This window comes from Pelodiscus sinensis, chromosome 2 (assembly GCF_052426305.1).
Source record: "Pelodiscus sinensis isolate ZL-2025 chromosome 2, ASM5242630v1, whole genome shotgun sequence".
Classification (NCBI taxonomy): Eukaryota; Metazoa; Chordata; order Testudines; family Trionychidae; genus Pelodiscus; species Pelodiscus sinensis.
In genome coordinates, this window is record NC_143053.1 from 261,912,810 (window position 1) to 262,201,167 (window position 288,358).

General features: G+C 49.0%; 2 protein-coding genes and 2 pseudogenes across 2 annotated transcripts; 2 read left to right on the forward strand and 2 right to left on the reverse strand.

The window, feature by feature from the left end:
• Positions 1 to 41,531: 41,531 nt before the first annotated feature.
• On the reverse strand, positions 41,532 to 207,649 carry LOC149525490 (stonustoxin subunit alpha-like). Its single transcript, XM_089775955.1, is given in 5 exon segments — positions 41,532 to 41,641; positions 41,644 to 42,024; positions 157,104 to 157,107; positions 160,348 to 162,377; positions 207,550 to 207,649. Coding segments are annotated over 5 exon segments (2,625 nt in total).
• On the reverse strand, positions 126,251 to 130,328 carry LOC142825172 (GTPase IMAP family member 2-like). The gene is given in 3 exon segments (XM_089775912.1): positions 126,251 to 126,277; positions 126,279 to 126,967; positions 130,259 to 130,328. Coding segments are annotated over 3 exon segments (786 nt in total).
• LOC149525491 (uncharacterized) lies at positions 164,038 to 165,118 on the forward strand (annotated as a pseudogene).
• LOC149525492 (uncharacterized) lies at positions 171,797 to 177,286 on the forward strand (annotated as a pseudogene).
• Positions 207,650 to 288,358: the final 80,709 nt, after the last annotated feature.

Below are 288,358 nucleotides of genomic sequence, written 5' to 3' on the forward strand. Positions count from 1 at the left end.
TGGTTGAGTTCAGGATCCTGACCAAGGAAGAAAAGAGAGCAGCACACCCTGTACTGGAGACGAGAAGACTGATTCCCTCAGAGAACTGATGGGCAGGATCCCCTGGGATGCTAACATGAAGGGGAAAGGAATTTAGGAGAGCTGGCTGTATTTTAAAGAAGCCTGATTGAGGGCACAAGAAGAAACCATCCCAATGTGCAGTAAGAAAAGCAAATATGGCAGGTCACAAGCTTGGTATGAAACTGAAATCCTCATTTAGTTTCTACACATAAAGGAAACTGATGAGAAGTTGACACTTGGATAGATAATGAGGGAAGAGTATAACTGTATTGCTCAAGAATTCAGGGGAGTAATTTGAATGAAGAAGATAGGGCGATCAGGTGGCTATCTACAGTGTTTGTACATAAATGCAAGAAGCCTGGGAAACAAACGGGAAGAATTAAAAGCCGTGTCCCAGTCGAAGAACTATGATTTGATTGGAATAACAGAGATGTGGTGGGATAATTTGCATGATTGGAGCGCTATCATGGAAGGGTATAAACTGTCCAGGAAGAACAGGCAGGGGAGAAAAGGAGGAGGAGTTGCATTGTATGTAATAGAGCAGTTTTATTGCTTAGAGCACCAGTGTATAGAGGAAGGAAAGCCTGTTGAGAGTTTATGGGTTAAGTTTAAAGGGGGAAGCAACAGGGGTGATGTTGTAGTTGGTGTCTACTATAGACCATGGGATCAGGTGGATGAGTAGACGAGGCTTTCTTCAGACAACTGAGAGAAGCTTCCAGATCACAGACCCTGGTTCTCAGCGGGACGTTAATCACCCTGACGTCTCTTGGAAAACCAATACAGCAGTACACAGGCAATCCAGGAATTTTTTTGAGAATGTTGGGGATAACTTCTTGGTACAAATGCTGAAGGAATTGACCAGGGGCCATGTGCAACTTGACCTGTGGCTCACAAAAAGGGAGGAGCTAGTAGGGGAAATAGAGGTGGATGCCAACCTGGGCAGCAGTGATCATGAGATGGTAGTTTTCAAGATCCTGACCAAAGGAAGAAAGGAGAATAGCAAAACACACAGCCTGGACTTCAAAAAAGCAGACGTTGATTCCCTCAGAGAACTGATGGGTAGGATTCCCTGGAATGCTTACATGAAGGGGTATGGAGTCCAGAAGAGCTGGTAGTACTTTAAGGAAGCTTTATTAAAGGCACAGGAAGAAACCATCCCGATGCGCAGTAAAAAAGCAAATATGGTAGGCGACCAGATTGACTTACCGGGGAAATTCTTGGAGAGCTTAAACACAAAAATGAAGCTGACAAGAAGTGGAAACTTGGGCAGAAGACTAGAGAGGAGAATAAATATATGGATCGAGAATGCAGGGGAGTTATCAAGAAGGTGAAAGTGCAATTGAAATTGCGACTAGCAAGGGAAGTGAAGGGTAACAAGGAAGGTTTCTCCAGGCATGTTAGCAAGAATAGGGTGATCAGGGAGGGTGTGGGGCCCTTACTGAATGAGGGAGGTAACCTAGTGACAGATGATGTGGGGAAAGCTGGAGTACTCAATGCTTTTTTTGCCTTTGTGTTCACTGACAAGGTCAGCTCCCAGACAACTTCACTAGGCAAAGCAGTATGGGAAGGTGGACAGCCCTTGGTGAAGAATGAACAGGTTAAGAACTATTTAGAAAAGCAAAACATACACAAATCCATAGGTCCGGATTTAATGCATCCGAGGGTACTGAAGGAATTGGTAAATGTCCTTGCAGAGCCTTTGGCCATTATCTTTGAAAACTCATGGAGATCAGAAGAGACCCCGAATGATTAGAAAAAGGCAAATGTAGTGCACATCTTTAAAAAAGGGAAGGACAATCTAGGGAACTAGACCAATTATCCTTACCTCAGTCCCAAGAAAAATCATGGAGGGGATTCACAAGGAATCCCTTTTGTAGCTCTTGGAACAGGGGAAAGTGATCAGGAATAGTCCACATGGAGTCACCAAGGGCAAGTCATGCCTGACCAACCTGATTAGCTTCTATAGGGAGATAATTGTCTCTGCAGACATGGGGAAGTTGGTGGACATGATCTACTTTGACTTTAGTAAAGCTTGTGATATAGTTTCTTACAGTTTTCTTGCCAGCAAGTTAAGAAAGTCTCTCTCTCTGCTGTCACTGGAGAATGAGTAATTTGTCTTCCTGTCACCCTCCTCTTTGTGGATCCACTGACGGCTGATGAGCCCAATTCTGGAGCAGGAGGTCTTATCACAAAAGGGGCAGATGCTGATGAATATTGGACGGACACAGGGCAGTTTTTGCTGCTCTTTTCTCCTCCTCCTCCTCTCCTTGTTTGCACTGTGGCAGGACCTCTCAAAATGTGCTACCCCTCACAGATTACCTCTCTCCATTGGGGAAGGTCCTGGGCAAGGTTTTCCCAAGTGCCGACACCAATGCCTCACTTTTTCCTGTGTGCCATTAACATGTCCTTAAATAGCTTCCTCTGTCCTTCAATGCTCCTCCATCCTTCCTTCAGCTCAGAAAACAAAATCTGTTTTGGTAGGTGCTGATCAGGCATCTGGACCACATGACCAGTCTGTAACAAGGCACCTGCCCTGCACTGGCCCTTTAAGACCAAGACTCAGGCCCTGAGCCAGGGCTGGGAACAGAGAGGCCAGCTGAAGCTGTTATGGCTGGTGAGAGCCCAGCTGTCAGCTATCTAGTGAAGCACAGTTTGCTTGGAGAGGCCAGCTGAAGCCGTTAAGGCGAGTGAGGGCCCAGCCAGCGGCTATATAGAGAAGCACAGTTTGCTTAGGGACGGGGAGCCAGTGAACGGCTGACTGCAGAGGAAGCTGGGGCTCCCAGGAGGGAGAACAACTGGGGACAGCCAGCTAGGACTGGGAGAGGGCCAGCCAGGACTCTCCCTGGCTAGGGGCCAGAAGCAAGGCCCAAGGTTTGGCGGCAGATCACAAAGCAGCCCAGGTAAGCAGGGCAGTAGAGATAACCCCAAGGCCAATGATGAGCAACCCGTACAGACTGTAACTTGCCCTGAGAGGGGCTAGATGAGGACAGTCAGGGGGCACTGAGGCATGGTGGGGGGGTGCGCACCCTGACAGATGGTGGAGAATGTGGGCACGGTAACCCCACCCTGAGGCCCAACCCTGAGGCGAAAGGGGCTATTGTGTGTAAGGTAGCCTTGTCCCGTTGTGGGGGGAAGGGTCTATTCTGAGCAAATGGTGGTCAGTGGGCCACAGGAAAAGAGCGGGGGAATTGGGGAAAAAATATGAATACGTATTGGAGGGCCTGAGAGGCCCTACAGGCTAGGCCATGGAAAAGATGGAGCCGGCCACTACAAAGGCGTGACCCTGGACTCCATAGTAAACCAGGCTCCAAGAGCTGGGAGCAAGGGCCAAGACTGAAAATTTGTTTTGCCTGTGGGCACAGGGGACACCTGAAGAAGGAGTGCCCCTATGGGGTGGGAGCCGGGAGGCCCCACCCAGCTAATAGGGACAAAGGGAGAGCATCCCCTGTGAAGGCAACAGGGAAGGCACAGACATGTTGGGCCTGTGGGGAGCCTGGCCACATACGGAGGGGGTGCCCTAGGAGGACCTGGGAGCCCTGGCTAGCACGGGGGGAAGGGTGAAGCTACAAAGCGCCTGGAAGAAGACGTGGGACCACCGACCCTCGACGGTAGGGGAACCCAGAGGGCGAATAGAAGGTGGTTCGGACACGGGCGAAACCAATGAGCAAGGGAGCTCAGAGGGGAGTCCCTCCCAGAGGATTTACAGGCCAGAACGAGTAGGATGCTGGCAAGCAGGCGACATCCATACAGGTGGTGAGTATGGCCAGGTGATGGCTGCTGACCTACGGGCGAGACCACAGGATAGGACAAAGATTACGCTGCAGGTAAGGCTAGAGGGAAGGCCAGTGACCACCCTGGTGGATTCTAGGTGCAGCCAGACAATGGTACGAACGGAGCTGGTCCCAGAGTGGGAGGTGGCAGGGGGAAACGTCTCAATGCAATGCATACATGGAGATGTCAGAGCCTACCACACCGGGTGGGTTCGTCTGTCAGATGGGGTAGACAAGGTGATCTGCAGGGTAGCATTAGCCCCGAAACTAGTATACCCGGTACTACTGGGCCGGGACTGGCCGGGTTTCAGATGCATCCTGCATAGTGGGGAGGAGCAGGAGCAACCACCAACAGCAGGGATGGGAACATCCCGAAGCCCAGAGGGGGAGCCCGACCCTGAAAAAACCCTCGCTTCAGAGGAAGTAGGAAGGGATGAGGACTTCCAAAGAGACCATCTAGAAGATCTCTCCTTAACCCATGCCTGGGAACAGGTGGCAGGAGAGACTGGGGACCCCAGTGCGGGAGCAGCTGCCCGATTAACCCCGCGATTTGAGGTAAAAGCCAATCGAGTATATCGGATCACACAGTCGGCCGATGGGCAGATGGAGGTTAGCCAATTGTTGGTCCCCGCAAGATACCGGAGGCGGGTATTAGACCTTGCACATGCTAGTCCCTGGGCAGGACAGTTGGGATGGGAAAAGACCCCTGCAGCGCGTAACGCAAAGATTCTTTTGGCCAGGGATTTATAAGGAGGTCAGAGACTTTTGTGAGTCCTGCCCTGAGTGCCAGAGGACGGGTCAGGGAGGGGTGCCAAAAGCCCCCTTAGTCCCTTTCCCCGTGGTGGATGTTCCAATCAACCGGGTGGCTTTAGATCTAGTGGGACCCCTGGAGAGGTCCCGAAGAGGACACTAGTATATGCTGGTCATAATTGACTATGCCACCCGATACCCCGAGGCCGTCCCACTCAAGAATACGATGGCGTCAATGCTGGCACATGAGTTGGTGCAAATATTCTCCCGGGTGGGAATCCTGAGGGAGATACTAACTGACCAAGGGTCCAATGTGACTTCTAAACTGATGGCAGAACTTAGCCGCCTCTTAAACATTAAGACATTGCGTACCTCAGTTTACCATCCCCAAACAGATGGTCTTGTTGCACGCTTCAATAAGACATTAAAAGGGATGTTGCAGCGGTTTGTCGAGCTAGACCCAAAGGACTGGGACCGATTACTACCGGCACTGTTATTTGTGGTGCGAGAGGTGCCCCAGGCCTCAACGGGATTTTCCCCATTTGAATTACTTTACGGCCCACAACCCTGGGGGATACTGGACTTATTGCGGGAGACATGGGTGGAACAGGACTCAAGGGTGAATGGTACGGTACTGTATATTTTGGACTTACAACAGCGACTCCGGACAGTAGGGGAGCTGGATAAAGAGAACCTCCTGCAGGCCCAAAATAAGCAGTCCCAATATTATAATCAAGGGGCCAAATCCAGAACGTTCCAACCAGGTGACAGGGTACTCCTGCTGTTACCAGCACCAGACTTGAAATTATTGGCCAAATGGCAAGGGCCCTTCGAGGTCATACGACAGGTAGGACCAGTCGATTATGAAATCAAATTATCAGGAAAATGGAAAGACAAGCAGATTTACCATGTCAATTTACTAAAGAAGTGCAACGCCACCAGAACTGGAGCTGGGACCCTGGGGAGGTGACTTGAAGGCAGAAGGGGCAACGCATATCGGGGCAGAGTTGACAGAAGAACAACACAGAGAGATGAGCTCCCTCCTTCGGGGATTCAAACGTGTCCTAACTACATAACCGGGTAAGACCCCTCTGATGAGTCACCAGATCGCGACAACCCCAGGTAAAAGGATCCGGGACCACATACGACCCCTCCCGCGGAAAATGTGGGGGCCAGTTCAGGAAGAGCTGCAATGGATGTTGCAAATGGGGGTGATCAGGGAATCAAGAAGTGAGTGGCGCAGTCCAATTGTTTTGGTGCTTAAGTCTGACGGCACAATACGGTTTTGCATAGACTTCCGGAAAGTCAACGCAATTTCGCGATTAGACGCGTATCCTATGCCCAGAGTAAGTGAACTGCTAGAATGTTTGGGCAAGGCCCACTACATCTCTACACTCGACCTCACCAAAGGGTACTGGCAGATCCCTCTGACACCAGCCTCCAAGGACAAGACCGCATTCGCCACACCACTTGGCCTGTTCCAGTTCATCACAGTGCCGTTTGGATTGAATGGGGCGGCAGCGACGTTCCAGAGGCTGGTGGACAAGGTATTACATGAACATCGTGAGTATGCTGCTGCATATATTGATGACATTGTCATTTACAGTGAATCATGGCCGGAACACCTGCAACATCTGAAGGCGGTCCTCGGAGCCCTGGCCGATGCCAAGCTCACTGCTAACCCAAGTAAGTGCCACTTTGGACAAAAGGAAGTATCTTATTTAGGCTACGTGGTGGGACGGGGAAGGATAAAACCACAGGTGGACAAGGTAGAAGGCCTGGGAAATTACAAAGCTCCCACCACAAAAAGGCAAGTCCTCCGATTCCTGGTCCTAGCCAGTTACTATCAGCGATTCATACCTGATTTCGCCACGATTGCTGCACCCTTGACGGACTTGACCTAAAATACACGACCCCAAAGGGTCCAGTGGACTGCGCAGTGAGAGAAAGTGTTCCAAGCATTAAAACACCGTTTGACGCAAACACCGGTTCTTCACCAACCCGACTTTACAAAACCGTTTATAGTACAGACAGATGTGTCAGACAGAAGTCTAGGAGCTGGCCTCTTGTAGGAGCAGGAAGGGGAGGAACACCCAATCCTGTATTAAAGCAGGAAATTACTACCGTGGGAGCAACAGTATGCCACGATCGAGAAAGAGGCCCTGGCAAGTAAGTGGGCAATAGAGGCACTACGCTATTATCTGCTAGGGGGAGCCTTCACGTTGATAACAAACCATGTGCCATTATGATGGATTCAGACAATGAAGGAGACCAACCCTTGGATCATGAGGTGGTATTTGGCCTTACAGCCTTATAAACTTGAGGTCTGACACAGGCTGGGGAGAGCCCATAACAACGCAGATTTTTTTTCTAGGTCCATAGCCAATAACAAGATGGTGGAAGGGGATGGAATCCTGGAAAGGGGGGTGAGTGATGGGGCATTGTCGCCCCACGCTGACGTGGGCAGGGTGACCCTCTGGGGAGCACGCCTGCCAACTCGCCTACGTTGCGGCGCATGCTCAGAGGCAGCGAGGGCAAACCTGAAGGTAGCTAAGGCCTTGAGGGGAAACCAGACCCCGAGGGAAGGTATAGGAGAGGCCCAGCTGGCCCTTTAAGGCCAAGACTCAGGCCCTGAGCCGGGGCTGAGAACAAAGAGGCCAGCTGAAGTCATTAGGGCTAGTGAGAGCCCAGCTGGCAGCTATCTAGTGAAGCACAGTTGGCTTGAAGAGGCCAGCTGAAGCCATTAGGGCTAGTGAGAGCCCAGCAGGCCACTAAATAGAGAAGCCCAGTTTGCTTATAGGAGGAGAGCCAGTGAAGGGCTGACTGCAGAGGAAGCTGGGGCTCCCAGGAGGGAGAACAGCTGGGGACAGCCAGCTAGGGCTGCGAGAGGGCCAGCCAAGACTCTCCCTGGCTAGGGACTGGAGGCAAGGCCCAGGGTTCGGAGGTGGATTACAAGGCAGCCTAGGTAAGCAGGGCAGTAGAGATCACCCCAATGCCAATGATGAGCAACCCGTACAGACTGTAACTTGCCCTGAGAGGGGCTAGATGAGGACAGTCGGGGGCACTGAGGCACGGTGGGGAGTGTGCACCCTGAGACCCACAAAGAGCCAGAAATGGGTGTGAAAACATTGCCCAGCTTTGCTAGTTAAAGCGGTTAAACTAGTGGAAAATTTCCTTGAGGTGGAGGGAATGGAGAAGAAAGGGAGAGGCAAAAGAGAGAGAACCCCCGCAAGGACCGTGAGAGAGCGGATGAACCTGCCCCAGGTCTGAGATCAGAAAGACACGAGTCGTTTGGCAGGTAAAGGGAAAGGTCATCGGTTGGCACCCGTGTGGAGAGGGGCGGGACCAGAATCCAAAGAAGATAAAGCCTTTTCAATGGTCAAGAAAGACAGAGCTCCAGACAATCTAAACCCTCCCAAAAACGTTTGTTTTGAATGTGGTCAAGAGGGACATTTTAGATGGGACTGTCCATAGATGGACTGCACCTTTGGGCAAGGAACGCAGGAAGGCCAAGAAACGGACCCCCCACAAATAACTCGAATAGTCCAGAAGGTGATAGTGGAAGGGAAGCCTGTGAAGGCCTTGATAGGCACTGGTTGTGGGCAGACATTAATCCGAGCCGACCTGGTAAGCAAAGGAAAAGCCACAGGTGCGCTCACCTTCATGCAATGTGTGCCTGGAGACATCTGAGCTTATGTCTAGATATCGGATCGACAGGAAGAAGGTCTGTCCCAAGTAGCCCTGGTGCCGAACTTAGTGTACCCCATGTTGATGGGGAGAGATTGGAAGGGCTTCCAATGCATGCTGTGTGAGTGGAGCAATGAGACCCAAGCGGCATCACCAGCCTTTGGAGGGGAAGAGCTGGAACAGGCCACCCCGCCGCCACGGTCTTGTCCTAATGCCAAGACCCAAACCAAGTGAGGGATAGAAAGCAAGGCTGAACCAGACCCCGGCCTAGAAGTGGACCCGGGTGAGTGGACAGAAGACTTTTTCCAGGAGCAGAGAGAAGACCCTTCCTTCCGGAATGCCTGGGAGAAGGCCACAGAGGAAGAAGGCCAGAATGTGCCTACCGCCAGACCACGATTTGAGGTATGGCAGGACTGGTTATATCGCGTGGTGGAGGCGTCGGGGGAACTGGGAGAAATACTCCAGCTATTTGTCCTCACGCAATACTGAAAAGGGCTGTTGTGCCAGGCCCATGCCAGCCCCTGGGCAGGACATTTAGGCCAGGAGAAGACAAGCCAGAGACTAATACAGAGGTTTTACAGGCCAGGAATCGATAGGGAAGTAAGAGATTTTTGTGAATCTTGCCCCGAGTGCCAGATGACAGCCCCGGGCCGGGTGCCATGGGCCCCGCTGGTCCCACTCCCTGTGGTTGGAGTGCCATTTGAACAGGTGGCGGTAGACTTGGTGGGGCCCGTGGAAAGGTCCCATACAGGCCACCAGTATATCCTAGTCCTGGTTGATTATGCAACGCGATACCCAGAGGCCATACCTCTAAAGAATATGACCGCGGTGTCATGGAATAAACACACACTAGCCTTAGGGTTCAAGTTAGACAAAACTGCTTTAATAACCCAGCTAGGGGGGCAGGGTTGTCGCAGACGGAAGGGAGTCAGCCCTTACTGATCCGAGGCCCTTCCCCCTTCATATTCAACAGTCTGACACATTTATACTTTTTGACAAGGGCACAATGGAAATTTACAGGGAAAAAGAGGAAGTAAGGCACTTTACCCTTAAATGGTAACATCTGCCTGACCTTTTAACCCATAGCAAGCAGTGCAGTTTTTTTACTTCTCAACTTGTTTAAGGGCTCGCTTCTGAGCCCTTACAATATCAGACTTTGGTCAAGCTATTGAGGCCTACCCCCAAAGCAGTTACGCTGGCCGGGGAGTTAATAAAAATATTCTCTAGAGTGGGCATTCCCCAAGAGATCCTTACTGATCAGGGAGCTAACCTGACCGGCTGGGTGATGACAGAACTTTGCCATTTGTTAAAGGTTAAGACCTTGAAAACCTCAGTTTACCACACGCACATGGACGGTCTCATGGAAAGATTTAACAGGGTATGCTACTGCATTTTGTAGAGGGTGACCCACAAGATTGGGGCCAACTCCTACCTGCATTGTTATTCGCCATGAGGGACTTGCCACAGTCATCTATCGGGTTTTCCCCATTTGAACTATTATATGGTCTCCAGCCTCACGGGATCTTAGACTTGGTCAGGGAAGAATGGGAGGAGCAATCCACAAGAGTGAAAGGGATGGTCTATTATATACTGGTCTTGTGAGAAAAGTTGAAGTGTTTGGGGGAGTTTGCGAAAGATACTCCAATCCCAGGACAGACAAGCCCACTACTATAATAAAGGGGCACACTTGCGGGTTTTTGAACTGGGAGACTGAGTTTTACTCCTATTGCCCTCCCAAGAATCTAAGTTATTAGTGAAATGGCAGGGGCCCTACAAGGTCCTACGACATGTGGGAGAGGTAGATTATGAGGTGCACATCCTGGGGCGGTGGTGGAAGACCCAGATTTACTATATTAATCTCCTCAAGAAATGGTCTCCACAAGAAGCGATGCTGATTAACCCCTGCCCATGAGGGAGTAGCCTGAAGGACGAATGACTGACCGCCCTGGGAGGACCTCAATCCAGAACAACAAGACGATCTGCGTCAACTGCTACAGAAATTCTCCATGGTCCTGTTGGAACACATCAAAAGGACAAAGTCAGTGTACCACACCACAGCAATGACACCGGGGAAAAAGGTACGAGACCCAGTGCGCCCACCTCAAGGAAGGTGTGGGGGACAGTGTAGGAAGAATTACTGCTAATGTTGAAATGGGGGGGGGGGCTGTTGAGGAATTGCGAAGCAAATGGTGCAGTCTAATAGTGTCCAATAGCCCCAAACCGGATGGGGCAGTGCGATTTTGTATAGATTTTCATAAAGTAAACACTGTCTCCCGGTTCAATGCGTATCTGATGCCATGGGTAGATGAGCTGTTGGACTGGTTAGGCGAAGCCCAATATATTTCAACGATTGACCTAACAAAGGGTCTAAAGAAAAGACAGCCTTTTACATGCCTTTTGGCTTATACCAGTTGTTACAATGCCCTTCGGGCTGCATGGGGTAGCTGTGACATTTCAAAGGCTTACGGACACAGTGCTCCGGGCCCACTGTGGCTACGCTGCAGCTTATATCGACGACATAGTCATCTACAGTCGGTTGTGGACCGAACATATCCAACATGTGGCATCAGTGTTGACGAGCTTACGAGACACTGGATTCTCCGTCAACCCAGGCAAGTTCCGATTTGGACAAAGAGAGGTGTTCTATTTGGGGTACACAGTCAGGCGGAAGACATTAAAACCACTGGTAGATAAGATAGCTGCCTTACAGGACTACCCAGACCCAGAAACGAAAAAGCAAGTAAGACAGTTTTTGGGGCTAGCGGGATATTACCTCTGGGTTGTCTCCAATTTTGCAACTATTGCACCCCCCCTTACCGATACTGTTAAACACAGAACCTAAGAAGGTGCAGTGGACAGAAGAAAGGGAGTGGGGTTTTTGGGGCTTAAAGGACAGTTTGACGAACACCCCCATACTAATACAGCCAGACTTTTCAAAGACATTCATATTACAGTCCGATGCCTCGGAGGTCGGACTAGGGACTGTATTATCACAAGAGGTAGAAGGGGCTGAGTATCCTGTCCTCTATGTGAGCAGGAAGCTATCCCCACAGGAACAAAGGTATTCAACAATACAGAAAGAAGCACTAGCCGTGAAATGGGCTGTAGACATGCTACAATATTATCTTTTAGGTAGCCCATTTCAACTCATCACGGACCATGCGCCCCCTCCGGTAGATTCACACAATGAAAGAGATGTATGCCCGTGTGAGGAGCAGGGCCGTCTTTAGGAAGTGTGGGGCCCAATCCGAACCACTTTGGCAGAGCCCCCCCACCCCTGCACCCAGGGTTTTTTGTTAAGAAAAAAAAAACCACTCACCCACACAAACCACAACCACACACAAATAACATCAGAAGTAGATCTGATCAAAATGTAGTTGAACATTTTCAAAAAAATGCCATCCTTTATTATGCAAAATTTTACACAAAATTAAATCTGTTGCCATAAGTGCAGGTCAAATATTTGCAATTGCAAACTATCCAATCCTTTCAATAAAGTTTAAAGTCTGATTTTTAAAAAGTTATCAGAGAGCGCTGCAGTTTTCTGTTACATTGTTTTACTTCTTAAATAGCAAAAATGGAGTCTTTGTTAAGAAAGTGTCAGTTCTCTGGTCAAATTCCAGTCCTTAGTGATTTCAGCACCAATGATTTCACTAGGTAATATGGTACCTCCCCACCATTGCTTTCTTGCACTGCCCTTCAACACACGGCCTGCATGTTGAGTCCAAGGTCAGTCTACACAAGATTTTATCAATGATTTTTGCTCAAGCAATCACTGAGACAAGACAAGGACTCTCAATTGATTCTAGTCAGCTCTACCTTTAAACACTGGGGCTGCGTCTACACTGGCATGATTTTGCACAAATACTTTTAACGGAAAAGTTTTTCCGTTAAAAGTATTTGTGCAAAAAAGCGTCTAGATTGGTCCCGGAGTTATCGTTACAATGATGCGCTTTTGCACAAAAGTGCGTCTACAGTGGCGAGACGCTTTTGCACAAAAGCAGAAGCCCAGAACCATTTTGAAGAGGGCAAAAGGGCACCAGCCCTTTCCGGGGGCAGGGGCTGGAGCTCCATTCAGACACGTGCTTAAAGGGATCTCCCTGGACAGCCGTTTCTCTCCTGCTGCGAGCTATAGGACCTCTGGCAGGGACTGACAGCCGTAGCAGTTTTGGTGGTTGCCCTCTGCCTTCTTGGACACCACTGCCTTGTGCCTTTAGTGCCTTTGCCTGTTTCTTTTCCCATCTTGCTTGTTTTTTCTGCCATGGAGCCAGGGGTGGCCATGTGCCTGCTCTGGCCCCTTCCGGCTATTTTGGAGTGCCTGCAGCTGCTGCTCCAGGCTGGTGCCCTCCTGTTCCAGGACCGGGAGGTGCTGATCGCTCTGGACTCCCTCACCAGGGAGGCCATGACGTCCCTGCAGCATCCTCACTCCAGGGTGGAGAGGCCACTGTGGAGACTGGACACCAGCACTGACTGGTGGGACTGGCTGGTCCTGGGGCAATGGGATGACCAGCAATGGCTCCGGAATTCCCGCATGTGAAAGCGGATTTTCCTGGACCTGTGCGCCTGGCTCACCCCCGCGCTCCAGAGAACCACCACCCGGCTGCGGGCACCCATCCCCGTGAACAAGAGGATCGCCATCGCGCTCTGGAAGCTGGCCACCCCAGACAGCTACCGATCGGTGGCACAACAGTTTGGGATGGGCAGATCCACCATTGGTGTCGTCGTGATGGAGGTATGTCCCAGGGGGAGTGGAGTGGGGGGAGGGTGCTGCACTCTATGACCAGGGGCAGCCAAGACTCCAGGCTGGGTCACCCAGGGCTTGGTGCCATCCCTCCCTTGCACAGGCCTGCTGGTGGGGTGGTGGGCGTGGGGGCCCTGGTGTGTGTGTGTGTGTGTGAGCACAGAGGGCATCACGGGGAGGGGCCAAGGGAGCGCACACTCACCTCTGCCTTATGTGATGTGTTCCCCTGTGTTTCTCTGCACCCTTCTGCAGGTCGTCCATGCCATCAATGACGTCCTGCTCCTGAGAGTGATCCGCCTGCGCGACATGGACGCTACGGTGGCCGGTTTCGCTGCCCTCGGGTTCCCCATCTGCAGGGGAGCCCTGGATGCAACCCACATCCCCGTCCGGGCCCCGGAGCATCGAGTGGCCTATTTTATGAACAGAAAGGGGTATGTCTACTCTACAAAGTTTATTCGAACTAACAGCCATTAGTTCGAATTAACTTTGATAGGCACTACACATACAAACCGCTAGTTCCAACTTAATTCGAACTAGCGGAGCGCTTAATTCAAACTAGGTAAACCTCATTCCACGAGGACTAACACCTAGTTCGAATTAACTAGTTCAAATTAAGGGCTGTGTAGCCACTTAATTCGAACTAGTGGGAGGATAGCCCTCTCCAGCTAGCCCTGGTGGCCACTCTGGGAACAACCAGGGAAATTGTTCTGCCCCCCTCCCGGCCCTGGAGCCGTTCAAGGGCCACGGTCTGGCTACGGTGCTTGTGCCAGGTGCAAGCCTGCCAGCACCCAGCCAGCAGACCCTGCACCTGGCACGGCAAAAGCCAGCCACCCGCTGCCACCCAGCCCTCCGCCTCTTCCCGGAACCAGGCTGGCAGTTCCCAGGAGGCTGTCCGGGGCTGCAAGAGGCGGGCACCCGCCTGGTCTAGTGCGGAGATCATGGACCTCATCAAGGTTTGGGGGGAAACCTCCAACGTCCACGACCTCCGCACTAGGCACAGGAAAGTGGCCGTCTAGGGCAGGAGAGCTGCCAGCCTGGCCACCCAGGAGCAGGTTTGCATGAAAATCAAGGTGGTCGAGTGAGACCCTGACCCTGAGCCCTGAGCTTAAAACATAAAAACATAAGAATGGACATAGTGGAAAGGTCCATCTAGCCCCGTAGCCTGTCTGCCAACAGCGGCCAACACTAGGTACCCTGGAGGGGATGGACCGAAGACAATGACCAAGCCATTTGTCTCGTGCCATCCACCTCCAGCCTTCCACAAACAGAGGCCAGGGACACCATTTCTACCCCATGGCTAATACCACTCTATGGACCCAACCTCCATGAATTTATCTAACTTCTCTTTAAACTCTGTCCTAGTTCTAGCCTTCACAGCCTCCTGCAGCAAGGAGTTCCACAGGTTGACTATTTGCTTTGTGAAGGAGAACTTTCTGTTATTAGTTTGAAGCCTGCTACCCATTCATTTCATTTGGTGTCCTCTAGTCCTTCTATTATGGGAACTGAAGAAGAACTTTTCTTTATGCACCCTCTCCACACCACTCATGCTTTTAGAGACCTCTATCATATCCCCCCTCAGTCTCCTCTTTTATAAGCTGAAAAGTCCCAATCTCTTTAGCCTCTCTTCATATGGGACCAGTTCCAAACCCCTCATCGTTTTAGCTGTCCTTTTCGGAACCCTTTCCAAGGCCAAAATATCTTTTCTGGGGTGGGGAGATCACATTTGTACACAGTACTGATGATATGGCGTACCATAGTTTGATATTTCCCCTCCTCCTTCTTCTCCTGGCTTCCCCCTTCTAGCTCCCTCCACCCAGGTTTCCTCTTCCCCTCTCCCACCCTCTCTCTTCCCCTCTCCCACCTCCTTTTCCCAGTCTCCCCCAGTTTTGTTCAATAAAGACAGATTCCATTTTTGAACACACGTGTCCTTTATTTTGTACATCAGGAAGGGGGGCTAAGGAAGTGTGTGGAAGAAAACAAGCCTTCACTCTGCGTTGTGTTTAAGCAACAAGCAGCCAGAGGCAGTTTTATTACGAGCTGCAGCAAGGGAAAAACTGGTTCGGACGGGGGGGGGGGAATCCCCCCCCACGAGGCAGATCTTCGAATACAAGCAATTCTGAAGCAGTTTCTATACTGTCTATTAGCTATAATAACAATAGCAATTAGTCTCCTTCCCATTACAAACACCAATGGCTAACAGTTATTTAGTTCCACCCAGATGCTCCTTATCTCAAGGTCCCTGCCAGCATCAGCGTTTTATCCTTATCTCCGTATGGAGGTGAGAGGCAAAGGCAGCGTCTAATTACAGATCTCGCCTTGTCAGGCCACAGACTTAGCCTGCCTCTTGTTCTCTTGTTAACAAGACCAAGATGGCTGCACACAAATTCCCTTATTCCCTTTTCCTGCCTCCACAGGGTCATAACTCAAAATGACCTGGGCAAATTGGAGAAATGGTCTGAGATAATTAGGATGAAGTTTAATAAAGACAAATGCAAAGTCTAGGGGTTATAGTGGACCACAAGTTGAATATGAGTCAGCAGTATGATGCTGTTGCAAAGGAAGCAAATATGATTCTAGGATGCATTAACAGGTCTGTTGTGAGCAAGACATGAGAAGTCATTCTTCAACTCTACTCTGCACTGGTTAGGCCTCAGTTGGTGTATTGTGTTCAGTTCTGGGCACCACATTTCAAGAAAGATGTGGAGAAATTGGAGAGGGTCCAGAGAAGAGCAATGAGAATGATGAAAGGTCTAAAGAACATGACCAATTAGGAAAAGCTGAAGGAATTGGGTTTGTTTAGTTTAGAAAAGAGAAGATTGAGGGGGGACATGAGAGCAGTTTTCAGGTATCTAAAAGGGTGTCATAAGGAGGAGGGAGAAAACTTGTTCATCTTGGCGCCTGGGGATAGAACAAGAAGCAATGGGCTTAAACTGCAGCAAGGGAGGTTTAGGTTGGACATTAGGAAAAAGTTCCTACCTGTCAGGGTGGTCAAACACTGGAATAAATTGCCCAGGGAGGTTGTGGAATCCCCATCTCTGGAGATATTTAAGAGCAGGTTAGATAAATGCCTATCAGGGATGGTCTAGACAGTATTTGCTCCTGCCCTGAGGGCAGGGGACTGGACTTGATGACCTCTTGAATTCCCTTGCAGTCCTAGTATTTTATGGTTCTATAATTCTATGATTAGTATTAAGCAGCGTGACAAAGCTCCTAGGAAAACTCGGTGGGTCCAGCGCTTCCTGGTAGATTTGCTTGCCTCAGACGCTCACTGCAGCCCACAGTTTTAGGCAACATTCCCAGGGCTTTAATTTGCTGTTTGTTGACCTCTTTTCATCATTGGCCAGTGTGTGGTAAAATAGAGAATAAACTCCACAGTCCTTTTCCCTGAGTGGAAATGGAGAGAGAGATATTGGACAGGGGAGGGGGGAAGGACCTGGGCCTACCCTCTGCTCTGGGTTCTAGCCCAGGGCCCTGTAATAGTAGCTGCCTGTGTGAATTCCTGACACCTGCTGTAAGACAGCTCCAAAGCTCCTGGCTACTTCCCCACACGCTCCCCAGCACCATCCTTTGCTCCGGTTCATCCTCCCAGTGACCATTTGTTGCCTCTTTTCCTCCTACTCCCAGTAGCATTCTCCTCTGTCCTCTCAGCTACACACACTCCAACCGCAGGCACAGCTTCTTTTACAGCTAGTCTGAACTGGCTTTCTTAACTACCCCCAGGACTCATAATAAACCCAGGCTGGCCTGACTTTCCAGGTCTGGTCAATTAGCCCCAGGTGTTCCACTGCCCCGATGGCCCCTGCTGGTTCTAAACCAGCCCCTCCCTGCTACTCTGAGAACAGGGATCTCCTCAGTCTGAGGCTAATGGTCCACTTTCTCCTCCTTTTCTCTCTCTCACTTGGCCTCTCAGAGACTCTACTCTGCTCCCCCCTGCACTCCTCTCTCCTCCAGGAGGGTTGAGGGCAGCTGCTACTGCTGTGACAGGGAAGCCTTGGCTGCCTCCATTTTGGGATAGGCCCCCTTTTCTTCTCTCCACCTGCTTTGTTTGCAGGCAGTTTCCTCCCTCACCCCCTATATCTCAGCTGGCTGTAGGAGCTGCTGGGTGTGTGGTGGTGCGTGGGGGCGGGGCCCTTTGTGAGGGAGGTGAGGAGAATCCCCTTTTCCATCTTCCTGCAGGACTACCTGGCCCCTTTCTGCACTGCTGCAGGCCTGGACGTCACCTTTCTTATGGCTGCTGCTCCCTCTTGGTCAGAGGAGGGAAGGAGGCTGCCTTAGAGCAGTCCCTGGGTTTTGTCTTCCCTCCTTACAGCTTGCTGTGTGGTGGGAGAAAGTGCAAGGGGTCCTATCTCCACCTGAGTCTCTTGGGTGGTGGCAGGTGTAGATTTGTGAGATGCTGGGGGTGTGGGGGGTTCACCTCCTCTTGGGCCCCCCACTGCATTTCTGCTGCTGCTGCCATCACTGCTGCTCCCTCCCCAGCCTCAGTTACTGCAGGGGCCTTTTCCCATTCTTGGCCCCACTGCTTGCCCCCTCCTTTTGCTCGGCTGGGTCCTGCAGCAGGTGCTGTGGGATTGGTACTCAGGTGCTGTGGGCACACCTGCCCTCCACCCCCCTCAGCACTTTCTAGTCTTCTCCCCCCCCCCCCACATTCTAGCAGCAGGCCCTTTCTCACTGTCTGCAATCCCTTTCCACTGTTTCCCTCCCCCCCTTTCCTGTGTTCCCATGCCCCCCTTCTTTTGTTCGGTGCCTGAGTCTCCCCTTCTTTTCTTGTTACACTCCCCCTCACAAAGTTTCACTTACCCCCATGCTGTTGCTAATATAATCTACCCCCGCATCTCCCCAGTGCAGCCAGAAGATCTGGTCTTACCATCCTGTACTGGGAGTTGTTCCCCTTGTTCCTTTGTCCCCCTTCCTCCTTTCTGTTTTGCTGCCCTCCCTCCCCGCTTCTAGCCTAGTGAGGGAGGTAGGGGAGGGAAGAATTGTGAACCTTCTTCTTCTCCTCCCTTCCCTCCCTTGCACCCTCCCCTGATATTAATGGACTCTCCCAACTGTTTGCTCCTGTCCTTCTCTACCTGCCCATGACCACAATGGAGAGGCTGTCTTGTGATGTCCCTGCTGCGCCTTCCCCCCCACATTTACCTCTGCCAATGCCAATCCCACTGTGGCTGCCGGGCTACCTGCTCATACAGCGGAGGTGGTGGACATGGATGGGGATTGTGGGTCCCCGACTGATCCTGCCATGGTACCTTCTGCCACCAGCTTCACTATTAAGAACCCCCCCCCACCCCCACCTAGAGGGGCAGGAAGGGCCAGGGCACCAAAAAAGTCAAGAGTCACACCCAGAAGGCTAAATGTCCCAAAGTGGTGGCTCATCCCCCAGCTGTAACCCCAGTGTCAGCAACAGCTTCCCCTCTTTCCTGCCCACCTGTTCCCTCCACGAGCTCTGGGAGCGACAGGGCCCTGGCCCCAGGGAGTAACCCCAGGTAGCTGCCATTCCCCCCAAACTGCCACCTCCCAATCCACTCAAGCTGCACCCTGGAATTCTATCCCCGACACTCATGACCCCTTTCCAAACCTGACCAGAAGGCACAGGGTCCATTGCCCCATGGTATCAGCCTCGTCCTCCCTCCTACATGAGGGAGTTGGCACATGTGGTGGGGTCCACAGCCATGGTGGCAGCCTCTAAGATGTTTGGGAAGGTTTTCTTCCTGGCATTGAAGGCTGATGTACAGGAGGCAGTGGAGAAAGTTTTGGCGATCGGGGGAGTCCATGTCCTGCTTGAGCTTCTAGAGGACCTGTGCATACAGGTGGTTTTTTCCTCTGTTCCTCCCTCCCTAATGCCTCACTATTGCCTTTCCTCTACACCCTGGGGAGGCTCTTGTCAATCCTAAGTCCCCTTCCTTTGGGCTAAAAAGATCCTTCTCTCCGCCACGTCCTCTCTTTCCACTGATAGGTCCAAACCCAACTGCTGCCCTTGGGGCATGGTGGAGAAGCCCTAGAAGGGTCATTGCTGGTGTCCGATCCAGGGGCCCAATACTGGGTGTACTACACCATGGGGGAGGTCTGGTGCCTTCTCTGTTGGGCAACGGGCCATATGCAAAGGGACTGCCCCTGGCCCAGCCTGGAGAGGCACTTGGGACTCCTGACACTTGGGAGGGTACTGAGGAACACCTTCCAAACGTGACCATCATGTATCCCACTCAGGCTTTGCTGGGCCCACATGAGTGTGTGGGTGCTGCTGCCACTGCGATAGACTGTAAGGTTGGGCCTGTGAAGAGAGGGCGGCAGGGTCAGTGATGGGACTCAGGCAGGGCTTATCCTAGGGAAAGGTTTTCCCTTCCCCTGCTGCCCAGCCCCTGTCTTCCTTCATCCACACACTGCTGTCCTAGTCCCCTCCCCCTTCATCCTGTAAAGTCCAGCCCTCCTCCTCCTATCACTGGGTACTGAACCACCCTACCTACCGATGAGGTGGGTACTCCCCTCATTCCTTTGGGATGGATGTCAGAGACAACTGGTCAGGGGCAGATGACCATTTTGCGGGGCTGAGGGCAGCACAATTTTGCGGGGCCCCCCCTTTGCCACGGCACATGCACGGGGCTTTTTGAAGCGCGGGGCCTGGGCCAGCCGCCCCCTCGTCCTGCCCTATATCCGCCCCTGCAACTGGTCCTCTGAGCCCTTGGATACTTCACACTACTTCGGGGTGGCTGAGGTGACCACGGAGGTTGCAGAGCGGGTGAACACCTCCTTCCCAGAGTCCCTGAGAGGGGTGGCCATAGAGGATATTCCCATTGCCCCCACTTCTACTGTACCCACCACTTCCGTGGAGGCAACTGCTGACTCTGACACTGACAAGGGCAACCACGTTTTGTGGTGTGCAGCAGACTATCCCCCCTCAGTTCTGGGGCTTGTGGCGCTGCACCACTGGGGCCTGGCACTGGGGAGAAACTAAGATCCCCTACCACCACTACCAATTACTGCTCTGCCTCTCCTGCTGAGGCTGTTGACTGTCTTTCCACACCCAACCCCTGTTTTACCCATTACCTGCCCAATCCCTCTCCCATTTGAATTTCCCACTCCTCCTTCTGTTCCCCTTTCATACCTTCCTCCTATCCCTTTTCGTGATGACCCTCCTCTTCCCCCCCACCTCCCTTCCGTCTATTCCTCCTCTCCCTGATCTTCTCCCTTCCCATTCCTTCCCCTTCATACATACATTAATGTAGGTATCCTTATTACACCTTAGTGTAGGCATCTTGGCACTTAGCCACAAACACAAAAATGCCGTTGTGCCTCAGGTGCCCTTTTCACACAGCACACCAATTCAGGAATGCCCCTTTCCAGGAAAGAAACTTCAAAACTAATTACAGACAATAACTGTGAAATATCAACATCACAAGGCTTTTAAACACACCAGCTGCATCTAGACTGGCCAAATTTTGTGCAAAAGCAGCTGCTTTTGTGCAAAAACTTGCCGCCTGTCTACACTGGCCACGAGAATTTGCACAAGAACACTGATGCTCTTCTGTCCGAAATCAGTGCTTCTTGAGCAAATACTGTGACGCTCCCACTCAGGAATAAGCCCTCTTGCGCAATGCAGACATTTTTCAATGCATGGCCCAGGCGCTCACCTAGCAGGGCCATCCAGCCTGGACCCTGGAACAAGTCCGGGCTAAAGTAAAAGAGCTCCACCTGGGCTATGTCTGGGCCAGCGAGGGCCAGGGGGCAGGAGTCGACACCTGCCCCCACTACCGATGGCTCCATGCCATCCTGGGCCAGCCAGCCCTGCAAACACCGGACGTCCCTGTGGACAGCAGCATGCGCACCCCCATCACCAGGACCACTGAGGCAGGGGAAGAAGACATAACCAGTGGGTCAGAGGACAAGACCAGCACTGCCACCCTGCAGGCTCCCTTCGGCAGCCCCGATGTCTCCCGTGCATCCTCGGAGGCCAGGGAAGGATCCACCAGAGAGTGTTGCAGTTTGCACTCACAAGGGCAGGGGTGGGGGAGCCAGGCACCCAGAAGGGGGAGGGGGAGAGCATGTCGCTCAGGCCACGTGAGCTGCATGCTGCGTAGCATTAGGCAGCAAGCAGCACGTGCAACCACGTGCAGCCTGGTGACCGAGCGGCACGTGGCCGTGGCAGGCAGCTGCAGGGCAGGCCTGGGACCGTGCTGCTCACACACATGTGGCGGGACCAGGGGGAAGGGTGGATGCTGGCTGGAACCAGCCAGGGCCCCAGGGACTCAGCCCAGAGCCCGCACCTCCGCAAGGGTGCAGCACGGAGAACGGCACATTGCCCCATGCCTGGCTGTGAGGCACAGCCAACTGCTCCTGGGAAAACCACAGCGTCACAGCCCTGTGAGCGTGGCCCCCACTGAGCCCCTCACCTGCTCCCCGTGCCTTGGCTGGCTCCCCGAGGGAAGTCCCCACCGTGGACACACGTGTCCCTGGGCTACCATGTGTGAGGGCTAGAAGGAGGGGGAGCGGAGGGGAATGGGGGGAAGTGCTCGGGCCGGCCCTAGGGCCGCCTGAGTTTTGCTGCAAGGATGGGACACTCCCCCCCCAGTCCCTCTCCTGGTTCCGTCCAGGAGATATCCCACGCGATGGGATCTGAGAGCCCAGACCACCTCTGCCCGATGTGCTCCCAGGCACTGTGTGGGGATGAATCTCGCCCCCTGTCAAACACCAGTGATTAGCCCAAAGCCTCACAGCCTCCACCGGCAGGGAGTTCCACAGGTTAATACAACACAAGCGCCCTCCCACTCTGCAAGGGGCCAGGACACAGACCGGTGGTTACAATACATGGAGGAGGCCCCTACTCCAGGGGTGGTCCTCTATGCAAACATATAACATTGGGAGGGGGGGGAACCGGGTGGGCCCAAGCCACACTACTGTGGTGTCACCTGGGCTCAGGGGTGGAGGGCATGAGGTGTGGGGACAGTGGCTGGGCTGCCTGACTGACCCGTCCTTTCTTCTCTTCCCTGCAGTGGGACCAAACAAAAGCGGGGGACATGGGCGGCGAGTTGTATGGGCTCATGGTGCCCTGGCTCCAGCAATATCCAGAGCTGGGGGCCCTGCTCCACCAATATGTGGAGCTGGGTCTCTTCCTCAGCCCTGCTTGGAGCGGACCCCGGCCCCCACCTGCCGCCCCCCCACACACGTCCTCTATCCTCAGAGCGTCCCTGTGATGGGGGCCTCACCTCCCCCCCACTAGCCCTGCCAGTGGCATTGTGCTCACGGCTGGCAGGCTGCCGCCAATGGAGACCCCCCTCCCATACGGCGCATGCGAACACCAGCTGGGCCAGAAACCGGCAGGCTGACGGACGCAGGGGAGACCTGGCCAGCCAAGGGCATGCTGGTGCTGGAAGAAGGCACTGGCATTTAAAAACGGCGGAGATGGACGAAAGTGGGGAAGGCGAAGAGTGAGCAGCCTGCCCGCCCGCCCACGGGAACCCCCTTCTTACCCCAGTTGGCTGCCAGGTAGGCTTAAAAATATACCCGCCACACTTCTTGGGGGGGCGGGGAGACCGGCTGGGAGGGGAAGGGCGCTGGTGGGGAGGAGGGGTTGGAGGCTGGCTGGGGCAGATAGTGGGTGGGGGGGGGGCAGCCAATGGGAACCTAAGCTAGTTGGTGGGGGAGGGGGCGAAGCAGGGCTGGCCAGGGGAGCTCAGGAGGAGAAGGGGAGAAACTGGCAGGCAGAAGCAGAGCTGGCGGGGGTGTGCAGCGGGGCTTGCCAGGGAAGATCAACTGGCCGGCAGGAGGTAGAGCTGGGAGCAGGGTGGTGGTTGGGTACATCCCTGAGCCCCTCCCCCTTAATGATTTATAAGAGATTTATGAATAACTTGGGTGCCACAGTGGCCCATCCAAACAAGCCCCATGAACTCAGTACTGGTGCACCACACAAAATTCATTCTGCTCATGGTAAGAAACTCTTAGGCTTTGTCTACACTGGTGGTTTCTTGCATAAGAACATGTTGCGCAAGAGTTCTTGTGCACAAGAACACGTCCACACTGCCATGTGCGAGCTGTGCTTTTGAGCAAGAGCACCCATGGCAGTGTAGACACTCTCTTGCCCAAGAAAGCGCCAATGGCCATTTTAGCCATAGGGGTTTCTTGTGCAAGAAATCCCTGCCGAGCATCCACACTGCCCTCTTGCACAAAAGCTACACTCCTTTCTAATAGGTGTAAGCTCTCTTGCGCAAGATGCCCTCTCTTCCCATGTCGTACTGTAAATTTCCTTGCGCAAGAGCAGGCGAGCAGTGTGGATGCTCTGCGGGTTCTTGTGCAAGAGCGGCTGTACTTGCACAAGAAGCTGAGAGTGTAGATATAGCCTTAGCGGGAACACTTCCCTCAGCCTCTCTGCAATTGCAGGATAGTTGTGTGAAGGGGGTTTGGTGGGGCCCAAACTAATCCCTGTTGGTAGGAGGATGGTGGGAAAAGCCCTTCAAGAAGGTGACATGACACCTTTTACTTCTGGTCATGTGTCCATCTTGCCCTGAGCATGTTACCACCAGAGGCGTGGCTAATAGAGGTCACGGGGCCTGGCTAATGGGGCACCACCAAAAATTATACGAACATGCATCCCATGGCCGGGGACCCTACAGCCCTGCGGCAGCAGCAGCAGCAGCACCCCCAGTCGCCCAACCTCTAAGGTGGCGGGTCCGGCACTGGGACCAGCTGCTTTGGCACCACGTGCCGGTCGTCGAATGCATCAAGGCAGCCATCACGCGTCGGGACTCCTTCCAGGCCCAGTGAGTGTGCATGGCTGATGCCATATTGACGCTCACCACACATATTGGCCATGCCATACACTATGGTATGGCCTTGTCCCATGCCCCCGCCATCCCTCCCCTACCACTGCCCCTGCCCCCTCCTGCAATGGCCCCTCCTGCTCCTCTCCTTCCTGCCTCTGCCCCTGCCCCTCCTGCTCCTGGTCCTGCCCCTCCTTCACACGTCTCTGTGCTGCCTGCCCCGATGCGGCCTGCCCCCCATGTGCAGGCCACCCCCACAGGAACAGTCGCAGGGGCCACCCCTCCGAGGAGGGCTTTAAACTAGGTTTGTCGGGGGCAGGTGAGCAAAGCCCACAGGTAAGTGCTGAAAGTGCGGGACTGGGAGATGGGTTGGAAATGGGGGGGACTACGGCCTATAATGGCAAGGAGAAAGGAGGGTCAGGGCACAACAGGGAGGCAAGATCAAATCAGTATCTTAGATGCCTATATACAAATGCGAGAAGTATGGGTAATAAGCAGGAAGAACTGGAATTGCTAACCAATAAATACAACTATGATATCATTGGTATTACAGAAACCTGGTGGGATGGGACGCATGATTGGAATGTTGGTATGGAAGGGTACGGCTTGCTCAGGAAGGACAGACAGGGAAAAAAGGGAGGAGGGGTTGCCTTGTATATTAAAAATGTACACACTTGGACTGAAGTGGAGATGAACGTAGGAGATAGCTGTGTAGAGAGTCTCTGGGTTAAGCTAAAAGGGGTAAAAAACGAGGGTGATATCATGCTAGGAGTCTACTACAGGCCACCTAGCCAGGTGGAAGAGGTGGATGAGGCCTTTTTTAAACAATTAACAAAACTATCCAAAGCCCAAGATTTGGTGGTGATGGGGGACTTCAACTATCCAGACATATGTTGGGAAACTAACACAGCGGGGCACAGGCTATCCAATAAGTTTCTGGACTGCATTGGAGACAACTTTCTGTTTCAGAAGGTTGAAAAAGCTACCAGAGGAGAAGCTGTTCTGGATTTGGTTTTAACAAATAGGGAGGAACTAGTTGAGAACTCGAAAGTGGAAGACAGTATAGGGGACAGTGATCACGAAATAATAGAGTTCATGATCTTAAGGAAAGGTAGAAGGGAGACCACCACAATTGAGGTAATGGATTTCAGGAAGGCAGATTTTGATAAGCTCAGAGAACTTGTAGGTAAGGTCCCATGGGAAGCAAGACTGAAGGGAAAAACAACTGAGGAGAGTTGGAAGTATTTCAAAGGGACGTTGTTAAGGGCCCAAAAGCAAACAATTCCGCTGTGTAGGAAAGATAGAAAATATGGCAAAAGACCAGCTTGGCTTAACAAGGAGATCTTGCATGATCTCAAAATAAAAAAGGAGTCATATAAAAAATGGAAACTAGGACAACTAACAAAGGATGAATATAGGCAAGCAACACGGGAATGCAGGGCAAGATTAGAAAGGCAAAGGCACAAAATGAGATCAAACTAGCTACAGGCATAAAAGGAAACAAGAAGACCTTTTATAAATACATTAAAAGCAAGAGGAAGACCAAGGACAGGGTAGGCCCACAGAGGGGTGTTTTTAACACAAACTTGTAACTTTTTATTTACAATGCGGAGAAGGGAGATCTAGGATGGGAGGAGGAAGAGACCTTCAACTGGGAGGAAGAAGAGCTACTTAGAATCATAGAATCATAGAATCATAGGACTGGAAGGGACCTCGAGAGGTCATCGAGTCCAGCCCCCCGCCCTCAAGGCAGGACCAAGCTCCGTCTACACCATCCCTGACAGATGTCTATCTAACCTGTTCTTAAATATCTCCAGAGAGGGAGATTCCACCACCTCCCTTGGCAATTTATTCCAATATTTGACCACCCTGACAGTTAGGAATTTTTTCCTAATGTCCAATCTAAACCTCCCCTGCTGCACTTTAAGCCCATTACTCCTTGTCCTGTCCTCAGAAACCAAGAGGAACAAATTTTCTCCTTCCTCCTTGTGACACCCTCTTAGATATTTGAAAACCGCTATCATGTCCCCCCTTAATCTTCTTTTTTCCAAACTAAACAAGCCCAGTTCATGAAGCCTGGCTTCATAGGTCATGTTCTCTAAACCTTTAATCATTCTTGTCGCTCTTCTCTGTACCCTTTCCAATTTCTCCACATCTTTCTTGAAATGTGGCGCCCAGAACTGGACACAGTACTCCAGCTGAGGCCTAACTAGTGCAGAATAGAGCGGCAGAATGACTTCACAAGTTTTGCTTACAACACACCTGTTGATACAACCTAGAATCATATTTGCTTTTTTTGCAACAGCATCACACTGTTGACTCATATTCAACTTGTGGTCCACTATGACCCCTAGATCCTTTTCCGCCATGCTCCTTCCTAGATAGTCGCTTCCCATCTTGTATGTATGGAACTGATTGTTCCTTCCTAAGTGGAGCACTTTGCATTTCTCTTTATTAAACCTCATCCTGTTTACCTCTGACCATTTTTCTAACTTGCTAAGGTCATTTTGAATTATGTCCCTATCCTCCAAAGAAGTTGCAACCCCACCCAGTTTGGTATCATCTGCAAACTTAATAAGCGTACTCTCTATCCCAATATCTAAGTCATTGATGAAGATATTGAACAGTACGGGTCCCAAAACAGACCCTTGCGGAACTCCACTTGTTATCCCTTTCCAGCAGGATTTAGCACCGTTAACAACAACTCTCTGACTACGGTTATCCAGCCAATTATGCACCCACCTTATCGTGGCCCTATCTAAGTTATATTTGCCTAGTTTATCAATAAGAATATCATGCGAGACCGTATCAAATGCCTTACTAAAGTCTAGGTATATGACATCCACCGCTTCTCCCTTATCCACAAGGCTCGTTATCTTATCAAAGAAAGCTATCAGATTAGTTTGGCATGACTTGTTCTTCACAAACCCATGCTGGCTATTCCCTATCACTTTATTACCTTCCAAGTGTTTGCATATGATTTCCTTAATTACCTGCTCCATTATCTTCCCTGGGACAGACGTTAAACTGACCGGTCTATAGTTTCCTGGGCTGTTCTTATTCCCCTTTTTATAGATGGGCAGAATATTTGCCCTTTTCCAGTCTTCTGGAATCTCCCCTGTCTGCCATGATTTTTCAAAGATCATAGCTAAAGGCTCAGATACCTCCTCTATCAGCTCCTTGAGTATCCTGGGATGCATTTCATCAGGACCTGGTGACTTGCTGACATCTAACTTTCCTAAGTGATTTTTAACTTGTTCTTTGTGTATCCTATCTTCTAAACTTACCCTCTCTCTGCTTGTATTCACTACGTTAGGCACACCTCCAGACTTCTCGGTGAAGACCGAAACAAAGAAGTCATTGAGCATTTCTGCCATTTCCAAGTTTCCTGTTACTGCTTGTCCCTCCTCACTGAGCAGTGGGCCTACCCTGTCCTTGGTCTTCCTCTTGCTTTTAATGTATTTATAAAAGGTCTTCTTGTTTCCCTTTATGCCTGTAGCTAGTTTGATCTCATTTTGTGCCTTTGCCTTTCTAATCTTGCCCCTGCATTCCCGTGTTGCTTGCCTATATTCATCCTTTGTTATTTGTCCTAGTTTCCATTTTTTATAGGACTCCTTTTTTATTTTGAGATCATGCAAGATCTCCTTGTTAAGCCAAGCTGGTCTTTTGCCATATTTTCTATCTTTCCTACACAGCGGAATTGTTTGCTTTTGGGCCCTTAACAACGTCCCAAGAAGAGAGAGGGTGGGAGAGGGGAGGGCAACTAAAATGATCAGGAGTTTGGAACAGGTCCCATATGAAGAGAGGCTAAAGAGACTGGGACTTCTCAGCTTAGAAAAGAGGAGATGGAGGGGGGAGTGGATAGAGGTCTATAAAAGCATGAGTTGTGTAGAGAGGGTGCATAAAGAAAAGTTCTTCATTAGTTCCCAGAATAGATGGACTAGAGGACACCAAAGGAAATGAATGGGTAGAAGGCTTCAAACTAACAACAGAAAGTTCTTCTTCCCAAAGCAAATAGTCAACCTGTGGAACTCCTTGCTGCAGGAGGCTGTGAAGGCTAGAACTAGAACAGAGTTTAAAGAGAAGTGAGATAAAGTCATGGAGGTTGGGTCCATGGAGTGCTATTAGCCAGGGGGTAGAAATGGTGTCCCTGGCCTCTGTTTGTGGAAGGCTGGAGATGGATGGCACGAGACAAAAGGTTTGGTTATTGTCTTCGGTCCGTCCCCTCCAGGGTACCTAGTGTTGGCCGCTGTTGGCAGACAGGCTACTGGGCTAGATGGACTCAGCACTGTTATTAGGGCTCAGGGTTGGGGTTCTCAGTGGACCACCCTGATTTTCATGCAAACCTGCTCCTGGGTGGCCAAGCTGGCAGCTCTCCTGCCCTAGACAGCCACTTTCCTGTGCCTAGTGTGGAGGTCGTGGATGAGGTCCACAATGTCCACACAAGAGCAGGTGGGCGCCCGCCTCTTGCTGACCTGGGCAGGCTTCTGGGAGCCACCAGCCTGGTTCCGGGAAGAGGCGTAGGGCTGGATGGCAGCGCGTGGCTGGCTCGAGCCATGCCAGGTGCAGGGTCTGCTGGCTGGGTGCTGGCAGGCTTGCACCTGGTACGGGCACCGTAGCCAGCCCATGCCCCTTTAAGGACTCTGGGTCTGGGAGGGGGGGCATACGAGTTTCCCTGGTGGTGCCCACAGTGGCCACCAGGGCACGCTGGGGAGGGCTAGCCTCCCACCAGTTCGAATTAAGCGGCTACACACCCCTTAATTCGAACTAGTTAATTCGAACTAGGCTTAGTCCTCCTAGAATGAGGTTTACCTAGTCCGAACTAAGCACTCCGCTAGTTCGAATTAAGTTTGAACTAGTGGAGCACTAGTGTAGTGCCTATCAAAGTTAATTCAAACTAACGTCTGTTAGTTCAAATTAACTCTGTAGTGTAGACATACCCTTGGTCACCAGAGGGCTGGTCCATCTCTCTGGCTGCTTCCACTCCATCTGAAACAACTTCCAATTCCCCTGTAACTTCTTCACCACTGTCCATATTAAATCCTTGTAAATCCAAGCCAGTGGAGTCACTAACAGAAACATTCTGTCTATTAGGCACTGAATTGAGTGTCTCAGAAAATAACTTCTCCTGATCTTCCTTCTCACTCCCTTCAGACACAGCAAACTGCTGTCCAACATAACCTTAAGGATTCTCTTCCCTATGATCTTCTGTAAACAAAAGCTCACCTTCCCCTGGCCCTACAGCAGTATCACTCTGCTGAGCCACCACCAACTCCTCCTGAGTTTCCCTTTGTGAAGCGGTGTGATCACAGACCTCTCCTCAGAGGGGCCTTCCAGGGTGCTAATACAGCCACTGTCACTCTCCTTCCTGCTCTCTGGGGCTTCTCACCGCCTGGTCCTGCTGGGCCAACTCCCTGGTCTCCCCTGGCCCAGGCAGCAGGTTGAGGTCCCTGCTCCCATCAAGAAGCAGCACAGACACTGAACCTCTCCAGGTCAGAGGAGAGTGCAGTTTGGGGCCCAGCTTCCTGGGATAGCACTCCCCAGATGGGATCAGACCCCAAAGAATTAGGTAAACCCCCTTTAGCAATGAAAGGGGGATGTGCACACTGTCGCCCTCCCCCCTTCCCGGTAACAATCGCTTACACTGGGTTTGATGGAAAAGAAAATGATTTTATTAAGTGGAAGCAGTAGGATTTCAGTGGTAATAAGTGAGAATAGGCAGAGCAAAGGAAGTTACAAATCCAAAAAAACAAAAACGCTTGGCTAATTCACAGCACAAACTCTTTAAACTCACCCCCAAATCTCTTTTCCAGCTGCCCCTCCAAACCAGGGCTCTCTTTCCTACCCTGGGATCATCAGCTCTTTCTTTCAGGTGCTGCCCAGCCAAAAGACCCAGGCCTCTGCTTTCCTATTCTTTCTTTAAAGAATTGAGGCCGCTCCTTACCAACCACTGCTCAGACTGATGGACAAAAGAGATTGTTTAACAGTTGAGGGTAACACCCTCCATGTCTCTCATTCACACATTTGAAACCCAGAAAGTATTCCCCGCTTCATGTGTCTAATTTTACACACACAAATGATACATACATCTAAGTAAGATAAACAGAACTAGCAAATTGTGACATGAAGGTTGATGTGTTACATGAAAGCACCTTTGAATTATGTACATTCATGTCCCGGGGTTGGGGGGGAGACATCTTGGTTACAGCGACCATACAACAGTCATTCTAACAGGACGCTCAGATACACTCAGTGAAACCACACTGGATGCATAAATATAAGAGGTTTTATTGCCAGAGCATATTATGCCTCACAGCCTTCATGCATTACTAAATATGTGCTTCTCACTGCAGAGAAGCAAACAATTAAATGAGCAAGCAAGCAGGCAAGCAAGGATCTAATGCTTACACCCTTTCTGCTACTGACAGTCCCAGACCCTGTGCTCTTGAGAGCTGCTAGTGGGTGCTGCTCCAGCATGGGGAATTCCTGAGCATTCACATGGCCTAGATCCACAGATGGGACTGTTCGTCAAGGCTGTGCCTTTCGTCCTTTTTTATAATTATTCCTTTCTTAGGGGTATAAACATCCACAGGCAGATTCTAGCAGGAAACATCACTGTTATCCAATTCCCACACATCATGTCTTGGGCCTAATTCTCTCACAACTTGTTTGTGTTGCTAAGGAGGTCTTGGGCCAGCTCATCACTGGTTGAAACTGGCTCACCACTGTCTCCAGCCAGACCGTCTGTGATAAGATTCAAAGGTAACTGGCTGTTGTCCCTGACAGGGGTTGTCTTCTAAGATACGTTGCACATCTGGTTCCTCCAGGTTGGTCTCTCACATTAACTCCTGGAAGTTGGGCCACTTGTGCCCCAAAATAATGGGATGGGCCAGGCTGGGGGCTACACCAACTGCCATTTCCTTAGTCACCCCCTTCACCAAGTGGGGAACTCGCACCCAGGGGTAGGCCTGGACATCCTCATGGATACTTTGTAATCTGACCTCCCCATCAATGGGTTCAAGGGGGAACACACACTACTGGGCAGGGTCTGCCCACACCTGGAGTCGAGCAGCACAATCCACGACTTAGATCCACTGGTGACCATCTCTGTCAGCTTAAGTGGGGACGGCAAGGAATTCCCCAGCATAGACCTGCTCAAAGATAGTCGCCATCAGTGAAGTCTCATTGCAAGTTCCCATATCAGCCACAGATGAAGCAGGTTGATTCTTGCCCACATGCTCAGGGTTTAGCTGATCACCATATTTGGGGTCGGGAAGGAATTTTCCTCCAGGGTAGATTGGCAGAGGCCCTGGAGGTTTTTCACCTTCCTCTGTAGCATGGGGCACAGATCACAGCTGGAGGAGTCTCTGCATCTTGGGTTCTTCAAAGTATTTGAAGGCTTCAATATCTGAGATATAGGTGAGAGGATTATTCTAAGAGGGGTGGGCGAGATTCTGTGGCCTGCACTGTGCAGGGGGTCAGACTAGATGATCAGAATGGTCCCTTCTGACCTTAAAGTCTATGAGTCTATGAGGTTCTCATCACTGGTCACTCTAGCCTCCCCCCCAGTGGAGCTTCCATCAAAGCTTCCTCTTCAGTTTCTCTCTGAGTTGGTAGTCAGGCTGGGCCCGCTGGACATGGTACCCTTGCTGGCTGGTGGTGTCTCCAGCCCCTACCACTGAAACTTCCCTCTGGAAGTTTGCCTGCCCCGCAGGGGCTCGCCTTCACACTCCCTGTACCGGGTATCCTGGTGGGGCAGAAGTCACATTCCATGGTGATGGACCCACTGGGGCTTCTGCCACCAGAAAGTCTTCCATGAAGCTGACTGCCTCACTGAGGGTAAGTCTACACTACAGCGCTAATTCGAATTAGCTGGAAACATCAGTATCCTCCTCACAAGCTCTGGTCAAATAGGTAGGTGTGGTCAACTCATCCCCTTCTCCCTCTACCCCTTTTCTGCCATTGACACCCACCTCTCTTGCCTGCTGTTTGGTGGAGAGGGTTGGTTGACCATTGTCCCCCTTTCCCACTGTCTGTGCCTCCTCCAACACCTCCCTTCAGGATGGAGCAGGCCCTTTCCCCCAATCCCATCAACCCTATGGTTCCCCTCATTGCCACCAGCCCAAAAGTCCACTGTGGCTGACCTCCGAACCCCTAGTCCAGCACTCCGTATACTATCATGTTAATCGTGGAGGGTAGCACTGTAGCAAACGGAATCTCTGCTCTCCGGTTGCCAGTTTTAATCAGGGAATAATGGTTGGCGCACTCCTGGTCTGGGAAAAGGTCAAAAGCAAAGAGCGTGTAACCCTGGGCAAATTCGTCATGGTCTACCAAGAATGCGAGGTTTTTTCTCTATTTCCCCAACGCCTGCACCAGTTGCATGTACTCCCTCATGCAGTCTCCATTCCCAAAATCAGGCTGCAGCAGTTTAGCCGGCACTTGTTCACCATCCACATATGAGGCCACAAAATTAATGTTATAATGTTTAAAGTTAAAAGGGTTTTTAACATAACTGCCACTGAAGGCATCGTTATCTACAAAGCCGATCACAAGCTGTTTGGGTAGCTGCCCAGGAAAGAGATTTTCCTGGTTACTGGCGTGACTATCGGCTGGTATGCTAAACACCTTTATGCCCATGAGGTCTGGTATACTCAGAGGGTATGTCTACACTAGCCCCCTAGTTCGACTAGGGAGGCTAATGTAGTCATTCGAAGATGCAAATGAAGCCCAGGATTTAAATATCCTGGGCTTTATTTGCATCTTCCCACCCGGTCGCCATTTTTAAATCCCCTTAGTCCGAACTGACTGCCCTCGGCTACACGCGGCAGTCAAACGTTAACTCAAACTAAGTCCTTAGTTCAAGTTAACTGTTACACTTCATTCCACGAAGTGTAAAGTTTGACGTTTGAAAGTTAACATTTGACTACCGCGTGTAGCGCTGATTATGCCTGAGCTGGAGTATCGTGTCCAGTTCTGGGCACCACATTTCAGGAAAGAGATAGAGAAATTGGAGAAAGTCCAAAGAATAAAACAATTAAAGGTCTACAATGACCTAAAAGGAAAGACTGAAAAAACTGGGCTTGGAAGAAGAGATGGTGCCCACTCTTTAACTTCTCTCTCTCTCTCTCTGGATCCCTCAAATCAAGTAAGATTTCCCCTTGGATGCCTATAACTGATTAACACATAGATGAGAAATTTGCCCAATTCTGTCAAGGAACAATCTCTGGCAGGGGCTGTATGTGAGCTCTTTATCTCCAGCGGTGCTGACATCAGCGGTGCCAATATGGGCCCGGGCACACTGCTTATGCTGGGATCTCTGATCTTTTTCATGGAGACATTGCTTGAACTCAAAATGTTGGACACCATTCTTGATGGTGGTCCTCCAGGTTACCCAATCCTTGCCCTGCCTCTCCCAGGTGTCAATGTCAATGCTACACTTTACCAAGGTGTTCTTAAGAACATCCCTATAATGCTTCCTCTGCCCACCACAAGGCCTTATGCCGGTCCTTACCCAAGTGTAGAAAATCTGTTTAGGCAAGTGTGTGTCGGGCCTCCTGACCATGTGACCAGACCATTGTAGCTGCCTGCGGGCAACTATTGCGTCAATGATGTGAGACTTAGTCTCTGCAAGGACACTAATGGTGGTCCATCTGTCCTGCCACGTGATGCCCAATATTCTTCTCAGGTACCTTTGGTGGAATTTTTCCAGATCTTTAATATGTCATCTACAGGGAATCCATACAGCAACACTAAGATGATTATGGCATTCTAGACATGAAACTTGGTCTGCGCCTTGATGTCACAGTCAGTGAAGACTCACCTCCATAAATGTCCATAAGCTGCGCTGGCACTGGAGAATCAGTGGTGGATTTTACTGTCCATGTCAGCATTGCTGGACAGATTGCTTCTGAGATAAGGGAAGCTGTTGACATTTTCCATCACTTGGTTGGTTGCCATGATGATTGGTTCCAATAACTGTATGGCAGGTGTTTTCTGAAAGAGAACCTTGGTCTTTCATGCATTGAGAATCAGTCCCAACCTGCGGTAGGCCATGGCAAAAATGTCAACAATTGCTTGTAGCCTATCTTCTGAGGTGGCACCGACTTAGGCATCATCAGCACATTGGCATGCTACTGCTGATATTGTTGTGGTCTTGGTCTTGGCTCTGAAGCAGCCCACATTGAAGAGGCTGCTATCCATACTGTAAGGTATTTTAACTCCACCTGAGAGATCATCTCCAATAGTCTGGAGCATGGCTCCCAAACAGATATTAAATAGTGTAAGGGCTATCACACATCCTTGTTTGACTCTAGTCCTTATGCCAATGGAGAGAACCGCATTGGCTACTGTGGTATCTGTTGTGGAGCATGGTGTAATGCTTCATGAAAGGCTACAAAAAGAATGTGGACGCATTGGAGACGGTCCAGCGGAGGGCGACCAAAATGTATAGGGGGCTGGAGCACATGACCTATGAGGCGAGGCTGAGTGAGTTGGGTCTGTTTAGTCTGCAGAAGCGAAGAGTGAGGGGGGATTTGATAGCAGCCTTCAACTGCCTGAAGAGCTTCCAAAGAGGATGGAGGGAGGCTGTTCTCAGTAGTGACAGATGTCAGAACAAGGAGCAATGGGCTCAAGTTGTGGTGGGAGAGGTCCAGTTTGGATATTAGGAAAAACTATTTCACTAGGAGGGTGGGGAAGCACTGGAATGGGTTACCTAGGGAAGTAGTGGAGTCTCCATCCCTAGAGGTGTTTAAGTCTTGGCTTGACAAAGCCCTGGATGGGTTGATTTATTTGGGATTGGTCCAGCCTAGAGCAGGGGGCTGGATTTGATGACCTTCTGAGATCTTTTCCAGCTCTATGATTCTATGATTCTATGAAGGTATATTTAGACGACCATGTCGCTGCTCTGTGTATTTCCTGGAGTAAGACTCTCTTTAGGAAAGCAGTTGATGTTGCCATAGCTCTGGTAGAGTGGGCCTTTGGAGTTGTTGGTAATGCCCAAGTATGGAGCGAGTAGCATTTAGTAATGCATGATGTTATGAGCTTTGATATGCTCTGGGAGGACAATGGTTTTCCCTTGGACATTTTGTCCAGGGAAACCATCTAGCTCTGGGATGATTGAAAGAATTGAGTCCTATCAAGATAGAAGGCAATTGCCTTTCTGATGACCAGGGTGTATACCATAGCTTCTTCCCTGGAATGATGTGGTTTTGGATAGAAAGTGGGAAGGATTATCTGTTCATTGATATGGAATTCTGAGTTCACTTTGAGTAAGTAGGACAGATGTGGCTGCAGTTTGACCTTATGCTTCTGAAAGGTCATATATGGAGGCAAGGACATGAGAACTGTGAGTTTGCTGACCCACCTTACAGAAGTGATTGCCAGAAGGAACAATGTTTTTATGGTAAGAAAGGTAAGTGGTGCGGTTGCCATTTGTTTTAAGGGGGTTTTTGTGAGTGAGTGTAGGATCTAAGTCTCACATCGAGGACATGTTTTTTTGAGGTGGGTGAAGGTTTTTCAGGCCCTTCTAGAATCTTTTGGAGATGAGGTGGGCAAATATGGAAAACCCATCAATGGGAGGGTGGAAGGCTACAATGGTGGCCATGTGCACCGGGAGTGTTGACAAATTTTGTTTTTCAGGTGCATGATATATTCGAGTATTTGGTGGAATAGCGCCCTGGATGGATGGACTGCCCTGTGTGTGCATCATAGTGTGAATTGTTGCCACTTGTATAGGTAAACTTTGCATGTTGTTTGTCCCCTGCTATGCAACAAGACATTTTTTAATCTGTTAGGAGAACTGTTGCTCTGCTTCTGTGAACCAGATATGTACCATGCCGTCAGATGAAGCATTGATGGTTTGGGATATTGACCCCCTGGTTCTGGAAGAGCAGATCTGTGTGGTTTGGACAGATGTTATAACAAGTAAGAAGGCCACCTTTAGTGTCATCATTTGGAGTGATGTAGTAGCCAAGGAAGGTAGAGTAAGGCTGTTCAGCAGTAGCTCCAGCTTCTAAGGTGGAGGTGGGGGTCTATGAGGTAGGTTAAGGTTTGTCAACCCTTTCAGGAGCCTCTTCATAGTTTGGTGGGCAAACACAGAAGTGCTGTCTACAGAGTGCCAGAAGGCAGTAATTGCCATGAGATGTACCTTCAAGGATGCAATGGCTAGACCCGTCTGTTTCAGGTGAAGTACATACTCAAAGATCTGATGAAGAGGTGCTGGGTTGTCTGATTAGCAGAATACCATGAGGCTAACCTTTGCCATTTAAAACGTAAGTAGGTTTGGTGGTGTTCTTTCTACTTTGTATCAAGATATCTTTGATCTGTGCAAACCAGAGATCTTCAGATGCGCAGAACCAGCTAGGAACCAGGCAGTTAGGTGCACGTTCTGGGTTTGGGGGTATAGGAAGGAGCCTTGGTCCTGGTTCAGCAAGTCTCATAGATTGGGAAGAACGTATGGCGGACACAGAGACATTCGGTGGAGAAAAGGGAACCAAAGCTGGTGGGCCCTGTGAGGATCAGCCTGGCTTCATCTGTGCTGATTTTTTCGAGGACTCTGGGTATAAATACAACAGGGAGAAATGTGTACAGGATCCTCCCCCCCCCCCAGTTGAGGAGGAAGGCATGCCTGAGGGACTGCCAACTGATGCTTGCTCTGAAGCAATAATTTCAGCATTTTGTATTTTTGTAGGTGGTGAAGAGGTCTAAGACAGAGAAACCCCAGCAACAGAAAATATGCTGAATCATATCACTTCAGCGTTTCCATTCATGATCCAGTGCAAAATGTTTTCTCAGGGAGTCCAAGGCAGCATTGTTGATGCCAGGTAAGTAAGTTGCTATTAAAGTGATGTTGTTGCAACTGCACTAATTCCAGAGGTGCACTGCATCTGCGTAAAGAGATTGAGACCATGCACCACCTTGGCAATTCTTACGGTACATTGTAACAACATTGTCGGTGAGTATTCTGACAGTGGAGTGGGGAATGTAGTTTCAGAAGTGTCTGCAAGCATTGAAAACCACCCTGAGCTCCAGAAAATTTATGTGGAGAACTGTCTTTAATGATGAACATTGGCCTTGTACAGACATGCCGTTCATGCGGGTACCCCAGTTGATAAGGGAGGTGTCTGTGGTAATGTGGGCCGAAGGCTGAGGCTGGTGAAATGGGACTCCTAACAGGAGGTTGCGTGAGTCGGTCCACCATTTGAGGGACCTGCAAACATCAGCTGGAGGAGTCATTGTTGAGGATCTGACTACATAAGTTGTGGCTGCCATATGGCTCATTAGTTGTAGGCACATGAGTATTGAAACACTAGGGCTGGTGATTAATACAGCAACCAGGTCTTGAATGACTTGTAATCTTTGTAGGGGTAAGCAGGCTCCTGTTGTGGTGTTGTTTAGACAATCCCTATAAACTCCAAGGTTTGAGAGGATTCCAGTGTGGATTTCTGGTCGTTGATAATTAGACCAAGGGAATAAAAAATTTGTTGGGTTACTGCTATCATATGTCATGTCTCTGTTGAAGAGTGGCCTGTTATAAAGCAGTCATGGAGGTAAGGGAAAATTATAACACTCAGTTGATGCAAGTATGCAACCACTACTGCAAGGGTTTTTGAGAATAACCTGGAGGTTGAGGAATGTCCAAAGGGAAGCACCTGGTACTGAAAATGTTCCTTGCCTACTGTGAAGCGAAGAAATCACCTGTGGGCAGGATGGATGGATGGTGACGAGGTCCATGACGTCCGCACTAGACCAGGTGGGTGCCCGCCTCTTGCGGTCCTGGGCAAGCTCCCGGGAGCCGCCAGCCTGGTCCCGGGAAGAGGGGGAGGGCTGAGGGACATCGGGTGGGTGGCTCGAGCCATGCCAGGTGCAGGGTCTGCTGGCTGGGTGCTGGCAGGTTTGCACCTGGCATCGGCATCGTAGCCAGCCCATGCCCCTTTAAGGGGTCCGGGGCCAGGAGGGGGGCAGACGAGTTTCCCTGGTGGTGCCCAAAGTGGCCACCAGGGAAAGCTGGGGAGGGCTAGCCTCCCACTAGTTCGAATTAAGTGGCTACACACCCCTTAATTCGAACTAGTAAGTTCGAACTAGGCTTAGTCCTCATACAATGAGGTTTACCTAGTTCGAACTAAGCGCTCCGCTAGTTCGAATTAAGTTCGAACTAGCGGAGCGCTAGTGTAGCGCCTATCAAAGTTAATTCGAACTAACGTCCGTTAGTTCGAATTAACTTTGTAGTGTAGACATACCCCCAGTGAACTCTTCTGGGATTACGGCTGTAAAACAGAAGTCAAGTGACTCATTAAGCGCCATTTCTGCAGCTTATCTAAAGGCAAAAGATGTGAAAGCCATAGTGATCAACTAAACAGAAGCAAACCTGAAAATAAAAGTAAAGATAAAAGAAATAAATGTCTTTCAAGGCCTGTAATTGTGCACATTGCCTGCAGTGTCTCTCTCCTCCCTTCCAGCAACTTTGCTACTTAGAGTTTACACTGCTGACTCACTTAGCTCCAATAATTTAGATACGTTCATGAAACCATTTACTGTTCACCTAGTGCAAAGGTAAGTAGCCCATTGTGGAACTGGTCCCTGTCCCTGCCTCTGTGCTCCAGCTCTGTATGTGACCAAAGGTTACTTGCTCCCTAACAGCTCTTCAGCTGCTCTAGACTCCCCCACTGCAATGTGAGCCCATTGCTCCTTGTTCTGCCATGTGCCACCACTGAGAACAGCCTCTCTCCAGCCTCTTTGGAACCTTCCTTCAGGCAGTTGAAAGCTGCTCTCAAATCCCCCCTCACTCTTCGCTTCTGCAGACTAAATAAGACCAAATCCCTCAGCTTCTCCTCTTAAGTCATTTGCCCCAGGCTGCTAATCACTTGGTAGCCTCTACAATGTGTCCACCTCTTTTCTGTAGCAGGAGACCCCAAACTGAAAGAAGTCTTCCAGATGTTGCCTCATCAGTGCCGAGAAGAGCATAACAATAACTTCCCCAGATCTGATCCTACTAAGGCTTCTCCTAAGCCCCACAGACCCAGAGCTAAGGAGAGGTTCCCTCTAATCTGCGTGGTAGCATGACCTAGAAGCTGCTTAATGAACTCTGTCTTGCCAAGGGCAAAGGACTCTGCACACAGAGCTGCCTGGATGGGGAAGGGCCCTTCTCCCTCAGCTACAGCAGCAGCTCCCTGCTGAGAAGGACAGAGCAGTCCAACTCAGCAGGGACACGGTAAGGACAGAGGGGACGCTGCAGAACAGCGTGCCCTGGAATGACCTGTTAATCTTCCAAAGAGGTTGTCTTAAAGACGTATATTTGGAGGTCGTCAATGTTCCCCTAATTTTCCAGTCATGAGTGGAATACATTTTGGTATGAGCACCAAGGCCTGGGAGGATACCCACACCACTTGAAACGCATGCTGCCAGTCATGTGTTGTGGGCTCTCTGCCAATCGGGTGGTCAGCATTTCAATCTCTCCTGAGTAGCCACCCAACTACTCAGCTTCCTGGGAACACTGGAGGGAGTCTGCTCTCCTCTGCTGAAGCTTTCTGGGCGCAGCTCCTTCGTTCCTTGCACCACAGCAGGACACTTTCACACACCACTCAATGATTACTTCAGCTGGCACCATTACAGCACTGAGACTGGCAGCATAGGACCCTGGTCTACAAGGAGGTGCTCTTCCCTTTCAATTTCCCTTACACTAATGCAGGAGTGAGCAATAATTTCTGATGGGACACCACTCCAAGAATTTGGAAAGGGTCGAGAGCCGCACTCTTCCATGATGTTAATGGAGGAGGTGCAGGGTCTGGGATGGAGGTTGGCTGCACAAGGGAGCTTGTGGTAAGGGACTGGGGTGCAGGAGGGACTGTAGGGTCAGAGAGGGGGGTTGAGTGAAGGAGGCAGTTGTGACATGGCACATGGGAATGGGGTGCAGGAGGGGGTACAGGGGTTTGGGTTGTGACCAGGGCAGGGGATTGGGGTGGTGGGTCTGGAGGAGGTATGAGTTCAGGAGGGAGACAGGCTTATGTGGGGTAGGGGACAGGAATGGAGGGTCGGAGTGAGGGAGGGAGGGACTGGGGTGCCAGAGGTGACTCCTGGTCAGAAGCTCAGCATGTTTCTCAGGCAGCCTCCCTGCCTGCTCCGCCCCTTCACATAAGAGCCTGGCAGGGAGGGGTGCTTCATGTTCTGCCTGTTTGAAAAACAGGCAGCTCCCATTGGCTAGAAACCAGCCAATGGGATTGTGCTGGAGTCAGAGGCAGCACATGGGGTCTCTCTCCCCTCTCCCCTGGCTCAAAGCTGTGAAACACAAATGGCCCAGCAGCTGCTTTTCTGAACAGCAGGCAGGAGCAATCAGGCAGGCAGGGAGGCTGCCCTCTGTGTCTGCAGGCTGGATCTGCCTCTTTGTCCAGCCCTGCCTCAGTGGATGAGATATCAGCTAAAATAACTACTCTATGGAAAGTGATGCCAGTTCAATGCTACATACACATATTTAATGTCCACAAGCTATTACCCCATATTTCCCCAATTCCTTCTAGGATGTACTCATCATAATTGAGGCTGTGAAGTACTCTAGAAATCCCAAGGAGAAGTGAGAATATAGAAATTTTACCTCAGAGGAGTGAAGAGGGAGGGGGATGGGAAAGGGAGATTGGGGGGAGGGATGGAGGATGGCTAACAAAGTGAACAGCTGGAAGGAGGAGGGTCAGGGGCCTGGCACAGCACACAGAGCTGGATCAGAGTTCTGTGTCCGTGGAATCTCCTTGGGGAATCCGTGAGATTCTCTGTCCCAGGACAGGAACCGTATCTGGGGCACGGCCCATGCACTGGTACACGTGCCAGGAAGCGGGCCCCTTAGTCAGCGTCTGTGTGAGATAATGAGGTGCCTCATTGTACCTAGGAGTGTGAAATCCCATTTAATTGATTAACCAGTTACATGTTAATTGTTGTGGTTTTTATATATTATGATCCTGCCTTTATGAAACCAAAATGGAGTCCAGAAATAGTGACCATTTACCTCCCAGCCCTGTGAAGTGGAAAAAGCCTGTCCATCCCCCACCCACCTGCATTGCAGGAAACACGGCACCAGAGCCAGGCTAATACAGGTGGTCCCCGAGTTACGAACGCATCGACTTACGACCATCTGCACGTACGACCAACCTCCCATTAACCCCATTACAGCTGGTCCCTGACTTACGAACGCACCATCTGCACTTATGAACAGCGCAGCAGTATTTAAAAGCATGTATTCCCAACTTACAAACAAATTAAGTTACAACCAGGTGTTTCTAGTCTGCTTCCCAAGGTGCTGACAGGCCCTGGGTACCCTGAGGCTATGTCTAGACTGCAGGCTTCTTTTGGAAGAAGCTTTTCCGGAAGAGATCTTCTGAAAAAACTTATTCCAAAAGAGAGCGTCCATACCGCCAAAGAGCATTGAAAAAGTGATCTCCTTTTTTCAAAAGATAGCTGAATGGACGCGCTCTCTCATTTCAGCTGTGACTGCTATGGACACCTGTGCTTTTTCCTCTTTCCTCCTCTTTCAAAAGAACTCCCTCTTCCCTGTCCACACACAACTTTTTCCGAAAGAGCTCTTTTGGAAAAAGGAGTCTTCCTCTTAGAAACAGGATTACTGCTGTCAGAAAAAACCTTCTGTTCTTTCAATTTTCTTTTGAAAGAATGTGATTGCAGTGTGGATGTAATTCAAGTTCTGTGAGAAAAATGGCTGTTTTTCAGAAAAAGAATTGTAGTATAGATGCACCCCCAGTCACAGGGATGCAAGGTCAGCTGGGTTTCTCTGCTGCTAACTCAGAAGAAAGGGAAGATTTTCTCCCCATTGAAAGAGGCCCCTGAGAACATGAAGGTTGGGGCAAGATCATCAGCATCATTCAATGCCACCAGCCCCCCTTCACCATCTGAGAGACCCAGATTCTGCTGGGTTCTGGTCTCAAGGGCAGCAGGGCAATAAACATCCTGTGGGTCCCACTGTCTCTCAGCCTGTCCCACGGCCACATCCATCCACAGATCCCTGTCCCAGGCTTAAACTCAACATCTTCTTTCCTTTGCACAGACTCCCTAGCAACCCCCACAGGCCAGTCTCTGGTGCCCCCTCCCTCCACCTTCACCTCCCAGGAATGTTTCCCCGAGGTGAATTCCTCAGGGCCCAGCACACAGAGCAAACAATCAAATCTCCACCAATTGTCAGGCAATGTCTGGCTCTTTTCTCCCCGGCTCACGCTTCTTAGGTCTGCAGACAGGACGAGCTCAGGATGTGCTGTGGCTGGATCCAGAGTCAAATTCTCTGGGGAGAGATACAAACGGAGCATTAGAGGAAGACACAGGTCAATGACAGAGCGAAAGGATCAGCTGGGCCAGTGCTGAGACTCAAAATATTCCCCCTCCACTCACCTGCTTAGGAGCCAGTCAGTGTGACGTGTGTTAGCATGGGCCCCTCGGTGCCGCTCATTGTATTAGCTAAAGAGCTACCCAGAGAGTGAGATTAAATGGCAACAACACTTCACTGACCCCGTGATAAGGCGCCTGGGAACACCTGATGCCCCACAAGAAAGTTGAGTTCAGCAAAACTGAATTGTGTGAATGCTGGAGGTAGCAAATTCAGGTAAATGCCCTGTCAGCCTTAACTCTGCCCCCTGGAGCTGGGAATAGTCCCTGGGAATTAGCTGCCGGCACTGCACTGTGCTAGGTATCAATGTATTGAAAGGTGGAGGTGTTACCTACCAGCCTTGTGCTCTTGGAAGTGAAACTCATGGAAAACCATCGTCCCTTCCCCTAGGCCTCTGCTAGAATCAGACAAAGCAAGGAAAAGGCCAGGGAAGACCTAAACTAATTAAGGAAACACCCCAGCCCCATCTGCATTGAAGATGGAACAGAGGGACATCTCAATAGCATACAGAATGGAGACCAGCTCTTCCAAAGCAGGAACCGCACTGAACTCTGGGATACCGAAAGCAGAGAAGCACTGCCTGATGGGAAATCTCTGCTCCAGATTGTAATGAACCCAGGCCTGCTTACACCAATTCTAGTAATGGATCCTATTGACATCCAAATTACTGTCACTGCCAAGTTGCACTGTGAGCTCATTCAAGGAACATCACCCATAGCCAGGTGTGATCCGTCTCTATTGTTCCACCTCTGTTTACCCATAAACAAATCCAGTCTTCTCTTCGAACTATTGTCCTATCCCTATAAAAACTCCTACCCTTGCCCAGGAAAACCTGTTCTGATTTTAACTGCATCAGTTCCATTTAGACTTCTTCATCTCCTGTCTGATCCTGCTGGGGGCTCTGCTTTGCTTGTCTCCTGCCCTCCAGATCCCCAGCTCCCATCACCATCTGGGAACCCCGATCAGTGCAAGCTCCATGGAGCGGTGAGGTCTCTTTCTCTCTCTTCCTCCCCCGTCCCTCACCCTAGCATAGCCTCCTGACTCTGCCCTATGTAAACTGTTAGGCTGTGTCTAGATTACACCTCTTTCTCGACAGTGAGGGGGAAATCTTGCTCCCCTGGGGTACAGAGCCCCCAGAAGGGTTCAAGGCCGGAGGTCAAATCAAATCAGTGAGGCAGGAGAGAAACCTAGAAGGGAAAACTTTATTATGCATGCATGCAGGCTGGCAGCAGATCAGTAGCAGTCAGCCCTGAGTTACAGGTTTTTGATCCTTTATACAGAATGCTTAGACAGTTCAGTTTTTGATTGTTTTCCTTAACATATCAAAGTCTCTGCAGAAGTACTCTGAGTTCTGTTCACACCAGGAGTGCTAGAAGTAAGTTTTACACAACAAAGGCACATGAGAATGCGGAGTAGTAGTCTTACAAGGCAATTGTGACAAAGATAAGAGTATACATGATAATTTGTGACAGACTAGGAGTATCCATGAATTTGAGATAGGCATTGTAAGGGTCTTGATTAGAGTTAATTTGATTTCACTCTGATACAGGGAGGCTACATCTACACTGGCCCCTTTTTTGAAAGGGGCATGCTAATTTTAAACTTCAGAATAGGGAAATCCGCGGGGGATTTAAATATCCCCCGCGGGATTTAAATAAAGATGTCCGCTGCTTTTTTCCGGCTTGGGGAAAAGCCGGAAAAAAGCGTCTAGACTGGCCCGATCCTCCGGAATAAAGCCCTATTCCAGAGGATCTCTTATTCCTACTTCAAAGTAGGAATCCCCCGCGGATTTCCCTATTCTGAAGTTTAAAATTAGCATGCCCCTTTCGAAAAAGGGGCCAGTGTAGACGTAGCTGGAGAGAGGTCTGGAAAACTTTTAACCCTTACAGCAGTTTTCTTTTAGAAAGTTATGATTTCCTCCAGTGTCCACCCTTAGACCCAACTGGAGTTATTTGATTTTCCCCACAATTCCCCCCTTTAATACTCCTGTTGGAGTATTACTCAAAGTTTATCCTGGACATTCTTAGGTATTCTTCTTCTGCTAGGATGCTTAGCCCATCCCCATCTCCCAAATTTTCCATCCTCAGTACCTCTCTGGTTTGATTGTGAGCAGATCTTTGGGATTTGTGATTGCACTGTCTCAAAGTACCTTTGGTGCAGGTAATGCAACAGTTAATGAGCACATATATTATCACAAATATGACAATAATGATTATCAGATATTTCAGCAAGGCTTTTAAGGTTCCTCCAAACCACCCTCCAATGTCTGGGAGCCAGTTCAAGGGATCCCATTCTTGGATTTCACCGGTCCTTTTTAATACCTTAATTGCTGACTTTATTTTCAAAAGATCTTGTTCTATAATGCCTGATTTATTAACATAGAAACAGCAGGAGGTGTTAACAATGGCACACACTCCTCCTTGCTGAGCCAGGAGTAAGTCCAGTGCTTGTCGATTTTGAATGGCTAGTTTTGCTACAGAATCTATTTCCCTTTCTAGGGATTGGATAGCTTCAGAGGTGGCATTAAAGCTCTGTTTCAGTACCCTAGAGATGTTGCGAATGGCACGTTCCAATTCATTAACACCCAAGACTGGAAGTATAGCACGTACAATGGAATGGAAAAGAGTGGGCCATTCTACTAATGGGTTTATATCATTGGGTGTATCACGCTTTGCTCTGTGTACAAAACTGCCTAGGTTTGTAATGGTATCTGCCTGGAGATCTTTAACTAATTCTGCTACCGGGGCTACGGAGCCTGTAGTGCATCTGCCCTTCCACCCGGGTGGTAAAGCCTTATAAGCAAAGTTTCCACATATGAAAAACATACTCACTGAGGATCAGAGTTAAAATGTTATCCCTATACCACGTGCCTTCAATCCTTATGCCTTGTTTTATATAGAGAGGATCACAGTGCCTACGGAACTGAGGCCATCCTGAGGCATTGTGGCCCTGCATCAGGTTATATGCACAAAAGGTGACAAGATGAATCCGTTCCAGGGCCGTGCTATAGATTAGGGACTCACTTGAGCATTCTGGTGCCTTCTTGTAGTTGGCAGATAAAGGCTCCACTGTCCACAATTATGAACAAGGAGTGATTATACCAATTTTGAGTTTCATTTGCCCACAAGGGGGAGTTAAAACTTATGGGTTTGATAGTAATGTTGTTCAGAGGATAGGTATGTGTAGTGGTCATGTGGAAGGTGATGGGTAATTTGCACCTTAGAGGGAGGTTTTCTTTATCTGCTGGGTAAATGACCCATTGCCCATTCCCTGGATTTAACCTTACTCTAAGATAGCAGGTGTTTTCTGGGATCCACCCCAGAATTTGTTTTCAAGTGCCAAATTTGTTTTCAAAACATAAGGGAAATATAGTCCCTGATGGATGTAATGCTTGAGTAAGGGGAATTCCTGAGGCAATTAGATTTTTATGCCAAATCTGCCTGTTCCCCCCATGACTATGTACTCCTGGCACAGTGTTATCATTCTGGGCATCTACCCACTCTCGCTCTCCTGTAGAGTACTGACTACCAGTAAATCTGAATTTTAGGGGTCTGGTCCACAGGGAGGCAGGAGTTGGGATAAACTGTAATGGTAAAAGGCCTTCAGAGCCTCTTATGAGCTGTTCACATATCCAACAGTCACTTGCATTGGTGAGGGACACAATCTTCTGCAGGGCTTCCCGATAAGGGTGGGGAAAGTTATATACTAAGGCTATTCTGACTACTAAAAGAAGGAAAACAATCCCCATCTTATTATAGTAACTTAAGTCTCTAAAGTAGAAGGATAATAATAATATAGTAATTATCTAGCAACTAGCAAAGCAGTCTCTTTAACTAAGCTTAATCAGTTAGTATTGTTTGGCTTGCCTCTGCAGGCACCCTTCGAGATTTCGTAGTCTCTTAGTTCACTCAATACTGGAAAGGATTCCCCTTTGTGAGAGCTACGGGGCGCCAGGCTCACCTGTAGGTCTTTGCTGGCACAGTCCTACCTCTCAGGTTGTACCTCGAAGCTCCTGGTGGAGGCCGGTTTGGTAACAGTCTGGTTTGAGAGTCTGCCGCCTCGGTCCGCTGAACCTCGTCCTCAGGTGATTCCTCCGGGGAGGGGTCCTGGGTGACGGGGTCAATCAGCTCTGTTGGATCTGCAGTTCGGCGTACATGACTTGCGTGGATCCACGAGGGGCCCTCCTTCACCTTTACTGCCGTGTGTGTGATGAGCAGCACTTGGAACGGTCCTTCCCACCGGGCTGTCAGGGAATTCTTTCTGCGATGTTCCTTCACGAACACGTAGTCGCCTGCTTGGATGTTGTGGCACGGCACATCAGTAGGTACTGGGAGGGCTTCCTTCACCTGAAGGTGCAAGCTAGAAGCAAGCTTAGTTAGTTGGATAACATACTCAGTCAGGGAGTCGAACTCCTCACTTGGGCTTTTTACAACTCTTGGGGGAGAGAGCCCCACTGCCATGAGTCGGCCAAAGACTATTTCATAAGGTGTGAGATTGTGTTTTCTGTTGGGTGTATTTCTAAGATGCATTAGTACTAAAGGTAGGGCCTCTGGCCACTTCAGTCCAGTGTCAGCGCAGACCTTTCCTAACCGTTGTTTTATGTCTAGGTTTCTTCTTTCCGTGTGGCCATTAGCCTGTGGGTGGTATGGGGTATGGAACTGTTGAGAGATATTTAAAGCCTTGCAGATGGCCATCATAAGGGATGCAGTAAAGTGGCTCCCTCTGTCAGAATCAGTTCGTAAGGGTATTCCAAACCTAGGAAAGATCTCCGTCAGTAACTTCTTTGCTACAGTCGCAGCATCTGCTTTTTTGCAAGGAACACTTTCAATCCAGCCACTAAACAAGCATACTATAACAAGACAATACTGATAGCTCATACACTTGGGAAGCTCAATAAAGTCTACTTGCAAAAATTGAAATGGTCCTTCTGGCCATGGGGTGGCGCTTGGAGCTGTTTTTTCTCCTCCTGCAACATTAAACTGCTTACAAATCACACATGAATTAGATAGCCTTGCAGCTTCTAGGTGCACACCTGGGGCATACCATTGTTTTAGGATCTGTGAGGCCACCCCCCTTTTGCTCATGTGTGTCATCTGATGAGACACCTGAGCAAGCTGCCATGTGAGAGATCTTGGGGCGACTGGGCGGCCATCAGGCGCAACCATTATCCCAGCTGGGGATAAGGAGCAGCCTGCTTTCTCCCAAAGGGTTTTCTCCGCAGGGTGAGTAGCTTGCTGTAGTTCTATCAGGTCCTGCAAAGAAACAGGGAGAGAAAGAGAGACCAGAATCTGAAAGGGAGCCAGAGGTCCATGTGCTGCTGCATGTCTGGCCGCTGCACCAGCATTCCCATTACCCAGAGAAACAGGATCAGTGGCACCTGTGTGGGCTGGGCAATGGGTAATAGAGAGGGATGTGGGTAGCTGAATGGCATCAAGGAATTGGGAGATAAGGGGACCATGAGAGATAGCGGAGCCAGAAGAGGTAAGGAAACCTCGTCGTTTCCAAATTTGTCCTGTGGCGTGACAGACAGAGAAAGCATACTCTGAGTCAGTATAAATGGCAGCAGACTGTCCGGAAGCTAAAAGGCAAGCATGAATTAAAGCGATGAGCTCAGCAGCCTGAGCTGACCTGATTCCTGGAAGAGAAAAGGCCTCTAAAACATCATTATCTGAGACCACTGCATATCCAGCCTCTACTTTACCAACTGAATTGCTTTTACATGAGCCATCAGTGTACAACACAAGATCTGCATTTTCCAGGGGTTGATCAGACAAATCTTGGCGAGGCTTCACACAGTGCTCAAGCAATTCTTCACAGTTATGGGCGTGTGGTTCACCATCAGAGGGTAAAGGAAAAAGAGTAGCTGGGTTAAGTACATTACATCTTTGAATTACCATGTTTGGGGAAGAGAGGATAACATTCTCATACCGGGTTTGTCTCTGAACAGACAGGTGCTGAGTGCGGTGTCGCTGTAAGAGAGCAGAGACAGCATGAGGGACCTCTAAGATAACGCTGTGGCCTAATGTGACAGGTTGGGCCTTTTTAAAGTAATTCAGCAGCAGCTGCAACTGCCCTCAGACACGGTGGGAACCCACGGGCTACTGAGTCCAGTGTTGCAGAAAAATAAGCTACTGGACGAGGTGTGGGTCCAAGGGGTTGACAGAGAATTCCAGCTGCAATTCCATCCTGTTCATGACAAAACAGAGTAAAAGGCTTGATATAATTAGGTAAGCCCAGAGTGGGTGGCTGTGAGAGAAGAGTTTTAAGGGAAAGGAAAGCAGATTCACATTCTGGGGACCAGGTCACTGGGTCAGGAGCTGAGTCTAAGAGTAGAATAGTAAGGGGTCTGGTGAGTCCAGAAAGGTTAGGAATCCATTGTCTGCAATATCCTGCTGCACCCAGAAATTTGCGTACCTGACATTTGGTTAAAGGGCGAGGAACGGAAAGAACTTGTGAGATTCGCTCAGGTGTTAACTGGCGGCCATCTCCTGAAAGTAAATGTCCCAAGTACTGAACTCTTTGTTTTACAAACTGCAATTTGGTTTTGGAAGCCTTGTGACCCTTATTAGCAAGACACTTTAACACATGCAGAGTATCAGTCTTACATCCTTCCTTGGTTTCACTAGCAATTAGCACATCATCAACATACTGAACCAACACAGAGCTGCAGGGAAGAGAGATAGAGTCAAGGTCAGCTTTCAAAAACTGGGAAAACAAAGTAGGGCTTTCACAATAACATTGGGGAAGACGTGTCCGGGTTAATTGACGACCCTGAAATGAAAAGGCAAAGAGAAATTGGGAATTCTTATGCACTGGAATAGAAAAGAAGGCAGAACATAAATCTATTACAGAAAACCATTTAGAAGTGGGTGGAATAGAGGAAAGAATAGTAGCAGGGTTAGGTACTACTGCAAATCTAGGGATTACAAACTTGTTAATGGCTCTTAGGTCTTGTACAAATCTATAGATTTGCTTTTTCACAGGTTGTACAGGTGTATCACATGGTGAAGTTGTATAAACAAGTATCCCTTGTTCAAGGAGGGAAGAGATTACAGGCTTAATGCCCTCTTGTGCCTCCCTAGACAATAGATACAGGGATACCCTCAGGAAAGGCTTGTTGTGTTTGTATGTTATTTGCACTGGTGTTGCAGAGGCTAGCAACCCCACTTCATTCATGTGGGCTGCCCACAATGTCTCTGGGACATCTGGGAGGTCCAGGAGGGGTGTATGGCCTGAGGTCTCATCAGATTCCTCTGAGAGTAGTAATGCCATCAAACTTGGGGCCTGATGGCGGGGAAGGTCAACAAATATCCCTTCCTCTCTACAGAGAAGGTTTGCACCCAATTTACACAACAAGTCACGTCCCATAAGGTTTACAGGAGAACAGGGAGATAACAGGAAGGAATGTTCAGTTGACAAGGGTCCAATAGTTACAGATGTGGTTTCTGAAACTGGGTAGGGAATCCCACAGCATGAACCACAGAAGAAGATTTTTGAAGAGAGGTTTCAGACTGTCTTAAAGTAGAAAGGATAGCTCCAGTGTCAACTAAAAACTTGTGGGGTTGCCCGTTTACAGTTATTGAGACAAAAGGTTCAGGAACTTGGGGAGACGTCTGCAGGGGTAATGTGAGGACCTCACGGCATAGTCAATAATTACTGGCATGAATTTGATCATTGCTAAAGTGGCTAACACATGGGTCAGTCTGTGGAAGCAGGCCTTGGCTGCTTGGAGGATCAGGCCAGGGAGTAGCAGCAGGATTGAGCTGGTTCTGGTTATGCCAGAGACCCTGATTTTGTTGTGCCATGTGCTACTGGCACTTTTGGCATTCATTTTTCCAGTGGCCATTTTTTCCACAGTAATGACATTGTCCAGTTCTTATGGGGCCCCGGAGCTGAGACTGCTGACAAATACCGGCAATCGACAGCCTTGGGCTTCTTGTGGTACAGTGGTGTGATGTGTGGCATAAGGACAGATCAGATGAGTCTATGATCAGTCCAGCACTTAGCTCCCCACATGGCCTTAGTGATCTTAACATCATGAATGTCCCATCTGCAACTGATGACATAGTCAATCAGGTGCCACTGCTTTGATCTCGGGTGCATCCATGTGGTCTTGTATTTATCAGCCTGCCTGAAGAGAGTGTTGGTAATTGTCAGGTCATTTTCTGCACACATGCTTAGCAGAAGGAGGCCATTGGCATTCATGTTGTCAATGCTGTGATGCCCCAGCACCTGTTTCCAGTTCCTAAGTCCTTGCCGACTCTGACGTTGAAGTCACCCATCAGGAGAAGTGTGTCACTAGAAAGAGTTGCTTTCTCAAGACGATTGAGGTCCTTGTAGAAACTCTCTTTTGCTTCATCGCTGCTGATCTGAGTAGGGGTGTAAGCGCTAATGACTGTGACGTGACGAGAGAGGTTGAAGGGGAAGCAGAACTTGATCAGATGCTCACTGATGCAAGTTGATGGGTCAGTAAGCTGGCACAGAAGCAATGTTTTAATGGCAAGTCCCACTCGGTGGATTCTGTCTTCGTTTTCTGTCTTTCCTTTCCAGAACAAGGTGTAACCTCCCTTCGGTTCGCAGTCGAACCAGGAAGAACCAGGCAGAGCACTGGCTTGAACTCCCAGCTCCCACCCCAGCCCCTGCAGGAGGAAGGGCCCAGCATTGCTTGGCACTCACTGCCATGACCAAGGAGGTCCAGCAGGATAACAGATAGAGGGACAGGCTGGGAAATGGATCTTCCAATATCCCCTTCCCAGGCCTCAACCATTGTCTAGGCAAAATTGACTCCTGGGCTGCCCCCAAGCTGTATCAGAGCCCGTCTGTGTCTGGGGAGTCTGCCAGCAGCTCCCAACCTAGCAGCCAGGAGGTTTGCCCAGCCCTTGTGCAGACCCCATAAGAGAAGGGAGAGCCGGGGCAAAAGGCTGCACCTGCCACAGAATAGTGAGGGGTGTGAAGAATTTGTTGCTCTGGACTAGACATCTTAGTGCATTTCAGCCCCATGAAACAGCCCTTTCTCCTCCACACTGTGCATTATTGCCTGTTCTCTCACCCACAGGTACTTCTGACAGGAGTTACAATAATAGAATCCAAGGGCTGGAAGAGACCTCAGGAGTCACTAGTCTAGGCCCCTTTTTGAAGCAGGACCAACCCCAACTCAATCATTCCAGACACAGATTTGTCAAGCTGAGACTTAAACACTGCTAGGGATGGAGATTCTATCCCCTCCCTAGGGAACCCATTCCAGTGCTTCCCACTCGCCTAGGGAAATAATTTTTCCTAATATCCAACCTAGATCCCCCCACTGCAACTTGAGCCCATTGCTCCTTGTTCTGCCATCTATCACCACTGAGAACAGCCTCTCTCCAGCCTCTTTGGAACCCCCCTTCAGGAAGTTGCAGGCTGCTCTCAAATCCCCCCTCACTCTTCTCTTCTGCAGACTGAACAAACCCAACTCCCTCAGCCTCTCCTTGTAGGTCATGTGCTCCAGCCCCCTAATCATTTTGGTTGCCCTCCACTGGACCCTTTCATAGAATCCCAGTGCAGGCACAGACCTCAGGAGTCATCGAGACCAGCTCCCTGACCAAAGCAGGACCAATCTCAACTAAGCCATCCCAGCCAGGGCTTTGTCAAGCCAAGGCTTAAAAACCTCTAGAGATGGAGATTCCACCCCCTCCCTAGAGAATCTGTCCAAGTTCTTCACCATCTTCTTAGGGAAATAATTTTCCCCAGTATCCAACCTAGACCTCTCCCACTGCAACTTGAGACCATTGCTCCTTGTTCTGCCATCTATCACCACTGAGAACAGCCTCTCTCCATCCTCTTTGGAAACCCCCTTCAGGAAGTTGAAGGCTGCTATCAAATCCCCCCTCACTCTTCGCTTCTGCAGACTAAATAAGCTCAAATCCTTCAGCATTTCCAAAGGCTTTGCAACAGGGGTGAACTGTGAGACTAAGTAGATTAAGTGCTGACCTAGGGTGCCGCCTTCAACAGGGTGCCTGATGATGACATCACGGGGCGCCCGGGTACCTGATGATTACATCACAGTCATTGACGACAGTGAAGGCGGAGGTGCCGATCGCGCCTTCCCTGCCGCAGCCAGCCACGGGCCGCTCCTGCTCTGCAATGACATTTGCCAACTCCCTCAGAACCCTCAGATGCATTAAATCCAGGCCCATGGATTTGTGTATCTCTAGCTTTTCTAAAAAGTTCATAACCTGTTCTTTCTCCTCTGAGGCTGTCTACCACCTTCCCATACTGCGTTGTCTAGTGCAGTAGTCTGGAAGTCGATCTTGTCCGTGAAGATAGAGGCAAAGAAAGCATTGAGTACTTCAGCTTTCCCCATATCATCTGTCAATAGGTTACCTCCCTCCTCCAGTAAGGTCCCCACGCCCTCCCTGATCACCTTCTTACTGCTAACATGCCTGTAGAAACCTTTCTTGTTGCCCTTCACATTCCTTGCTAGTTGCAATTCCAATTGCACATTCGCCTTCCTGATAACTCCCCTGCATTCTCGAGCTGTATATTTATACTCCTCCCTAGTCATCTGTCCACGTTTCCACTTATAAGATTCCTTGTTGTGTATAAGCTCACCAAGGATTTCCCTGCTAAGCCAAGCTGGTTGACTGCCATATTTGTTTTCTTACTGAGCATTGGGATGTTTTCTTCTTCTCCCTTCATTAAGGCTTCTATAAAATACTGCTAGCTCTCCTGGACCCGTTTCCCCTTCATAAGAACATAAGAACGACTGTACTGGGTCAGATCAAAGGTCCATCTAGCCCAATATCCTGTCTACTGACAGTGGCCAACACCAGATGCCCCAGAGAGGGTGGACTGAAGACAATGATCAAGTGATTTGTCTCCTGCCATCCCTCTCCAGCCTCTGACAAACAGAGGCCAAGGACAGCATTTTATCCCCTGGCTAATAGCCTTTTATGGACCTAACCTCCTTGAAATTATCTAGTTTCTCTTTAAACTCTGTTATAGTCCTAGCCTTCACAGCCTCCTCTGGCAAGGGGTTCCACAGGTTAACTACACGCTGTGTGAAGAAGAGCTTTCTTTTATTCATTTTAACCCTGCTACCCATTAATTTCATTTGGTGTCCTCTAGTTCTTCTATTTAGGGAACTAATGAATAACTTTTCTTTATCAGCCCTCTCCACACCACTCATAATTTTATAGACCTCTATCATATCGCCCCTCAGTCTCCTCTTTTCCAAACTGAAAAGTCCCAGTCACCTTAACCTCTCCTCATATGGGACCCATTCCAAACCCCTAATCATTTTAGTTGCCCTTCTCAGAACCCTTTCCAAGGCCAAAATATCTTTTTTTGAGGTGAGGAGACCACATCTGTACACAGTATTCAAGATGTGGGCGTACCATAGTTTTATACAGGGGCAGTAAGATATTCTGGGTCTTATTTTCTATCCCTTTCCTAATAATTCCTAGCATCCTATTTGTCTTTTTGACCGCCGCTGCACACTGTGTGGAAGTTTTCAGAGAACTGTCCATGATAACTCCAAGATCTCTTTCCTGATCTGTCGTAGCCAAATTAGCCCCCATCATACTGTACGTATAGTTGGGGTTATTTTTCCCGATGTGCATTACTTTACACTTATCCACATTAAATTTCATTTGCATTTTGTTGCCCAATCACTCAGTTTGGTGAGATCTTCTTGGAGTCCCTCACAGTCTGCTTCTGTCTTGACTATTCTAAACAGTTTGGTATCATCCGCAAACTTTACCACCTCACTGCTTACCCCTTTCTCCAGATCATTTATGAATAAGTTGAAAAGGATTGGTCCCAGGACTGACCCTTGTGGTACACCACTAGTTACCCCTCTCCAATCTGAAAATTTACCATTTATTTCTACCCTTTGTTTCCTGTCTTTTAACCAGTTCTCAACCCAAGAAAGGACCTTTCCTCTTATCCCATGGCCATGTAATTTACACAAGAGCCTTTCTTGAGGGACCATGTCAAAGGCTTTCTGAAAATCCAAGTATACTATATCTACTGGATCCCCCTTATCCGCATGTTTGTTAACCCCTTCAAAGAACTCTAATAGATTAGTAAGACAGGATTTCCCTTTACAGAAGCCATGTTGACTTTTGTCCAACAAATTATGTTCTTCTACATGATTCACAATTTTATTCTTTACTATTGTTTCGACTAATTTGCCTGGTACTGAAGTTAGACTTACTGGTCTGTAATTGCCAGGATCGCCTCTAGAGCCCTTTTTAAATATTGGTGTCATGTTGGCTACCTTCCAGTCATTAGGTACAGAAGCCGATTTAAAGGATAGGTTACAAACCACAGATAATAGCTCAGCAATTTCCCATTTGAGTTATTTTAGAACCCTTAGATGAATGCCATCTGGTCCCGGAGATTTATTAACATTAAGTTTTTCTATTTGTTCCAAAACCTCCTCTAATGACACTTCAATCCGGGACAGTTCCTCAGATTCATCACCCACAAAGGACGGTGCAGATTCAGGAATCTCCCCAACATCCTCAGCCATGAAAACTGAAGCAAAGAAATCATTTCATTTCTCCGCAATGGCTTTATCGTCCTTGATTGCTCCTTTTATAGCTCTTTCATCTAGGGGACCCACAGGTTCTAATGCACTTAAAAAATATTTTGTTATTTCTTTTTGAGTTTTTGGCTAGCTGTTCCTCAAAATCTTTTTTTTGCTTTTCTTATTACATTTTTACACTTGATTTGACAGTGTTTATGTTCCTTTCTATTTATCTCACTAGGATTGGACTTCCACTTCTTCAAAGATACCTTTTTGTCCCTCACTGCTTCTTTTTCATGGTGGTTAAGCCACGGTGACTCTTTTTTAGGTCTCTTGCTATGTTTTTAATTTGTGATATACATTTAAGTTGGGCCTCTATTATGGTGTCTTTAAAAATTTTCCATGCAGCTTGCAGGGATTTGGCTCTAGTCACTGTGCCTTTTAATTTCTGTTTAACTAACCTCCTCATTTTTGTGTAATTCCCCTTTTTGAAATTAAATGCCAAAGTGCTGGACTGCTGAGGTGTTCTTCCCACCACAGGAATGTTGAATGTTATTATATTATGGTCCCTATTCCCAAGCGGTCCTGTAACGGTTATATCCTGGACCTGATCCTGCACTCCACTCAGGACTAAATTGAGAATTGCCTCTCCCCTTGTGGGTTCCTGCACCAGCTGCTCCAAGAAGCAGTCACTTAAGCCATTGAGAAATTTTATCTCCGCTTCTCTTCATGAGGTGACATGTATCCAGTCAATATGGGGGTAATTAAAATCTCCCATTATTATAGAGTTCTCTATTTTGGAAGCCTCTCTAATCTCCCTCAGCATTTCAATGTCAGCATCGCTGTCCTGGTCAGGTGGTCGGTAATATATCCCTACTGCTAATTTCTTATTATTGGAGCATGGAATTACTATCCATGGTGATTCTATTGAACATGTTGATTCACTTAATATTTTTATTTCATTTGATTCTACATTATCTTTCACATACAGTGCCACTCCGCCACCCACCCGGCCTGCTCTATCCTTTCGATATATTTTATATCCCGGTATGATTGTGTCCCACAGATTTTCCTCATTCCACCAGGTTTCAGTGATGCCTATTATGTCAATCTCCTCATTTAATACGAGGTACTCTAGTTCACCCATCTTATTAGTCAGACTCCTAGCATTTGTGTAGAAGCACTTTAAAAATTTGCTACTGGTTATTTGTCTGCCCTTCCCTGATGCATTGGATTCCTTTGTATGCGGTTGTTTGTCTGCTCTGGGCCATGGTTTACCCTCTCCCCTCCTCTTTCTGACTACAGCTTAGAGAAGCTCTATCAACGGATTCTCCTCTAAGAGGAGTCTCTCTCCGATTTACATGCATCTCTGCACCAATCTGCTTTCCCCCATCTCTTAGTTTAAAAACTGCTCTACGGCCTTATTAATGTTTAGTGCCAGCAGTCTGGTTCCACCCTGATTTAGGTGGAGCCCATCCTTCCTGTATAGGCTCCCCCTCTCCCAAAAGTGTCCCCAGTTCCTAATAAATCTAAACTCCTCTTCCCTACACCATCGTCTCATCCATGCATTGAGACTCTGAAGCTCTGCCTGCCTACCTGGCCCTGCGCGTGGAACTTGAAGTATTTCTGAGAACACTGCCATAGAGGTCCTGGATTTCAGTCTCTTTCCTAGCAGCCTAAATTTGGCCTCCAGGATATCTCTCCTACCCTTCCCTATGTCATTGGTACCTACATGTACCACGACCACGGGCTCCTCCCCAGCATTACACATAAGTCTGTCTAGATGCCTCGAGAGATCCGCAACCTTCGCACCAGGCAGGCAAGTGACCATACGTTTCTCCCGGTCATCACAAACCCAACTATCTATGTTTCTAACGATCGAATCACCCTCTACTAACACCTGCCTCTTCCTAACTGGCATTCCCTCCCCATCAGAGGTATCCTCAGTGCGAGAGGATACCGCAACATCCTCTGGGAGGAGGGTCCCAACTATGGGATGGTTTCCCTCTGCTCCCATTGAATGCTCTGTTCCCTTGAGACTTTCATCCTCCTTAAGAGCACTGGGGCTCTCAGACTGGAGGTGGGACAGTACTACAGTGTCCCGGAAAGTCTCAGCAACATAGCTCTCTACCTCCCTTTGCTCCTCCAGTTCAGCCACCCTGGCCTCCAAAGCCCGAACTCGGTCTCTGAGGGTCAGGAGCTCCTTGCAACGAGTGCACACATACACCACAGGGCAGGTAATCATACATGTTACACTCAACACAATAAACAGGATAGCCCCCACTCTGCTGCTGGGCTTCTGTCTCCATTTGTCTAATGAATAAGTTAGTGTAAACTGGTATTCTTTTTAAACCTCTGGAATATAGATTATTCTAAGAGTTATGTTTTAAAAAAGGTCAGAAGTCAGTAGTGCCCTCTAACCTCCCTCTCCAAACTCCGTGTTAGCTGTTCCTGTTCGCAAGCTCCCTGGTCGCTGAATCACCAACTTATATAGCTCTGGTAGCCCCTCCCCCTGACTGAGGTTCAGCCAATTAACAGAGGCTTCTAGGTTTCAAACCTTTTAGAAGCTCCACAAGGTAAAGAACAAATCATGTCAAACTAATCTGATAGCTTTCTTTGATAGGATAACGAGTCTTGTGGATAAGGGAGAAGCGGTGGATGTGGTATACCTAGACTTTAGTAAGGCATTTGACTCAGTCTTGCATGATATTCTTATTGATAAACTAGGCAAATAAAATTTAGATGGGGCTACTATAAGGTGGGTGTGTAACTGGCTGAATAACCGTACTCAGAGTGTAGTTATTAATGGTTCACAATCCTGCTGGAAAGGGATAACAAGTTGGGTTCCTCAGGGGTCTATTTTGGGACCAGCTCTGTTCAATATCTTCATCAATGATATAGATATTGGTATAGAAAGTACGCTAATTAAGTTTGCAGATGATACCAAGCTGGGTGGGGTAGCAACTGCTTTGGAGGATAGGGACATAATTCAAAATGATCTGGACAAATTGGAGAAATGGTCAGAGGTTACCAGAATGAAGTTTAATAAAGACAAATTCAAAGTACTCCACTTAGGAAGGAACAATCAGTTTCACACATACAGAATGGGAAGCAACTGTCTAGGAAGGTGTATAGCAAAAGGGGATTTAAGGGTTACAGTGGACCACAACCTAAATATGAGTCAACAATGTTAGCTGTTGCAAAGAAAGCAAACATTATTCTGGGATGCATTAATATGTGTGTTGTGAGCAAGACACGAGAAGTCATTCTTCCGCTCTACTCTGCGCTGGTTAAGCATCAGTTGGAGTATTGCGTCCAGTTCTGGGCACTGTGTTTCAGGAAGAATGTGGAGAAATTGGAGGTGGCCCAGAGAAGATCAACAAGAATGATGAAAGGTCTAGAGAACATGACCTATGAGGGAAGGCTGAAGGAATTGGGTTTGTTTAGTTTAGAAAAGAGAAGATTGAGGGGGACATGATAGCTGTTTTCAGATGTCTAAAAGGTGTCATAAGGAGGAGGGAGAAACTTGTTCATCTTCGCTTCTGAGAATAGAACAAGAAGCAATGGGCTTAAACTGCAGCAAGGGGGGTTTAGGTTGGACATCAGGAAAAAGTTCCTGTCAGGCTGCGTCTACATTGGCATGACTTTGCGCAAAAGCGGATGCTTGCTGCCTGTCTACATTGGAAAGGAGTTCTTGCGCAAGAACACTGACATTCTAATGTGTGAAATCAGGGCTTCTTGTGCAAGAACTATGATGCTCCTGCTCAGGAATAATCCTTCTTGCACAACTGTTCTTGCACAAGAGGCCAGTATAGACAGGCAACATGAATTTCTTGCGCAAGAAAGCATCTACATTGGCACGGATGCGTTAAAGAGTATTTGCGCAAAATCTTGCCAATGTAGACGTAGACTCAAGGTAGTCAAACACTGGAATAAATTGCCCAGGGAAGTTGTGGAATCCCCATCTCTGCAGATATTTAAGAGCAGGTTAGATAAATGTCTATCAGAGCTGGTCTAGACAGTATTTGGTCCTGCCATGAGGGCAGGGGACTGGACTCGATGACCTCTTAAGGTCTCTTCCAGTCCTAGTAATCTATGATTCTATGATAGGTCTTCAAAAATGTTGATAGTGCAGAGAATGGGAAAGTGCATGACTGCGTTACAATCTAGACTTCACAGATTGGAAATTGGTTGGAAAAATAGGATTATACTGTGTTGCATCAATACCTGTACTGGCACCATGTGATAGCATACTTTATATTACACGCTGCTACCAGTGATACTCTTACACAGATTTTCACAGCTCCCCAGACTCCTTCACTGTGAGACCTCTAAGGGTACGTCTACACTGCAAGTTTCTCTGGGTACATTTGTACTATAGCATTATTTCCAAATATCTAATTTCAAAATAGTTAATTCAAAATAATGTAAGCAGGAGCTGAACTGCTGCTTGCTATCAGCCACTAAAAGGAGAGAGCTGCCCTAGGGTGGGTGTGTTCACTCCAAGGCTGTGTCTAGACTGGCAAGTTTTTCCGCAAAAGCAGCTGTTTTTGTGGAAAAACTTGCCAGCTGTCTACACTGGCCACTTGAATTTGGGCAAGAACACTGATGATCTCATGTATGATTATCAGTGTTCTTGCACAAAGACACTGACACTTCTGCTCGGGGAAAAAGCCCTCTTGTGCAAATGCTTTTGCACAAGAGGGCCAGTGTAGACAGGGAAGAACCATTTTCCGCAAAAAAGCCCCTATGGTGAAAAGGGCCACCGGAGCTTTCTTGCGCAAATTCACGTCTATACTGGCACGGATGCTTTTGTGCAAAAACACTTGTAAGATTGTCAGTCCTCATTCGCCTGGAAGCTCTCCCGCAGGGCTTCCTGGATGCAGACAGCCCCCCGAAGGGCCTCCCGGCTGGCAGCTATGAGGAGCTATGCCTACTGGCCTCTGCCCTCCAGGTTGGCAGGAAAGCTTCCCCCTTCCTTTCGCATAAATTGTGGAGCACACAGCACGCTGCCACCATGTGCGGAATATTGTGCTGGGAGAGGTCAAGGCAGGTGAGGAGGCACCTAAACCATGATTTCAGTTGGCCGAAGGCCTCCTCGACCATGATGCAGGCCCTGCTGATCCTGGCGTTGAAGGCCTGCCAGGAGAGGATGAGGTGTCCCATTTAGGGCTTCATGAGCCAGGGCTGAAGGGGGTAGGCCGCATCCCCCACCAGGCACACTTGCATGTGCATGTCCCCGACCCTGATGTGCCGGTTGGGGAAGAAAATCCTAGTGTGCAGCCTCTGGCACACGAAGGAGTTGAGGTATACCCTGGCGTTGTGTGCCTTGCCGGACCAGCCCACACTGAGGTCAGTGAACTGGCCCCGGTGGTCACACACAGCCTGCAGGATCACGGAGAAGTACCTCTTCCTGTTGATGAAGCGGGAGGCCTGGTGTTCCGGGGAATGGATGGGGATGTGCGTCCCGTCAATTGCCCCCCACACACAGTCGAGGAAGCTGAGGGCGCCGAACCTCTAGAGGACTGCATCCAGGTCAATGAGACGGACAACTCTGCGGAGCAGCACCCTGTTGATGGCCTTGATCACCTGCAGAGAGACACACTAAACTGAGGGTCACTGGGGTGCCCAGGTGGCTGGGAGTGTTCGTTCCCCACCACTGCCCCACGCCCCACTCCTGGGAGCAACCCCTGCTGCAATCCTCGCCACCGCAGATGGTCTGTATTGCGGCCGGGACAGGCCAAACCCTCCCGAGAAGGGCACTTATACCACCTCCCCCTGTTTTCCCTGGGGCAGCCCATGTCCTCCTTGCTTCCTCCCCTCCTAGCCCAGTGACCAGCAAGTGCCATACCTACATGAGCACTGCTTTGACGGTGGATCTCCCTACGCCGAACTGGTTCCCGAAGGATCGGTAGCTAACCATCGTGGAGAGCTTCCACAGGGCGATGGCCACCCACTCGTGGAGGGGAATGACGGGCCTCATGCAAGTGTCCCGTCGCTGCAAAGCAGGGCTGAGCCACTCGCAGAGCTCCAGGAAGGTGTCCTTCTTCATCCTGAAGTTCTGGCTTGCAGCAAGACATTCAGCATGAGCACCAGAGTGCCCAGGGGTGGCTCGGGCTCCATGGTGCCAAGTGCTGCAGTGTCCCAAAGGAGAAGCATGCGGCTGAAGCATGCGGTGAGGAAAACACTTTGCTGTCCCTCGGCGAGGTTGGCAAGCAAGCAGGAAAAGCTGAGAACCGGCTGTCCAGGGGGGTCCCTTTAAGCATGAGCCTCAGATAACCTCAGACAGCAGCCACACAAAGCAACTACTGACCTGATGCCCTGCTGGAACCGATTTTAGCTGCCCTGAAATGCGACCCAGCATCTAATCAGTGCAGACGCACTATTTTGAAATAGCAAAATGCTAATTCGAATTAGTTTTTGTGTCTAGATGCGTTCTTTAAAATTAGCTTATTTCAAATTAACTCTCTATCTGTGTGTACCTCAGATGGCCAATCCCAATATGCCTGTGGGCATCAGCCACCAACTCCTCGATTTTCACCTGCAGGGCCAGTTGACCCTCCTCTAGGTACTTACTTCCGCCATGCTACTCAGGATCCAATGTTAGGTTACCGGTCATTGCCAAAGTGCAGTAGAGCTGCGTCCTGTCAACGGTCAGGATCGCCCGGCGAGGGACTGTTATGCACACGGATGGAAATGTACTGGAGCAGGGCCTTCCATTTAGTTCAATGGAGTGGTCTGTCTGGATAGTCAAACACCAGTTGGTATTGTTCATTGGACTGGTTCTGGATGTATTTGTTTCTCTGTGATGACCACTTCAAACCTAGACAGATTTATCATGATGTTAAATGGGCAGGTACATAACCTTATCACAGTGGGTGCAACAATCCCTGGGGTACAGGGAGCCCCATACGCATTCAGAATAAGTGATGCCCTCAACTCTAACACTATGGCTGTGTCTACACTGGGCCACTTATTCAGGAAAATCAGCTGCTTTTCCGGAATAAGCTGTGAGCTGTCTACACTGGCCCTTGAATTTCTGGAAAAGCAACGATGCTCTACTGTACAAAATCAGCCGCTATTCCAGAAAAACTATTCTGCTCCCGCTCGGGCATAAGTCCTTGTTCTGGAACACTGTTCCGGAAAAGGGCCAGTGTAGACAGCCCAGTAGTCTTTTCCGGAAAAAAGCCCCGATCGCGAAAATGCTGATCGGGGCTCTTTTCCGGAAAAGCGCGTCTACATTGGCCACAGACGCTTTTCTGGAAAAAGTGCTTTTCCGGAAAATCAGCCTGCCTTTTCTGGAAAAACTGAAAACAGAATAGTATTCCATTTTAAGTATTTCTGGAAATTCATGCCAGTGTAGACACAGCCTTCATGTCCCTGCTTTGGTACAGACAGGGACGTTACCATTCTAGCTTGTGAGTGAGGAATACTCAAAGGGACCAAAAGACAGAAGGTTATACTATGGCCTGTCATGTAGGCCTCTGGATTCTTATAGAATTCTGGTATGAGGAAGATGGGGACTTACCACCTCCATAAGGGCTAGGTGGACTAGGCCATCCAATAGGTCTGTTATAATTCCCTGGGTAGTGGTAGCTAAAGCTTGCCCTATTCTGCAAAACTGCTCTTTTACTTCCTTTAATATAGTTCCATTAATTAGCAACCCAATTAATCTCTGGTCCAAATATCTGGTTATGTCTAATGAGATGGACACAGAGCTGGACAAATCCTTTAAACTATTTAGAATTAATCAATTGACTTGGTGGGTGTCTAGGCCTCCATGAGCATTATAAATTATTGCATTTGCTAGCCTGGATCCTATACAGTTTCTTTCTTCAGCTTGTTATGCTATGACATGTGTTGCTGACAAAGTTCCTAGCTCCAAACCAACTTGCGATGATATCTGCTAAGCCCCGTCTTTGCTGAATCAGTCGCTCACCAATTTGATCGGTCAGTTTAGCAATGCTAGTGCATTGTGGTCCCATATTCTCTAGGGCAGTGCGTATTTCTACCTTGTAGGTGTGGAACACCACAGAGGTAAGGACCAGTGACATTTGTCCCATCATCACTTGTCCTGGTTCTGGGACAGAGGTCTGTTCAGGACATGATACACAATCGGGAGGCTTTGTTTTGTCCTTCATGAATAGTATCTAAATGAGGGAAAGTTAGCAATGGCCATTGGTTAACAAATGATTGTCATGCCTCAGGGGTTACCTCTGTCTTGGCCTTAAGTTGTAAACCCCAGTGGAAGTCAGTAGGTCCCAGTTCGATGGGTACTTTGTGGCTGTGTCTACACTGGGCCACTTATTCTGGAAAAGCAGACGCTTTTCCAGAATAACTTGCCAGCTGTCTAAACTTGCCGTTTGCTTTTCCAGAAAAGCAATGACGATCTACTGTAAAATTGTCAGTGTTTTTCCGGAAATACTATGCTGCTCCCCTTCGGGCAAAAGTCCTTTTCCGGAAAAACTGTTCTGGAAAAGGGCCAGTGTAGACAGCACAGTAGTCTTTTCTGCAAAAAAGCCCCGATCGCGAAAATGACTATCGGGGCTTTTTTCCAGAAAAGCGCTTTTACATTGGCCACGGACGCTTTTCCGGAAAAAGTGCTTTTCCGGAGATGCATCCTACCAATGTAGACGCGCTTTTTTCCGGAAATACTTATAACAGAAAACTGTTCTGATTTAAGCATTTCCGGAAAAGGGTGCCAGTGTAGACATAGCCTGTCAGTATAATTGGTACATAGCCTGTTATTAGGATTTGGTTTCTCCCGCACAATATCCCATACAAATTCTAATACCGAGGACTATGTGTTTCTTGTTCTCATAGTGTCCATGTTGTTACAATAGGCAAAATAATTATGTGTGAAGGAGGGGCGGCCTAAGGCCTTGTATTCTCTATTGCTGCTAGCATGTGACTCGAAGGCTGGTTACATTAACTGGAGTCATTGTTCCTCTTATGGGGCCACAGCATGGTTCAAGGATGTTTTTCATTAATAATGGGAATCTATGCAATTTCATTATTCTTTCCAGGTATTCTTGAGGCCTTTTAAGGCATCAGGCACCTGGCACCAATGAGTAGCAGAGCAATTGAGTAGCAGTTACAATGAGTAGCAGTTACAATGTTGAGGTTACTAGTATTTTTATCGTTGTGGACAATGGTGTTGTGGGCACCTTTACTTAAATATTCTGAAGTCCCACTTGCCCATGTTGTTTCAGCTTTCTTATTTCTGGCCAAACCACTTTCATGGTTAGTGTAGAAGGTTTGCAAAAGCTAAATATTTCATTTGTGTGGCCATTAAAACAAAGCAAATCTGGGAGGGGGAAGGGGTTGGTATCCTACTCCCAATCCTCTTTTTCACATGGTGCACTCCTTGCTCCCTTCCTTCAAGCTTCATAAAAAATAGCAGAAGCTGCAGCAGGAACAGCCTCATGGTTATTTTCCAGTTCCTTTTTGTTCACCTGTGGAGACATTGTTAGCATTCTCCTAGCTTAACAATTACTACACTATTATTCTTTCACTAAGTTTAGAGTTGCCAATTGACTGGGCCCAATCATTAATTTTGTTTTTTTTTAAACTCACACTTCTGCTTTACTTAAAGTGTCCTTTCATTTAAAAAAAAATTCTACACACAACGTTTTCAATATGTATACCACAATTAAGACACACAACACAGAACACAAACTTGGACAGCACACAAACTCATTATGTCATGACAGCAGAACCATTGTTTTTTGCTCAGTTGCTCTTCAGCTGGTACCAGCGCTTTTTGATGTTCTGAAAGACAAAAAAACCAAAAAAAAAACATTTCTACCCCCATGGGAGTGGCACATTATATTTTAGAATACTTTTCCTTTACACATGTTTTTGCTGATTTTTGAGTAACCTGCTCTTACCCAATGATATGCTTTAATTTGGACACCAGCTTCAGAGGGTTTGGGTGAATTACTTCATTGTTCAATTAAGTTATAGGTGGCATGCCTCAGTTTCCCTCTTTTATCACAGACCAGGTTTTTAGTGTGTGAAGCTTCACATTATTCACGGGTGGTAACTGAGAGGCTTTACTGCTATAGAAAATTTCCTTAGTACTGTACTAGGTGTTTGCCAATTACCATTCCAGCAATATCATACCATTCTTTTTTCCTGAAAAAGAATCACATACAACGTTACAGGTTTACTTATTAGTTCTATGCTAATAATAATATTAGCATTAAATTTTGTCAAATAGATGCTTATAAATATCTTGTTTGTATTTGGATAATTGCAGGTGTCGGGTGCCCTCCTTCAGGAAGGGGGGTACTCTGTCATCTTCCTGCAGGAGACCCATACCGCATCAGCTGCCGAAGCTAGCTGGTGGCTGGAATGGGGAGACAGGGTGTACTTCAGCCACCTGTCAGCCAATCAAGTTGGGGTGGCGACCCTGTTCTCCCTGAACCTGCAGCCTGAGGTGCTGGGTACTGCCGAGGTCGTGCAGGGCCACCTGCTGCTGCTCCAGGTCCAGGTAGAGGGGCTTACATTAAATCTCATTAACATCTACGCCCCAACATCTGGCCTGGAGAGGCTTTGCTTCTACAAGTGAGCATCTGCCTTCCTCGGCTATTTGGATCCTCATGAGTGCCTGGTCCTTGGTGGGGATTTCAACTGCACCCTCGAGGCTCAGGACCACACAGGGACCGAGCGGTGCCCGGATGCCACAAACGTCCTCAGGGAGATAATAGACCAACACTCCCTGGTGGACGTCTGGCATGACCTCCACCCTGGCAAGGATGCAGTGTTTACCCTCATCTGGTGGAAGGTCAATGGTCATTTTACTCCCAGTTGGATTGCATTTATCATCTCTCTTGAACCCACTCCTCCAACATTTGGCCAGCCCCATTCTCAGACCACCACTTGATGGCAGTGATGGCCTCTCTCTCATCAGAGAGGCCGGGGCTGGCCTACTGGCATTTCAATAACAGCCTGCTGGAGGACGTGGGATTTGTAGCGTCCTTCTAGGAGTTATGGCTGGCCTGGCGCGGATGGCGGTGCGCCTTTCCCTCAGCGCGTCGGTGGTGGGATGTGGGGAAGGTGCGCACACAGCTCTTCTGCTGTGACTACACCCGGGGGGAGGGGGGCTGCCTGATGAGGGATGTGGCGATAGAACAGTTAGAACAAGAGGTTTTAGAACTAGAGAGGTGGCTGGCCACCGACCCCAGAGATTCACCCCTTTGTGGAACATACTGGGAGAAGCGGGAGGAACTTCGGGCCTTCAACAACCTTCAGGCCCGGGGTGCCTTTGTTCATTCTCGCAGTCACCTCCTCAGGGAGATGTATCATGGCTCCCACTTCTTCTATGCCCTGGAGAAAAAGAAGGGGGCTTAAAAGCACATTGTCACGTTACTGGATTTTGAGGGGAGCAGCCAGATCGCTGCTGCACCCATAGGTGGGGGTGTTGGCTCCAGAAAATGGTATAGAAGGGGGCCATGTGAGGTATTGAATAGAAGCTCACTGTCTGATAATCCTATGGATGCTGTTTATGTGTTTGTATAATGTCTGTGTGTGCAATTATAAGCATGTACTTGTATGGACACTGAAGATTTCCCTGCATGTGGTTGAGCATTGGGCAGGGCCTGGCCTATGGACATGCTAATTAGCGAGGCCCTGTGGGACAATGGCTCTCAATGGGCCAAGGACACACCTAAAGAATGAGGGCTGACACCTGAGGGTTGCCAGCAGGGAACACAGAGATTGGCCGCTGGCCAGGTGACCTGCTGCAGCCAAGAAGAGACCAGGAAGGATGTATAAGAGGCCATGTGGCCAACGCCATCTTGGTACTCAGCTCAGCACTTCATCCCAGAGGCAGCAATGCAGGGATTGAAGAGCCGGAAAGGCCTGTGGACCCATCCTGATCCTAGGATGTGCAACAAGGACTCTTAAGTCAACAGCTGTAACATCTCTGCTAGAGCCTGCATCGAGGACTGGGAGATTCGATGCATGTAATGTATGATTCTTTAGCAACCTCACTCTCATGCTTTTCTTTCTTGTGATAATAAACCTTTAGTTGTTAGATGCTAAAGGATTGACTCAGTGTGATTTGTGGGTAAGGTCCAAAGGGTAAATTGACCAGGGATCGGTGGCTGGTTTCTTGGAACCAGACAGAACTTGTTCGGGGTAGGTGGGATTGGGTTCTAAGACCCCCCACCTGTGTATGAGGCCCGGGGCCACCTGAGGCACGGATATTGCTGGGGTATCAGAGGGGTTTTGCTCGTGAGGCTTCAGACAGGCAGCTGTAGCGCTCTGTGGGACTGGTTTGTGTCCTGGATGGAGAGGTCACCAGTCTGGGGACTGTAAGGAGCCCCGAGGTTGAGCAATTCGCCCTGAGCGGATGCCCTCAGCTGTGCCCAGACACGGCCCGGTCCGTCACACAGATCATCTGCCTTCTGGTGGAGGATGGCGCCCCCTCCCCCCACAGGTACAGTGGAGATGCGTGAGAGGGCTCGCACCTTCTATGCCTCCCTTGCCTCACCCGGATCCGACCGACTCTGAGGCCCGCAGAGTTCTCTGGAACGAACTCCCAACAGTAAGTGCGGGAGACCAGGACAGGCTAGAGCTGCCTCTCTCTTTGGCCCTCCCTCTCATGCCCACCAATAAGTCCCAGGGCATGGACAGGCTGACCATGGAGTTCTACCACGTGTTCTGACTCGTCCCCGTCCCGGACCTTGCCAGTATCTGGGTTGAGTCCTTCAAGAGCGAAGTCCTCCATTTACCATACAGGTGAGCCGTGCTCTCCTTGTTGCCCAAAAAGGGTGACCTCTGTGATCTGAGGAATTGGCGTCCTGTCTTGCTCCTCAGCATGGACTATAAAATCATCACCAAAGCCATCTCCCTTACATTCAAGTCCGTGCTGGTGGATGTGGTCAATCCAGACCAGACCTACACTGCCCCAGGCAGTACCATCTTTAATAACCTTTATTTGGTCCGGGATTTCCTAGAGTTAGGGTGTAGGGATCATCTGTCATTTTCCCTCCTGTCCTTGGTGTTCAACTGGATGGACCATAAGTACCTCCTGGGCACACTGTGGGCTTTCAGTTTTGGGCCCCGCTTTGTGGGACTTCTTCAGGAGCTGTATGCTTCTGCAGAGTGTTTGGTCAAGCTCAACTGGACCCTGACCGCCTCGGTCAGCTTCAGGCGGTGTGTACGTGAAGGCTGCCAGCTGTGGGGCCAGCTGTACGCTCTGGCCATCGAGCCCTTCCTCTGTCTCCTTCACAAGAAGTTGACAGGGTTGGTGCTCTATAAGCCGGAGATGCGGCTGGTTCTTTTGGTGTACGCCGCCGACGTTCTCGTCTTGGTCAAGGATCCAGGAGACCTAGCACAAGTGGAGGCCTGCCAAGCCGTCTACTCGGCAGCCTCCTCCGCCCGGTTCAACTGGGTCAAGAGCTCTGGCCTGGTGGTAGGGGCCAGGTGGCAGGCGAGCTCCCTCCCACCAGCACTTCAGGCCATCAGGTGGAGCGTGGATCTGCTACTCTATCTCAGCATTTTTCTGCCACACATCCCTCTCTGCAGGAGAACTGGGAATGTTTAGAGTCCAGTGTGGCTGAGCGATTGCGGAGATGGACAGGACTGCTCCAGTGCTTCTCCCTGCATGGGAGGGTACTGGTGCTTAACCAACTAGTCCTGTCCATGCTCTGGCACCATCTCAACACCCTGGTCCTGCCCCCAGGTTTCCTGGATCAGATCCAGCCAGACGCTGCTGTGATTCTTTTGGCCAGAACTGCATTGGGTCTCTGCAGGGGTTCTCCATCTTCCCCTGGAGGAGGGAGGGCAGGGCCTGATGTGTTTGCACATGTGGGTCTGTGTCCTCTGCCTCCAGGCCCTGCAGAGGCTCCTATCTGTGAAGGTAGTCTGGCGTGGAGCAGGCTTGTGCACGCTTTCCTTCGCTCCTTCTGAGGGCTCCGATATAACCAGCATCTCCTTTATTTGAGAGGTCTTCTGCAAGACCTCTCTGAGCTGCTGGCCTTCTACCAGGACCTCCTCCAGACCTCGAAGCTGCTAGATCCCTGTCAACCAGGTCCTTGGGAGCCACCATGGGGGCAGACCTCCTCGTGGAGCCCCTGCTACACAATCCCCATCTACGTGTGCAGGCGGCGGAGTCCCTCTCGGTGCACCAGAGGTTGGTCCTGGCTGAAGTCACAAGAATCGGAGATCTCCTGGGCTATGACTGGGGAGAACAGGTGGATCCACGGGCACTCACCCAGCACATGGAGCTCTCAACCCTACGTACTCCCCGGTGCGTTCTTCAGGAGGTACCCTGTTCCACCGCATGGGTTTATCTCAACAAGGTCCCGCGAGAGGGTGCACCATGCCCTCCCCTCACTACTGTCCCACCTGATCTATCCATCGGCCCTAAACCCCGTGTATCTCCCCGACTGCCTCCGCCTCATCACCTGAGCCAGTTGCATGCATTGCAGATGGTCCCCTTCCAAACTGCGCCAAAGAGTTACCTGTACATGCTCGTGCTTCACATGTTCCACTTCCCCACCCTTTTGTCCCACCCAGACACCAAGTGGTGGGACCTCTTACCACCAATAGAGGGTTGGGAGCACTGGTGGGCCAGTCTCTATTCCAGCTTGGTTCCATGGCCCACCAGGGACTTCACCTGGAGAATCCTGCATTGCATGGTAAGAATGGGTGTGTATTTGGCGCGGTTCACCCCCATTCCTGACACTTGCCCCTTCTGCGGCAAGAGGGAGACCCTGGCACACATGTACCTTGAGAGTGCCAGGTTACAGCTCGTCTTTTGGCTCCGTCAGAACCTCTTCTTGAGGCTCTGGCTGCACTTCTACCCTCACCTGCTAATCTTTTAATTTATACACATGCCATCCATGGCCCCACAAAGGTGTGGGACCTCCTGGTTAACCTCCTCCTGGCTATCGCCAAAATAGTAATTTATAAGACCAGGGACCAGAGGTTGGCCTAGGGAGGGGCCTGCGACTGTGGGGCCTATTTTCATTCCTGCATCTGCTCATGTATCCAGGCAGAGTTCCGCTGGCTCTCTCAAGACCTTTGAGGGGCAGTGGGTGCTGTCGAGGTTTCTCTGCTCGGTATCCCCCTCTGGTTCCCTTGTTTTAGTCCTTTGACGCTCACACCAGTCCATGTTTTCTCTTTATTTGTCCCAAGTAATTACTTGGTTTTCTGGGCTCAGTGGACTCTCCCCATAAGCTGGGGGGAGGTCCTTTAAATGTGGATGGGCTAGCGCCCACTCACCTCCTGGACTCCAATAGGCACAATGGATAGTTGAAGTCCCCCATCACCACCAAATCTTGGGCTTTGGATGATTTTTTTAATAATAAATAAATATTGTTTCATTTTTGTGTCCTGGAAAATCTGCCTGCCTTTGACGGGGGGACAGTAATCACAGACTGCAGCTTGTATTTTCTCTTCTCTTTTCAAGCTCTTTGGAGGAGAGAGCTTGGGGTGCCCTGCGGTTGGTTTCAAATCTCCACCCCTGTTTGTGGGTTCAAAAGCACTTGATGGTGGCAGCGGATTCCCCAAAATCCAGGAATTAGGATTTGGGGGGAGTTTTGTACCAAAGCCTGTAGAATCAGGTTTTTGGGTTGCTTTTGTGGGCCCCCACTTTTGCATTTATCATACCAGAGTGGGGAACAGACTAGACAGCCCCACTGCTATATATATTCGACAGACTAAACAGTCCCTACAGGAAAGAATCAATGGACCCAAATCAGATATCTGTAAAGGGAACATACAGAAACCTGTTGGAGAACACTTCAATCTACCTAAAAGTGATGAGGAGTCCTGTGGCACCTTATAGACTAACCGAAGTGTTGGAGCATAAGCTTTCATGGGCAAAGACCCACTTCATCAGATGCATGGCATGCATCTGACGAAGTGGGTCTTTGCTCACGAAAGCTTATGCTCCAACACTTCGGTTAGTCTATAAGGTGCTACAGGACTCCTCACCGCTTTTGCAGATTCAGACACAGCTACCCCTCTGATACTTCAGTCTACCTAATCACTCTTCAAAAGATCCCCAGGTGCTGTCTTGTCACAAACCAATTCCACTAGCCAAATCCACAGAGGCGCACTGGAATTACAATTCATCCACAAATTCAGTTCTCACACTGATGACCTCCTCAATCGAGATAACGGATGGCAGGGACATTATCACCCCAACATTCAATGAAGGTGCCAACAGCTCTTTGTCTGTGTAGAATCTTGCATTAGTACGTTTCCTACATAATTGCTATCCTATGATCCTTATCTGCTTCTTTTAACTATTCAGTCTTTACTGATTACCAGTTCTGCCTACTTGTTTTTCCCTTTGATATTTGCATACCCTCTGCTCCTTGTTTCCCACCCCCTTCCTTTTTTCCTTCCCCTCTCTGCCTTCTCCACTATTTATTTTGGGTCTGCGCATCCTAAACTCAAAATCTGGCCATCTGAAGAAGTGGGCCGTGCTCATGAAAGCTCATGATCCCATCTACATGTTTGTTAGCCTGTAAAGTGCTACCAGACCATTTGTTGGTTTTTAAAATTATTTTTTCTACAGGACCCTGCCTCATTGGACACTGGAACTGCCAGGCAAGATCAGCCCTGCTGTCAGGCTAGTTCAGCCTCCTGTCCCTGACAACCACCAGCTTCAGAGGAATCAGAGGAAGGTATAAAAAACCTGCTGTAGGCACATGTGCAATCATCAGACCCCTCCCCTCCAGGCATCAGGTGACCACATTTTACAAAACAGGAATCAAACACACTGGCCCAAGGCCCCCTGCACTTCCTCACATGGGGCCAACCCCAACCATATATGTCTCCAGCCTGGAACTGAATCGCCTCCTCCCCCTTTTCATCACCCATACCTGGGGCTGGCCTGAGCCTCTATGAGGCCCACCTCTATGTGGAGCCAGTCATCCTGAGCCAGTCTTCCTACTCCTCTCTCCAGCACAGGGTGGGCATTACTGCTCACCCCTCCCCCATCAAATTTTTCCGTGTCCTGCTGGGGGTCACACCTCAATTGTTGGGCAGAATTGTGTAAGTGTCCAGTTGGCTTTTGCCAACCAACGGTCAGTCAGCATAAGCAAATGGGAGAAATGTCCAAAACTCATGATGGCTGAGACAAGGTCTCAAAAAGGGATTGATGGACCTAACCTCCATGAACTTACCCAGTTCTTTTGGGAGCCCTGTTACAGTTCTGGTCTTCACAACCTCCTCTGGCAAGGAGCTCCACATGTTGAAGTTGGATTTGTATAAAGGCAATATATTTCAGTGTTGTTTTCTATTCCTTTCCTAATGATTCCCAATGTTGTGTTAGCCCTTTTGACTGCTGCTGCACATTTAGTGAATGTTTTATAGACCTAGGGCCATGTCCAGACTCAGGGGTTCTTTCGAAAAAAGTACCCTTTTTTCGAAAGAACTTCCCCTGCGTCCAGACTCAAGCCGCGTTCTTTCGAAAGTAAATCGAAAGAACGCGGCCTTTCTTTCGATGGCGGTAAACCTCATTTCACGAGGAAGAACGCCTTTTTTGAGGGAGATCCGTCGAAAGAACGTGAGTCTGGACGGGGGGAGCCCTTTCTTTCGAAATTATTGGCCTCCAGGAAGAAGCCCTGGTGGACAATCTGGGGCATGGGTTGCACGTCTGTGGTTCCTGGCTGCAGCCATTCCTTAAAGGGACAGGCACCTCACAGACACTTGTTGCAGACAAGGAGCCAGAGCACACGGCGACCTTGCTGCAGCATGTCCCAGCCCCAAGACCGTCCTGGCCCTTCCACCGAGCCTTCTGAGGACCCAGCCAAGGGCTCCAAGCGCCGGGCACCATCCTGGTCCGGCGCAGAGATCAAGAGCCTGCTGGAGCTCTGGGGAGAGGAGGAGGCCTTACAGGCCCTCAAAAGCCGGCGGCGAAATGCCGAAATTTATGGCCGCATGGCTGAAGCCCTGGCCCAGAAGGGCCACTACCCCCTCACCCAGGACCAGGTGCGCTCCAAGGTAAAGGAGCTGCGCCAGGGGTACGCCAAAGCCAGGGAGGAGAGCTTCCAGTCTGGGGCAGCCCCCCACTACTGCCCCTACTACCCAGAGCTGGACCAGATCCTGGGTGGCAGTGCAGAAGCACGCACACCACGGAGGTTCGTGCAGTCCGGACTGGCAGACCCCGTGGTGGACGCTCCAGAGCGGGAGCTACAGCAGTCTGGAGACGGGGACATTGTCCCAGAGGAGGAGGAGGACAGCGAGGAGACAGTGACCCTCACCACCGTGGAGCCAGTCACCCAGACCACTGAGGCCTCCCAGGCGTCATCTGGCACAGGAGAGGAAGCAGCAGGTGAGTACAGTGAGGTTGTGTCACACCCGGGGGGGGGGGAGGTAGGTGGGTGCACAGTGGGTGATGCACAAGGGAAACCTGTCATGCTCAGGCTGATGCCCAGGTCACACACACACACACACACACACACACACACACACACACACACACACACAGTGTTACCTTCAGAATGTCTGCTTCCCCTGTCTCAAGGGAGAGGGCATGCCCTTTTGGACAGCTGTTGCACACATGACTAATTGTTATAGAAATGTAGCCGTGTTACTCTGATCTGAGGAAGTGGGTCTGGCCCAGGAAGCTCATCCCCTAATAAACCATCCTGTTCGTATTTTCAGTGCTACAGAATCCAGTTTATAGGACTGATTGTGTCTTCTTCTTTTCCTCCACAGCCGGACCAGCCGTGGAAGAGGGCCGCAGCACCCCAGCCCCACCTCCACCTCCATCTCCATCTCGGGGACATGGGAGCCGCAGACACAGGCGTGTCTACGCGGACATCCTCAGACAGCACGTCGAGGCTGTGCAGGAGCAGAACTCCATCCTGCGACAGAGGGCGGAGGCAGAGGAGCGCTGGCGTGATCGGCTCATGAATGAGCTGGTCCTGCAGCGCACACTCCTGTACAGCACCCTGAGGGAGGTCAGCGGCTTGCCTGCTGCTGTGCCTGGTCCTGCTCCTCCAGCACCCCATGACCCCACCCCACCGAACCCCCCTTCCACAACAGCATCCCTTTCCCCCCTTGGACCTCCCTCTCCCCTAGCCCCCACAGTTCCCCAGCCCCTCTCTCCCCCTGGCCCTCCTCTCCCCCAGGCTTCCATGTCCCAAGAGCCCCCCAGCAGCCAGCCAACCGACAGGTGCATCACCCGATCCCGTAGCCGGGGAGCACCCCAAACACGAGGCCCAGGCAGGAAAGGGAAATCTGCCAAGCCCCGTTCAACCTGATCCCCTTCCCCCCTCCAGGTTTCCAGTCCCCTTCCCCCCTCCAGGTTTCAATCACCCCCATCACCCCAATTATAAAGCACAAACAAAGGGTTAAACGAACTGTTTCTTTATTGTATATAGTTTGGCAACAACAAAAATGAAAAAAAGTTTTGTTATGTTTGCAACATTTATAATTTTGTACATATTACCTAACAAGTAAAGAGAACATTTTATTTTGAAACACACCCTGGTATAAGTGATCTGTCCAAACAGGGTCAGGAGATGGGTTGTGGAGGGAAGCTTCTATTGGGCCAGGGCCCAGTCCCCAGGCAGAAGCCCCTCAGTGCACTCAGTCTCAGTGGCCTCCACTGGAGAATTGCTCCCGGAGGGCCTCCCGGATGCCAACTGCAGACCGGTGAGCCTGGCGGATGGCAGCTGTCCGGGGCTGGGCAAAGAGCCTCTCCTGGGCATCAGCAGCTCTCCCCCACCCTGGTAGGAAGGCATCCCCTTTCCTCTCCACGAGGTTATGGAGGACGCAACACGCGGCCACCACCTCGGGGATGTTGGTCTCCCCCATGTCGAGGCGTGTGAGCAAGCACCGGAATCTGCCTTTTAAACGGCCAAACGCACATTCCACCTGGTTGCGAGCCTGGTTAAGGCGAACATTAAACTGCTCCTTGCTCGCATCCAGGTGGCCGGTGTAGAGCTTCATCAGCCACGGCATCAGGGGATAGGCGGCATCAGCCACTATGCACACCGGCATGTGCACATCCCCAACCGCAAACTGGCGATGGGGGAAAAATTTTCCTGCCTGAAGCCTCCGGTAGAGGTACGAGTTTCTGAAGATGCGGGCATCGTGTGCCCGCCCTGACCACCCAACACAAATGTCCGAAAACTGGCCACGATGGTCGACCAGGGCCTGGAGGACCATAGAAAAGTAGCCCTTTCTATTGATGAATTGGGCTGCTCGATGGGGTGGTGCACGGATGGCAATGTGTGTCCTATCGAGCGCTCCTCCGCAATTGGGGAAGCCGAGGGCAGCAAAGCCGGCCATGATGCTGTCCAGATCTGGTAGACAGATGAGCCTGTTGAGCAGCTCCGAATTGATGGCCCTCACCACCTGCAGAACGAGACAGACAACAAAGTGTTAGAAGGGGTGCCTTATCTCTTAGGAGGAGAACCCACCACCCACCTTCCCTCTCAAACACCCCGGGAATCCCCTCCTCAGAACCCCCCCCCCACAATTCAGGGTGAGTGGAGGAGCTCCCTCCCACTCCCACTCCACTTGGCCCTTCCTGACAGTCTCCCTTGCCCCCACCCCAAACTGTGACTGTCCCCAGACAATGACTTACCTCCACCAAGACGCCCCCGACAGTAGATCTCCCCACGCCAAATTGGTGTCCCACGGAGCAGTAGCTGTCGGGGGTTGCCAGCTTCCAGAGGGCAATGGCGACCCTCTTTTCCAGGGGGATGGCGGGCCGCAGGTGGGTGTCTTGCCGTTGCAGAGCAGGGGCGAGCCAGGTACACAGCTCCTGGAAAGTGGTCTTTCTCATGCGGAAGTTCCGTAGCCAGTCTTGGTCATCCCAGATCTCCATCACGAGCCGGTCCCACCATTCAGAGCTGGTGTCAAACCTCCAAACACGCCTGTCCACGAAAAAGTTCGGAGGCAAGGGCAGTGCGGCTGCCTGACGGAGGAAGCCCTCGTCCCTCTGGTCTGGGAGCAGCTCGGGAAGGAGCCTCATGACAGTGTCATGAAGATGCAGCAACAGCTGCAGTATGGTGGTGTGGGGCCATCGCCTGCCCAGGGGCAGCTCTGGCTCCATGCCAAAAATAAGGGTCTGCAAGCAGAAAAAGCTCAAAAGAAAAAAGCTGCTGGGGTGTCCCAGGAAGCTGAGCACTCCAAACCAGCACTGCAATGCCTTGCTTACCTCCTCGAGGGACAGCAAAGGCAGCTGCAGGAGCAGAGCAACGGGTGTTCAGGAGTGTCCCTTTAACCACGCGTCTCTGCAAAGGGCAGGCAGGCAGCACCTGGAAGGAAATGCTGCCCCCATGCCCTGGCAGAAGCAGTTCCGGGTGGCTTTGAATTTCGAAAGAGCGTCCAGCAGTCTGGACGCTCTTTTTCAAAATAGCGGATCGATCTTTTGATCCATGCATTGTAGTCTAGACGCGCTCTTTCGAAAGAGCCTCTTTCGAAAGATGCTTTCGAAAGAGGCTCTTTCGAAAGAAGCCTGCAGTCTAGACATAGCCTAGATGTCCTGACTCCAAGATGTCTCTTGAGTCACCTATCATTTCAGAATTGTAAGGAAAGAAAGGAGCAGCAGAATAAGGATAATTGACTTTAAAAAGCAGATTCTGATAAACTCAAAAAACTGGAGGAGGGTAGCATCCCATTGTAAGAAAATTTGTATAAAAAAGGACTTCAGGAAAGCTGGCAGATTTTGAAAGAGATAACATTAAAAGCACAACCAGAAACTATCCTAGGCTATGTCTAGACTACATGGCTCCATCGATGGAGTGATGAAAAATAGTTTATTTGGCATAGGCAAAATAAAAATGGCTGCCATGCTGTGCTGATAGTCAGCTAATCCAGCACAGCGGGACAGTCTAGACATGCCATGGTCAACAAGGGAAGCCTTTGTGAACCTCTCTGATATGCCTCGCCTAGACATAGCCCTAATGCAAAAGAAAAGATAAGAAGAGTAGTAGGAAGCCAATATAGCTCCATCATGAGTGCTCTAATGACCCGACAAATCAAAACAAGAAGTAATATGGGATCAACATGGTTTCACCAACACTGAAAACTCCAAAAGAATATCACAGTTTCTTGCCATTTTAACCAGAAAGGACACTCTCTCAATGACTTAACCACCTGCATTCTGCTACAAAGGCCTTTTACGTCTGCACTTGAAAGGGAATCCTCTGAACTGTCATTCATGTTAAAATTCAACACTCTCCAGGAAGGAATGAACAAGCACTCAAACTATCTTACCCATTATCAAGATAGCTTCCCCAATTATCACCTCTAATACCATTAGCTCACAGACATCCCACTCTCCCCACCTCTAATATCATCAATTCACAGACACTTACCTTCCTTCCTTCCCCCCCCTACATCCCCTTCCTGTTCTGAAATGTGATTTGTCCTTTTCATATGTGTTCATTTTTTAAAATTGTATCCTTTGGTTGTGACAATTTTCTTCCATTATTTGACCTGAGGAAGTGGGTCTGGCCCACGAAAGCTCATCATCTAATAAACCATCTTGTTAGTCTTTAAAGTGCTACATTGTCCTGCATTTTGCTTCAGCTACCCCAGACTAACACAGCTACATTTCTATCACTATTCCAAATGAAATATGGTAGACTCCAGCATCAGTACCTCCTACCAACAAGCGTACTGATAAAAAGTACTACGTGGATCCTAAGGATGCAGAATTTTTGTTCACTCATCCCCCGCCCAACTCTATAGTTATGGACAAGACACAACAGAAGTCCAAAACTGCACACACAAAGAACACAGCACACAATAAAGAGGCTAAGTGATTGGATTTGTTGGGCAGAAAGGTTTATTCCTGAGCCACAGCCACCCTGAGGATGGCCAATTATTCAGCCCAGTTAGCCAGCCACGATTTTGACAATTACTCCAAACATATACCGCTCCTGGAATATTTACCTGAGCCTAAGAAGCAGATCCTCAAAGCGGTGGTACAAGAGGGCTACACATCAGCATGCACTGCCCTCCAAATATCCCTTGACATTGCTGACTCAGAATTGCGTACAACGGCGGCTTCGGTTGTTATGCATCGGGCGTCCTGGCTGCATCTCGCTGCTGTGCCTAAGGACCTTCAGCCTAAGGGCAAAGACCTTCTGTTGGATTGGCGTTCCCTCTTCGCCGAGAACACAGATCAAGTCTTTCATTCTGGGAAGGACTCATGCGCCACCCTGAGGACACCCTTCTGATGCAAGAAGTTTGTTCCATACAACAGGCAAAGTCCCTTCCCCTACGCTATGTCCAGATTCCGGCCTTATGACCAGTCGAGGCACAAACAACGACCATAGTGTCAACGTCCACAAAACACCAAGGCATCAAACCAGCAGCAACCGAGGCAGCAAGTTTGATGCGTCGGTCGAGAGACTGCAAGCCATTCCCCTTCCAGAGGCTTCTCATGACCAGGACAGACTTTTCCGCTATCGTCTATGACCCTACTACACCAGATGGAGTGCTATAACCACCATCAATGGGTCAGAGAGTACATCGCCTCCGGTCTCGCCATCCCCTACTCCACACAAACCCCTCCCACCTCCCCTCTTCCATCCCTCTTCAGGGACTCCTCTCACAAACCTCTGTTACAGCAAGAGGTTTCTCGTCTACTTACCTTAGGAGCAGTGGAGAGGGCCCTGCGTGAGCTCAGAAGGAAAGGCTTCTACTCTCACTACTTCTTCACACAGAAGAAGTCCGGGGGATGGAGGCCTATCCTAGATCTGCACAGACTGAACAGGCACCTGCAGAAACAAAAATTCAAGATGGTCACCTTAGCCTCTATCATTCCTGCACTGAATGAAAGGGATTGGTTTGCGACTCTCAACCTCCAAGACGTGTACTTTCACGAAGCAGTACATCCAGCCCACAGGAGTTTCCTCAGTTTTACTCTCAGAGACGAGCATTATCAGTACATGGTGTTACCATTTGGTCTTTCAGCAGCACCCACGGTGTTTTCCAAGACTCTAGCTGTTGTGACCACTTACCTCCGTCGCACAGGCATCACTATTTTTCCCTACCTGGATGACTGCCTCTTGAAAGCCCCTACTGCTGAACAGGCACGAGCTGCTGTCAATACCACCAAGGACGTATTCTAGGCATTTGGCCTTCTCATAAACATACCCAAATACTCTCTAATTCCCACCCAGTCGCTCATGTTCATTGGAGCCAAGCTGGACTTGAAAACCGTGGTCGCATACCTACCTCTCGACAGATCTTGCACCATTCGAGAACTGGCCAATGTTTTTCTTACCGCACCCAAGTCAACCATACTCACCTGTCTCAGGCTCCTCGGTCATATGGCTGCCACTACTTATGTCATCCCCCATGCACGTCTTCATCTAAGATGTCTCCAACATTGGGTCCTCACTGTGTACAAACCAGGCATTCACACCACTCACAAACTCGTGGTCCTTCCTCGGCATGTGAGGGATTCCCTGATATGGTGTCTCGATCCGTCCAATACTCTAGTCGGCGTGCCGTTCCACACACAGAAATCATCTGTTCAGATCACAACAGATGCATCCCTCATGGGGTGGGGTGCGCACATGCGTCATCACCAAGTCCAAGGTCTATGGTCATATCATGAAGCCCTGCTCCATATAAACTTCCTGGAGCTGCATGCTGTTTTCAATGCCTGCAGGCATTTCCTGCAATGGATCTGCGGAGCCACAATACAAGTCCTCACTAAAAATATTTGCATGGTCTATTATATCAACCACCAGGGCGGGGCCAGATCCAGATCCCTTTGCGCGAAGTCCATCCACCTGTGGAATTGGGCCATCCACCACCAGGTCACCCTCATGGTGGCATATCTTCCAGGCAAAAACAGCACCATTGCTGATGCTTTGAGCAGATCCTTCCATCATCAGCATGAGTGGGAGTTGCTCGACTAGGTGGTCCGCACCCTATTCGAAACCTGGGGATACCCCACTATAGACCTGTTCGCCACTCAACACAACAAGAAGTGCCATCTCTTCTGCTCAAGAGCGGGCCTTGGAAGCAATTCTCAGGGGGATGCCTTCCTCATGGACTGGAGGGCACACAGTCTTTCATACACCTTCCCCACAATCCCCCTCATCCCAAAGGTGCTAGAAAAGATAGCCTCAGACCGTGCTACTCTATATTAATAGCACTCTTCTGGCCCCGTCAGACATGTGTAACTCAACTGATGGAGATGTCAGTGTCCCAACCACGGCAGTTGCCACAGTTGCACAACTTACTCTCACAACAGCATGGATCGCTCCTCCATCCCCACGTCGACCGATTGCACCTGATGGCATGGCTTCTGACTGGCTCCAAGGCCCAGAGCTAGCATGTTCCCAGGATGTCAAAGATATTTTGGTGCGTAGCAGACATCAGGCCACAAAGAGATCATACCTTTATCAATGGTGTTTGTGACAGGGCAGCGCCTGACGCGGTCGCGCCCCACACTCAGGCCATCCCCGGGGCCCACCAGGAGGGGCCGGAGACACGGTCAGGCCGGGGCAATGCCGGCATGGCCGGGACGGCTGACAGGGAATGGGAGGGGCCAACCCCAGCACCGGCCGATGATGTCTCCAGCATCCCCACGTCAGGGGCGGGGCCACCGGGCGGTGGGAACACAACGTGGGGGCGGGGCCTCAGGTCAGCAGCGGGAGATTCAAAAGGGGGCCGGGAAGGCCCTCAGGAGAAGGAACAGGAGGGGTTTGAGGCGGACGAAGGAGGCCGGGCCGGGTAAGGGCCTCCAAAGGGTATGAGCCAGGGGAGTGAACTAGGCTTCCCAAAGGAGGGGAAGAAGCCCAAGGTGGGGCCGCGGAACCAGAGAATGGAGGATTTGGGGTTGACTACCCCCTCCGTTGAGTGAGGTCACTGACCTCACCTTAGGGCCCTGGGTTGGGGTCCGGAGCGAGGGTGGGCCCGGACCCCCTTCCCCTCCCTCCTGTTTGCAAGTAGAAGGGGGGAACCAGCGGATCACCCACTGTTAGCAGCATAGCTCCAACCGGGTTAACTGGAAGCCATGCAAGAAATCCCAGAACCCCGTTGCAGTTGGGGTGTCCAGTGCGGGAGACTTGTGACACGTGGTGGAGAATGCAGGCATTGATCCCGAACCCCGTCAGTAAAAGGGGTTAGGGAGAGAGAGAGCAAGGTTTTAATTCCCTGTACTAACGAGACCTTAATTCCTAAGGGAAAATGGAGGTCACCAAGGAACTTGAGTGGCTAGTAGAAAATCAGAAACAGCAACAGCAGCAACAAACGCAGGTGCTGCAAAAGATCCTGTCGAAATTCCAGGAGCAACAAACTCAGATGGTGCAAGAGCTCCAGGAGACAGTGCTGGGCATCGGAGGTATAGTCTGCCCCGGAACAGGGGAGGATGGAGGGGCTATAGGAACCCAGCTCCCAATCCGCCTAACAAAGCTAGGGCTGGAGGACGACCCCGAGGTGTTCCTAATAACATTTGAATGAGTGGCCACAGACGCCAAGTGGCCCCAAGATCACTGGGCAACCCTTCTTGCGCCTTACCTGTCAGGGCCTGCTCAAATGACCTACCGGGGGATGTCTGCGAGGGACGTGCTTTGCTACTACAAAGTGAAAGAAGCTATCCTAGACCAGATCGGAATCTCCCCAGAGATGCATCGCCGGAGATGTCGGGAGTCGCGTTATGACCTGCAGGAGCGGACCCGGGCTGTGGCCCAGAGGGTAAGAGACGCCGGCATGCGGTGGCTGGAGCCTGAGGAAAAATCCGGGGCCCAAGTGGCGGAAGCCATCATCCTGGAACAGTACCTACGGATCCTGCTCTCGGAAGGGCAGCAGTGGGTACGACGACACCTCCCCAAATCGCTGGAGGAGGCAGTGACCCTTTTGGAGCGCTTCCTCGCAGCGGAAGAGGAAGCAGGGAAGAAGCCAACGTCGGCCCCTAAGGAAAGTAAGAAGAGCAGAGGGAAGGCCCCTTCGTTGACCGGGACGATGACACGGCTGGGATACGGATGGAAGACACCACTGAACCAAGCCTCGGAGAGGAGACAAGCCCCTCGGTGGAATCGGCCAGAGGAGGCCGGGAGAAATGGCAGAGGACCTGGCCCCAAGCCCCAAGACAGAGGAAGGAACCAGGGGCGCCTGCTATCAATGCGGACAAGAAGGCCACTATAAGAAAGATTGTCCCATGATGGTTTGCATGTTCGGCCAAGGCAAACCTGGGAAGGTAACCAGAATGGAGGGTGCTGGCGAGCAGATCATCCGGGAGGTGCGGGTCAATGGCCGAGGGGTGGCGGCGATATTAGACTCGGGGTGTGGACAAACAATCGTGCATGCAGACATTATCCGCCCCGTAAAGCCAAAGGGACCACCGGTCCATATGAGGTGCGTCCATGGGGACATACACACCTACCCCATGACCTGGGTGACGATCCAGGATGGGGAACGAGAAGGGAGGTGCAAAGTGGCGGTAGCCCCTCAGCTAGCTTACCCCGTCCTGCTGGGATGGAATTGGGTAGGGCTCGCCCGGTTATTACGGCGCTGGGGTGAAGCCAGGAGGGACCACAAGGGCAGGCATTAAAGCAGCCCAGCTTAGCAGCCCACGGAGAGAAAGTGGAAGGACTGAGACCTGCAATGAACCCCGAAAGGAGCAATCCGGTAGACACCCTATGCCTGGACCTGGACAAGGGAGACTTCCTCACCGTGCAACAGGAGGACCCCATGCTCCAACATGCGTGGACACAGGTATGGGGCAAAGACGAAGCGCAACCGGGGGAGGCCCAGACCCGAGCACAGGGGTCCTGGTTCGAAGTACGGACGGACAGGCTATATCGGGTGGTGCCGAACTACCGTTACTCCTCATTTCACGAGGAAGCCTAGTTCGAACTACCTAGTTCGTGCCCCGTGTAGACGCGCTGCACGGGGTTCGAACCAGTGGGGTTTTAAAAATGGCGGCTCCCCGCTTATGGAAATAAAGCCCGGGAAATTCAAATCCCGGGCTTCATTTGCAAGTGCGGTATGCCTACATTACCCTCCTAGTTCAAACTAGGAAGGTAGTGTAGACATACCCTTAGCCGGAAACTCTTCCCCCGAGAAAAGGGGTATGCAACCATTGAAAAGGAAGCCCTAGCATTGAAATGGGCCATTGATGCACTCCGGTATTTCCTCCTAGGGGACAAGTTCACGCTGGTGATGGACCACGCGCCACTCCAATGGATCCGCACGATGAAGGAGACGAATCCGAGGATACTACACTGGTACCTGAACCTACAGTCATATCAGTTTGAAATAAAGCACCGACCTGGCACTGCTAATGCAAACACCGACAGTTTGTCCCAAATACCAGACTGGGAGGGCGAAGGGGCGGCAAGTACAGAGAGAAGTCTGAGGGGGGAGGTGTGTGATGGGGCGGCGCCCGGCGTGGCCGCACCCCACACTCAGGCTGTCCCCGGGGCACACCGGGAGGGGCCAGAGATGTGGTCAGGCTGGGGCAATGCCGGCGCAGCTGGGACAGCCGGCTGGGAACAGGAGGGGCCAACCCCAGCGCCGTCCAATGACGTCTCCGACGTCCCCGTGTCGGGGGCGGGGCCACCGGGCAATGGGGACGCAAAACGGAGGCGGGGCCTTGGGTCGGCAGCGGGAGATTCAAAAGGGGGCCAGGAAGGCCCTCAGGAGGAGGAACAGGAGGGGTTTGAGGTGGAAGAAGGAGGTCGGGCTGGGTAAGGGCCTCCAAAGGGTATGAGCCAGGGGAGTGAACTAGGCTTCCCAAAGGAGGGGAAGAAGCCCAAGGTGGGGCCGCGGAACCAGAGAATGGAGGATTTGGGGTTGACTACCCCCTCCGTTGAGTGAGGTCGCTGACCTCACCTTAGGGCCCTGGGTTGGGGTCCGGAGCGAGGGTGGGCCCGGACCCCCTTCTCCTCCCTCCTGTTTGCAAGTAGAAGGAGGGAACCAGCGGATCACCCACCGTTAGCGGCATAGCTCCAACCGGGCTAACTGGAAGCCATGCAAGAAATCCCAGAACCCCGTTGCAGTTGGGGTGTCCAGTGCGGGAGACTTGTGACACGTGGTGGAGAATGCAGGCATTGATCCCGAACCCCGTCAGTAAAAGGGGTTAGGGAGAGAGAGAGCAAGGTTTTAATTCCCTGTACTAACGAGACCTTAATTCCTAAGGGAAAATGGAGGTCACCAAGGAACTTGAGTGGCTGGTAGAAAATCAGAAACAGCAACAGGGGGTCCAGTGAGACCCCTGACCCTGAGCCCTGAGCTTACAATGGCCGTCATGGGTCAGACCAAAGGTCCATCTAGCCCAGTAGCCTGTCTGCCGACAGCGGCCAACCCTACGGACCCTGGAGGGGATGGACCGAAGACAGTGACCAAGCCATTTGTCTCATGCCATCCCTCCCCAGCCTTCCACAAACCTTGGGCAGGGACACCATTTCTACCCCCTGGCTAAGACTACTCCATGGACCCAACCTCCATGACTTGATCTCACTTCCCTTTAAACTCTGTTCTAGTTGTAGCCTTCACAGACTCCTGCAGCAAGGAGTTCTGCAGGTTAACTATTTGCTTTGTGAAGAACAACTTTCTCTTACTAGTTTGAAGCCTGCTACCCATTCCTTTCCTTTGGTGTCCTCTAGTCCTTCTTTATGGGAACTCATGAAGAACTTTTCTGAATGCACCCTCTCCACCCAACCCCTGCTTTTAGAGACCTCTATCCTGTCCCCCCTCTGTCTCCTATTTTCTAAGCTGAACAGTCCCAGTCTCTGTAGCCTCTCTTCATCTGGGACCTGTTCCCAACCCCTGATCATGTTAGTTGCCCTCCCCTCTCCCAGCCTTTCTCTTCCCCTCTCCCACCTCCTTTTCCCAGTCTCCCCCAGTTTTGTTCAATAAAGACAGAGTCAATCTTGGAAGAAACGTTATCTTTATTTTGTACATCAAGAAAAGGGGGTAGGGAAGGGTAAGTGGAAGGAGGTGAGGGAGGAATGGGGTACGAGCCCCCAATGGGGAGGACTGGGCTGGCTCTGCGGGCTTCTGGGTGTGGAAGCTCTCCTGCAGCCCCCCAATTGCCCCCTCTCCCCAGATGGCAGCATGCGGCAACTGCAGCCGGGCTGATGGCCGAGTGGTGTGATGTTCCCAGTGTGGGTACTCCGGGCACTCCAAGCCAGGACTGGTTTTCAAGCGGGGCACCCCTTAGAACTGTCTGTCCGGGGTGGGGGTCGGGACCCTTTAAGCGCAGCCCTCGGCTAGCCTAAGACAGCAGCTCCACTCTCTAAGTCCTCCTCTGATGCCCTGCTGGCACTGCTTCCGGCCATCCTTAAGCCCTGTTCAGAGTCCACTCAATGTGGACTTGCTAGTTCGAATTAGCAAAACGCTAATTCGAACTAGTTTTTAGTTCTAGACGCGTTAGTTCGAATTAGCTTAGTTTGAATTAACTAATTCGAACTAAGTTAGTTCGAACTAGCGCTGTAGTGTAGACGTACCCTTAGAGTTTGTGCCTGCTGAAGGCATCATAGCAGGTGTAGCAGGGGTCCCAGAGCCTCCCTCTGGGCCTGCCACTGCCTCAAGGGTGGGCAAGCCAGCAGCCACAGAGGAGCCTGTAACAGCAGAAGTGGATTGGAGAATGATACACAAAGAACAAGTTAAAAATCACTTAGGAAAGTTAGATGTCAGCAAGTCACCAGGTCCTGATGAAATGCATCCCAGGATACTCAAGGAGCTGATAGAGGAGGTATCTGAGCCTTTAGCTATGATCTTTGAAAAATCATGGCAGACAGGGGAGATTCCAGAAGACTGGAAAAGGGCAAATATTGTGCCCATCTATAAAAAGGGGAATAAGAACAACCCAGGAAATTATAGACCGGTCAGTTTAACGTCTGTCCCAGGGAAGATAATGGAGCAGGTAATTAAGGAAATCATATGCAAACACTTTGAAAGTAATAAAGTGATAGGGAATAGCCAGCATGGGTTTGTGAAGAACAAGTCATGCCAAACTAATCTGATAGCTTTCTTTGATAAGATAACGAGCCTTGTGGATAAGGGAGAAGCGGTGGATGTCATATACCTAGACTTTAGTAAGGCATTTGATACGGTCTCGCATGATATTCTTATTGATAAACTAGGCAAATATAACTTAGATAGGGCCACGATAAGGTGGGTGCATAATTGGCTGGATAACCATAGTCAGAGAGTGGTTGCTAACGGTTCTAAATCCTGCTGGAAAGGGATAACAAGTGGAGTTCCTCAAGGGTCTGTTTTGGGACCCGTACTATTCAATATCTTCATCAATGATGTAGATATTGGGATAGAGAGTACGCTTATTAAGTTTGCAGATGATACCAAACTGGGTGGGGTTGCGACTTCTTTGGAGGATAGGGTCATAATTCAAAATGACCTTAGCAAGTTAGAGAAATGGTCAGAGGTAAACAGGATGAGGTTTAATAAAGAGAAATGCAGAGTGCTCCACTTAGGAAGGAACAATCAGTTCCATACATACAAGATGGGAAGCGACTGTCTAGGAAGGAGCATGGCGGAAAGGGATCTAGGGGTCATAGTGGACCACAAGTTGAATATGAGTCAACAGTGTGATGCTGTTGCAAAAAAAGCAAATATGATTCTAGGTTGTATCAACAGGTGTGTTGTAAGCAAAACTCGTGAAGTCATTCTGCCGCTCTACTCTGCACTAGTTAGGCCTCAGCTGGAGTATTGTGTCCAGTTCTGGGCGCCACATTTCAAGAAAGATGTGGAGAAATTGGAAAGGGTACAGAGAAGAGCGACAAGAATGATTAAAGGTCTAGAGAACATGACCTATGAAGCCAGGCTTCATGAACTGGGCTTGTTTAGTTTGGAAAAAAGAAGATTAAGGGGGGACATGATAGCGGTTTTCAAATATCTAAAAGGGTGTCACAAGGAGGAAGGAGAAAATTTGTTCCTCTTGGTTTCTGAGGACAGGACAAGGAGTAATGGGCTTAAAGTGCAGCAGGGGAGGTTTAGATTGGACATTAGGAAAAAATTCCTAACTGTCAGGGTGGTCAAACATTGGAATAAATTGCCAAGGGAGGTGGTGGAATCTCCCTCTCTGGAGATATTTAAGAACAGGTTAGATAGACATCTGTCAGGGATGGTGTAGGTGGAGCTTGGTCCTGCCTTGAGGGCGGGGGGCTGGACTCGATGACCTCTCGAGGTCCCTTCCAGTCCTATGATTCTATGATTAGGAAGGAAGAAATCATATGGGTGGGTGGGGAAGAAGGAAGGGGAAAGAAGGATCACCAGTCCCCCACTCACTTTGGGCTAGAAGCAGGGCAAGGAATGCACCAACAAAGGTTGAGGGAACAGGATTAACAAGGGACACAACTCCCAGAAAAGGGTGGTGAGACTGATTGCTCTGGCAGCGCAAGGGAAGAAAAGGGGAAACTAAACTAAAATTAGAAAATGATACAGTGCTACAAACTGGAATGGAACCTTTATAATCCTGAGGAGCTGGAGTGGTGCCTTGTCTTGGTCTCAGGGCTTCCCCACCTGCTGGCACACCTCACAAGTCTGGACATAGCCAGCCACCTCCTTGCCTGTTCCCTACCGGTAGAATGACCTTCCCAACTGGTCTTTGGTTCTGTTCACCCAGCTTGGCCACTAGGGTGATCATGAACTAAGCTCAAGAGCTTTTCCCGGTGTACTTAGTTGGAACTATCAACTGTCCCTGAGGATGCCAGTGCTCCTTGTGCCTCCCAGAAAGAGACTCTTGGTGCAAAAGTCTCTTTTTACCACAAACCTGGACTTGTTAGAAGATGGTGGTCACTTCTGGCCACCATCAAAGTCCCTTGAGGCTCTTGTCTGCTTTCTGTTCTGCTCGGAACTGCTCTCTCGATGCTGGAGACATCAGGTTTGGTTCCCCTGGAAGCAATGCAGGTGAGGTGAGTATCTCTATGGGTGGGGAACTTTCTGCTGGTGCACTGGGTTGCGTTACAGGCTCAGGCAGGGCCTCTTGTGCAGATTCAACTGCTGCTGCAGTTTCTGTGGCACCAGTCCTAGTACTGGCCGCTCCACCCATTCCAGCTCTTGGGGCTGGTTCCCCCTGGAGATCAGGAACTGAATCCACCACTGCTGGTGTAGTTGCTGATCTGAGGTCTGGATCAATCACCTCCGGTGCTGGGTTGTCTGGGTACATAGGCTAGTCCCTGGTACTAGGAACAGTTGTAGGACTGGAGGCCAGTTTAGCCCCGCTGAGAGTGACCACTGCCACCCTCCAGGCTTGTTTTACGTAGTTGGCCAAGCCTTCTCCCACCAGCATAAGAATGGGGTTGTCATCACAGACTGCAGAAGTCCAAGTTCCTGACCAGTCCTTGCACTTAACTGGTAGCTCAGCAGTAGGCAGGTCAAAAGGATCAGCCTTGAAGGTTTGAATGGTGACTAGGGCCTCTGGGTCAGTGAATTTGGGGTCCAGTAGGGATTGGTGGATCACTGACACTTGTGCTCCAGTGTCTCTCCATGCAAACATCTCCCTTCCACCCACAGGGTATGTCTACACTACCAACCTAGATCGAACTAGGGTGGTAATGTAGGCAACCGAAGTGGCAAATGAAGCCCGGGATTTGAATTTCCCGGGCTTCATTAGCATATTACTGGCCGGCGCCATTTTTAAATGTCCGCTAGTGCAGACTCCGTGCCGCGTGTAGCCGCGTGGCACGGAGTCCGCACTAGCAGACATTTAAAAATGGCGCCGGCCAGCAATATGCTAATGAAGCCCGGGAAATTCAAATCCCGGGTTTCATTTGCCACTTCGGTTGCCGACATTACCACCCTAGTTCGAACTAGGGTGGTAGTGTAGACATACCCACACTCACGGTCTCCCTTTGCTCTGGGGGAATCCATGAGGCATCTGGGCCAGAGGTCTCTTGGGGTGACCCCAGGGTGATGAGCTTCAGGGTGTTCGTGCACTTGGGACAGTCAGCCTTTCTATGCTCCCCCCACCCCCTGATTCATTACATTTAAAACATCGCGTGACTAGTGTATCACTGGAGAGAGGTGGGTTGCTGGAGGACGGGGTGGGGGGGATAAAAGGATGTCTGTGGCCTCCCTTGAGGTGAATACGGTCTGTCCCTGTGAGGTGGGTTCTTGGATGGCCCCCTGTTGTGGGATGCCATCTCTGGGCTCCCCTTCTGATACCCCCTTTTCCTTTGTTACCTCCATCCACCTGGCTCCTCTATCTCCCGCCTCTGTTGTATCCTTAGGGTTCCCATCTTGGATGTATTTCTGGAGCTCTTTGGGAAGACCCCCTAGGAGCTGTTCCATTTCAATCAGGAGAACTAGATGATCCATCATCTTCACCTCTGCTCCTGATACCCAGGCATCCCACTTCCTTGTAATCTCATAAGAGATTTGGGGCACTGTCATACTTTGTTTCCACCTTAAGGCTCTAAAGTGGCGACAGGCATGCGCACTGGTGAACCCCATCCTGAATCTGACCCTTTGTTTAAAAAGTTCATAGCTATTCATATTTCCCCTGGGAATTCAACTGCCTCTTGTGTTCGTATCCACTGAGTTGTGATCTCAGCTCCACCATACTCTGGTCTACAGGGATACTGTAGCCAAGACAGGCTCTTTCAATACTTTCTAAGAAGGCCTCAACATTGTCTCCTACCTGGCATATTGTGTATTTCCTGGGCTGGGGAGCAGGATGGTTAATCGGTGAAGCTGGAGCGCTCAGCTACTTAGTTGTCTCCATTTCAATTTCTAACTGCTTTATCTCCATTTCTGCTTCTATTAGTTTCATCTCCATTTTTGCTTGCTTTTGCTTCTCCCCTGCTTCTATTTGCTTCATTTGTAGCAAGAGCTCCATCTCTCAGTTACAGATCTGGGCACTCTCCCACCCTGAAGACAGTGCTGAGGGAGAGGAAGGACTGCCATCTGCTGCTCCAGCCTCCACAAGTTACCTTCTCCCTGGCCTAACATGGACACACTCCTGTCCCCCCATCTCAGGGTGGAAAACTTCCTTGGAGCTGGATGTCTTGCCCTATCTGAGGCTGTTTTCACCTCAGGGTGTTGCTTAGGAAGGGTTGCTCGCTCTAGGGCTCTAGGGCTACTCTGACCAAGGCAAAAGCACACACTGGAATGTTTCCCTGACCCATTCAACCCTAACTATCCATTTGCCCGGATAGGCATGTTGAGGATTGTGGCGGAGTCCCTCCCGCCCCATCTTCTCCTCCCCGAGATTAAAGCAGGCCCTGAGGCCTAGTCCAGCATCTGCAACAGGCCCTGAGGCCTAGTCCACACCCTGAGGGGCTGGGGTAGAGGGGTCCGGGCCCTCCCTCTTCACTGGACCCCAATCCAGGGCCCTAATAGTAGTGGGTGGTTCCCACCACTGCCTCAGCGGGGGGTTCTCCTCGAAATGTGCCGAGCCCACTGGGGGTTTTCCCTGCCCCTTGCCCTGGGTTGCTTCCTACCCCAGACTCGTGACAGACGGAAGTCCCACCTGGCGATGCTGGGCTGGCGGCGGTGGCAATGTCAGCTGGTCCCGTCTCTGGGGCAGCAGCGCAGGGGATGTCCACTGCAGTGGGGTGGGCGGCCCCCCCGGAGTCGGCGCTGGGGGCATGCTCGCCCCAGGGATGGTAGCAGCAACAGCGGCGGTCCCTTCAGCTCTGGTGCTGGCAGCAGGTCGGGCTGGGGCTGGAGTTCCTTCCTCCCCGGCGGTCCACCTCAACTGAGCAGCCCGGCAGCCTTTTGTAGTGAGGCTGCACCGCGAGCATGCCCGGTAGGGCTGTGGGGGAGGGGCGTATTCTACCCAATAGATGGGCTCCCCTCCCTCCTGCTCAGTGCGAGGCAGGCTAGCCCCGTCACAAGGATACAAATACACAATTTGGAATTTATTTTGTTAGGCCTTGTCATGATCATGAGAGATGGCCAGCAGCCTGGGGACTAAGGGGGTTTTATACCTAACCAACATAGAGTTGGCCAATAGGAATATAGGTAGGAATTTCAAACTGGGACAAAAGGATTTTTGGTTTTTCCCTCTCCTGTGTTCTGGGCAGGTTCTCTCCAGCTACTGAGGGAGTCCAAATGTCTCCCTCCAAGAATGGACTCTTCACTCTTCTGTAAGTAGGGTAATGTTTAGATAAATCCATTCGATTTTACTGTTTTATGGTTTGGAATGTGAGTCTGATGTCTGTGCATTTAAAATGAGGTTTTCTCTCTTTTGCAACCAAGTTTGGGCCCCTGGTGGAATTTCTCATGAGTATATTACTTTGTGACTTTACCATCTAGTCATTATGCCTGCAACAGTTCTTTCTTTTTTCTTTTTATTAACCTGGTATTGGTTAATTTTTGTGTCCTGGTTTGTACTTTAGGGGTGAGATTTCCCAAGTGATCTCTCTCCTGATTTTCTTATCATTACTTGGGTGATGGCAGTGGAGTTTTTATTCCCAAAATCTAGATTGTTACAATTTTGGGGGGAAGTGTTTTACCAAAGCCTGGGAAGATAAGGTTTGGGGGTACTTTTGCAGGCTACCACTTCTGCATTCATCATGCCAGAATTAGGATGAAGCTATGACAGGCCTATATATAAAGTAACTGACATTGATGTAGCTAGATCCACTTACTATGATGTCTATATTGCACTGAGAACCCACTGAGAACAGTGGATAGTCTTCCACCGATGTCCACTCCCATGTTCATAAGCTTTCAGGGATGTGGACTACAGAGAAGAATGGAAGATCACCCTTCCTTTGATTTAGCAGATCTTCACCACACCCATTAGTACAAGAAAGAAAGAGCCTGAAGTATGGGCCTGGTGTGAGGCTTGAGGCCTGAACCCAAAATAAGCAAAAGTTGTACTGTGAGCAGCAGGCAGGCTCTGTCAAAAGCGGATGTTTGCCTGTAAGTCAGTCTCTGGGACACTAACTCAGCCTCAATATTGCCTGCATGGCTAAGACACACAGAACACGTACACTTAAAAAAAACAACAAATAGTTTGGTTGTACTTTATAGACTCACAAAACATGTAGATAGGATCATGAACTGTTGTGGGCACAGCCCACTTCTCCAGCAGATGTCACCGGTGGGCTGTGGAACCGAGGTCGAATAGAGGCTGGCCCACCGGGGCTCCCCACTCTCCATTGGTGGTAGGAGGTGCCGCCACTTGGTGTCTGGGTGGGACACGAGGGTGGGGAAGTGGAGCGTGTGAAGCACGAGCGTGTACAGGTGACTCTTTGGCGCGGTTTGGAAGGGGACCGGCTGCAATGCATGCAGCCAGCTCAGGTAACGAGGGGGCGGAGGTCGGGGAGGTACGCGGGGCTTAGGGCCGATGGAGAGATCGGGCGGGCCGGGGGTAAGGGACAGGCGGGGTGCACCCTCTCGCAGAACCTTGTCGAGATAAACTCGAGCGGTGGGCAGCAAAGCGTCCTTCACCACCTCATGCGAATCACCTTGGATGCTGTGTGCAGGTTGTGGGTTATTCCATTTTCCTGATTTCTCTCTCTCCCCTTTTTTCTATTTCTTTTCTTTTTAGATGGATAAGCTAGCCTCCATTTTCCCTGACCTGGAAAGTCTGCATCCAAAATGGCACCGCCCTGCCATCTTGGAAGCCTCATGGAGGGCAGAGCTGGGAGGCACCATGGGAAGTGGGCAGGATAGGAGGCACCATGGGTAGGGGTGAGGGTAGGGGTGGGAACCATGCCGGGTGGGGGGAACCCACCAAGGGAAGGGCAGGGCAAGAGATGGGGCACCTATTAAAGCTATACAGTGATAAAAGCTACTGAGGCATTAAATACTAGGATGTTACTCTCACAGAAGCTGTTTTAAAATCATTCACAAATACATATTCAGATCTGAATCATAGGTTAGAGTAATGAGTAATGATTGACTTTCTGTATTTTCTCCTTCTCTTGCCACTTTGCCAGTTTTTCAATAGTCCTGACAGCAGTTTCAGTGTTTTGTGACACTTTAATTTGCTAATTATTTCTGCACAGAAGTTTATAGTTGTATCAACTTTATATTCAACTGTGCGCTTTCATACCTCCACGTACTTCATGCAGAGCATGAGTATGCGAAGTTCTTAGCATTTGTTCTTTATTAATACTGTGTGGCTACTCCTGAACTAAGGTGGAATAAACTTGTGTCAATGTATTATAGGCATTGTCACTAATGTCAGTATGGTGGTAAATATAGACCTTCTGTTCAGGAATCATTTACAGAAATCAGAATCTGATCATTAAAATAGCCATTCATGTGTGCTCATTGGCTGTTCACAAGCCGTTCATCCTAACTAGTCAGTGTGACGGGATCCCCCTCCCATGCTTTAGGAAATGAACTTTTGGGCATGAATTTGAGAGATTATTTCGTGTAACCATCAATCTTCAAGTCATGATCCACTGGGTCTGTTTATCTTACTCTGTTGTATGTATAATTTGTGTGTGTGAAATTAGACACGTGAAGTGGGGAATACTTTGTGGGTTTCAAATGTGTGAATGAGAGACATGGAGGGTGTTATCCTGGATGTCTTGATGAGCAACTTGTTGCACTGAGGGACGCTTATACCTAAATTTGCATCTGATTAAGTTAATTAAGGCCTCAGTGGAAGTTACAGTCGACACCAGACCTCATCTATCATAGGTGTTTGCTGAGCCAAAATGCCGCAGTAAATAAAAACATTGCTCAATTTAAAGGGGCCAAACCATATACAGGCAGTCCCCGGGTTACATGGATCCGACTTATATTGGATCCCTACTTACAAACGGGGTGAGGCAACCCCACACTAGCTGCGTCTCCCCCCCCCCCCCAGCAGACCGCCGAGACGCACCACGGTCCCGCCGCCCGCTTCCTCTGTGGCGAGAAAAGCTGCTCCACGTCTCCCTGGTCTGCTGGGCCCCCCCACAGAATCCATCCATAAGTATCTCTGTATGAAAACACACAAGGAAATGGGCTTTCATTTTTGCATTAAAGTGATGCACATAGTTAATATGATCCTATATAAGTTACTTTGTATCATCTCTTTACATTTGATGGATCCCTTTAAAAAAAAAACAGGAAAGAAAGGAAAAAGAAAATTACTGGTAATTTGACACCTCTTTATACTTGGAGTTTGAAGGCGACAGTGGGGGAGTCACCCCGCACTAGCCGCTTCCCCCCAGCAGACCAGGGAGACGCGAAGCTAGCGCCTCCCTCCCCCAGCAGACCAGGGAGACGCGAAGCGGCTTTTCTCAGCAGACACCTCAGCTTGAGAATAAAGGACTGAGGAAAGTGAGGTGTGGGAGAATAAAACTGAGCTCTGGAGAAATGTTTGGCTAGAGTTTCCCCTACAATATGTACCAGTTCCGACTTACATACAAATTCAACTTAAGAACAAACCTACAATCCCGGGGACTTCCTGTATTGTAAAAGTTTTAAAGGTACAACAAGAAAGACAGATAAACAGTAATATTTCCCAACCCTAGAAAGATAAGGTGAGAGAAAAGTTCCCCACAAACACAAGGTATACAGGAGCAATAGTTACACAATTCCAGGTGTTGACGATGGACAAGAAGCTCCTGTCTCTCAAACCTTTGGCTAATTAAAAGCCTCTGGTGAAAGACAAGGAGGAGATCCCTCGCAGCAGTGACCATCTGTGGTGCTCTCGACCTCAAGCCTTAGGCTCCTCCCGAGCCCTTAGCGAGGAACAGAGAGGCGATCCCTCGGAGACCCTGGGGACGGGTATGGTGCAGGCAGGTAGTGATGATTCTCATCTGGGGCCTTCCGCTCCTAGATGCAGGAATCACTGGTGGAGTCTTGCCTGGCTCTGGTCTTCAGGTGGCTTCTGATCTTCAGCAGGAACCGATGATAGAAAGCTACCTATCCCTAATACCTGGAAACAAACCTGACGAGCTAAACTCGACGCTCTCATCACGAACAAGTACCTGGCTGCTGGTGCGGTGAACCGACACACTAATCCTAACGGACACACTCGATGACGAAATCTAGCTAACCCTAACTAACTATAGACTAACATAAACAGACAGGAGACAAAAAGGAACAAAGTGGCGCGAACGACACAGACAACTGTTAGCCAGGACTTATATGCACCCTTCTCATAAATATTGATGATCTTTAACTTTAAAATCATTGGACCCTGCAGAGGAAAACAAGGGTCCCTGATTGGGTGCTTTGATAAACATGGTGTAACAGCCTGGATCAGTGTCCCGTGTGCAGCAACACAGTGTGACATGTGCAGCTACTTGCGTGCCCTGTGCAACATTCCTAGAAACTTCTAACTGAATATGAATGCAGCTAATACATATTCATAACTAAACATACATATTAATGAGGTGTCAAAGTGACAGGCTACAAACTGGTAAGCTGTCTTTTTTGTCCTTACATCTGAGCAGTGGTCGGTAGGGAGCAACCTCAACTCCTTAACAAAAAGAATGGGAAAGCAGAGGCCTGGTCTTTTGGCTGGGCTGCACCTGAAGGAAGTGGCTGAAGACTCCAGGGTGGGGACAACCCTGGTTTGGAGGAGCAGCAGGAAAAGAGGTTTTAGGGTGAGTTTGAAGATTCTGTGCTGAGGTTTCAGTGTAGAATTAGCCAAGCGTTTTGTTTCTTTCTGTTTGTAACCTAGTTTGCTCTGCCTGTTCTCACTTATTACCACTGAAATCCTACTACTTGTTCTTCATAAAATCACTTTTATTTTCTATCAAACCCAATATAAATATTTGTTACCTGGGAAAGCAACCAATGTGCACATTCCCCCTTCCATTGTTAGAGTTGACTTACCCGTTCCTAATTCTTCGGGGTCTGATCCCATTGCGGGGAGCATCCCAGGAAGCTGGGCCCCAAACTGCTCTCTCCTCAGATCTGGAGAGGTTCAGTGTCTGTGCTGCTTCTCGGTGGGGGCAGGAATCTCAGTTCGGGGCCTCGGCTGTGGGAGACCAGAGAGCTGGCCCAGCAGGACTGGGTGGTGAGGGGCATCTGGTGCTGGCCACTATCGGCAGACAGGCTACTGGGCTAGAGGGACCTTTGGTCTGACCCAGTCTGGCCGTTCTTATGTACAGAAAGTCAAAAGAAAGGAGGGTTTTTTTCTGAAGGTGGTAAGTCACTTTCTATGAGGAAAAAGTCTTTTTTCCAAAAAAGCTTCTTTTTGGGGGGTCGGGGCAAGAGACGTGTTTGCATGCAGAAGAGAGAGCGTTTTTTAAAAAAAGAGGCCGCCAGGAAATAACACAGGTGCCTGGGTGGCCATGCTAGCCAAAGTAATCAGAACTCTATAGTTCCTGTCTCCTACCTACTCTTAAAAGGGAGGGATAGCTCAGTGGTTTGAGCAGTGGCCTGCTAAACCCAGGGTTGTGAGTCCAACCCTTGAGAGGGCCATTTAGGGATCTGGGGCAAAGCCTATCAGGGATAGTATCTGGTCCTGCTGTGAAGGCAGGGGACTGGACTTGATGGTCTTTCCAAGGTCCTTTCCAGTTCTGAGAGAGGGGCATTTATTTCATTTCATTTTTCAAAGCTGCAGGCACCCTGGATAAGGCTTGTCAGGAAGCTGGCCATGGAGCAGCATCCTGATCACACAGCTCTCCCTGCCATGCACAATTAGAGCAATAGCCAATCAGCAGACTCTCTTACACCATCTTGGCCCTCACAGGGAGCACCACCAGGTCTCCCAGCACCCACCCATGGGCACCACACACCATGTGCCTTCCTGGTCTGGGGCAGAGATCCTGGCCCTCCTGGAGCTGGGGTGGAGGAGACCCTGCAGGATCTCTGCTCCTGGAGGTGCAACAAAGACATTTATGTCCGGATGGCTGAGGCTCTGGCTGAGAGGGGACATCACCCTTGCACCAAGTAAGAAGCAAGGTGAAGGAGCTGGGCCAGGGCCAGGGAGCACAGCTCTCCCTTCAGGGCAGGACCACACCACTACTGCCCATATTACAAAGAATTACACCAAATCCTGGGGGGTAGTGAAGCCCTTTCCTCTCCCATACTGGTGGACTCGGGGCTAGAGATGCTCATGGTCGTCCAGAGCTCCTTGATGAATTAGGATTTCTAATTCAAACTACTGTTACTCCTCATGGAACAAGGTGTACCAGTAGTTTGAATTAGAGATCCTAATTCGAACTACCTACTCCGTCCCGCATGTAGCTGTGGGCACGGAGTTGGGACTAAGGGGGATTTAAAAATGGCGGCACCCAGGAAGATGCAAATGAAGCCCAGGATATTTAAATCCCGGGCTTCATTTGCAACTCCGGTTGCCCTCATTTGCCTACCTAGCTCGGACTACCGAGCTAGTGTAGATATCCCCTCTGAGTTGCAATTTGGTCACAAGATCTCTTGCTTTGAAAGCCAGTCTTTGGTGTGGGTTCTGGCATGGCTTAGGTCAGTGTTTCCCAATTTTATTTGGCCGAGGAACCCTTTTCAGCTTTTCAGAATTTCAAGGAACCCTAGGCTTGTCAAGCAACAAAAAAAAAAAAAAAAGGAAAAAAAAGGTGGGGGGCGGGGGAGGAGAAAGAGACCCACCAATTCATGAAAATCACATTCCTTCCCCAAGTCACCTCCCCCATTTCCCTTCTGTGAGGCCTCATCCGCTCTGTTCCCCTCCTCTACATCACTTGCTATACCCAGCCCTTATACCTGTATCAACCTAGTGAGAGTGAGGTGTGGGGTGGGAATGAGGGATTTGGGAGTAGGAAGGGGTGAGAAGTACAAGCTCTGCGAGGGAATTTGGATGCAGGAGAAGGGGCTGTTGGCTCGGGAAGGGGGCTCCAGGCTGGAGAGTGTTGGGTTCAGGTGGAAGGTTGGGGTGCTGAGCAAGCCAGGGCTTGTGGATGTGAGGGTGCTGGAGCTTGGGCTGGATAGGTGAGGGACTCAGGGCAAGAAGGTTATGAGTATGATGGGCTCAGAAGACAGATTTGTGATGTGTGGGTGGTGCAGGAGTGTTGTGGCAGAAGACTGAAGATGTGCGGATGCAGGAGTTTGGGGATGTAAGAGGCTCAGGACGGGGGTTCCATTGTATGATAGGCTCAGATTTGGGGTCAGGTCGTGCAGGAGTGATATGACGCTGCAATGAAATGGGGGTTTGATCCCTATTGGGGGCTTGTTGGCCTGGCTTCATTTTTAAATAAAATATTATGTCAAACTCAAAAGGTTTTAGCACTGTCTTTATATGTGAGAGGGGTGAGGAACCTGTTTTGAGTCAAAGGTCACTGACCCACAGAAAAGTCAATTGGGGTCACATAGGTAGATCCAAAAAAACAAAGAGAAGCTCCTTCCAAAACCCTCAAGCCTCACTAATGTGGTTCCAAATGTGCTGGTGGGAGTAGGGGACAGAGTGCTAGTGGGTGCTGGGGCTGGGGAGAGGGTGCTGCTGGGTGGAAGGATGCTGGCACAGGTGGCAGGGTGCTGGGGCAAGGTCCTGGGGCAGGCAGGTGGCAGGGTGCTGGGGTCAGAGGCATGGTCTTGCTGGGCACTAGGGTGACTGTCAGGGTGCTGGGACAAGGAACAGGGTGCTGCTGGGTGCTAGTGTGGATGGCAGGGTGCTTGGGCTGGGGCCAGGGCCAGGGTGGTGCTGAGTCCTGGGGTGTGAGGCAAGGTGCTGGGGCCAGGGCGGTGCTAGGGTGGATGGAAGGGCTGCACAAAGCGGGATAGGGATGGGGTGCAGGATCTGGGAGGGTGCAGGATCTGGGGGGCGGAAGGGGACAAGGTCTGGGTGGTAGGTAGGGTGCTGAAGCAGGCTGGATGTAGGGTGTCTGGCCAGCAGGAGCAGATTGGGGGTAGGGTGTCTGGCTACGAGGGAGGGTGCGGGGAGGGGACATGGGTAGGAGTTGGACCTCCCTGATCTGGCACCCTCTAGACCTGACTGGTCCCACATGAGGAGTTTTTGGACCAGGGGAGGTCATTCCAGGGCTCCTGGTTCCCTCCTCCCCCTTTCCCACTAAGCTTCTTTGCAACTTTATCCCCTGCAACCGAACAAAGCTGCCCACCCCTGCTGGTTCCCTGCACTTCCCCCAAAACCATCCCTCACAATCCAAGGGAGCACAGCACCAGTTCCCTGCAGCCCCTCCCAGCCCAGCTGAGCTGCCCGTCTGTTCTGCATGCCCTCCCCCATCCACCTCAGCCCAGCTGAGCCCTGCACTGGTTCCCTGCGTGCCTCCCCCACAGCACAGCTGAGCCCCGTTTCCCTGCACCTCCTCCAAGCCCCACAAAACTGCTGAGCCAAGAGCCAATTCCCTGCCCCTCCCTCCCCTTGAGTCTAGCCCCGGTTTCCGGCACCTCCCTCTTCCTGCAGTCAAATTGAGCTCTGAGCTCCACACACACACACACACGACCCCACAGCCCATTCCAGCTTCCCAGACCTCCCCTCTCTGCAACCCAGCTGAGCTCAATTTCCCTGCACTTTCCCCCAAACCATGCAGACATGCTGAGCCAGTGCTGATTCCCTGCCCCTGCCTCCCTCCCTCCCCTTGGCTGTGTCTACACTGGCACGATCTTGCACCAAAGCAGCTGCTCTTGCGCAAAAATTTGCTGCCTGTGCACACTGGCTGTGTGCTCTTGCGCAAGTACACTAACGTTCTCATGTATGAAATCAGGGCTTCTTCAGCAAGAACTACGATGCTCCCGCTCAGGAATAAGCCCTTTTGAGCAACTGTTCTTGAGCAAGAGGGCAGTGTGGACAGGCAACATGAATTTCTTGAGCAAGAAAGCACTATGGCTAAAATGGCCATCGGCACTTTCTTGGGCAAGAAAGTATCCACACTGCCATAGATGCTCTTGTGCAAAAGCACCACTCGCACATGGAAGAGTGGACGTGTTCTTGCACAAGAAACAACCACTGTAGACATAGCCTGAGAGTTTCCTCACATGAGCAAAATGAATTTTGTGTTGTGCACCAGTATTGAGTTCATGAGGCTTGTTTGGATGTGCCACCCAAGTTATTAATCAATATTTTTAAACCTCTACCTTTTCCCTCTGCTGCCATGTCTCCTCCCCTTGCTCCATCAGCTCCCCTGGTGCCTGCTGCCCCCCAACCCCTCACCCTCCTCTGCTGTCCTGACTCCTGCTCTTCTCACTGTCCTCACTGTCCCCCTCCCCCTCCCTTTCCCTTTCCCTCTAGCGTACCTGCTGCCTTCCACTTTGTGGGGCTGGAGTCTGTGCTCTGTCCCCGGACTCCGAACACACAACTCAGCCATGCAGCGCATTACAGCGCCCAGCAAGTTTAAAATCTCGGGCCGTGACATTATGTCACTTCCGGGCATCTCTCCACCCACTGGTTTGAGCGTGCTGTGCAGGGCAGCAGCAGCCAGAGAGGGGGAGCTCAGGGAAGGTTGCGCATGGCAGGGATGGGTCCGGGGATGGGGGAGAGACACTCTGGGGCCAGGGTGGGAGGATGCGCGCAGGGGGGTTGGGACCCGCTCCAGCTCCAGCTCCAGCTCCAGCTCCAGCTCCAGCTCCAGCTCCAGCTCCAGCTCCAAATATTGCTGGAGCGTGGGCACCACAAGCCCACACAACTCGCCGCCCATACCTCTGCTGGCTAGCTGGATCTCTCTCTCTCTCTTTTTCAGAGGGGGTGGGGGAGCGTTGTCTCCTTGTGGAACCCCTCGTTTTGCTCCGCGGAACCCCAGGGTTCCGCGGAGCACCAATTGGGAAACACTGGCTTAGGGAATATGGCCTTCACCTGGGGAGAAGAGGGTGGCGGGTCCTAGCCTGGGCCTTTTACACCCACCGTGGGATGGACTGGACCGCCTACTCAGGATAAGGGATGTACTGAAGGGAGGGAGGTGGATTGAGTTGTGGCTTAAGGGATAGAACATTTGTCTGTGGAGAAGAAGGAGGCAGGTTGAGCTATCAATTTCCGTCTTCATTCTCTCCAAGAGAACACTTTTCCCAGACAGTAACATGATGCCCCTCCAGTTCTTGCATTCTGTCAGGTTGCCTTTCTTTGAAAGCTTGATAAAGTAGCCATGTTTCCAGTCTTGTGGGATCTCCTCCGTGTCCCAAATTTTCCCAAATAGATTGTACATCTTGTTGACTGATGTCTCACTACCTGCTTGATTGCTTCTGCGGGGATGTTGCCTGGACCAGGTGCTTTTCCACCTTTCAGATGGACAATGGCTTTTCTGATTTCTTCTTTTGTAGGTCTGCTGCTGTTAATTTTCACAGGTACATTTGCAGGTGGTAACTCCAGAGGTTCCACGTCGGCAGGGCGGTTCAGTAGCTCTTCTAAGTGCTCCTTCCACCTACTGAGCTGCTCACTTGGGTTCCTTACCACCACCACCTCAACCAGTACTGGCTGGTCCACTGTATGCCGTTGCCCAGCTAGTTTCCATGTGATGTTGTGCAGCTCTTCCAAGTTTCTCCGTCTTGAAGCTTGTTCTGCTTGTTGTGCAAGGTTTTCCACAAAGTTCTTCTTGTCCCATTTTACAGCCTTTTAAACTTCCCTGTTGGCTTCTGAATAGAGTCTTTGAGGTTCTGCCTGGGCTGCTCTTCTTTTGCTGTTGTTGATTGCTGCTTTTCTGTCCCTTCATTCCTTCACTTTTCTCAAAGTTTCTCCTGTGATCCATTCTTTGTGATGCCTTGTCCTCTTTCCCAATGTTTTATCACAGGTCTCTTTCCCCGCTGTTCCCAACTTTGTTCCATGGTAGCATCCACCTGTGACTATAGCCTACCTGTAATTATGGAATGTAGTTCTAGTATATTTTCCTGTGTAGCTTCTGATTTGCTGTGAAATGTCATGTGATAATTAGGCATGATACTATGATAATACATTTTATTTATTTGTATTTGTATTTGCACTTGGGTTTTTAGACTGGGTTGACTCAACATAGTTTCCAGTAAATTTTAGATTACATGTTAAATCTGTCAAGTATCAGAGGGGTAGCCGTGTTAGTCTGAATCTGCAAAAGCGACGAGGAGTCCTGTGGCACCTTATAGACTAACTGAAGTGTAGGAGCATAAGCTTTCGTGGGCAAAGACCCACTTCGTCAGATGCATGTAGTGGAAATTTCCAGAGGCAGGAATAAATATGCAGGCCAGGATCAGGCTGGAGATGATGAGGTGATCCAATCAAGGAGGATGAGGCCCACTTCTAGCAGCTGATCTGGAGGTGTGAATTCCAAGGGAACAGAAGCTGCTTTTGTAGTTAGCAAGCCATTCACAGTCTTTGTTTAAAACAAAGACTGTGAATGGCTTGCTAACTACAAAAGCAGCTTCTGTTCCCTTGGAATTCACACCTCCAGATCAGCTGCTAGAAGTGGGCCTCATCCTCCTTGATTGGATCACCTCATCATCTCCAGCCTGATCCTGGCCTGCATATTTATTCCTGCCTCTGGAAATTTCCACTACATGCATCTGACGAAGTGGGTCTTTGCCCACGAAAGCTTATGCTCCTACACTTCAGTTAGTCTATAAGGTGCCACAGGACTCCTCGTCGCTTATGTTAAATCTGATATAATTTATGAAGTAAATTAGTTTATTTTGTCAGGGAAATGTCATTATGCTATATTATGGTTAAATTATATGCTATTTAATTTATAATCAATGTCTGTTGAATGGATTTAACTTGTAGATAGGGTAACCATCCATCCTATTTTCAATGGGACAGTCCCTTATCTAATTCCTCTTGCAAGTCTCCTATCTTTTTTTAAAAAAATGCAAATTGTCCTGTATTTTGGGCTCTTGCCCTTCCCTGTTGGTCAGTCACTGTCAGCACAGCTGGAGCAGTCTCCTATGTGTGACTGGTAGATGAATGCAGCAGGCAGTGACCAGCAGGGGGTGCTCTCCAGCAGGATGCAGGGCAGAAATATATACAGCCAGTAGGAGCTGAGGCAGCCTGAGTGTGATAGAGGGGTAAGAGTGTGGGGTTGAAGAGTGTGTATCACCTTTCCAATGCACCCTAAAGCAGACATGGAAGTCTTCCAGACCTCTCAGGTCATGAGGCTGAAGCCCTGATCCTCAGCCTCTACTGTGGGGCTGAAATCTTGATCCCTGGCAGCCCCTCCCACACTAAAGCTTTAATCCATAGAGTTGTCCCCCCGCTGAATTCCCATTTCTTCCCAGCCAAAGCCCTGATCTGTGTTGCCCCTCCCACTGAATTCCCAGCACACATGCACCAGTCCTTGCCTTCTCCCACCACCCACACCAAGCTGGGAGGGTCAGGCCTGAGTCCTTCATTCCCAGGGCCACTTTTGGGGGAGAAGCCTCTGGGGCCCGTGGGCAGAGTTGTGGGGCTCTCTAGCAAGCATAGTGCAGTCCCTGGGAAAGCTCCATACCTCTTTCTCTCCTTGACCCTGGCCAGGTCAGAGGCAGAAGTTGCAAGCATAGTGAAGTGGCTAGATGGGAAGAGCCACCACTTGATATACTCAGGGGAAAATCCCTGGGCTAAGTCTTTAGTTACAAAAGGGAAAAACACCCTTAACAGCTCAGGCATCAATTCCAAATTCCCAGACCAGGAAAACAATAGAATCCTAACGGGTTATCTAAACTTTGCCCTACTTACGCATTGTGAGAAGTCTGTTCTTGGAGAGAGACGGACTTCCCATCCCCCTCAGTCTTGGAAGAAACCGCTCTGACTCAGACAAAGGAGGGAAAAATACAAACTCCTCTGTCTCAGTTTGAAATCCCTACCTGCATTGCTATTGGCTGACCACCCAATACCTGCCTATGTGATGAAGGCCACAGTTAACCCTTTAGTCACCAGGTGCTGGTCAGTTCTCCTAATTATGGCACCCCCTAAATCAGGAGTAGGCAACCCTTTCAAACCAAAAAGTCAGATGACATCAAAATTCAGCATACATGGTTAAAAAAAGAGATTTATAGGAATGTATATTTGTATCACTGTCGTGTCATGTCAGGGAACCCCTGACCCTACATCCCCATCTGCAGCGAGATGTGACTCTCAGCCAGGAGGTAGAGCAGAAGGTTTTATTGGTTCACAAGGACACAAGGTAGCATAGGATCGTTGTTAATGCCAGGACTCAGAGCAGGCAGAGAAGGGTTCCCGGATCCTTCTCCCCTCTTTTTGTACTCTAAGACCCTTCTTTTATCCTAATCCAGCCGAGACTGACCCATTCGCCAGCATGGGTTAGCCCCGCCTATCCTTTGTCTCCCTTCCGGAGCAGGAGTTAGTATCTCCTGTGTCTGGTCATCAGATGTCTGGGCCCAATACACTTCTGCAGTGAGTCATGCTGAGCCCCCACCTCCCTCAGGCAGGTAATGCTGCAGCTCCTGGGGGAAACTGAGATACACATGCACAGTCCACACAATACAGCAGAGTGAATGTAACAACAGAGGCTGCATCTAGACTGCTACTTTTTTTCAAAAAAAGGTATGCAAATTGTGGTCCACAATTTGCATATCTTTTTCCAATTCTTTGTTTTGGAATGGGCTTTTCCAAAAATTGGCCTGTCTACTCTGGGATAAATTTTGGAAAATCCTCCTCTTTCAGAAAAGACCTTCTTCCTCATAAAATGAGGAAAGCAGGACTTCCAAAAAAGCGCATCTGCCCTTCCAAAAATTTTTTTGGAAGAGCAGACACATTCCCTGGATATGGCGGAGTTTTTCCAGGATACCAGAGGTATCCTGAAAAAATTCCATACACTAAACATAGCCAGAGTGAACACTGGACTACAAAAATGGACAACACCTCCACTACGTTAAAATGACTGAACATACAACTTAATATTATTGATAATTTACATGGGGTACATCTACACTACAGCGCTAATTCGAACTAACTTAGTTCAAATTAGTTAATTCGAACTAAGCTAATTCAAACTAATGCATCCAGACTAAAAAACTAGTTCGAATTAGCGTTTTGTTAATTCAAACTAGCATGTCCACATTAAGTGGACCCTGAACCGGAGTTAAGGATGGCCAGAAGCAGTGCCGGCAGGGCATCAGAGGAGGACTTAGAGCATGGAGCTGCTGTATCAGGCTAGCTGAGGGCTGTGCTTAAAGAGACCCGACCCCCAAGGGTGGCATGGCACGTTCTCGCACGTGCACAGGTGTCTGCGTGATCCGTGGAAGGCATGGCCCACGCGCGCAGTCTCTGGTCTCCCTCCCACCTCCCCCCCGAACTACTTAATTCAAACTACTTACCTGGTATGGTCTCCCTGGATGACCCTGCTGGAACAGCTGGCTGTGGCCCCTCCGGTGCGCCCAGGTCAGGGCCCTCTGGTCCCGGCTTGCTGTCCCCCAGGCTGGCACGGACCGCCCCGCCCCCCAAGAGTTGGTGGAGGGCGGGGAAGTAGGGTCAGGTGGCAGCCCCTGCAGCGGCACCGCCCCTGGTGGCCCTGGCGTACCCCTGCCGCAGCTGTTTCATTTTAATTCGCACCTGCTCCTGGGTGCACCTGTGTCCCTTTCGGGCCATGGTGGCTGCTATGCGGCCATAGAGGCTGCGTTCCTCCTCCTAGTGCGGAGATCATGGACATTGGGGGCCTGCCTCCAAATCTCAATGAGGTCCATGACCTCCGCACTACTCCAGGGGGCCGCGCACCGTCTACGGCCCCTGGGTGCTCCGGGACTGGGCAGGGGACGGCTCACTGCCCCTGGCTGCCTGTCTTATCGTGGGGCCACTGGCTCAGGGGCAGAGACTGCTGGCAGGGCTGGCTGTCTCCAGTGCCAGAGTCTACCCCTTTAAGGGCCCGGGGCTGGGGGAGAGGAGAAGAGTTTTCCTGGTTGTGCCCAGAGAGGCCACCAGGGGGAACCTGGGAAGGGCTAGCCTCCCACAAGTTCGAATTAAGGGTCTACACAGCCCTTAATTCGAACTAGTAAATTCAAACTAGGCTTAATCCTCGTGGAATGAGGATTACCTAGTTCGAACTAAGCGCTCTGTTAGTTCGATTTAAATTCAAACTAACGGAGCGCTAGTGTAGCGCCTATGAAAGTTAGTTCGAACTAACTTTGTAGTGTAGACATACCCATGGTGATTAATAACTGCATAAATGAAACCTTGTACTCACAGACTTTATTTAATGGGACGTCTGCTGCTGCATCTTTTTGCATGTTTCTTTGAAGTTTACATCATAACTGGTCTAATCCAGCTTTGTGTACACATTCAGGCTGCCTTCTGTCAATCTTGTGGTATCGGGCTGGGGATTTGGGGATGCATGAGTTTGGGGACGTGGGGTTATGAGGTGTTCAGGGCAGGGGGTTCAGGTGTATGATGAACTCAGGATTGTTGTATGTTGGGGGGTGCAGGAGTGCTATAATGCTCTGGCCAAATGGGTGCTGGGCCCAGACCATGGGCTTCATTTTTAAACCAAGTAAATATGATGTCCAACACAAATGGTTTTAACATTGTCTTTATTTATGGCAGGGGTGGGAACCATTTTTGGGTCAGGAACCACTGACCCACAGAAAAATCAGTTGGGCACTACACAAGTGAGAAACAACAACAAAAAAAGCCCCAGACACCTCACTGATGCGACCCCCAAATGAAACACTTCATGCCCTTGGTGCTCTAGCCCCATAGGGCAATGGGGCCCATTAGTGGGGGGAAGGGCAGGGAGGACTGAGGTTCAAGAGCTCTTCTGGGATTCCAGGGTTAGTGATTTTGTGCCTCCCCACGCAAGTTCTGGGTTGGGGCCAAAAATGAGGTATAAAATGTGAGGCCAGGGTTGTCAGTGAATGGGAAATGGATGAGAAAGCAGAATCTGGGCAGCAGGTGGAGTGAAGGGGAGATGAGGGAGAGAGGTCTGGTTTGGGGCAGAAGCAGGCTGGGGGCTGGCTGGCTGGCCAGGGGGCAGAAGGCAAAGAGGATTTTGGCCAAAGGGCAGGGGGTCTTTGGCTAGGGGGTAGAGGGAAGGAGGTGTCTGGCTGGAGAACTAGGGTGGGGGGTATCTAGCCAGGGGGAAGAAGGCGGGGGGTGTCTGGCCACGGGGAATAGGACGGGGGTATCTGGATAGGGGAATAGGGCAGGAGGAGTCTTTACTTTAAGGAAAACAATTTGTAGTGAATCCAGTTATTCCTCGTGGAATGAGGTTTACCGGGGCTGCCGACAAAGGGCTTTGATGTCGACAGGTGGAACGTCCAGACTAGCGTGCGAGCCGACAAACAGCTGATCAGCTGTTTGTCGGCTCAGCGCGGCAGCCATGTAAATGTAAATGAAGCCGCGATCATTTAAATCGCGGCTTCATTTGCCTTTGCTGAACAAACAAATCTACATGCCTCTGCTGACAGAGGCATGTAGTTTAAACGTATCCTAAGAGAGGAGTTACGGTACTGTTGGTTTGCAAGGATTTGACAGTCAGATTTTAACGTAAGATGGTGTGAGAGAATCACAGAAGTTGCTCTGTTACACCCATTCGTGGAACAACTGCCATAGGGGGAGAAGGGCGTGCACTGGTTTGTGAATCCTCATGCACATCTGAGACAACCAGCAGTGGCTCCAAAACTCTCATACATGGATATCAAGATTGATGTAGTTGTGTACCATGCTCACCTTGTCTCTGCAGCGTAGAAACACCAAAAAGAGAACTGGTGACAGCCATGTTCTTTGCTCCTCTCCTACTCCTCATTTAGGGTGCATCTACACTGCAGCGTTTTCCCAGAAAACCAGCCATTTTTCCAGAACAAAAACAATACCTGGGTCTGCACTGCTATTGCATTCTTTCGGTAGAAAATTGAAAGAACGGAGGGCTTTTTCTGACAGTGGTAAACCTCTTTCTGTGAGGAAGAAGCCTTTTTCAGAAAAAGGCGTGTGTGGATCCAGAAGAGGGAGTTCTGACAAAAAAAGAGGCCTCCAGGAAAAAACACAGGAGCCCTGTTGGCCATTCCATCCAAACTAATCAGAACTCTACAGCTCCTGTCTCCTGCCAGATCTTAAAGCTGCAGAAACCCAGGACAAGTCTTGTGGCAGGAAGCCGGCCCTGGGAGCTGCACCTCGAATCACGGCTCTCCCTGCCACCCATCTTTGGCCCAGCCACCAGCCCCCCGACATTGCCCTGGCCCTCACAGGGAGCACCACTAGGGCTCCCAGGACCAAGCCAGGGGCAGCAAACAGCATGAGACCACCTGCTCCGGGGCAGAGATTCTGTGCCTCCTGGAGCTGTGGGTGAGGAGGAGATTCTGCAGGATCTCCACTCCCGGAGGCACAACACAGACATCTAGGGCTGGATAGTGGAGACTCTGGCCACAAGGGGATACCCTCCCCTCCACCCCAGCACACAACAATAGAACAAGTGAAGAGCAAAGTAAAAGAGCTTTGTCAGGGCTACAAGCAGGCCAGGGAGTGCAGCTCTCACTCTGGGGCAGGACCTCTCTCCTGCCTCACCAAATCCTGGGGGGCAGTGAAGGCCTTTTCCCACCCACGGTGATGGACTCAGGGCTAGAGACACCTGTCATTGCCCACCCAGAGATCCCTCCCAGAAAGGAGGAGGAGGAGGACCAGGATGAGCTGCAGGAGGAGGAGGAGATGGCAAGCACAGTGACCCTCAGCCTCGAGCCAGTAGCCCAGGGCCTGGGGATCTCCAGGCAGCCTCTGAGGGTGAGGAGGGATCATTGGGTGAGTGCTCTAAGGCTGTCACACACACAGGGCGGGGGAGACAGGTGCAGAAGGGGTGGGGTGTGATCATCACTCAGCTTCTTGACCTGGACATTGTGCTGCAGTCCGTGCACACAGCCTCAAGAGGCAGCCACGGAGCACCTCTGGGATCCTGCTCACAAGCTTTGGGGGTGACACCCTTCCACCATGAGTCACTGTTGGAAGCAGGCTGGGCACAAGGGCACACGCACAAACCCACACAGACCCGGGAGTGCCTCACACAGCACATGGGGATGCCTGCCCTCATGAGACACCACCCATTCCCACAGACAATGCTGCCAGGCACAGGTGTGTGTGTGGGCCCCATGGAAGGCCAGGCTGCTCCAGACCCCTCTCCCACTCTTGGGATCCCAGTGTGGCTGGATACTTCCCTTGCCTGCTTGTCTGTGGGACAGGGATGGAGGAGTGGGAAGCATGGTCCCCTGGTCACCTCAAGGCCCCTGTGAGAAGGGCACACTGTGCAGACCTCACATGGACTCTGTCCCAAGGACTATTGGTCACTGCTCACAGAGGAGGGCACAGCCTCAGGGACAGTGTCTGCAGGGATGAGTGAACACCTCTCCCTCTTTATTCTCTACAGCTGGACCAGAAATTGATGAAGGGCGAGCTACACAACTGTACGACTCCAGGGGATCCAGAAGCACAGAAGGGTCCATGAGGACCCCAGAAGGGAGCACATGGCTGTCCTGTTACATGCACCAAACCTGGACCAGAAGGTCTGGGATGAAGCCCAGTGGCAGACCCATATGTGAGATGAGCTTGTGTGACAGGGTAACAACATTTGTGTCACCATCTGAGAAATGATGGCACACCTGGCTCCTTTCTCTGTTCCTGCTCCCCTGCCATACCTGACCCCGCTCCAGCGCTCCTCCTGCCTACCCCTCTCTTGTCCCACGCCTCACCCCAAGGGGGATGGTGGGTCTTATCTGGGAGTCTCATCATTGGAGGTCAGGGGAGATCCATACACACAGTTCCGTGATGATGGCTTTCTGCATCTGAAAGTTTTGAAGCCACTGCTGGTCAGTCCACCACACAATGACCAGTTGGTCCCACCAGTTTGAACTGGTGTCCAGCCTCCAAAATCTTCTCTGTACCGTGGTATGCAGTTGCAAGATAATTGCTCCTGCATCCAGGCAGAGGGTCTCACTGATGAACTTGGACTCGAGCTCATGCAGGACCATGAATTCTGTCTGCACAAAGTGATGCATTTCATGCCCAGAGGCAGCTCCAGCTCCAGCTCCATGGCAGGGAGTACTATGGTGTCCTGAAGCAGGGAAACCTGAGCACGCAGGAGAAATGCTTTGCTGTCCCTCAGATAGGTAGGCAAGCAAGCAGCAGAAATAGAGAAACAGCTATCTAGAGGGTCCCGTTAAACATGTGTCTCAGCAAGCTACAGGCATCAGAACCCGGAAGCAGTTGTTGATCTAACACCCCACCTGAACTGGTTCCAAGTGGCCCTAAATGTGAGACTGTCCAATCCAAGTGAACACCATCTTTTGAAAAAGCACGTTGCTTTTTCATTACACTTTTGCCGTCTAGAGGCTCTCTTTCAGAAGAAGCTTTTCCAGAAGATCTTTTCCAGAAAAGATAGGAGTCTTGCAGTCTAGATGTAGCCCTTGTCTCAGAGGCCTTGTCTACATTGCAAGATAAGCTTGAATCTACTATGTGCAAATCTGGGCACTCAATATTGAAATGGTGAGTGGCTGCGTCCCCACTACAGGCATGAATGAAATATTCTCTGAGGTAACGTGTCCACATTGACAGAGCCTACCTCACATTCAGATAGCGAGGAAGCACCATGCGGCACAGATAGCTGCAGTCGCACAGGAGCAGCAAACAGAGCTGTAAACAGGGGAGTTTGAGTGGAAGTTCTGTTGGAGGAGAAGTTTATATTTGGTTTTGTATTTGGATTGTTTGTATGTGTAGAGGCTTGTAGGGGCAGTGTGCTGGGAGAGAAGCTGAGCCCTGATTAGGGGGTGGGGCTTCACTGTTTAGGGGTCCTATAAAGGTAGCCTTCTAGTCAGGCAACGGCATAGATAGCTGCAGCAGCACAGGAGCCAGCAAACAGAGCTGTAAACAGGGGAGCTTGAGTGGGACTTTGTAAAGGGAGTTTGGCTATTGCGACTTGTTTGGGGTTGTTTTTGCTGTGCAGAGGGTGTTTTGGTTTGTTTTTGAGTTCACCAGACTAATAGGATTTTGGTGAGAAAGTAGATAAAACACAGAGGCAGTAGTGGCCATGACCCAAGCAGTGGAGAACAAAAGGAGGATGATTGGATGTGGTAGCTGTGAGATGTACATGACTCTGGAGGGGGTACCTATAAAGAGTTTTGTTTGCATGAAGTGCCACCTGATAGAGCTGATGGAAGAAAAAATCCGAGGACTGGAGATGCAGGTGAAAACTCTGGTTGAGTTTAGAAGGGGGTTTGAGCAGATGATGGGGCAAAGGCATGACGTGGCTGAAGAGGAAAGTTTAGATATGCAGATGGAAGCAGGATCAAGGGCCTCAGAGGGGGGACTGGTGGGCGAAGAAAATGGACAGTGGAAGCATGTGACTAAGAGAACCAGGCAGAGAAAAAGATGGGTCAGTGAAGGAAAAATAGAGCTCAAGAACAGGTATGTGGAGCTGGAGAATGAAGAAGGGGTACAGCAGGTAGATAATGAAGATGGAAGGGTGAGGAAGAAGAGAAGAGTGGATAGTCCCATAGATAAAGGGGAAGAGTTAATGGAGACAACACCAATAATGAGCATCAGGAGGATACAAGATCGGTTAAAGAGGATTACAAGGGAAAACAGGAATGGCAAGGACTTGCAGCCAGAGGAAACAAGGGATAGACCAGAGAATTGCACTGTCACTAGGAAAAGGCAGGTCTATGTGATTGGGGACTCCTTATTGAGAAGAATAGAGAGGCCTGTAACCAGAGCTGATCCAGAGAACAGAGGGGTGTGTTGTCTGCCAGGTGCTAAGATACGGGATGTAGAACTGAGGTTGAAGAGGATTATTAAGGGAGCAGGAAGGAATCCATTGATCATCCTTCATGTAGGAACAAATGATACAGCTAGATTCTTGCTGGAATGAATCAAGGGAGACTATGCCAGGCTGGGGAGGATGCTCAAGGAAATTGAGGCTCAGGTGATCTTTAGTGGGATTCTGCCTGTTCCTAGAGAAGGGCAACTAAGATGTGACAGGATTATGATGATCAATAGATGGCTTAGGCAGTGGTGCTATAAGGAGGGCTTTGGGATGTATGGTCACTGGGAGGCATTTATGGACAGAGGACTGTTCTCTCAGGATGGACTTCACCTAAGTAGGGAAGGAAATAGACTTCTAGGATGGAGGCTGGCATAACTGATTAAGAGAGCTTTAAACTAGGAATTTGGGGGAGACGGTTGGGAGATGTCCAGGTAATCTCTACGCCGGATTTTAACACTGAGAGGGAGGAAAACGAAGTAAGAAAGGATATAGCCGGGGGTAGGAGAATGTACACAAGGAAGGGCAGAGTGGATAGTAGTCTAATAGGTCATATTGGAGGTACAACGTCCGTGCTAAATCGGGTAAAGAATGTGAGTGAGGCCAAACAGCAAAAATGAAGATGTTTGTACACCAATGCGAGGAGCTTAGGTAACAAAATGGAGGAACTAGAGCTATTGGTCCAGGAAGTGAAACCAGATATTATAGGAATAATGGAAACATGGTGGAATACTAGGCATGACTGGAGTACAGGTATTGAGGGGTATGTGCTGTTTAGGAAAGATAGAAATAAGGGTAAAGGTGGTGGAGTCACATTGTACATCAAAGGTGAGGTAGATTGTAAAGAAATAAAAAGTGATGGAATGGTGAAGACAGAGTCTGTTTGGGCAAAAATCAAATTGGAGAAGAAAACTATTAGATTCTCCCCTGGGATAGTGCTTGGGGTGTGTTATAGACAAGCAGGATCCAATTTGGATATGGATAGAGACCTCTTTAATGTTTTTATTGAAGTAAATACTCATGGAAACAGCGTAATCATGGGAGATTTCAACTTTCCAGATATAGACTGGAGAACCAAGTGCTAGTAATAATAATAGGGCTCAGATTTTCCTAGATGTAATAGCTGATGAATTCCTTCATCAAGTAGTTGCTGAACCAACAATGGGGGATGCTATTTTAGATTTGGTTTTGGTGAGTAGCGAGGACCTCATAGATGAAATGGTTGTAGGAGACAACCTTGGCTCAAATGATCATGAGCTAATTCAGTTCAAATTAAATGGAAGGATAAACAAAAATAAATCAGAGACTAAGGTTTTTGATTTCAAAAGGGCTAACTTTAATAAATTAAGGAAATTAGTTAGGGAAGTTGATTGGACTATAGAAATTATGGATCTTGAGGTGGAGGAGGCCTGGAATTATTTTAAGTTAAAGTTGCAGAAGCTGTCAGAACCCTGTATCCCAAGAAAAGGGAAAAATGTATAGGCAGGTGTGTTAGACCAAGCTGGATGAGCAAGCATCTCAGAGAGGTGATTAAGAAAAAGCAGAAAGCATATAAGGAGTGGAAAATGGGAGGGATCAGTAAAGAAAGCTACCTTATTGAGGTTAGAGCATGTAGGGACAAAGTGAGACAGGCTAAAAGTCAGGTAAACTTGGACCTTGCAAAGGGAATTAAAACCAATAGTAAAAGGTTTTATAGCATATAAATAGGAAAAAAACAAAAAAAGAAGAAGTAGGACCGCTAAACACTGAGGATGGAATGGAGGTTAAGGATAATCTAGGAATGGCCCAATACTTAAACAAATACTTTGCTTCAGTCTGTAATGAGGCTAATGAAGAGCTTAGGGATAATGGTAACATAACAAATGGGACTAAGGATATGGAGGTAGATATTACCATATCCGAGGTAAAAGCCAAACTTGACCAGCTTAATGGGAGTAAATCAGGCGGCCCAGATAATCTTCATCCAAGAATATTAAAGGAACTGGCACATGAAATTGCAAGTCCATTAGCAAAAAAATTTAATAAATCTCTAAACTCAGGGGTTGTACCATTTGACTGGAGAATTGTTAATATAGTTCCTATTTTTAAGAAAGGGAAAAAAAGCGACCCAGGTTACTTTAGGCCTGTTAGTTTGACATCTGTAGTATGTAAGATCTTGGAAAAAAATTTGAAGGAGAAAGTAGTCAGAGACATTGAGGCTAATGGCAATTGGGACAAATTGCAACATGGATTTACAAAAGATAGATCGTGCCAAACCAACCTGATCTCCTTTTTTGAGAAAGTAACAGATTTTTTAGATAATGGAAATGCAGTGGATCTAATCTACCTCGACTTTAGTAAGGCATTTGATACAGTACCACATGGAGAATTATTGGTTAAATTGGAAAAGATAGGGATTAATATGAAAATTGAGAGGTGGATAAGCAACTGGTTAAAGGGGAGACTACAGCGGGTCATATTGAAAGGTGAACTGTCAAGTTGGAGGAATGTTACTAGTGGAGTTCCTCAGGGATCAGTTTTGAGGCCAATTTTATTTAATCATTTTATTGCTGATCTTGGCACCAAAAGTGGAAGTGTCCTGATAAAATTTGCAGATGAAACAAAGTTAGGAGCTATTGCCAATTCAGAAAAGGATCGGGATATCATACAGGAAGATCTGGATGACCTTGTAAATTGGAGTGATAGCAATAGGATGAAATTTAATAGTGAGAAGCATAAGGTTATGCATTTAGGGATTAATAACAAGAATTTTAGTTAAAAGCTGGGGACACATCAGTTGGAAGTAACGGAGGAGGAGAAGGACCTCGGAGTCCTGGTTGATTATAGGATGACTATGAGCTGCCATTGTGAAAAAGGCGAATACGGTCTTGGGATGTATTAGGCGAGGTATTTCCAGTAGGGATAAGGAGGTGTTAGTGCCATTATACAAGGCATTGGTGAGATCCCATTTGGAATGCTGTGTGCAGTTCTGGTCTCCCATGTTTAAGAAGAATGAATTCAAACTGGAACAGGTACAAAGAAGGGCCACTAGGATGATCCGAGGAATGGAAAACCTGTCTTATGAAAGGAGACTCAAGGAGCTTGTCTTGTCTTCCTTAACCAAAAGAAAGACACTCTTTGGCTGTGTCTACACTGCACCCCTTTTCCGGAGAAGGGATGCAGATTAGATACTTGGGAATTGAAAATTCCGCGGGGGGTTTAAATATCCCCCGCGGGATTTGCATTTACATGGTTGCCGCTTTTTTCCGGCTTGGGGATAAGCCGGAGAAAAGCGTCAGTCTAGACGTGATTCTCCGGAAAATAAGCCCTTTTCCGGAGGATCCCTTATTCCTACTTGAAAGTAGGAATAAGGGATCCTCCGGAAAAGGGCTTATTTTCCGGAGAATCACGTCTAGACTGACGCTTTTCTCCGGCTTATCCCCAAGCCGGAAAAAAGCGGCAACCATGTAAATGCAAATCCCGCGGGGGATATTTAAACCCCCCGCGGAATTTTCAATTCCCAAGTATCTAATCTGCATCCCTTCTCCGGAAAAGGGGTGCAGTGTAGACACAGCCTTTAAGTATATTAGAGGGATACATACCAGGGAGGGGGAGGAATTATTTAAGCTTAATACCAATGTGGACACAAGAACAAATGGATATAAGATGGCTAGTAGGAAGTTTAGACTTGCGATTAGACGAAGGTTTCTAACCATTAGAGGAGTGAGGTTCTGGAACGGCCTTCCAAGGGAAGTAGTGGGGGCAAAAGATCTATCTGGCTTCAAGATTAAACTAGATGGGTTTATGAAGGGGATAGTATGATGAGATAACATGATCTTGGTAACTAATTGACCATTCATTATCAGTGGGAAATAGGTCAACGGAGGGATGATAGGAGTTACTATAGAGAACTTTCTGGGTGTCTGGCTGGTGAGTCTTGCCCACATGCTCAGGATTTAGCTGATTGCCATATTTGGGGTCGGGAAGGAATTTTCCTCCAGGGTAGATTGGCAGAGGCCCAGGAGGTTTTTCGTCTTCCTCTGTAGCATGGGGTACAGATCACAGCTGTAGGATTCTCTGCATCTTGGGGTCTTTAAACCATTTGAGAACTTCAATTTCTGAGATATGGGTGAGATGATTATTGTAGGAGAGGGTGGGTGAGATTATTGGCCTGCACTGTGCAGGAGGTCAGACTGGATAATCATAATGGTCTCTTCTGACCTTAAAGTCTATGGCTACGTCTAGACTGGCATGATTTTCCGCAAATGCTCTTAACGGAAAAGTTTTCCGTTAAAAGCATTTGTGGAAAAGAGCGTCTAGATTGGCACAGATGCTTTTCCACAAAAGCACTTTTTGTGGAAAAGCGTCCGTGCCAATCTAGACGCGCCTTTCCGCAGAAAAGCGCCAATCGCCATTTTCACCATCAGGACTTTTTTGCAGAAAACAAATCTGAGCTGTCTACACTGGCCCTTTTGTGCAAAAGTTTTGCGCAAAGGGACTTTTGCCTGAATGGGAGCAACATAGTATTTCTGCATGAGATCGTCAGTGCTTTTGTGGAAATTCAAGCGGCCAGTGTAGACAGCTGGCAAGTTTCACTGGAAAAGTGGCTGATTTTCTGGAAAAACTGTCCAGTCTAGACACAGCCTATGAATCTATGGGTATGTCTACACTACAAAGTTAGTTCAAAGTAACGAACGTTAGTTCGAACTAACTTTCATAGGCGCTACACTAGCGCTCTGCTAGTTCTAATTTAATTCGAACTAGCGGAGCGCTTAGTTCGAACTAGGAAAACCTCATTTTACAAGGATTAAGCCTAGTTCGAACTAGCTAGTTCGAATTAAGGGGTGTGTAGCCCCTTAATTCGAACTAGTGGGAGGCTAGACCTCCCCAGGTTTCCCTGGTGGCCACTCTGGCCAACACCAGGGAAACTCGTCTGCCCCCCTCCCGGCCTCGGCCCCCTTAAAGAGGCACTGGCTGGCTACGGTGCCTGTGCCAGGAGCAAGCCTGCCAGCACCCAGCCAGCAGACCCTGCACCTGGCACGGATCGAGCCAGCCACCCGATGCCCCCCAGCCCTCCCCCTCTTCTCGGGGCCAGGCTGGCGGCTCCCGGGAGCTTGCCCAGGACTGCAAGAGGCGGGCACCCGCCTGGTCTAGTGCAGACATCGTGGACCTCGTCCACGACCTCCGCACTAGGCACAGGAAAGTGGCCAGCTAGGGTAGGAGAGCTGCCAGCCTGGCCACCCAGGAACAGGTGTGCATGAAAATCAAGGTGGTACACCGAGACCCCCGACCCTGAGCCCTGAGCTTAAAATGGCCGTCCTGGGTCAGACCAAAGGTCCATCTAGCCCAGTAGCCTGTCTGCCGACAGTGGCCAACCCTAGGGACCCTGGAGGGGATGGACCGAAGACAGTGACCAAGCCATTTGTCTCGTGCCATCCCTCTCCAGCCTTCCACAAACCTTGGGCAGGGACACCACTCCTACCCCCTGGCTAATACCACTCCATGGACCCAACCTCCATGACTTGATCTCACGTCCCTTTAAACTCTGTTCTAGTTCTAGCCTTCACAACCTCCTGCAGCAAGGAGTTACACAGGTTGACTCTTTGCTTTGTGAAGAACAACTTTCTGTTACTAGTTTGAAGCCTGCTACCCATTCATTTCATTTGGTGTCCTCTAGTCCTTCTTTATGGGAACTAATGAAGAACTTTTCTGTATGCACCCTCTCCACCCAACTCCTGCTTTTAGAGACCTCTATCCTGTCCCCCCTCCGTCTCCTCTTTTCTAAGCTGAAAAGTCCTAGTCTCTTTAGCCTCTCTTCATATGGGACCTGTTCCCAACCCCTGATCATTTTAGTTGCCCTCCCCTCTCCCACCTCCTTTTCCCAGTCTCCCCCAGTTTTGTTCAATAAAGATAGATTCCATTTTTGAACACAATTGTCCTTTATTTTGTACATCAAGAAGAGGGGCTAGGGAAGGGTAAGTGGAAGGAGGTGAGGGAGGAATGGGGTACGCACCCCCAATGGGGAGGACTGGTCTGGCTCTGCGGGCTTCTGGGTGTGGAAGCTCTCGTCCAGCCCCCCAATTGCCCCCTCTCCCCAGATGGCAGCCTGCGGCAAGTGCAGCCAGTCTGATGGCTGAGTGCTGTGATGTGCCCAATGTGGGTACTCCGGGCAATCCAAGCCAGGACTTCTTTTCAAGCGGGGAACCCTGAGAACTGTCTGTCCGGGGTGGGGGTCGGGACCCTTTAAGCACAGCCCTCCGCTAGCCTGAGACAGCATCTCCACACTCTAAGTCCTCCTCTGATGCCCTGCCGGCACTGCTTCTGGCCATCCTTAAGCCAGAATGTGGACTCAATGTGGACATGCTAGTTCGAATTAGCAAAATGCTAATTCGAACTAGTTTTTAGTTCTAGACGCATTAGTTCGAATTAGCGCTGTAGTGTAGACGTACCCTATGAGAGCAAGGAAGCACCATGTGAAGTTCGGCAATCCAGCCTATGTTTCTGGTTTCAGCTGGGTCCAAAAAGCAGCAGTGAGTGCTTATGGGGCTCCTCTCACCCACGTCCCAAAAGGTATCTCCTCCACTCCCTCCCCCCTCGCATGACATAAAATGACGGCAGTGGTAACGTGCCTTTTTATGCTCTGGTTGCCCATGCAGATGCCACAGTGCAAGTATGGAGCCAGAGGTGCCTCATGGTGCTGCACTTCCACCGTTCCCACATATTGAGCCATCAGGAACACGATGAAGAGCAGGAGGATAAGGAGGAACATGAGGCCAAACTTTGGCATGATCTGCTGGCCCTGCACAGGCAAGTCCAAATGCTCATGCTACTATGCCTGCCACTCAACTCCTGGACACAGTGGAATGCTGCCCAGACTGGTGGCACCGCATCGTCCTGCAGGGATGGGACAATCAGTAGTGGCTGCAGAACTTCCACATGTGCTCGGTCACATTCCTGAAGCTCTGTGGATGGCTCGCCCCTGCCCTGTGGCACCAACAGACCCGACATCACTGTACTGAAGCACATGGACATTGCCCTATGGAAGTTTGCTATGTCTGACATCTACCAGTCATTTCAGCATGGGGAAAGCCACAGTAGGGGCTGTGCTCATACAAGTAGCCAAGGCCATCAATGACATCTGGCTAAAGAGAGTTGTGCCTCTGGGAAATGTGGACAACACTGTGAATGGTTTTGCTGTCACGGGCTTCCCTAACTGTGGAGGCACATAGACAGAACACATTAGAAAACAGGAAGCCTGCTAAAAAAACAGTGGAACCCCTGGACAACCAAGATGCAAAATGAGCAATCAAGGACAATGAATCCATTGCGGAGAGACTAAATGATTTCTTTGCTTCAGTCTTCACGACTGAGAACGTTGGGGAGATCCCCAAACCTGCACCGCCCTTTGTGGGTGATGAATCTGAGGAACTGTCCCAGATTGAAGTGTCATTAGAGGAGGTTTTGGAACACAAAGAAAAACTTAACATTAACAAATCTCCGGGACCGGATGGCATTTATCCAAGGGTTCTAAAAGAACTCAAATGGGAAACTGCAGAACTATTAACACTGGTTTGTAACCTATCCTTTAAATCGGCTTCCGGACCTAATGAGTGAAAGATAGCTAATGTGACACCAACATTTAAAAAGGGCTCTAGAGGTAACCCTGGCAATCACAGACCAGTAAGTCTAACGTCCGTACCAGGCAAATTAGTTGAAGCAATAGTAAAGAAAAAAATTGTCAGGCACATAGAAGAACATAATTTGTTGAGCAATAGTCATCATGGTTTCTGTAAAGGGAAATCATGTCTTAATAATCTATTAGAGTTCCTTGAAGGGGTTAACAAACATGTGGACATTTCCAAAAAGCCTCTGATAAGGTCCCTCACCAAAGGCTCTTGTGTAAATTACATGGCCATGGGATAAGAGGGAAGGTCCTTTCATGGACTGAAAACTGGTTAAAAGACAGGAAACAAAGGGTAGGAACAAATGGTACATTTTCAGAATGGAGAGGGGTAACTAGTGGTGTCCCCAAGGGCCAGTCCTAGGACCAATCCTCTTCATCTTATTCATAAATGATCTAGAGAAAGGGGCAAGCGGTGAGGTTGCAAAGTTTGTGGACGATACTAAATTGTTCAAGTTAGTCAAGACGAAAGCAGACTGTGAAGAGCTTCAAAAAAATCTCACCAAACTGAGTGATTGGGCAACAAAATGGCAAATGAAATGTAATGTGGATAAGTGTAAAGTAATGCACATCGGGAAAAATAACCCCAACTATACGTACAGTATGATGGGGGCTAATTTAGCTACAACAAATCAGGAAAGAGATCTTGGAGTTATCGTGGACAGTTCTCTGAGAACTTCCACGCAGTGCGCAGCGGCGGTCAAAAAGGCAAATAGGATGCTAGGAATTATTAGGAAAGGGATAGAAAATAAGACCCAGAATATCTTACTGCCCCTGTATAAAACTATGGTACGCCCACATCCTGAATACTGTGTGCAGATGTGGTCTCCTCACTTCAGAAAAAGATATTTTGTCTTTAGAAAAGATTCAGAAAAGGGCAACTAAAATGATTAGGGATTTGGAACGGGTCCCATATGAGGAGAGGCTAAAGCGACTGGGACTTTTCAGTTTAGAAAAGAGGAGACTGAGGGGGGATATGATAGAGGTCTATAAAATCATGAGTGGAGTGGAGAGGGTGAATAAAGAAAAGTTATTTATTAGTTCCCATAATATAAGAACTAGAAGACACCAAGTGAAATTAATGGGTAGCAGGTTTAAAACTAATACAAAAAAGTTTTTCTTCACACAGAGCATAGTCAACCTGTGGAACTCCTTGCCAGAGGAGGCTGTGAAGGCTAGGACTATAACAGAGTTTAAAGAGAAGCTGGATAATTTCAAGGAGGTTAGGTCCATAAAAGGCTATTAGCCAGGGGATAGAAATGGTGTCCCTGGCCTCTGTTTGTCACAGGCTGGAGAGAGATGGCAGGAGACAAATTGCTTGATCATTTTCTTCGGTCCATCCCCTCCAGGGTCCCTAGGGTTGGCTGCTGTCGGCAGACAGGCTACTGGGCTAGATGGACCTTTGGTCTGACCCAGTGTGGCCAGTCTTATGTTCACACATCCCCCTACTGTCCACCTGGCCTCAGAGTATATCACCCACAAGATCATGGATCACAAGGGACACTTCACCAACCCCAATGTCAGGTGATCGGGAAAGGTTCATGACATGTATATCTTTCTCAATTCCTGCACCTTTTTTCCTAGGTCAGACAATCAGAATTGGAGAGGTGGACATGTCCAATTTGATCCTAGGTGACCCAGCCTACCCCTTGCTCCCTGACTCATGAAGTTCCCAACTATACAGTCAGATGCAGTGGGGTGTGGGGTTTGCACCCTGTTCTCAGCTATCCCAGCTGCCAAGAAAAGTTACAGGGGCAAACCTCATAGGAGACACATTGTGTAAAGCCTCCCCCTACTCTCGTAGCATACACTGACAATGGTGATGTTTTTTGTGCAATGCCACATTAGGTCTTTAAAAGGGGCACTTTACAGCAGGTGCCCAGATGTCAGGGGAGCATCGGGACACATTCAGTCTGGAGGCAGGCAGGCATGGTAAAAGGGCAGCCAGGCCCTGAGTCTGTGGGCAGGAGGAGGGTGGCGGCAGAAGGTGGCTTCCTGCTGCATCCAGCAGATGCAACTTCTCGGGACACTGCACCTTTCCCGGCCAGGCTGGAGCCTGCAGGTGGGAGGGGGAAGAGAGGGCTAAGCTTCCCGCTGTCTTCGGAACCAGGATTCCCTCTAAGCCACAGGGCAGCCCAGCTTCACAGGTGATTAATCTGTAAAGACACCCAATCATGGAGACTCCACGACATCCCTTGTTCCAACGGTTTATCATCTGCACTCTTAGGGGTACATCTACACAGCATCTTTATCTCGAAATAAGAGGAACAATTTGCGCTATGCAAATTTCATACTTGTTCCTACTCTATTTTGAAATGGGCTAGTTTGAAATTTGATGCTGTCTCTACAGCACCACATTTTGCAACAAAGTGCTATTTCAAGACATCCTTTAACTCTCATTCCATGAAGATTACTGAGATGTTGAAATAGTGCACCTGTTATTTTGGAAATTATTTTGAAATAACGGGTGGCTTGTGAAGACATGGGATAGGTATTTCAGGATACCTCTGGTATCCTGAAAGAGGTTTCATGTGTAGACATATCCATGGGGCACATCTAGACTACATTTTTTTGACAGGAGAAATGCAAATTCAGCACTAATTTGCATATCTTCTTCTGATCGTTCTTTTTTATAAATGGGTTTTTCAAAAGTGATAGTAATCTGGACACTGTTTCTCGGAAAAAAAAACTTTTTTGAAAAACTGTGTAAACTTTCTTTATTTAGGAAGAGCAGGGTGTTTTTTGAAAAAAGTTTTTTTTCCAAAAAAACCCACGTCCAAAATACTTTCACTTTTGAAAAACCCACGTTCGAAAAAGCGATTGGAAGAAGATATGCAAATTAGTGTCTAATTTGCAAATTAGTGCCTAATTTTCATATCTCCTTTCAAAAAAAACATAGTCTAGATGTGCCCTTACAAATCAGTGCCTAATTTCTATTTTGAATTCCTCTTACTTTAACTTTCAGCCATTAGTTCTTTCTCTGCCTTTTTCTATTAAAGTGCCCTTTAGTATGAAGTATTTTCTCTAAATAAATAGACTTCTACACTGCAATCAAGCCATCTCTTGATCTTTTTATAAACTTAACAAATTGAGCTGATTTGCAGGGCACAAATATTTTGTGGGGGGGTTTCTGCACATCATGCTGCTTATTTCTAAATATAGAACAAGAATGATTTATATTGAACACTTCTAGCTATTCTGCATGATTTTCACAGGTTCACCTTCTCCATCTAACAATGGGCACACTTCAGTGCTAGGTTTTCTTTTCTTCCTCATATCCTTAGACATCTCCTTTTGGTCCTTAGTTCTACCAGTGCTGTGCTTTTTCCTAATGTCTTTGCTTCCCCCTAGTAGTTTTCTATTCTTCATTGTGATGGGTTCCCGCAGGTACCACTAAGTCCCCTTACCCAGCGGCCTGGGATATCCATTACTCTGTACTGCTCTGACAAACTGCCAAGTACTCTCTCGCTTGCACTTTCACCAGCACAGAAAGAGACAGACACACTCAGGTGCAGTCAGGCTGTCTGACCATCCCCTGTATGGGGAATGCTAGAGCTAAGGCTCCTCCCACCTGCTTTGTTATTCACTAGCTCTGGAGTGCAAACCCCAAACTATCACGCCTTGCACTGCTGAGGGAACTGTACAGAGGAAGCCCCCTCTGCCTCACTGCAGAGAGGAATATGCAACAACTTTCTGTCCAAATTATGATTTCCACACACCAGTTTCATATAAATCAAAAACAAGTTTATTAGCCACATAAGAAATATTTAAGTGATTATAAGCAATAGCTAACAGATCGAAGCAGCGTACTTAGCAAATAAACAAAAACACAAACTAAGTTTTTTGTACTCCGTTGATTAAATGTGAATAACAGATTTTCACTCTAGGAGATGATATACACAGGCTGCAGATGCTCCAGGGCAAGCTACACTCACTTACAGTTCGGAATTCCTAGGTGTTCCACTCACAAACTAAAAATCCCTGTAACCTGGGACCAACATTTCACCTAGTTCAGCCTTTGTACTTCAGGCTCTTGCTGGAGCCTTCTTAAGTGGGCAGACAGTGAAGAGCCATGATGATGTCACTCCACTGATGTACGTAGCTTTTGTGTATGGTGCAACCTTTTGTCTCAAAGGTTGGTTCCTACATCAGTCAGTGGAAAAATACCAACATGACAAGAGTTGGGTCCAGCACCCAGTGACCTGGTCATATGTCCCTATAATAACAGCAGCAACCCCCTACCAGCAGTTTGGAGCACTTACAAGAAAGCTCCCCAGGGATGGAAGAAGAGTTCCTGCCTAATGGCTCATTAACCTGAATGGGCCCTTCCCAACCATCCATCCAGACTGAAAGAATTTTGCATAGTGGGTGTTGCCCAGATATACGAAATATGAATTATCGAACTTTGGATGCAAGAAAGATACATGCATGCAAAGAGGATAAGTATGTTCATCCACTTATAACCTTTCCAATGACATTTCATATGACTTATCTTTCATAAAGTACGTCATAACTGTGTCATGATCATAACATATGAAGAATATGGGCAGCAGTGTCTCACTTTATAACTTCCAATGTATATTTATTTCTGTCTTCCCTCCCTTTTTGTTATACAATGGGCTTTATGTTTATTTACCAAGCCTTCTAATTGACAGTAATTGGGTTTCTGTGTCCACCATGATTCTAGATGGCCCTGTCTATCCTTTGTTTCCCTGCCTTATGATGTTAGGAACTGAGACATGGACAATCAGGGCTAGTGGTGAGAGCAGGCGTTAGGCCTAGAGGTAGGAGAAGGAGTTGGGAAATGTAACCAGGAGTCGGAAGCTGCAAGCCGGACCCACGGATCAAACCAGAACCAGAGCTTGAATTGGAACTGCGAATCAAAACCAAAGTCAGAGGCTGAAATGCCCAAGTCAGGGATCAAACTGGTCAGACCTGGGATGACTGGAGTCAAGGAAGGCAGGTCCAGAAGTAGGCTTTGAGACTGGAGCAGGACTGGAACAATGCAGGGTCTGACTCAGCAGCAGGTCAAGCATCCACTTGTTGCACAGCGTCTTGGAACTCCTCTGTGTTTGAGCAGTATGCCAGGAGCCAGCAGAGGTCAACTGGATCTTCTATGGGTGGCCAACTTTCCTGTGGTGCCTACTCTCCCATAGTTATAGGGCATTGATCACAGCTTTGCTATGGCTGTGTGGTGGTGGCTTGGAAGCATCAGTCACTGAGAGCCAAGCTCAATAGATTCCTATACATAAAGCCATTTCCAGCTAAGCCAAATGGAAGCAAGCAAGCAAGAGTTAACGTACCAGCAGCTGCAGATGGAGTGGACGATATGCGTTTTGGAGATTGAAGAGCAAGTTGAGGTGCCTGATGAGAAAGCTCTATCTCAGCAGCCAGTTACTGCTGCATGCTGTGCTTTGCAAACCTGGGAAACCAAAGGTGAACCTGTCAAGACTATTCTCTCTCTACCACTTGGAGTGAAGAAGGTGGGGGCCTTCTAGACACTTTAAAATACCTTTCCACTAAAGGTCTTTGCAGGAAAACTCCCCAAGGGCACAGATTCTCCGACCTGGGGTGTCACACTGCAAAACCCCTCTGAGAACCCAGAAAGACACACCTGGGAATTTCTTATGGGATAACCCCCAAGTCATAGCAAGTACTAAATGTGGTAGAAAGTATTTCCATGACTGAGACCTAAAAATGCATTAGCATAGGGGATTTAATTTTGGGAGACATACTAGATGGCTGATGGTGCCAGCAGTAAAATGGCTTTGGAATTACTAAGTATTTTCTCTGCCAAAAGCAGTGCACTCACAGGTTAGTTCTGTGTTCGTCTCATTCTGAAGGACAAAGATGAATTTACTTACCATCACTGGACTGAAAGCTGGTGATTGCTTGGGCGCAAGTGACCAGCAGTTGAATGCATTGGTTATGTTCAGACAGATCCCAGTCCCCTCCCAGGACTATCAATACTACATGTCGAGTTCCAAAAGGAACAAATTCCCCAAACTCAGAATAATGAGCAATATTGGATGGTGAAGTTTAAGCCGAAATATCTGAACAAAACTGGGAGATAGTTAACAAATCTGTAATTCCCCTTCCCATGCCTCCCTCCCAGTTTCAGAATTACAGGCTAGGTTTATTGCAATTAGCAAACCCATCTTGGGTAAGAGTAAAAGGAAAGGGCTGTAGGTGTACTGAGGTAGCGTGTTGCTGCCCCGGAGCACCCGCTCTCCCCACGCTCTGGGAGCCAAGGAGACTCATTTTTTCCAACTGTTCAATCTGCTGAAGACTTAAAAAATGGAAAAAAATGTTTGAGGTCAACCCGAAAGTGACATTGTGACAATGAGCTAGAAGCACTAACAGGCCCAGTTCAACCTTTGGGGACATATTAGAGAGGGTTGTGTTGGTGTCAGAGGTCGACAATCTAACCAAATCTATCCTTCAGCTTAAAGTGAGTGGTCCACTAGCACCTTAGGGCAGTCTATACTGCAGCATTGTTTCAAAATAATTCACCTCATTTCAAAATAAAAGTGTGCATCTATACAGCAAGCCATTATTTTGAAATCATTTCAAAATAACGGGCTTCTTACTCTGACTTCTGTAACCCTCATTTCACGAGGAGTAAGGGAAGCTGAAGGAAGAGTGCTCTCCCCTTGACTTCCTGCTGTGTAGACAACACAAAAAAACAAGAAAAGCTACTCTGACTTCAGCTACGCAATTAACTTAGCTGAAGTTGTGTAGCTTAATTTGAATTTGCCCTGCTGTATAGACTGTCCTTAGAGATTAACAAAAATATTTCCTGCCTGCCAATGTGTGTTTGCTAATTACCAGTGGTGCAGAGGAAACAGGAGCTTCAGGGGGCAGCCAACTAACTCTCTGAGAGCAGGGTAGCAGTGATAACAGTATTATGAAGCCAAAACTGTCATTGACTTCCTGGGTATTTCGGGAACACAGGGATGGTCAGATTGGATCTATGTTCAATATCCCTGTGTTCCTGGAATACCCAGGAAGTCAATGACAGTTTTGGCTTCATAATCCTGTTATCACTGCTACCCTGCTCTCAGAGAGCATTTTTCATTAGTTGATTTCACTGTACAAAGGTGATCAGTTTGGTATATTTCATGTTCTGAGACTTCAATCTGCTCGGTGCCTTTGGCCCCCTCCATTCTCATTGCTCATAGATTCTGACTCCCCCTAAATAGCCCCCCATGGAGCCCTGACTCATTCAATCTCAGCACAGCTTCCCCTGGGTCTTCTCCAAACAGCATAGAAAACCAGGTCCCAACTGCACAGGTGTAAGCGTAATTAAATATGCAAATGCAGAGCTAATCCCATTACCCTCTCATCATTGCTGGCTTCCTCCCTGGCTGGGTTTGCCTTTTCCATGCAGTATTCCTGCATTTCTTTCAGCAGGATTTCTTCCTCTTCTGCCTCCATGGCTTTCTGTGCTTCTGGCAGCGTTTCTAAAGCTCGATACACTGCCTGGCCCAGTGCGAGATGGATTTCCTGTGCTGCCTCTGGCCTGGAGTGCAAGTCCTGCTTCAGAGCCCAATGTTTCTCCTTGAAGCAATGGGATTATGCCCTTCGCCTTTGCTTCCTCCAGCTCCCTGTACTTCTCCTCCAGGGCCTTGGCCTGCTGCTGCCTCTTCTCCACGGCATGTCTATAAATCTCACTGGTGAGACATCGGCCTCCGTTGGCCTGCACCATCCCCTCCACCACCTCCCTCAACTCACGGATCTGCTCTTCGCGCTGCGAGCCCGTTGCTCTGTTGTTGAAAGCACAGTAGCGGTTCCCACATGCTGCCACCAGCTCATGAAGAGCTGGGTTATCACAGCCAGTCACGTAGTCGCTCAGCGAGCCACCGTCCAACTCCTCTTTCCGGGTGAACAGCACGATCAGGTACCTCATGGCCTCCTCTCCAAAGATCTCTCGGACCTGCCCAGCGGCTGCCTGGTCCTCGGCAGTGTAGCAGCCCAGCCGTGTGACCAGCAGCAGCGCGTGGGGGCCGGGGAGGGACAGCGCGATGCAGCGAGCCATCTCCTGGGTGGAGGCTTCCACGGGGCCCTTTGTGCCCAGAATATCGGGAGTGTCGATAACCAGAACCTCCCTCCCATTCCACGTCATCCTCCCTGCGGCGCACGTCTGTGTTACTGGCTTTGTGCTGAGCTTGGACTCAAACCTGCTCTCGCCGAGGAGGGTGTTTCCTGTCGCACTTTTCCCAGCTCCCGTTTTACCAACCAGGATGATTCTCAGGTCAGGTCCTCCGGGGCTGTGGCCACCAGCATGGGAATCTGTGGGGAACAAGTGAGACTCATCATATCAGAGCCCAGGTCAGAATGTGGTGGTGGAGAGACCGGAGTTGGGAGGAGAACTGGTGATGGACCCACTCTCTGACTCTCTTGCATCTGAAGAAGTGGGATGTGCCCATGAAAGCTCATGATACCATCTACATGTTTTGTTAGAGAATTGGCTTCCAGAATTTGATCAGTGGAAGTGGGTCTGACCCACGAAAGCTCATCACCTAATAAACCATCTTGTTAGTCTATAAAGTTCTGCATAGTTCTTTGTTTTGTGTCAACAAGATCAGACTAACACGGCTACGTCTCTATTACCATGAACAAATGGAGAATGAGCAGAAGACCCTAACCGAGCCCCTGATCATCAACCTTATGTTGTCACTACCAGTGGCTGTCACAAGGAAACCTGAGAGTGATTAACCCAAGTGCTCTGCACTTGCCATTGTAACTCCTCTCTCCTTACTATGTCAGCTACTGGTTGGATCTCCCCTTAGAGATCCTGAGTGGTCCTGAAGGAGGGATTTTGCCAAACCAGGGGAGGTCATTTCTGGTCCCATGAGCAGTGCGCCCCCAGCCTGGCTCTGTGCCTGGTCTGGCCTCCCATCGGACTCCCCATGTTCAAGCAGCCTTACTGCCCTGCCATGACAGCTCATGGTCCCACCGCTGGGGCTTTCAGCTTCACTGCGGCAAACCACTGCCCCAGTGCTGGGACTCTGGCCCCCCATCCCATGGCAGACTGCTGTTCAGCCTCCTGGGTTCCTGACCCTGCCAGCCCTACCTAGCAGCAATGGGCCTGTTGCTGGGATCCTGGCCTTACCCTGTGGTAGCCCTGTGGTCCCACTGCTGGCCCCACCACAGCAGACCACTGCCCCACTGGAGCCCGCTGCCTTTGCAGCCACCCTGCTACCAGCTCAGCCGGACTCCTGTGGCAGGGCTCCCAGCCACTGACTTCCCTGCAGTCAGCCTGCCTGGGTTCCTGACCTCTGCAGTGCTCCATCCTCTGGCCTCCAGCGGGTCTCCCTGGTCCAACAACAGTCATAGTCCTGCCAGACCACGGATGTTACAAGACCAGGGAGTCCCAGTTGAGAGAGGTTCATATTTAAGTCCCGGGCTTGATTTGCAACTTCGAATGCCTACATTAGCCTCCCTAGTTCAAACTAGGGTGACAGTGTAGACATACCCTCAGAGAGTAGTTATTAATGGCTCACAGTCCTGCTGGAAGGGCATAACTCATGGGGTTCCACAGGGGTCTGTTTTGGGACCAGTTCTGTTCAATATCTTCATCAGCAATTTAGATATTGGCATAGAGCGGGTGCTTATCAAGTTTGCAGATGATACCAAGCTGGGAGGGGTTGCAACTTCTTTGGAGGATAGGGTCATAATTCACAATGATCTGGACAAAGTGGAGAAATGCTCTGAGGTAAATAGGATGAAGGTTAATAAGGGAAAAAAAAGCAAAATGCTCCACTTAGGAAGGAACAATCGATTTCACACATACAGAATGGGAAGAGACTGTATAGGAAGGAATCCTGCAGAAAGGGATCTAGGGGTCATAGTGGACCACAAGCTACATAAGAATCAACAGTGTGACGTTGATGCAAAAAAAAATGAAGAAAGAAAAAAAAGGAAGAAACATTCTGGGATGTATAAATATGTGTTTTGTAAACAAGTCACAAGAAATGATTCTTGCATTCTTCTCTGCACTAATTATGCCTCAAATGCAGTATTGTGTCCAGTTCTGGGTGCCACATTTCAGGAAAATGTGGAAAAACTGGAGAAGGTCTAGAGAAGAGCAACAAAAATGATTAAAGAACTGGAAAACACGAGCTATATAAGAAGATTGAAAGAACTGGATTTAGTCCAAAAAAGAGAAGACTGAGAGGAGACATAAGAGGTTTCAAGTACCTAAAATATTGTTATAAGGAAGAGGTAGAGAAATTGTTGAGGATAGGACAAGAAGCAATGGGCTTAAACTGCAGCAATGGAGGTTTAGGTTGGACATCAGGAAAAACTTCCTACCTGTCAGAGTGGCTAAACACTGGAATAAATTGCCTAGGGAGGCTGTGGAATCTCCATTTCTGGAGATATTTAAGAGCAGGTTGGACAGACATCTGTCAGGGGTGGTATAGATGCTGTTTTGTCCTGTCATGAGGGCAGGGGACTGGACTTGATGGCCTCTCAAGGGCCCTTCCAGTTCTAGGATTCTATGGCAGCTGATGGTGCCTCACACCCACAAGGGCAGCAGTGGAGAGGCGCAATAAGTGACCAGTGAGCAGGCTCATGGCTGAGGGACATGCTAAGCAGACAGTGGGATGGCAGAGGGGAAGTGTAATTAGCAGGCAGTGGGGAAGTGGCAAAGGCGCAACAAGCAGCCAAGCAGCTGGCACAGAGAGCAAGGAGGTCGTGGTTGGTTAGTGGTCAGCAGAAAGAGTTAGATGCCTCCCACCCTCCCTACAAGACGGGTAGTGACCTCTGTGTCTGCACCTCTAAACTCTGGGTTGGCTCTGACCAAGGGCAGCCACTGAGGGAGTGGTGTAGAGAAGGGTTGGGCATGTGACAGACCAATGTGAATGGGCATTTCGGACATTGCCATTAAAATTGATACAAGCGCCAGTACTAGTCCAGCCAGACTACAGTAAGACTTTTATAATACAAACTGATGCCTCGGATGTAGGGATTGGAGCAGTATTGTTCCAGGAATCAGAAGGGGCAGAACACCCGGTCTTATACATAAGTCGCAAGTTACTACCGAGGGAAAGACGTTAAGCCACTGTGGAAGAAAACGCAGTCTTCATGTTGTTTGTCTCAGATTTGCCAGAGGCACCTTTATGAAAGGAAATAAGCAGCTGCTGGGAGAGTCATCACTAACTGACACAGTCACACTGCGCAGTCAGAAGAGCCCCGCACAGCAGGGTGGTTACAAGATGCATATAGTAGGTATACAAAGCACATTCCTTAGTCCCAAATGAGGAGACAACTACCAAATTAGGAAAAGCAAGATCACTACAGTAAAGAAGAGCATATCTGCAATTAACCCAATCGTTCCAGTTTTCTCAGAACAAAGGACAGTAAGCAATTACTCAACAGATGTTCCTTATCTTTATTCAACCCCTTCTCGGGCCTCCAATCAAATAGCACACTTGACCAAAGTTTTGGGCCTAGTTTAGGCCTAGCTTATTCAGATTCCACATTCCCCCCTTTGGTGCTGTTTCTCTTAAGGCACCATCTCACCCTAAAAGTGCATCCTCATAAGGCTTTCTATTTCCTTTTCTCGTTCCAGCTTACACTCATCCATACTCAGGTACGTGACCCGGACTTCTTGTCTCTGTTCTGGGCTTAACTTCACGGTTCGCATTTCTTTAACAAAACTTCACAAGCAGCATTTGATTAATAAGAAAAGAATATATAGCATAAGCAGAGTACAAAATACTATAAGTAACCTGTGGATTATTGTCGATCCCACTGATCCAAAGAGATTACTAGCCCAAGACCATAGTGACCATTTTTCTTCCTCGTGGAGTCTAGTCACGGCTTTACGTATGTGATCAACTTGGTCAAGGATATCTTGCGATTTATCGGGAATATAAACACAACACTCTTCCCTATCAAGTCACATGCCCGCCCCCTTTGGTGGCTAGCACATAATCTAATGCCATTCTATTTTGCAGTGTCGTTTGGCGCATAGCTTGCAGGTCAGTGTTTATATCTCTCATACCTAAGACGGTGGAGTTAGCCACTTTTTCTAGAGTAGAGAAAACAAGTCTAATCTCCGTTATGGCCAATCCAACTCCATAGGCAGGAATAACAATACTCCAAAATATTTTCCATTCAGAAATTTCTCTGTAATTATGTATTTTTCCTTTGGGTAATTGTTGTCTGACCATTATAGCTGGATAAAGCATACCTATATAACAGGTCCCTTTCCATCCTAGAGAAAAGAATGTATACGCTTTATAGCCACTGTGACGGGGCACTTCCGCCCCGCACTCAGAGCACGCCGGGGGACGCCGGGCGGACACACCGGGGGGTGGCGAGCACGGCCAAGCCCGCCGCGTCGGGCTGCAGGAACGCGCCGGCAGCCGGCGCGGGGAGCGTCGGGAGGCAGAAGGCGCCGACCGGCAGGGCCCAAGAGGGAGGGGCCGGCGAGGCGCAGGGGGATGACGTCACGGGGGAAGGGTGGCTGGGAGGTGTCGCAGGGGAAGTGACGGAGAGGGGGAACAGAGCTGGCGGGGAATTCAAACCCGGGGTCGGCACGGTGCAGGGGAGCGCAGTGAACGGAGCTGGAGGAAAGGAGAAGAAGGGAGAGGTGAGGCAGGATATGACAAGGGGGACGGGCCGGGAGGCCTGGTGGAGTAGGAAGCAGCCCAGGGCGGGGTCGTGGAGCCCGTGAGCGGGTGCGTTTTGGGGCATTCCCCCATCCGCTAGGGAGGGACCGTGGGTCCCTGCCTTTAGGGCCCTGGGCCGGGGTTCGGAGAGGGGGCGGGCCCGAACCCCCCTACTCCGCTGACCGACAGATCCGGTCCGGGTGTAAGCACGAACGTGCGCAATGAAAGGGCCACCGGCCGTGGTGGTGGCTGCTTATGCTTGACTCTCTGTGTTAGATTAGTTTATAGTTGACTCTGAAGGACGAACTCGTTCACAGCCACAAACAAAATAGTGACCAGCCAATGCAGTGGTTCCTGATAGACCACTGTAGCTCAGAAATAGCAAATATTCATAATATCCATGAATGCCTGCTTCAGAAGGGCTATACTGATTTCTGGAAACAATGGTACCATTAGAAAACTCTGTCCCATGTATCATGAAAGTCATATTGTTACATTCACTTACACCCACCTTTTTACTTATGCCCGTACTAGAACCGTCACTAGCCCAACAATACTGTCCTGAAATGGGATGGGCCAATAGCACATAATCAGAACCGTTAAGTCGTATGTCCTGCCAGGTTTCGTTTCTTTTAAAACTAGATGAGGTGTCTAATTGGGAGGCATTTAGGGGTGCCGGTGTCATGGATATTCCTCCCCTAGAATGTATGGGAGTGTGACTACAGATCCAACAGTGAGAAACATTCAAGTCTTGCCTGAATTGGTTTACATAGCTCAAGAAGATGTTGCCAGTAAAGACCAAGAATAAAATCGCTAAGCAAGACAGAAACAAAAGTAATTTCATGATGTTTGGAGTGGAAAATCCTCTTTGTTCTGGAGTGACAAATCCTCTTCAGGTGAGGGAGAGGTTACTAGCATGATCACTCACCGGTGGGCCTTGGTCTTTACCACCAGACAAAGTTGGGTGCCCAAGGTCACAGCCTATCAGCCCATTCCTTCAAGTTCAGCTGTTCCAGTTGAAGCACCAGGTGACATCTATTCGGTTCTACAGCCAGCCAAGAAAGAAGGCTTCCAGAAGCAGGAAGAGGGCGGTTCCCAGAAGGAAGAGCGGTATCAACCAATACCAGGAGCACATCCACCATCGTTCCTCTTGCTCAGGCTCCAAATGTCCAAAAGGTCTAATCGGTTCAGCCTGTGGGCACCTCAGGCACAGTAGTTGGCGTGGGTGTTTCGGTGGGTGCAGTAGTCTTCTTGCAGTGAGAGGTGTGAATCCGCATCTTGAGTCCTTCTAGCTTGACGGCTGTATTTGTTGCCATCAAGACCTGGTAAGGACCCTTCCAATGAGGTTCCAATGCTGACTTTCTTTGATACACCTTGACATGCACCCAATCACCAGGCAGCAGGGAGTGACACGGTTCCTAAGGTTGTCTTGGAAGCGTCACCTAAAGCTGTGAATGAAAGGCCCCGACACACTTTATAAGGGCTCTATGGTAGTCTAACAAAATATCATCAAGCATCTCTTGAATGTCTTGGAGGTGAGAGGGCAGAGGGGGGAGGCAGGCAGCCTCATGGGCCTGCCCATCAATATTTCATGGGGAGAGAGTCCCGTTTTTCTACTTGCTGTGGATCGCATACTCATCAGAGCCAAGGGCAAAGCGTCTGGCCACTTTAACCCCGGATCAGCATAGATCTTGGCTATCTTGTTTTTAAGAATGCCTTTTCACCTTTCCACTGCCCCAGCGGATTCGGGGTGGTGAGAGCAATGCAGGTGTTGTTGAATCTGCAGTGTCTTGTACACCTCTTTCACTACTTGTCCAGTGAAGTGAGTGCCTTTGTCAGAATTGATTGATCAGGGTATTCCAAAGAGAGGAATGTATTCTTGAAGAAGTTTCTTGCTGACTGTAATGGTGTCAGCTTTAACACACGGATAGGCTTCTATCCAACCAGAGTACATGCGTACAATAACAAGAACATACTCATAAGAACAGCACTTCTGCATTTGAATAAAGTCTATCTGAAGAGTTACGAAAGGTCCCCAAGGGGGTGCATGTGCTGCCCTTTTTGTTTTTACTACTTTGCCCACATTGACAAACAGGGCAACTATGGCAGTATCGCTGGGCCAGTTGAGGGCAAACAAATCCCACTGTAGAGCAGTGATCATCCCCCTCCCTCCCGCTCACATGGGCCACCCCGGGGTGCACACAAGCAAGGAAAGGAAGAAGACCTACAGGCACTACCAAGCGGCCATCTGGGGAGCGCCAGAGGTGATCTGGATGCAAGAGGCATCCTGCCAGTCTCCAAGACTCCTTTTCACATTCTGGGGCCTGATCTTGGAGGGAGGCAACATCAGCAAGGGTTGCCAGAGGAGACTAGGTCTGGGAGAGAAATAGGGAAGCTGCCTGGGGTGGGGGGAGAAATGGCTGCTGCCTTGGCTGCAGCATTAGCCATGGCATTTCCTTGGGTAATGTCATAAGGTTTCAGATGAGTAGCACACTTAACAACAGCAACAGCAGAAGGCAATTGTAAAGCATCAAGCAAGGCGCTTAGGACCATTTAGAATTTTAGCACCAGTAGATGTCAAAAAACCCCTCTGTTTCCAGAGCTGACCGTAGTCATGGGCAACACCAAAAGAATACCTTGAGTCAGTGTAGATAGTGACAGTCTTTCCAGAACAAGAATACGAGCTCTAGTGAGGGCCACCTGAGCGGAGGTGACACCTGGCAAAGAAGCACTCTCGAGGACCCCGTGTTGGGTTGCAAACAGTGTAATTTGAGACAAGGTTTCCATGAGAATCACGCTGACAGAATCCATCCACGTAAAGAACAAAATCAGGGTTCAGGAGAGGGACATCTTTCAAATCCATATGAGGTTTAGTGAGTGAGGAAGTGATGGTAAGGCAGTCATGGGGTTTGCCATCAGAGGGCAATGGAAGGAGTGAGGCTGAGTTTCAAACGGGACAGTGATTGAGAGTTATGTTGCCCACAGACAGCAACAGGATTTCATATTAGTAAGCCTCGCAGGGGTCAAATGATGAGTTTTAGTGCATAATAGAAGAGCAGCAACTCAGTGAGGAACAGCTACACCAAGGGGAGACCCCAAGATGATTGAAGAAGAGTTTTTTACTAGAAAGGCAGCAGCGGCGGCAGCATGCAAACAAGGAGGCAGGCCTGCTGCTACAGGGTCAAGCGGAGAGCTGAAATAGGCGACTGGACGCTGTTTATCCCCATGAGTCTGAGTAAGCACCCCTTGAGTGATTCCTTCTCACTCATGACAATAGAGAGTGAAAGGCTTGCTGTAATCAGGGAGACCCACGGTGGGAGCCTGAGCCAGGGCCCCCTTAACAGCAGTGAAAGCTTTTTCGGTCTCAGTCATCCATGACAAGAGCTCAGGGGTATCTGGACGAACCAGCAGCTGCAGTGACTTTACAATAGATGCATACCCCAAAATCCATTGCCTACAGTAGGCAGTCATGGCCAAGAAGGTGCGCATTTGAACTACCGTGACAGGCCTGGGAACCTTAAGGATTGCCTCAACCCTTTTGGAAGAAAGATGCCTTTCCTGAGCCAAAATGTCATGTGCTAGGTAGTGAACACAGGGCTGGCAGAGTTGTAATTTGGCCTTGGAGGCTTTATGGCCTTTTTGTGCCAAGGAAGTTAGCAGGACGAGAGAGTCTCTTTTACACGCTTCTAGAGAAGGAGAACAAAGAAGCAAGTCATCAATATATTGGACCAAAGTCAATCCATCAGGGAACTGGATATCTTCCAAGTCCCTTTTGAGGATCTGTAAAAAAAGAGAAGGGCTTTCAGTGTAACCTTGTGGGATTCTGGTCCAAGTATACTGCAAGACTTGATAAGTAAAGGCAAAAAGAAATTGACTATCAGGGTGGATGGGAATAGAAAAGAATGCAGAGCACAGATCAATGACGGTGAAATAAATAGCCGTGGGTGGGATACAAGACAAAATAGTAGCAGGGTTAGGGACAACAGGAGAAGATGGGAGAACAGAAGCATTCACAGCTCTCAGGTCTTGTACAAATCTCCACTCATCCTTTTTTCCTGACTTCTTGACAGGGAGAATGTGGCTGTTGCAGGGACTCTTGGTTGGAACAATGACATCTTGCTGTAAGAGGAAGGTGACTACTGGCTTAATGCCTTTCTCAGCTTCAGGATGAAGCGGATACTGAGGAACTCTCGGCAAAGGCTTAGTGGGGTTCAATGTAATCCTAACAGGAAGGGCTGACTGAATGAGGCCTACCTCATTAGAATGCTGAGACCACAGCCAAGAGTTTCTGCTGCTGAGCAGAAGGCAACGCAGATGGGGCAGAGTCCTCCGAAACCTCAGCAAGAGCTGCCAAGGCAAGCAGCTCATTCTCTTGGGGTACTTCGAGGAAGACCCCATCTGGATTACAGTATATAGTACAGCCCAATTTATAAAGCAAGTCCCGGCCTAACAGATTAACAGGAGGAAGGGCTTAAAAGGAAGGCATGTTGATCGGTTATGGGCCCCATGGTAAGGCAGAGGGGTTGGGAAACTGGATGGGGAAGAACTTGATTAGAGATACCCACCACATTAATGGTCTCAGAAGACTTTGGAATACTAAGAAATTCTTGTGCCCGCAAAGTGGAGCGGCTGGCGCCTGTATCTATTAGACATTTAACCCTGGAGCCATTTATAAGACAAGAAAGGTAAGGACCAGTTTGATCTAAGGGTACAAGCGGGGCAGAGACGATGTTACACTCCCTCAAACTGGCCTAACAAGACTGACCCGAAGCAACAGGGTTGGATGGGCTTAGAAAACCCGATGGGTTTGAAAGCCCAGGAAGTTCTGAAAATCCGGGGTTGACCACTGCAGTGGTGGTCGGTTTGGGCACTCATTTTTCCAATGCTTAGGGCTCTTGCAGTAATGGCAAGTAGTCCCTGGAGCCCCCAGTACCGTGCCCCAGCCCCTACCTCTACCTCTGCCCCTCGCAGAGGTTTGTCCTCTGCCCAGAATGTTGAAAATTCTGAATTTGTAAAGCCATGAGCTTAGTCTCTGTGGCTTCCTTCTTCTTTTCTTGACATGACATACAGTGATTGGCACCCCGAGTTACGACCACCTCCACTTAACGACCATCTGCACTTATGACCAAAACGGTCATAAATGCAGTCCCAACACAGCTCTGGAAAATCATCACCAGTGGATATGGAGTGGGGCAGGGTGAGGGCTGTGCTCCCGCTGCAAGGCAGAGCCATAGATCTTACTCCCGTTTCGGGAGAAATATAAGGACTGGTCAAGGCAGCAGATTCAGGGGGTTTAGAACTGAACCCCGCAAGGTATCACTGTACAAAATTCAAATTTATAAAATTAATTACTGTATTAAAAGAACTTTCTGTATTATCCAACATTTCTGTTATCTGACCATTTTCTGGTCCTGTTTAGGTCAGATAATCGAGATTCTACTGTACTCACTATCAGGCAATTGCCAATATAATGCATATTAGTTTTTGAGCTTTATTTTTTGTATACATTAAATGTGATTTTTGTTTTAAAATATGTGAAATTAAATTAAATATTGATCTCATGGCCTTGTTTAGCATTGATTTATTATTATCCTTACTTATTTGTGGTCTACTTTTTCACCTCCATATATAAGACTGTTATTAGGGGTTCCACAAAATTCTTTAGCATTTAAAAGGGTTCCTTGGTCAAATAAAACTGGGAAATACTGACACAGAGTGATACCTTTGGTTGATTCCACTGTGTGGGAATATGTCCACTCCTACAAAAAGACTTGCTCTACAATATGGTGTCTTTCACACTCTCTGATCTACATATACCATCCATGTCAGGTCACATAGAATCAAAGAATCATACAGCTGGAAGAGACCTCAGAAGGTCATCAAGTCCAGACCCCTGTCCAAGGCAGGACCAATCCCAACTAAATCAACCCTGCCAGGGCTTTGTCAAGCTGGGATTTAAAAACCTCTAGGGATGGAGATTCCATCACCTCCCTAGCTAACCCATTCCAGTGCTTCACCACCCTCCTAGTGAAATAGTTTTTCCTAATATCTAACCTGGACCTCTCCCACCGCAACTTGAGACCATTGCTCCTTGTTCTGCCATCCATCACTACTATAAACAGCCTTTCTCTAGCCTCTTTGGAACCTCCCGTCAGAAGTTGAAGGCTGCTCTCAAATCCCCTCTCACTCTTCTCCTCTGCAAACTAAATAGACACAAATCCCTCAGCCTCTCCTCATAGGTCATATGCTCCAGCTCCCTAATCATTCTGGTCCCTGCTGGACCCTCTCCAATGTGTCCACATCCTCTTTATAGTGGGGGGCCCAGAACTGGACACAATACTCCAGATGTGGCCTCACCAGAGCCAAATAAAGAGGAATAATCACTTCTCTGGACCTGCTGGCAATGTTCCTCATAATGCAAACAAATATGCCATTAGCCTTCTTGGCTACAAGGGCACACTGTTGACTCATATCCAGCTTCTCAGCCACTGTAACCCCCAGGTCTCTTTCTGCAGAACTATTACTTAACAGGTTGGTCACCAGACTGTAACAATACTTGGGGATTCTTCTGTCCCAAGCTCAGAATTCTGCACTTGCCCTTGTTGAACCTCATCAGATTTCTTGTGGCCCAATCCTCCAATTTCTCTGAGTCACTCTGGACTTTATCTCTGTCCTCACGCGTATCTACCTCTCCCCCCAGCTTAGTGTCATCTGCAAACTTGCTGAGGGTGCAATCCATCCCCTCATCCAGGTTATTAATAAAGATATTGACCAAAACCAGTCCCAGAACCAAACCTTGGGGCACTCCGCTGGAAACCAACTGCCATCCTGACATCGAGCCACTGATCACTATTTGCTCGGCCTGACCTTCTAGACAGCTTTCTAGTCATCTTACCATCCATTTATCCAATCCACATCCCCTTAACTTACTGGCAAGAATATTGTGGGAGACCGTATCAAAAGTTTTGCTAAAGTCAAGGTATATCACATCCACTGACTTCCCCATGTCCACAGAGTCAGTTACCTCATCATAGAAGCTAATCAGATTGGCCAGGCACGACTTGCCCTTTTTGAATCCATGCTGACTATTCCTGTTCACTTTCCCCTTTTCCAAGTGCCTCAAAATGGATTCCTTAAGGATCCCCTCCATGATTTTTCCAGGGACTGATGTAAGACTGACCGGCCTATAGGTCCCTGAATCGTCCTTTTTCCCTTTTTTGAAGATGGGCACTACATTTGCATTTTCCCAATCATCCGGGATTTCTCCCGATCTCCACGACTTTTCAAAGATAATGGCCAAAGGCTCCTCAATGACATTTGCCAATTCCCTTAGTACCTTCAGATGCATTAAGTCTGGACCCATGGATTTGTGTACGTTTACCTTTTTTAAATGGTTCCTAACCTGTTCTTTACCCACCAAGGGCTGTTCAACTTCGTCCCATATTGTGTCACTTAGCCCATTAGTCTGGGAGCCGACCTTGTCTGTGAACACAGAGGCAAAGAAAGCATTGAGTACATCAGCTTTCCCCACATCATCTGTCACTAGGTTATCTCCTTCATCCAGTAGGGGCCGCACACCCTCTCTGATCACCTTCTTCTTGTTAACATGCCTGTAGAAACCTTTCTTGTTATCCTTCACATCCTTAGCCAGTCACAATTCCATTTGCGCTTTCGCCTTCCTGATAACTCCCCTGCATTCTCGAGCTATACATTTATACCCCTCCCTGGTCATTTGTCCAAGTTTCCACTTTTTGTAAGCTCCCTTCTTGTGCTTAAGTTCACCAAGAATTTATCCTGTAAGCCAATCCGGTCTCCAACCATGTTTGCTTCTCTTGCTACACATCGGGATGGTTTCTTTCTGTGCCTTCAATAAGGCTTCTTTAAAATACTGCCAGCTCTCCTAGACTCCTTTCCCCTTCATGTTAGCATCCCAGGGGATTCTGCCCATCAGGTCTCTGAAGTCCAAGGTGTGTATTTTACTACTCTCTTTTCTTCCTTTAGTCAGGATCCTGAAATCTACCATCTCATGATCACTGCTTCCTAGGCTGTCACCCACCTCCACTTCCCCTATTAGTTCCTCCCTGTTTGTGAGCAGCAGGTCAAGCTGCACACAGCCCCTGGTCAGATCCTTCAGCACTTGTACCAAGAAGCTATACCCAACATTCTCCAAAAACTTCCTGGATTGCCTGTGTTCTGCCGTATAGGTTTCCCAACAGATGTCAGGGTGATTGAAGTCCCCCACGAGAACCAGGGCCTGCGATCTGGAAGCTTCTCTCATTTGTCCAAGAAAGCCTCATCTACATCATCCACATGATTCGGTGGCCTGTAGCAGACACCAACCACAACATCACTGCTGTTGTTTGCAGCTTTAAACTTAACCCATAGACTCTCAACAGGTTTCTCTCCCTCTATATACTGGAGTTCAGAGCAATCGTAGTGCTCTCTTACATATAGTGCAACTCTTCCTCCTTTTCTCCCCTGCCTGTTCTTCCTGAACAGTCTATACTCTTCCATAACAGTGCTCTAGTCATGCGAGTCATCCCACCTAGTCTCCATTATCCCAATCAAATCATATTTCTTGGACTGGGCCAGGGCCTCCAGTTCTTCCTGTTTGTTGCCCAGGTTTCTCGCATTTGTGTACAAACACCTCAGATAACCAGTTGATGTCTTGCCCTCTCCATTTGAATCAGGGTTCCCCCTTTGATGCTCGTTGCTCTTTGCATTTCTTCCTGGTATCCGACTTTCCCACTCCCCTCCGGGGTTTTGTCATTGTCCCCCAACAAACCTAGTTTAAAGCCCTTTTCACTAGGCTTGCAAGCCTGCCTGCGAAGATGCTCCTTCCTCTCCTGGGCTATGTCTAGACTGCAGGCTTCTTTTGAAAGAGGCTCTTTCGAAAGCATCTTTCGAAAGAGCCTCTTCCAAAAGATCGCGTCTAGACTGCAGGCGGATCTTTCGAAAGAGAAATCCGCTTTTTCGAAAGAGAGCACCCAGCGAGTCTGGATGCTCTCTTTCGAAGATGGCCTCTTTACATTGAAGAACTCCTTCTTTTGAAAGAGGAACTTTCGAAGGAAGGCTTTCTTCCTCGTGAAACGAGGTTTACCTCCATCGAAAGAAAAGCCGCGTTCTTTCGAAATAATTTCGAAAGAACGCGGCTTGAGTCTGGACGCAGGGGAAGTTTTTTCGGGAAAAGGCTACTTTTCCCGAAAAAACCCCTGAGTCTGGACACGGCCCTGGTTAGGTGGATCCCATCTCTTCCTAACAATCCTCATGCCCGGAACAGAGTCCCATGGTCAAAGAAACCAAAGCCCTCTCTGCGACACTATCTGTGCAACCATGCATTTACATCCTCAATTCGACCATCCCTGTCCAGTCCTTTCCTTCAACAGGGAAGATGAATGAGAACACCACTTGCACTCCAAAATATTTGATCCTTCTTCCTAGCACTATATAATCTGCAGTAAACCATTCAAGATCATTCTTGGCCGTATCGTTAGTTCAGACATGGAGAAGCAGGAAGGGGTAGTGATCCGAAGGTTTAATCAGTTTTGTAAGCCTCTCAGTCACATCCTGAATTCGAGCTCCTGGTAAGCAGCATACCTCTTGAAATTCCAGGTCCAGATGGCAGATGGATGGCTTAGTCCCTCTTAGGAGGGAGTCCCCGACCACCACCACCCGTCGTTTTCTTTTGGGGGTGGTAGTCATGGAACCTACATCCCTATGACTATGCACCCCATGCCTTCCAGTAGATGGTGTTCCCTTTTGGTTTCTTCCTTGTGAGGTCCCTTCCAAAGCATTCGCCACCGCAGAACCTGTTGAGAGAGCCTGAAAGTGATTACTTACTTCTATAGCACTGGGGGATTCCTGTGCTGGCTTTTTTTTCCTTCTGGAAGTTACATGCTGCCAGTTCTCTTCCTCACCCAGTACGGCCCTCCCTGGCTCTTCCACCTGTCATGCTTGCAGGATTAAATGTTGCCTTTTATCAAGGAAGTCTTCATCCTCTTTGATCGATCGTAGGGTCGACACTTGGGCCTCCAGCCCTCTAATTTGTTCTTCCAAAATGGTGACCAGCTTGCACTTAGTGCAGACGAAATCCCTTCTTTCTTCTGGGAGAAAGACAAACATGGCACACGCTGTGCAGGTAACAAAAGCAGACCTATCACTATCCATACCTGCTGTCCTAGAAAAAGGATTTAAAAGAAAGGGAAGAGTACGTCACGCCCTTCCCTCTCCTCTTCCCAGCTCCCTCTCTGAACTCCCTGTTTGCACTCACCTGTTCGCCAGCTCTCTGGTTGCATGCTCAGGGCTTTAAAAAGCCCTAGAGTGCCTGAAAGTCTCGCCCCCTACCAAAACTTAGCCAATCAGCAGAGGCTTCTAGAATTCAAACTTTAATTAGAAGCCAACTGTTTCCAGCTGCCAGTCACAGCACACACTCTGTGAGAAGGTGGGGAGGGGAAGGGGAAGAAGAGGCAAAAAAACCCCACCTCACTCATAAACATCATGTGCAATCGCACCCCCCAATAAATCACTGGAATCAGTGTTCCTGGGAGGATGGCCTCTGTGCGGCAATCGTAGAGCATCCCCAGCTGGAAAGGACGGCCCAGCGCCGGCATTGCAATGGCTGCTTTCTCAACAGAGGCCGGACTTGTAACTGGGTGATTTGCCCACACCTCAGCTAGAATACACACCAATGAAATGTAGACAGAGCTTACAGTACAGTCTCTTGTGAAGACCATGACAGCTTTGCTTTCACTGCTGTTCATTATTCCACATCTTACTACCAATACATCAGGGAGGAATGCATTCTAGGGACTATCACTGGCAGTATTTGAATTATAGGCTGCCCTTTTTAAAAGTTATGGAAGGCCGAATTGCATTCATGGTCTGAGCACTTGTGACCAACCAGAAAAGCAAACGGGAAACAAAATCCATACCTGCATTTAACTAACTGAAAAAGAGAACTTCTGACATTACTGATATGTGTATGCAGTAGGTAGCAAGCCGTTCAAGCCAAGAGTGTCACTGTCATTAGTTAAGACCCACTTTGTCAGATGCACGTAGTGGAAATTCCAGAGGCAGGTATAAATATACAGGTCTGTATATTTATACCTGCCTCTGGAATTTCGACTACGTGCATCTGACAAAGTGGGTCTTTGCCCACAAAAGCTTATTCTCCAATAAATCTGTTAGTCTATAAGGTGCCACAGGACTCCTCTTCGCTTTTGCAGATTCAGACTAACCCGGCTACCCCTCTGATACTTGACTGTCATTAGTTGGGGAGCATAATGAAGTAAAACATCATTCCATGGGTAACTTAAAGATCAGAATGTCAGGGAGGTGTCTCTATCCCTAGAAGTTTTTAGTCTCGGCTTGACAAATCCCTGGTTGGGTTGATTTAGCTGGGATTGGGGGCTGGACTTGATAAACTCCTGAGGTCTCTTCCAGCTCTAGGGGTATGTTCTACACTACAAAGTTAATTCGAACTAACAGATGTTAGTTTGAATTAACTTTGATAGGCTCTACACACGCGAACCGCTAGTTCGAACGTAATTCGAACTAGCGGAGCGCTTAATTTGAACTAGGTAAACCTCATTTCACGAGGACTAAGACTAGTTTGAATTAACTAGTTTGAATTAAGGGCTGTGCAGCCACTTAATTCGAACTAGTGGGAGGCTAGCCCTCCCCACCTTTCCCTGGTGGCCACTCTGGGCACCATCAGAGAAACTCTTCTGCCCCCGTCCCGGCCCAGGAGCCCTTAAAGGAGCACAGGCTGGCTACAGTGCCCGTGCCAGGTGCAAGCCTGCCAGCACCCAGCCAGCAGACCCTGCACCTGGCACGGCTCGAGCCAGCCACCCGCTGCCATCCAGCCCTCTCCCTCTTCCCGGGACCAGGCTGGCGGTTCCCGGGAGCCTGCCCAGGTCCGTAAGAGGCGGGCGCCCGCCTGGTTTAGTGCAGATATCGTGGACCTCATCCATGACCTCCACACTAGGCACAGGAAAATGGCTGTGTAGGGCAAAATAGCTGCCAGCCTGGCCACCCAGGAGCAGGTTTGCATGAAAATCAAGGTGGTCGAGTGAGACCCCGACCCTGAGCCCTGAGCTTAGAATGGCCGTACTGGGTCAGACCAGAAGTCCATCTAGCCCAGTAGCCTGTCTGCCGACTGTGGCCAACACTTGGTACCGTGGAGGGGATGGACCGAAGACAATGACCAAGCCATTTGTCTCATGCCATCCATCTCCAGCCTTCCACAAATAGAGGCCAGGGACACCATTTCTACCCCCTGGCTAATAGCACTCCATGGACTCAACCTCTATGACTTGATCTCACTTCTCTGTAAACTCTGTTATAGTTCTAGCCTTCACAGCCTCCTGCAGCAAGGAGTTCCACAGGTTGATTATTTGCTTTGTGAAGAACTTTCTGTTATTAGTTTGAAGTCTGCTACCTATTCCTTTCCTTTGGTGTCCTCTAGTCCTTCTAGTATGGGAACTAATGAAGAACTTTTCTGTATGCACCCTCTCCACACCACTCATGCTTTTGGAGACCTCTATCATATCCCCCCTCAGTCTCCTCTTTTCTAAGCTGAAAAGTCCCAGTCTCTTTAGCCTCTCTTCATATGGGACCTGTTCCAAACCCCTGATCATTTTAGTTGCCCTCCCCTCTTCCACCCTCTCTCTTTTCCCCTCTCCCACCTCCTTTTCCCAGTCTCCCCCAGTTTTGTTCAATAAAGAGAGTTTCTGTTTTTGACCACACGTGTCCTTTATTTTGTACATCAGGAAGGGGGGCTAGGGAGGAGTAAGTGGAAGGAGGTGAGGACGGAATGTGGCTCAAGCCCCCAATGGGAGGACTGGCCTGGCTCTGTGGGCTCCTTGGGGTGGAAGCTCTCCTGAAGCCCCTCTATTGACCTCCCCCCCCACTCCAGATGGCAGCCTGCGGCAAGTGCAGCCGGGCTGATGGCCGAGTGCTGTGATGTGCCCAGTGTGGGCACTCAGGGCACTCCAAGACAGGACTGCTCTGCAAGCGGGGCACCCCTGAGAACTGTCTGTCCGGGGTGGGGGTCAGGTCCCTTTAAGCACAGTCCTCGGCTAGCCTGAGGCAGCAGCTCCACACTCTAAGTCCTCCTCTGATGCCCTGCCAGCACTGCTTCCGGCCAGCCTTAACCCCATTTCAGGGTCCACTCCATGTGAACATGATAGTTCGAATTAGCAAAACGCTAATTCGAACTAGTTTTTAGATCTAGACGCGCTAGTTCGAATTAGCTTAGTTCGAATTAACTAATTTGAATTAAATTAGTTCGAATTAGTGTTGTAGTATAGACATACCCTGGGATTCTATTAGTTGAGTCATAAAATCTACAGAATTGTGATATGAATTGAGTCACTCTCTGTTGTGTGGCAGGAGATCCTCGCTATTCCCTCAGCTCTCAGTGCCAGGTCCTGCAGTAGGTGGACATTTTGAGAATGTCATCAGAAATGGGCTTAGTTGGGTATCACTCAAAAGCCCACAAGCCTGAGAAACCTAGAACAATTATGTGAACATAATTTCAACTTATTCATAAATGATCTGGAGAAAGGGGTAAGCAGTGAGGTAGTAAAGTTTGCGGATGATACCAAACTGTTTAGGACAGTCAAGACAGAAGCAGACTGTGAGGGACTCCAAGAAGATCTCACCAAACTGAGTGATTGGGCAACAAAATGGCAAATGAAATTTAATGTGGATTAGTGTAAAGTAATGCACATCAGGAAAAATAACCCCAGCTATATGTACAGTATGATGGGGGCTAATTTGGCTACGACAAATCAGGAAAGAGATCTTGGAGTTATCGTGGACAGTTCTCTGAAAACTTCCACACAGTGTGCAGCGGCGGTCAAAAAGGCAAATAGGATGCTAGAAATGATTAAGAAAGGGATAGAAAATAAGACCCAGAATATCTTACTGCCCCTGTATAAAACTATGGTACGCCCACATCTTGAATACTGTGTACAGATGTGGTCTCCTCACCTCAAAAAAAGATATTTTGGCCTTGGAAAGGGTTTAGAAAAGGGCAACTAAAATGATTAGGGGTTTGGAATGGGTCCCATATGAGGAGAGGGACTTTTCAGTTTAGAAAAGAGGAGACTGAGGGGGGATATGATAGAGGTCTATAAAATCATGAGTTGTGTGGAGAGAGGGGATAAAGAAAAGTTATTTATTAGTTCCCTAAATAGAAGAACTAGAGGACACCAAATGAAATTAATGGGTTGCAGGTTTAAAACTAACAAAAGAAAGTTCTTCTTCACACAGCGTGTAGTCAACCTGTGGAACTCCTTGCCAGAGGAGGCTGTGAAGGCTAGGACTATAATAGAGTTTAAAGAGAAGCTGGATAAATTCATGGAGGTTAGGTCCATAAAAGGCTATTAGCCAGGGGATAAAATGGTGTCCTTGGCCTCTGTTTGTCAGAGGCTGGAGAGGGATGGAAGGAGACAAATCGCTTGATCATTGTCTTCGGTCCACCCTCTCTGGGGCACCTGGTGCTGGCCACTGTCGGTAGACAGGATACTGGGCTAGAAGGACCTTTGGTCTGACCCAGTACGGCCGTTCTTATGTTCTTACGTATCTGAGAAAATAGTTAAAATTCAGTGCTTTTAATTGTACTTTGAAATAGGGCCACATTGCTTACATAAGAAAAGTGGTGATCCTAAGGAAATTAGCATTGACATGTAGGACTGAAAACATTCGTGCAAGTCAACATTCATGTTGTCTTCAGCTGGGGCAGTACGGTTATACACATTGTCACACAGATCCTCCTCCTCCTTGTACTCTCAAGTCTCTAGACATTTGCAGGGTTGAGCTTCTGGTCTTCGCTCATAAGCATTTTGTTACCTGAAGGACTGATTGCAGAGTTCATGGTATTTAGTACTTAATTGGTATGATCAAGTCCATCATTCAAGACCCTCCATGCCCAAAAGTGGATGTGTTTGATCATCCCAGATTCATTCCATTACTTGATAATTTGCCCTCTTGAGAGCAGGTACAAATGCATCCATTTCTAGTGACAATTTTTTCTCTGTTTCTTTAAAAACCTCTATCGATGTAGCATTGCAAATGTTGCAATGTTGGTAGTCATATTTATGCCCCCAGGCTACGTCTACACTGGCATGATTTTCCGGAAATGCTTTTAACGGAAAAGTTTTCCATTAAAAGCATTTTTGGAAAAGCACATCTAGATTGGCAGGACGCTTTTCTGGAAAAGAACTTTTTGCGAAAAAGCGTCCGTGGCCAATCTAGACGCGCTTTTCCACAAAAAAGCCCCGATCACCATTTTTGCGTTCGTGGTTTTTTTGCGGAAAACAGTGCTGTGCTGTCTACACTGTCCCTTTTGCGCAAAAGTCTTTCGGAAAAAGACTTTTTCCCGAACAGGAGCTGCATAGTTTTTCCCGGAAAAGCACTGATGATTTTACATGAGATCGTCAGTGCTTTTCCAGAAATTCAAGCGGCCAGTGTAGACAGCTGGCAAGTTTTTCTGGAAAAGCAGATGATTTTCCTGAAAAACTTGACAGTCTAGACACATTGCCAGTGTATTTGGGGCATCCTCAGAAGCTGTCTCAGCCAATCTGGGTGCCTTCAGAGTAAGAAGAAAGTCTGCAGAGACTGAAATAATTTCCTTCCAGTATGATAATTGAACTTTCCAGCCAACCTTCTAATAAAATCACATCCTGAAATGGCTCGGACTCTTGACAGTGCAGCAGCTTTTAAATGTCCACGTGATAAGAACACATCTCTGAGGGATGGACATCAATTCTGTTCCCTAGCAGCCAGCACAGCTTTCCAAAGTCTTGGGTAGCATCTCACAGAGAGCATTAGAACATCCACATCTTGTGCAAAAATCCTGTATTTAATAGCATGTCTTTCTGTGGCTTTGATCATGTGTAGGACAATTTAAGTGTCAGACTTTTCATGGGAACTATGAAGAAACTTCATTGAACAGTAAGAGGCAGTGGCTTCATTACATCATGTGACAATGGAATACTTGGAGTGATTCTTTGCATGTTGGAGCCTTTCCTGCAAGCTATGTAGTGAATTCATCATCTTTCCATGAAGACAGTGGATTCTCCACTATGATATTAGAGATGTTTGTAGAGTCAATGATTTCATTGTAAACAGTCTCTGCTTTCTGATAATATTTTAAGATATTCTTCTGTATACATGTCAAAAACAAGGTGGACTTCGTGCACTTTTCTCTGTAGTCTGTTAGTATGTGTCTACACAGCAAAGTTATTTTGGAATAACGGTTGTGACTCCAAAATAACTATGGGTATGTCTACACTAGCCCCCTAGATCGATCTAGGGAGGCTAATGAAGCATACCGAAATTGCAAATCAAGCCCGGGATTTAAATATCCCGCGCTTGATTCGCATGTTCCTGTTCAGTCGCCATTTTAGAAATTCACTAGCCCGGAGTAACTGCCCACATCTACACACAGCAGTGAAACGGGATTCCGATTTAAAGCTCTAACTCGAATTAGCTGGTATTCTTCCTGCAATGAGGTTTACCAGCTAATTTGAATTAGAGGCTTTAAATCGGAATCCCGTTTCACTGCTGCATGTAGACACAGGCAGTTACTCCAGGCTAATGAATTTCAAAAATGGCAACCGGCTGGGAACATGCAAATCATGCGTGGCATATTTAAATCCCGGGCTTGATTTGCAATTTCGGTATGCTTCATTAGCCTCCCTAGATCGATCTAGGGGGCTAGTGTAGACATACCCTATGAGAGTGTCTACTCAGCAATTCTGTTATTTTGAAATAATTTGAAAATAATGGATGGCTTATTCTGACTTCTGTAAACCTCATTCTATTAGGGAAGCCTGCCTCGGACTCATTTTGAGGCTTCCTTGCAGTGTAGACACACTATTTCAAAATAAGGTATTTTGGAATAACTGTTCCAGAATAGCTTATTCTGAAATAACAGTGCAGTGTAGGCATAGCCTTAATGAACTGTTTAGCCACATTTTGGCAGGGGTTAACAGTTTCTTGTCACAAGCATGTTCCTCAATGATAACAACTATGATCACTACATAGAAAAGCCTTTTCTGTTACAAGGTACCAGTCACATTGTCTGTAGTACTTACATATATTCTTGGTGTACCACTTGTCACATGCACAATGTCATATGTATGGTGTCTTTTGGATCAATGCATCCACTCAACTTAACTATCCATTAAACATTCTTGCCAAGAGGAACTAACTTCATGCAGATTTTTACCTGCATTACATATTGAAACTATGCTTAATATATGCCTCTCAGCATACACCTTACTGCAGAAGAAGCAGAAGCAGATGCTGTCCTTGAAACACTTGTTAAGAGACCTAATAAAAAGAGAGTTTTGTCCACAGTTGGCATTTGTCCCAGGACCTTCGAATTTATCCTCAGGCTCAATCTTGCCAAATATGGTTTAGGAGCGCAATTCATGTATTATATAAGGTACCAGAAGGCATTTTGTTTAACCAGATCGTCTGCAGTGATATCCTTCAAAGATTCAGTTACTTGTTGGTACTACTAGTGCCTAAAATTGATCAAGACCAAAATGAATAAAAGGATTTTGTAATACATTATTTTGGGGTTGACCTTATGTTATATAATGTATGCTATGTAACTGTGCCCCTATCATTTGCTCATGGATTCCAGTAATTTCTAGCTGCTGACATCTTCACCAGTGCCACAATGCATCTCTTTTGGCATAATAAACAAAGCTAATAATCAAACACAGAGAACTGTTGCTTTTTTGCTAATAATAGCAGATCAAACTGAAGCACATTTTAATGTATAGTACACTGCAACGTCAAAACAAAAATTCAGGTATTGTGGTTGTAGTAAGTTGAGGGTCAGTAACATGGAGTCAGCGGGCCTAAATAGAGGCCTGTAACAGGAAAACAGCAACAGGCCTGCAATCTAGTGAGCAAGACTTTGGTTCAGTAACAGGAGCCAAGAAAGAAGCCCTATTGATAACTGTGTGATTGTGTAAGTTAGGTCGAGCATGGAAGGACACAGGAAGGTACTGGGTACAGACTGTGAGCCAAAGGGGAGTATTGGAACATCTTAAGAAGAAATGTCTTGGTACAAAAACTCCCTAAAAACTAATGCACATACCGACCTAGGTTCAGGACCGGGTCGAAATTGACAGCATGAAGGATAGTAAGTAAGCCCCCCTTCCATAAGGTGAGGGGTGGTAACTAGGCAACAGAGGGTGGTAACCTGGTGCGTAAAGAAATGATGTAAGTTGTTTGTACCTGTCTATAAAAGGACACCGCAGAGGGTGCTCTCCGGCCGACCTTGGGGGGGGCGCACTAGGCGCCTGAACGGCAGGTGTCATTGCCTAAACTTACAGAGTGCACAGTAGCTTAATTTTGACTAACTGCTGTTAATATCTGTTATATGGCAATAGGCCTGCCCGGTGTTGGTACCTTGTTAATGCAGGACATAGTGCCCAGTGGTGTAACATTGTACTGATCTCTGTTACCAACTGGTAGAGCTTTGCATTTGACAATAAATCTGCTCGATTGATTTCAAACCTTGCCTGCATCTGTCGTTTCCGGGGCCTCTCAGAGATCTCCTGTGTTGACCCAAGTGCACGGGGTCTAACACTCTAGATAAAGGGAGTACCGATTGTTACGCGCGCAGCCGAAAGTTTAACAACGGAGTAGAGGTCCTGTCAGGAGCGCGCCAGGACAACCTTGACCAGACGACGCTGACACTGACAGTCCAGACCACCGAAGGTACCGAGGTACGAAAACACCGAGGTATGACAGTGGTCTTAGCATGAATTGATAGCATAGTACTTTCAGTTGAGAGCCACAATTTAGTTCTGGGACTATGTTAAAGAATTATTTATAAAATGACGTTAAAGGTTTTTTTCTAATATATATCTCAGTCAGTTTTCTTAGGATGCATCTACACTGCACCTTAAACTTGAAATAAGATACACAATGTGAACTACACAAATTGTGTATCTTATTTTGAATCTATTTCAAAATACCTTATTTTGAAATTTGGTTCATGTACACAGCACCAGATTTTTAAATAAGACGCTATTTTGAGCCAACCTTTACTCCTCATACAACAAGTACTGCCAGGATGGCGAAATAGCATGCCTATCATTTCAAAAAATGTTTTGAAGTATTGGGCAGCTTGTGTAAACTCAGGGTAACTATTTTGGGATAGCTCCAGTATCCTGAAATAGCCTTGCAATGTAGTGAAGGATAAACTTAACTGTTGTCAGTATGACCCCTGCTGTTAAAGTCTGGTCTTTGTAAAGAGGTACGTGCTTGAACACAGGTATACAAAAGGAGGGGACAGGTGAAACTGGTTTGAACCTGTTGTAAGGCCTGCAAAAGGACTATGAGGAGACAAATGATGATTGGAGGGAATTTGGTGCAAAGGGGCATGACCTGTATATGCATGCAATTGTAAGTGGTCAGTAAAAGGGGGGTAATTACCATGTAAGAAAGTACAAAAGACCTTGCCTTTTGTTTGGGCAGTTGCAGAAACTTTGCAGGAACTTTTTCTCCTGAGTATCCTGGAGGTTTTTGCCCTGGAATGCATTCCTGAATAAAGCTGGTTGCTTAAGAAGGGGGTCTGGAATTGATTTGGTAGGGGCTTTGGGCCCCCATCCGAACCCTCGGATTAAATTCTCCGTAATTTATGGTGTCAGAAGTGGGATGGATCGGGACACCAGGTGATTGTGACGAGCCGGACCGTAGAGACTGAACAGAAAGGTGCCATACAAATCGGTAAGAGATCCGTGTTAAAAATCTCACTGGTCCGTTCCTCTCTCCTTGTCCTGAACGGCTGCTTTCACTGGCGGTAAGCATCCACCCTACGTTAAGAACATCCTTCCCAAGCAACTGTAAGTCTTTTTCTCTTTTCTTTTTCTTTATTTTTTTGTTTTGAATAAGTTTGTTTAAAAGGGGACTGTGGAAAGACACAGAAACAGGGTCAGCTCAGGCTTGAAGCTGAGAGGAAGGCAGGTTAGTGCCGGATTGGAACTGTCTTATAGGTAATAGGACAGGGATTATGGGGAATAAAGGATCTAAGATAGATCCAAAAACCCCATTGGGTAAAATGCTGCAGATTTATAGTCAGCCAGGGAAATTGCCAGCAGGTCTTAAGCTCAGGAGGCTGGTAAAACTCACACGCGTGGAATGAATATACTTATGTAGAATCAGAATTGCAATTCCCAGTTCAAGGTACCTTTCAATTAGAGAAATTAAATTATTTAAAAGGTGTCTTAGAGTCCAGTCACCCCTCCCAGATGAATTATTGGCACCTCTGGTATGATCAGGCCTCTAAATTAAGAGATACATCCATAATGGCTAGTCTAAAGGTCTCAAATGAAAAACTGAAAAAACAATTGGCAGAAATAAAGGAGAAATCTGACTCCTCTAAAGTTTGTCCCCCTCCGTACGTTCCTACACCAAGCGCACCCAGCAGAATCTACCCATCCATCTCGAAACCACCAGCTCCGCTGCCAGACCCACCTGAAGATCTATTGGATCTGTGGGTCCCCAATTTCCCGGCTCCCCTTCCCACCAACCTGCCCCAGCATCAGCAAATATTGCTTTCCGATCATTCAGCTGCACCAGTCCAATTTGAATCCCCCGCACATACTCACACCTCTGCAGGGGCAGTGGGGAATGTCAATCTGGCCAATAAAACTTCAGATTGTGAGCATACTCAGAGTCCAGTAATTCTAAAGCGGTAAGAAGTCTCCTCAAAAATGCTGCAGCGAACAATGGCAAAAGACTTAAAGGACCTGGGGTTTGTTATAACTAAAATAGATCCCGAAAATAACTCAGTGACTATAAGTAATGAAGTAAATAAGGATGTGATTATTGAAGTTGGACCTAAAAGTTTTCCTGGACTGTTTAAAGAGAATATTAATCTTTTCCCACTAAGACAATTTCCTAATCCAGCAGAGGGCACCCCAGCACTTATCCACGTCCCCTGGACACCAAGGCCGTGTCCAGACTCAGGGGTTTTTTCGGGAAAAGTAGCCTTTTCCCGAAAAAACTTCCCCTGCGTCCAGACTCAAGCCGCGTTCTTTCGAAATTATTTCGAAAGAACGTGGCTTTTCTTTCGATGGCGGTAAACCTCGTTTCACGAGGAAGAACGCCTTCTTTCGAAAGTTCCTCTTTCGAAAGAAGGCATTCTACAATGTAAAGAGGCCGTCTTCAAAAGAAAGCATCCAGACTCGCTGAGTGCTCTCTTTCGAAAAAGCGGATTTCCTCTATCGAAAGATCCGCCTGCAGTCTAGACGCGATCTTTTGAAAGAGGCTCTTTCGAAAGATGCTTTCGAAAGAGCCTCTTTTGAAAGAAGCCTGCAGTCTAGACATAGCCGTAATGACATCATGAATTTTAGACTTACTCCCCCAAAAATAAGACAGGATCCTGTGGGCTTGCAAAGGGAGTTGTGCCAGATTTTTGAAGTTTATGCTACTCTCAGGAATAATGGAACCCCATGAGAAGCAAGCCCTTTACACCCAAGCAAGGCGAGGCCCAGGGGATACTCCTGCCCATCTGGGTGAGCAATGGCCCCAAGATTTGCCAGGAATTCCTGCTACTGCTGCAGAACGTACCGGGCTAGCAAATGACCGTACAGGTCTCCTGAATGCAATTACCGAAATTGTTCTGGTGCAAACTGATTGGTCTAAAGTATATAACTGCAAACAGAAGCCAGTTGAAAGCCCAGTTGATTTTCAGGCAAGGCTTTTTGCAGCCATGAGGAAGTATAGCACCTTTAACCCAAATGATGCCAATATGCGCACTATGGTAGTAACCACCTTTGTGCAGAATTTAAGACCAGAAATTGGGGACAAGATTATTAATAATATGATTGCATGGAAAATGGAAACTACTGAGAAAATTTTGGAAGCTGCAACTCAGTTCTTTGACAACTTGCAAATAGAAAAACAAAAGAAAAAGGAACTTAAAAATACCCTAATGGCACTACAAATACAAGATTTACAAGGCCACAGGCAACCAAAAGGTCAGAGGGAAGGCCCAAACAGACCCCGGCGTGGCCCCCAACCTAATGATGTGTGTAATTACTGTGGTGGGTTTGGCCATTGGAAAAATGAATGCCGTAAAGGACGACAAACTAGATTTAACCAGGGCCCCAACAGACAGTCCGGACCATCACAAGGACAGAGGTGGCCCAATACTAACCCCTTTCCAGCAGGTGCACCCAACAGAGACTACCCTCCGGAGGACCGACAAAGGAGTAATCCATTCTGACTACGCCCAGAGGTTACTGATAAAACATTGCAATGCTCTCTGTTACCTTCTGTCTCTCTTTCTGCTACACCTGATGCCTTAGTTTCATTTTCCGTTAATGGAAACAAACATGAATTTCTAATTGATACTGGTGCCTCTCTTTCCACAATAAGGGTATGTCTACACTACCCCGCTAGTTCAAACTAGCGGGGTAATGTAGGCATACTGCACTTGCAAATGAAGCCCGGGATTTGAATTTCCCGGGCTTCATTTGCATAAGCGGGGAGCCGCCATTTTTAAAACCCCGCTGGTTCGAACCCCGTGCAGCGCGGCTACACAGGGCACGAACTAGGTAGTTCGAACTAGGCTTCCTAGTTCGAACTACCGTTACTCCTCGTGAAATGAGGAGTAACGGTAGTTCAAACTAGGAACCTAGTTTAAACTACCTAGTTCATGCCCCGTGTAGCCGCGCTGCACAGGGTTTGAACCAGCGGGGATTTAAAAATGGCGGCTCCCCGCTTATGCAAATGAAGCCCGGGAAATTCAAATCCCGGGCTTCATTTGCAAGTGCGGTATGCCTACATTACCCTCCTAGTTCGAACTAGCGGGGTAGTGTAGACATACCCTAAGAGAGGATGAAGCTCCCCGTCTGGCCAGAACTGGAGAAATAGTAAATGCTGTGGGGGTGGGGGGAGTAACTATACCCCATGCAATGAGTGAACCATGTTCCTTAACCATTTGGAGGAACATGCCTTTCTGTTATCTCCCAGTACACCTGTAAACTTGATGGGTAGAGATCTGCTGTGTAAATTGAATGCTACAATTTATTGTTCCCCTGAAGGGGTCTTTGTTGATATACCCCATAATCAGGCGCCAAATTTCCTCATGATGTTAGAAACAGATGGACAAGGTATAGACCCAGACTCCAAACTGGAGAGTGTGGAACTGGACCAGGTTCCAGCGTCTTTGTGGGCTTCTCACTCCAATGAAGTTGGGACACTGTTAACAGCAGAGCCTGTACGGATCAGGTATAAACACGGCTGGCCTTACCCTCGAGTGTCTCAGTAACCCTTGTCCCAGGAAGCGGAGGAGGGCATAGCGCCTGTAATCTCCTCCCTGTTGGAACAAGGAGTGCTCATAAGAACACAGTCTGTGTCTAATACCCCAATACTTCCAGTCAAAAAGGAGGGGAAGTTTGATGATCAAGGGAGACAGATCTATAGATTTGTGCAGGACCTAAGAGCTGTAAATCAGTTTGTTATCCCCAGATTTCCTGTGGTTCCTAATTCAGCAACAATATTGTCCTCTATCCCTGCAGGTGCTAAATGTTTCTCTGTCATAGACTTATGTTCAGCCTTCTTCTCCATTCCCATTGATAAGGATTCACAGTTTTTGTTTGGTTTTTCCTGTAAAGGGGAGCAGCTGACCTGGACCAGACTTCCTCAAGGATATACTGAAAGTCCCACCCTTTTCTCACAACTGTTAAAAAGGGACATTCCTTTGTCCAATCCTGATCTAGTGTATTACACTGATGGGTCTTGTAAAAGGGATGAAAGGGGAAACCTTATGAGCGGGTATGCTGTTGTTTCTGATCATGCAATAATTGAAGCTCATTCTCTTCCAGGGATAAAAAGTGCACAAGCCGCTGAACTAATTGCTCTCACTCATGCCTGTATTCTAGCTACTGATCAATCTGTTAACATTTATACTGACTCGATGTATGCTTTTAATATCTGTCATTCTGTAGGTCAGATTTGGAAACATCGAGGATTCTTAACATCCTCGGGAAGTGCCGTTTCTAATGGGTCCCTTATTAATGACCTCTTGCTTGCTATTCAATTACCTTTTGCTATTTCTATTATGCATTGCAGTGCTCATACTGATAAAACTGATACTGTATCAGTAGGAAACAGACGGGCAGATTTTGCAGCCAAGAATGCAGCTGCCTGTGGACCTACAGCTCCATTTCAAATCCTGGTTGCTGTTTCTGTTCCCCTGACTCTAAATGATTTATCTCTGTTGCAATCTAGGGCACCTGAGAAGGAACAACACAATTGGTACAAAGCTGGGTGTCGTATTCAAGATAATAACATTTGGCTTTCACCAGATGGACGACCTGTGGCTCTTTCTATATTGGTGTCCCACTTGGCTACCATTACCCATGGATTAGGACATATGAACAAAAGCGGGGTAGCAGACCAGATTCTGAAGCATTGGTATGCACCTGGGATTCACCAAGCTGCTGCTAAAATCACCAGCAATTGTGCTACTTGGCAAAAGTTCTCTACCCAGGGTGGAGAAAAGACTATTCTGAGTGCTCATACTTGGGCCTATGGGCCCTTCCAATATTTGCAGATTGATTTTATAGACTTAACCCTTTCCTGTGGGTTCAACTATTGTCTGGTTATTGTATGTGTGTTCAGTGGTTGGGTGGAAGCTTTCCCTTGCCGCCGAGCGGACGCCACTACTGTGGTGAAGAAATTAGCTACTGAGGTGGTTCCCAGATTTGGAATCCCTTTAAAAATTGACTCGGATAAGGGAACCCATTTCATGGCCAAAATCCTGCAAGATCTGTGTAGAGCCCTCCACATAGAACAACGATTCCATACCCCATATCACCCCCAAAGTTCAGGGCATGTTGAAAGGAAAAACCTCGATATCAAACGGAAGTTAAGCAAGATTATCTCTGATACTGGACTCAAGTGGCCACAGGCATTGCCCCTTGCCTCATGCATATCCGAAATACCCCGAACCGCAAACATGGTCTCACCCCTCATGAAATCCTATTTGGGAGGCCGATTTTACTTTGATTTTAGCCTCCTGGAAAAATTAATCCTTCCCACTTGTCTGAATGTTATGACGAACTACTTCGATACTGTATACATCTGTCTAAAATTGCTTTCAGTCTCTCCTCTCAGGTTGCAGAAGCGTTACCTGTCCCAACTGATGTGCCTTGCCATGATGGGCAACCAGGAAACTGAGTCCCGATAAAAGAATTCCAGAGGAAAGACTGCCTATCTCCAAGGTGGAATGGTCCCTTCCAAGTCCTGCAGACTACCAACACGGCTGTGAAGGTAGCCGAGCGAGATTCTTGGATACATGCAAGCCACGTGCGCTGCATCGTTGACCCTCATAAGTTGTGTGAATTTGCCTGACATATCGCCTCCTACTAAACCTGTCAGCCCGGAGCCAGAAGAGAACCACTTTCTGAGAAAGAAATTGAATCACTTCTCCTGAACGAGGAATATACATCATCGGAAATCAAAGACCTGGACCTCATTCACTACGCTCTCACTACAGGCCAGATCCCTTCTGGTCCTACTAGTCATGTTGACATTCCACAACAATCTGCATCCGACCTTGCCATTGACCCTACCGGCACTTTGACAGAGGACGGTGGGTTTTCTCAAAGCTGTTTTCCTTCCTCTAGATTTACTTATAACCTCCGTCCGCGCAAGTGCTGAAAGGATTACAATCCCTGCACAATGGCTAAACTCTTGTTCCTCCTTTGTATAGGCCTTATTTGGCTCCAAGGGGGGAATGGTATTGGTACTAACACCTTTCTGCAGCTGGCAGAAGGTATGGCATGAGCCGCAAACAAAATTAACTGTTGGGTGTGTGCCTGGGCACCACAAATTGCATATAGTGGATACCCAATAGGTGCCCTTCCATTAAACAAAACTGGACTAGTAAGTGACGCATTACTGGAACAAAATGACCAAACTGTGTGGTTCAATCAGACTGGGTGCATCCAATTATCATTCAGTGGTACAGCCCCCTATGTAGGAATCTTACAGATACCACCTTTGTCGGGAAATCAAGCTGCACACACATTATAACAAAGGTGAATGGGACACATGTATGGCACAATGGTTCCACTATGTCTACCGCAAACCTTTGGTGCACCCTATTCAAACCAGAAATAACAACCATATGGGGAGGGCCCACTAGTACAGACCTTTGCAAGGAAGGTAACACCACCTTTGCAAACCGAGCCATGATGATATATCAGTCTGACTCGTGGAACATGTATAATTATTGGTGGATATGCGGTAAATTTGCCTATAAAAGGCTTCCGCAGAATGCCTCAGGGTTTTGTTACCTCGGTCTTGTGGCACCAGCTATGAGGATTGTTGACACTTTGCCACCAGGGCATATCAGGAACAAGCGGGATGGGTCTTGGGAGAAAGCATGGAACTGGATAGAACAAACTGCCCTTGCAGTAGCTGAAACTATCATTCCATGGGTAGGGCAGGCAAAGACCAATCATGATTTAAAAACAATGTCCCTGCTTATGGAGAAATTCATGAATACCACAGAGGGGGCATTAGGTGTGGTACAGGAAAATTTAAATGCGAATCTTTACCCAGCAAAACAGACTGGCTCTTGACTATCTACTAGCAGCTCAAGGAGGGGTATGTGGATTAATAGGCCCAGAGTGTTGTGTTAAAATTTCTGATGTGAGTTCAAACCTAACCACAAGGATAAAGGAAATCCAAATATTATCTGTCCAGACAAAAACATTTAGAGAGCAGTTGCAAGACTGGAATCCTTTGAATTGGTTGGGAATAGAGTTAAGCGAATTCATGAAGAAAGTGGTGGAAGGAATATTGATGTTCCTTGTCTTAATATGCTCTATATACATAATGATACAGCTAGCCTTATGCTGTATTAAAAGGTGCTTACAAAAGATAAAGAATGTAGCAGAAAACAAGGTACAACAGATGCTTCTGCTAAATGTACAGAACCCTCCCGAGAAAGACTACAAAGACACTTGCACGTTTGAGGATGAATGGGAAAGAATGCTTAAGATTAATTGTGATCCACAAGTGGATCAAAGGGGGGAATGAAGGACAAACTTAACTGTTGTCAGTATGACCTCTGCTGTGATCTGGATGTTAAAGTCTGGTCTTTGTAAAGAGGTACGTGCTTGAACACAGGGATACAAAAGGAGGGGACAGGTGAAACTGGTTTGAACCTGTCGTAAGGCCTGCAAAAGGACTGTGAGGGGACAAATGATGATTGGAGGGAATTTGGTGCAAAGGGGCATGACCTGTATATGCATGCAATTGTCAGTGGTCAGTAAAAGGGGGGTAATTACCATGTAAGAAAGTACAAAAGACCTTGCCTTTTGTTTGGGCAGTTGCAGAAACTTTGCAGGAACTTTTTCTCCTGAGTATCCTGGAGGTTTTTGCCCTGGAATGCATTCCTGAATAAAGCTGGTTGCTTAAGAAGGATGTCTGGAATTGATTTCGTAGGGGTTTTGGGCCCCCATCTGAACCCTCGGATTAAATTCTCCATTAGTAGACATACCCTTGGTTTATCATGTTTGGTACCATTGTGTTCATGGAAGAAAGGGCTTTGAAATAATACATAGTTCAACCCTATTCTAAGGATAGTGCATTTTTAACACTTCCAGTAACTGGAGGACCTGAGGCATGACTTCACTACCACTCACAGGAAATGATAACACTGAAATTATGATTCTATAGATTTTTTTATGAATTAAATGACATTCTATCTTATCTGTCAATATTTCCATGGACAACAGAAATTTACAGACAGGCACAGTAAAAAAAATTACTTTACAGCTTATGTCAAGTTGATTTGAACACGTTTACTTCTATAATTTGACGTGTGATTTTGGGCCCCCACCATAATTTTGCACAGTTGTGAACATTTAACTAGATGGAAATAGAAAAAAATGCTTGAAGACAAATACCAATATTTTCCACTGGAATGACAAAACCATGAACATTGACTTCTGCAACTCTACTGGTTTATGACCTTGCATTCGGCTGTGCCCAAATGAGCCCACTTTGTGAGCATGGGGTTCAATGAGACTGAAGTTCTGATGCTTGGCCAGAAATAAAAGGAAAACTATGCAGCACTTTAAAGACTAATAAGATGGTTTATTAGGTAATGAGCTTTCGTGGGCCAGACCCACTTCCTCAGATCAAATTCTGAAAGAGAATTGGCATGACCATATATACCAAAGGGATACAATGAAAAAATTGAACTCATTATTAAACTGACAAATCAGATTTAGAACAGGAGAGGGAGGGAGGAAACAGCTATTGATAAGTCAATGAATGGCTAATCAGGGGTGATAAGTGGGGAAACTGTCTTTTTAATGTGTAAGGTAATTAGCGTCTTTGTTAAGGCTCATTTGTAACGTGTCAAATTTAAACATGAATGAAAGTTCTGAAGTTTCGCTCTGTAATCTGGTGTTAAAGTCTCTGTGAAGTAAGATGCATGTAGTAAGGTCATTAAGACTATGTCCAAGTAGGTTGCAATGCAAATTGACAGGTTTTTCCTTGTGAAGATGTCTGATGTCTGACTTGTGGGCATTAATTCTTTGGCAATGTGTTTGAAAAGTCTGTCCAATATACATAGCAGAAGGACACTGTTGGCAGAAGTTGGCAGAGATGGAGGAAGACAGAATGAACTTGTAGTGGAGCATGTCAGCACGGTGGCTGATTTCTACCAGATACTTCAGCCAGAGAAAGCACATTGCAGGAGTGTAACAGCTCAGGGGCTGGAGAGCAGACCCAGTGGTGTGTGAAGGGGTGAAGGAAATAATGGTAGTGAATAGTGCAGAGAGGAGACACAACGGCTAAATCGGTGCAGAAGAGGGAAATGTGTGGGGAGAAGAGAAGCTGGAGTAGAGGAAAAGTCATCATCACTTATGGACTGGAAGTCACACTTGTACAAACACCAGGATGAAAAGAAGGGGAAAGCAGGTGATGTTGGAAATGAGTATTTGGGTAAATCCTATGCAATTTATTTATATTTTCCCTCACCTTTAGAGTTGAAATAGATGTCTGCTCACCTGGGTCACTCACAGCCCCGTCCGCACTCAAAGCTGACACCTGGAATCTGTTTGGCGTCTGAGGCCTCAGACCATCTATGGTGCAGGACTCGGTTCCATTTCCCGTCCTTCGCTCCAGCCATTTGTCTTCTCCAGTCTCCTCTCTGTATTGCACCTTGTACTCGCTTATACTGACTCCATCTCCAATGACACGTGGACTCTTCCAGGTCAGGGTGATGGCTGATGAGTCTACAGTTGCTGCTGCAGGTTTCCCAGGTGGGCTGGTAAGAGGAAGCGTCTTCACTGTGTCGCTCACGTCGCTGCTCTCGCTGAGCCCTGGTTTGCTCACGGCCGCGTATCGGAACTGGTACTGGGTGTTTGGACGGAGCCCTGTTACCGTGAGTGTCTCTTGTGTGTTAATGACATTCACAGCCACCCAGTTCTCCTGCCCGACAAGTCTGTACTCTGCCCGGTAGCCGCATATCTCAGCCCTGCCATAGGCTGCCGGTTTCAGTGTGAGCTGCACACGGTCATGTCGGACTCCATCACATGAGGGAGGAAGAGGCTTTGATGGAGGCTGGAAGTTGGTGCTAAGCAGCTCTCCATCCTCATACAGGTAAATGGAAGCACCTGGATTGTCCTTGTCTGGAACAGAGGCCACAATGAACCGGGTCTTCCTGTTAGATTCATTGGCACGGGCAAAGTCAGAGAAGGACTTTACGGCTCGTCGCGCTTTTCTTCTTATCTCGTCATTCTCAAACCACTGTGCGGAGTTTGGCGTCTCACCAGCAGGACTGGCAAGGGCTGGATATTGAGTTTTCTTCACAAATTGTCTCCGCAGCCACAGGTTCAGTTCTGAGAAATAGGCTTCCTCGTCGTGCAGTGAAGTGAGCGTGAGAGACACCACGAAGTCGTGCTTGGAGCTGAGAAGTACACATTGTAGTTCACTCCTGGAGGATACGACTTCCACCCCCTCCAGCTCGGCAAGGTAGGAACTGACAAAATCCAGCTCTTCCTGCTTCTTATCCAGAAATTCATTGAGTCGCTGGGCACCGAATGGAGATTGCTCCATGCTGGTTAAAATCTCCACCAGAGCCTCTTCTGTGTCACCCGCACGGATCGAAGGCAAGGTTCTCGCGAGCTCTTTCTGGAAGCTCTGTCTGTGCTGTTTGCACAGGTCTCTGAACTGCTGGATTTTCCTCCCAATCTTGGGGAAGGCTGTAGCTGCTCTGTCCTTCTCCATGTCGTTGCACCGGACGTCAAACTCAGTCATGTGCTTCAGGGCACCTTGTATATCATCAACCAGCACCGAGCTGATCTCACGCACCAGTTGAGAAGCTCTGGGATCCAGCCTGCTCAGGGGGTACAGCCAGACGCGCACTGGTACAGCCTTTTCCCCAGAGTCACCAAGCAGCTTAGGGAGAGTCAAGTAAACTCCCAGGGCATCTTGATAAGTAACCGGATTGTTCTCCAGAGCAAAATCACCATAAAATTTGCAACTGAGATTTTCCATGTTGTCCGTTTCCTTGTCCCTTTCTCCCCCAGAGACTCTTGCTCCTCCAGAAACTTCTGTAAATTTTTGAATCATCAGTTTAATTTCCCCCTCTACCTCTCTCACATTCTCTGATGAAGAAACTTCCTGCTCAAACACGAAGAAAGCCTGTGCCCCATACAGCACAGCTGTGACCACGTGGGTGGCCGTGCCTTGGTCAAAGACAGTACGATAAGGGTCGCTCTCAGTCCCTGGCTGCCTGATAGTCATCTCCTCATACCTGGTTGTCACTGAGTAGTGGAGAGCAACTCGAGCTTGATTTTTTGATTTCTTGGTATCACTGAAAAATGTGGCAGCTCCACCTACTTCCACCAGCCCGGCCAGGACACTGGCCTTCAGGGATCCAGAGAGTCTGAGGGCAGAGGCCTTATCTTCCATGGTGTCAGACGCTATGATCTGGAATTCAGTCGTGGGACTTGGCGTTGTCTTCACGTCATTCTTAAGTACCACGATACCCCATAAAGTGACACCTGGAAAATTCCAACCAAACACATAGTCAGTGAGTACTGGAGAGAATGAGAAATATTTTCAATGTCATGTACTAAAATTATTTTGAAATTAAGAACATCATAAGCAAAAAACTACCTGTACTAAAGGTTGAAAAGCTTTGTGCCGAATCTCATACCCTTAGAATCTCTGTCCATCCCTCCCTGATCAACCTCCTATTGCTAACATGCCTGTAGAAACCTTTCTTGTGACCCTGAACATCCCTTGCTAACTGCAATTTCATTTGTTCTTTCACCTTTCCTAGTTAACCCCCTGCATTTTTGAGGAATAGATTTATACTCCTCCCTAGTCATCTGTCCAAATTGCCACTTCTAGCGAGCTTTTTTTTTTTTTTTTTTTGGTGTTTAAGCTCTCTGAGGATTTCCCTAAGTCAAATCAATTTGGTCACCTGCCATATTTTCTTTTCTTACTGCACATTGGGATGGTTTGTTCCTGTGCCTTTAATAAAGCTTCTTTAAAACACTTCCAGCTCCCCTGGACTCCATTCCCCTTCAGGTTAGCATCCCTGAGATCCTGCCCATCAATTTTCTAAGGGAGTCAAAGTATTTTTTTCGTTCAGTCCAGGGTATGTATTTTGCTGATCTCCTTTTTCACTTTGGTCAGAATCCTGAACTCGACTATCTCATGGTCACTGCTTCCCAGATTACCCTCCACATCTGCTTCCCCTTCTAGCGTCTCCTTGTTTGTGAGCAGCAGGTCAAGCTGTGAATAACCCCCTGGTTGGTTCCTTCAGCAATTGCACTGGGAAGTTGTCCCCAGCATTGCCAAAAAGCTTCCTGGATTGCCTGTATGCTGCTGTATTGGTCTCCCAAAGTTCTGAAGATGTTCAGATGTGAAATTCCAGAACTACATTTAAATCAGCTTCGGTACCAGCTGACACTCATTATTAAAAATGCTCTAGAGGTGATCCTGGCAATTACAGGCCTGTAAGTGAGTAGTATAAGCAGTCTACCATCAATCAAATGTTAGCCCCTTCCCCTAACCTCTTTATCCCCGCCCCCTATTACTGGAAGTCCCACCCTTGGGGGTAGTACATCCGGGGTCAAGAGAAACAGGTGACCGGAAATAAAGGGTGTCATGTGACTCGCCCCACCATCCTCTACCGATCAGGAAGGGGTTTTCCCATGTATGAATGCCCCACGAACTGCTTTGACCAATCGTGGGGCTGCTCTGGGACTGGATGACCCACATAGAAGTGGGTCATGTGATCCCTCTAAGAACTCGCCCTGCCACCCTCTACCAATCAGGAAGGGTTTTTCCCATGTAGGACTGGCCCACGAAACGCTTTGACCAATCGGGGGGGGGACAGTTCTGGGACCGGATGACCCACCCAGAAGTGGGTCATGTGACCCCTCTAAGGGCTCATCCCACCACTCTCTACCAATCAGGAAGGGCCTTCCCCCTGTAGGACCTCCCCATGAACCTCTTTGATCAATCAGGTGACAGTTCCGGGACCAGTTGACCCACCTAGAAGTTGGTCATGTGACCCCTCTAAGAGTTTCTCATGCCACCCTCTGCCAATCAGAGCATAGCACTTCCCCATAAGTTCTAGCACCACACAAAAGAGGCCATCTTGTTCCAAGAGTACGTGTTTCAGAAATGATGCAAACGGTGAGCAGAAACATGGACTTCTTCACCACCTCCACCAGAAGTTTGGACTTTGCTTTGGTGCCGAGGGCCTTCCACCACACAGAGAGAAAGTGCTACATCAGCGACAGTTCTGAGGAGGAAGGAGAAGGTTGAAGAGAGCCCTTTGGCCCAGCCACTGATGGATACACCAGAATCTGACACCCAAACCCAACCGCTCATGAGGCAGCCTGACGAGCTAGACGGCCTGGAGGAGGAAGGTGCCCATGGCTCCCAGGAGTAGGAAAAGGTGAATGGAAAAGAAGTCAAACAGGCAAATGAATGATCGAAGTCGGAGCATAATGGGGGTTAGGAACCAACTGGGATTTTGTAAACCTAAAAAAAATGACCAGAGGGTCTTATGTTATTTCTTTCTGGCAATCTCTTGACAGCTCGACAATGCCTTTCTAGATGACCCTAAGGCCCAGGACAGCATTGCATCAGACAAGGAAGACGAACAGGGCCCTCTTTGTTTTTGCTCAACACCGATACAAATCATTGAAGAGAATGCCAAGGATGACGGCCATGAAGAATTCAGGAGGAGGCTTGGCATGGAACTAGCTGAGCCAGTGCCACATTATAGGCATAAAAAGTGATGCGCTCTATTGTACGCGTTGGTGTTTATACCGTCCTTATTCACTGTCTTAGAGAAAAGCTTTTTGAGGACTGTGAGGGTTGTGTCATAGATGCACCAGCCCAGCGGCACCATGACTGTGTGACTTGGACTTCAGAGGATATAAACTGCAAGCTCCGGGGCCTCAGTGCTGAACTGTGTTTGGAAAGCTTATTAAATACTACTATTGCCGTAGGTTATGCTATGCAATATCTGTGTTTAACTCAAGAACACTTAGTGCAAGGGGTGACTTTGGTAAATGCCATGCAATTCAGTCAAGGTCCTCACAGTGTTTTAAAGACCACAACCAAGCCAGAAGATGCCTGCTTAGAGCGTTATATTGACCGTCTGGTGCGTACAAAAAGTTACAGAATCCAGCTTAAGAAAAATACTATTTGTATGATGTCTAAGAGGATTAAGTTAAAGAATGGTGAGGGGACACACATGAGATATAAAACTTGGTAGCTGTAAATATAAATTGAAAAGGGGCTTTTGTGACTACCTTCTCTCAGAAGGTTTGTGTGATCTTTACATGAGTAAAAGTTTTGGTGGAACACCATGGCCTGTATGTCTTTTAAATAAAATAATTAAAAAAAAATAAAGTTTGTGAGAATCTACTTTGTATAAAGGCATCCCATTTACAGAAAAACCCTGAAAGATGTATGGTAGAAACTTGGGGAAGGAAAAAAACCCCAAAATGTTCTGTTTTTTAAATAAAAGGAAAAAACCAAACCCCCCACAGGCAGGATTTCTTAGACATGTGTTTGAGCACAACAGAGCTGACTCACCCTGTTGAACTCAATGGTTTAACCACACCTCACTGAATAGCTGGGGTGCTCTAGTCAATGGTTAGGTCTAGGTGTGACCACTTGTTGAGGTTAATGTTCAGTAATTAAATTCGATGGGTTGGATAGGCGGGAATGGATGAGCTCTGAATATCTAATTAAATAACGCCTCAGGAGTTTGCAGACCCTATTGGACAGTTTAAATATTACCTAGGAGTTTGTAAAACTCTATTGGGCAGTGTAAATAAAACCTAAGGAGTTGACTAAATGCTACTGTTAGGCCCTAGAGAATTGGGCCCAGTGCAGTTATGTTAAGACAAATCAAGGAAAGAGGTTAACAAAGGTTTCTGGGTAGTCCCTGAGCAGAACTAGAAACATGGTTCAAGCAAGGAGGTGCTCCCTACATACTTGCTTGAGTTGCAGAAGTAAAATAAGTGAAAGGCTGCATTCCTATACCGGTTGTGATAGGAACAGGTAGTTTGAGAACTGATAAGGTAACTCCCTGTTTCTGTTCTCACCCTGATCTTAACGAACTGTCTCTGCCCTCTGTTGTTTTAACTCCCTGTCTCTTTGTTGTTTGGTACTTGCCTTCTGGGCTGATAAGAAAGCTGTTGACGTATTATGAATTGCTTAAGGCCATGAAGTATACGCATTAACACTAGAAGCTTCTAACTAACTAAGGGGGGCTGAGATGCTTGGGCAGATGTTTTATGACGCGACGGAACTGTCTATATAATCTTACTTGTTATTGAAATCGTGGCTGGTTCACTTGGGAGACGGGCCGCTCTCTATTGTAGTGCGCACTATTCAATAAAGAGCTCGTGATTGGATCTTGCTGGTGTTGCCTGTCTCTTTGCGGTCAGACAATGAACGGAGGCCATCTGGGTTAAAGTCCCTGACAAATTTGGCACCCCAGATGGGACCTGTCTGACTCTCCGGTGCAGAGGATCAGACTCCGAAGCAACGCAGCGCGCATCCTCCGGTTTTGAGGAGCCTTGCCAGGTGGCCTGATCTCTGCTTCGGCGATAAGGTGTGTCCTGCGAACCAGCTGGAGCCCGTAGAAATCCAGCAACGTCGACCTACTCATTGTGTAGGATCCAGGTCTTCGGGGTTAGAGTCCCTGGAGTGTTCGGGGTTAGAGTCCCTGAACAGGTAAGTGAGCGCTCGGGTTAGAGGATTAGAGTCCCTTAACCGTGGGAAATGGGACAGGTTGGCAGTACATGTCCGGGGGACGCCCCGTTGTCCCTGGTACTCAGAGATTGGAAGGGTATCTCTGGAACAACCGGTTTAGCTGAATCTAAAATGAAAAATTTGTGTCAAATTCAATGGCCTTCTTTTACTGCCCATTTGTCCCCGGATAATGATTGGCCGGACTGCGGAACTTTCTCTGTAGAGAGGATGGATGTTTTGAGAAATGTATTGGTCAATCTTAGACCAGGACAAATGGAATATTTATTTGTATGGTACAATTATAAGCCAAAGGAGAGGGAGATGGCCCTGCAGACCATTTGTATGAAAGAGTCTGTTAAACTTCCCCCACCCTATGCCCCGGAAGTGGTAGAAAGAACATTCCGTACCATTTTCTCTATCCATCTGCCAACCTGGGCTGATGTGAACCAATTGTTAGATACCCTCCTCATGGAAGATGAGCATCAAAAAGTTAAAGAAAAGGCTGTAGCATGTCACCAGAATCAAGCTTAAGGAAGTATGTCCACCGCTGAGCCTAATTGAATTCGGACAGGATGCAAGGGAAAGGTTTACCTGAAGTGGTTAGCTTTGTGACATGGGTGTACAATGGGAAAGAGGAAAAATTAAAGCCCTGAGGGATGGAAGTAAAGCTCCGAAAAGACAGACCATAAGAGAAATAAAGAATTCTACTGAAACTTAATTGAACTGCATAAAAGAATAAAATCTATACATTGTAAATTTGTAAAACCTGAACCCTAAGGGTTAAATGTGTCTTCCAAGAAAACTAATTATTGTTTTAAAAAATCCAAGCCCAGAAACTTCACAGTATTTCTGTTCAAGGCTAAGTTGATAACATTTTTGGCTTGCTTTCAGATCCAGGGTTGTGTGTGTCTGCAAACAGCCTGTCTGTTCTGGAAAGGGGGGGGCACTGTCCCCCACAAGTAAGCCTGTAACATTGCATGTGATTCTTTTCAGGAAAAGAAAACCTTTTTGCTTGCTGAAATAGTAACCAGCAAGGGCCTTGTTCTCAGAAAAAGTTTATGTGGCAGTAAATTATTTGAAGCTTCACACATTAAAAAAAAAAAGAGCCTGGTCTGCAGTACAAGAGGGAAACTGAGGCATGTCATCTTTAACTTAATAATTAAACAATGAAGTAATTTACTCAAACCCTCTGAAGCTGGTGTGCAAAACAAAGCATACCATTAGGTAACAGCAGGCTAATAAAAAATTAGCAAAGAACACCTGTAAAGATAAAGTGTTCTAAAATATAATGCACTACCCCAATGTGGGTAGAAATGTTTCTTTGTCTTTCAAATCATCAAAAAGCGCTAATATTAGCTGAAAAGTAACTGAAGAAAAAACCATGGTTCTGTGTCATGACATAATAAGTTTGTGTTCTGTGTTCTATCCAAATTTGTCTTGTGTGTCCTAATTGTGATATATGTATTTCAAACATTGTTGTGTGTACAATATTGTTGTTTTAATGAAAGAATAATTGAAATCCCTTAAATAATTTTACCTTTGTGCTTTACATAGCTGGTTTTTGCTTTTATAATTCTAGTGAAGTTTTAGTATCAGACTGTGCAGTTTGTACTGTCTGGAATGTAGCAGAATCTGCTCCTGTATCTGCTGTTTTTTCCCTTCTCTCCTACGATCGCCAGCTCCTTTGCCATCTCTTTCGGAAATGGCTCTCCTGCAAGACTAAGCCCCAGAATTGGGAAAGCAGGAGTGGAGACTGGCAGGGTGCACCTTGCACCCAGAGCACTACTGGTGCAGCTCTGATGGCCACATTGTTGCCCCAGTGGTCTTGCTACCTCACCTTGCCTCCGTGCTCCATGGATTGTCGCATGTTGACAAAGGTAAAACAAAATTGGTTTGCTCCCAAATTCTCCCAGGCAGCCAAAGATTATAGCCTGGCTTGCCCTGTCTGCCAAGCCCACATTGTGAGTAAACCTGTAAAGACAGTTCCGGCAACCAGACCTCCGCCTTTAGGACCATTTCTGAATTTACAAATGGACTTTATTCAATTGCCTAAATGTAAATCTTTTGCATATGTGTTGGTTATTGTTTGCTTGTTTTTAGGATAGATAAAAGCTTATTCCCTGCAAGAAAGCTGATGCCATCACAGTGGCAAAGAAACTTCTAAATCATTACATCCCATTATGAAGAATACACTTTGTGATCTCCAGTGATAAAGTACCCACTTTACTGGACAAATTGTTTAAAAAACTGGCAAAAGTACTACTCTATCAAACAAGCACTGCACTGAGCGCGACACCCGGAGAGCGCAGGAGCAGGAGAGAAATGAAATAGGATTTTAAAGAACAAACTTGCAAAAATATGTAAGAACTCTGGCTTAACATGGGTAGAAGCACTCCCGATTGCCCTAATGAGCATGAGAGTGACTCCTAATCGGAAAACTGGACTCAGTCCACATGAAATTGCATGTGGCCAACCTATAAAATTGTTAAGCAGCCAAAAAAATTGACCTAGCTGATGCCACACTTATTAAAGAAAGCATAGTTAAGTATTGTCAAGAACTTATGAGGTGTGTACAGTCTTATCATTCTCAGGCTAAGGACGCCTTCCAGGAGGCCCCGACTGAGCCGTGCCATAAACTACAACCAGGAGATTAGGTTTGCATGAAGGTTCACCAGTGGAAGACTGCCCTGGAACCCAGGTAAAAGGGTCCCTACCAAGTCCTTCTGACCACCCATACTGCTGTAAAGTGCGAAGAATTGCCTACCTGGATTCACACCTCCCACCGCAAACCGGTTCCAGTGCCTACATAAGTTGGCCCCAACAAGAAACACTGCAAACCTGGTACCAGAAACCCAAGTCCAGAAGTAAACGGGGATCAGCACAGGCCTGGTACCGGCAATCCAGGCCCAGAAGCAGACGACATCAGACTTCAAGGGAGCCACGCACGTTCACCCCACTGCGAACCGAGTGAACCAGAAGCAGATGACATCTGTGCCCAGGGAAAATGGACTGCGACCCCTTTGAGCGACCTAAAGCTTTGACTTCGACTAAGGAAACCTTAAACTAGTGGTGTCCTTTCCCGAAAGGAAGGCCTCGTTTCTGGCCTGGGTTCCTATGTTTTTACTTTTATTACTTGTTATCTTTCTCTTTTAGTGGTATGTCACTCTTTCTAGCAACTCAGGGACATTAAAACAATATATTTAACCGCCACCCTAAAATGTCTAACTCAAACCTGAACTATTTCAAGAGTCCCAAATTTTCCACCATTCTTTAGAACAAGCACTTGCTGTTAAAATGGTCAAATATTAAAAACCTACAGGTATGTGTAGAGTGCTTCCTATGCTTGTGATACATTTTATTTCTAAATATGAAAGAAACATGTTTAAAAAAAACATTCATTGATATTTGCAAAGGACTCTCATTCAGGAGAAGTTACAGTAACATTAAGAATAGTGATAGAAATGTAGCCGTGTTAGTCTGGTATAGCTAAAACAAAATACAGGACTATGTAGCACTTTAAAGTCTAACAAGATGGTTTATTAGGTGATGAGCTTTCGTGGGCCAGACCCACTTCCACTGATCAAATAGTGGAAGAAAATAGTCACAACCATATATACCAAAGGATACAATTAAAAAAAAGTGAACACATATGAAAAGGACAAATCACATTACAGAACAGAAGAGGCATACGGGGGAGGGGAAGGAAGGTGAATGCCTGTGAGTTAATGATATTAGAGGTGGGGAAGGGGAAATGTCTGTGAGTTAATAGTATTAGAGGTGATAATTGGGGAAGCTATCTTTGTAATGGGTAAGATAGCATGAATGCCAGTTCAGAGGATTCTCTTTCAGGTGCAGATTTGAATGTCTTCTGAAGTAGGATGCAGGTGAGCAGGTCATTGAGACAGTGTCCTTTCTGGTTGAAATGGCAAGCAACTAATACCAACCCTGGTACTTTCCCTTGCAACAAACCCCGTTGCCAGCTTTGTCCACATATTCACTCTGCTGACACCATTATTGGACCTAACCAAGTGAGTTATAAGATCAAGAACACATATTCCTGCGCATCCAGAAATATAATCTATGCTATCATGTGCCGAAAGTGTCCGTCTGCTATGTACATTGGACAAACATCTCAGACACTTCGCCAAAGGATTAATGCCCACAAAACAGATATTAGACAGGATCACAAAGAAAAAACAGTTTCTTGCCATTTCAACCAGACAGGACACTGTCTCAATGACCTGCTCACCTGCATCCTACTTCAGAAGACATTCAAATCTGCACTTGAAAGGGAATCCTCTGAACTGGCATTCATGCTAAAATTCGACACTCTCCGTGAGGACCTGAACCAAGACTCCAACTATCTTACACATTACAAAGATAGCTTCCCTAATTATCACCTCTAACACTATTAACTCACAGACATCTACCCTTCCCTACCTCTAATATCATTAACTCACAGGCATTCACCTTCCTTCCCCCCCCCCCCCCCCGCATCCCCCTTCTGTTCTGAAATGTGATTTGTCCTTTTCATATGTGTTCATTTTTTTAAATTGTATCCTTTGGTATTTATGGTTCTGACTATTTTCTTCCACTATTTGATCTGAGGAAGTGGGTCTGGCCCACGAAAGCTCATCACTTAATAAACCATTGTGTCAGTCTTTAAGGTGCTACATAGTCCTGTATTTTGTTTTAGTAACTTTAAGGATTGTTATGTATGATGATTTACTGTTTAATGCTGTAAGAAGGCCCAGAGAAACAGAAAAAAACAAAATGTATATTAAACTAAATAAGGGGGGAAACCTCAAAAGCAGCCAAGATATGCAGACAATTTAACGCCCCTCCCCCCCCCCGCCCATCACAAAAAAAAGCAGGACATTTGGGAGGGATGCTTACATTCTTTAAACTATCCAGTAATTCAGAGTTGTGGTGATTTAATCAAACCTGCTAACTGAAGACTTTAAAGTTTCTTTGGAACAAAGAATCAGGATGGTATAAAAACCTCAGGTTTTTGGAGCCTGTCCTGTTTTCAACAGAAGCTATCTTGACCTGAGTTGCTATTGGACTTCAAGACCAGCTATGTGGTTTGTTTTTCAATCTGAAAATATATATTCTATTTTGTCATTCTTTGTCCTTATGAAATAATGGTACCTACACTTTTTTTCTCCCTCAGTGTGATCTGTTCAGCATGGAAACAGCAACTTCAAACTGTATTTCACCATCAGACCAAGGTAAAACCATTTTAACTATAGTTGGGCTTAATACTGTTAAATTGTTTTTAAAAAGGTATTACATAGGTAGCAAAGCAATTTGATGCATTGTGGAGAATAATGCTAACTCAGTTTTTGCTTGTTCTTTATTCCATAGGCCCAAATATACATAGAGGAAAACAGAATAGCCCCTGTGCCAGCATGCCTTTGCCTTGTGGTAGAAGATAACTATCCATAATTATTTTTTTTAAACATGTGGGTTATTTTTTTCTTTTAACTAATTGTAATGTTTAAATTGTGAGTTGGGTTTTTTTCAAAACTTAATTGTGGGGAAGCATATTGGTGTTTTTAAAGTATATGTTGGCAAACTGCTGGCATAGAGTGTTTGGTGAGTTGCTTGTTCTGTGCAAAATGGCTGTGTCTAGACTGGCCAGTTTTTCCAGAAAATCAGCTGCTTTTCTGGAAAAACTTGCCAGCTGTCTACACTGGATGCTTGAATTTCCACAAAAGCACTGACTTCCTACTGTAAGAAATCAGTGCTTTTTGCGGAAATACTATGCTGCTCCCATTCGGGCAAAATTCCCTTTTGTGCAAAACTTTTGCACAAAAGGGCCAGTGTAGACAGCTGAGATTTGTTTTGTGCAAAAAAGCCCCAATCGCGAAAATGGCGATCGGGGCTATTTTGCGCAACAGCACGTCTAGATTGGCCACAGACACTTTTCCGCAAAAAGTGCTTTTGCGGAAGAGCTTCCGTGACAATCTAGATGCTCTTTTCCGAAAATGCTTTTAACGGAAAACTTTTCCGTTAAAAGCATTTCCAGAAAATCATGCCAGTCTAGACGTAGCCATTGTGTTTTCAAAATAAATGTTCAGTTCTGCGTTGGGGGGGGGGCAGTGGAGGGGCTAGGCTAAAAGTATCTTTGTTTCAAAGCAGGTTGGTTACAAAAATGGTGTGTTTTTAACATGGGGGTTTTATTTTAAAAGAGCTGGCTTTAGGCGTTAAGTTATGGGTGATTCAGGGGCTTATGCTAGAGATAAGTGGTTTTTTAAAAAAATTGGTTGCATACTGCTGCTTTTAAAAATATATATTGTTGCAAATGGTTTTAAAACTGCTGAGGGAGTTTTTGAAGGTGTGTGTGTGATGGAGTTTGTGACAGACACAGGTGTGTTTTTAAAGTGTATGTTGGCAAACTGCTGGTTTAGAGTGTTTGGTGGGTTGCTTTTTCTTCGCAAAATGTGTTTTCAAAATAAATGTTTGGTTCTGAGTTGGGGGAAGAGTGGTGGGGGGCTAGGATAAAAGTAGCTTTGTTTCAAAGCAGTGTGGTTACAAAAATGTGGTGTGTTTTTACATTGGGGGTGCATCTAGACTGGCAAGATTTTGCTCAAAAGCGACTGCTTTTGCGCAAAAACTTGCCAGCTGTCTACACTGGCCGCTTGAATTTGCACAAGAGCACTGACATTCTAATGCAAGAATACTTGTACAAGAGGGCCAGTGTAGACAGGCACCTTAATTTTTTGCTCAAGAAAGCCCAATGGCTAAAATAGTGATAGAGATGTAGCCGTGTTAGTCTGGTGTAGCTGAAACAAAAAAACCAAAAGCTCATCATCTAATAAACCATCTTGTTAGTCTTTAAAGTGCTACATAGTCCTGTATTTTGCAATGGCTAAAATGGCCATCAGAGCTTTCTTGCGCAAAAGCGCGTCTATACTAGTCACTGATGCTTTTGCGCAAAAGCACTTTTTGCGCAAAAGCATCCATGCCAATCTAGATGCTCTTTTGCGGAAATACTTTTAACGGAAAAACTTTTCCATTAAAAGTATTTCCGCAAAATCATGCCAGTCTAGACATAGCCTCGGTGTTTATCTAAAAAGAGCTGGCTTTTTAGTGTTTAAGTTGTGGGTGGTTCAGAGGCTTATGCCAAAGATAAGTGTGGGTTTTTAAAAAAGTGATAAAAATAAAAAACCTTTGTTTTAAAGCTATCACTTTTTAAATAAAAAAACACCCCTAATGAGTTTTATTTTAAAGTTTACAAGACTGTTTCATTTGTTTTATAATACATGTTGTTTGCTTCACAGTAAGGTCACAAAATGAGAGCCCTTTAGAAGAGAAGGTAAAAAAACTCAAAAGAAAAAGGAAAGAGACACCTGAAAAAGAAAATTCACCAGCATCAAGGACTGATGGATGGATGAAGCCCAGTAAAAACCTATTTTTATATAGTTTTTTGCTTATTGTGTTTTGTTTGATTTTTTTTTAAAATAAGGGTTTGTTTATTAAGTAAATACATGGGTGTAGGTGAGAAAAATGGTAACGTTAACATATCTGGGGTGTTTTTTAACATTTTTATATGCTCTACCTCATTAGGCATGTGCAGCTCTCCTGACAACATTATAGTCAGAGCCACGGGGACACTTCCATCAGAACTGGTAAAGAACCAGGGATCTACTCAGAGACCATCAACAACGGCAACAGCCATGCAAACCAGCACAAGAGCACAGATGAAGCTGCAGGACAGGCCAAAACTCACACTCAAGGACAAAACAAGACTCTGGTAACAAGCAACCACACTCCAGCTCCTCAGCGGTCAACACCACACCGACCCCTGAGAAAACTGTGAGCAAAAACACTTACATTCACAAACCCGGTGCACATGCTCTAGGGGTTGTGAATAAAAAACCAAGAAGGGATAGCACCAGCCATTCAGGGGCATTGCACACACACACACACACACACAACTCCAGTTCCTCAGTGGTCAACACCACACCGACCCCTGAGAAAACTGTGAATGAAAACGCCCACATTCACAAACAAGGAGCACATGCTCTAGGGGTTGTGAATAAAAAAATACAATGACTGCCAGCACTAGCCATCAAGGGGGTGGTGCTTATGAAAAATCTGATATGTATTATGGATTAGTCTCCTGCCTTCATAAGCTTACTACAACTGTTTGTAACTTTGCAAAGATTTTATAAAAATCATGCACGGAGTTGTGGCAGCCTGTAATTTCAGGGGGTTTAGACAAAAGGACGGCTAGAAAAAACATCAAAAGGGCAAAAACTCTTATGAATAACTTAAAGGCTTTAATTTTCTAAAGGGTAGTTCTAAGCAGGCATGACTAGTCGTGGAAAGGGTCCGGGGCAAAAGGGGCATTCTCAGGGGTTCCCATCAGATAAGGTGTAAACAAAAGGGGGGACAGCATTTGGTGGATTAACAGGTGGCTGCCAAAAAGTTCCAGGCCAAGATCGCTGCAAAATTTAAAAAAAAGGCTAAAGAGATGACGAGGAAAAAATACCAAAAAGAGATGCCACTTGCTGGAGGCTCACAAAAAATGGCTTATCTGACCTGCGGGATGGTGATGAGTCTGTAGATGGGCCCCTGGCTAGTCCTGATGACTCTCACAGAGATCCCTCTGACTCTGAAATAGCATCTGAGGTAGAAGATGCCCCTGATGGTCTCATAGAGGATCCCCCAAGTATCCCTGAAAATCCAGAGTTGTATATGGAGAGTGAGAAGTTGGCAACGTGAAGTACCTAGATTTGGAGGGTCAGTGTATTGTGAGGAATTTCGTTTTGTAAATCTTGAGCAAATAAATTCAACTGAACAGGTTGTTGAAGTCATACATAGGGGGATACAGTTAGTTCTCGATGACATTAATGGAAGGATAGGTCCTGATGATTATGTTCAGTTGCGTTTAAAGAGCCATAATTTAACTGACCCCTTGTTTTCAGTCAGAAGAACTAGGGATGAGCTCTCAGCTGGGGATTTCTTAAATCAGACCTCAAAGATGTTACAGAGTAATAGAGTTGCACCTCGATGGGACGTTGCGCCTCCTTGTGGCCATTGTAAAAAACATGGGTGGGGGTGGTCGTAGAGTTTTAAATTCTATCCTCAGTAGTCAAATCACCCATTAAAAGAGACAGTATTTAGTAGACCTGACTTACACCGGTACCAATTTATGTTTTGCAGGTGGGCTCTTAGCTGTCATGTCCGACCATAAACCTACAGACGCAGAATTGTTAGAGGGGATGAGAAAGCTGCACGAGAAACTGGGGTGGTCAGATCAAAAAAAGGTTATGCTCAGCGACGTAGCAGCATTTGAGCCGCAATTAGGAGTCAGGTGATGCTTTATGCTGCAAAAGGTGGATGGGGCTTTTTTAAAACAGGGGTCCAGTGTACCCCAAGACTTTTTCCATGATTTTGCATGATAAACATTATTATAAGGTTCTGGATGTTAAGAAGTTGTTTGGTGAGAAAAATTATCGTGAGTTTTGCCAGGCAGTGTATAGTTACGATCACTCTTGCAGGTATTTTTGCTGCCTCTGGTTGAGTGCAACACGCTCTGACAGCTTGGACGTACCACTGAGGTGTCCTAGCTGTAGACTGTATTGTCGGTCCAAAGAGTGCTTAAACAGACACATAGACTGCATGTCACAAAAACAAGTCGAATGCCTGTCTAAAACTGTGTGATGAGTGTCAGTCTTACGTGGACAAGTAGCACCGCTGTAAAGGGCAGCGCTGTAAGCAGTGTAAGGGCTTGATTGTTGGCGACACAGACAGCCACCTGTGTTTTATGGACTGTATTAAAAAGCCCGAATCATCAGAAAAGTACATTTTTAAAGATTTTGAGTGCATGAAGGAAACTGGATTGCACATACCCAGTTATATTTTTGTTTTGTTCCTAACCCCGGAAAAATCCTGGGAATTTAAGAGCAATGAATGTCTTTCTAACTTTATTAAGACCTTTATTGTCAAAAAGTTCTGTGACTACACATTCATAGCACATAGTTCCAAAGGTTACGATGCACATTTTGTTGTGAGACAGTTACTGAAAGAAAAGTTGGGAGTAGAACCAATCACTCAGGGTAGTAAATTGATGTGGGTGGAACTTAGGGCCTTGGGCATTCGTTTTATAGATTCTTTAAACTTCTTGCCCATGAAGCTTAATAAGCTCCCGCAGGCTATGGGGTGTGAACGGTACAAGGAGTATTTCCCACATTTTTTTAACACTTTAGAAAATCAAAATTACGTGGGACCAACGCCCAGCATGGAGCTCTATGGTGTAGACAGTATGATGCCTGGGGAGAAAACAGAGTTTCTTGGCTGGTATCAGATCCAGAAAGATGAGACTTTTGACTTCCAGAAAGAGCTCGCGTATTACTGTCAACAGGATGTTAAAATTTTGAGACAGGCTTGTATGGTATACCAAGAAGAGATTATAAAAATGACAGATATGGGGGATGTAGCAGAGAGAGGCCCTGGTAAATGCACCGAGATAAACCTGTATATCAAGCCTTTCCAGTACATCACGCTGGCCTCCGTCTGCATGGCAATGTACAGGTTTATGTTTTTGGACCCTAGCACGATAGCCCTTCTCCCTCCAGACAATTACCACAGGCAGAAAAAGAGATATTCGAATCCATCTATTCAGTGGCTGATGTATATCTCTGACAAAGAAAAAACACCGATATAGCATGCTTTACAGGGTAGGCCCCTACTTTTTAGATGGTTACACTGATATTGATGGGGTGCTCACAGCCTTTGAGTTTTACGCCAACATGAGATCAGGTTGAATCCCGCTAAGTGCCAAATCGCTAAACTCTTTTTAAATTCTCCGTGGGGCAAATTCGGTCAAAGAACCAATCTAGCCAATACCAGCATCATGAGAGACCCTGACGAACTCTTTCAGTACCTGTTTTCCCCTAACGACCAGATTTCATCCTGTGAGTTTATCATTGATGAAACAGCGTGCGTGTCTTGGAAACACACAAAAGACCACTATTTGGTCTCTGGTAATATGAACATTTTCATCGCTTGTTTCACCACCGCTTATGCCCACTTAGAACTATATAACCTTCTAGACAGGTTGCAAGAGCAGTGTCTGTACCATGACACTGACATGGTGGTATTTGTGAAAAAGGTGGGTGAACGGAATCCCCCTCTGGGATCCCACCAGATCAACACATCACAGAGTTTGCGTCAGCAGGTTTGAAAACATACGGGTACAAGATGTCAGGAGGAAAGGCATATATGAAAGTCAAAGGGATTACCCTAAATGTAGCAAACTGTAAAAAAATTAACTTTGACAGTTTGAAAAGCCTAGCCTTGAACTATAGCCCAACCCAGGGGGAGAACAACCCAAGTAAGATAGAGGTGCATCAGCCCTCGATTGTAAGAAACAAAAATCAGTGGCAAATAGAAACAAAGGCCCTTAAGAAAACACAGAAAGTTGTTTACAACAAGAGGATCCTAGGAGAAGGGTTTATAACACTGCCCTACGGCTTTTGAAAGATGGATATGAGGTGGAAACACTCCTCTGTAATTCTCGCAGGACCTAGCAATTGCGGGAAAACTTACTTTATAAAAAATGTATTGGATAATGCTGAACAAATGTTGACTGTGATGCCCAAGAACATTGTTTGGTGTCATAGCTGTTGGCAACCTCTGTACAAAGAACTGCTCTGTAAATATCCCTTTATAAATTTTGTGGAAGGGCTACCTGATGCTTTGGACGATGACCGTTTGTTTCCTATCAATAAAGTGAGTATGATTATCATGGGTGATCTGATGAACACTGCTTGTGAAAGTGATGAAATTGAGAAAGCCTTTACCAAGTACGTGCACCACAGGAACTTCAGCATTATGTATATTGTTCAGAACGTATTTTGCCAGGGGAAAAAGAGCAATATGATTAACCCAAATGCTAAGTACATGGTTCTGTTAAAAAAGCCAGGAATCAACTACAAATCGCTACGCTCGCTCGGCAAATGTACCCCGGCAAGGCTCAATTCTTTCTAGAAGCTTTTGAGGATGCTACCAAAAGACCTTATGGCTACCTGGTGGTGGATTTAAATGCCTCCACACCAGAAGCTTATAGACTAAGAACGAATCTTTTCCCTCCAGACAGGCCGGTGGTTTATACTTTGAAAAGAACACCCGCCGGGTATAAAAGATGATTTATCGGCAGACCCTTTTTAACAGCTGGGGGTTGCTGACTGAAAACATAACTAGCTGTGTGAAGAGAAACCTGTCTCTTTTAAAATTATTTAGCAAATCATCCTTGCAGCAAAGGAAGGCTATCCTGTGTTCGGGCTCTGACGATTTAGTAGCGGCCATTTCAGAAATAGCACTCAATACCTTAAAAGGAAATGTGCCTTTGACGCAGAATCAAGTGAGCGTGCTGAAAAAGAAACGCACGCTTATAAAAACATTGTCTAATAAAAGGCTCTCACTTAAAAGAAAGAAGCATCTGGTGAAGCAGTCTGGGGGGTTTATCGGCCCTCTATTAAGTTTTGCTGTCCCTCTGATAACAGGGCTTTTGAATAACCAATAATAGAGTGAGCAGAAAGAATGTACCTGGTGCTCAGCCACCAGCTGGAGTAATTAAGGGCTCCCCCTCCTGCGGAGGAAAATATCAGAACAACCGCAACGCGCTTACTGGATGCTGAAATGAAGTCTGTTCTTCAAAAGGACTGACTTAGCCAAATACAAAAAGACTAAACTCTACAGCGCTGTGCTTCAGAGGAACCTAATGTACGTGAGGCAAAGTGATGCAGATAAAGGGAAAATAAGTCTGTTTCTACCACAACAGTGACACCACTAAAACTCCAGAAACAGCAAACACCTCAGACTCTGTGGTTCAGGAGATGTTGGATAACATGAAAAAGCGTTATAAGAAAAATGCCTCAGTGTTGCTAAATAAGCTGGGCCAGGATAAAACTATCGCTTCCTGGAATGATAAAGGGGCATTTCTGTACAAAGGCTCGGTGGTTAATGGTTCTAACATGCTTGACTTAGTCAGAGCCATCACCCAGATGCATTATGTCCCTAGCAGACATGTACCTAAAGCAATGTTTCCCAATTGGTGCTCCACAGAACCCTGGGGTTCCGCGGAGCAAAACGAGGGGTTCCGCAAGGAGCCAGCACTCCCCTGCCCCTCTGAAAAAGAGAGAGAGAGATCCAGCTAGCCAGCAGAAGTGTGGGCGGTGAATTGTGTGGGATTGTGGTGCCCATGCTCCAGCAATATTTGGAGCTGGAGCTGGAGCTGGAGCTGGAGCTGGAGCTGGAGCGGGTCCCAACCCCCCTGCACACATCCTCCCACCCCGGCCCCAGAGTGTCTCTCCCCCGTCCCCGGACCCATCCCTGCCGTGCGCAACCTTCCCTGAGCTCCCCCTCTCTGGCTGCTGCTGCCCTGCACAGCACGCTCAAACCAGTGGGTGGAGAGACGCCCGGAAATGACGTAATGTCACGGCCCGGGATTTTACACTTGCTGGGTGCTGTAATGCGCTGCATGGCTGAGTTGCAGGTTCGGAGTCCGGGGACAGAGCACAGACTCCGGCCCCACAAAGTGGAAGGCAGCAGGTATGCTAGAGGGAAAGGGAGGGGGAGGAACTTGTGCAGAGGGAAAGGGGAAGGGCTGGGAGAGGAAGGTGCTTGTGTGGAGGCGGAGGGGAAGGGGAAGGGGAAGGGGAAGGCACCAAAGGGACAGGGGTGGAGGAGAGACAAATGGCAGGGGGCCAAGTGCAGTCAATGAGGAAAAGGGCAGGAGGGGAGGTGTCAGTGGGAGGGGGACAGGGTGATGCTGGGAGGGGAGAGGGGAAGGGCATTGGGGGCTACAGGGGTGAGGGGAGGTGCTGGGAGAAGGCTTGAAAGAAGGGGTGGGCATGAGGAAGACTGAGATGGAGTAAGTCATGTGAGAGGGCACAGGGGCATGAGGGGAATGGGGGCAGAGGGTGGTGAAGGGTGGGCATCAGGGAAAAATGGAGCAAAGGGGGCAGGGGAAGTGAGGGAAGGGGGAGGCACCAGGATGGTGCAGGGCTAAGGGAAGGTGCAGGTGCCAGGAGATTCTGGGTGTGAAGCAGAAGGGCAGACACCTGCAGGGGAGGGACCAGCACCAGAGGAAAGAGGCAGGGCAGGTGTGTAGAGGGAGGTGTTAGGAGAGGGGATGAGGAGGGGTAGCTCACTTGATCAGAGTGGGGCTACTGGAGGAGTGGGCACAGGGAGGAGAGAAGGGCTGGGGGAGGAGGGCAGGTTGCAGGAGGTCTGAGGACAATGAGAAGATCAGGAGTCAGGACAGCAGAGGAGGGTGAGGGGTTGGGGGGCAGCAGGCACCAGGGGAGATGATGGAGCAAGGGGAGGAGACACGGCAGCAGAGGGAAAAGGTAGAGGTTTAAAAATATTTATTAATAACTTGGGTGGCCCATCCAAACAAGCCACATGAACTCAATACTCCTCATGTGAGGAAACTCTTAGGCCATTTTAGCCATAGTGCTTTCTTGCTCAAGAAATTTATGTTGCCTGTCCACACTGGCCTCTTGCTCAAGAACAGTTGCTCAAAAGAGCTTATTCCTGAGCGGGAGCATCGTAGTTCTTGCTGAAGAAGCCCTGATTTCATACATGAGAACGTTAGTGTACTTGCGCAAGAGCACACAGCCAGTGTGCACAGGCAGCAAATTTTTGCACAAGAGCAGCTGCTTTGGTGCAAGATCGTGCCAGTGTAGACACAGCCAAGGGGAGGGAGGAAGGCAGGGGCAGGGAATCAGCACTGGCTCAGCATGTCTACATGGTTTGGGGGAAGGTGCAGGGAAATTGAGCTCAGCTGGTTGCAGAGAGGGGAGGTCTGGGGAGCTGGGCTGTGAGGTGGTGGGTGTGCGTATGTGTGTGTGTGTGAAGCTCAGAGCTCGGTTTGGCTGCAGGAAGAGGGAGGTGCTGGGAACCGGGGCTAGACTCAAGGGGAGGGAGGGGCAGGGAATCGGATCTTGACCCTGCAGTTTTGTGGGGCTTGGAGGAGGTGCAGGGAAACGGGGCTCAGCTGTGCTGTGGGGGAGGCACGCAGGGAACCAGTGCAGGGCTCAGCTGGGCTGTGGTGGATGGGGGAGGGCATACAGAACAGACGGGCAGCTCAGCTGGGCTGGGAGGGGCTGCAGGGAACTGGTGCTGTGCTCCCTTGGATTGTGGGGGATGGTTTTGGGGGAAGTGCAGGGAACCAGCAGGGGTGGGCAGCTTAGTTCGGTTGCAGGGGATAGAGGTGCAAAGAAGCTTAGTGGGAAAGGGGGAGGAGGGAACCAGGAGCTCTGGAATGACCTCCCCTGGTCCAAAAACTCCTCATGTGGGACCAGTCAGGTCTAGAGGGTGCCAGAGCAGGGAGGTCCAACTCCTACCCATGTCCCCTCCCCGCACCCTCCCTCGTAGCCAGACACCCTACCCCCAATCTGCTCCTGCTGGCCAGACACCCTACATCCAGCCTGCTTCAGCACCCTACCTACCACCCAGACCTTGTCCCCTTCCACCCTCCAGCTCCCTCCCAGATCCTGCACCCCATCCCTATCCCACTCCTTGCAGCCCTGCCATCCACCCTAGCACCGCCCTGGCCCCAGCACCTTGCCTGACACCCCAGGAGTCAGCACCGCCCTGGCCCTGGCCCTGGCCCCAGCACCCTGCCATACATTCTAGCACCCAGCAGCACCCTGTTCCTTGTCCCAGCACCGTGACAGTCATCCTAGTGCCCAGCAGGACCATGTCCCTGACCACAGCACCCTGCCACCTGCTTGCCCCAGCACCCTGCCACCTGTGCCAGCATCCTTCCACCCAGCAGCACCCTCTCCCCAGCCCCAGCACCCACTAGCAGTCTGTCCCCTACCCCCACCAGCACATTTGGAACCGCATTAGTGAGGCTTGGGGGTTTTTGGAGGACCTTTTTTTTGTTTTTTTGCATCTCACTTGTGTGATCCCAACTCACTTTTCAGTGGGTCAGTGACCTTTGACTCAAAACAGGTTCCTCACCCCTCTCACATATAAAGGCAATGCTAAAACCTTTTGAGTTTGACATAATATTTTATTTAAAAATGAAGCCAGGCCAACAAGCCCCCAATAGGGATCAAACCCCCATTTCATTGCAGCGTCATATCACTCCTGCACGACCTGACCCCAAATCTGAGCCTATCACACACTGGAACCCCCTGTCCTGAGCCTCTTACATCCCCAAACTCCTGCATCCCACATCCTCAGTCTTCTGCCACAACATTCCTCCACCATCCACACATCACAAATCTGTGCCCTGAGCCCATCATACTCACAACCTTCTTGCCCTGAGCCCCTCACATATCCAGCCCAGACTCCTGCACCCTCACATCCACAAGCCCTGGCTTGCTCAGCACCCCAACCTTCCACCTGAACCCAACACTCTCCAGCCTAGAGCCCCCTACCCGAGCCAACAGCCCCTTCTCCTGCATCCAAATTCCCTCGCAGAGCTTGTACTTCTCACCCCTTCCCACACCCAGATCCCTCATTCCCACCCCACACCTCACTCTCACTAGGTTGATACAGGTATAAGGGCTGGGGATATCAAGTGATGGAGAGGAGGGGAACAGAGCGGATGAGGCCTCACAGAAGGGAGATGGGAGTGGTCTTGGGGAAGGAATGTGATTTTCATGAATTGGTGGGTCTCTTTCTCCTCCCCCGCCCCCCACCTTTTTTTTTTTTTTTTTTTTTTTTTTTTTGTTGTTGCTTGACAAGCCTAGGGTTCCTTGAAATTCTGAAAAGCTGAAAAGGGTTCCTCGGCCAAATAAAATTGGGAAACACTGACCTAAAGGGTGGGATGTTTTTATAAATGCCATGGCAGAACTACACATCTCATCTTCCATCATGGGCAATGCAGACAACTGAGTTCTTTTGGAATTCCTGAAGGCCTCAGCTGCTGACGCTGGGATGGATCGAGAAACACCAACCCCTTTTTTGCTTACTAAAAAACGAAAATTGGCTAAACTATCTGACTGGCTCAGTGTGTGAAGTTTGTCATCTTCTAAAACTAATTTTTGAACTTGATCTCGTTTTGCTTTAAATAAAACATTTATATATATTAAATGTCTTGGTATTTTTCTGAATTGTTCATTGTTTAAGAACAAAAATTAAGAAAAACAAACATCAGTTGCCTTTAAACCCCTCACCTGGGGTGCCTTATTGAGCAACATGGCTATGAAAGTGTTTGCAGGATATGCAGGTCTGAGTTTGCTGAAACATGTTTTGAGCAAAACTAGGCATGCCCAAATATTTAAATTTATTTTTGACAAAGTTCATCTCCATTAGAATACATTTTAAAAATCTGGTCAAAAGATAAACCCTTGCTACAGTAATGCAAGAAAAACACATAGTGATAGCCGCAGGCAACAGAGAGGGGGGGTTGCAATTGTCTAGTGTGAAACACAATGTCGGTGGCATTTTTGTTTAAAAAATTCATAATGCTTCTAGGAACAATGCGCTATTCGGGGGGTGTCCATATGAACCAAAAAACTCTCTGCGGTTACGTTCCGCCAGATACAAGGCAAGCCAGTGTTCACCCGGTTGGTTGCTAGGGTGCATGTTGACCACCAAATCTAGGGGTCTCTGAGATAACCTGCCACCAGAGAGCCAATCACAAGGGAACACGTCCAAGAAATTCTCTTTTGTATAACGGTCTGTTGATAAGACATGTGCGAGCTGCCCAGTGTCCATCTTTACATGCAATCAAACAGAACGTTTCTCCTCTGATTTATCTCTATGACGTTGTCGAAAACCCCATACACAATCATATTGACGGTGACCATCAAAGCCTTCCCAAAGTGCATTTCTGCTCTGAGGTTTCCTGTTTTAATCAGCAAATAGTGGTCAGCGCATTCCTGGTCAGGAGAGAGATTGAAGGCAAACAAGGTGTAACTCCGTGCAAACTCCTCACGGTCAATTAACAGAGAACGATCTTTCATATGTTTGCCTGCTCTCTGTACCAAATTCATGTATTCTCTCACATGGTGGCTGGTCTCAAAGTCTGGTTGCAGAGGTTTGGTTGGTATCTGTTCACCATCCACATACAGAGCCACAAAATTAATATCGGCGGGTACGTCTACACTGCATCCCTAGTTCGGACTAGGGATGCAAATGGAGACGACCGAAGTAGTTAATGAAGCAGGGATTTAAATATCCCACGTGTCATTCACATAATGTTGCTGGCACGCTAGTTCGAATCCCTGCTGATTCGAACCAGGAAGTGTGCGCCGGGACGCCTTAGTTTGGACTAAAGCCCTTAGTCCGAATTAATGTTACTCTTCAGAAATCAACCAAAGCCATGTTGATTAAAATTTATCTCTTTTACCTGGCTCTTCTGGGTTACAATCTACTTACCACGGGTGAGTAGATTGTATTATTTGTTGAGCCCTGATGATCGCCATAATAGTGTTTTGCTTTTTAGAAACCTCGCTTTTTCCGGGAACACAGGTGCAGCTTCACAATCACCTTGCCAAAGCAAAATGAGACGCGCCTGTTATGATCTGTCTTTATTTCAATGGTGATGGTGTCGATGTGGTGTTGACTGATGGGTACATAATAAGACTTATCGTAGGTGATGGTAACAAACTCATTGCTATTTCCTCTGACAGGGACGCAGCGTAACAGGGGACAGAAAAGTCCCCCACAAACTGGTGTTCTACAATATCCGTGTATAGATACAAGGAGTTGAAACCCCCTGTGATGTCTGCTGAGAAGGGGCTCTTCTGGACACTGTGCCCGGGGGCCAAACCCAGGATGTTAGCTAGCCCACCGATGGTAGAAAACGTAGAAGTAACATCGGTGGATTTAAGTCTAAATTTTCTACCCACCGGGGTCATAATTCATGATCACATCAGGCAGTCCAGAATGACGTGCCACAATGCTGTTCATATGTTCCAATAATTCGGGTATGGATGAGTAATAACCTCGCCATAGGATATGACTCCATGATTTATCTCCAAAGGTGATTTGGAAAGGGGTGTTCTCAGTAATGTTGTTCCAGCTGTGCGGGTATTGTATTTCCACTAACCCCACTTCCCAGGCACCCGGGAGATCCAAGGGCTTTATTAGCTGTATTGTAAAGGCCAAGCTGGTGTTTTGGGGAAAACCCCAGAGCTGTTGTTGCTGAGCAAAGTGATGTAAAAGCCACTGTCCCCCATTTCTCTCCTTGCAGGTGGGGTTGTTTTTATTCATGCTTAAACATTACAGAGTTGAGAAGCTTCTACCCAACTGTTAAATTTGTTGGGCCACCCCAGCCATTTCACCAACAGCTGCTTTTTTCTCCCTTTCCCTTTCTCTGTTAGAACTTTTTCAATCCTGTAAATCCTGTCTTGTTTGGGGTTCACCTTTTGTAATTCTTCAGGGTAAAATGACCCCGTCACTGTCTCACCCTCGTAATCTTTTAATCGGTAGACGGGTCTCTCACCCCTGGTTAAGGCTTCATCCACTATGAATATCTCATCCGTAAACATTTGTTCATATCTTTTTTAAAAGCACCTTTGGTTTTAGAGAGTCTCACATGGTCCCCTTTTCTAAAAGGGCCAACAGTTTGTCTTATTTTAAAATCGTCTCTGTAAACAGTTTTCCAGACCTTCAGAGAATTTGTGGGGGACACATCAGCAGTTCTGGAATGTATAGTTCTGTGAAAGCTCCAGTTGTAACTCTTTATAAACTGAGGTAACACGTCAATGTAGCGAAAGGCTGTAAAATATCTCCACAGCCTAGATTTTAAAGTTCTATTAAATCGCTCCACATCCCCCGCTTTGACTTCATTGTTAGTAACAAAATGGTGGACACCATGCCGCTTTAACAATCCACTTAAAGGTTTGTTTAAAAATTCTTTTCCCCGATCAGTTTATAATTTTTGAGGCACGCGACCTTTGCTGAAAATAGCCGACAGTTGGGTTCCGGGGTCAGATTCTGGTGTATCCAATAGCAGTGGGGGCAAAGGGCCCCTTTTCACCTCTCCCTTGTCCTTGGAACTGTAACTGATGTGCCGCTTTCCCCTCATGCGGTGAAGGCCGTCGGCACCGAAGCAAAGTCCAAACTTCTGGTAGGGGAGATGAAGGAGTCCATGTTTCCACTCATCATTTGCACAATTTCTGAAACACGTACTCTTGGAACAAGATGGCCTCTTTTGTATGGCGCTAGAACTTATGGGGAAGTGCTATGCTCTGACTGGCAGAGGGTGGCATGGGAAGCTCATAGAGGAGTCACACGACCCAATTCTAGGCGGGTCATCCAGTCCCGGAACTGCCCCCCAATTGGTTAAAGCGGTTTGCGGGAAGGTCCTACATGGGAAAAACCCTTCCTGATTGGTAGAGGATGGTGAGGCGAGTCCTTAGAAGGGTCACATGACACCCTTTACTTCCGGTCACCTATTCCTCTTGACCCTGGATGTGCTATCCCCCAAAGGCAGGACTTTCGGTGACAGGGGACGGGACTAAAGGGGTCAGGGGGCGGGGATAACATTTGACTGTTGGTAGAACCATTATACTACTTAAGTGTAACAACAGTACCAGATAAATTAGTTGAAATTATGATAAAGAACAGAATTGTCAGACAGCATAATTTGTTGGGGGAAAGTCAATGTGGTTTCTGTAAAGGGAAAACGCACCTTACTAATATACTAGAGTTCTTTGAGGGGGGTCAACAAACATGTGGGCAAGGTGGATCCAGTGGCTATAGTGTACTTAGATTTCCAGAAAGCCATTGATAAGGTCCCTCACCAAAGGCTCTTATGCAAAGTAAGGGGTCATTGGCTAAAAGAGAAAGTCCTCTCATGGAAACCGGATAAAATATAGGAAGTTTAAATGTTCACTTTTCCAAAATGGAGAGCAGTAACTAGTGGTGATCCAAAGACATCTGTACCCACGCCAATCAATCCAACACATTCGTAAATAATCTGGAGAAGAGGGTAACTAGTGAGTTGGCCAAATTTACAGATGGTATAAAACTGCTAGAGACAGTCAAGTCCAAAGCAGATTGTGAAGAGCTCCAAAAGGCTCTCAGAAAACTATGTTACTGGACAACAACGTGGCAGATGAAATTAAATGTGGATAACTAGAAATAATGCACATTAGAAAAGAGAATCCCAACTATGCAAAGTGCGACAAAGCTCCTTCTCCATCTTGATGTGTCCCTCGCTTTGGGCAGCCTGCTCACCTCAGAGGCTCCTGGTAACCATCAGTTTAGACACTTTCCCTGGGAGCACAGACTTGCATGTACTTAGCCTTCCTCATCATTGGCCGGCCTGCAGGAAAGGGAGGAGAACAGTCCTTGGAGTGTCTTCGGCTCTTTGAGCAGGGTGGAGACAGCCCAGGCCCCTTTCCAAAGTAGTGCACCCACTCCTGTGTGTCTCCCTTCCCAGATTAACTCTCCTATGGCAAGCAGGGAGTTGGGAGATGGGGAGGAGCTTGGGCCCCTGCTCAATGCTGGGTGCCAGCTCAGCTACCCGGTTATGTCTCCTGAACAGATGTATGACAGCTATGATTCCCTGGGCCACTCCCCATGGCCCCTCCCCAGAACTTTATTTATCATTACCGCAGGACCGTTTTCCAGGTATCTGATAGCATTTGTACCTGCCAGGCCCTCCACAGCACCTTCTTACTCCCAGCTCCATGCACGTGCTCTCAGTTCACTGAAGGAAAGTCTTGTTTAATTGGCTCTTAATTGGCTTCAGATGTCTTGATTAGCCTGCCTTAATTGGGTCTAGCAAGTTTCAGATTGACCCCAGGTGATCGGATTGCTCTGGAGTAGCCCCTATTAGCTTGCCAAGTGAAACGGGGCCTGTTTCACTCTCCTGTAGCCATTTGGCCGGACAAGGTTGTATTAGTAATAAATAAATGCATGGTATGCCCACATCTTGAATACTGGGTGCAGATGTGCTCACCCCATTTAAAAGAAAATGATATCTTGAAATGGAAAAGATGCAGGAAAAGGCAACACAAATGATTTGGGGGCATGGAACTGCTTCAATATGAGGGGGAAAAACAGCTAAGAGGAGGATTTGCTAGAGGTCTGTAAAATCAGGACTGGTGTGGAGAATGTAAATAAGGAAGAGTCATTCACTCCTTGTAACACAAGAATTAGGGGGCACCAAATGAAATTAATAGACAGCAGATTTAAAACAAGAAAGAAAGAAAGAAAGCATTTTTCACACAATGCTGTCAACCTGTGGAACTGCTTGTCAGAGGATGTTATGAAGGCCAAGACATTAACAGGATAAAAGAAGGAGCTTGAGAAGTTCCTGGTAGATAGGTCCATCAATACTACTAGCCAGGATGAGCAGGAATGGTGTCCTTAACTTCTGTCAGGGCTGGGGTTGGATCACTTGAGTGTCCTTTCTGGTTAAAGTGGCAAGAAACTGTTTTCTCTTTGCTATGTACATTGGACAAACATCTCAGACACTTCGCCAAAGGATTAATGCCCACAAAACAGATATCAGACAAGATCACAAAGAGAAAACAGTTTCTTGCCACTTTAACCAGAAAGGACACTCTCTAAATGACTTAGACACCTGCATTCTGCTACAAAGACCTTTTACATCTGCACTTGAAAGGGAATCCTCTGAACTGTCATTCATGTTAAAATTCGACACTTGCCAACAAGGACTTAACAAGAATTTGAACTATCTCACCCATTACCAAGACAGTTTCCCCAATTATCACCTGTAATACCATTAACTCACAAACATCCCACTCTCCCCACCTCTAATATCATCAATTCACAGACACTTACCTTCCTTCCTCCCTCTTCCCCCCCCCCCCCCCGCATCCTCCTTCTGTTCTGCAATGTGATTTGTCCTTTTCATATTTGTTCATTTTTTTAATTGTATCCTTTGGTATATATGGTTGTGACTACTTTCTTCCACTATTTGATCTGAGGAAGTGGGTCTGGCCCATGAAAGCTCATCATCTAATAAACCATTACAAGCAGTGGTTTCAGCATCCTAGCAGCCTAACTGTTAAGCTCCACGAATTTATCTAGTGCTCTTTTAAACCATGTTATAGTTCTAGCTTTCACAACCTCCTCAGGCAAGGAGTTCCACAGGTTGACTATACTCGGTGTGAAGAAGAATTTCATTTTATTTGTTTTAAACCTGCTACCCATTAATTTCATTTGTTGGCCCTTAATTCTCATAGCATGGGAACAAGGAAATAACTTTTCCTTATTCACTTTTTCCACACCACTCATGATTTTATAGATCTCTAGCATATCCCCCCTTAGTCTCCTCTTTTCCAAGCTGAAAAGTCCTAGTCTCTTTCATCTCTCTTCATATGGGACCTGTTCCAAATCCCTAATCATTTTAGTTGCCCTTCTCTAAACCTTTTGTAATGCCAGTAAATCTTTTTTAGATGAGGAGTATTCAAGATGTAGGCAAGGAGTATGGGTAATAAGCAGGAAGAACTGGAAGTGCTAATAAATAAATACAACTATGACATCATTGGCATCACAGAGACTTGATGGGATAATACACGTGATTGGAATATTGGTATAGAAGGTACATACAGCTTACTCAAAAAGGACAGGTGGGGGGAAAAGGTAGGAGGTGTTCCCTTTATATATTAAACATGTACACACTTGGAATGAGGTGGAGATGGACATAGGAGATGGAAGTGTTAAGAGTCTCTGGGTTAGGCTAAAAGAGTAAAAAACAAGGGTGGTGTCATGCTAGGAGTCTACTACAGGCCACCTAACCAGGCAGAAGAGGTGGACAAGGCTTTTTTTAAACAACTAACAAAATCATCCAAAGTGCAGGATTGGGTGGTGATGGGGGACTTCAACTATCCAGATATATGTTGGGAAACTAGCACAGTGAGGCATAGACTACCCAATAAGTTCTTGGACTGCATTGGAGACAACTTTTTATTTCAGAAGTTTGAAAAAGCTACTGGGAGGAAGCTGTTTTAGATTTGATTTTAACAAGGAGGAACTGGTTGAGAATTTGAAAGTGGAAGGCAGCTTGGGTGAAAGTGATCATGAAATCACAGAGTTCATGATTCTCAGGTATGATAGAAAGGAGAACAGCAAATTAGAGACAATGGATTTCAGGAAGGCAGATTTTGGTAAGCTCAGAGAGCTGGTAGGTAAGGTCCCATGGGAGGCAAGACTGAGGGGAAAAACAACTAAAGAGAGTTGGCAGTTTTTCAAAGGAACATTACTAAGGGCCCAAAATCAAGCTCTTATGCTGCATAGGAAAGATAGAAAATATGGCAAAAGACCTCCTTGGATCAACCAGGAGATCTTGCATGATGGAAAAATAAAAAAGGAGTCATAAAAAATGGAAATGTGCACAAATTACAAAGGATGAATATAAGCAAACAGAATAGGAAGGCAGAGGCAAGATTAGAAAGGCAAAGACACAAAACTAGCTCAAACTAGTGTGGTGTTTAGATGCAGCTTGTAATTATTAGAACTGGGAGCTCTGGCTGTTGGGAGTCTGGAAGCACAGGAAACAGGAAGGAGGGGGGAGGAGATGGGCCAGGCTGAGTGAGAGCTACAGAGGGGAGCAACAGCAGCTTTCTAAAGAGGTTTCACCTTTGTTAAATAAAGGCCCGTTGAAGTTTGTTAGCACCTTGCTTGCATGATACAACATTTTGGCGATGAGGATGGATCTTCTGCCTCTGAACCCACCTGCATCCTTTCTGCAAAGCCCAGGTGACCCTCCAATTACTTTTACTGCCTGGATCCATATGGTTGAGACTTATCTGCTTGCAATCAGGGCTACAGAGATTTCTGAAGTAAGAAAGTGTGCTCTGCTAATCCACTGCCTTGGAGCAGAAGGGCAGCATATATTTTACACTTCCCCTTGCAGGTGATAAATATGAGACTGCACTCACTGCATTAAAGAACTTTTTTGTGCCAAAAGTGAATGTAGTAGCTAATCGGTACAGATTTCGCCAGCGTGAGCAGAAACCAGGGGAGACTATAATGCAATACGTTGCTTCTCTGAGGAGTCTGATTGTAACTTGTGTGGCAGAGGAGATGATTAGAGACCAGCTCATTGAGAAAACAACCATCCTTAGTGTAAGAGAACACTTGCTTCTAGAACCACAACTTACACTGGAAAAAGCAATAACCATTGCTACCCAAACTGAGTCAGCTATAGCAGAAGCCAAAATAATGAGCATGGATACAGAAGGCCCAGTCCAGGCTGTGACTCCTTTGCAGAAAAGTCCACTATTGCTGCAGACAAACAATCACAAGGGGAAAACTAATGAAAAACCACAGAATCAGCAAATTCAAAGCACAGCAAAGCATGCTTTCACTGTGGATCCCCACAACACCTCGCAAGCCACACAAGATGTCCTGCAAAAGTAGCTCAGAGCAATCACTGCAAAAAGACTGGGCAGTTTGCTAAGGTCTGCTGCAGTAGCCAGTCCAATTGACAGGTGCTTGCAGTTACATACCAGATGTTACTGTGCTGAGTGTGGACAAAGTCGCTACTGCACATACTCCAGAACAGATAAGGTGCACTGTAGATGTTTCTGCCATATCTTCAGGCAAATCACATCCTATTCAGCTAATTTTGGACACTGGCTCAGCAATATCTATACTACCTGATTCCATCTATTTGCATTACTTTAAAGATGTGCCTCTTACTGAACCCAAACGTCACCCGGTGTGCCATTTGAAAAACCAAATTCCAGTACGTGGCTGCCTGCCAGCAACAGTGACTTTTGGTGATTGATATGTAAATGCAGAGTTCTACATTGTCCACAAAGGCACTCCTATCCTTGGCAGAGATTTATTGGCTGCTTTAAACCTCAGGGTAGTTAATGGATGAATTGATCTTCCTCGGCAAAGCACTCTTGCAGTACACACACCAGTTTCAGATGAGGCCCAAGATGAGGCTGAGGAGAAACTTGGCCGTGTGTATGGGTTTGTGCACAAAGTTAAAATGCGACATAATGTGATGCCTGTATGACAGAAGTTATGGCGCTTACCATTTTCAGTCAGGGAAGCTGTTTCGGAAGAACTTAAAAAACATGTTCAAAAGGACATTGAAGAGATTGACTCCTCGGAATGTGTTTCACCTACAGTAGTGATACAGGAGAAGGATGGACGCATTTGCCTTTGTGTGGGCTTAAGGGAGCCAAATAAAGCTATTGTGATTGACAGCCACCCTCTGCCTCACACTGAAGAAGTATTTGCAGAACTCCGTGGAGCAAAGATGTTTTCTACTCCAGATTTGCAGAGTGCATACCACCAGGTAATGTTGCATGAAGATAGCAGAGACCTCACAGCATTTATTACACAGGAGGGACTATTTCGTTTTAAACATGTTCCATAGGGTCTTGCATCTGCCCCAAGTGCCTTCCAAAAATGATGTCATTGATTCTGAAGAATCAACATGAAGTTCAGTGCTATCTAGATGATATTATCTTGCTTGGAAATGCTTCTGAGGAGCAAGACAATGACCTGCAGTCTGTACTAAACTGCATCAGCACAGCAGGCCTCAACCGCAATTTGTCTAATTGCAAATTTAGACAAACAGAACTCTCCTTTCTGGGGCATACAATTTCACTGGCTGGACTAAAACCTGATCCAGATCATACCCTAGCAATTTCAAATGCTCCTCCTCCAACAGATTTGCAAACATTATGTTCCTTCTTGGGTATGCAAAATTCATTCCCAATCATGCTTCTGTCATTGAACCGTTACTAGAAGTACTATGGAGAAGTTCAACCTGGGTGTAGACGACGGATGCACAAGCTAGTTTGGAAACTGTGAAAGACTTCATTGTACATTGTCCAGTACTTGCACTATTCAGTCCTGCATTGCCTACAATTGTGACTACTGATGCTTCTGATTATGGACTTGGGGCTGTCCTCACACAACGTCATGAGGACACCACAGAGAGGACTGTTACATTTGCTTCAAGGACACTGAGTGATGCCGAGAGAAAATATTCTGTGGTTGAAAAAGAAGCACTTGCTTGTGTCTGGGCTACTGAAAAGTGGAGAACTTACCTGTGGGGCTGCACATTTAAGTTGTGCACAGACCACGGCCCTTTGTCAACATTGCTAACCACAAAAGGACTGGGAAGAGCAGGGAATTGTATTGCTAGATGGTCTGCAAGACTACTCTCTTTCAATTATGATCTGGAATATAAGCTTGGAAACCAAAATGTGATAGCTGATTGCCTTTCTCGCTTGCCTTTGTCTTCACCAGATGGTCCACCGGAGGATGAGGCTGAGGTAGTTGTGCTTATTACAAACATTATTGCTGCAGTAACAAGAGAGCAATTCCAAGCTGCTTGTTCAACATGTCCAATTCAACAAAAGCTATGGGAATTTCTGACAAGAGATGGCCCAGTAACCCTAAAACCTTGACCTAGTTTTGCTGCCTTATTTTAGAGTTCGGGTGAACTTTCTTTGTTTGATAGCTGTGTGCTATGAGGTACACACTGGCTACACGTGCCAGATGAATTACAGCCAAAACTTATACACCTAGCACACGATACTCATCAGAACCAAACAATGACTACAGGATCTGTACTGGTGGCCAGGGATGGACTCCCAAACTGAAGCAATCATAAAATTTGGTGTCACTTGCCAAATGCATGATAAGAGGGCAGTGACATGTATCCCACCATTACAGCCTGTTTCTCTTCCTGATTCTGCATGGGAAAAAGTTGCAATTGACATTGTAGGACCCTTTGATACTGCTCCAATTGACTGTTGTTATGCCATCATTTTAATAGACTACTTCAATAAAAGGCCTGAGGTAGCGTTTAAATAGCAAATCTCTTCTGCTACAGTAATTAAGTTCCTCTCTACAGTTTTTAGCAGGGAAGGTAACCCCAAAGAACTGGTTTCAAAGAATGGTAGTTGTGATGTAGTGGGGGGGCTGTCTGCTCTGTGACCCGGGGTCCCCCTGTGCTGTGAGGGGAGATTCTCACTGACTCTCCCAAATGTGTATTAACCCAGACACCCAGGTTCAGCCTCCCAGGGAGAGACAAAGGGAGCAGGGCAGAGACCAGCACCTGGCTGGGGACAGGGCTGGAAGAGAGTTTTAGTGTCTGTCTGGTATCATGGAGGAAGCAGCCTGAGCAACGGGCTGGGATTTAGGGGCCCATTCTCCCCCATCTCAAGTGGGGATGAGGCATCCCAGGACTGCCCAATGTGGGAGAAAAATCAAATAACTCCAATTGTGTCTAAGGGGGGACTGTGCAGAAATCAAAACTCTCTAAAAGAAAACTGCTGGAAGGGTTAAAAGTTTTCCAGACCTCTCTCCCTGTATCAGAGTGAAATCAAATTAACTCTAATCAAGACCCTTACAATGCCTCCTATCTCAACTTCATGGATACTCCTAGTCTGTCACAATCCGTCATATAAACTCTTATCTTTGTCACAGTTTGCCTTGTAGGCTCCTCACTCAGGGTCTCATGTGGCTTTGTTCTGTAAACTGACTTCTAGAACTTCTGGTGTGAACAGAAACTTCTCAGAGTACTTCTGCTGAGACTTTGCTATGTTAAAGAAAACAATCACCAACTAAACTGTCTGAACATTCTGTATAAAGGATCCCTGAACCTGTGTCTCAGGGCTGCTGCTGCTCTCACTCTGGTAGCTGTCAGCCTGCCTGCATGCATAATAAAGTTTTCCTTCTAGATTTCTCTCCTGCCTCACTGCTTTGACCTCCAGCCTCGGACCCTTCTGGGGGCTTTGTACCCCAGGGAAGTGAGATTTCCCCAACACCCAGTAACCAGATTACATCTAGGTAGTGCTGTACCCTGGGGAAGCAATAAACTCCCTCTATTCTACCAGCTGGTGGAGTCTGTTCATACCACCTCGGGGGTGCAGGAGATGGGAAACCCCAACGTGACGTCACTGTAGTCAATTTACTTCCCTGGAATTTGAAACTTTTCTAGCAGAGAGGAACATTTTACATAGAAGATCATCCCTGTATTAGCCTCAAGCCAATGGGGAAATTGAAAGATTTAATAGAAGTTTGAAAGAGAGTTTGGAAATGGCTAAACTGGAAGGGCAATCGTGGATAACCTTCACTACTGATTTCTTGCAAGCATACAGTGCTACACAACATGCCGCAATGCAAAGGTCACCCCCAGAGTTACTGCATGGAAAACAGATGAATACTAAACTGAACATTGCTGGATTGCTAAAGGCAAGACCTGATGCACCAAATGAGGATGATGTGAGAAAAACAGTTGACCAGATCCAAGCAAAGTATAAGGCTTTCACAGACAAATGGCGGGGTGCTAACGAGCCAAAGTTTGAGTGTGGTTCCTTTGTTAGAATAAGAAAACCTGGAATTTTATGCAAAGAGAACCATAAATTCACATCTCCTCTTAAAATCATAGAGAAGAAGGGACCTTACACTTATCGTCTTTCTGATGGGCGGGTATGGAATACTTCTTATCTTGCACCTGCCTATGCACCCAGAGGAGATGATGCCAACACCCAGTCCATGTTGTATGACTTCACCGTAGCACCGACACAACAAGACATTGCACTGGAACCAGGGTTTGAGAGACAGTCTGTCAGACCCAGATGACCACCTGTCTGGACTAGAGACTATGTTATGTACTATTTACAGTGTTTTCAGTGTAATATTTCTGCCAGCAGTACAGTGTTTTGTTCCATATTTGTTGCTGTGGTTAGAACAACAATGTTTATTTTATAATTGAGAAAGCTTCTTAAGAGAGGAGGGAATGTGCTGTTTTAGATGCTGCTTATAATTATTAGAACTGGAAGCACTGACTGTTGGGAATCTGGAAGCACAGAAGATAAGCCAGAGCTGAGTGAGAGCTACAGAGAGGTGCAGCAGCAGATTTGTAAAGAGGTCTCACGTTTGGAAAATAAAGTCCTGTTGAAGTTTGTTAGTACCTTGCTTGCATGATACAACAACTAGCTATAGGCATAAAGGGAAACAGAATGACATTCTATAAATATATTAAAAGCAAGAAGAAGACCAAGAACAGAGAAGACCCATTGCTAAGTGAGGAGAGGGAAACAGTAACAGGAAACTTGGAAATGGCAGAGGTGCTTAATGACTTTGTTTCGGTCTTCACCGAGAAGTCTGATGAAGGAATGCCTAACATAGTGAATGCTAGTGGGAAGGGGGAAGGTTTAGAAGATAAAATAAAAAAAGAACAAGTTAAAAATCACTTAGAAAAGGTAGATGTCTGCAACTTACCAGGGTCTGTTGAAATGAATCCTAGAATACTCAAGGAGCTGATAGAGGAGGTATCTGAGCCTCTAGCTATCATCTTTGGAAAATCATAGGAGACAGGAGAGGTTCCAGACAATTGGAAATGGGCAAATCTAGTGCCCATCTATAAAAAGGGAAATAAAAACAACCCATGAAACTACAGACCAGTTAGTTTAACTTCTGTGTCAGGGAAGATAATGGAGCAAGTAATTAATGAAATCATCTGCAAACATTTGAAAGATAATAAGGTGATAGGGAATAGCCAGCAAGGATTTGTAAAAAATAAATCATGTCAGATCAATCTGATAGCTTTCCTTGATAGGATAATGAGTCTTGTGGGTAAGGGAGAAGCGGTGGATGTGGTATACCTAGACTTTAGTAAGGCATTTGATATGGTCTTGCATGATATTCTGATTAATAAACTAAGCAAATACAACTTAGATGGGGCTACTATAAGGTGGGTGCATAACTGGTTGGATAACCGTACCCAGAGAGTAGTTATTAATGGTTCACAATCCTGCTGGAAAGGCAGGGGTCTGTTTTGGGAATGGTTCAATATCTTCATCAACGATTTTGAGATTAACATAGAAAGGATGCTTATGAAGTTTGCAGATGATACTAAGCTGGGAGGGGTTGCAAGTGTTTTGGAGGACAGGTTCATGATGAAGTTTAATAAGGACAAATGCAAAGTGCTCCACTTAGGAAGGAACAATCAGTCTCACACACACAGAATGGGAAACGACTGTCTAGGAAGGAGTACGGCAGAAAGGGATCTAGGGGTTATAGTCACACACACAGAATGGGAAGTGACTGTCTAAGAAAGTCTCTCTATGGAGCAGGAAGAGCTCAGTGGTTTCAGCATTGGCTTGGTAAACCCAAGCTTGTGAGCTCAATCCTTAAGAGGGCCATTGTGGGATCTTGGGCCAGATCTGGGCTCTTCAACAGTGTGATGCTGTTGCAAAAAAAAGCAAACATGATTCTAGGATGCATTAACAGTTATGTTCTGATTAAGACACAAGAAGTTATTCTTCCTCTCTACTCTGTGCTGATTAGACCCAAATAGAGTGTTGTGGGCACCGCATTTTGAGAAATTGGAGAAGGTCCAGAGAAGAGAAACAAGAATGATTAAAGGTCTAGAGAACATGAGCTGTGAAGGAAGACTGAAAGAATTAGGCTTCTTTTGTTTGGAAAAGAGAAGACTGAGAGGGGACATGATAGCAGTTTTCAGGTATCTAAAAGAATGTCACAAGAAAAAGGAGAAAACTTGTTCTTCCTGGCCTCTGAGGATAGAACAAGAAGCAATGGGCTTAAACTGCAGCAAGGGAAGTTTAGGTTGGACATTAGGAAAAAGTTCCTACCTGTCAGGGTGGTCAAACACTGGAATAAATTGCCCAGGGAGGTTGTGGAATCCCCATCTCTGGAGATATTTAAGAGTGGGTTAGATAAATGTCTATTAGGGATGGTCCTAGATAGTGCTGAGTCCTGCCATCAGGGCAGGGGACTGGGCTCAATGATCTCTCGAGGTCCCTTCCAATCCCAGAATTCTATGAGTCTATGATTCTATACCAGGGATTTAGAGAAGGGCAAAAAGATATTCTCCTCCTTACTCTTTATCCCTTTTTTAAATGATTCCTGACATTCTATTTGCTATTTGACTTCCGCTGCACACTGTGTGGACTCATGTACACATCCTAGGTCACATCTCCTTTCCTCCTTGTAAATCACTAATTTAAGGAGTTTTGTGATGTGAGAACTGCCTACATCAATTATAGATCTGTAAAGAGTAATCAGCGGTGGGCATAATTATCTATATCACATAGTTCTGACTAGGCATTAGATGGCTGTTCACATTACTGAATTAGGATTTAAAAAGTGATGTAATTGTTACATATTTGCATGCTAAGATGGCTAAGATAAAAAGGTGAGCCTGCAGTTAATTTGTTGCTCACTCAGGCTATGTCTAGACTGCAGGCTTCGTTCGAAAGAGCCTCTTTCGAAAGCATCTTTCGAAAGAGGCTCTTTCGAAAGAGCGCGTCTAGACTACAATGCGCGGATCGAAAGATCGATCCGCTATTTCGAAAAAGAGCGTCCAGACTGCTGGACGCTCTTTCAAAATTCAAAGCCACCCGGAACTGCTTCTGCCAGGGCATGGGGGCAGCATTTCCTTCCGGGTGCTGCCTGCCTGCCCTTTGCAGAGACGCGTGGTGAGAGGGACACTCCTGAACACCCGTTGCTCTGCTCCTGCAGCTGCCTTTGCTGTCCCTTGAGGAATTTTGCAAGGCATTGCAGTGCTGGTTTGGAGTGCTCAGCTTCCTGGGACACCCCAGCAGCTTTTTTCTTTTGAGGTTTTCCTGCTTGCAGACCCTTATTTTTGGCATGGAGCCAGAGCTGCCCCTGGGCAGGCGATGGCCCCACACCACCATACTGCAGCTGTTGCTGCATCTCCATGACACAGTCACGAGGCTCCTTCCCGAGCTGCTCCCAGACCAGAGGGACGAGGGCTTCCTCCGTCAGGCAGCCGCACTGCCCTTGCCTCCGAACTTTTTCGTGGACAGGCGTGTTTGGAGGTTTGACACCAGCTCTGACTGGTGGGACCGGCTCGTGATGGAGATCTGGGATGACCAAGACTGGCTAGGGAACTTCCGCATGAGAAAGACCACTTTCCAGGAGCTGTGTACCTGGCTCGCCCCTGCTCTGCAACGGCAAGACACCCACCTGCGGCCCGCCATCCCCCTGGAAAAGAGGGTCGCCATTGCCCTCTGGAAGCTGGCAACCCCCGACAGCTACCGCTCCGTGGGACACCAATTTGGCGTGGGGAGATCTACTGTCTGGGCCGTCTTGATGGAGGTAAGTCATTGTCTGGGGACAGTCACAGTTTGGGGTGGGGGCAAGGGAGACTGTCAGGAAGGGCCAAGTGGAGTGGGAGTGGGAGGGAGCTCCTCCACTCACCCTGAATTGTGGAGGGGGGGGTTCTGAGGAGGGGATTCCCGGGCTGTTTGTTTGAGAGGGAAGGTGGGCGGTGGGTTCTCCTCCTAAGACATAAGGCACCCCTTCTAACACTTTGTTGTCTGTCTCGTTCTGCAGGTGGTGAGGGCCATCAATTCGGAGCTGCTCAACAGGCTCATCTGTCTACCGGATCTGGACAGCACGATGCCCGGATCTTCAGGAACTCGTACCTCTACCGGAGGCTTCAGGCAGGAACATTTTTCCCCCATCGCGAGTTTGCGGTTGGGGATGTGCACATGCCGGTGTGCATAGTGGCTGATGCCGCCTATCCCCTGATGCCGTGGCTGATGAAGCCCTACACCGGCCAGCTGGATGCGAGCAAGGAGCAGTTTAATGCTCGCCTTAACCGGGCTCGCAACCAGGTCGAATGTGCGTTTGGCCGTTTAAAGAGCAGATTCCGGTGCTTGCTCACACGCCTCGACATGGGGGAGACCAACATCCCCGAGGTGGTGGCCGCGTGTTGCGTCCTCCATAACCTCGTGGAGAGGAAAGGGGATGCCTTCCTACCAGGGTGGGGGAGAGCTGCTGATGCCCAGTAGAGGCTCTTTGCCCAGCCCCGGACAGCTGCCATCCGCCAGGCTCACCGGTCTGCAGTTGGCATCCGGGAGGCCCTCCGGGAGCAATTCTCCAGTGGAGGCCACTGAGTGCACTGAGGGGCTTCTGCCTGGGGACTGGGCCCTGGCCCAATAGAAGCTTCCTTCCACAACCCATCTCCTGACCCAGTTTGGACACATCACTTACACCAGGGTGTGTTTCAAAATAAAATGTTCTCTTTACTTGTTAGGTAATATGTACAAAATTATAAATGTTGCAAACATAACAAAACTTTTTTTCATTTTTGTTGTTGCCAAACTATATACAATAAAGAAACAGTTCGTTTAACCCTTTGTTTGTGCTTTATAACTCGGGTGATGGGGGTGATTGAAACCTGGAGGGGGGAAGGGGACTGGAAACCTGGAGGGGGGAAGGGGACTGGAAACCTGGAGGGGGGAAGGGGATCAGGTTGAACGGGGCTTGGCAGATTTCCCTTTCCTGCCTGGGCCTCGTGTTTGGGGTGCTCCCCGACTACGGGATCGGGTGATGCACCTGTCGGTTGGCTGGCTGCTGGGGTGCTCTTGGGACGTGGAAGCCTGGGGGAGAGGAGGGCCAGGGGGAGAGAGGGGCTGGGGAACTGTGGGGGTTGGGGGAGAGGGAGGTCCAAGGGGGGAAAGGGATGCTGTTGTGGAAGGGGGGTTTGGTGGGGTGGGGTCATGGGGTGCTGGAGGAGCAGGACCAGGCACAGAAGCAGGCAAGCCGCTGACCTCCCTCAGGGTGCTGTACAGGAGCGTGCGCTGCAGGACCAGCTCGTTCATGAGCCGATCACGCCAGCGCTCCTCTGCCTCCGCCCTCTGTCGCAGGATGGCGTTCTGCTCCTGCACAGCCTCGACGTGCTGTCTGAGGATGTCCGCGTAGACACGCCTGTGTCTGCGGCTCCCATGTCTCTGAGATGGAGATGGAGGTGGGGCTGGGGTGCTGCGGCCCTCTTCCACGGCTGGTCCGGCTGTGGATGAAAAGAAGAAGACACAATCAGTCCTATAAACTGGACTCTGTAGCACTGAAAATACGAACAGGATGGTTTTATTAGGGGATGAGCTTTCCTGGGCCAGACCCACTTCCTCAGATCAGAGTAACACGGCTACATTTCTATCACAATCAGTCATGTGTGCAACAGCTGTCCAAAAGGGCATGCCCTCTCCCTTGAGACAGGGGAAGCAGACATTCTGAAGGTCACACTGTGTGTGTGTGTTTGTGACCTGGGCATCAGCCTGAGCATGACAGGTTTCCCTTGTGCATCACCCACTGTGCACCCACCTACCTCCCCCCCCCCCGGGTGTGACACAATCTCACTGTACTCACCTGCTGCTTCCTCTCCTGTGCCAGATGACGCCTGGGAGGCCTCAGAGTTCTGGGTGACTGGCTCCATGGTGGTGAGGGTCGCCGTCTCCTCGCTGTCCTCCTCCTCCTCTGGGACCCTGTCCCCGTCTCCAGAGTGCTGTAGCTCCTGCTCTGGAGCGTCCACCACGGGGTCTGCCAGTCCAGACTGCACGAACCGCCGTGGTGTGCGTGCTTCTGCACTGCCACCCAGGATCTGGTCCAGCTCTGGGTAGTAGGGGCAGTAGTGGGGGGCTGCCCCAGAATGGGAGCTCTCCTCCCTGGCTTTGGCGTAGCCCTGCCGCAGCTCCTTTACCTTGGAGCGCACCTGGTCCTGGGTGTGGGGGTAGTGGCCCTTCTGGGCCAGGGCTTCAGCCATGCGGCCATAAATTTCGGCATTTCGCCGCCGGCTTTTGAGGGCCTGTAAGGCCTTCTCCTCTCCCCACAGCTCCAGCAGGCTCTTGATCTCTGCGCCGGACCAGGATGGTGCCCGGCGCTTGGAGCCCTTGGCTGGGTCCTCAGAAGGCTCGGTGGAAGGGCCAGGACGGTCTTGGGGCTGGGACATGCTGCAGCAAGGTCGCCGTGTGCTCTGGCTCCTTGTCTGCAACAAGTGGCTGTGAGGGTGCCTGTCCCTTTAAGGAATGGCTGCAGCCAGGAACCACAGACGTGCAACCCATACCCCAGATTGTCCACCAGGGCTTCTTCCTGGAGGCCAATTCTTTCGAAAGAAAGGGCTCCCCCCGTCCAGACTCACGTTCTTTCGACGGATCTCCCTCGAAAAAGGCGTTCTTCCTCGTGAAATGAGGTTTACCGCCGTCGAAAGAAAAGCCGCGTTCTTTCGATTTACTTTCATAGAATCATAGAATCATAGAATAATAGGACTGGAAGGGACCTCGAGAGGTCATCGAGTCCAGCCCCCCGCCCTCAAGGCAGGATCAAGCTCCGTCTACACCATCCCTGACAGATGTCTATCTAACCTGTTCTTAAATATCTCCAGAGAGGGAGATTCCACCACCTCCCTTGGCAATTTATTCCAATATTTGACCACCCTGACAGTTAGGAATTTTTTCCTAATGTCCAATCTAAACCTCCCCTGCTGCACTTTAAGCCCATTACTCCTTGTCCTGTCCTCAGAAACCAAGAGGAACAAATTTTCGCCTTCCTCCTTGTGACACCCTTTTAGATATTTGAAAACCGCTACCATGTCCCCCCTTAATCTTCTTTTTTCCAAACTAAACAAGCCCAGTTCATGAAGCCTGGCTTCATAGGTCATGTTCTCTAGACCTTTAATCATTCTTGTCACTCTTCTCTGTACCCTTTCCAATTTCTCTACATCTTTCTTGAAATGTGGCGCCCAGAACTGGACACAGTACTCCAGCTGAGGCCTAACTAGTGCAGAGTAGAGCGGCAGAATGACTTCACGAGTTTTGCTTACAACACACCTGTTGATACAACCTAGAATCATATTTGCTTTTTTTGCAACAGCATCACACTGTTGACTCATATTCAACTTGTGGTCCACTATGACCCCTAGATCCCTTTCCGCCATGCTCCTTCCTAGACAGTCGCTTCCCATCTTGTATGTATGGAACTGATTGTTCCTTCCTAAGTGGAGCACTTTGCATTTCTCTTTATTAAACCTCATCCTGTTTACCTCTGACCATTTCTCTAACTTGCTAAGGTCATTTTGAATTATGTCCCTATCCTCCAAAGAAGTTGCAACCCCACCCAGTTTGGTATCATCTGCAAACTTAATAAGAGTACTCTCTATCACAATATCTACATCATTGATGAAGATATTGAACAGTACAGGTCCCAAAACAGACCCTTGAGGAACTCCACTTGTTATCCCTTTCCAGCAGGATTTAGAACCGTTAACAACAACTCTCTGACTACGGTTATCCAGCCAATTATGCACCCACCTTATCGTGGCCCTATCTAAGTTATATTTGCCTAGTTTATCAATAAGAATATCATGCGAGACCGTATCAAATGCCTTACTAAAGTCTAGGTATATGACATCCACCGCTTCTCCCTTATCCACAAGGCTCGTTATCTTATCAAAGAAAGCTATCAGATTAGTTTGACATGACTTGTTCTTCACAAACCCATGCTGGCTATTCCCTATCACTTTATTACTTTCCAAGTGTTTGCATACGATTTCCTTAATTACCTGCTCCATTATCTTCCCTGGGACAGATGTTAAACTGACCGGTCTATAATTTCCTGGGTTGTTCTTATTCCCCTTTCGAAAGAACGCGGCTTGAGTCTGGACGCAGGGGAAGTTCTTTCGAAAAAAGGCTACTTTTTTCGAAAGAACCCCTGAGTCTGGACACGGCCTCAGGCTCCAGGGTTTTGGGGGAGGGGTGTCTCATGTGGAACAAGTATCTGCAATAATGTAGCCCTTTAACCTCATCCACCTCTAGGTAACCTGTTCTCCTCTAACAGGATGCACCAAGAGGTGTGTGTCTACCGTGCCTCTTGACACAAACACCGAGAGCCAACTCAAAGGGGATCACAAGAGCCCTGCTGGTGCCCGTACCTGTGGCCCTTTGAATGGGTTAGCCTGGGCCTGATGGCACCACCCGAGGAAAGTAGCATTGGCCACCAGTATATCTTGGACTTTGCAACCTGGTACCCAGAGGCTGTCCCCTAGTGTGTCGCCACGGCCCCCACCATTGCCATTGCAGTACAGACCCGGGAACCAATGTAACCTTGAGAATCTTGAGGCTCATGGTGCAGTTATGCCACTTGCTGAATAATAAACCTATAAACTTCCACCTCCCACGCTAAGACAGATGGGTTAGCAGAGCAATTCACTGGAGTGCTCAAGCTCAGTTCACTGGAGAGCTCAAGCTGATCTGAAGGAAGTTCGTGGAGGATGACCCTTGGCACTGGGATAAGTTGTTGCCAGTCATACCTTTTGCCACTGGTTTACCCCATTCAGGTTTCCTAAGGGAGACAGGCCTGAAGGACCTTGAACCTCCTATGGGAAACCTGTGAGGACCAGGAAATCTGAGTTCAATATGATGGCAGGAATGACTCCAGAGAGACTGAGGTAAGTGCATTAACCCATGAGAGCTTTCAGGCCTGGAAGGAATGGGAGGCCCTGATGATTGGCCCAGGCCCACCAGAGCCGGAACTGGGGCTGCTGGTGGATGAACCTTTGGAGTCCAGGCCAGTGGCAATCAGCCAGGAGCTTGATCCTGAAGAGGAAGGACACCTGCAATGCCTGGCAGCAGACTTCCCTCACATCTTCTTTGTCAAGCCAGGGACAAGAAATCATAGAATACCAAGATTGGAAGGGACCTCAAGAGGTCATCGAGTCCAGTCCCCTGCCCTAATGGCAGGACCAAATACTGTCTAGACCATCCCTGATTTATCTAACCTGATCTTAAATATCTCCAGAGATGGGGATTCCACGACCTCCCTGGGCAATTTATTCCAGTGTTTGACCACCTTGACAGTTAGGAACTTTTTCCTAATGTCCAATCTAAACCTGTGATTGGCTACCATATTGCTAGCATTCCTGGCCAGAAGTTGAAAGTTCACCATTGCCCACTCCCCTGGAAAATGTGGAATGTCATACAGAGGAGTTAAACATGTGGGTAGCCCTGGAAGTGTTTGAAGAATCCTGAAGCCTGGGCTGACTGCTGAGAGGGAGGGAAGGCTGCAGCAGGAACTACCAGTACACCAGCATGCCAATGCCAGTCAGAGGGAGGCCAATGTGAACACGCCAGTCTGGGACACCACTGAGAGGGGAGACATAGAGCACTGAGTTAAAAAGTCAGGTAGAAAGTAACTGATGGACATTTGGAGGGGAATGGAGGCCTGGAGCAGCTTGGTATGTCTCAGGGGGATCCCACCAAGTCTGTTTCGGCATTCCTGGCACCAACTGGATCTTGGGTTGGGACACAGTGGAGAGGGTGATGCTGGATCTTCCTACCCAACCACCTCTGCTTTTCAAGTGGTGAACCTGCACCCTGTGTTACGAAGTCTGGCCATTACACTGGTCACTAGGGCACCCATCTTGCAAGAGGAGGGCATTGTTACTGACTCAGACCTCTGAGCCACACTGCTTTGGTGGTACGTCTACACAGCACTCTAAACTTGAAATAAGACACGCAATTTGCTCTATGCAAATTATATATCTTATTTCGATTCTATTTTGAAATAGGTTATTTCGAAATTGGGGCGTGTATGCAGTGCCAAATTTCAGAATAACATGCTATTTCAAGACATCCTTTAACCGTCGTGGAACAAGGGCTACAGGGATGCTAAGATAGTGCAGCCGCTATTTCTAAAAATATTTCAAAATGACGGGCGGCTTCTTGAGACATGGGGTAGCTGTTTGGGGACATCTCCGGTATCCCGAAATATCTGCGTTGTGTAGACCTTGCGAGAGGAGGGTGTTGTTACTAACTCTGGATGTAGGCCACATGGCCTTGTATGATCAGGATTTTGTTTTTCAGTCTGGCTGCCCAGCCAGGTTATGTGGGTAGTCGAGACTGGGTGAAGATCCAGAATAGAGAGCCATGTTGCGTCAAGCCTCACCTGCGGGGCCTGAAAACACATGGCCCATCTCTGGAGGAGGATGGGTGTGCCTACCCCATGACAGCCCTCTTTAAAGATTTCATTAATTCTTCCCAACATCTCCATGTTAGATCTAACCATTCACCTTCCTCTGTCACAGCTGATGCCACATTGTAAAATGACCACGTATGTCACTGATGTTGCCACAGTTGCACCCAGTCATGTACCAAGCATGTCAGGTAAGGTGTCAATAGAAAAGCTATGATTTGCTGAGTCTGCTTATCCTGTTTATCGGCATGTGTAATTTTTGTATCTGCAGTGATACCAATTGACTCTGTACATATGTACTGTATTCCTGAGCAATAATCACCAGATAAAATCTACATCGGTGCCAGACAACGTACTTGTTTATGCCCCTTTAAAGACACATAACTATCACAGTGGGCCATTCCACCCAGTTATTTCTTTCTGCTGATGCCTCTGCCTGCAAGGCACCAATGGCTACCCACTGTGAGTCAGCAAGCCATGTAAGGACATGTAATATGCTCCTGTGACCCTGGGCTCCATCTTGTGTCAGTGAGTTTTCACAAACAGAGGTTGGACGCTGTGTTTTGAACCATGGCCAAGTAGACGACCCCTGAAATGACTCTGTTTTGCCCCTCTCCAGCTCTGGTTCTTGGGAATGTGGATTTACCACAAAAAGGAGCATATTGGTCTACAGACTAAGGACCTTCCAATCTTTTGGACTTTACCAGCCAGCAGTCTGTCTGACACTGTTACAAACCTGATATAAGAGCAGATGATTGTTGTATTTACACCGTCTATTAACCGTTTTAACTCTTCTGTTCTTTTATTAATGGGTATTTTATATTTTATTTACTAAAGGATTGGGAGCAGAATGATTATCAGGTAAGATCTGTGTTATATATTGACCTTCTATCTGGCTGGACTCTTGGCATCAGAAGAACTCTGTGTCTGATGAAGCTGGGTTTTAGCAACCACTCCTCCTAAGGTCTAGTGTCTAAGTGGTGAGATAAGGACTGGAATGCCTTAGGCTGACTTCTTGTGAATCCGTGTGGCAAGACAGAAGTTTGCTTCTGTTGCTAGCTGAGTTTTTCTAATGCAGACTAGCCACCAATTAGGGCAGACACCCCATTCTCTCAGCAGAGGGTCCTGAGCCTGGAACTCTCGTCTGTGACCACTGAAGCACAGTGACGCTGTCCTGAAGGAGCAAAGGCCCTGCAGAGCAGTCCGGTTGGCAAGACACCTGTGAACAATCAATACAAGTTATGCTGGGTGCAGCTCTTACCGTACCTGGAATGAGGGTGTCACTGCGGCAGTCGTACAGCATCCCCAGCTGCAGAGGGCGGCCCAGGCCCGGCATCACAATGGTGGAAGCTCCAGTGTTAGCCATGCTGGCAGCTGCGAGCTTGGTCCAGGCCTAAAACACAGCAGCAGCCCGGTTACACAGACGCAATGTGCTCTCCTCCTACCCATGTTCTCCCCGGGTGTATTTTATCCCCCATGATTTTCAGCTTATTACAAATGGATGTCGCCATGGGAAACAGATGGGTTATCTCCATGCCAATGAATCCAGAGAGCAAGCTAGGATCTTTACTGTGCAGACACTTTTGGTTGCAGCAGATTCCCATTCTGGTGTCTGGAAATATTCCATATGAATTCAGGTGGAGGAATAATGAGACTATTGTTGGCCAGGTCCCTTAACAGACTGCTGTGGGATTCAGTTCACATGCCAGCTGTTTGCCAAGAGAAATGCTGTCAAACATGTCACATGACCTCCTTAGCATCCTGCCACAAGAGGGTTAGTGAAGAGGATTATCCAGATATTCAAGTGAGTGATTCGCACTGTGGCTTCAGATAAGGATTAGGGATGTTAAATTTTGATTGATTAACAATCGTATAGGCAGGGCTGATTTTAGGGGGGCTTTTAATTAAACCTATGTCCCTCACCAGGACCATCACACATTTGCAATTAAAAACACAGAGCTTTTACTTTAGAAGCTGTAAGCAGAGATAAGGGAGAGAAGAAAAACATTTATCCTGGGAAAAACTTTTCACTTTGGCTACTTCTACATTGGCATGATCTTGCGCAAATACTCTTTAACGCAAGAGTTCTTGCATTAAAGTTTTTGTGCAAGAGAGCGTCTACACTGGCACGTGCCTTTGCACAAGAGATGTGCTTTTGCACAAGAGCATCCATGCCAGTGTAGACGCTCTCTTGCACAAGAAAGCTCCGATGGCCATTTTAATCAGCAGGCTTTCTTGCGCAAGAAATTCATGTTGCCTGTCTACACTGGCCTCTTGCGTAAGAACAGTTGCGCAAAATGGCTTATTCCTGAGTGGGAGCATCACAGTTCTTGCGCAAGAAGCCCTGATTTCACACATTAGAACGTCAGTGTACTTGCGCAAAAACTCCCCGCCAGTGTAGACAGGCAGCATGTTTTTGCGCAAAAGTGGCCGCTTTGGTGCAAGATCGCACCAATGTAGACACAGCCTTTGTGTTTTATGCTGGAGAGAGGCATTAAAGTCTTGTGGGGTAACTTGGCAGAGGGAAAACAAAATATTGTGTAAGTTTCAGGCAGGTCTGGGAGAACTCCTGAGTTTTTGATTCCACAAATAATGATCAGGCCTGTGTTAATTTCAGGCATGAGTAGCCTCTCACTCTCACGCCCACCCATGGCTAAAGCCTTCAGAACAAAGGGCTTGAATTGCACAGCTCAGAGTCAGGAATAACAGCGACTTAAGTAGTCAATTTCAATAAGAAAACAGACTTATTACACAGGTTGGGAAATACATTGTATTTTATGCTGGTGTAACCCACATACCTAGTGTGAAAGCGACGAGGAGTCCTGTGGCACCTTATAGACTAACTGAAGTGTAGGAGCATAAGCTTTCGTGGGCAAAGACCCACTTCGTCAGATGCATGTAGTGGAAATTTCCAGAGGCAGGAATTTCCACTACATGCATCTGACGAAGTGGGTCTTTGCCCACGAAAGCTTATGCTCCTACACTTCAGTTAGTCTATAAGGTGCCACAGGACTCCTCGTCGCTTTTGCAGATTCAGACTAACATGGCTACCCCTCTGATACTTGATACCTAGTGTGGTTACTGAGCAATGCAAGTAGCACCTAGACCACAGCAACAATTAAGATCCAGAGATCTCTACAGCATGGGCTGGGCGCCAGCTGGCTTTTAGCTCAGAGGGTAGAGGCTCCTATACTCTGCTTCAGAGGTTCAAATCCACCTCTTGGTGGTTACATTGGCAGAGGCTAAAATCTTCAAGGGGTGAGGGAAGAGGGAGAGAATTAATCTTGTTCCAGAATATTAATAATTAGTCAAGGGAGAGGGCAGGCTTCTGGTTGGACAGTTTGAATGTATGGGATACTTCTGATTTTGCAGATCGGTGGGACTTGTGGGGGTGCATCTGATTGGACAGACCAAAAGATGAGTCGGACACTGCTTCTCTGATTGGTCAGATTGAAAGCCTGGGTGGGGTAAGAAGGCTCACTTTCCCTAGCATTTCCTAGAGCCAGAGGCTGGGTGAGGATGGTCTGCTCTCTGCCGCTTTCTTTTTACCCCTGACAAACCTGTATTTTTAGCCACTCCCCTTATCTTCACTGCCGCTAGTTTTTCCTTTTTCTGTTCTCCCTTTCTCATACCTTCTCTTCTGCAAATTCCCCCAATTTCTCTCTCTCCCCTTTTCTTCAGCTTCTCCCCCCTTTTCTCCTAGTTCTTTTTCTCTCTGGTACTAGCTTCACTCTGTTTGTTGTCTCCTTCTGTGGTGATAACTTTTCCTTTTAGCCAGATAAGCCTGCCCCGCTTATTCTGTTTTCCCTGATTTCTTTCTTTCCTTTTCTTCTATTTCTTTTCTCTCTCTGATGCTAGCTTTTTCTTCAGCTTCTCTCTCCCCTTTTCTCCTTTTTCTTTTATTCCTTTTCTCTCTCTGGTGCTAGCTTCACTGTTTCTTGTCTCTCTTTCTTTCTGATGCTAACTTTCTTTTTAGCCAAATAAACCTGCCTACCACTCTTATTTCATTTCCCCCCGATTTCTCTCTCTCTTTTTTCTAGTTTTTTCTTTTTAGACAGCTAAGTCGGCCTCCATTTTCCCTGACCTGGAAATCCCGCATCTAGAATGGCACCACTATGCCATCTTGGAATCCTCGTGCAGGACAGAGCTGGGAGGGGGTACGAGGGACCATGGGAAGGGGGCATGGATAGGGGGCATGACCCCTGGCACCTGTCAAAATATACGGTGATGAAAGCTATCGAGGCATTAACTACTGACATCAACTTGTCTAAGTAACTTTAACTCATTATTTCCCCATTTTGGCTTCAAATCCGAGCTCATTTTCACTGGTGTTCTGTATGTTGGATGTCCCATCACTACTAGGTTTTTGTGAAAACGGAAGCAGGAAGTCATGTAGCTCTTCTGCCATTTCCACATTTTCTGCTATTATTTACCCTTCCGCTTCCCCACATTGGGTAACAGGCCTATTCTGTCCCTGGTCTTCCTCTTGCTGTGGACTGTTTTCTTGTTGCCTTTTATGCTTCAGCTAGTTTGATCTTGTTCTGTTTCTTGATCTTGTTAACTTTGTCCCTACATGCTTGGAGTTGTTTGTTGATACTCAAACTTTCTAATTTGGTCCAGTTTTCACTTTTTGTGTAACTGTTTTTTGAGTTCAGGTAATTGAAGATGTCCTGGTTAAGCCAGGGCAGTCTTTTGCGATCTTTACTAGGCTTTCACTCTAAGATCTTCAGCACCCATTAGGTTAGGATATGGATATCCAGGCCTGCCTGTAAAGGCCTATATTTTTAGAATGTATGTAGCTGCATTCTTATCAGTTAATTTTTATACCCCTGTAACCTGCTAAGAATCAAAGTCACAGTACGGGTCTCCCCTCACTGGGACAGTCTGAGTGAGGCCTTGGTCTTGAGCAACAGGCTGAGCCAGAAGGTGGGAAATGTGCGGTTACACCCTCACACATCCCAAACCAGTCCCACTGAAATGAGGCGATTTGGGGCTGTTAGAAAGGTGTTCCAATGTATCCCTCCTGATAAAAGGAAGAGCCTAGAACGGGGTGGACAAGAGGCAGCTAGAGGGACAGATGCAGCCCACCACGCTGCCGGAACCGGCCCACGGCCATCTCACCGGCACCCTTTCCACGGAGCAGCAACAGCCGCTGAAAACAGCAGGGTGCTAATTGCTCTGCAAGTTGGGCAGGGAGGAGAAAGCTTTGTGCAGTGTCCCTGCCCCCTAGAAAAATCCCCCAGCTCCCATTGGCTAGTTTCCAGAGTGAAGCCTCCTCCCCCCCTCCCTGTCTGTGCTGGAGCAGAACCAGGTGGAGCAGCAATCCCTGCCCCCCTCTCCTTTCCCCCCCACACACAGGCAGGGAGTCTGTCTCAGTTTGTGCAGAGCTGAAGACTGGGGGCCACCTAGGTAAGTGCCTCCCAGCCAGAGCCTGCCTCTGATACCCCACCCCATCCCTGCCCACAACCACCTGCCCCAGGTCACCACCCAAACCCTCTGCACCCCCACCTCTGGTCACCACTCCCTCCTATCCCCTTCCCCCAGGCTAGAATCCTTTCCTGCACACATAACCCCTCCTGGACTCTGCCCTCCAAACTCCTGCCCCACATCATAACTCCCTCCTTCACTCAAACTCCCTTTCTGACCCCACATTCCCTGCTGCACCCCGGTCCTCTATCCCAAGCTCCATTCTGCACCCCGCCCGCTGTCCCAGACACCACACCACCTCCCCAGAAGTGCGGCCCTTCACCACTTACCCAAGTCTTAGAGTTCCCCCCATTAACATTATTGCCACCCCGTTCTAGAAGATTCAGAGAAAACATAAGTGACTAGCTTTGTGTCTGGCAAGGACCCACTTATCAATAGTCGGGACTGGGAAATCTTCACTTTTTATTGCTTTGGAATTCTGGTCCCCACCTCTGCGCTCTTTATCTGTGTGTCTCTGTCTGGGCCTTCTGTCTGTTGTTTAATCAGTCTTGCTGGGTGTAAACTAATTAAGGCGGTGTGATCTCAGGAATATAATCGGGTAGATAATCATGTCTCAATGTATTAGGACTAGTTAGTTAAGTTTCAGTAGGATGGTTGGTTAAGATACACCTGAAAATATTGCTATATAAACTTGGGGCAAACAGGAAGTTATTTGGAGAAAAGCGAAAGAAGGAAAAAGCAACTTGGATTCATGCCTGCTGGAAGCCAACCCCAATAAACATTTCAGTGTCTGCATCTTTGGACTTTGGGTATTTTTGTTCTCTGTTCATGTGACAAAGACCAGGGAAGTGGGAGGGTGAAGAGATAAGCCCTCTAAAACACATCAGCCCTTTCCCCAGGGTAGAGCTTATCTTTCAGAAAAACGGCATCTTCCTTGTAGAAAGAGGTTTACCAGTGTTAGAGGAAAAATCCTCTCTTCTTTGAATTTTTTTTGTACGCAAGTGATCTTTTTTGGAAAAATGGCCATTTTTCTGAAAAGAAAAAGCAGTGTAGACATACCCTTAGTTAGATGAACAACTGGTCTGATCCAGTATGAGAGTTCTGATTTTGTGTCCATTTAATGACACTCACTGTGTTCTGAGGTAAGAGACCAGACAGAACCACTGGGTGTATAAGCAACTAATCCTTGCATCAGAGGGGTAGCCGTGTTAGTCTGGATCTGTAAGAGCAACAAGGAGTCCTGTGGCACCTTATAGACTAACAGATGTATTGGCGCATAAGCTTTCGTGGGCAAAGACCCACTTTGTCAGATGCAAGTCCTTGCATATTATGTATCTTTAGAAGGCACAGTAATTTGGAACCCTTGGAGCTGTGTGATTCCTCCAGATTATGTTTGTTGTGCAAAGGGCAAAAGAAACACTGCATGGCTGAAAATGGTTTAGTTAAAAAAAAGAAATACTCCAGTACATAGTGCTATCAAATGTTTTGGAGAGGTACAACATGGATTATTTCAATAGAATGGGAAATTCATAGAATCATAGAAGCATAGAGCTGGAAGAGACCTTAGGAGGTCATCAAGTCCAGCCCCCTGCTCTAGGCAGGACCAATTGCTGACAACATTTCAGTAATATTCTCCATATGAACTATCAACTATCACTGGGTAGGATGGGCTAAAGCTGTAGGTAGAGGTCATGTCTTTCACTACAGAGAAAGGATCTCTGTCCTCAAACTCAGCAGAGACAGTGCAAGACTCACTTAGGCCTGGTATCCACTACGCAGTTAGGTCAATGTCTGGACCTAATTATATCTGTGCCTACTCGACACCTTTGCTCCCACTAATGTAAGTAGCTTACTGCATCCACATCATTTTACCTCAGTGAGAGGTGTAGGGCTCATGTTGGAGTATCCAGAGTGACACAATGTCCATTTAGACTCTTTGCCTTTCATCAGTACTTGACTTGTCAATTTCAGGACAGGAGCCAAGAAATTGACAAGGAAGCCAGGCTGCTAGAGCCCAGCAGTCCCTTCCCCCTACATTCCTGGAGAGATGGGCTGCTGGACCCGACTCGTGTCTGGATTGAGGGCAAGAAGCCTGCGAGGCCCTCTGCCCTCTCCCTGCTGGGGCAGGAGGGGAGCCTTGTCAATGTCATGCTTCCTGCCAGGAAGTGGGTGAATGGGGGAGGGGCAGGAAGCCAAGTCAGCTTGCCCTCACTCCTGGGCAGCAAGAAGCCTTGAGCAACTTCCCACCTGCCCCCACAGGACAATGGGAAGAGAGACGTCCCCAGTGATTCCCTCCTGTCAGCGGGGAATGCAGCTGAGGAGGGTGGCGGGCAAGTCCAGGAGCCTGTGGAGCAGCCAGGTCCCTGGCAGGGATCTGAAAGCAGACCTGAGAGACTAGGCTCTCAGAGCCGCAGCCTGCAGTGTATTTCAGAGATGAGGAATCAATCTGATGAAGGATGACTTACATTTCTAGTGTAGACTCCCCCAAAAAACCCCATTGGGGGGAAACCAAACACCTGAAGGGCCGATGAAAGGACCAAACAATAGTCTTATAGCAGAGAAGCTGCTTTTGCACAAAATCTTGCCGCCTGTCTACACTGGCCGCTAGTATTTGCGCAAGAACACTGACTTTGTAATGTACAAAATCAGTGGTTCTTGCTCAAATAGTTTGACGCTCCCGCTCAGGGATAAGACCTCTTGGGCAAGTATTCTTGCACAAGCGGGCCAGTGTAGACGGGCACCTTAATTTGTTGTGCAAGAAAGCCCGATGGCTAAAATGGCCATCGGAGCTTTCTTGCACAAATCTTTTGCGCAAAGGCACTTGCCAGTATAGACGCTCTCTTGCGCAACTACTTTTAACGGAAAAACTTTTCCATTAAAAGTATTTGTGCAAAATCTTGCCGGTCTAGACGCAGCCCTGAAGGGTGGATGTAAGGAGCAAACAATACTCTTAAGGTAGAGAAGCAAAAGCGAACACATAATGCGCGTATGTAATCTGGACACAACAGCAACAGCAACAACAACAGAAGGGAGTTATGTAAAATGCACGGCCAGTCAGGATGAACATGCCCGAAAGGAGAGGGAAACGCAATGAATTGTAATAAAAAACCCTGCTCCCAAAGAAACCTAGTGCATTCATGCACAGAGCAGCCTCTGGAATAATGTACCCCATGCAGCACTAACGACAACTCGCCGGGTTAATGAAATGATCTACATTTGTACGCTGGGAACAGAGGCAGTTTAGCTCCCCGCCCTTATTCCACCACTTTTTAGACAAAATTCAATCCCGGCCTCTCCCCCCACTCTTGACACCGCATTACACAGCCCAGCCCTGGAGCTGACGGACTCAGACACACTCGTGGAGACCGAGAGGTCCACAGCAAAGGAACAAACACTGAATTCTGAGGCTTGCTGAGGCCAGTAGAGTAACAGACAGTGGCTTCAATCCTTACCTGGAGGGTGGATTCCCTGGCTTTAATATCACGGAGTAGGCAGAGTTCAGGGAGCTACTCACTGCTCAGCACTGCTCAGCAGCTTTATCAGCAGCTTCCCACTGCTCAGAGAAGGCAGTGAGCAAAAGTGGCAGGTAACCTTTTCCCCAGCTGCAGCACTTCTCGGAACGCCCTCAGCCACGGAGCAGCCCTGTCCCGCTGTGGGCAGGGGTGTGGAACCCAGTGAGATCAAGGTTCTGTTGGAAGGGCGCCACCCAGCACAATGTGCCTGGAAGCAAACCCTGACTCACAGGTTCACGGTCCCAGCCCCGTGACAGGCAGGGCAGCTCAGTGTGCGACCATGACAGAGATCAGAGAGATTCCAGAGTCTGATCAAACGGTGACAATAGGAGCCCAGCTCCCAGCACATTGGGGGGATGTCTACACAACGGAGCTATTTTGGGACACCGAGGTATCCCGAATTCACTACCCTGGGTCGCAGAAACCCACCCGTTATTTGGAAGAATGGGCATGCTATTTCTCCATCCCTGTAAACCTTGTTGCGTGAGGGTTAAGGCATGTCCCCAAATAGTGCCTTATTGTACGATGGAGTGGAAACAAGATACACAATTTGTACATCTTATTCCGAGCATAGAGTGCTGTGTAGTCCCACCCTGACTGATGCAGAGTGCAGGGACGGCGTCAGCCAGAGGTGGTGTGCTGCTAAGGGATGTAGAAAGAAGAATCTGTGTCAGTGCCTTGGAGACAGGGGACGATGGACATTTTCATTTATTTACCTCTGCAAGCAGCACTGGGAAGACTGAGGCCATGTCTACACTACGAGATTAGTTCGAATTTGTGATGGTTGGTTTGCTGCATCCTATTTTGAAAGTCAAATGTGCACGTCCCCACTGTGTGCAAATGTTCAACTTAGTATGTCCTCAATTTTGACAGTGATTCAGTGTGGGTAACTATCCCACAGTTCCTGCCACCCCACTGCATTGTGGGTTAGGCTCCCACTGCCCAGTGCAGTGCGTGGTTCTCAGTGCATGTTCCATAATTTGCTTGTCTTCTCCCTCCTCCCTGCTTAAAAGCAATGAAAAGCTGTTTGCTTGCACCCATCTTCCCTGGTCGTCCATGCAGACATAGCAGGGAAGCCTGGGCTCCATTCAGCTGCAAAGTGCTATGGAAATCATTGCAAGTACCTTGCGCCTTATGCTGCTGTATGCCCAGAGCCTAGCCAGGAGCTGTGGGAGCAAGGAAAAATGTGAGGTGCTATGGAACACTTTAGTGGAGCAACTGACAGATGCTGGTGGCAGTCAACCCTTCTCACACAGTGGAATGCCATTTCTGGAGCTGTGAAACAAGCACAGACTGGTGGGACTGCACAGTTTTGCAGCTATGGGCTGATCAGCATGGGCTGTGTAACCGGCTCCTGTGGGGGCGGGGTGGAGAAGACTGTCCGACCTTTCCCTAAAACCCCCTTCCCCAGCTGCTGTCCACCTGTTAGCCGCTCCTGTGGTCCAAGGCCATAGGCCCATGGGGTCTGTACCAGTAGTTCTGAGTCGGTCTCCTCTGGGTCTGGTCTCTGCCCTGGCGTCTGGTCCCTGGTGAAGGGTGCTGCGGTTTCCGGTCTGCTGCACTGGGGCTACTCCGAGTCCACTGTCCACCCAAGGCTCTCGCCCTTTCTCTCCCAGGCTCGTCACCCTGGCGTCGGTCTGTAGGGGGTTGAGAGCAACACCAGCCCCTGCTCTCCTCTTCCTCCCTTCCTCCCTCCTTTTATCTGTCCCGCTCGGCATGCCCTCGCTTACGCCTGGCGTCTGTGCCGACCCAGTCTCCCCAGGTCCTAGGGCCTTCCCGTTCACAGCCAGGTGCTCCTGTGCCTGCGCTGACTTGCCGCTGCCACCCTCCTACTCGGGCGCCATTCCTGTCTCCCGGCAGCAGCTTGCCAGCCCCGGGCAGCCACGAGTGCGGGGTTGGAGTCCCTATCACAGGCTGCAAAGCTTTTGCATGCATGAGGCTGCTTTCATGTAATTTTGCATGCTCATTTGCTTTCACCACCAAATGGGACACACTGCGACCCATGAGAATTGAGTGGCAATATCCCTGTTGAAACACACAGCACCAGACAGCTATCATATGCTGGGAATCAATTTGGAGTGCGGCCTGCTGCGATCCAGGTAGCCAAGGCAATCAATATTCCTTTGCTGTGAAGGACAGTGACTCTGGGAAATATGCAGGACACAGTGGAGGGCTTTGCCGCAGTGGAGTTCCCTAACTACAGCAGGGTGATAGATGGAACTCACACCCCTATCCTGGCACTTTACACACTGCTGAGGAGTACGTAAACTGCAAGGTTACTTCTCAGTTGTTGCAGGTGCTGGTGGATTAGAAGGGCTGTTTCACTAACATTAACATGGAATGGTCAGAGAGATGCATGATGTGTGCCTCTTTACAACCTGGGCTCTTCAGAATGCTGCAGGATGGAACTTTCCTCCCTGACCAGAAAATCCCCATCAGAGCCAATAGTGATCTTTGGTGACCCAGCCTACCCATCGCTCTCACAGCTCTCGAAGCTATACATGGGCAGCCTGGATCACAGCAAGGAGCAGTTCAACTGCAGGCCGAGCAAGGGCAGAATAGTGGCAGAACGTGCTTGTCATAACCCGGAGTGCTGACCTGGTGACTAAGGAGTGAACTCTCTAGCCAATAGCAATGCAGGTAGGGATTTCAAACTGGGACAAAGGAATTTCTAACATTTCCCTCCTTTGTCTGAGTCAGAGCAGTTTCTCCTGGTACTAAGGGAGACAGACAGACACTTCTCTCCCCAAGAACAGACTTCTTATATGTGTAAGCAGGGCAAAGTTTAGATAGCCCATCAGGTTTTATTGATTTCTGGCTTGGGAATTTGGAACTGATGTCTGTGCTGTTAAAAGTGGTTTTTTTTCCTCTCTTTAAAAGCGTTTTCCTTTTGTAACTAAAGTCCTGAGCACAGAGGGTTCCCCGGAGTATCGGAGGGTATGTCTACACTTCAAAGTTAATTCGAACTAACAGACGTTAGTTCGAATTAACTTTCATAGGCGCTACACGGAGCGCTTAATTCGAACTAGGAAAACCTCATTTTAGGAGGATTAAGCCTAGTTCGAACTAGCTAGTTCGAATTAAGGGGTGTGTAGCCCCTTAAATCGAACTAGACGGAGGCTAGCCCTCCCCAGGTTTCCCTGGTGGCCACTCTGGCCAACACCAGGGAAACTCTTATGCCCCCCTCCCGGCCCCGGCCCCCTTAAATGGGCACAGGCTGGCTTCGGTGCCCGTGCCAGGTGCAAGCCTGCCAGCACCCAGCCAGCAGACCCTGCACCTGGCACGGATCGAGCCACCCACTCGATGCCCCCCAGCCCTCCCCCTCTTTCTGGGACCAGGCTGGCGGCTCCCGGGATCTTGCCCGGGACCGCAAGAGGCGGGCATCCGCCTGGGCTAGTGCAGACATCGTGGACCTCGTCCACGATCTCCACACTAGGCACAGGAAAGTGGCCATCTAGGGCAGGAGAGCTGCCAGCCTGGCCACCCAGCAGCAGGTGTACATGAAAATCAAGGGGGTCCACTGAGACCCCCGACCCTGAGCCCTGAGCTTACAATAGCCGTCCTGGGTCAGACCAAAGGTCCATCTAGCCCAGTAGCCTGTCTGCCGACAGCAGCCAACCCTAGGAACCCTGGAGGGGATGGACCGAAGACAGTGACCAAGCCATTTGTCTCGTGCCATCCCTCTCCAGCCTTCCACAAACCTTGGGCAGGGACACCACTCCTACCCCCTGGCTAATACCACTCCATGGACCCAACCTCCATGAATGTATCTAACTTCTCTTTAAACTCTGTTCTAGTTCTAGCCTTCACAGCCTCCTGCAGCAAGGAGTTCCACAGGTTGACTCTTTGCTTTGTGAAGAACAACTTTCTGTTACTAGTTTGAAGCCTGCTACCCATTCATTTCCTTTGGTGTCCTCTAGTCCTTCTTTATGGGAACTAAAGAAGAACTTTTCTGTATGCACCCTCTCCATCCAACTCCTCCGTCTCCTCTTTTCTAAGCTGAAAAGTCCCAGTCTCTTTAGCCTCCCTTCATATGGGACCTGTTCCCAACCCCTGATCATTTTAGTTGCCTTCCCCTCTCCAAGCCTCTCTCTTCCCCTCTCCCACCTCCTTTTCCCAGTCTCCCCCAGTTTTTTTCAATAAAGACAGATTCCATTTTGGAAGACATGTTATCTTTATTTTGTACATCAAGAAGAGGGGCTAGGGAAGGGTAAGTGGAAGGAGGTGAGGGAGTAATGGGGCACGAGCCCCCAATGGGGAGGACTGGGCTGGCTCTGCGGGCTTCTGGGGGTGGAAGCTCTCCTGCAGCCCCCCAATTGCCTCCTCTCCCCAGATGGCAGCCTGCGGCAAGTGCAGCCGGTCTGATGGCCGAGTGCTGTGATGTGCCCAGTGTGGGTACTCTGGGCACTCCAAGCCAGGACTGCTTTGCAAGTGGGGCACCCCTGAGAACTGTCTGTCCGGGGTGGGGGTCGGGACCCTTTAAGCACAGCCCTTGGCTAACCTGAGACAGCAGCTCCACGCTCTAATTCCTCATCTGATGCCCTGCCGGCACTGCTTCCGGCCATCCTTAAGCCCGGTTCCGGGTCCACTTAATGTGGACATGCTAGTTTGAATTAGCAAAACGCTAATTCGAACTGGTCTTTTAGTCTGGATCCGTTAGTTTGAATTAGCTTAGTTCGAATTAACTAATTCGAACTAAGTTAGTTCGAACTAACGTTGTAGTGTAGACGTACCCTAGATTAATTCGTGGCTCTTTTCCATCTAGTCACTATGCTTGCAACGGTAGTTTTGTTTTGGCACTAAAAGGTTATTTTCTTCTTTTTCTAATTAATGACTGTTGGTTAATTTTTGTGTGCTGGTGTTATCTTAGGAATGAAGTTTCCCAAGTGATTTCTTCCCTGGTTTTCCTACAACTGCTTGGGTGGTGGCAGCGGGTTTTTGTCACCAAAGTCCCAGTACTAGGCTTTGGGGGGATGTTTTTGCACCAAAGCCTGTAGAGATCAGATTTTGGAGTGCTTTTGCAGGCCCCCACCTCTGCACTCATCATGCCATAGCAGAGAATAGCCTTGACAGTGCTTTTGGACATTTACAGGGAAGGTTTTGCAGTTTATTAACTAGGTCAGCCCTCAGCAAAGCAACATTGCTTTTGTTACAGCAGCCTGCTGTGTGCTCCATACTATTTGTGAAAGGAAGGGGGAAAGTGTCCTGCCTGGGTGGGGGGTCAGGTCAGATTGGCCGGTCACTACTTATGATCAGCCACACAACAGGGGAATAAGGAGAGCACATCAAAGGATGCTGCTAATCAGAGAGACTGTGAAAAACTGCTTTGTGAATAGGCAGATAGCGATATGACAGTCAGGTATGTTTCTCTTAATAAGGTGCCTCCTGCATTAAGTGTGCTGGCCTGTAATCCTGGAAAAGTCTGTGAAACACAAGCAAAAGATACTGTGGCTGAGAACTTGTTGCATTTTCATTTAGGGAGCATAAGGAAGCAACAACAGAAAAGGAGTTCAGGGCAAGGGCATGGGACTCAGTGTGGACTGGAGGGGGCTCTGTGCTCCATCTGTCTTTCCTGTGCTTCTACCATCCATGTCCGCAGCTCTGTCTGCTGCCCCGCAAGCCTCATGATGGCCTAGGTCTTGATTTCACATTTCCTGCATACCCTCCTCTCCTCGCCCTCCACTGACACCTCATGCAGCATCCTTCTCCTCCACGCATGTAACTAAACTGTATCTGGGCATGCAGAGTGCATTAGCTCATGGAACATCTCCTCCCGATTACGTTTTTGCCTTCAGATCTGGGCTAGCCAAGCAGCTGGAGGAGCCAGGCTCGCCATTGCACTCACTGGAACAAAGAAAGGGAAGGGGTGTGTGTGGAGGGGGATGGAGTGGGCACACATTTGGCATCCTGCATTAGCTGGGAGAGTGCCACTTTCCCTTCCCACAGGAGCCTGCAGAGGAGGAGGTGCCAGGCAGGGTAGTGGGGCAGGGAATCAAACCCTGCGGTGCTGGGGAAGAGGAAAAGCAGCTATATTGCTTCGTATCGCTCACATTGTCTCCCATGCTTCCTCCAGGTTGCCGGGTGAAATGTTTGCCTCATCACTGGGTTCTCCCGGCCCTGGATCCAAGTCTAGCCTCACTTCTGAGACCTTGAGCAGGTTCTCGGAAACCTCATTCACGGGCACACTGCTCTCCTGCCCAGGCACACAGCTCAGCAAGCCCTTGGCTAGACACAGACAACTGCCCAGAGTCACCCCCCCCCCCCCACACACACAAATGTCCCTGTTAGTTACAGGCAACACTGAAGAGGATCCAGTCTCTGCTGCTCGTCCCATTTTGTGATCTAGAGTTCAAGTCTGGCAGCTCTCTCCTTAGCTTGCCTGGCTCTCCTCTCTAATGCAGAGATCCTCTCTTTGGCCTTCTGCTCTCTTCCTGCAGCTTCTCTCTCCCTTCTCGCCTGCCTCTCCATGTTTTCCCTGTCTCCTGTACCAGCTTCTCTGCCAATTCAGCCTTCCTTACTTAAGCCCGTTGTTCTCTTTCAGCAACTTCTTTCTCTCTTTCAGCAGCTTTTCTCTCCAACTTTGCCACCTGACGGCAGCTTGAGAAAGCGATCCACTTTTTTGAAAAAAAGTGTCCACATTGCCTGGACACTCTGTCGCCAAAAGGGCATGCCAGGGCATGAGGGCAGCCTTTACTTCCAGGTCCTGTAGCATGCTCTTTGCAGAGACGGGTGCGTAAAAGGTGCCCCCTGAACAGCTGTTCCTCTGCTCCTGCAGCTGGCTTGCCTACCTCCTACAGGGACAGCAAAGCTTCTGCAGTGCTTGATTTGAGTGCCCTGCTATCTGGGACACCATAACAGCGTGATTTTTTATTGTGATTTGTGCTTTTTTTGCCATGGAGACAGAGCTGTCCCTGAGCAGGTGACGCCCCCACACTAAAATGCTTGAATTTCTGCTGCAACTCTACGATACCTTCATGGTATTCATGCCAGGTCTGGATTCTGAACCCAGCCTTGAGCCCTCGCTCGGGCTGCAGAAACACTGTTCTTGCCACCAAACTTCTTCCACTAGAGGTGATTTTGGAGCCTGGAGACAAGTTCAGACTTATTGGACCGGCTCGTCATGGAGTGGTGGGATGACCAGCAGTGTCTCTGAAAATTCAGAATGTGTAAGTCAACCTTCCAGGAGCTGTGTGGAAGGTTAGAGGGCACTAGTGACTTCTGAACTTCTTTAAACATAACTTTATAATAATCTATATTCCAGAGGTTTAAAAAGAATCCCGGTTTAGACTTAAACTTATTCAACAGAAAAATGGAGTCAGAAGCCCAGCAGCAGAGTGGGGGCTACCCTGTTTATTGCGTCGAGTGTAACATGTATGATTACCTGCCCTGTGGGCGGGTGGCGTATGTGTGCACCCATAGCAAGGAGCTCCTGACCCTCAGAGACCGAGTTCGGGCTTTGGAGGCCAGGGTGGCTGAACTGGAGGAGCTAAGGGAGGTAGAGAGCTATGTTGATGAGACTTTCTGGGACACTGTAGTACCGTCCCACCTCCAGTCTGAGAGCCCAGTGTTCTTAAGGAGGATGAAAGTCTCAAGGGAACAGAGCATTCAATGGGAACAGGGGGACACCATCCCGTAGTTGGGACCCTCCTCCCAGAGGATGTTGTGGTATCCTCTCACACTGAGGATACCTCTGAGGGGGAGGGAACGCCAGTTAGGAAGAGGCAGGTGTTAGTAGTGGGTGATTCGATCGTTAGAAACATAGATAGTTGGGTTTGTGATGACCGGGAGAAACGTATGGTCACTTGCCTGCCTGGTGCGAAGGTTGCGGATCTCTCGAGGCATCTAGATAGACTTCTGTGTAGTGCTGGGGAGGAGCCAGTGGTCGTGGTACATGCAGGTACCAATGACATAGAGACGAATAGGAGAGATGTCCTGGAGGCCAAATTTAGGTTGCTAGGAAAGAGACTGAAATCCAGGACCTCTATGGTGGCATTCTCGGAAATGCTTCCAGTTCCACGCGCAGGGCCAGGTAGGCAGGCAGAGCTTCAGAGTCTCAATGCGTGGATGAGACGATGGTGTAGGGAAGAGGGGTTTGGATTTATTAGGAACTGGGGACACTTTTGGGAGAGGGGGAGCCTATACAGGAAGGATGGGCTCCACCTAAACCAAGGTAGAACCAGACTGCTGGCACTAAACATTAAAAAAGCTGTAGAGCAGTTTTTAAACTAAGAGATGGGGGAAAGTTGATTGGTGCAGAGAAGCACATAAATTGGACAAAGACTACTCTTAGAGGAGAATCCATTGATAGAGCTTCTCTAGGCTGTAGTAAGAAAGAGAGGAGGGGAGAGGACAAACAAAGGGCCAGAGCAGACAAACAACCGCATATAAAGGAATCTAATACATCAGGGAAGGGCAGACAAATAACCAGTGGCAAATTTTAAAAGTGCTTCTACACAAATGCTAGAAGTTTGATTAATAAAATGGGTGAACTAGAGTAACTTGTATTAAAGGAGGAGATTGTTATAATAGGCATCACAGAAACCTGGTGGAATGAGCAAAATCTGTGGGGCACAATCATACCGGGATATAAAATATATCGAAAGGATAGAGCAGGCCGGGTGGGTGGCGGAGTGGCACTGTATGTGAAAGATAGTGTAGAATCAAATGAAATAAAAATATTAAGTGAATCAACATGTTCAATAGAATCGCTATGGATAGTAATTCCATGCTGCAATAATAAGAAATTAGCAGTAGGGATATATTACCGACCACCTGACCAGGACAGCGATACTGACAGTGAAATGCTGAGGGAGATTAGAGAGGCTACCAAAATAGAGAACTCTGTAATAATGGGGGATTTTAATTACCCCCATATTGACTGGATACATGTCACCTCAGGAAGAGAAGCAGAGATAAAATTTCTCAGTAACTTAAATGACTGCTTCTTGGAGCAGCTGGTGCAGGAACCCACAAGGGGAGAGGCAATTCTCGATTTAGTCCTGAGTGGAGTGCAGAATCAGGTCCAGGAAATAACCGTTACAGGACCGCTTGGGAATAGTGACCATAATATAATAACATTCAACATTCCTGTGGTGGGAAGAACACCTCAGCAGTCCAGCACCCTGGCATTTAATTTCAAAAAGAGGAATTACGCTAAAATGAGGAGGTTAGTTAAACAGAAATCAAAAGGCACAGTGACTAGAGCCAAATCCCTGCAAGCTGCATGCATAATAAAGGACCAACTTAAATGTATAGCCCAAATTAAAAAAACACAGTAAGGCTATGTCTACACTACAGCACTAATTCAAACTAACTTAATTCGAATTAGTTAATTTGAACTAAACTAATTCGAACTAGTGCATCTAGACCTAAAAACCAATTCGAATTAGCGTTTTGCTAATTCGAACTAGCATGTCCACATTGAGTGGACCCTGAACCGAAGTTAAGGTGGCCGGAAGCAGTGCCGGCAGGGCATCAGATTAGGACTTAGAGCGTAGAGCTGCTGTATCAGGCTAGCCGAGGGCTGTGCTTAAAGTGAGCCAACCCCCACCCCAGACAGACAGTTCTCAGGGTTCCCCACTTGCGTGTCTATCTCAATGAGGGACAGCAAAGCCGTCCTGTCTTGGAGTGCCCTGAGTGCCCACACTCAGCACATCACAGCACTCGGCCATCAGCCTGGCTGCACTTGCCGCAGGCTGACATCCAGGGGGGTCAATCGGGGGGCAGTCAGGATCCAGGAGGCCCTGCAAAAGAGTTTCCACCCCGAGAAGCCCACAGAGCCACCCTGGTCCTCCCCATTGGAGGCTCGTACCCCATTCCTCCCTCATCTCCTTCCACTTTCCCCTCCCTAGCCCCCCTTCCCGATATACAAAATAAAGGACACGTGTATTCAAAAATAGAAACTCTTTATTTAACAAAACTGGGAGGAAGGGGGATTAACCTCTGGGGAGACTGGGAAAAGGAGGTGGGAGAGGGGTAGAGAGAGGAGGGAGAGGGGAAGAGAGAGGGGGGAGAGGGGAGGGGGAAACCTGGGAGGAGGGAGCTGGAAGGGGGAAGCCAGGGGAAGAAGGAAGAGGGGAAGTAAAAATCTATGATAAGCCATATCTTCAGTACTGTGTACAGACGTGGTCTCATCACCTCAAAAACGATGTTTTGGCCTCGGAAAGGGTTCAGAAAAGGGCAGCTACAATGATGAGGGGTCTGAAAGAGGTCCCATATGAAGAGAGGCTAAAGCGACTGGGACTTTTCTGCTTAGAAAAGAGGAGACGGAGGGGGGATATGATAGAGGTCTATAAAAGCATGAGTGGTGTGGAGAGGGTGCATAAAGAAAAGTTCTTCATTAGTTCCCATAATAGAAGGACTAGAGGACACCAAATGAAAGGAATGGGTAGCAGGCTTCAAACTAATACAATAAAGTTCTTCTTCACACAGCGTGTAGTCAACCTGTAGAACTCCTTGCTGCAGGAGGCTGTGAAGGCTAGGACTAGAACAGAATTTAAAGAGAAGTTAGATAAAGTCATGGAGGTTGGGTCCACGGAGTGCTATTAGCCAGGGGATAGGAGTGGTGTCCTTGGCCTCTGTTTGTCAGAGGCTGGAGAGGGATGGCAGGAGACAAATCGCTTGATCATTGTCTTCGGTCCATCCTCTCTGGGGCACCTGGCACTGGCCACTGTCGGCAGACAGGATACTGGGCTAGATGGACCTTTGGTCTGACCCAATACGGCCATTCTTATGTTCTTATGTTCTTACTAGCCAATTCGCCTGTCATAAGACGGGATTTTCAGGTCTCTCCTCCATGTTGCTCTTCTCTCCTGAGACTCCGGTCTCTCACTCCATGTCTCTCTATCTCTCTCTTCTCCTCCTACTTTCTCCCCCCCTTTCTCTCTCAGCTCTCCTCCGCCTCCTGCCTCTCACTCGGGGGACTGTGGAGCCCAAATGGCCATTAGGGCTCCACACTCCCCGTGCTGCATGGGTGGCATAGAGCCCAAACGGTCACTTGCGCCGCTTGCTCCCACTTGGTGGCCCAGCTGAGCAGCGCAGAAGTCAGCCAAGTGCCATGGCGGGAGGCGAAGGGGAGCGGGGCAATGATGTTTACAACCAGGGGCGGGGTCCAGAGCTGCTCTCACACGGCACGTTACCATCCCACCCCCCTTCCCCTCAGCTGACTTCTGCACCACTCAGCTGTGCAGCTGCGGGGGAGCAAATAGCGCAAGCGGACGTTTGGGCCCCGTAGTCCCCATGCAGCACGGGCCGCCCAGAGGAACAGCCAGCATTTCAGGCAACAGCGCCCCCCAGAGGGAACAGCCAGCATTTCAGCAACTGCGCTGCCCAGAGGAACAGCCAGCATTTTAGCAACATTGTCCTCTAGAGGGAACAGCCAGCATTTCGGCATTACAGACTCAGGGTATGTCTACACTACAATGTTAACTCGAACTAAGCTAATTCGAACTAACGGATCCAGACTAAAAAACTAGTCCGAATTAGAATTTTGCTAATTCGAACTAGCATGTCCACATTAAATGGACCCTGAACCGGGGTTAAGGATGGCCGGAAGCAGTGCCGGCAGGGCATCAGAGGAGGACTTAGAGCGTGGAGATGCTGTCTCAGGCTAGCCGAGGGCTGCTCTTAAAGGGTCCCGACCCCCACCCCGGACAGACAGTTCTCAGGGGTGCCCCGCTTGCAAAGCAGTCCTGTCTTGGATTGCCCGGAGTACCCACACTGGGCACATCACAGCACTCAGTCATCAGCCCGGCTGCACTTGCCGCAGGCTGCCATCTGGGGAGAGGGGGCAATTGGGGGGATGCAGGAGAGCTTCCACCCCCAGAAGCCCACAGAGCCAGCCCAGTCCTCCCCATCGGGGGCTCGTACCCCATTCCTCCCTCACCTCCTTCTACTTACCCTTCCCTAGCCCCCTTCCTTATGTACAAAATAAAGAAAACGTGTCTTCCAAAATTGAATCTGTCTTTATTGAACAAAACTGGGGGAGACTGGGAAAAGGAGGTGGGAGAGGGGAAGAGAGAGGGTGGGAGAGGGGAGGGCAACTAAAATGATGATGGGTTTGGAACAGGTCCAATATGAAGAGAGGCTACAGAGACTAGGACTTTTCAGCTTAGAAAAGAGGAGATGGAGAGGGGACATGATAGAGGTCTATAAAAGCATGAGTGGTGTGGAGAGGGTGCATAAAGAAAAGTTCCGCATTAGTTCCCATAATAGAAAGACTAAAGGACACCAAAGGAAAGGAATTTTTAAATGCTGGCTAGTCTTGACTGCGTGCCACGTGGCTACATGTGGCACGAACTAGCTAGTACGGATTAGGCTTCTATTCCATGTTCCATTACTCCCCTTTGGCTTACAGTCTGTACCCAGTGCCTCCCTGTGTCCTTCCATGCTCCACCTAACTTACACAATCACACAGTTATCAGTAGAGCTTCTTTCTTGGCTCCTGTGTTACTGAACCAAAGTCTTGCTCACTAGGGGTATGTCTACACTACCCCCCTAGTTTGAACTAGGGGGGTAATGTATGCATACCGAACTTGCTAATGAAGCCCGGGATTTGAATTTCCCGGGCTTCATTAGCATAAAGCCGGCGCCGCCATTTTTAAAAGCCGGCTAGTGCGAACCCCGTGCCGCGCGGCTACACGCGGCACAGACTAGATAGTTCGGATTAGGCTTCCTAATCCGAACTATCTGTACACCTCGTGGAACGAACTAATCCGAACTATCTGTACACCACGTGTAGCCGCGCGGCACGGGGTTCGCACTAGCCGGCTTTTAAAAATGGCGGCGCCGGCTTTATGCTAATGAAGCCCGGGAAATTCAAATCCCGGGCTTCATTAGCAAGTTCGGTATGCATACATTACCCCCCTAGTTTGAACTAGGGGGGTAGTGTAGACGTACCCTAGATTGCAGGCCTGTTGCTGTTTTCATGTTATAGGCCTCTGTTTAGGCCTGCTGACTCCATATTACTGACCCTCAACTTACTACAGCCCTCATCATACTATACGTATAGTTGGGGTTATTTTTTCCAATGTGCATTACTTTACACTTATCCACATTAAATTTCATTTGCCATTTTGTTGCCCAATCATTCAGTTTGGTGAGATCTTCTTGGAGTCTCTCACAGTCTGCTTCTGTCTTGACTATCCTAAACAGTTTGGTATCATCTGCAAACTTTACTACCTCACTGCTTACCCCTTTCTCCAGATCACTGATGAATAAGTTGAAAAGGATTGGTCCCAGGACTGATCCTTGGGGGACACCACTAGTTACCCCTCTCCAATCTGAAAATTTACCATTTATTCCTCCCCTTTGTTTCCTGTCTTTTAACCAGTTCTCAACCCAAGAAAGGACCTTCCCTCTTATCCCATGGCCATGTAATTTACACAAGAGCCTTTGGTGAGGGACCTTGTCAAAGGCTTTCTGAAAATCCAAGTATACTATATCTACTGGATCCCCCTTATCCGCATGTTTGTTAACCCCTTCAAAGAACTCTAATAGATTAGTAAGACAGGATTTCCCTTTACAGAAACCATGTTGACTTTTGTCCAACAAATTATGTTCTTCTACATGCCTCACAATTTTATTCTATACTATTGTTTCGACTAATTTGCCCGGTACCGAAGTTAGACTTACCGGTCTGTAATTGCCAGGATCACCTCTAGAGCCCTTTTTAAATATTGGTGTCATGTTGGCTACCTTCCAGCCGATTTAAAGGATAGGTTACAAACCACAGATAATAGCTCAGCAATTTCCCTTTTGAGTTCTTTTAGAACCCTTGGATGAATGCCATCCGGTCCCGGAGATTTGTTAACATTAAGTTTTTCTATTTGTTCCAAAACCTCCTCTAATGACACTTCAATCCGGGACAGTTCCTCAGATTCATCACCCACAAAGGACGGTGCAGATTCGGGAATCTCCCCAACGTCCTCAGCCATGAAGACTGAAGCAAAGAAATCATTTAGTTTCTCCGCAATGGCTTTATCGTCCTTGATTGCTCCTTTTATAGGTTGATCTTCTAGGGGAAACACAGGTTTTTTAGCATGCTTCCTGCTTCTTATGTACTTAAAAAACATTTTGTTATTTCTTTTTGAGTTTTTGGCTAGCTGTTCCTCAAAATCTTTTTTTGCTTTTCTTATTACATTTGTACACTTGATTTGACAGTGTTTATGTTCCTTTTTATTTATCTCACTAGGATTGGACTTCCACTTCTTCAAAGATACCTTTTTGTCCCTCACTGCTTCTTTTACATGGTGGTTAAGCCACGGTGACACTGTTTTAGGTCTCTTGCTATGTTTTTTAATTTGGGGTATACATTTAAGTTGGGCCTCTATTATGGTGTCTTTAAAAAGTTTCCATGCAGCTTTGGCTCTAGTCACTGTGCCTTTTAATTTCTGTTTAACTAACCTCATTTTTGTGTAATTCCCCTTTTTGAAATTAAATGCCAGGGTGCTGGACTGCTGAGGTGTTCTTCCCACCACAGGAATGTTGAATGTTATTATATTATGGTCACTATTCCCAAGCGGTCCTGTAACGGTTATATCCTGGACCCGATCCTGCACTCCACTCAGGACTAAATCGAGAATTGCCTCTCCCCTTGTGGGTTCCTGCCCCAGCTGCTCCAAGAAGCAGTCATTTAAGCCATTGAGAAATTTTATCCCTGGTTCTCTTCATGAGGTGACATGTATCCAGTCAATATGGGGGTAATTAAAATCCCCCATTAGTATAGAGTTCTCTATTTTGGTAGCCTCTCTAATCTCCCTCAGCATTTCACTGTCAGTATCGCTGTCCTGGTCAGGTGGTCGGTAATATATCCCTACTGCTAATTTCTTAATATTGGAGCATGGAATTACTATCCATGGTGATTCTATGGAACATGTTGATTCACTTAATATTTTTATTTCATTTGATTCTACATTATCTTTCACATACAGTGCCACTCCGCCACCCACCCGGCCTGCTCTATCCTTTCGATATATTTGATATCCCGGTATGATTGTGTCCCACAGATTTTCCTCATTCCGCCAGGTTTCAGTGATGCCTATTATGTCAATCTCTTCATTTAATACGAGGTACTCTAGTTCACCCATCTTATTAGTCAGACTCCTAGCATTTGTGTAGAAGCACTTTGAAAATGTGCCACTGCTTATTTGTCTGCCCTTTCCTGATGCATTGGATTCCTTTACATGCAGTTGTTTGTCTGCTCTGGCCCATTGTTTGTCCTCTCCCCTCCTCTCTTTCTTACTACAGCTTAGAGAATCTTTATCAATAGATTCTCCTCTAAGAGAAGTCTCTCTACGATTTACGTGCATCTCTGAACCAATTGGCTTTCCCCCATCTCTTAGTTTAAAAACTGCTCTACGGCCTTTTTAATGTTTAGTGCCAGCAGTCTGGTTCCACCCTGGTTTAAGCGGTGCCATTTTTAAATGTCCGCTAATGCGGACTCCGTGTCCGCGGCTACACGTGGCACGAACTAGCTAGTTCGGACTAGGCTTCCTAATCCGAACTAGTTGTACACCTCGTATAGATTAAAAATGTCCCCGCCCGGCATCATGGAAATGAAGCCCGGGAAATCAAATCCCGGGCTTCATTTGCAACTCCATATGACTACGTTAACCACCCTAGTTCGAACTAGGGTGTTAGTGTAGACATACCCTTAGAGTTCTTTGTAGGGATTAACAAACATGCAGACAAGGGTGATCCAGTAGATATAGCATACTTGGATTTTCAGAAGGCCTTTGACAAGGTCCCTCTCCAAAATCTCTCGCGTAAATTACATTGCAATGGGATAAGAGGGAAGGTCCTTTCATGGATGGAGAACTGGGTAAAAGACAGGAAAGAAAGAATAATAATAAATGGTAAATTTTCATAATGGAGAGGGGTAACTAGTGGTGTCCCCCAAAGTTCAGTCCTGGGACCAATCCTATTCAACTTATTCATAAATGATCTGGAGAAAGGGGTAAGCAGCGAGGTGGTAAAGTTGGCTGATGATATCAAACTTTTTAAGATAGTTGAGACCGAAGCAGACTGGGGGAACTTCAAGAAGATCTCACCAAACTGAATAATTGGGCAACAAACTAGCAAATGAAATGTAATGTGGATAAGTGTAAAGTAATGCACATTGGGAAAAATAACCTCAACTATATGTACAGTATGATGAGGGCTAATTTGGCTACGACAAATCAGGAAAGAGTTCTTGGAGTTATCGTGGACAGTTCTCTGAAAACTTCCACACAGTGTGCAGCGGCAGTCAAAAAGGAAAATAGGATGCTAGGAATTATTAAGAAAGGGGTAGAAAACAAGACCCAGAATATCTTACTGCCCCTATATAAAACTATGGTACACTCACTTCTTGAATACTGAGTACAGATGTGGTCTCCTCACCTCAAAAAAGATATTTTGGCCTTGGAAAGGGTACAAAAAAGGGCAACTAAAATGATTAGGGGTTTGGAATGGGTCCCATATGAAGAGATGCTAAAGTGACTGGGACTTTTCAGTCTGGAAAAGAAGAGACTGAGGAGGGATATTATAGAGTTATATTAAATCACGAGTGGTATGGCAAGGGCAGATAAAGAAAAGTTATTTATTAATTCCCATAATAGAAGAACTAGAGGACACCAAATGAAGTTAATGGGTAGCAGGTTTAAAACTAAGAAAAAGAAAGTTCTTCTTCACACAGCATGTAGTCAACCTGTGGAACTCCTTGCCAGAGGAGGCTGTGAAGGCTAGGACTATGATAAAGTTTAAAGAGAAGCTAGATAATTTCATGAAGGTTAGGTCCATAAAAGGCTATTAGCCAGGGGATAGAAATGGTGTCTCTGGCCTCTATTTGTCAGAGGCTGGAGAGGGATAACAAGAGACAAATCGCTTGATCATTGTCTTCGGTCCACCCTCTCTGGGGCACCTGGCTGTGGCCACTCTTGGCAGACAGGCTACTGAGTTAGATGGGCCTTTGGTCTGACCCAGTACGGCCATTCTTATGTTCTTATGTAATGTTGGGGATAACGTCTTGGTACAATTGCTGAAGGATCCTACCAGAGGTCATGCGCAGCTTGAGCTGTTGCTCACAAACAGGGAGGAATTCTTAGGGGATGTAGAGATGGGTGACAACCTGGGAAGCAGTGATCAGGAGATGGTAGATTTTAGGATCCTGACCAAAGGAAGAAAAGAGAGTAGTAATATTCACACCTTGGACAGAAAAGCAGACTTTAACTCCCTGGGAGACCTGATGGGCAGAATCCCCTGGGATGCTAAGATGAAGGGGGAAAGAGTCCAGGAGAACTGGCAGTATTTTAAAGAAGCCTTATTGAAGGCAGAGAACGAAACCATCCCGATGTGCAGCAAGAGAGGCAAACATGGTAGGAGACCAGATTGGCTTACAGGGGCAATCCTTGGTGTACTTAAGCACAAAAAGGAAGATTACAAAAAGTGGAAACTTGGAAAGATGACTAGGGAGGGGTATAAATGTATAGTTCAAGAATTCAGGGGGGTTATCAGGAAGTTTAAAGTGCAATTGGAATTGCCTCTGGCAAGGGATGTGAAGGGTACCAAAAATGGTTTCTACAGGCATGTTATCTAGAAGAGGGTGATCAGAGAGAATATGGGACCCTTACTGGAGGAGGGAGGTAACCTAGTGACAGATGATGTGAGAAAAGCTGAAGTACTTAATGCTTTCTTTGCCTCTGTCTTCACGGACGAGGTCAACTCCCAGACAAATGCACTAGGTGGACAGCCCTTGGTGGGGAAAGAACAGGTTAGGGACTATTTAGAAAAGCTACAAATACACAAATCTATGGGACTGGATTTAATGCATCCGAGGGATGTTGGCAAATATCATTGCAGAGCATTTCGCGATTATCTTTGAAAAGTTGTGGAGATCGGGAGAGATCCCGGATGACTGGAAAAAGGCAAATGTAGTGCCCATCTTCAAAAAAAGGAAGAAGGATGATCTAGGGGGAGAAATGATCAGGAATAGTCAGCATGGATTCACGAAGGGTAAGTCATTCCTTACCAATCTTATTAGCTTCTATGATAATGTAACTGGCTCTGTAGACATAAGAATGTCAGTGGATGTGACATAGTTTGATTTTAGCAAAGTTTTTGATGTGGTCTCCCACAATATTCTTGCCAGCAAGTTAAGGGAATGTGGATTGAATAAATGGACGGTAAGATGGATAGAAAGATGGCTAGAAGGCCAGGCCCAGCGGGTAGTGATCAACAGCTCGATGTCAGGATGGCGGTCAGTATCTAGTGGAGTGCCGCAAGGATCAGTTCTAGAACCGGTTTTGTTCAACATCTTTATTAATGATCTGGATGAGGGAATGGATTACACTCTCAGCAGGTTAACAGATGACACTCAGAGAGGGGGAGAGGTAGATAGGGATAGCGTTCAGAGTGACCTATACAGATTAGAGGATTGGGCCACAAGAAATCTGATGAGGTTCAGCAAGGACAAATGTAGAGTCCTGCACTTCGAACAGAAGAACCCCAAGCACTGCTATAGGCCTGGGACCGAGTGGCTAAGTAGCACTTCTGCAGAAAAGGACCTGGGGGTTACAGTGGATGAGAAGCTGGATATGAGTCAACAGTGTGCCCTTGTAGCCAAGAAGGCTAGAGGCATATTAGGTTGTATTAAGAGGAGCATTGCCAGCAGATCCAGCCTTAGGCTGATTCTTCCGATTCCCCCAAATCGGGCCCTGCACCTAAGAGGGCCCCACACCCTGTGCTTAAGAGGGCCCTGTGACCTAAAAATACTGGTGCCTAATGTGCGTTGTGGTGAGTTCGGCGCGGACGGATGCCGCTTGGGACATTCTTCCCCTGCCACGTCTGGTGGGGGCGAGTGGAACTGGGGACTTAAAGGGGCTGTTATTCTTTTTTTATGTGCAGTGGTTTTATTTCCTAAATAAAATATCCTGGATGATGGGTCTCCATTGAAACTGTTAGAATTGGGCCCCGCACTTCCTAAAGCTGGCCCTGGCCAGCAGATCTAGAGAAGTGATTATTTCCTTTTATTCATATCTGGTGATGCCACATCTGGAGTATTGTGTCCAGTTCTGGGCCCCCAGCTACAGGAAGGATGTGGACGCATTGGAGAGGGTCCAGCAGAGGGTGACCAAAATGATTAGGGGGCTGGAGAATATGACTTATGCGGGGAGGCTGAGGGATCTGGGTTTGTTTAGTGTGGAGAAGAGAAGAGTGAGGGGGGATTTGAGAGCAGCCCTCAACTTCCTGAAGGGAGGTTCCAAAGAGGCTGGAAAGAGGCTGTTCTCAGTGGTGATGGATGGCAGAAAAAGGTGCAATGGTGTCAAATTATATTGGGAGAGGTCTAGGTTGGATATTAGGAAAAACTATTTCAGTAGGAGGGTGGTGAAGCACTGGGATGGGTTACTTAGGGAAGTTGTGGAGTCTCCACCCCTAGAGGTGTTTAGGTCTCGGCTTGACAAAGACCTGGCTGGGTTGATTTAGCTGGGATTGGTCCTGCCTAGACCAGGGGGCTGGACTTGATGACCTTCTGAATTCTCTTCCAGCTCTATGGTTCCATGATTCTAAGTGTAACGTGGGATTGAGGATGTACCTAGATTTTTCTGGTCAGGATCTGGCCTAACCTAACCCATCCAAATTTTGAAGAGACAGAGCAGTGGGTCTGACCTGTCTGCTGTAAGGAAGGAATGTCCAGTCAATGACTATGCTAATTAACAAGGCTCAGGGACAATGGCTCTCAAGGTGCCCAATACACAGCTGAGGAATGTCTCTGGGACCTGCAACCCAGCCAGGGCATAATGGCTGCCAACATGTGAAACAGAGATAGGTCACTCAACCATGTGACCTGCTCTGGCCAGGGGGATGTCAGGAGAGATATATAAGGCCATGAGGCGGACTCCATCTTGCCTTCAATTCTGCTACTGAATCCAGATGTAGCCTTGCTAGAAACAGCGAGACGGGAAGAATCTTTGGCTCATCCTGACATAGGATGTACACCAGAGACTTTTACGCCAGAAGTTTGTTACATCTGTAAGCAGGGACTGAACTGCTGCTTGCTGTCAGCCAGCTGAAAGGAGGGGTGGGTGTGCCCACTACAATTGTTTAGCTCTACAAGGTAATTAACTGTTAACTGTTGACATGTAAATACAGCTCAGGAGAGAATCCAAGGTGTGGCTATGTAAATCCCATTCAGCCAGGGCTGATGGAGGGTCAGTGTTGGAATGGAATGTGGAGAATTGTATATAATTTGGGAGTGTTGTGGGGGTCACTAATCATGCTACCCCTAAATGTGGGAACTGTGAAACATGCCACCAGTGCTTGCAGGAGAGACACCACCATCATGGTAAGAGGTCTCGGAAGAACAAGCCTCCCCCCTTCCAGAGTTGAGTGAACAGAGCTGGGGGAAAGGGTTAAAGGACTTGAGTCAGCCTGTGTCACACCTACCAGGTGTGAGCTATAAGATTGGCCCAGCCTGCATCTTTCCCCCTTTGTTTTAAGGACAGACCTAAAGCAGACTCCCTGAGGAGTCTTTTTGTTTGCTAGTCCAGTGAAAGCTGGATTCGTTTGAGAGCTGAAATCACTGGTTTGGCTGAGAGTTGAAATCACTGAGCTGAAATCACTGGTTTGGCTGAGAGCCAGACCTACTGCAGCCAGTAAAGTGGCGGCGACCAGTGGCCTGGCATGGAGCGGCGGTAGGCGAAGAGCAGCCATCAGCGGTGTGGCGTGGAGCGACGGCGGATGAGGAGTGGCCATCAGCAGTGTGGCGTGGAGCGGCGGCGGGTGAGGAGTGGCCATCAGCAGTGTGGCGTGGAGCGGCGGCGGGTGAGGAGTGGCCATTAGCGGCGTGGCGTGGAGCGGCGGCAGGCGAGGAGCGGCCATTAGCGGCGTGGCGTGGAGCGGTGGCAGGGGAGGAGCGGCGACCAGCGGCGTGGCGTGGAGTGGCGGCAGGCGAGGAGCGGCAACCAGCGGCGTGGCGTGGAGCGGCTGCAGGTGAGAAGCGGCAACAGGTGCCCAGCGGAGCGTCCAGAGGTGTAGGATGAGACAGCTGGTGAAGCGTGGTGGAGTTTTGTATAAGGTGCCCCCTATCTATCCCTCCCACCCCCATTTCTACCCAGGTTGGGAGGTGAAACTCTGCGGGTGAACTTTGGGACTCTTGGTGGCACAGAGACTTGTGGAGACAAAGACTTTTGGGGAGTCGGTGGACTTTGGGCGAATCTTGGCTGGGGTGGGGGCTTGGCTCATGTTTGGGTTATGAACTCTGTTTGTGGTGTTTTCCCCAAGCTAATGCCGTATGAATTCTCTCTGTTTCATTAAATGTTCTTTTCCTACACTCAGACTATGTGTTTGCGAGTGGGGAAGCATTGCCTCTCAGAGGCGCCCAGGGGTGCGTGAATTTCCCAGATCACTGGGTGGGGGCTCGAGCCGGTTCTTTGTGAGATTGACCCCAAAATATTGAACCCAACCCTGGTTACTGCCAGGCCTACCCGGCAGAAGGGTTACACATCTTTGCTGAAAGCCTGCATGGAGAACTTGGTGACTGATGTACGTAATGTATTTTCTTTAACAACCTCACTCTCCAGCCTTTCTTTCTTTTATTAACAAACCTTTAGATTTTAGATTCTTAATGGTTAGCCCAGCATGCTCATGTGGGTAAGATCTAAAGTGTAAATTGACTGGGAATCTGTGGCTGGTTTCTTGGGACCGGAAGAACCCGTTCAGGGTAGGTGAGATTGGCTTCTATAACCCCTCACCTGTGTGTAGACCTGGAGCTGATTGTGGCACAGGGAGAGCTGAGGTGTCTGAGGGGTTTTGCTCATGAGGCTTCCTGGTGACCAGATTGGTAGCTGGAGCACTCTTGTGTGACTGGTTTGTGACCTATTTGGGAAAGGCCTCCAGTCTGGGGCTGCAAGGAGCCCTGATTTTGTGCAATTTGCCCTGAGCAGACACCATCAGCGGTGCCCAGACCCGGCCTGGTCTGTCACATCTCCCTCTGGAACCCTGGGGCCACCACTCCCAGACAGAATAGTACGACCCTGTTCTCTACACCAGAGCGACTCTCAGCCAGCACAAAACTGGAGGGTGTATTGAGCTTTGAACGCAGCAAAATATCTCATGCCGGTAGGCCTGGGCCCTCACCCCGCACTTCAGTCCTGCCTGCTTTGAGTCCCCAAAAAACAGCCCCCAGTCGCCCAGCAGAGCATCCAATATCCCCATCAATAGCCCCTCCTTAGTTCAGTGTCTTCTCTCCAGGTAACAGGGTCACCTGGGCCCCTGTCTTCTCTGCCTCCTCTCCTCCACCCAATGTTCCCCCCTTGCTTGGACCAGATGGGCCAGTTTCAGGGTCTCCCCTCTGCATCCCGTTGTCTGTCACCTGGCTGGAATCGGCTGTGCAGGGACAGGGTCACCAGGGCACCAGATGCCACAGCTACGGTTCTGGGCTGTTCTCTGCAACAACAAATTCCCCACCCTTTGTCACATTAAATTGGTAACATCTGGGCACTGAGTAGAATAAGTTGCCTAAAGCTGTTATGGAATCTCCATCTTAGACATCTGTCAATGATGGTCTAGATGGTGCTTGATCCTGCCGTGAGGGCAGGGGACTGGACTGGATGACCTCTCAAGGTCCCTTCCAGTTCTAGTGTTCTGTGCTTATAAGATTTGATTGATGAACAACCTATCTTATGTTTTCTTCATGTGTCCCTTTAAACATTGTCCAGCCCTGGAGAAATGATTGGATACCTGTCCTGTAGATCACTACTGCACTACCTAATTATTTTATACTCGTAGGGTATGTCTACACTACAGCGCTAATTCGAACTAACTTAGAACTAAATTCGAACTAGTGCATCTAGAACTAAAACTAGTTCGAATTAGCGTTTTGCTAATTCGAACTAGCACGTCCACACTGATTGGACGCAGGGGGGCATTTAAGGGCAGCTGAAACCGGTTCTGGCAGGGCATCAGGTCAGTAGTTGCGTTGTGTGGCTGCTGTCTGAGGCTATCTGAGGCTCGAGCTTAAAGGGACCTCCCTGGACAGCCGGTTCTCAGCTTTTCCTGCTTGCTTGCCAACCTCGCCGAGGGACAGCAAAGCGTTGGTCTCTGTGCCCGTCTGTGTCGGTGCTTCCCTTCGGGGGGGCCGCCGCAGGTGGCAACATGGAGCCACGGCTCGCCCTGCACCTTCTAGTGCACGTTCTGGACTTGCTGCTGCAAGCCTGCCACCAATGGCTCGAGGCTGCCTGGCACCACCTGGTGAACGTCAGCCCCCTGCCTCTCCGCCTGGCCGCCCTGGGGGCTGTGGAGGAGCCGCGGCTGCACCCCTGCACCGGCGTACCCCGCCGCATCTGCCGTCTGGACACCAGCAGCGACTGGTGGGACCGCATCGTCCTGGAGCGCTGGGACGACTGACAGTGGACCCAGAACTTCAGGATGAGGAGGGACTCCTTCCTGGAGCTCTGCGAGTGACTCACCCCTGCCCTGCGCAGAAGGGACAATCGCATGAGACCCACCATCCCCCTCCAGAAGCGGGTGGCCATCGCCCTCTGGAAGCTCTCCATGCCGGACAGCTACCAATCCGTCAGGAACCAGTTCGGCGTGGGGAGATCCACCGTCGGAGCGGTGCTCATGCAGGTACGGCACTCGCCGGCCTCCGAGCCGGGGGGAGAGGGGCTGCGAGGAGGGGATGGGCCGCCCCAGGGACAAAGGGGGGGCGGGAGGAGGCGAAAGCGCCCCGCACCAGAGGGGTCGGGCTGTCCCGGCCGTACTACACGCCGCCAGGGGGGTTGCTTCCGGGAGTGGGGCACGGGGCACTGCCAGGGCACGAACGCTCCCAGCCACCCGGGCGCCCCACTGATTGGCGCTTTGCTGTGTCTCTCTCCGCAGGTGGTCAAGGCCATCAACCGGGTGCTGCTCCGCAGGGTGGTCCGCCTCGCCGACCCGGACGCCGTCATCCGGGGATTCGGCGCCCTCGGCTTCCCCAACTGCGGGGGGGCCATCGATGGGACGCACATCCCCATCCGTGCCCCGGAACACCAGGCGTCCCGGTACGTCAACCGCAAGGCGTACTTCTCTGTGATCCTGCAGGCCGTGTGTGACCACCGGGGACAGTTCACGGACATTAATGTGGGCTGGTCCGGCAAAGCACATGACGCCCGGGTGTACCGCAACTCCTCCGTGTGCCAGCGGCTGCAGGACGGGACCTTCTTCCCCGACCGCCACATCAGGGTCGGGGACGTGGACATGCCTGTGTGCCTGGTGGGGGATGCCGCGTACCCACTGCAGCCGTGGCTCATGAAGCCGTACACGGGGCACCTCAATCCCTCCCGCCAGGCCTTCAATGCCAGGCTGACCAGGGCCCGCAGCATGGTGGAGGGGGCGTTCGGGTGACTGAAAGCCCGCTTTCGATGCCTCCTCACCCGTCTGGACCAGGCCAAGCACAACATCCCTCCCGGGGTGACAGCATGTTGCGTGCTCCACAATTTGTGTGAGCGGAAGGGGGAGGCTTTCCTGCCAGCCTGGATGGCTGAGGCTGACCGCATGGCTGGACACTACGGTCAGCCCCGCACCGCCGCCATCCTGGAAGCCCAGCAGGGGGCCGTCCGGATCCGGGAAGCCCTGCGGGAGAGCTTCCTGGTGGAGGAGGAGGACTGACCTCTCCCTGCATGCCCCACTGGGGCCTTCTTCCACCCTACCCCCCTTCCCCTTTCCCCTCCCTACCTACTGTCAAATAAAGACACCTGTTTTTAAACAAAAATGTCTGTTTATTTCACAGAACTGGGTGGTGGAAGGGAGGAATGAGGGTGGGAGAGGGGAGGGGGAAACCTGGGACGAGGGAGCTGGAAGGGGAGGGAAGGAAGGAAGGGAAAGGAAAGCGCAGGGGTGGGAGTCCGGCTGCCTCTCCCGTCTCGCCACACTGCGGGTCCGGGGGCGTCGGTGGGAAATGGTTGGGGGGGGGCAGGAGGGACAGGGGGTGCGGAGGAAGCAGGAGCGGGAGCAGGAAGGGGAGCAGGGGGAGCAGGAGGAGCAGGAAATGGGAAGCGGTCGAGCAGGCTCTGGAGGTGGCCTCACAGGGCACGGCCCTGCTACTCCAGGGCCTCCAGGCTACTCCGGCGCAGCCTCAGGTCCTCCTGGACCCAGTGGTCCTGGGTGCGGAGCTGGTGGTCCATGAACCGGAGGTGCCGCCGCTGATACTCCTCGTCGTTCCTGGCTCTCCTGCTTGCCCGGGCACGGGCAGCTGCTGCAGGCAGTGTGGTGCGCCCTGCAGGCCCAGGTGCTGCAGCTGTGGTGCAACAAGACCAGCGATCAATTACCCCAGGGGCCCAGGTGTGTGAAACCCAGCTCCCCTCTGCAAGGCCAGGGCCCCTGCAGGATCCCCAGCTGCTGCTCCGTGGTGGGCAAGGCCCAGGCGCACGGTCCCGGGGCTCCCTCTCGCCCCAGCCTCCCGTACACATAAGGGGAACACGAGGGTACTCACAGGTGGACGCCTCCCCGCCCTCAGACGATGCAGGCGAGCGGCTCTGTGGCGTGCCTCGGGGGTCCCGGGTCCTGGGCAGGCTGGCGGCAGGCTCCTGGCTCTCAGAGCCCTCCTCCTCCGTCTCCAGGAGCGAGCCCTCTGCCCCGGGGTCAATGACGTCCCGGGAGGCAGGGACGGCATGAGCCCCCAGGAGGCGGTCCAGGTCGTGGAAGTGGGGGCAGGACTCTCGGTCGGCCCCTGGCTGGCAGGCCCCGGAGTAGGACTGCCGCAGGTCTTTGACCTTGCTGTGGACCTGCTCCCGGCTGCGCTGGTGGCCCCTGGCGGCCAGGCTGGCAGCCATGCGGCCGTAGACGGCCGCGTTCCTGTGGCTATTGCAGAGATCATGGACATTGGAGGCTTCCCCCCAAACCTCGATGAGGTCCACGATCTCCGCACTTGACCAAGCGGGCGCCCGCCTTTTGCGCCCCCGGGCAGGCTCCTGGGAGCCGCCAGGCTGGTCCTGGGGAGCAGTGGAGGGCTGGGAGCCCTCGGGTGGCTGGCTCATGGTGTGGCAGGTGCAGGGTCTGCTGGCACGGGTGCTTGCAGCCTTGCAACTGGCACAAACTGTGTAGCCAGTCCGTGCCCCTTTAAGGGCTCCGGGGCCGGGAGGGGGGCAATAGAGTTTCCCTGGTGTTGGCCAGAGTGGCCACCAGGGAAACCTGGGAAGCCTTAGCCTCCCACTAGTTCGAATTAAGGGGCTACACACCCCTTAATTCGAACTAGCTAGTTCGAACTAGGCTTAATCCTCGTGAAATGAGGTTTACCTAGTTCGAACTAAGCGCTCCGTTAGTTCGAATTAAGTTCAAACTAGCGGAGCGCTAGTGTAGCGCCTAGGAAAGTTAGTTCGAACTAACGTCCGTTAGTTTGAACTAACTTTGTAGTGTAGACATACCCTTGCACATTACATCAGTCCTCAATCTTTTTGCAGGAATCGAAATATGTAAGAGTTTCATTTGCTTATTAAGATACGACTCATCAAGGCAGACCTACCAAATTCCCATTCAGTTCTGGGAGAGATTTTCATGTTAGTGGAGGGAGATCATACCGGACCAGAGGGAGGGTTGTGTTTCCCTCCTCACTTCCAAATTCCCCAGAGAGACCCTTTCACTTTTGTCACTTGCTCTTTCTGTCCCTCCCCAACGTTTCCCCCTTCCTCAGACTCGCCCTCAGGAGAACAGCGTTTTAGAGGGAGTGCTGTCCTGGAGGAGATGGCCGGGAGCCAATCCCCTCAACAGCCTTCATCCCCATGACTAGATGGGTAGTAAATGAGTTCACGAGTGCATGTAAATAATTCACAGTTTACTGGGTGTATCTAGACTTTCGCTTTCCACTCTGAATATGACTGTTCCTGGAAGGGAGTGGAGAGACGTTGCCCTGCTGGCAAGCAGACAATGCCCAGAATTGCTGGCTGTGAAAGACACCACTGTGTCCTTTATCTTGGGTTTTACTTTCAGGTTTGCGTGTATGTATTTTATCACTCAGACAGGACTTCAGCAATCAATGGTCACATTTTTCTCGCAAGCTAATCGGTGGCAATGGTGCTGAACGAGTCATGTGATTTCTATTGCCCAGGCGTAGCCTCACGGAGTCTGTTCATTTACCAGAATGTTATCAGTGAGATTGTGAGTCTCAGGGATGGACTGACATGGTGTCAATGAACCCCCTGTACTTGAATTGGCTGCCTGGGGCTGCGGAGTCTGCACCACACTTTACTCTTCCCTGTCCGGGTCTTTTGCAGATACTCTGCTCACTTGTATGTCAACACTGGGAAGTTTCTGTGCAGTAAAGCAGATTTCTGTGCTGGGACTCCTAGGGTACATCTAAACTACATGCCTCTGTCGGCAGAGGCATGTAGATTTGTTTGTTCAGCAAAGGCAAATGAAGCCGCGATTTAAATGTTTGCAGCTTCATTTACATTTACATGGCTGCCGCGCTGAGCCGACAAACAGCTGATCAGCGCGCTAGTCTGGACGTTCCCCCTGTTGACATCAAAGCCCTTTGTCGGCAGCCCCGGTAAACCTCATTCCATGGGGAATAACGGGGCTGCCGACAAAGGGCTTTGATGTCGACGGGGAACGTCCAGACTAGCGCGAGAGCCGACAAACAGCTGATCAGCAAGTAAATGTAAATGAAGCCACGATCATTTAAATCGCGGCTTCATTTGCCTTTGCTGATCTGTCTAATCTACATGCCTCTGCCGACAGAGGCATGTAGTCTAGACACAGCCCTAGTGTCCCATCATATCATCTGTAAACAACACACCCCGACAAGATGCATCCTGCTTTCTGCATAGGTGCTACAATGCTGTGGTGTCAGTGTAGGCAACCTGGGCTATTGCAGCATTGCTAGTGGCCTCTGGAGATGTCCCACAATGCCTATTTTAACCTCTATGGTCCTCAGTTTCAACCTTACTGCCCTGCCCGCAGGTCACCACTCTGTCAATTCCTTGGGAATTTGGAAGTCCCTGTCCCATGTGCTCAGAGACACGTGCACTGGTCTCCGTGTACCTTTCCAAATGGCCATGGCTGTTTCATGCACCACAAGGAGCAGTGCCCAGGTGCTGGACCTCATCAGCAGTTGTGCTCCAGCCATAGGATCTATGAAACCTACATACAGATAGAAATGGTGAAAGTGAAGAACATCTGAAAGTCGTAGCACATGGTTTAAGAGCAAATTGCCAATCCACTGCTGTGCATATGAGCTGCCGATTCTACAAAGAGGTGGGTAAAAAACTAGGTGGTGACTCCACCTCCACAGTGAAGATCCCGTGGATGGTCCCTTGGCACAGGAGCCATGCAACAGTGGACTGAGCAAGGCGGAAATGGTGGAGGAGACGGTGGTAGAGGAGAAGGAGAAGGCCAGGAGCAGAGGGCGAGTTGGTGTTCAGAGATGCATATGGCCAGGACCTCTTCTCCGCCCCAGAGGAGTCTAGCCAGTCACAGCAGTTGGAGAGCGACAGAGTGAAAACAGTAGAGGAGAGTTTGGGAGTCACTGTTGGGAGCAGAAGGGTTCCACAAGGCCAGGTGGTTTCTATGCACGGAGGTTGCAGGGAGGCATTCACAGAAAACTGCCTTGTCTTTGTGTGATGCCCCTGCCACCACCTGCCTACACAGAGCAGTGGAAAAGCTTGTTGGTGGACTCCCTCGCTTCACAGGAACCAGAAACACGCAGCATTCCACTACCACATTCTTTGGCAGAGCTGCTTAGTTCCTTGCCGTGGAAAAGGTAACGTTTTCACACCCTCGGCTCTCACGGCTAGGAGCAGGGAATTGCTGCACACCGGTGAGCTGCATAAGGGCCTGGGCAGAGGTTGTGGTGTTGGAAAAGACCCACCCTTGATTCCCTGCTCACCTTCAGCAGCACAGCAAGATATGTTCCATCTGAACACCGCCTGTGGAAATGGTGGGGACAGTAACAATTGTAATGTGTTGCCTGATCTAGATTACTCCTGATTTTCCAGTTACCACCTTTAGGATTGATCCTGAAACTGAGAAGCTCAGGATCAGGCCTAATATTTAATTATTCTAAGTTTGGGCACCCTGGGGAGCACAGTTACAACCCTCATGTTATCGGAACTCTGGTACTTTTACTAATATAGTTTATGAATACATTTAGCTCAAACACCCCATCTTCAACAGACAGATAGAGAATGTACATTTATGTTTCCATACTGTATATTCAGCCCGTTCCTTCAGAACAACCTGCGGTGCTAGCTAGATTGACGATCCTTTCTGCTTTTACCGGGACTGCCCCGTATTTAAGCTGTCTTCCAGGCATCCTGACTTCTTTTTAAAAAGAGACAAAACATCCCGTATCTGCATGTCCCCTGCTGGTCCTTGAGTTCACCAATAGCTGCATCAGCCTCCTATTTCTGGGGGTTTCTGGAGTCAGGCAGGGTGCCGATGGAGAAACCAGATAGTAGTGTGTGTCTTTCCTCCCTGTGCATCATAAAGAAGGGGGGCAGAATTCTTCCAGCCTTTCTAGAACATGGGGCTGAAAGCCCAAACACCAGACCCCGGCTGAAACCCCTTTTTCTGATGCCCACACTGCTGGCTGCAGCCCTGTTCCCTGATGGCCCTTGCTGCAGGGCTGAAGCCTTTTGCCACTGTGGGGCTCAGCCCTGGTCCCCAAGTGCCCAATGGGACAGGGCTCAGCCCTTGTCTTGGGTGACCCCCTCTCTGGGACTGAAGCTCTCTTGCCATCGCAGGGCTGAAGCCCCATTCTCGGGAGGCCTGTTATGGACAGCTCGAAGAGGACAAGGCAGGCACTTCTAAAGAGCAGTGACCAGTAGTTGTAAGTATAGTCTCCTTACTAAAAGTGCCTCTGAGTTTTTCTGGGAAGATCCTGTGTGCTGCAATCTGGTACTAGAGACTACAATTCCCAGGAGCCCTTGAGGAAACCAGGAAGTGAAGGCTGGTCTGGGGCTCTCCATGTGGAGGATCTCAGAGTCTGGGATACTCCATTTTGGGAGAAGAGCCAGGCTGCTGTGGAGGAGCCTTATCCAGTCCAGGAGCTGTTATGTTGCAATTACAGCCTGGGACTGAGAGCCTTTGGGACTTGAATCTAGCAGGCTGCTTCTGGGGCAGCTGATTGCCCTAGAGGGGAGAGATCCTGGCTGTGCCTGTGGCTCAGAAGGACCACACTACACCCAGCACACAGGAGGAGGCTGTAAGCAAATGGGCTCTTTGGGAAAGTGCTGCCTGAGACAGACCTCAGAGATACAGACTAACTCTGGGGCCAAAGAGAGGCAGAGTGGCCAGCCCAGGGAACCAGAACTGCCGGTATTTGGTGGAGCCTGTTCCAGCGGCAGAGGGAGTTTGCAGCTGGCTGCATAACTTGGACTAACACACATAACCTACAGAGAACCTCCTGCAGATCTTCAGGCCCACTCACCCACACAAGCGTCTGGACTCTGAGTCCACAGGAGTGCACACTCTGGGGTGGGATACATGGGAGCTCAGTCAACTTAATGTCATTTTGAACATTTGTACTGCAAAGTTCTGACTGATTGTCATTGAACTTGCTTAAATACGAGTGATTTACCAGGTGTCCCGTAATTGGATACAAAAATATGGTCACCCTCGTGTCAGCCATCGTCTTCCTCAACACCTGCACCTTCCCCATCCTCATCAGTGGCCATTCTGGCACCTCCTTCTCCTACAGCCCCTAGGCCGGGTGCCACTTTGATGTGTCACACTGACATTGTTAAGATTGATACATATTCAGCAGGGGATATTTCCTTTTCTCCTTATTAGTATTTCTTCACCTTACTGATTTGAAATATCTTTTTCCTATAGGCCAGGATATCTCTGATCTCAGCTTATTATCATACGTGTCTGTTCATTTTCATGGGCCTTTTGTGATTATATATCACATTTATTATTTCTGCTGTACTCTGTTACTCAGTCTAGGTTTAACCAGGGTATGTCTACACTACCCCGCTAGTTCGAACTAGCGGGGTAATGTATGCATACCGCACTTGCTAATGAAGCCCGGGATTTGAATTTCCCGGGCTTCATTAGCATAAGCGGGGAGCCGCCATTTTTCAATCCCCGCTGCTTCGAACCCCGTGCAGCGCGGCTACACGGGGCTCGAACTAGGTAGTTCGGACTAGGGTGCCTATTCCGAACTACCGGTACACCTCGTTTCACGAGGAGTAACGGTAGTTCGGAATAGGAACCTAGTCCGAACTACCTAGTTCGAGCCCCGTGTAGCCGCGCTGCACGGGGTTCGAAGCAGCGGGGATTTAAAAATGGCGGCTCCCCGCTTATGCTAATGAAGCCCGGGATTTGAATTTCCCGGGCTTCATTAGCATAAGCGGGGAGCCGCCATTTTTAAATCCCCGCTGCTTCGAACCCCGTGCAGCGCGGCTACACGGGGCTCGAACTAGGTAGTTCGGACTAGGGTGCCTATTCCGAACTACCGGTACACCTCGTTTCACGAGGAGTAACGGTAGTTCGGAATAGGAACCTAGTCCGAACTACCTAGTTCGAGCCCCGTGTAGCCGCGCTGCACGGGGTTCGAAGCAGCGGGGATTTAAAAATGGCGGCTCCCCGCTTATGCTAATGAAGCCCGGGATTTGAATTTCCCGGGCTTCATTAGCATAAGCGGGGAGCCGCCATTTTTAAATCCCCGCTGCTTCGAACCCCGTGCAGCGCGGCTACACGGGGCTCGAACTAGGTAGTTCGGACTAGGGTGCCTATTCCGAACTACCGGTACACCTCGTTTCACGAGGAGTAACGGTAGTTCGGAATAGGAACCTAGTCCGAACTACCTAGTTCGAGCCCCGTGTAGCCGCGCTGCACGGGGTTCGAAGCAGCGGGGATTTAAAAATGGCGGCTCCCCGCTTATGCTAATGAAGCCCGGGAAATTCAAATCCCGGGCTTCATTAGCAAGTGCGGTATGCATACATTACCCCGCTAGTTCGAACTAGCGGGGTAGTGTAGACATACCCCCAGTTATTTCTATTTTTTCTAAGTAATAAAATATGTGCTAAGTTTGAGGATATTCTTGGAAGTTCCCATGAAAAGTTCCTCTACCTTACTATCTAGCCAGGTGGACATTCCTCAACATATGTACATGCTACGTTTGCCTTAGCTCAACATACAGGATGTGGCCTGCATTGCAATCCTTGTGTTATAGGCAAACTGCCAATATGAACCTAATGTAACTTCTTATAATCAACGTATAGTCAAAACCATGAGTAAATAATAAATCTTTATATCAATAGGCAAGAAAGCAGGTTAGTCCTAAAGGTTACAGGACCCCCATGTTGGTGTGAAGTGTAAAAGGAACCTCCTCACAAAGGTACAGATGTAAATGGTCAGATCTTTGTAGGGATGGTTTCAACCCTAGTTTTCCCTTTTGGGGTGGAAGAGGAGTATCATAAAGATGATACTTTTGATATATGGCAAGGACACTATATATATATATATATATAGTGGGATGCTAACATAAAGGGGAAAGGAGTCCAGGAGACCAGGCTGTATGGCAGGCAACCAGCTTGGTTTAGTAGGGAAATTCTTGGCAAGTTTAGACACAAAAGGAAGCTTACAAGGAGTTGAAACTTGGACAGGTGACCAGGATGCTACAGCATTGAGGTGTATTCTCAGGGTGGCGGATTGAGCATGCCTTCCATGGAGTGATCCCGAGGGGTTGCGCTGAATAATACTGAATAAGGCACCCATGGACCAACAGTACCGAGGAGAAGGGAAACTGATTCCAAACCAGGGCAGACTGAGCTCGCTAAGCCTTTTTAGGTGCATCAGTCTAGGAGAAGGTAACTCTGATCTCAAATCTGCACTCTCTCCTTCCAGTGTACATGTCACAGTTCTTGTGCCTGTGCATGATGGTTGGTGCGAGAAGAGAGAGTGGGATTGGAACTCACAAGCCAGCCTCACTTAAATCCATTCATATGTGAAGTTATCTGTCCTGACGCCAAAGATTTGCCTCTTGATGAAAGTCCTATGGTGATGGGCAAGTGTCATCGGATGCAGGTGTAGGATACCACTGGAAGCATTTAGTCACAAACCTGCACGTAGGCGGCCCAGGTGTGATAGTCATCTCTCTGCTGAGCTGGGACATCAGCTGCTCCCGTATCCTGCCTGGATGTCAAAGCAGCCCCATTTCGGGACAGCGCTGCTTTCTTCGAAAGAAGAGGGGGAGAGAAAACAATCCCTAAACACAGCTTGTTCCAACTGCATCCTGTCGGTTAACCGTGGCAGACTAGATATCCAATTTTTGGGGTCACAAGGAAAATCAATGACTAAACAGAAACTACACTTCGCATTCTGGAACATACGCACATTTCTTGATTGTGATGATTGCCGTTAACAAAGGACAGCAATCATTGGTAGAGAACTTGCACATTATGAAGTTGATGTAGCAGCTCTAAGCGAAACATGTATTTCTGGGTACCAGTCAGTTCAGAGGTTGGAGCAGGCTACTCATACTACTGCGTGGGCTATCCTGAGGGTCATCCAAGGCAAGCAGGAGTTGGCTTCCCCTTCAGGATGCTGCTACTCTCCCCGCTTGAATCCGAGCCACATGCCATCAGTCCTCACCTTATGACCGCAAAGCTTAGACTGAGGCAGGGACAATACCTTGCACTTGTTAGTGCAGATGTGCCCACTTTGGCTGCTGCAGATGATGAAAAGGAGGCTTTCTAGGCTAGCCTGAATTGAGTGATCTCTTCCGTACCTTTTAATTCCAAGATATATTTACTTGGCAATTTTAATGCTAGTGTTGGTCAGGACTATACCACAGGGCCAAAGATGCTTGGACATCACGGTATCAGAAGTAAGAACTCAAATGGCACTCTTCTTCTTCACACTTGTGCACAGCATGAACATGCTATTGCAAGCACATGTTTCCAACACGTGAACAAATACAAAGCAACTTGGATGCACCCTCGGTCCAAGCATTGGATTGACTACTCATCACAAAATAAAGAGATCTTTCTGATGTCAAGTTGAGTCAAGCAATGCGTGGCACTGGCTCCTGGTCTGACCACTACATCATATGCAGTGTTGTCTCCTTGAACTTTTGTCCACCAAAAGTCATCATTCTGCTGTATGCCGAAAAAAGCTGGATGTAGGTAAACTCGAAATACCCGAGACACAAGAGCTGTTTTAGCTCATTCTTAACGCTTCCTTAGCCATCAGCAATGAAGGGCCAGAATGGCTACCCACGACTAAGAATGACTGGATTAACATCAATGAAAAAAGATACAGAACTGCTGTCGAGATCCTCAGTTTCCAAAAACACTGGCACAAGGATTAGGACAGACATAGCCAAGCTCTTCTTGATAAGATGCATGTGACACACATGGCTTGGATCAACGATAAAGAGAATGCCTCTAGGAAATCGTCATGTATCTGAGGTATACAGGAGGCAAAAGTCCAATTACTCAAATGAAAGAGGACTGGTGGAAATATCAAGATGTGGCTGACAGACAAGACTTTAAAGCATTCTATGATGGGCTAAAGGAAGTCTACAGGCCACGCATTGCTGGCTGTACACCAATGCACTCTGCTGAGGGCCACACTTTGATTACTGATAGTACAAAAATCCTTGATCGCTGGGCTGAACATTTCCACAAAGTATTGAACCAAACCTCAACTTCTGACAGCAGTGTTCTTGAAGAGATTCCTCAGTGGGCTAATGATTTACAGCTGGACATCCCACCAGGCACAAAAAGCTGTTAAACAGATGAAATCTGGAAAGGCATCCAGCAGTGATGCAATTCCATGAGAAATGTATGAAGTTGCGGGTGGCCAGCTGATGTTCCGTCTCACCCATTTATTTAGCTCCATTTGGGAGAAGGAGCTAGTCCCCCAGGACTTCAAAGGTGCCCTGATTGTACACACAGACAAGAGATAGTAGCCCAATGTCTGTGACTCTGTAATGCTGTAGCGTTTGGTGCTGCTTCTGGGCGTCACTGTTGCCTCCGTCACATCCTGCGCCTCCTGCCATGGCACTCAGCTGACTTCTGCATCACTCAGCCGGGCTGCCGCGCAGGAGCAAGCAGCAAACGTCCATTTGGGCTCCGTGCAGCATGGGGGGCGGGGAGCCCAAATGGCCGCTTGCGCTGCTTGCTCCCACACGGCGGCCCGGCTGAGTGGCGCAGAAGTCAGCCGAGCACTACGGTGGGAGGCAAAGAATGGGACAAAGGCTCCAGACCCCGCCCCCTGGCCATGTACGTCACTTCCATAATGTCCTGCGCCTCCCGCCGGGCCACTGCGTGGGAGCACGCAGTGCAAATGGCCATTTGGGCTCCATGCTCCCCATGCAGGAGGAGGAGGAGAAGAGAAAGAGAGAGTGAGAGTCAAGAGGAGGAGGAGAGCTGAGAGAGAGAGAGAGAGAGAAAGGAGGAGGAGGCAGTAGGAGGAAGACAGAGACAGAGTGAGAGACCAGAGGCTCAGGAGAGAAGAGCGAGATAGAAAGGGAATAGGACGTGGAGGAGAGACCCAAACATCCCGTCTTATGATGGGCTAATTTGCTATTATACAAGAGAAAAGGTGGCCGTGCATGTTGTGATGACCATTGGGGCATCTCTCTGCTCTCTATAGCTGGTGAGATCCTGGCCCTCATCCTTTAAAACTGGCTTTCACTACATGTGTTAAAAAATGGCATTAGTCCTGAAAACCAGTGCGGATTTCATGCCGGCTATGGCACTGCCAATGTGATATGTAACGGGGGGCAGTCACAGACGACCCCTCGGGGGTGCCTCCCGGGGTGCTGACATGACCACTACCATTCGCCTTTCTGCTCTCTGGGGCTCCTCACCGCCCGGTCCTACTGGGCCAGCTCCACTTGTCTCCTCCAGCCAAGGCCCCGAGCTGAAGTCCCTTCCCGCACCGAGAAGCCGTACAGACACTGAACCTCTTCTGGTCCAAGCAGAGTGCAGTTTAGGGCCCAGCCTCCTGAGAGAGCACCCCCCAGATGGGATCAAACCCCAGAGAATTAGGTAACCCCCATTAGCAATGGAAGGGGGAATGTGCACACTGGTTGTCCCCCAGGTAACAATCGCTTACACTGGGTTTGATAGAAACAAAAATGATTGGATGAAGTACAAGCAGTAGGATTTCAGTGGTAATAAGTGAGACCAGGCAGAGCAAAGTAGGTTACAAATCAAAAGATACAAAACGCTTGGCTAATTCTACACTGAAACCTCAGTACGAACTCTTCAAACTCGCCCTAAAACCTCTTTTCCAGCTGCCACTCTAAACCCCACCATGGGGGCTCCTGCTCCTTCCTTCAGGTGCAGCCCAGCCAAAAGACCCAGGCCTCTGCTTTCCTATTCTTTCTTTAAAGAATTGAGGCCGCTCCTTACCAACCACTGCTCAGACTGATGGACAAAAGAGATTGTTTAACAGTTGAGGGTAACACCCTCCGTGTCTCTCATTCACACATTTGAAACCCACAGGCTGCGTCTACACTGGCATGATTTTGCGCAAATACTTTTAACGGAAAAGTTTTTCCGTTAAAAGTGTTTGCGCAAAAGCACGTCTAGATTGGTCCCAGAGTTACCGTTATAACGATGAACTTTTGCACAAAAGTGCGTCTACAGTGGCGAGACGCTTTTGCACAAAAGCAGAAGCCCAGAACCATTTTGAAGAGGGCAAAAGGGCACCAGCCCTTTCCGGGGGCAGGGGCTGGAGCTCCATTCAGACACGTGCTTAAAGGGATCTCCCTGGACAGCCGTTTCTCTCCTGCTGCGAGCTATAGGACCTCTGGCAGGGACTGACAGCCGTAGCAGTTTTGGTGGTTGCCCTCTGCCTTCTTGGACACCACTGCCTTGTGCCTTTAGTGCCTTTGCCTGTTTCTTTTCCCATCTTGCTTGTTTTTTCTGCCATGGAGCCAGGGGTGGCCATGTGCCCGCTCTGGCCCCTTCCAGCTATTTTGGAGTGCCTGCAGCTGCTGCTCCAGGCTGGTGCCCTCCTGTTCCAGGACCAGGAGGCACAGACCGCTTTGGACTCCCTCACCAGGGAGGCCATGACATCCCTGTGGCATTCCCACCCCACTGTGGAGAGGCCACTGTGGAGACTGGACACCAGTACGGACTGGTGGGACCGGCCTGTCCTGGGGCAATGGGACGACCAGCAATGGCTCCAGAACTTCCGTGTGCAAAAGCGGACGTTCCTGGAGCTGTGTGCCTGGCTCACCCCTGCACTCCAGAGAGCCACCACCCGGCTGCGGGCACCCATCCCTGTGGACAAGAGGGTCGCCATCGCTGGCCATCCCGGACAGCTACCGATCGGTGGCACAGCAGTTCAGGGTGGGAAGATCCACCATCTGTGTCATCATGGTGGAGGTAAGTCCCAGGGGGAGTGGGGTGGGGGGAGGATGTTGCACTCCATGCCCGGGGCAGCCAAGACTCCAGGCTGGGTCACCCAGGGGTTTGGGCCGTCCCTCCCTTGCACAGGCCCGCTGGTGGGGGCGGGGGGGGGGGGTGAGAGGGCCCTGGTGTGTGTGTGTGTGTGTGTGTGTGTGTGTGTGTGTGTGAGAGAGCACAGAGGGCATCATGGGGGGGACCAAGGGAGTGCACAGTCACCCTACCTTATGTGATGTGTTCCCTTGTGTTTCTCTGCACCCTTCTGCAGGTCGTCCACGCCATCAACGATGTCCTGCTCCCGAGTGTCATCCGCCTGCGTGACATGGAGGCTACGCTGGCCGGCTTCACTGCCCTCGGGTTCCCCAACTGCGGGGGAGCCCTGGATGCAACCCACATCCCCATCTGGGCCCCAGAGCATTGAGCGGCCCATTTTAAGAACAGGAAGGGGTACTGCTTGGTCGTAATCCAGGCCCTCGTGGACCACCGTGGCCCCTTCCTGGACATGTATGCGGGATGGTCTGGCAGGGCACATGACTCCAGCACACTACGCAACTCTGGCCTGTTTCGCAGGCTGGAGGTGGGCACCTACTTCCCCCAGCGGGAGTTTACTGTCAGGGACGTGCCTATGCCCATATGTGTCATCGGGGACGCGGCCTACCCCCTGCTGCCCTGGCTAATGTGGCCCTACACGGGGCAGCCGGACCAGAACCGGGCCTGGTTCAACGACCACCTCAACCGGGCCTGCAATCAAGTGGAGTGCGCCTTCGGCCGCTTAAAAGCCCGCTTCCGCTGTTTGCTCACATGTCTTAAGATGGGTGAGCGGAATGCAACGGAGGTACTGGCCGCGTGCTGTGTGCTCTACAATGTTGTGGAGCGGAGTGGGGAGGCCTTCCTCCCTGCATGGATGGCAGCTGAAGGCCAGGCTTATGAACAGCCCTGCACAGCTGCCATCCGCCAGGCGCACCAGGATGGGGTGTGCATCCGGGAGGCCCTGATGGACATGTTCACACAGGCCCCATAGAAGGGTCGCCTCTGTCTCCCTTTACAACTCCCTTCCTTTCTCTCCCCTTACCCCTCCCCTCTCCTCCCGTTACCTCCCAGTAAACATGAAACATAGTTTTGTTTTGAACAGAAAAACTTGTATTTCTTTATTTTCAAGGGGGAGATGGGGAGGAGACCTTGAACTGGAAGGGGGAGGAGACCCTGAACTGGGAGGGGGAGGAGCTACTCCTGGGAGGGGTGGCCCCTGCGACTGCTCCTGTGGGGGTGGACCTGGACAGGGGGACAGGCCGCATCGGGGCAGGCTGCATGGGGAGGTGGGCAGGTGGGACAGGAGCAGGAGCAGGAGGGGCAGGAGCAGGAGGGGCCATTGCAGGAGGGGGCAGGGGCAGTGCTAGGGGAGGGATGGCGGGGATATGGGGTAAGGCCATACCATAGTGGATGGCATGGCCTATGTGGGCGGTGAGGGTGGCGATGGAATCCGCCATGCGGACGCACTGGGCCTGGAAGGCGACCCAGGCCTCCTAGTGCAACTGCAGGTCCACCTCCACATGCCAAGTGATGGCTTCTTCTATGCACTCAATGGCCTGCACATGCCAGCGAAGGAGCTGGTCCCGGTGGCGGAGCCGCTGCCTCGGTGGCTGGGCAGCCGGGGGTCCCGCTGCTGCTGCTGCTGCCGGACTGGAGGGTCCCCAGCTTGTGCTTGGTCCCGCTGCAGGGAAGAGAAGAAAGGACGGGTCAGTCAGGCAGCCCGGCCACTGTCCCCACACCTCATGCCCTCCACCCCTGAGCCCAGGTGACCCCACAGTTGCGTGGCTTGGGCCCATTCGGTTACCCCCCTCCTCTCTGTGTTGTATGTTTGCAAGGAGGACCGCCCCTGGAGTAGGGCCCTCCTCCATGTATTGTAACCACCGGTCTGTGTCCTGGCCTCTTGGGGGGTGGGAGGGCACTGGTGTTGTGTTAACCTGTGGAACTCCCTGTCGGTGGAGGCTGTGAGGCTTTGGGCTAATCACTGGTGTTTGACAGGGAGCAAGATGAATCCCCACACAGTGCCTGGGAGCACATCTGGCAGAGGTGGTCTGGGCTCTCAGATCCCATCGCGTGGGATATCTCCTGGACGGAACCAGGAGAGGGACTGGGGGGGGAGTGTCCCATCCTTGCAGCAAAACTCAGGCGGCCCTAAGGGCCGGCCCGACTTCTTCCCCCCTCCCCCTCCCACTAGCCCTCGCACATGTAGCCCTGGGACATGTGTGGCCGCAGTGGGGACTTCCCTCGGGGGGCCAGCCAAGGCACCGGGAGCAGGCGAGGGGCTCAGTGGGGGCCACGCTCACAGGGCTGTGATGCTGCGGTTTTCCCAGGAGCAGTTGGCTGTGCCTCACAGCCAGGCATGGGGCAATGTGCCGTTCTCTGTGCTGCACCCTTGCGGAGGTGCGGGCTCTGGGCTGAATCCCTGGGGCCCTGGCCGGTTCCAGCCGGCATCCACCCTTCCCCCTGGTCCCGCCACATGTGTGTGAGCAGCACGGTCCCAGGCCTGCCCTGCAGCTGCCTGCCACGGCCACGTGCCGCTCGGTCACCAGGCTGCATGTGGCTGCATGTGCTGCTTGCTGCCTAATGCTACGCAGCATGCAGCTCACGTGGCCTGAGTGACATGCTCTCCCCCTCCTCCCTCTGGGCACCTGGCTCCCTCCCCTCCCCCGCCCTTGTGAGTGCAAAGTGCTACTGTGACGGACCCCCGCAGGTCCGCACTAGAGCCAGAGCTGGCGGCGCCCCCTTCAGGCCTCCGGATGGGCCGGCAGGCAGCCCCGGGAGCAGGGGAGAGCAGACCCACGGGGAACCCCGCCGGAGGAGTGGCGGCTAGCCCCGTGGCGGGGAAGGAGGGGCTGGGAGCGGCCGCAGCTGAGGTGCGGGGAGCCCCAACGGCGCGCCGCTCGAGCGGAGCAGCGCAGGTCCGGCGTCGGGGCGGCACGCCCCGGCCGTGACGTCAGGGAGCGCCAGGACGCCCAGGGGGCGGATCTGACGCCCCCGGCGTCCTCGCCCGGGCCGCTTGAAAAGCGGCTGGGCGGAGCGAGCAGGGGCGGCACTCGGAGGAGCTCCCGCCGCCGCCCCAGCTGCCAGGGGGAGCCCCCCCCCGCGTTGGAGAAGGAGAAGGAGCGAACCCGAACCCCCACGACGGCTGCGGGACGGGACCGACGCTTTGGGCAGGGTAAGCGACTACGAGACCCCCCCCAACGAGGCGGAGGGTAGCGGGGAGTGGAAGGAGCGCGGGGCGGGGGCCTTCTGGCGCCCGTGGACAGATCCGTTACGGGGATAGATCCCATCTGTCATAGGAAGAACATCTCCATCGTTTCCCCCCTTTGGGCCCCGGGCTGGGACCCGGAGGAGAGGGCGGACCCGGGTCCCCCACGTCCCCCTCCCTACCGTGAAACCCCAATCCACGTACCCCCGCAGGGGATGAATAACCAAAGGGGCGAAGGCCCTTTCCCTTCGCTCGCCCCGGCGAGGACCTTGCCTAGGCACGGGCTGCCGGGGGCGGCCCCATCTCCTCGCCGCAGTACCCGGGCAGACTGGTACCCCGGTATTACCCTAGAGGAATCGGGATCACGAGTCCGCTGATCCCCGGTCCGGACTCGCGGCCGGGTGATCACACTCCAACTGCTAGGCGGCGGGTCCACTGAACCCCCTTGCCCCGCCGGGAGGGGGTGTTCGCACCCACACAAGCCGTCACAGCTACACTTACCGGTGAATCCTTCCCCGGCCTCCGAGGATGCACGGGAGACATCGGGGCTACCGGAGGGGTCCTGCAGGGTGGCAGTGCTTGCCTCATCCTCTGACACACTGGTGTTGTCTCCTTCCCCCACCTCGGTGGTCCTGGTGACAGGGGGGTGCACGCTGCTGTCCACTGGGACGTGCGGGGCTTGCAGGGCTGGCTGGCCCAGGATGGTGTGGAGCCATCGGTAGCGGGGGCAGGTGTCAGCTCCTGCCCCCTGGCCCTCGTTGGCCCAGATATAGCCCAGGTGCAGCTCTTTTACTTTTGCCCGGACCTGTTCCAGGGTCCGGGTTGGATATCCCTGCTGGGTGAGCGCCTGGTGGGCGTTCCGGCAACGGGACTGGGTGTTGTGGAGGGCCTCCTCCTCCTGCCACAGGTCCAGCAGTGCCTCCAGCTCCCCCAAGGACCCTTCTTTTTCTGGCCCTGGGGACTTCCTGTGCTGGGGGTGCGATCCCTCCATGGAGCTGCCATCTTGCTTGGGGGCGTCTGCTGGACGGCAGGGGCCACGTGGCAGACCTCTGGCCAGAGGTCCAAAGAAGGCTCGTGCCACGTGAGCTAAGCAGCCTGCTGTCGTACCTCGGTGTTTTCGTACCTCGGTACCTTCGGTGGTCTGGACTGTCAGTGTCAGCATCGTCTGGTCAAGGTTGTCCTGGCGCGCTCCTGACAGGACCTCTACTCCGTTGTTAAACTTTCGGCTGCGTGCGTAACAATCGGTACTCCCTCTATCTAGAGTGTTAGACCCCGTGCACTTGGGTCAACACAAGAGATCTCTGAGAGGCCCCGGAAACGACAGATGCAGGCAAGGTTTGAAATCAATCGAGCAGGTTTATTGTCAAATGAGAAGCTCTACCAGTTGGTAATAGAGATCAGTGCAATGTGACACCACTGGGCACTATGGCCCGCGTTGACAAGGTACCAACACCGGGCAGGCCTATTGCCATAGAACAAATATTAACAGCAGTTAGTCAAAGTTCAGCTACTGTGCATTCTGTAAGTTTAGGCAATGACACCTGCCATTCAGGCGCCTAGTGAGCCCCCCCCAAGGTCGGCCAGAGAGCACCCTCTGCGGTGTCCTTTTATAGACAGGTACAAACAACTTACATCATTTCTTTACGTACCAGGTTACCACCCTCTGTTGCCTAGTTACCACCCCTCACCTTATGGAAGGGGGGCTTACTTACTATCCTTCATGCTGTCAATTTCGACCCGGTCCTGAACCTAGGGCGGTATGTGCATTAGTTTTTAGGGAGTTTTTGTACCAAGACATTTCTATTAAGATGTTCCAATACTCCCCTTTGGCTCACAGTCTGTACCCAGTGCCTCCCTGTGTCCTTCCATGCTCGACCTAACTTACACAATCACACAATTTATCAATAGGGCCTCTTTCTTGGCTCCTGTTACTGAACCAAAGTCTTGCTCACTAGATTGCAGGCCTGTTGCTGTTTTCATGTTATAGGCCTCTATTTAGGCCTGCTGACTCCATGTTACTGACCTCAACTTACTACACCTGCGTTTGCTTTAAGGGGGATTGGGTTACCGGGAAGTCCAGGGAGCTGACTGTGGCTACGGAGTCCCCAGCATCCATAGGGCTTTTTTCGTTTAGCCTCCTTTTGCGCAAAACATCTTAGCTGCCTGTCTACACTGGCCCTTTTGCACAAAAACATTCCGCAAGAGGGCTTTTTCCCGAGCGGGAGTGTGAAAGTATTTGTGTAAGAAGCATTGATTTTGTATATTACAAAGTCAGTATACTTGCGCAAATTCAAGTGGCCAGTAGAGACAGCTGGCAAATTTTTGCTCAAAAGCAGCCGCTTTTGTGCAAAATCTTGCCAGTCTAGACGCACCCATAAAGTATTCCCCGCTCCATGGGAATGTCTAGACTACATCCCTCTGATGACAGAGGGATGTAAATTACACATACAGACATTGCAAATGAAGTGGGGATTTAAATCCCCCATGCTTCATTTGAATAAAACGTCAGCCGCGTTTTGCCGAGTAAGCAGCTTGTCAGCAAAAAGGGTCTGTCAAGACGGGGATAGGGCAACAAAGAAAGCCTTTGTCAGCTGATCCCTTATGCCTCATAAAATGAGCCGATCCCTTATGCCTCATAAAAATGTCGGTATTTGTAATTTACATCCCTCTGGCAACAGAGGGATGTAGTCTAGACATACCCCGTGTCTCTAATTTGACACACACCATTGATACATACATCAAAGAAAGATAAACAGAACCAGTGGATCACGACATGCAAATCGATGGGTTACATGAAATAATTTGCTCAAACCACCTTTGAATTATGTATATTCATGTCCATTAGTCCATTTCATAACGAATGGGGGAGGCGGTCCATCACATGATATTTACAGCCAGATAGATAAAAGAGACATGTAGAGAGCAACATCAAGACCTCTATGTGATTTTCATCAATTTGACCAAGGTGTTCAACACGGTCAACAGAAATGGGCTCTGGAAAATACTTGGGCAAATTGGCTCTCCTGAAAAATGTATTAACATTGTTTGGTCTTTTCATTTGGCATGCTTGGCCATATCCTTAATAATGGAGAGACGTCAGCACCTTTTGAAGTATCAAGCGTTACAAAGCGAGGATGCGTCCTTGCTCCTCTCCTGTTCAACATCACTTTTCAAAGATGCTGTTAGTTGCTTTTAAGGACTGCACATTGGGCTTACCTATTCAGTTCCAAACAGATGGCAGTATTTTCAATCTCTGGAGACTTCAGGCTCACACCAAAGTGATTACTACAACTATCCGTGACCTTCTGTTTGCTGATGACTATGCATTGCTGGCTCATTCAGTGAAGGATGCATGGGAGCTTCTTGATCACTTTGTTACTTCTTCTCATAAGAACATAAGAACGGCCGTACTGGGTCAGACCAAAAGTCCAACTAGCCCAGTATCCTGTCTGCCGACAGCGGCCAACACCAGGTGCCCCAGAGAGGGCGGACCGAAGACAATGATCAAGCGATTTGTCTCCTGCCATCTCTCTCCAGCCTCTGACAAACAGAGGCAAGGGACACCATTTTATCCCCTGGCTAATAGCCTTCTATGGACCTAACCTCCATGAAATTATCTAGCTTCTCTTTAAACTCTGTTATAGTCCTAGCCTTCACACCACTCACCAGTGGACTCACAGTGAGTCTCAAGAAGACAGAGGTTCTGTCTCAGCCTACCTGGAAAGAGCCCCACACTCCAGTGATCACTGCTGCTGGTACAGTCCTTAAGGCTGTTTACAAGTTCTGCGACCTGGGAAGTGTCCTTTATTTGGCTCTGGTGAGGCCCCATCTGGAGTATTGTGTCCAGTTCTGGGCCCCCCACTACAAAAAGGATGTAGACGCATTGGAGAGGGTCCAGCGGCGGGCAACCAAAATGATTAGGGGGCTGGAGCATATGACCTACGAGGAGAGGCTGAGGGATCTGGGTCTGTTTAGTCTGCAGAAGCAAAGAGTGAGGGGGGATTTGATAGCAGCCTTCAACTTCCTGAAGGGAGGTTCCAAAGAGGATGGAGAGAGGCTGTTCTCAGTAGTGACAGATGGCAGAACAAGGAGCAATGGGCTCAAGTTGTAGTGGGAGAGGTCCAGATTGGATATTAGGAAAAACTATTTCACTAGGAGGGTGGTGAAGCACTGGAATGGGTTCCCTAGGGAAGTAGTGGAGTCTCCATCCCTAGAGGTGTTTAAGTCTCGGCTTGACAAAGCCCTGGCTGGGTTGATTTAATTGGGATTGGTCCTGCCTAGAGCGGGGGGCTGGACTTGACGACCTTCTGGGGTCTCTTCCAGTTCTATGATTCTATGATAAGGGGATGGTTGGATGAAATAACATGATCTTGGTAACTAATTGACCATTCATTATCAGTTGGAAATATGTCAATGGAGGGATGATAGGAGTTGCTATAGGGAACTTTCTGGGTGTCTGGCTGGTGAGTCTTGCCCACATGCTCAGGGTTCAGCTGATCGCCATATTTGGGGTGGGGAAGGAATTTTCCTCCAGGGTAGATTGGCAGAGGCCCTGGAGGTTTTTCGCCTTCCTCTGTAGCATGGGGCACAGATCACAGCTGAAGGACTCTCTGCATGTTGGGGCCTTCAAAGTATTTGAAGGCTTCAATATCTAAGATATAGGTGAGAGGATTATTCTAAGAGGGGTGGGTGAGATTCTGTGGCCTGCACTGTGCAGGGGGTCAGACTAGATGATCATAATGGTCCCTTCTGACCTTAAAGTCTATGAGTCTATGAGTCCTGTCCTCCAGCACAAACACGGATCATGATGTATCAGCTCGACTAGCCAAAGCCAGCACTGCCTTTGGAAAATTGACCAAGTGCCTATGGAATGATCATGGTACTATACTCCATACCCAGGTAGCGGTTTACCAGGCAGCTTCCTGAATATCCTGCTGTATGGCTCAGAGTCATGGACAATCTACCATCGCCATGTTTTGAACCTCGATCAGTTCCATATGCGCTGTCTGAGGAAGATTGCCCACGTGAATTGGTGGGACAAAATTCCTAATACGGAGGTTCTTAAGCTGTGTTGTGTCATGGGCAGGGAAGCAATGCTTATGAATAAACAGTTTAGCTGGATTGATCTTTTTATGAGGATAGATGATCAAGGGATACCAAAGATGGTCTTCTATGTCCAGCTTGCTCATGGAAATTGCTCTTTCGGTAGTCAGTATAAGCGCTATAAGGACATCTTAAAGGTCAACATGAAGTCATATCTCCCAGTGATCTGGAAACTCTAGTTTAGGATATAAAATGTGGAGATATACCATTTCATAGAACTGGAAGTGACCTTGAGAAATCATCTAGTCCAGTCCCCTGCCCTCATGGCAGGGCCAAGTACCATCCCTCACAAATTTACCCCAGATCACTAAACAGCCCTTTGAAGGCTTGAACTCACAATTCTCATTTTAGAGAAAAGATGCTCAAATCACTGAGCTATCTCTTTCCTAGGGGAAATGAGGCCTGTCTTACTGGCATTTCAACAACAACCTGTTGGAGGACATGGGCTTGGCAGCATCCTTCTGGGAGCTCTGACTGGCCTGGAACAGGTGGCAGCACCCCTTTCCCTTGGCACAGTAATGGTGGGACGAGGGGAAGGTGCACACGCGGCTCTTCTGCCATGACTACACCTGGGGGGCCAGCCGGCGGAGGGATGCGGTGATAGAGCAGTTGGAATAGGAGGTCTTAGAACTACAAAGGCAGCTGGCCACTGGCCCCAGAGATCCACACCTCTGCGGAGCGTACTGGGGAAAGCAGGAGGAACTCTGGGCCCTCAATGACCTTCGAGTCCGGTGTACCTTTGTTCGTTCTCGCATCAACCTCCTCAGGGAGACGGCTCCCGCTTCCTCTACACTCTACAGAAAAAGATGGGGGGGGGGAGTACATTGTCTGCCTTCTGGTGGAGGTTGACACCCCCCTCACAGATCTGGTGGACACGCACGAGCGGGCTCGTTTCTTCCACACCTCCCTTTTCTCCTTGTATCCAACTGATATTAAAAATGGGAAGTAGGACAAATTACAAAGGATGAATATAGGCAAACAACACAGGAATGCAGGGGCAAGATTAGAAAGGCAAATGCATAGAATGAGCTCAAACTAGCTACGGAAATAAAGGGAAACAAGAAGACTTTTTATAAATACATAAGAAGCAAGAGGAAGACCAAGGACAGGGTAGGCCCACTGGTCAGTGAGGAGGGAGAAACAGTAGCAGGAAACTTGGAAATGGCAGAGATGCTCAATGACTTCTTTGTTTTGGTCGTCACCGAGAAGTCTGTAGGAATGCCTAACAGTGAATGCTAGTGGGAAGGGGGTAGGCTTAGAAGATAAAATTAAAAAAGAACAAGTTAAAAATCACTTAGAAAAGTTAGATGTCAGCAAGTCACCAGGGCCTGATGAAACGCATCCTAGAATACTCAAGGAGCTGATAGAGGAGGTATCTGAGCCTCTAGCTATCATCTTGGAAAAATCATGGGAGACCGGAGAGATTCCAGAGGACTGGAAAAGGGCAAATCTAGTGCCCATCTATAAAAAGAGAAATAAGAACAACCCAGGAAACTACAGACCAGTTAGTTTAACTTCTATGCCAAGGAAGATAATGGAACAAGTAACACCTCTCTACAGCCAAAATGCTTCTGAAATAAATGTAGACAAACTTAACTAATTCTAGGTCACTGAGAACGAAAATGATGCTTAAAATTGTTGATTGGCTCTAGTTTTCAAGATATGCTATTGGGTCAGTAATACAATCCTTGACTTGCGAATGGCGGAGGATAAGTGAGTTATAAAGGGAAGGGATCTCAATTTAAACCAATAATGACTAAAATACATCTTTGACTGGATCTATGAATAAATCTATGACTGGGTTTGGACAGTATTTTGTTTTTAGGCAAAACAATGAATGATGCAATCTGAAGCTGGTATTGCGTCATACATTATATAAATTTCATCACGTTATTCCTAGAAGTCATGGATGATGCAATCATAACGAAGCTTACATCACTCTGCTGAACAAATTGCCCTATATCAGCTCTAGAAATCTAACTTTATCTAACTTCTCTTTAAACTCTGTTATAGTTCTACCCTTCATAGCCTCCTGTGGCAAGGAGTTTCACAGGTGGACTATGTGCTGTGTGAAGAACTTTCACTTATTAGTTTTAAACCTGCTACCCATTAATTTCATTTGGTGTCCTCTAGTTCTTCTATTATGGGAGCTAATAAATAACTTTTCTTTATGCACCCTCTTCACATCATTCGTGCTCTTATAGACTTCTATCATATCCCCCCTCAGTCTCCTCTTTTCTAAGCTGAAAAGTCCCAGCCTCTTTAGCCTCTCTTCATATGGAACCTGTTCCAAACCCCTGATCATTTTAGTTGCCCTTTTCTGAACCCTTTCCAAGGCCAAAATATCTTTTCTGGGGTGAGGAGATCACATCTGTACACAGTACTGAAGATATGGCGTACCATAGTTTTATACTGCCCCTCCTCCTTCTTCCCCTAGCTTCCCCCTTCCTACTGCCTCCTCCCAGATTTCCCCCTCCCCTCTCCCACCCTCTCTCTTCCCCTCTCCCACCTCCTTTTCCCAGTCTCCCCAGAGGTTAATCCCCCGTCCCAGTTTTGTTAAATAAAGAGAGTTTCTATTTTTGACCACATGTGTCCTTCATTTTTTACATCAGGAAGGGGGGCTAGAGAGGGGTAAGTGGAAGGAGGTGAGGGATGAATGGGATACCAGCCCCCGATGGGAAGGACTGGGGTGGCTCTGTGGGCTCCTCAGGGTGGACACTCTCCTGCAGCCCCTCAATTGACTTTCCTCCCCGGATGTCAGCCTGCGGCAAGTGCAGCCGGGCTGATGGCCGACTGCTGTGATGTGCCAAGTGTGGGTACTCCGGGCACTCCAAGCCAGGACTGCTTTGCTGTCCCTCATCGAGGTAGACAAGCAAGCGGGGAACCCTGAGAACTGACTGTCCGGGGTGGGAGTCGGGTCCCTTTAATCACAGCCCTCGGCTAGCCTGAGACAGCAGCTCCACGCTCTAAGTCCTAACCTGATGCCCGGCCGGCACTGCTTCCGGCCAGCCTTAACTTCGGTTCAGGGTTCACTCAATGTGGACATGCTAGTTCGAATTAGCAAAATGCTAATTTGAAATAGTTTTTAGGTCTAGATGCACTAGTTCGAATTAACTAATTTGAATTAAGTTAGTTCGAATTAGTGCTGTAGTGTAGAGTTACCCTAAGATATTTTGGGTCTTATTTTCTATCCCTTTCCTAATAATTCCTAGCATCCTATTTGCCTTTTTGACCGCCGCTGCACACTGTGTGGAAGTTTTCAGAGAACTGTCCACGATAACTCCAAGATCTCTTTCCTGATTTGTCGTAGCCAAATTAGCCCCCATCATACTGTACATATAGTTGGGGTTATTTTTTCCACTGTGCATTACATTATACTTATCCATATTACATTTCATTTGCCATTTTGTTGCCCAATCACTCAGTTTGCTGAGATCTTTTTCAAATTCTTCACAGTCTGCTTCTGTCTTGACCATCTTGAACAATTTAGTATCATCAGCAAACTTTATCACCTCACTGCTTACCCCTTTCTCCAGATTATTTATGAATAAGTTGAAAAGGATTGGTCCTAGGACTGACCCTTGGGGGGACACCATTAGTTACCCCTCTCCATTATGAAAATGTACCTTATATTCCCACTCTTTGTTTCCTGTCTTTTAACCAGCTCTCAATCCATTAAAGGACTTTCCCTCTTATCCCATGGCCATGTAATTTACACAGGAGCCTTTGGTGAGGGACCTTGTCAAAGGCTTTCTGAAAATCCAGGTATACTATATCTACTGGATCCCCCTTGTCCGCATGTTTGTAAACCCTTTCGAAGAACTCTAATAGATTAGTAAGACATGATTTCCCTTCACAGAAACCATGTTGACTTTTGCCCAACAAGTTATGTTCTTCTAGGTGCCTGACAATTTTATTCTTTACTATTGTTTCGACTAATTTGCCCGGTACTGAAGTTAGACTTACCGGTCTGTAGTTGCCAGGATCACCTCAAGTCTCCTTTTTAAATATTGGGGTGACATTAGCTATCTTCCATCCCTCAGATTCACCACCCACAAAGGAGGGTGCATATTTGGGAATCTCCCCAACATCCTCAGCGGTAAAGACTGAATCAAAGAAATCATTTAGTTTCTCCACAATGGCTTTATCGTCCTTGATTGCTCCTTTTGTATCTCAATCATCCAGGGGACCCACATGTTTTTTAGCAGGCTTCCTGCTTCTAATGTATTTAAAAACATTTGCTATTGCTTTTTGAGGTTTTGGCTAGCTGTTCCTCCAAAAAAAATTTTCTTTTCTTATGACATTTTTACCCTTGATTTCACAGTGTTTTTGTTCCTTTCTATTCATCTCACTCGGATTGGACTTCCACTTCTTGAAAGATACCTTTTGGTCCCTCACTGCTTCTTTTACATGGTGCTTAAGCCACGGTGACTCTTTTTTAGGTCTCTTACTAAGTTTTTTTTATTTGGGATATACATTTGAGTTGGACCTCTATTATGGTGTCTTTAAAAAGTTTCCATGCAGCTTGCAGGGATTTGGCTCTAGTCACTGTGCCTTTTAATTTCTGTTTAAGTAACCACCTCATTTTTGTGTAATTCCCCTTTTTGAAATTAAATGCCAGGGTGCTGGACTGCTGAGGTGTTCTTCCCACCACAGGAATGTTGAATGTTATTATATTATGGTCACTATTCCCAGGAGGTCCTGTAATAGTTATCTCCAGGACCAGATCGTGCACTCTACTCAGGACTAAATCGAGAATTGCCTCTCCCCTACTAAGTTCCTGTACCAGCTGCTCCAAGAAGCAGTCATTTATGCCATTGAGAAATGTTATCTCTGGTTCTCTTCCTGAGGTGACATGTATCCAGTCAATATGGGGATAATTGAAATCCCTCATTATTATAGAGTTTTTAATTTGGTAGCCTCTCTAATCTCCCTCAGTATTTCCATGTCAGTATCACTGTCCTGGTCAGGTGGTCGGTAATATATCCCTACTGCTAATTTCTTATTATTGCAGCATGGAATTACTATCCATAGCGATTCTATGGAACATGTTGATTCACTTAATATTTTTATTTCATTTGATTCTACGTTATCTTTCACATACAGTGCCACTCTGCCACCCACCCAGCCTGCTCTATCCTTTCGATATATTTTATATCCCGGTATGATTGTGTCCCAGAGATTGTCCTCATTCCACCAGGTTTCAGTGATGCCTAGTATGTCAATCTCCTCATTTAATACGAGGTACTCTAGTTCACCCATCTTATTAGTCAGACTCCTAGCATTTGTGTACAAGCACTTTAAAAATTTGCCACTGCTTATTTGTCTGCCCTTCCCTGATGCATTGGATTCCTTTGTATGCGGTTGTTTGTCTGCTCTGGCCCATTGTTTGTCCTCTCCCCTCTCTTTCTTACTACAGCCTAGAGAATCTCTATCAATGGATTCTCCTCTAAGAGACGTCTCCGTCCAATTTATGTGCTTCCCCGCACCAATGTGCTTCTTTCCCCCTCTGCTCCCAATGTCTTAGGTTAAAAACTGCTCTATGGCCTTTTGAATATTCAGTGCCAGCAGTCTGGTTCCACCCTGGTTTAGGTGGAGCCCATCCTTCCTGTATGGGCTCCCCCTCTCCCCAAAGTATCCCCAGTTCCTAGTAAAGTAAACTTCCGGATTTCCGGCACCTTTAGGACCTAGGGGGTGCCAGATTATCAGACATGCCGGACTATCAGAAGGGAGGGGCTATGAGGGGTCTGGGGTGGGGTGGGGGTATGCTACCCCAGACCCCTCATAGCCGCCCCTTCTCATAGTCCAGCTTTGCCCCAGACGTCCCTGATTCAGCCGCTGCTGGTCAGTTTCAGCAGCGGCTGAATTGGGGACGCCTGCAGCAGAGCAGCTGGATTACTGCAGGGTTGGTCCGGTAGTGCCAACCCTTGGTACGGTGAGACCAGCACAGCAGCGCCTGGGGCAGAGCAGCTGGGGTGCTGCCAGGTTGGTCCCGCAGCGCTGCTCCTCAGCGCTACAGGAGCAACCCAGCAGCCCCCCAGCTTCTCTGCCCCAGGTCAGCCGCTGCTGATACTGATCAGCAGCTGACTCCAAGAAGCCTGAGGCAGAGCTGCCTGGAGTCAGCCGCTAGTCAGTTTCAGCAGCAGCTGAATCAGGACGCCTGGGGCAGAGAAGCTGGGGAGGCTGCTGGGTTGGTCCCACAGCACCGAGGGGCAGCACTACAGAACCTACCCGGCAGCATCCCAGCTGCTCTGCCCCTGGCTTCTCCGATTCAGTCGTTGGTCAGTTTTAGCAGCGGCTGAAGCTGGGAAGCTGGGGGCAGAGCAGCCCCAATGGTCCAGCTGCCCGGAGCACTTCCGGGTTCCTGATGGTGCCGGACCATCAGATGCCAGACCATCAGAGTTTTACTGTAAATCTACACCATTCTCTCATCCACCCATTGAGACTCTGAAGCTCAATGTTTGACAGGAACATAAACACTGTCAAATCAAGTGTAAACATGTAATAAGAAAAGCAAAAAAAGATTTTGAGGAACAGCTAGCCAAAAACTCAAACTCAAATAACAAAATGTTTTTTAAGTACTTTAGAAGCAGGAAGCCTGATAAAAAACCTATGGGTCCCCTAGATGATCGAGCTATAAAAGGAGCAATCAAGGATGACAAAGCCATTGCGGATAAACTAAATGATTTCTGTGCTTCAGTCTTCACGGATGAGGACGTTGGGGAGATTCCCGAAGCTGCACCATACTTTAAGGGTGATGAATCTGAGGAACTGTCCCGGATTGAAGTGTCATTAGAGGAGGTTTTGGAAAAAATAGAAAAACTTAATGTTAACAAATCTCCGGGACAGGATGGCATTCATCCAAGGGTTCTAAAAGAACTCAAATGGGAAATTGCTGAGCTATTATCTGTGGTTTGTAACCTATCCTTTAAATCGGCTTCCGTACCTAATGACTGGAAGGTAGCCAACATGACACCAATATTTAAAAAGGGCTCTAGAGGCGATCCTGGCAATTATAGACCGGTATGTCTAACTTCAGTACCGGGCAAATTAGTGGAAACAATAGTAAAGAATAAAATTGTGAAGCATGTAGAAGAACATAATTTGTTGGACAAAAGTCAACATGGTTTCTGTAAAGGGAAATCCTGTCTTACTAATCTATTAGTGTTCTTCGAAGGGATTAACAAGTATGCGGATAAGGAGGATCCTTTAGATATAGTATACTTGGATTTTCAGAAAGCCTTTTACAAGGTCCCTCACCAAAGGCTCCTGTGTAAATTACATGGCCATGGGATAAGAGGGAAGGTCCTTTCTTGGATTGAGAACTGGTTAAAAGACAGGAAACAAAGGGTAGGAATAATGGTAAATTTTCAGATTGGAGAGGGGTAACTAGTGGTGTTCCCCAAGGGTCAGTCCTAGGACCAATCCTTTTCCACTTATTCATAAATGATCTGGAGAAAGGGGTAAGCAGTGAGGTAGTAAAGTTTGTGGATGATACCAAACTCTTTAGAAAGTCCACACAGGTTCAGACTGTGAGGGATTCCAAGAAGATCTCACCAAACTGAGTGATTGGGCAGCAAAATGGCAAATGAAATTTAATGTGGCTAAGTGTAAAGTAATGCACATTGGGAAAAATAACCCCAACTATACACACAGTATGATGGGGGCTAATTTGGCTACGACAAATCAGGAAAGAGATCTTGGAGTTATCATGGACAGTTCTCTGAAAACTTCCACACAGTGTGCAGCGGCGGTCAAAAAGACAAATAGGATGCTAGGAATTATTAGGAAAGGGATAGAAAATAAGACCCAGAATATCTTACTGCCCCTGTATAAAACTATGGTACGCCCACATCTTGAATACTGTGTACAGATGTGGTCTCCTCACCTCAAAAAAGATATTTTGGCCATGGAAAGGGTTCAGAAAAGGGCAACTAAAATGATTAGGGGTTTGGAATGGGTCCCATATGAGGAGAGGTTAAAGCGACTGGGACTTTTCAGTTTAGAAAAGAGGAGACTGAGGGGGGATATGATAGAGGTCTATAAAATCATGAGTGGTGTGGAGAGGGCCAATAAAGAAAAGTTATTTATTAGTTCCCTAAATAGAGGAACTAGAGGACACCAAATGAAATTAATGGGTAGCAGGTTTAAAACTAATAAAAGAAAGTTCTTCTTCACACAGCGTGTAGTCAACCTGTGGAACTCCTTGCCAGAGGAGGCTGTGAAAGCTAGGAATATAATAGAGTTTAAAGAGAAGCTAGATAATCTCTTGGAGGTTAGGTCCATAAAAGGCTATTAGCCAGGGGATAAAATGGTGTCCCTGGCCTCTGTTCGTCAGAGGCTGGAGAAGGATGGCAGGAGACAAATCGCTTGATCATTGTCTTTGGTCCACTCTCTCTGGGGCACCTGGTTCTGGCCACTGTTGGCAGACAGGATACTGGGCTAGAAGGACCTTTGGTCTGACCCAGTACGGTCGTTCTTATCTTCTTATGTTCTTCCTGCCTACCTGGCCCTGCACGTGGATTTCTGAGAATGCCACCAAAGAGGTCCTGGATTTCAGTCTTTCCTAGCAAGTTACATTTGGCTTCCAGGATATCTCTCCTACCCTTCCCTATGTCATTGGTACTGTCATGGAATAAACACACACTAGATTTAGGGTTCCAGTTAGACAAAACCAAATTAATAACCCAGCTGGGGGAGGCGGGGTTGTTGCACATGGCAGGGAGTCAGCCCTTACCAATCTGAGGCCCCCTCCTTACACACAAAAATCTGGTATATAAATATATATACCTTCTTACAAGGTCACAGTGCAATTTGGCAGGGAAAAGAGGAAGTAAGGTACTTTACCGTTAAATGGTAACATCTGCTAAACCTGTTAACCTGTTGCAGCAGTGCGGTTTTTTTACTTAATGCATTGTAGTTTCTTGCTTAACTTGCTTAAGGAGTTCACTTCTGATGTAAAGACGCACTGTGTACAGTTCAGTCTTTAGTCAAGCTATTGAGGCCTACCCCCACAGTACCCTACATATATCACAACCACTGGCTCCTCCCCAGCACTACACAGAAGTCTATCTAGATGCCTTGAGAAATCCGCAACCTTCGCACCAGGCAGGCAAGTCACCATACGGTTCTCCTGGTCAACACACACCCAGCTATCTATGTTTCTAACAATCGAATCACCCACTACTAACACCTGCCTCTTCCTAACTGGCATTCCCTCCCCCTCAGAGGTATCCTCAGTGCGAGAGGATACCGCAACATCCTGTGGGAGGAGGGTCCCAACTATGGAATGGTGTCCCTCTGCTCCCATTGAATGCTCTGTTCCCTTGAGACTTTCATCCTCCTTAAGAGCACTGGGGCTCTCAGACTGGAGGTGGGACAGTTCTACAGTGTCCCGGAAAGTCTCATCAACATAGCTCTCTACCTCCCTTAGCTCCTCCAGTTCAGCCACCCTGGCCTCCAAAGCCCCAGCTCGGTCTCTGAGGGTCAGGAGCTCCTTGCAACGGGTGCACACATACGCCACCCGCCCACAGGGCAGGTAATCATACGTGTTACACTCGACGCAATAAACAGGATAGCCCCCACTCTGCTGCTGGGCTTCTGTCTCCATTTTTTCCTATGAATAAGTTTGATTGCTAAGGTTTCTAGATAAATCACGAAGTTTTTATTAAAACCGTTGTGACGGACCGCTGCAGGTCCGTACTAGAGCGGGGGCCACCGGCGCCCCCTGAAGGCCGCCGGACGGACCGGCAGGCAGCCCTGGGAGCAGGGGAGAGCGGGCCAGGGAGGAAACCCCACAGGGGGAGGGGCGGCTAACTCCCCGGCGGGGAAGGAGAGGCCAGGGACGGCCCCATCTGAGGGGCGAGGAGCCCGAACGGCGCTCCGCGTGGCCAGAGCCGCGCGGTGCCAACGTCAGGCCGGGACGCCCCGGCCGTGACGTCAGCGGACGCCAGGACGCTCGGGGGGCGGAACGGGCGTCCCTGACGTCATTACCCGGGCCAGTTGAAAAGCGGCCCGGTGGAGCAGGACGAGGCGGCACTCAGGGGAGCTGCCGCCACCACCGCCGCCCCAGCCGCCAAGGGGAACCCCCCCCCCCGCGTTGGAGGAAACGAGGGAACGACCCCGAACTTCCACGACGGCCGCGGGACGAGACCGACGCCTCGGGTGGGGTAAGGGACGGCGGGACCTCCCCCGCCAGGGCGGAGGATAGCGGCGAGTGGAAGCAGCCCGGGGCGGGGGCCTTTTGGCGCCCGTGGACAGGTGCATTACGGGGATAAACCCCACCTGTCGTGGGAGGAACGTCCACTTCGTTCTCCCCCCACTTAGGGCCCTGGGCTGGGACCCGGTGGAGAGGGCGGGCCCGGGTCCCCCACGTCCCCCCTCCCTACCACGAGACCCCAACCCACGTGACCCCGCAGGGGTGACTAGCTAAAAGGGCGAAGACCCTTTCACTTTGACTGCCCCGACGGGGACCCGACCTACAGACAGGCTGCCGGGGGCGACCCCGTCTCCTCGCCTAGACCCCGGGCAGACTGGTACCCCGGGACAGCCCCGAGGAAACGGAACCACGAGTTTGCTGATCCCCGGTCCGGACTCGCGGCCGGGTGATTGCACTCAAACAGCTAGACGGCGGGTCCGCTGAACCCCCTTGCCCTGCCGGGAGGGGGCGTTCACACCCACACAGGCCGTCACAGTGGTGGAGAATGTGGGCAGTAGCGGTTGTGCCCCCCTTTTCACGCAGACTCTAGACGCCCGAGCAGTTGGCGCCCACGGAGGGCCACCGACGACGACGACAACGCGGCCCTCACGATGGAGCCACGCCAGCTATTGGATTGGCTCGGGGAGACACAGCGGAGACAGCAACAGGCCCAGCAGGAGCAACAGACACAGTTAATCCAGCAACTCACCACTCAGTTCCAGGAGCACCAGCGACAGCTGGTACGGGAACTGTCGGCGCAGCAGGAGCAATGGCGCCAGACCGTAGAAAAAAGAGTCGGAGCGCCGGCAACAAACTCTACGGGACCCGTGGAGGGACCCGGGTTTCCCCTCCGACTCACGAAGTTGGGGCCTCAGGATGACCCTGAGGCTTTCCTGACAACCTTTGAGCGGGTGGCCACCGCAGCCCGGTGGGCACCGGAACAATGGGCCACCCTGCTGGCCCCGTACCTTACAGGGCCCGCCCAACTGGCCTACCGGAGCCTATCCGTCAACGACGCCCTAAATTATCACAAGGTCCGAGAAGCCATCTTGGACCAAATAGGGCACTCTCCCGAAACTTGTCGCCAGAAGTTCTGACAGGAGTCCTTGAAGGCGGGGGATCGACCTAGGGCGGTGGCCCAGCGCCTCCGAGAGTGGGCGACCCGGTGGTTGGAGCCAGAACACAAAACAGGTACTCAGGTCCTGGAGCTGATTGTCCTGGAGCAATTCGTCCACATCTTGCCCCGGGATGGACAACGGTGGGTGCGGAGGAACCGACCCACGACCGTGAACGAGGCGGTGGGCCTGATGGAGGCCCACCTCTTGGCGGAGACAGAAGAAGGCAGCACCCGACGAGAGACGCTACCGGGCCCGAAGGCGGGGGGCACGCGACCACAAGGTAAGCCCGCCGAGAGGGCCCAGACCCCGGGGAACCGGCGAGGGAGAGACAATATACCCCAGCTGGCCCCCGTGTGGCCAACCAAAACACCGGAGAGACCGGAGGGGGAAGACAACCCTGAGAGGCCCCCCAGGGACCCCTGGCCCGGCCCGAAAGGACCCTGCTTCCATTGCGGGCAAGAGGGGCACTTTAAAAGGGACTGCCCGCTCATGGACTGTACCCTGGCCCAAGAGGAACGAGCGGAAGCCACTGGAGGGAGGCAACACGGGCAGCGGAGGGTCCTCGCGGACATGAGGGTTGGAGATCGGCGCGTGAAGGCCCTGGTGGATTCAGGCGCGACGATGACATTGGTGCGGGTGGACCTGATCCCCCCGGGACGGCCAGTCGGGGAGCCCGTATGGATGAAATGTGTACATGGCGACGTAAAGGCGTACCCCACCGTCTGGGTCCGCCTAACCGGAGGCGGACAAGAACGGGCCTGGAGAGTGGGGAAGGCCCCGCACCTGCCCTACCCCGTGCTAATCGGACGAGACTGGCCCGAATTCGGGCGACTGCTGCAGGACCAAGGGGCCCGGAGCGACGAGCAACAACCCCAGGAAAGCGTCGGCAGAGACACGTGCCTGCAGGAGGAGGAGGCCCCCGATTTTGTAGTAGAACAGAGACAAGACCCGTCACTCCAGCAGGCCGCCGGCCTGAGGGAGACGGACGGGGACCCGGACCCCCCAGCCCAGGGACCGAGCTTCCAGGTACTGAATGACCGCCTTTATCGGGTGACCAAAGAGAGGGGGGGGGGGAACTCAAACAACTGGTAGTCCCGGTGCAGTTCCGGCGGGAGGTCCTAGAGTTAGGACACGCCAACCCGTGGTCGGGCCATCTCGGGCGGGAAAAGACCCTCGCGCGGGTACTCCAGAGGTTTTATTGGCCCGGGGTGTTCCGAGCCGTAAGCGACTTTTGCGAGTCATGCCCCGAGTGCCAGCGCACGGCCCCGGCTCGGGTGCCGAAGGCACAATTGGTGCCCCTCCCCATAGTTACGGTGCCGTTTGAACACATAGCGATGGATTTGGTGGGACCCCTCAAGCCTTCGGGGAGGGGGCACCGGTATATTATGGTTGTAATAGACTATGCGACCCGCTACCCCGAGGCAGTCCCGCTCAGGAACACCAAGGCCCTTACCCTGGCCCGAGAATTGATGAAGATTTTCTCGAGGGTGGGCCTCTCCCAGGTGATCCTCATGGACCAAGGCCCGAACGTCACCTCCCGGATCATCCGGGAACTTTGCCGCCTGTTGAAGATTCGACGGCTTCAGACTTCCGTCTACCACCCCCAGACGGACGGATTGGTCGAAAGATTTAATCAGACGTTAAAAGGTATGCTGCGACGATTCGTGCAGGACGAACCACGGGGATGGGACCAGCTGCTCCCTGGCCTTCTGTTCGCAGTCCGGGAAGTCCTTCAGGCGTCAACGGGCTTTTCGCCCTTCGAGCTCCTCTTCGGGCGCCACTCCAGGGGGATTCTAGATTTGCTGCGTGAGGGATGGGAGAGCCAGGCCACCTCGGGGAGGGGGACCGTCCATTACATTACAGAGCTGCGGGAAAGGCTAAGCCGGCTCGGAGAATACGCTTGATTAAACCTGGAGGACACCCAGAGGCGTCAGGCCCGGCATTATGATGCCAAGGCTCGGCTGAGGGAGTTCCAACCCGGGGACCGGGTGATGCTCCTACTCCCAACAAAGGAGTCCAAACTACTAGCCCAGTGGCAGGGACCCTTTGAGGTGGTTAGGAGGGTGGGAGAAGTGGACTACGAGATCAGGCTGGCGGGGAGCCGGCGGGGCACCCAGGTCTTCCACGTAAACCTGTTGAAAAAGTGGGTCCCCCGCGAGGCCCTGATGATCGCGATGCCATCCGAAGGGGAAGACCTCGGCCCCCGGGGCGGAGAAGAAGAGCTGAAAGGGGAGGCCGAGATAGGAGCGGGGTTGGCGGCCCCACAGCGGGAACAACTACAGGACGTCCTCCGACGACACCAAAAGATCCTCACCACCCGACCTGGACGCACGACCCTAGGGACACACCGAATAGAAACCGAAGGTGGGAAGATTGTCCGAGAACCACTCCGGCCGTTACCCCGAAAGGTGTGGGACACAGTCGCCCAGGAAATCCAGCAGATGCTGCAGTGGGGCGTGATAGAAGAGTCCAGGAGCGAGTGGCGGAGCCCAATCGTCCTGGTCCCAAAACCGGACGGGTCGACGCGGTTCTGTATTGATTTCAGAAAAATCAACTCAATCTCCCGCTTTGACGCCTACCCCATGCCCCGAGTGGATGAGCTCCTCGAATGACTAGGCCAAGCCGCGTACATATCGACCTTGGACCTCTCCAAGGGGTACTGGCAGATCCCGCTAGACCCCGAAGCCAGGGAGAAGACGGCCTTTTCGACTCCAGTGGGGCTATTCCACTTCATCACCATGCCCTTCGGGCTACACGGAGCGGCGGCCACCTTTCAGAGGATAATGGACCGCATGCTGACCCCACACCAAGAATACTCAGCCGCCTATATAGACGACAGCGTCGTCTACAGCCAGACCTGGGAGGAACATCTGAAACACCTGGAAAAAATACTAACGGCCCTTGGCCAGGCCGGCCTTACGGCCAACCCAAAAAAGTGCCGCTTCGCACAGCGCGAGGTATCTTACTTGGGGTACACAGTCGGGGGGAGAGGGGGAAGCTGAAACCGATTTACAGTAAAATCCAAGCTCTCCGCGACTACCCGAGGCCAACAACAAAGAGACAGGTGCGGCAGTTTTTGGGACTCGCGGGTTATTATAGACGGTTCGTACCGCAATTTGCCACTCTCGCAGCGCCCCTGACGGAGATGGTAAAGAACACAGAACCGACACGGGTGAGGTGGACCCCGCTAGCGGATCGGGCGTTCCGGACGTTAAAAGACAAGCTGTCGGATGCCCCGGTACTAACTCAACCCGATTTTAATAGACCTTTCTTCCTGTATACAGATGCCTCAGAGGTGGGACTCGGGGCGGTACTAGCACAGGGAGAAGAACACCCCATCCTATACCTCAGCAGGAAACTCCTACCCAGAGAAAGAAGCTACGCCACCGTGGAAAAGGAGGCCCTGGCGGTGAGGTGGGCGGTTGACGCCCTGAGATATTATTTGTGGGGAAATAAATTCAAACTGATAACGGATCACGCCCCCCTTGTGTGGCTAAATACGATGAAAGATACGAACGCCCGCATTATGCGCTGGTACCTAGCGCTGCAACCCTACTGTTTTGAGGTGGTACACCGGCCGGGGGCAACCCACAAAAACGCGGACTTCTTTTTGCGGATAGGAGAAACCGCGAACCCCCCGAGGGAGTCCCTCCAAAGGGGGGAGGTGTGTGACGGACCCCCGCAGGTCCGCACTAGAGCGGGGGCCGCCGGCGCCCCCTGGAGGCCGCCGGACGGACCGGCAGGCAGCCCTGGGAGCAGGGGAGAGCGGGCCAGGGAGGAAACCCCACAGGGGGAGGGGCGGCTAACTCCCCGGCGGGGAAGGAGAGGCCAGGGACGGCCCCATCTGAGGGGCGAGGAGCCCGAACGGCGCTCCGCGTGGCCAGAGCCGCGCGGAGCCAACGTCAGGCCGGGACGCCCCGGCCGTGACGTCAGCGGACGCTAGGACGCTCGGGGGGCGGAACGGGCGTCCCTGACGTCATCACCCGGGCCGGTTGAAAAGCGGCCCGGTGGAGCAGGACGAGGCGGCACTCAGGGGAGCTGCCGCCACCACCGCCGCCCCAGCCGCCAAGGGGAACCCCCCCCCCCGCGTTGGAGGAGACGAGGGAACGACCCCGAACCCCCACGACGGCCGCGGGACGAGACCGACGCCTCGGGCGGGGTAAGTGACGGTGGGACCTCCCCCGCCAGGGCGGAGGATAGCGGGGAGTGGAAGCAGCCCGGGGCGGGGGCCTTTTGGCGCCTGTGGACAGGTGCGTTACGGGGATAAACCCCACCTGTCGTGGGAGGAACGTCCACTTCGTTCTCCCCCCACTTAGGGCCCCGGGCTGGGACCCGGTGGAGAGGGCGGGCCCGGGACCCCCACGTCCCTCCTCCCTACCACGAGACCCCAACCCACGTGACCCCGCAGGGGTGACTAGCTAAAAGGGCGAAGACCCTTTCACTTTGACTGCCCCGACGGGGACCCGACCTACAGACAGGCCGCCGGGGGCAACCCCGTCTCCTCGCCTAGACCCCGGGCAGACTGGTACCCCGGGACAGCCCCGAGGAAACGGAACCACGAGTTCGCTGATCCCCGGTCCGGACTCGCGGCCGGGTGATCGCACTCAAACAGCTAGACGGCGGGTCCGCTGAACCCCCTTGCCCTGCCGGGAGGGGGCGTTCGCACCCACACAGGCCGTCACAACTGTTAAACTATAAAGATTGACAAGAGAACCTTGGCTCCTTCCCACTCTCCTTCCCAACTCCCTCTCTAAACTCCCTGTTTGCTGTTCCTGTTTCCAAGCTCCCTGGTCGTAGACACATTTCTTTATAAAGCCCTGGCCGGCCTGACAGCCTCACTTCCTGACTAAGTTTCAGAGACTAAGTTGACAGAGGCTTCTAGATTTCAAACCTTTAGAAGCTCACAGCTTCTAGCTGCCAGCCACAGCACACGCTCCTTCAAACAAACAAAAAAAGAAACCAAACACAAGCTCAGCACACAGCAAATAACTACCCCACACACAAACACACACTACAGACAGCCACTTATCTCAAGAGTCCCGTATTTACTTCTCCTTTACCTGGAGAACTCAGGCAGGCAACAGAAATGTAGGTAGGCGTTTCAAACCGGGACAAAGGAATTTTTGGTTTTTCCCTCCTTTTTCCCTGCAGCTACTAAGGGGGACAGACAAAATGTCTTGCTCCAAGAAAAGTTTCTTCACTATCTGTAACTAGGGATCTGATGTCTGGGATTTTAGAAATGGGTTTTCCTCTCCTTTGTAATAAATTAACCTGATATTGGAGTTGCACTATATGTAAGAGAGCACTATGATTGCTCTGAAGTCCAGTATAAAGAGGGAGAAAAACCTGTTGAGAGTCTATGGGTTAGGTTTAAAGGAGCAAACAACAGATCACAGGCCCTGGTTCTTGTTGGGGACGTTAATCACCCTGACATCTGTTGGGAAACCAATACGGCAGTACACAGGCAATCCAGGAAGTTTTTGAAGAATGTTGAGGATAACTTCTTGGTACAAGTGCTGAAGAATCCGACCAGGGGCCATGTGTGGCTTGACCTTCTACTAACAAACAGGGAGGAACTATTAGGGGAAGTAGAGGTGGGTGACAACCTGGGCAGCAGTGATCATGAGATGGTAGATTTCAGAATCCTGACTAAAGGAAGAAAATAGACTAATAAAATACACACCTTGGACTGCAGAAAAGCAGATTTTGACTCCCTCTGGGTATGTCTACACTACAAAGTTAATTCGAACTAACAGATGTTAGTTCGAATTAACTTTAATAGGCGCTACACATACAAACTGCTAGTTCGAACTTAATTGGAACTAGCGTAGAGCTTAATTTGAACTAGGTAAACATCATTCTACAAGGACTAACGCCTAGTTCAAATTAAGGGGTGTGTAGCCCCTTAATTATAACTAGTGGGAGGCTAGCCCTCCCCAGCTTTCCCTGGTGGCCACTCTGGCCAACACCAGGGAAACTCTTCTGCCCCCCTTAAAGGGCCACGGGCTGGCTACACTGTTTGTGCCAGTTGCAAGCCTGCCAGCACCCAGCCAGCAGACCATGCTCCTGCCACAAAATGAGCCAGCCACCCTATGCCCCCCAGCCGATGCTCCCCCTCTTCCCAGGACCAGGCTGGCGGCTCCCAGGACCCTGCCCGGGGTTGCAAGAGGCGGGCACCCGCTTGGTCAAGTGGGGAGATCGTGGACCTGATCCAGGTTTGGGGGGAAGCCGCCAATGTCCACGGTTTCCGCACTAGCCACAGGAATGCGGCTGGATACATCTGCATGGCTGCCAGCCTGGCCGCCAGAGGCCACCAGCGGAGCCGGGAGCAGGTCCGCTGCAAAATTAAGGACCTGTGGCAGTCCTACTCCCAGGATTGCCAGCCAAGGGCCGACCCGGAGGCATGCCCCCACTTTCAGGCCCTGGACCGCATCCTGGGGGCTCATGCCGTCCATGCCCCCCAGGTGGTGGTCGACCCCGGGGCAGAGGGACCCATCCCTGACCCCAAGGAGGATGAGCCGGAGGACGCCGAGAGACAGGAGCCTGCCGGGAGCCTGCCCAGGACCCAGGACCCCCGAGGAACCCCACAGAGCACATCGCCTGTGTCGTCCGAGGCTGGGGAGGCCTCCACATGTGAGTACCATCATGCTCCACTTATGTTTACGGGGGGGTGCGGGAAGAGGGAGCCCAGGGACCGTGCACCTGGGCCTTGCCCACCATGGAGTAGCAGCTGGGTGTCATGCAGGGGCCATGGCCTTGCAGAGGAGAGCTGGGTTTCACCCACCTTGTCCCCAGGGAGAATTGACCGCTGCTCTTGTTTCACCACAGCCGCAGCGCCTGGGACTGCAGGGCGCACCACCCCGCCTGCAACAGCCACCCGCGCCCGGAACAGCTGGCGTGCCAGGAACCAGGAGGACTACCAGCTGCGGCACATCCGGTTCATGGAGCAGCTGCTCTGCAACCAGGAGCATTGGGTCCAGGAGGACCTTCGGCTGCACCAGCGGTGTTTGGAGGCACTGGAGGAGCAGGGCCGTGCCCTCAGAGGCCACCTCCAGACCCTGGTCGACCGGTTCCTACCTCCTCCTGCTCCAGCTCCTGTAGCTGCCCCAACTCTCACTCCTCCTCCCACCCCTGCCTCCCCTGCTCCCTCTGCCCCTGCTCCCTCTGCCCCTGATCCCCTGCCCCTGCTCCTCCTGCCTCTGCTCCCTCTGCTGCCCCTGCTCCCCTCCCACTTCCTCTGCACCCCCCGTCCCTCCTGCCCCACCCTCCACACTCATTCCCCCCTGATGCCCCCTCACTCGTAGTGCTGCGAGACGGGAGAGCCAGGCGGACCCCCAACCCTGAGCTTTCCCTTCCCTTCCTCCTCTTCCACCCCCTTCCAGCTCCCTCCTCCCAGATTTCTCCCTCCCCTCTCCCACCCTCACTCCTCCCTCCCTCCACCCCAGTTATGTAAAATAAAAAGAGATTTTTTTTTTGCCAAAACAGGTGTCTTTATTTGACATTAGGAAGGGGAAAGGAGAAGGGGGGGAGGATGGAAAAAGGCCCCAGTGGGGCATGCAGGGAGAGTTCAATCCTCCTCCTCCACCTGGAAGCTCTTCTGCTGGGCTTCCCGGATGGCAGCGGTGCGGGGCTGAGTGTAGTATACAGCCATGCGGTCAGCCTCAGCCATCCAGGCTGGCAGGAAAGCCTCCCCCTTTCGCTCGCACAAATTGTGCAGCACACAACATGCTGCCACCACGGGAGGGATGTTTTGCTCTGCGAGGTCGAGACAGGTGAGGAGGCATCTAAATGGGGCTTTCAGTCGCCCGAAGGCCCCCTCAATGACGATGCGGGCCCTGGTCAGCCTCGCATTGAAGGCCCGGCGGGAGGGGTTGAGGTGCCCTGTGTATGGCTTCATGAGCCAGGGCTGTAGGGGGTAGGCTACATCCCCTGCCAGGCACACGGGCATGTCCACCTCCCCGACCCCGATGTGATGGTCAGGGAAGAAGTTCCCGGCCTGCAGCCTCTGGCACACGGAGGAGTTCCGGTACACCCTGGCATCGTTTGCCTTGTTGGACCAGCCCACATTAATGTCCGTGAACTGGCCCCTGTGGTCACACACAGCCTGCAGAGGGACGGAGAAGTACCCCTTTCGGTTCACGTACTGGGAGGCCTGGTGTTCCGGGGCATGGATGGGGATGTGCGTCCCATCAATGCCCTCCCCCCCATTTGGGGAAGCTGAGGGCACCGAACCCCTGGATGATGGCGTCCAGGTCGGCGAGGCGGACCACCCTGCGGAGCAGCACCTGGTTGATGGCCTTGACCACTTGTGGAGAGACACAGCAAAGCGCAAATCACTGGAGTGCCCGGGTTGCTGGGAGTGTTCATGCCCTGGCAGTGCCCTGCGTCCTACTCCCAGAAGCAACCCCCCCGGGCGGCGTGTAGTACAGCTGGGAGAGATCGGCCCCTCCGGTGCGGGGCACTTTCGCCTCCTCTCCTCCATACCCCCGTTTAACCTGGGGTGGCCCATCCTCTCCTTGCAGGCCCCTCACCCCCGGCCCAGTGGCCGGTGAGTGCCGTACCTGCATGAGCACCACTCCGACGGTGGATCTCCCCACGCCGAACCGGTTCCCGACGGATCGGTAGCTGTCCGGTGTGGAGAGCTTCCAGAGGGCGATGGCCACACGCTTCTGGAGGGGGATGGCGGGCCTCATGCGATTGTCCCTTCTGCGCAGAGCAGGGGCGAGCCATTCGCAGAGCTCCAGGAAGGTGTCCCTCCTCATCCTGAAGTTCTGGGTCCACTACCGGTCCCATCAGTTGCTGCTGGTGTCCAGACTCCAGATGCGGCGGGGCACGCTGGTGTCTGGGCGTTGCTGCGGCTCCTCCACAGCCCCCAGGGCAGCCAGGTGGAGAGGCAGGGGGCTGACGTGCACCAGGTGGTGCCAGCCAGCCTCCAGCCATTGCTGGCAGGCTTGCAGCAGCTAGTCCATAAACTGCCCCAGAAGTTGCAGGGTGAACTCAGGCTTCATGTTGCCACCTGTGGCGGCGTCCCCGAAGGGAACCACCGACACAGACGGGTGCAGAGACAAACGCTTTGCTGTCTCTCGGCGAGGTAGGCAAGCAAGCGGAAAAGCTGAGAACCGGCTGTCCAGGGGGGTCCCTTTAAGCACGAGCCTCAGATAGCTTCAGACAGCAGCAACACAAAGCAACTACTGACCTGATGCCCTGCCAGAACCGGTTTCAGCTGCCCTAAAATGCTCCTCTGCATCCAATCATTGTGGACGTGGTAGTTCGAATTAGCAAAAAACTAATTCAAATTAGTTTTTAAGTCTAGTTCGAATTAGCTGAGTTCAAATTAACTAATTCGAACTAAGTTAGTTCGAATTAGCACTTTAGTGTAGACATACCCTCAGAGATCTGATGGGCAGAATCCCCTGGGATGTTAACATGAAGGGGAAAGGAATCCAGGGCAGCTGGCAATATTTTAAAGAACCCTTATTGAAGGCACAGAAAGAAACCATCCCAACGCGTAGCAAGAGAGGCAAACATGGTAGGGGACCAAATTGGCTTACAGGGGAAATCCTTGGTGAACTTAAGCACAAAAAGGAAGCTTACAAAAAGTGGAAACTTGGACAAATGACCAGGGAGGAGTTTAAAGGTATAGCTCGAGAATGCCGGGGGGTTATCAGGAAGGCGAAAGCGCAGATGGAAGTGTGATTGGCTAAGGATGTGAAGGATAACAAGAAAGGTTTCTACAGGCATGTTAATAATAAGAAGGTGATCAGAGAGGGTGTGCGGCCCCTACTAAATGAAAGAGGTAACCTAGTGACAGATGACGTGGGGGAAGCTGAAGTACTCAATGCTTTCTTTGCCTCTGTCTTCACGGACAAGGTGCGCTCCTGAACTAATGTGCTAAGTGACGCAAGATGGGATGAAGATGGACAGCCCTTGGTGGGTAAAGAACAGATTAGGAACTATTTAGAAAAGCTCAACATATGCAAACCCATGGGTCCGGACTTAATGCAGCCGAGAGTACTGAGGGAGTTGGCAAATGTCATTGAGGAGCCTTTGGCCATTATCTTTGAAAAGTCGTGGAGATCAGGAGAAATCCCAGATGACTGGAAAAGGGCAAATCATAGAATAATAGGACTGGAAGGGACCTCAAGAGGTCATCGAGTCCAGCCCCCCACCCTCAAGGCAGGACCAAGCTCCGTCTACACCATCCCTGACAGATGTCTATCTAACCTGTTCTTAAATATCTCCAGAGAGGGAGATTCCACCACCTCCCTTGGCAATTTATTCCAATTTTTAACCACCCTGACAGTTAGGAATTTTTTCCTAATGTCCAATCTAAACCTCCCCTGCTGCACTTTAAGCCCATTACTCCTTGTCCTGTCCTCAGAAACCAAGAGGAACAAATTTTCTCCTTCCTCCTTGTGACACCCTTTTAGATATTTGAAAACCGCTATCATGTCCCCCCTTAATCTTCTTTTTTCCAAACTAAACAAGCCCAGTTCATGAAGCCTGGCTTCATAGGTCATGTTCTCTAAACCTTTAATCATTCTTGTCGCTCTTCTCTGTACCCTTTCCAGTTTCTCCACATCTTTCTTGAAATGTGGCACCCAGAACTGGACACAGTACTCCAGCTGAGGCCTAACCCACCAGTTTGGTATCATCTGCAAACTTAATAAGCGTACTCTCTATCCCAATATCTACATCATTGATGAAGATATTGAACAGTATGGGTCCCAAAACAGACCCTTGAGGAACTCCACTTGTTATCCCTTTCCAGCAGGATTCAGAACCGTTAACAACAACTCTCTGAATACGGTTATCCAGCCAATTATGCACCCACCTTATCGTGGCCCTCTCTAAGTTATATTTGCCTAGTTTATCAATAAGAATATCATGCGAGACCGTATCAAATGCCTTACTAAAGTCTAGGTATATGACATCCACCGCTTCTCCCTTATCCACAAGGCTCGTTATCCTATCAAAGAAAGCTATCAGATTAGTTTGGCATGACTTGTTCTTCACAAACCCATGCTGGCTATTCCCTATCACTTTATTACCTTCCAAGAGTTTGCATATGATTTCCTTAATTACCTGCTCCATTATTTTCCCTGGGACAGACGTTAAACTGACCGGTCTGTAGTTTCCTGGTGTCATGGCTCCTTCCCCACTCTGGCATGATAAATGCAGAAGTGGGGGCCGGCAAGTGTACCCCAAAGCCTTATCTACCAGGCTTTGGTATAAAGCTTCCCCCAAGTTCTTAAAAACCTAGATCTTGGGAATAAAACTTCCGCTGCCACCACCCAAATGTTGCTAAAGAAACCAGGGGAAAGACCATTTGGGAAATCTTCCCCCTAAAACAAAAATCAGGGCACACCATTAACCACTGCCAGGTTAATAAAAGAAAAGAAAGAACTTTTATTATTACAACAATATTCTGGTTGCAAGTATAATGACTAGAGAGGAAGGTAACAAAATATACTCATGGAGAAACTCCATGGGCCTAGAACTTAGTTACAAAGAAAAGCCAAAACATCTTTTAAGCAGTGCCAGACATCAGATCCCATACCCAATCCATAACACAATAAAACCTAACGAAACTACCTAAACTTTACCCTACTTACAGAAAATGAAGAATGATGTCTTGGAGAGAGAGAGAGACATGCTTGTCCCTCTCTGTAGCTGCAGAGAGCTCTCAGAGAGACAAAAGGGAGAAGAGAAAAAAACCCAAATTCCTTTGTCCCAGTTTGAAAAGTCCCACCTACATTCCTATTGGCCACTCCACCTGGCTAGGTGTAGTTAACCCCTTAATCCCCAGGCTGCTGGCTAACCCTCATAATCATGACACCTGGGTTGTTCTTATTCCCCTTTTTATAGATGGGCACAATATTTGCCCTTTTCCAGTCTTCTGGAATCTCCCCTGTCTGCCATGATTTTTCAAAGATCATAGCTAAAGGCTCAGATACCTCCTCTATCAGCTCCTTGAGTATCCTGGGATGCATTTCATCAGGACCTGGTGACTTGCTGACATCTAACTTTCCTAAGTGATTTTTAACTTGTTCTTTGTGTATCCTATCTTCTAAACTTACCCTCTCTCTGCTTGTATTCACTACGTTAGGCACACCTCCAGACTTCTCGGTGAAGACCGAAACAAAGAAGTCATTGAGCATCTCCGCCATTTCCAAGTTTCCTGTTACTGCTTCTCCCTCCTCACTAAGCAGCGGGCCTACCCTGTCCTTGGTCTTCCTCTTGCTTTTAATGTATTTATAAAAGGTCTTCTTGTTTCCCTTTATGCCTGTAGCTAGTTTGAGCTCATTTTGTGCCTTTGCCTTTCTAATCTTGCCCCTGCATTCCCGTGTTGCTTGCCTATATTCATCCTTTGTTAGTTGTCCTAGTTTCCATTTTTTATATGACTCCTTTTTTATTTTGAGATCATGCAAGGTCTCCTGGTTAAGCCAAGCTGGTCTTTTGCCATATTTTCTATCTTTCCTACACAGCGGAATTGTTTGCTTTTGGGCCCTTAACAACGTCCCATCTTCAAAAAAGGGAAGAAGGACGATCCAGGGAACTATAGGCCGGTCAGTCTTACCTCGGTTCGTGGAAAAATCATGGAAGGGATCCTTAAGGAATCCATTTTGAGGCACTTGGAGGAGAGGAAAGTGATTAGGAATAGTCAGCATGGATTCACAAAGGAAAAGTTGTGCCTGACCAATCTGATTAACTTCTATGATGAAGTAACTGGCTGTGTGGACGTGGGAAAGTCAGTGGATGTGATATACCTTGACTTTAGCAAGGCTTTTGATACGGTCTCCCACAATATTCTTGCCAGCAAGTTAAGGGAATGTGGATTGGATAAATGGACGGTAAGATGGATAGAGAGATGGATAGAAGGCCAGGCCCAGAGGGTAGTGATCAACGGCTCGATGTCAGGATGGCAGTCGGTTTCTAGCAGAGTTCCCCAAGGTTAGGTTCTAGGACTGGTTTTGTTCAATATCTTTTTTAATGATCTGGATGAGCGGATGTATTGCACCCTCGGCAAGTTTGCTAGAGGGAGAGGTAGATACACCTGAGGGCAGAGATAGGGTGCTGTGTGACTTAGACAAATTGGAGGATTGGGCCACAAGAAATCTGATGAGGTTCAACAGGGACAAATGTAGAGTCCTGCACTTGGGACGGAAGAATCCCAAGCATTGCTTCAGGCTGGGGACCAACCAGCTAAGTAGTAGTTCTGCAGAAAAGGACCTGGGGGTTACAGTGGATGAGAAGCTGGAGATGAGTCAACAGTGTGTCCTTGTAGCCAAGAAGGCTAATGGCATATTAAGTTGCATTAAGAGGAGCATTGCCAGCAGGTCCAGAGATGTGATTATTCCCCTTTATTCGGTTCTGGTGAGGCCTCATCTGGAGTATTGTGTCCAGTTCTGGGCCCCCTACTACAAAAAGGATGCGGTCGCATTGGAGAGGGTCCAGCGGAGGGCGACCAAAATGATTAGGGGGCTGGAGCATATGACCTATGAGGAGAGGCTGAAGGAGTTGGGTGCTTTTATAGACCTCTATCATATCCCCCCTCCGTGTCCTATTTTCTAAGCTGAAAAGTCCCAGTCTCTTTAGCCTCTCTTCATATGGGACCTGTTCCAACCCCCTGATCATTTTATTTGCCCTCCCCTCTCTCACCCTCTCTCTTACCCTCTCCCGCCTCCTTTTCCCAGTCTCCCTGAGTTCTGTTCAATAAAGAGAGTTTCTATTTTTGAACACACGTGTCCTTTATTTTGTACATCAGGAAGGGGGCTAGGGAGGGGTAAGTGGAAAGAAGTGAGGGAGGAATGGGGTACGAGCCCCCAGTGGGGAGGACTGGAGTGTCTCTGCGGGCTGCTCAGGGTGGAAGCTCTCCTGCAGCCCTCCGATTGCCCCTCCCCGGATGGCAGCCTTCGGCAAGTGCAGCCAGTCTGATGGCCGAGTGCTGTGATGTGCTGAGTGTGGGCACTCAGCTTACTCCAAGCCAGGACTGCTTTGCAAGCGGGGAACCCCTGAGAACTGTCTGTCCAGGGTGGGGGTCGGGTCCCTTTAAGCACAGCCCTTGGCTAGCCTGAGACAGCAGCTCCACGCTCTAAGTCCTCATCTGATGCCCTGCCGGCACTGCTTCCAGCCCTCCTTAACCTCGGTTCAGGGTCCACTCAGTGTAGACATGCTAGTTCGAATTAGCAAAACGCTAATTCGAACTAGTTTTTAAGTCTGGATGCACTAATTCGAATTAGCTTAGTTCGAATTAACTAATTCGAACTAAGTTAGTTCGAATTAGCACTGTAGTGTAGACATAGCCTCGTGGTGTTTAATCTCAGCTTGACAAAGCCCTGGCTGGGTTGATTTAGTTGGGATTGGTCCTGCCTAGAGCAGGGGGCTGGACTTGATGACCTTTTAAGGTCTCTTCCAGCTCTATTGTTCTATGGTTAATTTTTTTGTGTCCTGATTTTACTTTAGGGCTGAGATTTCCCAAGTGATCTCTCCCCTGGTTTGCTTACCATTACTTGGGTGGTGGCAGTGGATTTTATCCCCCAAAATCTAGGTTTATAAGATTTTGGAGGGAATCTTTATACCAAGGCCTGGAATGAAAGGGTTTTGGGGTACTTTTGCTGACCCCCGCTTCTGCATTCATTGTTCCAGAGTGGGGATTTAGCCTTGACAGCCTCCCAGATGAGCACTCTGGCCTGATGGCCCTGGCCAATGGCAGGTGTCCAGGGCTGTCCCAAAAGCCTCCCCTCACCACCATCCTCTGTCCCGCGCAATGGAAGGTAGGCCTCCCCTTTTTTCTCCATGAGCTTGTGGAGCATGCAACATGCTGACACCACCTCGGGGATGTTGCGCTCCACCACATCGAGGCTTCTCAGCAGGTACCTGAACCCGGCCTTGAGACACCCGAAGGCGCATTCCACCGCATGTGATCCCGGTTCAGGTGGGCATTAAATTGTTCTGTGCTCGAGTCCAGGTGTAGGGCTTCATGAGCCATGGCATCAGTGGGTAGGCTGTGTTGCCCATGATGCAAATCAGCATCTGCATGTCCTCAAGCGCAAAATATTACTGGGCGAAGGATGTTCCAGCCTACAGACTATGATAGAGGTTAGAGTTCCTAAATATGTGGGCATTGTGTGTCTGGTCTAATCACCCTACAAAAATGTCTGAAAACTGCCCCTGGTGATCTACCCGGGCCTTCGGCAACATGGAGAAGTAGACCTTTCTGTTTATATATTGGGCAGCTCAGTGCTGTGTTGCACCTATCGGAATATAGGTCCCATGGATTACTCCTCCATAGTTTGGGAATCCAAGGGTACCAAATCCGGACACGATGGGGTCCGGGTCCCTGAGGTGGAAGATCCTGCGCATCAGGAATTGATGATCCTCACCACCTGCAGAAGGAGACATAGAAACACAGAAAACATAGCAAGAGGGGGTGTCTGAGCTCTTGGTAGAATCGTGTTTGCTTTCTTTGCAACAGCATCACACTGCTGACTCATATTTAGCTTGTGGTCCACTATAACCCCTAGATCCCTTTCCGCCATGCTCCTTCCTAGACAGTCGCTTCCCATTCTGTATGTGAGAAACTGATTGTTCCTTCCTAAGTGGAGCACTTTGCATTTCTCTTTATTAAACTTCATCCGCTTTTGCAGATTTAGACTTAACACGGCTACCCTCTGATACTTGACACCAAGCAAGGCTCTGCATTTAGCCGTATGGAGTGGAAATCTATTGGCTCACTAACTACAAAAGCAGCTTCTCCTCTCTTGGAATTCACACCTCCAGATCAGCTACTAGTAGTGGGCCTCATCCTCCTTGATTGAATCCACCTCGTCATCCCCAGCCTGATCCTGGCCTGCATATTTATACCTGTCTCTGGAATTTCCACTACATGCATCTGACGAAGTGGGTCTTTGCCCACGAAAGCTTATGCTCCTACACTTCAGTTAGTCTAGAAGGTGCCACAGGACTCCTCGTCACTTAAACTTCATCCTATTTACCTCAGACCATTTCTCCAATTTGTCCAGATTATTTTGAATTATGACCCTATCCTCCAGACTAGTCGCAACCCCTCCCAGCTTGGTATCATCTGCAAACTTAATAAGCATAATTTCTATACCAATATCTAAATCGTTGATGAAGATATTGAACAGAACCGGTCC